The sequence below is a fragment of the Mustela lutreola genome, chromosome 17, assembly GCF_030435805.1.
Source record: "Mustela lutreola isolate mMusLut2 chromosome 17, mMusLut2.pri, whole genome shotgun sequence".
In the NCBI taxonomy this organism is placed as follows: domain Eukaryota; kingdom Metazoa; phylum Chordata; class Mammalia; order Carnivora; family Mustelidae; genus Mustela; species Mustela lutreola.
In genome coordinates this window covers 4,266,275-4,503,546 of record NC_081306.1, presented here as the reverse complement: position 1 = coordinate 4,503,546, position 237,272 = coordinate 4,266,275, and the positions used below count along the sequence as shown (strand labels likewise).

The 237,272-nt window shown below is 47.3% G+C and overlaps 4 protein-coding genes and 1 non-coding gene across 13 annotated transcripts; 1 reads left to right on the top strand and 4 right to left on the bottom strand.

The window, feature by feature from the left end:
• Nucleotides 1–7,768: 7,768 nt before the first annotated feature.
• On the bottom strand, nucleotides 7,769–69,362 carry EEF2K (eukaryotic elongation factor 2 kinase). Of its 3 annotated transcripts, none has more exons than XM_059154270.1 (18): nucleotides 68,999–69,362; nucleotides 52,806–53,127; nucleotides 37,909–38,009; nucleotides 34,434–34,494; nucleotides 32,839–32,876; nucleotides 32,280–32,451; nucleotides 28,983–29,132; nucleotides 28,695–28,827; nucleotides 28,331–28,458; nucleotides 27,404–27,605; nucleotides 25,291–25,358; nucleotides 22,178–22,255; nucleotides 21,274–21,336; nucleotides 20,078–20,212; nucleotides 19,733–19,921; nucleotides 16,263–16,387; nucleotides 12,297–12,475; nucleotides 7,769–11,012 (listed from the first exon to the last, which is right to left on the bottom strand). In XM_059154270.1, the coding sequence occupies exons 2-18, from the start codon at nucleotides 53,049–53,051 to the stop codon at nucleotides 10,903–10,905; spliced, it is 2,178 nt and encodes a 725-aa protein (XP_059010253.1). In that variant the 5' UTR covers nucleotides 53,052–53,127; nucleotides 68,999–69,362; the 3' UTR covers nucleotides 7,769–10,902. The 3 variants fall into 3 exon arrangements, with proteins under 3 accessions (XP_059010253.1, XP_059010254.1, XP_059010255.1); XM_059154271.1 differs by lacking the exon at nucleotides 68,999–69,362 and adding an exon at nucleotides 58,905–59,110; XM_059154272.1 differs by lacking the exon at nucleotides 68,999–69,362 and adding an exon at nucleotides 58,294–58,495.
• Nucleotides 69,363–72,192: 2,830 nt separating this feature from the next.
• Nucleotides 72,193–100,511, bottom strand: SDR42E2 (short chain dehydrogenase/reductase family 42E, member 2). Its single transcript, XM_059154413.1, has 13 exons — nucleotides 100,375–100,511; nucleotides 97,471–98,383; nucleotides 96,924–97,019; nucleotides 95,191–95,248; nucleotides 94,421–94,539; nucleotides 93,668–93,743; nucleotides 89,852–89,934; nucleotides 88,207–88,344; nucleotides 87,596–87,661; nucleotides 84,958–85,021; nucleotides 83,198–83,271; nucleotides 74,637–80,145; nucleotides 72,193–74,092 (listed from the first exon to the last, which is right to left on the bottom strand). The coding sequence occupies exons 2-12, from the start codon at nucleotides 98,344–98,346 to the stop codon at nucleotides 79,906–79,908; spliced, it is 1,890 nt and encodes a 629-aa protein (XP_059010396.1). The 5' UTR covers nucleotides 98,347–98,383; nucleotides 100,375–100,511; the 3' UTR covers nucleotides 72,193–74,092; nucleotides 74,637–79,905.
• Nucleotides 75,086–75,167, top strand: TRNAL-UAG (transfer RNA leucine (anticodon UAG)). The gene has a single exon. It is a non-coding gene; the product is annotated as a tRNA-Leu (tRNA).
• Nucleotides 100,512–100,573: 62 nt separating the features above from the next.
• VWA3A (von Willebrand factor A domain containing 3A) lies at nucleotides 100,574–158,615 on the bottom strand. Of its 7 annotated transcripts, XR_009349174.1 has the most exons (35): nucleotides 158,463–158,613; nucleotides 153,561–153,647; nucleotides 152,922–153,045; nucleotides 148,567–148,691; nucleotides 148,396–148,473; nucleotides 146,151–146,205; nucleotides 141,483–141,581; nucleotides 140,024–140,130; nucleotides 136,786–136,911; nucleotides 136,370–136,478; nucleotides 136,070–136,135; nucleotides 133,591–133,716; nucleotides 130,877–131,012; nucleotides 130,663–130,766; nucleotides 129,862–129,942; nucleotides 129,343–129,437; nucleotides 127,711–127,830; nucleotides 123,828–123,902; nucleotides 123,509–123,653; nucleotides 122,901–123,096; nucleotides 120,291–120,361; nucleotides 117,017–117,169; nucleotides 115,176–115,266; nucleotides 114,333–114,443; nucleotides 113,696–113,793; nucleotides 112,709–112,846; nucleotides 111,153–111,261; nucleotides 107,621–107,765; nucleotides 107,055–107,203; nucleotides 106,475–106,622; nucleotides 105,560–105,683; nucleotides 103,788–103,885; nucleotides 103,531–103,596; nucleotides 100,885–100,989; nucleotides 100,574–100,654 (listed from the first exon to the last, which is right to left on the bottom strand). XR_009349174.1 is itself a non-coding variant. In XM_059154410.1 (34 exons), exons 2-33 carry the CDS (start codon nucleotides 153,620–153,622, stop codon nucleotides 103,545–103,547), a joined length of 3,429 nt encoding a protein of 1,142 aa, XP_059010393.1. In that variant the 5' UTR covers nucleotides 153,623–153,647; nucleotides 158,463–158,615; the 3' UTR covers nucleotides 102,477–103,226; nucleotides 103,531–103,544. The 7 variants fall into 7 exon arrangements, 6 of the variants coding, with proteins under 6 accessions (XP_059010393.1, XP_059010391.1, XP_059010390.1 ...); XM_059154410.1 differs by lacking the exons at nucleotides 100,574–100,654; nucleotides 100,885–100,989 and adding an exon at nucleotides 102,477–103,226 and having other exon boundaries at nucleotides 122,901–123,009; nucleotides 158,463–158,615; XM_059154408.1 differs by lacking the exons at nucleotides 100,574–100,654; nucleotides 100,885–100,989 and adding an exon at nucleotides 102,477–103,226 and having other exon boundaries at nucleotides 158,457–158,613.
• A 12,463-nt stretch (nucleotides 158,616–171,078) lies between these two features.
• Nucleotides 171,079–231,784, bottom strand: MOSMO (modulator of smoothened). Its single transcript, XM_059154471.1, has 3 exons — nucleotides 231,589–231,784; nucleotides 177,729–177,941; nucleotides 171,079–171,956 (listed from the first exon to the last, which is right to left on the bottom strand). The coding sequence occupies exons 1-3, from the start codon at nucleotides 231,692–231,694 to the stop codon at nucleotides 171,772–171,774; spliced, it is 504 nt and encodes a 167-aa protein (XP_059010454.1). The 5' UTR covers nucleotides 231,695–231,784; the 3' UTR covers nucleotides 171,079–171,771.
• Nucleotides 231,785–237,272: the final 5,488 nt, after the last annotated feature.

The following is a 237,272-nucleotide window of genomic DNA, read 5'->3' as shown; positions in this document are numbered from 1 at the left end:
GGGCTGAAATCCTCACCATCCCTTGGTGGCCCTGCTTCTCTGCCCCCGGTTAATGGGGCAGGTGGAAGGAGGAAGCGCCACAGAGCAAACACTGTTCATTTGTCCCCCCCCCCCAACCTGGGGACTTTCAGGTGAAGGCTGGCACCCTCCATATCACAAGCCCTCAGCGTATGGGGACTCAGTCCTGGATGCCCTCCCTTCTTCACTCTCTTGCTTCCATCAAAGGAAGATTATCTGAAACCTGGGCAGAGACCAAACCTTTCTGCACGAAATCTCTTTTTGGGAAGAAATGAACATTCCTGATAAAATGCTTAAGCTTCTTCTTAAGAAATATAATGGCACTAAGATTTGTACTTCGAAGCTAATTTTCTACTCACCCTGTTGATGGTTATCTGTCAATCTTTTTAATCATTCTTGTCCTATAGAGTGTCTACCAGGATAAAGGTAAAAAAGTGGTCACCTTGGGGCGCCTGGGTGGCTCAGTGGGTTAAAGCCTCTGCCTTCGGCTCAGGGTCCTGGGATGGAGCCCTGCATCGGGCTCTCTGCTCAGCAAGGAGCCAGCTCCTCTCTCTCTGCCTGCCTGTCCCCCTACTTGTGATCTCTGCCTGTCAAATAAATAAATAAAATCTTTAAAAAAAAATAAAGTGGTCACCTTGTGCTGGGTTTGGCTGGGTGGGTGGGGTCGTATTGCCTAGAAAGGCTCAAGGGAGCTTTCTGGGTGCTGAAAATGTTCAGAAGTTCATCAAGTTGTACACTAAAGATTGTGTGCTTTACTCGATAGAGGAGGAAAAGTATTAAAAAGCGATTTTTTTTTTTTTTTCCTAATGTGAATCTTTGAATTAGCCTCCCAGGGGATCCACACTGGCAGCCAGATTACAACACAATTTTGACATAGGCTTGCAACAAAACCATCCAAAAAATTTAACACTCTCTTCTAAACTTCAGAGCCTCTTCCTCTTCCTCCCCAAAGGGAATACTCTGTCTGGGTGAGAACCTGTTGTTTTGCCCTTTCCCCGTCTTCTGGTTCCAATACTCATTTTTCCTTTGGGAAACCCTCTCTGCGGGGTGTAAAAGGAACCGTCAATCAAAAGCGCTCAGGGGGCGGGCACAAGACCCAATTAGGCCAATCAGAGGCTTTAGCCTGGGAATCGGGCTCTGAATCTGGCCCTCCATTACCCTCAGTAAGGCGGTAAACCGAACTTCCAGACCCTCTGTCACCTTCTGCTTCCTGGATCTACACAGTTGGCCTCGTACCTCTCTTTCTGAGGCCTGATTCTTTCCCTTTTACCTGCCATACTCTAAGTTGCTTCCTTCCCCCCAAGTTGCTTCTTTGCTAAAAGTTAACCAGCACTGAGTTACCTACAGCCAAGGCAACCCTATGATCACTGTGGGCTTCCCAAAAAGGAACTTTGTTCTTGCAGGACACAGGCTTCAGTTGCATGCAGAGCATACACCCTCAGCTCGGTGCTCAGAGCACTTTTCTTTCTTTCTTTTCTGGAACAAATGCTTAATTGGAAGAAAAACTAGGGCATCAGGGTGAAGTAGGGCTCTCCCTGGCAAACTGGGACATGCGGTCACCCTACACCTTGGTCACTCAAAGATCCATCTAAGTTGACTGCCCTGAGTGGGATGTCCTATGTTGAGTCACACATCCAGCTGTGAGGCCCGTTGCTGGTGGGGGCCCCCCTCAATTCCTCTGCATCTCAGCTTTGTAAACAAGCACCTGATTGTCCCGGGAAGGTGCTGGTGGCCCATGAGAGTAATATGGGAGCCTCAGTTGTCACCATTTATGTCGGAACATTGACCACACCTGATCTTAGAACCTTCCAACTTTCCTTCTTGACTAATGAAAACGTTCTTCGCAAATGGTTTTGCCATAGGAGCACATTAAGCCTCCTCTTTCTCATCTGTGAAAAGGTCACGATAATACGCATGTTTGTTGCAAGGTTACAGATAACTGTATGCGCCCAGCCCAGTGACTGACATACTGTATTTCGTCACTCAGAATTGTGTTTCATATTTTAATATCTCTACAATTGACCTGTATCCTGTGATCAATGGCAAGTGGTTTATTTTCAGTATTTTTTGTTTTGTTTTTTTTACTTACTTGCTTCATAAAATAATGGTACATCTTAAAATCGATGCTTAGATTCGATAAAACATAGTAGATGCTTGATACATTAGTTATTATCATGAATTTTTAACTTACCAGACTTAATATTCTTAACTATTGTTAACATTGTTAAATATTATAGTATTGTTAACTATAACTATATTGTGACTATCTTAAATTCTTACTTTAAAAAAAAAAAAGATTACTTACTTATTTATTTGAGACTGAGCAGGGAGCCCTTGAGCCATCCCAAGACCCTGGGATCAAGCCATCCCAAGACCCTGGGATCATGACCTGAGCTAAAGGCAGATGCTTAACTGACTGAGCCACCCAGGCACCCCTAAATTCTTACTTTGATAATTTTATCAAAGTTGTAATATGTGTATCAATTCTGTAAGGCTTGTTACCAAATCAGCAGTATGCCTGCCCCATCCGCCCCATGAGACCATTTTCAGCTCTCAGATGATTCTTTTTTTTTTTTAATTTTTTAATTAACATATACTGTATTATTAGCCCCAGGGGTACAGGTCTGTGAATCGCCAGGTTTGCACACTTCACAGCACTTACCATAGCACATACCCTCCCCAATGTCCATAACCCAACCACCCTCTCCCTACGGCCCCCTTCCCCGCAACCCTCAGTTTGTTTTGTGAGATTAAGAGTCTCTTATGGTTTGTCTCAGATGATTCTTCTGATATTTATCACCAAATGTCTAAATAACACGCTTACATCGCTTTAGTTTTTTGGGGTTTTTTTTTTGGTTCTTTTGTTTGTTTGTTTTAGATATTCCTGACTGGCTTCCTACTAAGGAAGGTAAGAAGTGAGCTGTCACCATGCTTACTTCCACCATGGGAAACACGCCCTACCCCAGTCCTCCAAATATTCATACTGTTATTTTATTTCTGTGGAAATTAGTAAATAGCACTCACTAAGTTCTAGCTTAGTTATACACTCAACTATTATTTTGCCTTTTGTGGAAAATGTTCATAGTTAACAACTGCCTGAGGGAAAAAATATGTCTCATTTCTATAATGTGTACCTAACTCAACTTCGAACTGTCCCTCCTTGCCACACAGACATGAAATATTTATTGCTTCAGTTTCTTGAAGACATTTCTTCCATAGCCCCTTATCAAGCCATAAACTGTTTTTCTTTTTCTTTCTTTCCTTTTTTTTTTTTTTTTTAAGATTTTATTTATTTATTTGACAGAGAGAGATCACAAGTAGGCAGAGAAGCGGGCAGGCTCCCTGCTGAGCAGAGTCCCTGGATGTAGGGTTTGATTCCAGGATGATCCCAGGACCCCGGGTTCACAACCGGAGCCGAAGGCAGAGACCTCAACACACTGGGCCACCCAGGCGCCCCTCTTTGTACTTTTGTATTCTATCCTTGCACTTGATTAATAATTTGGGCATATGAGTGTATGTTAAGAGCATTTCCCCCAGAATTTAGAAGGCATCATCTTCCAACTTCCACTGTTTCTGTTGAGATGATATCTGAGGTCATTCTGATTCTTGATCCTTTGTATGAAACTGGTTCTTTCCCTCTGGAAGCTTCCAGGATCCTTGGTCCTCAGTGTTCTGAAATTTCATGAAGATGAATCTTGGCATAGGTCTTATTTTTATACAGTGTGTTAGGTAGTCATAGGCCTCGTTATTCTGGAAAACATATGTTCTTCAGTTCTGAGAAATATTTTTGAAAAAAATTTTAAAAAGATTCTCTCTATCGGGGCGCCTGGGTGGCTGGGTGGGTTGAAGCCTCTGCCTTTGGCTCGGGTCGTGATCCCGGGGTCCTGGGATCGAGCCCCGCATCAGGCCCTCTGCTCCGTGGAGAGCCTGCTTCCTCCTCTCTCTCTGCCTGCCTCCCTGCCTACTTGTGATCTCTGTCTGTCAAATAAATACATAAAAATTTAAAAAATCTTCAAAAAAATTTAAAAAAAGAAGATTCTCTAACCCCTCTATTGTGTCAAACTCCTGAATTAGGCTCTTAGACTTAAAATTTTTTTTCTTTTGTTATAGTTAAGACTATTACACTTGTTTTTTTCCCCCAGTAGATACTACTTAATATAAGAGCTCCAGGGACGCCTGGGTGGCTCAGTCGGTTAAGCCGCTGCCTTCAGCTCAGGTCATGATCCCAGCGTCTTGGAATCAAGTCCCGCATCAGGCTACCTGCTCAGCAGGGAGCCTGGTTCTCTCTCTGCCTCTGCCTGCTTGTGCGTACTTACTTTCTCTCTCTGATAAATAAATAAGATCCTTAAAAAAAAATTAAGAGCTCTAACTCTCTAGAATTTGGTTTGTAATTGGGAAAACTGAAAATGTGCTTTAAGTCAGAAAGAAGAAGTGTGTAGGAAAAAAACAAGTGGATGTTTCAAACGGCTCATGAAAGGAAAAAACCAGACCCAGTCCTAACCAGACTTAGGAGTTTCTTTTGGCAACCTGAAATACTTGTATGTATGTCAAGGTAGAAGGAAAGAAACTAAACCTTTCTGGAACCCTCCTCACTGTATTACAGTGAAAGTTATTTGCTTGCTGCTAAATGATTTGTATACTGGTAGGACTGTGTTTACTTCTTTAAATTTTAATCAACACATGGCAAATATAATTTAGTAAAAATGACAACTGTATCTACATGCAAGTTTAATTTCTATTAAAAGCCTGTTTGAAAATCTTACCTATGAAAATACAATCTTAGAACTCTGGCCCCAAATTTTAAATGGCCAAGTGAAAGATCATTAAAAAAAAAGCCACACATGGGGGCGCCTGGGTGGCTCTGCGGGTTAAGCCTCTGCCTTCAGCCCAGGTCATGATCTCAGGGTCCTGAGATTGAGCTCCATGTCAGGCTCTCCGCTCAGCGGGGAGGCTGCTTCCCCCCCCTCTCTCTGCCTGCTGGTCTACTTGTGATCCCTTTCTCAATGTAGAATAAATAAATAAAATCTTAAAAAAACAAAAAACCCACACAGGGTTGGGGTTGTGGGCTGGCTGGCTCAGCTGGAAGAGCACGTGACTGCTGGTTTTGGGACTGTAAATTCAAGCCATGTGTTGAGTAAAGAGGTTACTTAATGATAAAATCCTAAAACAAACCAACCCTCCCCAATAAAACTACACAAAAATAACCTTGGGCTGTTCTTAGCTGATTTCTCCACAAAGCAAAAGTGGTAACATTTTAAGTGCTTTATTGTAGAACAATGTACTGCTCAGTTAGCCTGTTCCTCTGACTTCTAGAATTTTCTCTCACATTTTTTATCTTTTGGGGGTTTTTTGGTTGACTACGTGGGAAACAAAGGCAGAAGGAAGTGTAGATAAAATTAAATGCCCTTATAACCTGTAGCCCACGGACAAGGTCAGAGTATAACCTCTTGGACGCTCCCAACTGTCTTAATGCTCGTGCTAGAGAGAGAAACTACCTTGGGTTGACAATAGCAAGACCTCAAAACCCTCTGAGTTTCTTTAGCAGATGAAAATCCTTTTGTAACTTCCCTTATCTTGACTCCCCTCAACCCCAAAGTCTATAATCAGTTGCTCCTTATGATCTGGGGGCGGCAGTAGCTCTGTCCCTGGGCTTTAATAAAATCACTTTTTTTTTTTTTTTGCACCAAAGACGTCTCTAGAACCCTTTCTTGGCCTTTGGCTCCAGACCCCAACAGCATTATTTCAAAAAAAAAAATCACAGATATTGTTGTTCCCCTTCCTGGGAGATTTCCTTCCATTATTTTCCAACCCTTTAATTAAGTTACTGTAAGAATTTCTGTAGAATATACTCAATTTACAAGTGCTCTTTTGTTGCAAGAATTTTTTTTTACAAGTATTTTCTGCACTGTTGGTATGTGTGCGTGTGTGTGTATTTAAGATTTCATTTTATTAAAAAAAAAAAGATTTCATTTTATTTATTTGAGAGAAAGAGCAGGAGCAGAGGAAGAGGGAGCAGCAGACCCCACACTGAGGAGGGAGCCTGAGGCTCAGGACCTGAGCCAAAGGCAGACACCCAATCGACTAAGCGTGAATTTTGCGTGAATTTATAGAATTGCATCTGTTCTTTTTGTGGATGCAAAAAAAATTTTTTTTATTTTTAAGTAATTTTTACACCCCACACGGAGCTCGTAATCACAACCTGGAGATGAAGAGTCACTAGCTCCTCCCACTGAGCCAGCCAGGTGCCCCTCAGTATCTTTTTTTTTTCTTTTTTTTAAGATTTTGTTTTAGAGAGACAGCATGAGCGCGGGAGGTGCGGGGCAGGAGAGGGGGCAGAGAGAGAGGAGAGAACCTCAAGCGGACTCCACACTGAGCTCGGAGCCTGATGTGGGGCTCGATCCCACAACCCTGCGATCATGACCTGAGCTGAAACCAAGTCAGACGCTTAACCAAATACGCCGCCCCGGCGTCCCGCACCTGCAGTATCTTAGCTAAGACAATTAACCAGATTTTTTGTTTCTTAAGGTAACCGTCCTGCATTTTGTTTCCTCCAAGATGGTTTCTTCTGGTGTCTCCCCCCACCTTCTGTTGTCCTTACCTAGGGATCTTTGGCTGACTCTTCAAGTTTTAAGAATGGGGCTCTAAAAGGTGTGGGAATTCCTGTCGGTGTGAGTGGGGTTTGGGGTCTGAGGTCCTTCCGCTGAGGGGCTACCTCCAGCTAGGTTCATTAGGAGGGAAGACCTTTTTAACTGGTCATTGCAGACTCCCTAGGGGTTTCTCCAGCTGTCTGCGCTCTGCCAGCAGAGTCCAAGGCAGGCTGCCAATGCCCAGCAGCAGAGGGGGGAGAGGCGGCTGGTGAAGCCTTTACACCCAATATGGTAACTTCCCCCTTAACCTCTTTTCTGTAAAGCAGCCAGACTCTCTGCTCTGCCTGGCCTCCCAGGGTTCTGCAGGGTGATGGACAGGAAGCCAGCGGCCTACAAGCAAAGGTGAGCTGGTCTGCTCCCTTGTCTTTCAACTGACCCTATATTTTTAGCCCCGTTTCACTTCCCCTTCCCCAGGTTCCTGGTACTAATGCCTCACCCTTTGGGGTCAGCAGAGTTCTCAGCGCTAATCCAACTATAATCCCTCTGCTTTCCAGCCGCATGGGCTTCTGCCATTAAGAAAATCTCTTTCCCTGTCACTTTAATGGGGCCTCAGGAGCCAATGGACCTAAGCGTGTGACTTCAATGCACTATGCTTAAGTTCAAATTACTTTAAGTTAAAAAAGCATTAGTTTGAAAACCAAATGAACATACCAGTGACCAAGATTTTCTTAAATTCTGGATCACAGAGCATCTCTAATGTGCATTATCTTCTTTGAGGTGGATGACAACTCTGAAATATAAAGATTATCCTTTCTGTCTTATGGATGGGAAAAACGGGGGAAAAAAAGAGGTTCACACACTTTAAAGCAAAAGGACCACATAGGGCCAAATCTAGACAAAATTTAAAAAAAAATTAGAATTTATTAGAAATATTAAAAATCAGGAGAACCTGCATTCACACATCCGATCTCAACAGCTCTTGAAAGACTGGGAAATGGGGCAACATGGTGCCCACACCCTTCCCGTGGTGACAATCACTTGGGGCTGAATCCCAGCTAATCCTTTCAGATGCGGCCTGTCTCCCCACCTCCCCACCTCCCCCGACTCCACAGCTACTTCATCTAGTCCACTACCCGGTCCCTGGTTACTAGGAGACATTTGAATTCGAAAGGGAAAACAAAGAAACCACTTTATTTGAAAAGACCATATGGAACTGAATACATATGCAAAAATAAATTCGTAACACAGGCCACTCCCCTGGGCCCCACCCAGGGTCCACCTTGACTAGGTTAAATGGTTACCTTGAGAGTAGAAATAGGAGTAACAGGCACAAATCCATGCAGAGAAAATGCATATTTTGTCTCCTTTCCCCCGCACAAGCTGCATATGCCTTTGTAAACATGTGTCCATTTGTAAAGCAAGTCCAGTACCACAGACACATGTGCTGGGACAAAAGGAAGTTATTAAGATAGCACGGAGGGCGCTTTACCTGGCTTGGTTCCCCAAGTTTGCATTTGATGAGGAATCCCCACAGTGCCTCAGGGGAAGGCAGAGGGGGGCAGTTTTCAGATGTCCAGGGGTTTGAGATTTTTTTTCCCCTCTTACATCCATAAAGTCTGCTTTAAAAACAAAACAAAACAAAAAAACCCAAAAAAAACCCTACAGCAAACCTGAAAGGGGCATTATACTCTAATCTAATTTTAAATTTTATTCCCAGGATCCTCTAAGTAACAGCAGCTTTCAAATCCTAGCTGTAGCTAGCTGCTAACCAGCAGGGTCACTGCGAGAATTTATCTTTCAAAACCTTGGTTTCTCCATCTGTGATGGAAGATACAGGACATATCCCAGACTTTGCTGATCTCCTGAACCTGCTTCCTGCCCTTAAAGATGGTCTCTGATGTCTTCCCAGTTGGGCTGGAAAGTCCTGGGGTTGGCTTTTGTTTCTGCATGCCCAGATCTGTGGGGATGGGAGGGGAATGCCCTCACCAGCTTTAGCAGGCACCAAACTAGGTTTTGAAGGTGGGATAAGCTCTTCTCCTGGCTCAGATCAATCTGGGCATCACGCAGATCACTGGACTCTCACTGGTCTTCAATAAGCATTTGCTAAGCTCTCTATCCAGGCCATCCCAGCCTCCTGGAAGAGAAGCTGGCTGAGTTAAGGGCGTGGAGGTGCGTGGGTTGGAACTGGAGGAATGACACTGTAACCCAATGGGGATAACAAATCATTAACTGGGAGGAAGACACAGAGCCACGGATCAGGTGCTGTGACTAGGGCTGGCTCTCCGTTTGCTCACACATTTATCTCCAAGGGCTTCCTCTGCCAAGGCACTGTGTTTTTGAGCACTGGGAGCTGAAAAACTGGTATTGCTTTTGACTTCCGGGCGTACTGCAGTAACCCCCTAGTCAAGGCTTAGAGCCGAGTGGGCAAACCACTGCCTAGGCAGGCTGTTTTGGTAAGAAAAGTTTTACTGGAACATCAGCTAAGCTCTTTCATTTACATACTGTTCCTGGGTGTTTCTTCACTACGATGGCAGGGTTGAGTAGTTACCACAGAGACCCCAGGACCTACAAAGCCTATGATTATTTACTACCTGGCCCTTTACAGAAGGTAAGAAGTTAGGTCACAATCAAGCCGTTTCTCACTTACATTTACCGTATGCAATTTAACTAACTGTATGCACTGGTTTAAAACACACAAACGAAAAACCTAACGTAAGCCAACCCCCTTGATGGGCTGCAAATGAAAAAGAGGTGATCAGTCCCCACTTGGAAAGAAAGCTGGTTGTGGTGAATCCATACACAAAAATGAGGGAAACTGTAATTTACAGATGTTCTAAAGGATTTTTTTCAAGGGTAATTCTGAGCCTGCTTGATTTTTTTTTTCCCCTAGTGCACACTCTGAACTTTGGAACCAAAGGTTCAAATGCTGGCACAGGTTCGCGACTCCACAGCACTTAACAGTAATGTGTTGAAAGAGCTGTTTTAATGGACAGATAAGAAGGGTTTGTAGGTCACGTTCTGCTTTTGTTTTGTTTTGTTTTCATTTTTAAGCACAGAAAGAGAGGCCGCTTCAGCACTTGGGCGTGATCAAAGCAGTGTGTTCGCTTTGCCTTGACACACCCGCTGAAATCATACTAATATTAAATCTTACTCCTTTTCAAGGGAAAGCTCATTAAATACAGAGCCACAGCCTGGCCCTGGGGAAACTACTGGAACTAATGAGTGTTTATAGTTCTTGCCCTCTCATCCTCCAACATTTTAGACAAATCTCAAGGGGCTGCTGCTGAAGATGATCCTGCTGCAATCTGCAAGAAAATCAGCGCAGCTTCAAGCAGAAAATGGCAAGGACAGGGGCTGGGGAACAGAGCCTACATAGGAATGTCAGAATGTCAGATGCTAAGGAACCACAGAGGAGCACTGTACAGAGATCCTTGGGTTAAACACTGTGGATGCTGCCACTGAGATGTGAAGTTATATATGTCTGCTTGGAGGAAAGGCTCCAATTCCAAACAGCTGTCCTCACACGTTCAAGATCTGAGGTGCACCCACTCCTACACTAGCTGGAGAAGTTAGAGGTAGTAAATGTGTGCATTCAAAAAAAAAAAAAATCAAACCTGCTTATAAAGCCCACTTTAAAATGCATGCTGAAAATGGAATTTGGCTGTATTCCAGAAAATCAGTTGCATTTGGGAAGAAAATTAAATGAGATTAGTGAACGGTCCGTGTGGAGGCCTTTGCCAAGCGCGGAAGGGGGCCTGGGTACTGAGCAATCGCACATCGGCAGAAGGATGGCATGCGCGCTCCCAAGTGCTCTGAGAGGTAGGGCGCCGCACTAAGTCATGAAAATCCACACCCCATGGAAAGCTACGGTGCAGCTCTGCTTTCCCCATCACAGCTCAGGAAACAAGTTCTGTGGGCCTGATATTTCATTTCAGTTCAGCCTGAAAACACCAGCGAGCAAAGCCCAAAGTCCTATTTTTAACCCATGGCAGAAAAGCACTTTCTTATAGCTCATGAAAAAAAATAAAAAATAAAAAAATAAAATAAAAAATGGGGGGGGGTGTCTTTTTCAATCCCCGCTCCCCAAGATGCTGCCCTAAGGGGCAGCTGTAGTGTCTTCGCTAATGGCAAAGACATTTTCAAGAGTCAGACAATGAAATACAAAAGTTGATGTACAACACACTCAAACTACTTGCCCCTCCCCTCCAAACACCCCCTCAGCAAGGCAGTAAGTCTTTTTTCCCTCCTGTCTCCGCGCTTCTGCTGGCGGCCGGCCGGCCGGGATCTTCCAGGCAAGCTACTCCTCCATCTGCGCCCAGGCCTCCTCCGCCTTCTGGTAGTACTTGTTGGCCAGCCGGCCCTTCATGGCTTCCATCGCGGCCTCGGCTGCCTGCGTGTACAAGTCGCCTGAAGAAGAGCAAAGTGGGCCACAGAGCGGTGAACCGCCTGCTGTTTCCGCCAGGTCCCCCCACCCCCACCCCCCACCCCCCATCCCCTCCCTGGGAACTACCATCCTCAATTACCGCTCATCCCTTTACAGCTCGCAGACCCTGCCTGGCCAATCAGAGCACCCTTCCGATTCCCACCAGGCCTTACGGACTTCCGCATAGCCAATCAGACATCCAGACTTAAGCACAGCCAATTAGAATAAGCCATCTCCATGCGCTCAGTGATTGGTACAGGGGTGGGTGGGTGGGGTTCCATTTGAGCCAATGAGCACCAGGCTGGGGATTCTGACAAGACTAATTGGGAGGAATGCATGGAAGGGGGAGAAATAAAGTAGAAGCAGCAAAGATTATGAACAGCCTCGTGTCAGGTCTGGAGAGGTTTTACTTCCAAGAAAATTTGTGCAACACGTATAAAAACACTTGGTTTTCTGAATTTAGAAATTTCACATAAGGATTATAGAATTGCATTATAGATCATAGAATTGCATTATAATAATTGCATTATTATTATTTGCTTAGGTTTTTTTAACTTTTAAACTTTTAAATTTAGGCTCGTCCTATGGAATCAGGAGGTCAGTATGTTTATTATGTAACAGAAAAAAATATATATATATAACGTGCAGATCAACAGATGTGTGGATAAACAAAACACGCTGTATCTGTATGCTGGGATATCATTTGGTAATAAAAAGGAATGACGTACAGATGCATGCTACAATATGGGTGAACCCTGAAAACATGATGCTGAGTGAAAGAAGCCAGATACAAAAGACCACGTACGGTATGATCCCATTTATATGAAACATTTAGGTAAATTCATACCGACAGGCAATAAGTTGGTGGCTGCCAGGGATGGGGGTAGCAGGGAAATGGGGAATCACCACTAACAGGTGACAGAAATGTTCTGAAATTAGATAATGGTGATGGCTGTACCACATGACGAATATACTGAAAGCCACTGAACCATACACTTAAAAATGGTGTATTTTATGTAATAAAAGTGTCCGTTCAATTTTTAAAACTGCAGAAATATCAAACTCCTAATATGTAACCATTAAAACAAAAGCGTTCATCTGCCTACCAGCTCCACAGAGCGGTAGGAATCTCTCTCCTCTCCAATGAAAGAAGAGACTCAGTCTTGTGTCTCGCTGTAATTCCCACTGAGGCAGGAATTACATCCCTCCGGGCCCAGCTCGATCTCCCCCACCCCCACCCCACCAGGGGCAGCCCAGTCAGGCCCTACCTGATCTCTGTGGGTCCTTCTCGAGCCCGCAGCCGCCAGTGAACAGCATCTCCGCCTCCCTGGCCAGCAGCGTGTACCGAGGCTCATCCTGCATCCCGTCATACTCACCGCCCTCGTCACAGTCCGTCATCTCCAGGGCAGTGCTGTACCAGTGCAGAGCCTCCGGCCAGTCCTGGCACCTTCCAGGACATGGAAAGGAAAAGTTAGATGTTACCATGGCAACAGGCAAGAGGGAGGAGGTCCATCAGCAGGAGGGACACGTCAGGGATCCCAGCGGGGCCACCACCTATGACTCATGACCCCCAGTGCCCAATGCTACCACATCTAAGGGCTGTCATTCATACTGCAGATTGACATATTAAGATAGCAGTCAAGTAGCTTTCCCTAGCAAGGCTGGTGTATTCCACAGTTTTCCAACAGATGTGTTGAGGGGGGTTGTTTTTCTAGTTTGTACAAAGTCACACTCTGGGCTAGCATTAGCAGTGGCTGGGACACCAGCCAATCCGCCCTATGACTCAAGCAGGAGAAGAGGTGGGTGGGGGACCTTTTGCCAAGGCCTCTGCCGGTGCTGGCCAGCTCTGGCTCTCCTCCAGCACAATCCGGGGCTCTCCCCCAGAATAGCGGGCTTCTCTCTCTGCTTCTGCCCCTCTACCCACAACTCTTTCTCCCACTATAGCACAAGAACGGCCAAGCCACCAAGGGCAGACCTGTTCCACCCACATCTGAACAACACAAAATACTGAGCAAACAGGGCCGCGGGCTCTTTTCTTGGAGTGTACTAACTATGTGAGTAACTATTTATAGCACATGAGGAAAGAGCAAAGAAAGATGCAGATAAGAAAGTCTGTGGGTCTCATGAAATGTTCCAGGAGCCACAGCGCCAGTGCCTTGCCTTGCTGGCCTCTCCTCTGAGGCCTTACCTCATACCTCACCAGGGGCCACCCCTGTCTTCACTCCCACTAACCTTCCTCCACGCTAGACTGGCTGGGCCCCCTTCTCTTCCCTGAACATGCGAGACCCCATCTGCCCCTTGGCCTTTGCACCTGCTGCTCCCTCCGCTTGGAGCGTTCATTCTCTGCCTTTCCACACCTGACTCCCCATCCCCCCAACCTCGGTTCCTATGTCACCTCTTTGGAAGCATCATCCCCAAACACCTCATTTCCTACAACCACCCCAATCTGCAATTCTCCTGTTTATTTCTTCACTCGTTTATCATGGTTTCTGCTGGCTAGAACATAAGCTCCAAGAAGACTGGAACTTTGTTTTGTCCACTGTTGCATTCTCGGGGCCTGGCAAATAGCTCAGCCTCCCTCAAGGAGGCCGAAGGAATAAACACAACCACGTGGCTGGCTGGGATGGGGTTCAGGAGAGAACACCGATTCCATCTTATTTCACAGAAAGGGCAAATCATCTGAAAATGATCGGTGACATACCCGACAAACTATGGCTTTAGCAGTGGACTGGAAGCCACCATACTAGGTGATCTCACTCTTTTCAGCTTTGCCCCTCCCTGGTCTAGAAGGGCAAAGCAGAACAGCCCCAAATGCATTACATGGGAAAGAGGAGAAAGGAACTAATCTCTGCCCAACCCCCACCCCACCCCACTCTACCCCGAGTGGTCAGGGTGCCCCCCCTGCCTCAGGACTTCCAAGGACTTTTCCTTCCCGTCTTAAGTGGTAACTTCTGAGAAGGTTGAAACCACAGAAAAGCAAATTTGGGCCTACATGGGGCCCTGCCTTACCCAGAGCTGGCCCTTAATTAACGCTCCCTGAGTGGAAGAGGCTGGAACTGCTTGGAATGAGGAAGAAGAATAAGAAAATGACTATAGCAGAAGCTATAAAAGAAAATCGTGATAGATTCAACTATACGAATATTAAAAACCAGTTGCCCCAAACCCAGTAATGATGGCCAACAAGTAGAAATGTGGCCCCCCTCCCCCCACAGGGATGGCAACCAGCCCTGAAAAACATTTTTCTTTTCTTTTTTTTTAAAGAGAAGCAGATGCCTAAGAATTGATAGCTTTAACATTAAAAAATTCTTAACAGGGGAGCCTGGGGGGCTCATCCATTAAGCCTCTGCCTTGGGCTCAGGTCATGATCTCTGGGTCCTGGGATCGAGCCCCGCATCGGGCTCCCTGCTTAAGTGGAGAGTCTGTTTCTCTCTCTCCCTCTCCCTCTTCTGCTCCCCCTGCTTGTGTGCACACTCTCTCTCAAATAAATAAATAAATAAAATCTAAAAAATAAAGTTCTTAACAAATCAAGAACAAAACAAAACACTATCATCTTGAATAAAATGTAAACAAAAGGCATGAGGAGAAAACACACAGAGGAAAGCCTTCCTAAGGACCTCAGAGACCAATCTGCAATGCCCACCTCCAGCCCCTCCCACCTGTGCCAGCCTCCCCCCCTGCACTCCGTGGGCACCATACATGCTGGCATTGGACCTGACGTAACCACAGCATGTCTTTTTTGATCACTTCCTCTTCGTGCCAGTGGAGCTCTGAGTCCACTGAGATGCCGGCTGTGCTAGCTAGGTGACCACAGGCAAGTCCCTTCCCTCTCAGACCTAGCTGAGTCACCCACACCACGGGGCTCAAAAGACCCGCTCTGAGTCCCAGAGAGCTGCTGGGTTCACTCACTCAACTACTAAGCCAGGCCCCATGATAAGCAATAGGAGAGGTAGGGGACACGATTCTTACTCTCAATGAGATAAAATCACAGACATGAAGCTACGGTCCAAGTAAAAAGGGGCATTATTGTCACACAGTAGCTATCTGGTCAGTTTTGGGGCTGTGGGATCCACAGAACAGGAAGGATGCTACGTATCAAGACATTTTAGACACTGAGAGCTGCATATGACACGGCTACCGTCCGTGGGCAGGGAGGGGAGATGAGACCTTGACCCAAAGAGAGGGGAGGTTCCAGACTGCTCCAACCCTGTAGGAGCAGACAATGGACATGCCTGCCCTGCTCCCGTCCAGAAAGCCATGGACTCCCAAGGACAGCAGGGGTGGCTGTGACCCAGTGGGAGCCACAGGGCTGGGAAATGGGTCCCTTGACCAGTTCAATCCCTTCAAATGATCTCCACTGTTGGAACCTCGGGGACTTCCCACTGGCTAAGCCAAGGAGATGAGGTGAAGCTGGGCTACCCTTTCTTCCTCTCACTGCAGAAACCAGTCCCGACCCCTGAGCCCGAGGGCACAACTGGAAAAGTGCTGGCACCCCCAGGGTTGTAGCCTCCTGGGGACTCAGAGCCACTCTGGAAACTCGCACTAGGCCTGAATCACCCACAGCCAGAGCTTCCTTCCTTTCCTCTCTCGCTCCGAAGTGAAAAACAAAAATAAAAGTAGAGAGACGCCTGGGTAGTTTGATCTGTTAAGCGACTACTCTTGGTTTCAGCTCAGGTCATGATCGCAGGGCTTGTGGGGTCAAGCCCTGCACTGGGCACCACGCTCAGCAGCGAGTCTGAGAGTCTCTTTCCCTCTCCCTCGGCACCCCCTCCCCACTCTCTTTCTCAAAAAAATAATAAAGAGTAAATAAAAATAAATAAAAGTATTCTTTAAAAAAATAAAAAATAATAAATAAAAATAAAAGTTAGAAAGAGGAAACTATAACCACCCTTAATCCTATCATCTAGGGCAACTATTCTGGTGCAAAAAGCAAATCCTTTCTTCGCACAATGGCTAAGAGGTCTGTCATTTACCTCCTGCTATGGGCCACGCACATTGGGAATTACAGGCATCTCTCAATTAATCCTCCCACAACCACCTGGGATACAGGATCTTTAATTATTCCCATTTCATACCAGGAAGAGGCTGAGATCAAGGAGGAGAAATGACTTACCCCCAGCAAGAGACTGGGAATGGGGGAGCCAAGCCCAGAACCCGGGTCTGTGCTGATACTGAGGGGAAGCCCCCACCTGCAGCCCAAGATCCCACCAGCACTACCTGAGCGAAAGCCACAGTACCTGTCTGGGCTGAGGTTCTGGCCCGTGTCAAAAGCCCGAGCCACCAGGATCATGGACTGTCTGTCGCCAGCTTCGGCCGCCTTCAGTAAGTATTCGAATCCTTTGGTTTTATTCTCTTCTGTATCCTGTTAATACAAACCAAAGAGGGGAAGAGCGACAGCAAGAGAGAGCATGAGAGGGGAGAAGTCAGAGAGAGAAGCAGACTCCCCGTGGAGCTGCGAGCCCAATGCGGGACTCGATCCGGGGACCCTGGGACCATGACCTGAGCTGAAGGCAGTTGCCTAACCAACTGAGCCACCCAGATGCCCTATGTATTCATTTTTTAACTTTAAAAGTTTTTAACGGCTTTATGGAGATGTAATTCTCATACTGTACAATTCATCCATTTAAACCCACAATTCAGTGGGTTTTAATATATTCACAGAATGTGCAACTATCACCATTATCAATTTCAGAATATTTTCATCAGTCCAAGAAGAAACCAAAACAAAACACCTCCACCATCACCTCTCAAATGCCCCATCTCACCCAGGCCTAAGTAACCACTAGCACACTTTCTGTCTCTAGAAAGTTCTCTATTCTGGATACTTTGTATAAATGCAATCACGCATTACCTGGTCTACTGTGCCTCGCTTCTTTAACTTAGCATAAAGCTTTTAATGTATCAGTGGTTTGTTCTTCTTACGGCCAAATGTTAACAGTCCACTGTATGGATAGACCACATTTTATTCATCAGTTGGTGGGTGTCTGGTTTGTTTAAACCTTTTGGCTACTGTGAAGAAGTACTGTGGCTATGAACATCTGTTACAAGTTTCACGCAGATGTGTGTCTTTATTCTTTTGGGAAGATACTTCGGAGGGGAACTGCTGGGTCACATGGAACTCTAAGCCTAGACTTTGGCGGCGCTGTCCAACTGCTTCCCAGTGTGGCTGCCTCATGTTCCAGTCCCACCAACTGCCTATTCCCACCTGCTTCCCTGCTGCTCCCCCAAGATGCTTTTTTTTTCTAAAAAAGATTTTTTTTTTAGATTTTATTGACTTGACAGACAGAGATCACAAGGAGGCAGAGAGGCAGGCAGAGAGAAAGGAGGAAGCAGGCTCCCCGCTGAGCAGAGATCCCGATGTGGGGCTCGATCGCAGGACCCTGGGATCATGACCTGAGCTGAAGGCAGAGGCTTTAACCCACCCAGGCACCCCTCTCCCCCAAGATGCTTTTAAAGGCCAAGTCAAGGTCACAGTACTGTTCAAAAGCTGCTCTGTGGCTTCTCACCTCACTTTTGAGACAAATCCCAAACCCTCATATCAGCTCATGAGGCCCTTCTCAACCTTGGGGCTTCAAGACCACCACCCACTGTCCCCATATGCAGCCTCCTCTACCATACTTTCGCCAGCACGTGGCTGACCAGCTAAAGGCTACGTTTCTTTGCCTCCCCTGTAGCCAGAACCTGTGTCCTAACACAAGACGTCTATCCGGCAGCCGTGCTGTCACATGCTCTGTCCTATTTTTTCCCCCAGTGTATTCGAACAATGCTCGGCACAGGAAGTGCTCAATAAAGGCTAGTTATTTTTAATTCTTTGGAAAGATTTTATTTGTTAACTAAGGTTTGTACTACATCCTTCCCCGCCTGCAAAGTTTGCTCCATGAGAGCAGGAACCTAGGACAGGGCCAAGCGTAGGAGACTCAAAAAGCAAGTATGGAATAAATGAATGTGTCAGCAAGAACACAACAATAAAAAGGTTCCAAAGAAGGGGGGCACTGGATAAAGTGGGTGATGGGCTTTCGAGAACACACAGCAGCTTCTCAGGGCTCAGGCCTGTCGTTTTACTTGCTAAGCCTAAGTCTGCTGGGACTCAGTTCACTCCCTGCCTGCCTTCCCAGTCCTAACTGCAAAGCTCCGTCCAACCCCACTTCTGCTAGGGGAAGTGCCAGTGTCTGCTCACCAGAGACAGGCCGTGGGGATGCCTATCGGTGGGGAAACTGAAACGGCTTCTCAATCCTTCTACAAGGTTACCAGCGCATGGTGTGTTTCAACAGCCTGAGGTCACGGGAGACGTCCCCCAGTCCTAGCTGCTCACCACTCATTCTGGGCTTTGAGATCACTTTATTTGGGCCTCAGATCTTTCTGAGTGTCTGCTCTGTGCCAGGCTTGGAGACAGATGCTGGGGATACAGGCCAAAGGCAGCTGTATCCTAGAACCAGCTCTGTGCTCTTATGACAGCCGACTGGAATTATCAGGAACTCTCTTCCTTGAAAGATTTTATTTATGTACTTATTTATTTTAGAAAAGGGAGAGCTCAGGACGGGCAGCAGGAGACGGAGGGAATCTTAAGCAGGCTCCACACCTAGTACAGAGCCAACAGCGGGGCTCCATCTCCCAAGCCGGAGATCGTGACCTGAGGTGAAATCAACGCTTAACCCCCTACTCAGATGCATAACCAACTGAGCCACCCGGGCACAGCTTAAAGATTTTATTTCCAAGTAATCTCTACACCCAACATGGGGCTCAAACTTAAAACCCCAAGATCAAGTGTCACACACTCCACTGACTGAGCCAGGCGCCCCTCCACAGATCAGAGTCTGATAGTTCTTTTTGATAAAAAGAAAGAGATGGAGAAAATATCGATAATGCAGATAAAACTTAAAAGCATGTCCCATCTGTAATCATGACATGGGGACTATTTAAAATAGTATTTAAGGGGCACCTGGGTGGCTCAGTGGGTTAAGCCTCTGCCTTCGGCTCAGGTCATGATCTCAGGATTCTAGGATCGAGCCCCGCATCGGGCTCTCTGCTCAGCGGGGAGCCTGCCTCTCCCTCTCTCTGGCTGCCTCTGCCTACTTGTGATCTCTCTGTCAAATAAATAGATAAAATCTTAAAAACAACAACAACAAAATAAATTAATTAAAATAAAATAAAATAGTATTTAAATGATTCATTTTATTTAAACTATTAGTATTCGAACCATCAGTATTTAAAACTCTGATCTGATTCAGCAAAGAAGTTGCTCACGTCTGACTGTCCTGTCTGTCACTTCTGCTCCCCCTGCCTGGGGGACTCCCACTCAGCTTTTAGGTCTAACTCAGAGGTCACCTTATTTATCTGTTCTGCAAGTGTACTCGGAGTACGTACCGTGTGTCAGGCTCTGTTCTCACTGCTGGGGACACAGCTAGTAACCTGCTACCAGGAAGCCTCCACTGACCCCGCGACACCCACTCGGGGGCCCTTCTCCACCTGCTTCCCCACAATATCCTCTGCTTCTCCCTTCACACAGGGTCCTAACTGCCTAGAAACTGTCACCTTGGCCCTGTTCTCCAGGGGCAGAGCCCAATCTCACCAGCTCCAGCTAACCGGCTTTGCCTGACCCAAACTGGTGCTCAGGAAGTTTCTGGGGCATGCACAGACCCGCAGGGTGGGGAGGATGATGACCGAGCACCGCCCCCCCTGCCCAAGGCTGGGTCCCTGCCACCCCCACCTTCAGAGAGACATCAGCCAGGATGTGGTGGGGCAGCTGGCAGCACATGAGCCCCAGACCCACAATGGCCTCCAGCTCGCCCAGCTCGGCTGCGTGCTCCAGGTGGAAGACGGCTGACTCGCGGTCCCACGCCTCGTCCTTCTCGCAGAAGCGCCCGCCCTCATGGTAGCGCGCCATGGCCAGATGCACCTGCCGCACAGACTTGGGTGTTGGCCCGGCTGCCTGGGCCGCTGCACCCCCGGGGCCGCCCAGCCAGCCCGCAGGAGGAAGAGATCAGCGGGGCAGAAGCACGGGCTGGGCTCTGGGTCAGTGGCAAGAGGGCTGCGAGACGGGCATCGCTGGTACCTTCCCCAGAATAGACTTCCCGATTTTCTTCTCCAGGTCCAGACCATTAAGCCTCTGCACTTCCAGGGCCACGGCGGAAGGCCTCGGCAGGTGGAGGCGGGAGGGGTTAAGGAGATTCCACTTGTCCACGCAGACCTGCAGGAGAGAACAGGGCCGGAGGTTCACAGGTCAGGGAATGCGAGGCGGGGACGCAGGGGCCATCCCCAGCCGTCGGCTGCTCCTACCGCACGAGCCTGGCTGGCAAGAGGCAAGGGAGCAAACCCTTAAGGTATCAAATTTTCTTGGACAAACACGGCTCCATTTCTAATCCCTCAAATCCTGCCAATTTATGGGCGTCGAGGGAGTATCACAGCACAAAGGCCAGCAGACACACTGCAGCCGTTCAAAGCGTCTCCCCTTCATCTATCAAGCAGGGTTTGGTTGGGGGAGGTTGGACCCTAAGCTGCCCCGCTGGCCTGTGGCCGATACAACGCACCAGAAAAGTCTGACTTCAGACGCTGCCACAAATCCACTCCGCTTGCCTCGTGCACTCACACGATGCTCTGGGGAACGGGTTTGGAAACACATCGTGCCCCCAGCTAGACACTCTCTTCCGAAGGTCTGCATAGGACAGAGCCAGGCAGCGGCCTGTCCGTGTGCAATGAACACCCTGCAGGGCACACGGCGCCCCCATGACAAAGAAGGGCCTGCCCCGATCGTCCACAGCACCACGGTTGAACCCCCTCCTTAGGTTGAAGCAGAGACCTTGTCCAGGCAGTAAATACCGCGTGGTGTAAGTGACCTGTGTAGAGACACTTGCTGGCTAACCCGGGGGGAAGCTGCTTAAGATCTCAGTTTTCTCATATGTAAAACGGGGATGAATTAACGTCAGCCTGTCTCTCTGGGTGGTTGCAAGAAGTAAATTAACTAATGCTATGACGTCACACGGGCATAACTTTGACGTGTGAGCTGTGGCCCTTATAAACCACCCTCCAGGACGGGCTGGTCTCCTCCTCTATTCCTCTCCACAGATGCCCCGGTGGCCCGCCCAGGTCAGGGGATCAAAAAGCATACGCCAAGGCGACTGGTTTCTTTGCAAAATCTTCCTTCAGCTGGTGTGTGAGGCGCCTGGGCAGGCAAGAGTGACAGGACTGGGGAAAGAGAGGCTGGAAAAGGCAAGCCCGCAGCCACGGCCAGGACGCCTCGGGGCGCATTACCCGTCCGGAGCTGCCCAGGCTGTCTTCGTCCGACTCGAACCTCCGGTTACCGTTTGAGTGGCCCTGAGGGAAGAGGAGGGGAGAGTGAGCCACAGAGCAGCTCCCCCTCCCAAGAACCGGCCCCTGCCTCACCTCCAGGGGAAACCTCGTAGGGGACAGCCCTGCCCTCCCCATCCAGAGGACTCTCCTCCCAGGAACCCTCCTCCTAAGGGACGGGACTGTCCCCTAGGGAGGGCAGCTGGAACTCATGTGCGCCAAGCAGAGAGGATGCTGGGTAACAAGCAGGACTCTTGTGCCTGTGTGCCCACAGCCTTGCCCTCACCCTCTCTGTGCGCACAGATGGAAATGACTCAACGGCACAGGACTGTGGCAGACGAGCACGAAGACAACCTCCTTCCTCTTACCCAAGCCCCCCTGACAGTCTCACTTGCAGTAAGAAAACTGAGACCAAAGGGTTCCCGGCAAGCCTAGTGTGAAGGCTTAGGCTCCACGCTGGCACAAGGCAAAACCTCTACATGAAAGACACTGCCACAGTCACCCCTCCCCAGGATGCTGCGGGGTGGCCCTCGGAACCTGTCCTCTGCCGGAGAGACAGAGGAATACCGTGTGGGAAGCTGGGGAGCCTACTCAGCACCATCCCGGCCCAGCAACCAGAGGTTCCAGCTCTGCCGTAAGAGCAGTCCAACATTTCTCAACCCTAATTCCCTTCCTTGTCCCCTTACTAAACTTTCTGGTCCACATGACCCTGTTTTATCTTCTGCCCTGCATTTATTTGGATCTGAAATGATCTCGTGTATCCATGTATGTTCTCAAGACCACTCACGTCCCCATCCCCCACTCTTCCATTCTCCTGGACAGTGGGGCACTAGAACGCTCCGGTCTCGTTTCTCTGGGGGTTCCTTACATGTTCGCGGGGCTCTGGGTCATCCAGTTCACCCCTCTTCTCACTGGGGTAGCCACTGTCTCCACTGTTTTCAGAGTCCTATGGAGAGAAGATGATTCTAGGGTCTCAGTGGTCCTCTGAGTGGTGGTGGCTTCTGCACATCCCAGCCATTTGCTCTTTCTCCCTTGTTCTATCACCTCAGTTAACACTCTCCTCCTTCTGCCCTCGCTGGCTGGGTGACAAGGGAGCAGCAGAGAGCTTGGGCTCTGGGGCCAGACCGTCTGGGCGCAAGTCTGAGCTTTGTGACCCACCAGCTTGGCACGGGGCACCTGTTTCCTTAGCCATGGGATTCATGGGGCACCTACATCGAAGGATGGGGATGAAGTGAGGGGCCACCCACTGAGGATGTGTCACAGCAAGCGCTAACAGCAGCTCACCCATTTCACAGGCAGAAAAACAAAGGCTGGAGGATGCAAGAGGAGCCACGGACACAAATGTAGCGCTGAGAACAGTATTTACTACAGTGAAGTCCTCTACCCAAACCGGGACATGTTTTTTATTCTTCTAGATATTTCAGAATCTATAAAACTTCAGTCATTTGTCTACTGGCGTCGCATTCCGGCCATATCCGCAAGTCACCTGCATCCCTCTCCCACTCATACTTTCAAGTCTCCTCCTTTGTTCTACTAAGAAGTATTTAAAACATGCCACTAAGAACAGAGAATACTAAAATGAGCTCCCGTGCACCCATCGCCTGGCTTTGTCAGCTCCTAACATGAGGCCTTAGTTACTTCAGATCTTTTATTCTTTTTTTTTTTTATTTTTTTGCTAAAGATTTATTTATTTGACAAAGACACAGCGAGAAAGGGAACACAAGCAGGGGCAGAGGGAGAGGGAGGAGCAGGCCTCCTGCTGAGCAGGGAGCTGGATGCGGGGCTTGATCCCAGGGTACTAAGATCATGACCTGAGCTTCGGCAGATGCTTAATGACTGAGCCATGCAGGTGCCTTGGATCTTTTATTTTTAAATGAAATTAAAACATTACTGCTGGGATGCCTGGCTGGCTCAGTGGGTAAAGCCTCTGCCTACGGCTCAGGTCATGATCTCGGAGTCCTGGGATCGAGCCCTGCACCAGGCTCTTTGCTCAGTGGGGATCCTGCTTCCCCCTCTCTCTCTGCCTGCCTCTCTGCCTACTTGTGATCTCTGTCAAATAAATAACTAAAATCTTAAAAATAAATAAATAAATAAATAAGATCTTTATAAATAAATAAATAAATAAATAAATAAATAAATAAATAAATAAAAGAAGTCTGGTGTCACCGGCATAAATGGGTCCCTCTCCTCAGCCTCTGGTCTGGCCACGAATCCCGGCGCCCGGAGGAGCTGCATGTCCTGACGACGCCCTGCCCTTGTTTCTAGAAGCACGGACTTCTCTACCTCCCCTCAAGGCTTTTATTCTGTGTGAACTAAAAGGCTACTCTGGTTTCTTTTTTAAAATCTCAATTTTTAAAACTGAGATATAATTTACAGCATGTGATGGAAGTGTCGGGGGTGCTGAGTGCAAGCCTGCTTTGGAAAACGGAGGGCAGGCCGTACCCAGGGGCTCCGGGGAGCCGGCTCCTCCCGACCTAGGGCCCTCCTCCCACCCTTTGGACTCAGTCCCTCCTTGAGCAACAGAGAGCTCACAGCTGGGTTCTGGGACCCCGGGCAAGGCAGCCAGCCTTCCCGAACCTGTTTCCTCCTCTGAGAGATGCAGGGGACACTACCCACTCCAAGAAGGAGAAAAGCAGCCCAGGACAGCGGCAGGACAGAGGGTGGGTTCGAGGCCAGAGGCCTGGATTTGAACCGTGGTTCCATCACTGAGTGACTGGGACCAAGTGGCTGAACCTTCCTGTGCCTCAGGGTCCTCATCTCTCAATCAGGGATCAATCACGACAGCATTGCCCTGGTAGCTGCTGAGATCAGGGACAAGAAGCAGTGGGCGGGGCGCCTGGGCGGCTCAGTGGGTTAAAGCCTCTGCCTTCGGCTCAGGTAGCCCCACGTTGGGCTCCAGGTGCCTAAGGGACAGATGGGAGACAGGCTTCTCACCTTACTAATCTTTTGTACCTTTTCAACCATGAGAATGAGTGAGTTATTCTGAACGTCTAAAATTTGTTCTAAGTCTAGAATGAAATCTACTACAAAAGAAACAGAAAGGGGTGACTGGGTGGCTCAGTTGGTTAAGCGTCTGCCTTTGGCTCAGATCATGATCCCAGAGTCCTGGGATCAAGCCCCACATTGGGCTCTTTGCTTAAACAGGGCACCTGCTTCCCCCTCTCCCACTCCCTCTGCTTGTGCTCTCTCTCCATCAAATAAATAAATAAAATCTTTAAAAAAAAGGGGGGGGGGAATAAAAAATGGTTCTACCTCATGGGTTGCTGGGGCTTAAAGGAGAGGATCTATCAAGCTCTTAGAACAGGGTCTGCCCAGAGTGATGATTCCATCATGTTGGCTACTCTTACTTTTTTCTTCCCCCAAAATCTCTGAAAAGCAGTCAAGAGTGAACCTGAACCTTTGGAGCAATCCCAGAGCAGAGCTTAAAGGGCACCTGAGGTCTGTGCAAGGGTGACATCTCTGCAAAGTCGATTTTTAAAATTCCTATGAGTTTTGAACACCGTAACACAGATTCGCGTGAATGCAAATGGGATGCCTTCAGCTTCCTACGTCGGATGAGCCCGAGGCTGCTGGAAACCTGTCCTGTTTATCCAGCCTGAGAGCATCACATCAGACTGTGCTGTAAGTTACTCGTCTGAAATGCAGGACCGTTCCCTCTCCCAGGACAGCTGTCCGCACGCACGTGGCCAGACCAACCCAAGGCTGAGCTCGCTTGCCATTTACCAGAAGGTTGCACTGTTGCTAACTGCGATTCCCTTTTCTCTAACCATCTCCGAAAACTGTAGTGGAGCCAGCTTTTCTCAGAGGACATAGCCGCCCCGGCCAGGAGGCTGGGAGTGATCTGCATTCCTCTGTGCCCACAGGCAGTGCCTGGGGCCGACCTAGGCTGACCGCCTCTGGATCGGAGGATTCAGCCTTGGTCCTGACTGGCAGGAAGTCCATTCCCCCCAGGCCTGCTCCCTTGGGCCTTCTCCAACCTACCCGGTGGTTGTCCAGATGGTCGTGGTCTCGGGGTGCCATGTTGTCAAGGTCACTGAACACAGGCCAGTCTGGGCAAGAGAGAAAACAGATCATACGAGGGCTCTACCAGCAGAACTGCTTAAAGACCAACTACAGCCTAGAACAGAAAGCACCTGCCACTAGGCCTTTTTTCATTTTAAAATTTTGTAAGAAGATACAAAAATGGGAAAAGAATGTTGTCAGCACCTAGAGGCTACAGTTCTTCCTCAAGAACTTATGCAGAGTTGGGGTGCCTGGACGGCTCAGTCCGTTAAGTGACTGACTTGGGTTTCAAATCAGGTTGTGATCTCAGGGTCATGAGATCAAGCTCCTCATCGGGCTCCACATTTAGCACCGTCTACTTGGGACTCTCCCTCTGCCCCTCCCCCTGCTCTCTCAAAGAAAGAACTTACTCAAAGTCTGCCACTTGCTAGCTGTGGGGTCCTGAGCAGGCAGCTTAACCCCTGTGCCTCCTCAAAGTTGTAATGCAAATACCGTTGTGCAATGTGCTTAGAGCACATGAACCTGGGCCACGGCGGGCCTTTGAGGAGCAGGTATGAAAGCACAACAGCCATGTGTGTATTTGGGCCCCAGGAGTAGCTGCAGGTCGGGGAAGCTTCATAAGGCTGAAAAACCAACCACATCCTTCCCAGTCATTCCCAGTTTCTCTCTCCCATCCTGAGCTTCCACAGCCATATCCAGCTTGCCTCCTTTTTTTATGTGGTTGTTAAGAATGGTTTTTCTATTTTAAAGTGGTTGAAAAAATTTAAAAGAATAGTATCTTGAGATATGTGAAAATTACACGAAATAGAAAATTCAGTGTCTTCATTGAAACAAGGCCCTACCTAGTCATTTGAGTACCATGGCCATGTTCACACTGCTAATGCAAAAACCATTATGTCCCACAAAGTCCAGAAGATTGACTCTCTGATCTTTTAAGAAGTCTGTCAACTCCTGCCTCAAAATGGGGCACCTAGATGGCTCAGTGGGTTAAGGCTCTGCCTTCAGCTCAGGTCATGATCTCAGGGTCCTGGGATCGAGCCCCGCATCGGGCTCTCAGCTCAGCAGGGAGATTGCTTCCTCCTCTCTCTGTGCCTGCCTCTCTGTCTGCTTGTGATCTCTGTCAAATAAATAAAATCTTAGAACAAACAAACAAACAAACACAAAACTCCTGCCTCAAGCTATACCTAAGGTCTTCTAGTGGACATGTCTAAAAGGCTTCTTTGACACTAAAATCTCGCTCTTCTGCTCCTCCATGGCCTCCCCCAGCTGCACAAATGGCCACACCACCCTTGATGTTCTTCAGATCAAAACCCTCCTGCAGACCCTACATCCACATTGTCAACAACCACTGTCACTTCAACTTTGGGAACAAGGATTCCCTTTTCCTTCTCTGACCTTTTCATATGATGTTCACCGATTTCTTAATATTGGAATTTTGCAGATGCCTGCAAAAACCCTATTGATTGTGACAGTATTCTTCTAGGATACTACTAATCTTTGTCCGTACCTTATTTAGAACTTCTGTACTGTGTATGTATGTATGTATGCATGCATGTATTTATTTTTTAAAGATTTTATTTATTTATTTGACAGAGATCACAAGTAGGCAGAGAGGCAGGCAGAGAGAGAGAGAGAAGGAAGCAGGCTCTCCGCAGAGCAGAGAGCCTGATGTGGGGCTCGATCCCAGGACCTTGGGATCATGACCCGAGCCGAAGGCAGAGGCTTTAACCCACTGAGCCACCCAGGCGCCCCATACTATATGTATTTATTTATAAGTGAACTTGGTATGTAGGTTTTTTTTTTTGTTTGTGTTTTTGCTGTTTTGTTAAATTTTGGTATAAAGGTTTTGCTAGTTTCATAAAAGACGCTGAAAAATGTTCCCTTGTTTTCTAAAATCAGAGTTGTTTCTATACCATCTACACTTGTGTCTTGAAAACGTATTCAGTGAACTCACTCATAAAACCACGCGGGCCAGGACCCTTTTTGGTTAGCATATCTGATTTCCTAACATAAGTGAAAGCCAGTTTAGCAATGTCCTTTCTGGTGCCTGTCCCCTCCAAGCACGATGACCAGGGATCAAAGTATCACTCACGGAGCTGGTCCAGTTTCTGGCTGTGAGGTGTGGCTGAAGACGGGGAAGAAGGGAGAGAGTCAAAAGTCACGTCACTCATGTTCTCATCTCCAGAGTTCTCTGAAAGGCGAAGGAGCAGTGGGGGGCGACTCCCAGAGAGGGTCCTTACTCGGGGGCTCCCACACTTTTCCTCTGTCCCCCTCAAGATGGTCTTCGCCGATTGCTGGAGAATTAACAGGGACACCCGTGTCACACAGGAGCCCTTTGGCGAGTGAAGGGCTCTTCCAGTTGCGTGTTGTCTGTTTGAACCCTGAAGCCCTTTTATTCAACAGCTCCCATACACACCTGTTTAGGGACTGGCAGGAAATCTAAAACAATCAATGGGGGGTTAAACCAAAGGGCTCTAAAAACGGGCATCTGGTACAGGAGTGCAAAGCCAGCCAGCATTCCCATCGTGCTGACCATACTCCACAGCCCTGAACTGGGGAACATGTGCCACCATATATCCAGAATCCCAAGCTGGTCTTTGCTGACAGTCGCTCATATCTGATCAAGGTAATGGCAGAGGGGGTGGGTACATCCTGGACCCAGCAAGGTGCCCGAAGATCCAGGTCCAAGTCTAGTCCAGCCATCTGTCAACATGCCACACAAATACACATACCACACACCTTTCTCACTCTTTCTACACACTTGTTCTCCTCACTCTGGTCAGAAGAGGTCCAATCACGTAGACCCCAGTTACTGTGTTAGTGGGGACACTTGGAAGGGCTTTGTGCACTGATCTAGGAGGATGAGGGGCACAGATGAGGCTGAGTTCCTTCTGGCCCTGAAACTCTTCAAGTAAGTAAGCATCACAGGGCCTGGGCTGCCATCACGGAGAAGCAGGGCTTACTGGCCTGGCAGTGGAAGGGCCCGGTCCCTCCGAGCAGGTTCCCATGGGGCACCCACCAGCAGCTTGGTGTTCTGGTTCACGGCGTCCGTCTCTCTTGGCGAGAGGTCAAAGGGCGCGAGGCCCATGCTCTTGCAAATCCGGTTGCAGGCATGAGAATAGAAGAAGAGCGCCATGCCCCGGACACCTACAGACAGAGCAGGGAAGTCTGGAGCACGGCCTTGCTGTGTGACAGGGGAAGGGCAGTGCTGGGCACCTTAACTGTGACAAGGGCAGGCGTGGGACACGCTGAAGTGGCGGGTGGGAGGCGTCCCAAGCTTCCATCCCCACCATCTTGGAAATGAAGCTATGAAGAGCTGGGAGATTTGTAGGGGGCAGAGGGAGTGTGATCTCCATGGAAACAAGCTGGCTTTCCCCACCTACCTAGGTTACCATCTCCAAAGTCAGTGCCCTTCTCGGTGTGGATCTGCGGGTCCGTGTAGAGGTCGCCCACACCCTGGATGTCTACCACAATCAGCTGATGCCCAGAACGCTCAAACGTGAAGTGGCTGAAGGCCTGGGGGGCCGGGTACAGAAGAGCAAGGTGACTGACTGCAACAGACCAGGGTGTGGTCTGCATGGATGCAGGTCAGCCACCGCTCCATGAGGCTTGAGGACCCTCTGGGCTGAGACCACACACCCACAGGGACCCTCCCCATCCAGGGGCCTCACCTGTGGTGTCAGGCGCATGTTGTCATCGCGGACAAAGCCTGAGTTGGAGTTGTATTTGATGTACTTGCCCTCGATATAGTGCTCCAGGTGGAAGAGAGGCTTGCCGGGTCTGTCCCTCAGCTCCACCACGCACATCTGCATGATGTCCACCTGGTGGGAGGGGGAGCAGGTCAGGCAGGATCCAGCAGCACTCACCTCTGACAGCCGATTGGAGCAGAGGGCTCGGTGGAAGCTAGCCTGCCCGGGCTCCCATCCTGGCTCCCTCAGTTATCAGCTCTCCGCAGCTCCGGCTGCCAGCCATCCCCAGGATCCCCTTTCCTTTTGAGAATAAAAACCCCTGTGATGGTCTAACTGCGTCTCCACAGAGTCCCTATGTTGTTGACCTCCTGGCCCTCAAAAGTGACGGGATTAGGTGGGGTCTTTGGGAGGACCTAGGTCCTGAGGGAGGAGCCCTCATGAATGGGATTGGGGCCCGGATAAGGGACCAGGCAGAGCTCCTTCGCCACTTCCGCCACATGAGGACACAGCAAGGGGACACCATCGAGGAACCAGGAGAGAGACCTCACCAGAACGTGATCATGCCTTGCTTTTGGACTTCTCAGCCTCCTAAGCATAAATTTCTGTTGTTTGTAAGCTGCCCCGTCCGTGGTACTTTGTTAGAGCAGCCCCGAGGGGTTCTAGACAACTCCCATGGGAGTGCTAAGAGGATACACAGCCATCCAGTAGGAAGGCACTGTGCAGCTTCCCTGGTGGCTAGGTGCAGCCACGTGGCCAAGCCTGGCCAAGGACGGAACTCCAACAGCGAGGACAGAACTCCAACAGCCCCCACCTCTGGCCGCCCCAAGGCTGTAGAGCGCACACCTGCCAGTAGGGCCAACCTAGCCACATGGTCCATGGCCACACCCCAGAGGAAGGCAGGGCAGGAAGACAGAAGGAACTGGGTGCTTCTGGAGGACTCAAGACGGCTGGCACCAGCCCACCCTGAACCCCACCCAACCCCTGACCAAAGCAGAACTGTCAGATGAGAGAGAAAGAAACCATGCTGTGTTGGCACACATTGATAGGTCTGTGCGCGAAGCTCGGCCCACACGGCTTACACTAATATTGTGCATGTGGACTAACTGTGCCTCAGTTTCCTCGCCTGTGGGATTAGGATCTCACACTTAGGGTGAGGATGAAACCTGATGATACCGGAGTCTGTCAACATGTGCTAACGTGAGTATTACTTGTGGATACGACTCTAGAGAGCCGTATACATCCAACCATAAAGGATGGCTCTCTCCCTGCTATGGGGAGTTAAGACATTCCTTGCTGAATTTTTTTTTTAACCAAACACTTGGCATCGGTACGCAGAAGGACATGTGTTAAGTCCTGTGAATGGTTTGTAAAGTGGGGTTGGAAAGACGTGAGACCGTACCCACGGCACCCCAGCCCCCTCAACGACACCCACAGCGGAAGGACCCAGGTCTGGGTTTCCCAAGGAAGCAACCATCCAAGGAACTGTGTGGCTAGGTCACTAGACAGGCCGATGACAGCTGCAGAGGTCGACGCGGCCCCAAGCAGAGAACTGCCCCAAACGTGACCTCAGTTCCAAGAAACAGCCTAAGGGGAAGAAGCAGCTGGTTCTCGGAGGTTCTCACCCCAAATACTGACTCTACTCTTACGAGGAAGTCTATGGTGAGGCCACGTACTGGCCAGGAGGCAGTTAACGAGGGGTAGCCGGCTCCCCCCTCAAAAAGCTCTGCTCCTTTCCCTTCCTCAATTCCAACCAACCACATTATTTACTGAGCACCTGGGCACTGTGAGACAGAGTGAACAAGGCACGAATCCCCTGCCCCTGGGGGAGAGACGCAATATTAACCTCAGGGACAAGACTCTTCCGGAGAGTGCCAACTGCTCCAAGCAAGAGGAACGAGAACAGACAGAATGAACTGACAGGACAGCACTGGAAAGGCTACTTCATTTAGGATGGCCTGGGGCGGCCTTGCTGAGCAGGTGACATATGAGCTGAGACCTGAACTGTGAGAAGGAACTCACCATGCAGGGATGGAGCTGGGGTTGGGGAGGGCAAGAAACGACGACAGGCATGGCACAGCCAGAGCAAAGGTCCTGAGGCAGGAACAAGCTTAGGGAGGAAGAGAAAGGCGGCCAGGATGGCATGTAGCAAATTACTGAGGTGGTCACAGACCCCACGGGTGGGGACTGTGGCTTCTTGGGTCTACTCCGAAGGTACTTAATCAAGAGTCATGCAAACAGGAGGCGCTCAATGAATTCTGCTGACTTCTTGTAAGTGTGGCTCCCCCAAGGGGCCCAGGAGACAGTAGTATGTTATCTCGCAGGTGCTCAAACAGTGGAAAGCTGAGCTATGAATCTGGGCAGGGCAGAGACACAGAGTGCTGTTTCTCAAATGCCCACAGGCAACAGGAAACTCTGCTTTGCCCAGGTTCGCTAAACAACCTGGGGGCTCATCTGCAGAAGCCAAGTGGGCAGGGGCCTGAAACACCTGGCTTTGAGTCCTGGCTCCTTCCTGCCTGTTGGGGCAGGTCACTTAACCCCTTTGGGCCTGGGGCTCCCCCAGGGGCAGACACACTACCCCTTCTCCTCTCCTTCTGCTTTTTCTTGGGAGCCACCCATCTCAGTCTGCACAGTCTGGGGGAAGGACCCACATTGCTGCCTCTAAGGGGGAGCATATGGCCCAGGCCTGCCCGATCTGCATATCCCCTCCCCTGGCTATTGTGACTAGCTCAGCAACAGGCATCTGACCTAAGCGGAGGCAATGAAACCCAGTTCTGAGACTTCCACTGGAACTTCTGGGAAAACAGGTATTGTCCTGGCACCAAGGTTTCTGAGAAGACAGGAAGTGAGCCCGCAGCTGCTCATGGCCCACAGAAGAACACCAAGGCTGGACATGGGGGTGCGGGGGAGATTCTCAACAACCTGCCTGGTCCTGGATCCAGCCTTACCTGCAGCCAGCCCTCTTTCTGTTACATGAGGTAGTAAATTCCCTTTTAGCATGAAGCCCTTTTGAGGTTGCTAATATCTGCAAAAAAAAAGTCCTAATAGATCCCATCCGTAAATGGGATCAAAACATCCTAACCTCAAACAACCTGAGTTCTCTGTTTTTAGTTATAAATGACTGCATATAGTGAATCGTGCTCAACAGATGATGGCTCTTATTGGCTTCTGTTAAGACCGTGAAGGGAACCATGACTGGCACCACGGTTAACTTTGTCTCCAGTCTCATCCCTGGCCGCCTTGTGTGGGAAGGTGGAGGTGGCCGGGAGGGGCGCCACAGACCTGTTTGGGGGGCTTGTGCCGATTATACTCCTCTCCCCAGAGCTTGGCCTCCATCTGTAGACGCACGTCCTCAAAGTACACGTCCCTGTCCACAGACTCGATGTAGCGCTTTGCCACGTAGTTCGAGGCCCCCTTCCACTGCTGAGTGTGCAGGAAGTTGGAGAGCTTCTTCCTGGGGGCAGGGGAGAGGGGGAGACAGCAGAGGGTCTGCCTGGGCTCTTGGGTCCACCCAGCCTGACCCCCTGCATCCTTCAAAGGGCTGGGAAGAGGCTGAAGGGACACTGTTAAAGGTCTCTTAACCCACCTCTTGTGGCCTCCACACATCAGAGTGGAATTTAGTGGGATACTCCAAGTTCTCCCTGAGTGCTCCCCGCCCCCCAGAGGGGGCTCCCTCCACAGCAGGGCAAACGCGTGGTCCGGCGGACACCAGAGAGAGAGACACTCAGCCTACAAGCAGAGGCTGCTGTCTCGGTTTCCCGGCCAGAAATGTTGCAAGGCCCCCACTCTTAAGAGCATGAAGTCCAGGCAGGTCCCCCGAGAGCCAGGCCGAGTCACTTACGTTCTGAAGCACTCCCGCATCGCTCCACGGCCGAAGGGCTGAAAGAGACCACGCGAGCCTTATCAGGCTCCATGTCCCACCAGAACGAGTCCTGAGTCAGGAAGAGATTCTCCCCTCGGACATCACCCACCACATGGGTACCTGGACCTCATCTTAATCCTAAAATTCCTGAGCCCTCCCTCCGTTACCCTGGCGCTAAAGCCTGACCAAACCTCTAGCCTGGAGGTTTCGGGGGATGACAAGGCCACCTGCTCCCCAAAACCCTGGCTGAGGGGGAGGGGAAGAACACTCACGGGGTGAAGATGTTATGGAGGTAACCTAGCATGTCAAAGAATGTTTTTTTTTTTTTTTTTTTTTTAAAGATTTTATTTATTTATTTGACAGAGAGAAATCACAAGTAGATGGAGAGGCAGGCAGAGAGAGAGAGAGAGAGAGAGAGAGGGAAGCAGGCTCCCCGCCAAGCAGAGAGCCCGATGCGGGACTCGATCCCAGGACCCTGAGATCATGACCTGAGCCGAAGGCAGCGGCTTAACGCACTGAGCCACCCAGGCGCCCTCAAAGAATGTTTTTGTAGCCCTGCTTTTCTGTTCCCTGAGTCTGGGTGGCTCAGTCAGCTAAGCATCCAACTCTTGATTTCAGCTCAGGTCATGGTCTCAGGGTTGTGGGATCGAGCCTCACGTCCGGCTCTGCACTCAGCAGAGTCTGCTTGTCCCTCTCCCACTGTGCCTCCACCCCCCTCTCTCTCCAATAAATAAGATCTTAAAGAGAAAAGAAAAAGAGAAGAAAAGTAGTGGAAACAGCCTAAATGTCCATCAAGAGTATAACGGATAAATAATCAGGTCTACTCATTCGGAACACCATATAGCAACCAGAGTGAGTATACCCTGTTGTTCTGTTCTATTATTCTGTATTGTTCTATAAATGATGGGTCTAGCAAAAACAAGTATGAACTCATCACAGACAAAATGCTGAGCAGAAGAAGCCATACTCAAAAGCATACATACAGGGAGCCTATGTGGCTTAGTGGGGTAAGACCTCTGCCTTCGGCTCAGGTCATGATCCCAGGGTCCTGGGATCGAGCCCCACATCGGGCTCTCTGCTCAGCGGGGAGCCTGCTTCCTCCTCTCTCTCTCTGCCTGCCTCTCTGCCTACTTGTGATCTGTTTCAAATAATAAATAAAATCTTAAAAAAATATAAAAATAAAAAGGCCAGTATAGGTAAGCCTACAGAGACAGGGGTAGACTAGCAGTTGTCTAGAGCTGGGGGAGACGAGGCTGGCTGCCGGTGGGTAAGTACAGAGTTTCTTCCGCAGATAATGAAACGTTCTGGAATTGGTTGTGGTGATGGAGGCACATCTCTGTGACTACACCAAACCCATATACTTTAAACGGCTACGCTGCATAGTGTGTGAATTATATCTCAATAAAAGTTATAAAAAGTTATTAAAAAAACTTATAAAAATAAAATAAATACACAGTAATAGAAAGAATGCCCCAAAGTTAGTCATGTGAGTGTGAAAGGGAGGGAGCAGGGACCGAAGTCTGCTGAGGAGGAATCCGCCCTCAGCCCTGCCCACACGGCCGCGGAAGGCTCACCTGAGACGCCATCTTGATCAGAACCTCATCTTCTAGCCACTCGCCGGTGACAGCATTGTACCTGCAGAGAGAAGCCAGCCCCGGGTACAGCGTCTATACCATGGTCCTCTCACCCACTGGATAAAAGCAAAAGACTATTCTGGCTTCTCGCTGCCCTTGGGACTGAGAACGCCCTATCCACAGGCCCAGCCAATTGCCCGGGGTGGGTCTGTGGACAGTCTCTGTCCCCTCCCAAGCCCCCCACACTGGCCGGCCCCCACACTGGCCCTTCCTCTCCAGTGTGTTGCCCAACACTTGTGCTGTGTGTGGGTCTGCTCCCCCATCTGGCCCCCCGCCTTGGACCCCACAAAGCCAGGCCTGTGTCTGTCTTCTTCACTGCAGGGCCCGGTGCTTGTGGAAGCTTAATACACCCAAGTCGGATGAACAACTGAATAAATCAATATCCTTATTTTAACCAGTCTACACAAAAAATGGCATGTCCCAGGACAGGAGGCGGCAGTGCCCGCTCTCTTGCTGGGCACCTGTGTGAGGCCCAGGACGGGTAGCTGGGCTTGTGTCCTAGGGCAGGAACGGGTAGGGGAGGTCCTGTCCCTGAGTCCAGCTGAGGAAGGGGCTGCTGGAGGACACCCAAGGCAGAATAAGACAGGGAAGGTTCCAGAACATTACCATCTCTTCTTTCTCAGGAATCTCCACAGAGTAAATCTGGTTCAGCCAGGCCTGGCTGAGCCTCAAACACATTTGCCTGGTCGAGAGAGCGCCTCAGCTCACTAAATCCCTAAATTCTAAAACCTCCCCCAGGGCTGAGGTGTTCTTAGCGCTAGCAGAGGCCTCCCTGGCTCACCCCTCGGCGGGACGGACTCCAGACCACTCCCAGCTCCGTGAGAACAGGCTTCTCAGAGCCTGGAACCTCTACAGGGAAAGACAAGCAGAGGCCTGGCAGGGAACCTCTCCCAGGCCGGGGGCAGGGATGGGGGCCAGAGCCGCAAGTTGCCTCCAACCAACCCATGTCCTGTGTTCAATAAATAATGGCAATGATGACGATTATTATCACTACCTAGAGACGAAGGTAAAGGAAAAGTCTACCCTCACTTCCAAACAAGACTGAAGGCTGAGAGGCAGCCGGAAGTTGAGGGACGAGGGAGATATGGGGTATCAGACGGATCTCATTTGTCCTTCAGAACCACTGACCCCATACAGGTCAGAGTTGCTCCAAGTTCACTGAGCAGGGTGTTTAAACAGATCTCTTCAATTAACCTTCACAGCGGCTCTGTTAGATTGGCACCATGATGGCGCCCGCTTTCCAGGTGGGGAAACTGCAGCTCAGAGAGGTGAGTCACTTGCCCGAGGGCCCAGGATGCAGACCCCGGTCAGTTGCAACCACAGCCTTGCTCCGAGCCAGCCTGGGTACCATCCATGTGAACAGGAAATCTGTCCCAACAAAGGGGCAGCCAGCACCACCAGAAACCAACAAGGAAGTGTTCCAGTTTAGAAATTTTCTGGAGATTCTAGCCATCGAAGCCTGAGCTCCCTCTGCCAGCAGCCGCTTCAGCTGGGAAATAGTCTGGCTCGGTCCCTGCACCCACAGAGCTCCAGGACACACAGAGCCAGCTCAGCATTGGGGATCTGCTTTTCCAGGGGACTCCCTGGGTTGCCTAGTGACCAACCAGTCACCATGCTGGCCTTACAGTTGGGGAGGAACAGAGTCCACACCCTCCCCTGCTGGAGTCCCCACAATGCTGACCTTAGCTGCCAGTACAGTCCCCAGGGCCTGCTAGGAGGTAGGTTTCCAGTGGTGGGGAGGGGGTGCATGCCAGGCTCTGAGCCATCTTCTCACAGGCAGGAGCAGGGACGTGTCGTAGAAAGATTTAGAAATTTACACTGTTTTGGCCTGTCCTTTCAGTCCCAATTTCCGTTAGGGGACCACCATCCTCCACTCTCAGAATATGCAGACTGGGCAGAACCGATCCCCAGCACCTTCTGGCTTGCAGTATAAGATCCACACGTCGCCAATGAGAAAAAGCTCCCTGGCACATGACTGCATCAGAGAGGGGCATATAACCAAAGCCAGACCAATGACATTCTATTATGGAACTTCTCTTTAAAACTACTGGAGAAAGAAAAGATCCTCTTCTATTGGATGAAATGAAATGTGGGGGCTCTTGGGGGCATTTATGCCACTGATACAAGAGAATCTATCTGAGGTCAAAGGTCAAAGTGTCCTCGAGCATCTGGAACCAGCCATACCTAAAGTCCACATGTGTGAGCCAAACATTCCCTTCTATGCTGAACACTGTGAACTAGGTTTCTGTCACTTGCATTTGAAACAGAGTTCTAATGGAAAGACCCTGAGCTGAGAGTCAGAAGGTTAGCTTATTGGGGCACCCGGGTGGCTCAGCTTCTGCCTTCGGCTCAGGTCATGATCTTAGGATCCTGGGATCGAGCCCCGCATCGGCTCTCTGCTCAGCGGGGAGCCTGCTTCCCTTCCTTTCTTTCTGCCTGCTTCTCTGCCTACTTGTCATCTCTGTCATAAATAAATAAAATCTTAAAAAAAAAAAAAAAGAAGAAAGTTAGCTTATTAACTACGCAGGTAACCCTGGGCAAACTTCTATCTCCCTGGGGCAATTATGGGACCTCAGGGTGTTGGCTTAGAGGACTCTCAGACTGGAGGGCTCTACAGAGGTCACAGGACGGCGGGTGGACTCCAGGACGTGTCCAAGAGCCCTCTAATATTATGCACAAAATCAGACATACGTGTGCAGCTTTCTGGGATGACCCTCATCAGATTCTCAAGAGTGGCCTCAAATACTTGCCATGGTTCCTACTTCAGGCTTTTTTAAATGAATACACACACACAGAGGGCTTCAAATAGTGCCTGTCCCACAGATTCAACACGTAGGAGCTACTGTCATCACAGTTACCCTTGGTGGTAGCATTTTGCTATTTTCTTTCTTCCTGAAACCCCCTCACATAACTCCTCTCCCTTTCCTAATAGGAAATCTAGACGGTCACAGCTCCATCTGTGCATCTTCCTGGGGCCAAGGCATCAAAGAGCTCACGTGCTATCTACACGCATTCACTCTCCCTTCAGTGGCAACCAGGGGCCACGTGGAGAGACCGTGGAACCACGACATGGGGAGTAGCGGGGTCCCCGAGCGGCCCCCCATGGTCGCTGGGCTCTCAGCCAACTTCACTCGAGTGAAAAGCGTAACACCCCCTCACTGAGCTGGTGGAGTTATTTGTTACTGCAGCATGGCTTGGGCCTGCCTGACCACCTCGTCCATTAGAGGACCAACCACACCAAGGAGTCAAGGAGGTAACTTGCAGAAATGCTCATGGGCGGATGCTATTATTATTCCCTTCTCCTTGGCCTCCAAAGGTACTTAGGCCTCAGTGATTCTGAGCAGAGGCAGGACCCAGACCCCCAAGGACGCCTCAAGACCTGGGGCCATACAGCAGCCCTGGACAAGCTGCCGACCTGTGACGCGTGGCACATTCCGTGGCAATATCCTCCAGGTGGAACTCGGCCCAGGGGTCGGGCATGTGTTTGGCCTTCTCGATTGCATGCTTCCAAGCTTCCTGCAAAAGGCAGAGGGAAATGTTAGAGCAGGGGCTGTGGGGCAGGGCTGCCCCGGCCTCCTCCTCCCCCGTGATTTCCCAGCGCTGTTCCCAGCAGACTCTGGAAGTGAGAGAGAAATAATACTCCCATCAGTGATCCTTTCAGGAATCGAGCTCCCAACAGACCCCGGGCAGAAGAGACATATCTGAACTATGAAACCAAAGAAACATAATGCACGTAGGGAAGCACATTTTATTTATTTTTATTTTTTTATTTTTTAAGATTTTATTTATTTGTTTGACAGAGAGAGATCACAAGTAGGCAGAGAGGCAGGCAGAGAGAGAGAGGAGGAAGCAGGCTCCCTGCTGAGCAGAGAGCCTGACGTGGGACTCGATCCCAGGACTCCGAGACCATGACCTGAGCCGAAGGCAGTGGCCCAACCCACTGAGCCACCCAGGCGCCCGGGAAGCACATTTTAAAGATTTATTTATTTTGCGGAGAGAGAGAGAGAGAGAGCACGAGTGCATGTGCAAGTTGGGGGTTAGGACGTGGGCGGGGAGGAAATCTCGAGCAGACTCCCGCCCCTCAGTGGGGAGCCCGAATCCGGGCTCCATCCCAGGAACCTGAGATCATGACCCAAGCTGAAATCAAGAGTTGGACGCGTAACGGACTGAGCCACCTGGGCGCCCCCAGACTGGAAAACACTTCAATGACCTTTCATAACCAGTGCTGGCCGGGATATGGGGAAACGGGTGCCCTCAATACGGTCAGTGGGTCTAAACTGCCTCCGAAGGCAACCTGGCAATACACTGAGATCAACAATGTGAATTCCTGTATTCTGACCCAGCAGTTCTACATCTAGAAACATGTCCTAGAGAAATTTCTGAGTAAACATACACGTACAAAACTGAATTCAACCCAATGCCCACCTGTGGGGACTGATTAAATACACTTTGATTATACCCACTGGAAATGCTACAGAGCCCTTTCAAACAACTGTGCTTACTCTGGGTGGGAACTCTGGACCCTATCAGAGCCAACGTCACCTTTTTGGAAATACTGTATAAATCACTTTCATCGCCCTAAATGAAAATTGTAGACAACACCATCTTCCTAAACTCAGAGTATCTCTAACCACGCCAAAGATATGTTGCCTTTACATTAACAGAGCCCTAAGTTCTGGGCTCAGATAATTAGGAACAGATTCCCATGAGACATTCCAAGGTCCTGGGGTCACAGGAATATTCCTTGTGCAGGACTGCCTTGCCCATTTCAGGCTTTTAGCATCCATGCCCTCCACCTTCTCAATGCCTTAGTGCCCTGCACCATTGTGGGAACCCAAAATAGCCCCCTAAATTTTTAAAACCTTTGAGAACCAGGGTTTCTGGGTATTCACTGGGAAAGATGAGCAAGGTACATTATGGAGACAAGGCTGATTCTCAACAATATCACCTCCCAACCCTGTTTCTTGTTTTAAAAAGCTCATTTTAGGGACACCTGGGTGGCTCAGTTGGTTAGACGACTGCCTTCGGCTCAGGTCATGATCCCAGAGTCCCGGGATCGAGTCCCGCATCGGGCTCCCAGCTCCACGGGGAGTCTGCTTCTCCCTCTGACCTTCTCCTCGCTCATGCTCTCTCTCACTGTCTCTCTCTCAAATAAATAAATAAAATCTTAAAAAAAAAAAAAAAAAAAGTTCATTTTATTGCTTTTATAATCCCCAAGGTAGAACCCTTCCCTGTCCCCTCCCTACACTCCAACACCCACCTTGGGTCACCATCTCTTCCTGCTCCTTCCAGGAGCAGTGAGGTCAAAACTCCTTTCCTGGCCAGAGCCTGAGCCACGATGGGGAGGGGGCTGAACACTGGGGGTGGCAGACCCACAGCAGTTCCCGACCTCCTCACCTGCCATTGGGATCCCTCAGTGATCAGGACTAGCCCTGTGGGAGCTCAGCTTCCCACGGGCTCAGGCCCAGACAGGACAGCAACCCAAGCGTGCGGCCGGCCTGAGCCTCGGCCTCCCGGTTGGGATCCTGCCCATGAGCAGAGAAGGCAGAGCGACCGAGCTTTCCGAGAAACACGTGCACACGCAGGTTTCATGAGGGCTTGGGATTCCAATCTCCGCAAAGTCCAAAAACAAAGCCCAGAATTTCTTTCTTCCAATTTGAAAGCAAATTCATGCTTAATGAAAACACTCAGAAAAGAGAGAAGACAAAATTCAAACCCACCACGCGTCATCGACCCAGAGCAAAGACTGCCCAATGCTTTGGGCTTGTTCTTTTGCAGATCCTTCTAGTACATCTTTCGTACAACTGGAATCACACTGTAAATACAGTTTACAGGGCGCCTGGGTGGTTCAGTGGGTTAAAGCCTCTGCCTTCGGCTCGGGTCGGGATCCCAGGGTCTTGGGATTGAGCCCTGTATCGGACTCTCTGCTTGGTGGGGAGCCTGCTTCCTCCTCTCTCTCTGCCTACCTCTCTGCCTACTTGTGATCTCTCTCTGTCAAATAAATAAATTAATTTTTTTAAAAAATAGTTTACAGCCTTTCAGGAGAGTGGGCCCATGGGGATTGGTACTTTATATACAGGGATCTTACTTTCCTGCTTCCAAATGTATGATCTGTTTACTGTAAAAAAACCACACACACTACAGAATGCAAAGTAGAAAGTGAAAGTACTTTGTGAGCCAGTGCTCTGAAAACCACAGCTGATGGCCGACATAGATTCTAAGTTTGTTCCTCTGCATTTGCTAACACACAGGAATATAGCATCGGACCAGAGCACATGTCGTACATATAGGCAGGCTGGGCCGACCCCACTTTCCTTCTGCAGTTGTGAGACACACAATTATATAAATGTACCTTCAGGCATTTCTCTAACCTCGGCTGATGGATACTGGGATTCTCTCCAATAATCCCCAGCGCAGGCGGCCCTAAAGTGAACACCGTCCTATGCAAAATCCTTAACGCCAACTGTGCAAAATCCTGGTAGGACATTCTCTCGGAAGTGTAATTGCTGGGTCACATTTAAAATGGACAAATTGGGAGTTCTCCTCCAAAAAATTTCTCCTAAATGACACTCCAAGAGGCAGAGAACATATCATTTAAATATTTATTTTAGTTTTTTTTAAAGATTTCTTGGAGAGCGAGCGAGAGCGAGCCAGCTCACATGCACAAGTCGGGGGAGGGGTAGAGGGTGAGAATCTTCCAGCAGACTCTCCGCTGAGCGCAGTCCCCACAGGGGGCTGGATCCCACAACCCAGGAGATCACGACCTGAGCCAAAGCCAAGAGTCCGACGCTCAACCGGCTGAGCCACTCAGGCACCCCCATCCTTACTTTTTTTTTTTTTTTTAAGATTTTATTTATTTATTTATTTGACACAGAGAGATCACAAGTAGGCAGAGAGGCAGGCAGAGAGAGATGGGGGAAGCAGGCTCCCTGCTGAGCAAAGAGACTGATGCGGGGCTCGATCCCAGGACCCCGAGATCATGACCTGAGCCGAAGGCAGCGGCTTAACCCACTGAACCACCCAGGCGCCCCCCCTTACATATTTTAAACACAAACATGACATGATGGACTTGCAAGTTAGCTGGAATAGCTAAGTCACTACTGACATCACTGTGGTTCTCCGCTGTTAGACTTTGAGCTTGTCACTGATTTTTCCCTGTTATAAATAACCGCGCCGCAGACATGTTTAGAACTAAAACAGCTCCTGAATCTCTGCACTTAAAAAAAAAAAAAAAAAAAAAAGATACCACTCTCTCTTTTCCTATTCTAGCTACTGTGAACGGCAGCGGGTCTGATCCCAGCCTGTCAAGGAAGTTGCAGTGTGCTGAGCCTGAGGGTCCGTCCATCCGTCTGTCCGTCCATCCGTCCTGGTGCTCTATGCCCTGCCTGGGACACGTGGCTCTCCCCCATCCCACTGTACTCTTTCAACCAGTGACTCAAACGCTCCCCGACTCTCCCCATTCAGTGAGGAAATCACCTCCTGGCTGGAGGCTATGGCTCCAAATGAAAAAAAAAAAAAAAAAGAAAAAATATTTCAGAATTTGAGGGCGTGTTATTCCACAGGATCAAAATTATTACTTTCTGCCAAACCCAGAAAAGAATCGTGGCACGCCTTGTTGGCACGGGCGGGTTTAATGCCACCAGCGTTTCTTTGAAGGAACATAAAAAGTCCTGGACGAAGATTTGTTCCCTCGACTCTGGTTCCCACCCTGGGCTGACCAATTGTGCGATCCTCCATTTCCTTGTTTACAAAGAACAACGAAGAACATTTTGACTAATAGTGGCCAAATGTTTTTCCTGCTCCCCCCACCTGGACTAGACACGTTTCTCCCCCAAAGAAAGAGCAGCTCGCTGACATTTACAATGCTCTTTACAGTTAACAGCGCCAAAAGAAGCTGTGGAGCACCGGTGTACTATTTTACCCGTCGGGTTAAGAAAAACAGGTGTTTATGGAGGCTGGAGAAGTGGGTCCTCTCAGACCCCGAGAGTGGGAGAAGCAAGTACTGTCACCTGACAGCCATCCAGTAGGGCTTTCACTGCCTCGTGACCCAGCCACCCTGGTCACCTACCCAGATGTGCACAGGTGAGCAGCCAAGGATGGGCCTGCACTTATGATGCTAGAGAACTCTCGGGCATTGCTGAAAACCTGCGTGTGCCCAGGGAGAAGATTCTACACTCTTGGTATAGTAGAACAGAGTCATTAAAAAGATCAAGGTGGGGCGCCTGGGTGGCTCAGTGGCTTAAGCCTCTGCCTTCAGCTCAGGTCATGATCCCAGGGTCCTGGGATCAAGGCCCGCATTGGGCTCTCTGCTCAGCGGGGAGCCTGCTTCCTCCTCTCTCTGCCTGCCTCTCTGCGTACTTGTGATCTCTCTCTCGGTCAAATAAATAAATAAAATCTTTAAAAAAAAAAAAAATCAAGGTGTATCGCTTCTCGGCCTTTTGGCTAAAATCAAGGTGTGGGGTGCCTGGGTGGCTTTGGCCCTTCCCCAACTCATGTGCATTCCCTTTCCTTCTCTCTCAAATAAATATATAACATCTTTAAAAAAAAAAAGATCAAGGTGAGGTGTGTTCAAGACACCGGATGGCTAAGAGTGCCTGGGTGGCTCAGTGGGTTAAAGCCTCTGCCTTCAGCTCTGGTCATGATCTCAGGGTCCTGGGATCGAGCCCTGCATAGGGCTCTCTGCTCAGCAGGGAGCCTGCTCCCTGCTTCTCTCTGCCTACTTGTAATCTCTGTCAAATAAATAAATAAAATCTTCAAGGGGGAAAAAAAAAAAAACAACAACACCCAGGTGGCTCAGTCAGTTAAGCATCTGACTCTTGGTATCAGCCCAGGTCTCCATGTCAGGGCTGTGAGTTCAAGCCCCACACTGGGCTCCACGCTGGCCGTGGAGCTTACTTTAAAGAAAAAAAAAAATCAACATGTGGGGCCATCTGGCTGGCTCATTCAGAAAAGCATGTGATTCTTGATCTTGGGGGTCATGAATTCTAGCCCTACGTTGGGTGTACAGATTATTTAAAAAAAAAAAAAAAAGGGTCAAGGTGTTGAATGAGCAATCTCCAAGACTAACTGTTTAGGGGGAAAAAAGGCAAGTTGCTGAATAATGGAAACAGTATAACACCATTAACTGGTGGAGGAAACCCACAAACCAGCACTACGCATTTCTAAGAATGAGCGTGTCTGTACATATACACATACGTGTATCTTTATGTATGAGGACAGGAAAGAGGTCTGAAAGTGCTTTATACCAAATGAATCTAAAATGGTCTTCTCTGGGAATAGGAGGAGGATCGGGGATGGTCAAGGAGACTTCAGCTTTATCTACATTGTGCGCCTGTTTTCACTACGAGAACATTAACACTCTGAATATAGAATAGGAAAGGCATGCTTAAGTCAAAGTTAACAAAGATCACCGGGTTAGGGGATTCTCAAGGCCCTGCTAGCTCTCATGTTCTCTAGTTCTAAAGATCTGGAAAAAAAGAAAAAATAGAAGTGCAGGGCACCTGGGAGCTTTAGAGCCTCTGCCTTCAGCTCATGTCATGATCCCAGGGTCCTGGGATCGAGTCCCGCATTGGGCTCTCCGCTTGGCAGGGAGCCTGCTTCCTCCTCTCTCTCTCCCTGCCTCTCTGCCTACTTGTGATCTCTGTCTGCCAAATAAATAAATAAAGTATTTAAAAAATAAATAAGTAAAATAAGAATATATAAAATAAAATAAGGGTGCCTGGGTGGCTCAGTTCATTAAGTGCCTTTGGCTCAGGTCATCATCTCCGGGTCCTGGGATCGAGGCCCTCGGGCTCTGTGCTCATCAGACAGTCTGCTTCTCCCTCGCCCCCTGCCCCGCTCATGCTCTCTCTAATAAATAAATAAAATCTTTTTCAAAAACTAAGACAAACTAAAATAAAGATCCAAACTCGGGGCGCCTGGGTGGCTCAGTGGGTTAAGCCACTGCCTTCGGCTCAGGTCATGATCCCAGGGTCCTGGGATCGAGTCCCGCATCGGGCTCTCTGCTCGGCGGGGAGCCTGCTTCCTCCTCTCTCTCTCTGACTGCCTCTCTGCCTACCTGTGATCTCTCTCTGTCAAATAAATAAATAAATTCTAAAAAAAAAAAAAAAGTTTAAAAAAGAAAAACTTAAAAAAAAAAAAAAAAAAAAAAAAGATCCAAACTCAGTTGTTGGGGCACACTATCTTGCTCAGAACGGGGAGGCCCCGGGGGGGGGGGGGGGGGCGGTTCCTAAAAAGGAAAATATAACCTTGCCTGGAGAGTGGAAAAATCTTTGGTTCCTCAAAGAAGAGTACAGAATAAAAATAAATACAAGGGCGCCTGGGTGGCTCAGTTAAGCAACTGCCTTCGGCTCAGGGCATGATCCTGGAGTCCTGGGATTGAGTCCCACATCGGGCTCCTTGCTCGGCGGGGAGTCTGCTTCTCCTGCTGACCTCTCAACTCTCAAATAAATAAATAAAATCTTTAAATACATAAATACCTAATATATAATAATAGTAACAACCAATTTCCTGGAATACGCCAGCATGAGGCCGGATACGCAGGTAACATGTTTGCAGTTTCTCCGGCACATGGGATGTTACTGCTGACTTGGCGCTGCTCTTACATCACTGTTCTTACGACCACTGACACAGCAATCCTCTGATCTTACGTGAGGAAGCATCCAGAGGCTGCCTAAGTCCTCCCCGAGATATCAAGTTACTCTCGCAGTGGATGTCATACAATGTTTTTCCTACAATCCTTCCCATAGACTCTAAGAAACTCGAGCTCTAGGTCAGCCTGCCTCGCCCCTGCTGGCTACCCCCAGGGATGCAGAAAAGCAGCGGGAAGAAGGGGGGAAGCGAGCTTGCTTGCTTGGTTGTTCACTGCGGAGGGAGCCACAGGGCTGTGTGGCTGCCCCGGTCCGGACCGCACGCCTACAGAGGCTTCATGCAACCTCCAGGGAACACGGTACTGACTACGGCAGCAAAAACCCTGGAAGCTGCCCGCAAGAGGAAATGCCTACCCCAATGGTGCTGCGTCCATACAATGGGCTGCCAGGGAGACGTTAAGACAAAAAGAGGAACCAGATCCACATCTACTAATATGGAAAGATATGCACCATCTCTCGTGTGCCAAGAAAAACTGGTCACTGAAGAGCATATATACGTGATCTTATTATTGTAATAAAAATCCCTACTTAGTCAAGTCTCTATTTATAGTAAAATACAGAAAAGACTGAAATACACACTAGGACCTCCGTAGCAATTATATCTACACTCTCACTGCTTTCTGCCAGGAACAGGGAGGACTTCTATAAGCAACCAAACAAGTGACTGCCAAAGAAATAAAGCCAAAAGTTGTAAAGAAATCTTTGTCAAAGGGAGTAGTTGCTGCTGGTGTCCCCGCAGTGGGATTCAGAGCCAGGGCGAGAGAGGAAAGGCTGGGAAGGATGAAAATCATAAAAGCTGGGGCGCCGGGGTGGCTCAGTTGGTTAAGCGTTGGCCTGTGGCTCAGGTCACGGTCCTGCGGTCCTGGGATGGAGCCTTGTGTTGGGCTCCCTGCTCCGTGGGGAGTCTGCTTCTCCTTCTCCCTCTGCCCTTCTGCCCCTGTGTGTGTGTGTTCTCCTCTCTCAAATAAATAAATCAAATCTTAAAAAAGAAAAAAAAAACTGGCAAAGCAGTAACATTCCCTGGGGTGGTATAACACTCGTGCCTCCTAGAAGCCCCTCCCCAGACAGAAGCCCAGACTGCATCACAGCGACTGCACTGAAGCCCAGGCCAGCAGGCAGGACAGCTCCCCAGTCCACCGAGAAGGTGCCTGAGGCTCGGAGAGCAAGGAAGAAACCTGCCTATAGACCTGCGGCGACCAGAAGCCGGCAGACCCCGAACTCAGACCAAGCCCGTCAAGCCCCAGTTCCCCACTCTTTTGCAAAAAGGGAGTTTGAGAACCAAACTGAGTATGACCATGTGACCCAAATGCCGATCAACAGGGGACCTGGGCAGCTCAGCGGGCTGAACGTGTTCAGCTCAGGTCATGATCCCAGGGTCCCGGAATCGACCCCTGGGTTGGGCTCCTTGCTCAGTGGGGAAACTGTTTCTCCCTCTGCCTCTGCTGCTCCCCCTGCTTGCGCTAATAAATAAATAGAAACTTTAAAAAAAAATGGTATCTCCATGCGCCGGGATAGTATTCATCAATGAAAAACAAGCATGGACACAGGGTTCTCCACGGAGGAACCTCAACAATGTTGCACCAAGAAGCCAGACACAAAAGACCCCATGTTATGTAACCCAATTTCTATGAAATGTCCAGCACAGGCAAATCCACAGACACTGAAAGTAGATTAGTGGCTGCCAGAGGCTGGGTGGACTGGGGATCCTGGGTATGGCTAAGGGGTGTGCGGTTTCTTTTTAGGGCTAAGAAGATGGGCTAAAATTGATACTGGTGGGGCGCCTGGGTGGCTCAGAGGGTTAAAAGCCTCTGCCTTTGGCTCAGGTCATGATCCCAGGGTCCTGGGATCAAGCCCCGCCTCAGGATCTCTGCTCCACAGGGAGCCTGCTTCCTCCTCTCTCTCTCTGCCTGCCTCTCTGCCTAGTTGTGATCTCTGTCTGTCAAATAAATAAATAAAATCTTTTAAAAATAAATAAAATAAAATTGATACTGGGGTTGTGCATGCAGAATCGTATAAATGTACTTCAAGCTGCTGCACTGGACATCCCCAACGGGTAAACTGTATGTTATATGAAGTCTATTGCAATAAAAGCTGCTAAAAAAATTGGACAAAGTTAAATAAGGGGCCCCTCGTACCCCCAGGACATTTCCACAAAGGATCTGAGCACCTGCACAGACGTCGGAGAGAGGGGTCCCAGCAGTCGGGCTTGCGTCTCCACAGCCCCCTCCTGTTTTTCAGACACGGGTCACCCGGTGACCTCCTGCCACTGCCAGAGTCCCCCTTCATCTGCCCAGCAGGCCCTCCGCTTGCTGGAGGTCCAGAGCTTTCTGGACTGCTAGATGCCTAAGCTTTTCTGTCTGGTTGTGCACTCCCAAAGCACTGGGCAGAGCCCCAAAATGTTCATCACCTCTGGGTATGCACAGAGCTTCCTGCGGTCACCGGGCAGGGACAGAATCCCAGTCCTGCCAGGGTGGGGCTTCCTGGGGCTCGGGGTGGGCAGGGACATCTCTCTTCCCTCTAAGTCACTGGATGCTATCATTTCCATCTCCTTCTGGGGTAACTGCTGTCCTCTGCCCCAGCTGTTGGAGCCACCCTTGGTGGGCTGAAAACAGAACTGGAATCACCAAAGTCTTCCGACAGGGGTGTGGGGAGCCAGCGTGCTCACACCGCGTGAGCGGCAGACACCGGTGCGACCTCTTAGAGGTCTGGGGATTTAACGTGGCAGGTGCGCCCGTGCACAGGCACAAGGCCATATGGACAGAGAGATGTTTTTGGGAGAGCCGTTTGCGGTCGCCAAAGACTGGAAACGACCTTGCTACCCACCCATGAGGGACTGGCTCAACTCATGGGGCTTCCAGACACGATATTCAGCCTTCAGAAACAACAAATTAGCTGCCACATGCTGCGGTCACGAAGACCATCGAGCGATTCAGATCCCAGAGCCTCAGGCTGGCCATCTCTGCCCTTCCTCCCAAGACTTCTGTACAGATCAAATACGAGTCAAGTGTGGAGAGCCGTGACTGCCCTTCGCACGGCGGTTACGTAAGGGCCAGCTGATGTCAGCTCATCTGTGCCCATAAGGGAAGACAGCAAGATTGCAGAACAGGTTTGCAGACACCTAACATTCCCATAAAAAAGAAAAGGGGAGGGTCATACACCTGTGCGTGTTATACAGGCCGGGAACGCCTCTGGAAGGACATTCCCCAGGGAATAGGGCTGGGGGGGCGGGGCGGGGCTCACTTATCACTCTGCCTTGGATACGGTTTGAATTTTATTTTTTTAACCTTAGATATATATTTATTTATGTATTAGGAAATGTACTTTTTTTAAAAGATTTTATTTATTCATTTGACAGACAGAGATCACAAGTAAGCAGAGCAGCAGGCAGAGAGAGAGGGGGGAAGCAGGCTCCCCGCTGAGCAGAGAGCCCTATGCAGGGCTGGATCCCAGGACCCTGAGATCATGACCTGAGCCTAAGGCAGAGGCTTTAACCCACTGAGCCACCCAGGGACCACTGTATGTGTATTTTAAAGTTTGCTTAGATATACACATAAGGAGAAGTGTCCTCCCAAGAAGAGGGCTGGCTCCAGAAGTCCATGTACATCATGTGACAGAATACAATTCACTCTAAAAATAAAAGAGACGAGGGGCCCCTGGGCGGCTCAGTTGGTGAAGCATCTGACTCTTGATTTTGGCTCAGATCACAACCTCAGGGTCCAGAGATTAAGCCCTGTGTCAGGCTCTGTACTCCGTGTGGAATGTGCTTGGGATTCTCTCCCTCTCCCTCTGCCCCCACAAATAAATTTTAAAAAGGGAAATAAAAGAGGTGAAAAATAAATAAATAGGTAGATAAAGGTATGTAGTAGGGAGGTAGGTCGGTAAAAGAGGTAGAATATGGAATGACCCCCAAGATACTTCCAGGCCAGGAAAACAATTTTTAAAAATAAAATTTCCCCCTTTATTTCTTTTTTAAAGATTTTATTTATTTATTTGAGAGAGTGAGAGAGAGCACAAACCGGGGGGGAGGGGTGGCAGGAGAAGCAGGCTCCCCGCTGAGCAGAGAGCTCGATCCCAGGACCCTGAGATCATGACCTGAGCCGAAGGCAGATGTTGAACAGACTGAGCCACCTGGGTGTCCCAAATTTCCTACTTTATTGAAAAATTTAAAATATATGTGTGCTCATTTTAGACAGTGGAGAAACAATAGAACAGGGGAAAGAAAATGCGATCTCTCCAGATCCTACCCATTTTGGAGCACTGATATTCTCCCTTCCAGGCTTTTGTTGCGTGTACAAGTGTGCATGTGTGAGTGTGTATTACAAAGCCGGAACTATACTCTATATTCTTTTTTTTTAAAGATGTCATTTATTTTTTTGACAGAGATCACAAGCAGGCAGAGAGGCAGGCAGAGAAAGAGGAGGAAGCAGGCTCCCCGCTGAGCAGAGAGCCCGATGCGGGGCTCGATTCCAGGTCCCTGGGATCATGACCTGAGCCTAAGGCAGAGGCTTAACCCACTGAGCCACCCAGGCGCCCCTAGACTCTATATTCTATCTGAGTTTAACTCCAGAGCAGAAGCACTTTTCCAAGTCACAGCAAATTCTATAAACATCCTTGCTGGGCTGCCTGATGTTCTATCAAGAGGGCGGCCCCCAGAACAACCCCACCACCATCCTCCGGGGAGCCAGTTGGAAGGCCGTGGCCTTGACAGTGACAGAATTGGACCGTTCACACCACATGCCGGGTCCTTGCCAGGGTGACGCCTCTCTGGAGGCCATTTTGGTTGAACAACCCCGGTTGCCATGTCAACAGTAAACAGAAAACACGTCCCCTTCGGGGACGGCCAGGCGGAGTGAGGTTTGGAAAACGGAGCTGCTGTCGCCCCTCCAAAGCTGCCTCGGGCAACAGGAATCCCACGGAACGGGCTTTCCGTTACCTGGGACGGTGGACAGCCAAGAGGCACGACTGGTCCCTAACTGGTCATTCGACCCAGTGCAGGGAAGGGCAAGTGCAGTCAGATCGTCACCAGCCTTGCAGGCAGCGGCTGACAGACGCACGCAGAGGTCCGCTCGGAGCCCCAGAGAATGCTCAAGAGATAGCCAGGGCAGGGTGTCTGAAAACCACATCCCGAGGGAGCCAGAGCAATCGCTTTAACAGACCAGACTGTGACATTAGTTTAAAGAGCTTCCAGGCAGAGGCGTGAAAAGGGAAACCTGTTCCAGGAACAGGGAGAGGTGTGGGGTGAGCAGAGCCCGAGGGGCCCCTGGGGACCATGCCTGCGCCCATCCTTGGTGAGGATTTTTTTTTTTTTTTAAGATTTTATTTATTTATGTGACAGAGAGAGAGCACAAGTAGGCAGAGAGGCAGGCAGAGAGAGAGAGAGAGAGAGGAAAGCAGGCTCTCCGCTCAGCAGAGAGCCCGATGCGGGACTCGATCCCAGGACCCTGAGATCATGACCTGAGCCAAAGGCAGCGGCTTAACCCCCTGAGCCACCCAGGCACCCCTGTATATATCTTTTTGATAAATGTGGGACTGTATTATATTTCAACTTGCCTTCTTAATTAACAGTATATAAAAAGAAAAATAGCTACCATTTTTAAAATTCTAATTATGTCCATACTGTCCTTACGGCTTTTCATGGATCTTCCCACCAAACTGTCAAGTCGAATCACATAGAAACATCATCTCTGGGATGTCTGGGTGGCTCAGTTGGTAAAGCGTCTACCCTTGGCTTGGGTCATGTTCCTGGGCTCCTGGGGATGGAGCCCCACGTCAGGCTCTTTGTTCACCAGAAGCCTGCTTCTCCCTGGCCCTCTGCCTGCAGTTCCCCCTGCTCGTGCTCGCTCTCCCTCCCTGTCAAATAAATGAATAAAATATAAAAAGAAAAGAAACATCATCTCTGTTTTAATGTAAATACAGTGTTCTCTTAGGACCATGGTTTAAAATTTAAATAAGGCCCTCTTGGGGCGCCTGGGCGGCTCAGTGGGTTAAGCCTCTGCCTTCGGCTCAGGTCATGATCTCAGGGTCCTGGGGTCGAGTCCCACATCGGGCTCTCTGCTCGGCAGGGAACCTGCTTCCTGCGTCCCCACCCCCGCCTGCCTCTTTGCCTACTTGTGATCTCTCTCTATCAAATAAATAAATAAAATCTTAAAAAAAAAAAAAAAAAAAAAGGAAATGACTGGGTCAGAGAGAGAACACTTGGTTCTCTCCCAAACCTTGTCTGCAGCTGGGATGGAGAGGGTCCAATCTGTCTTTGCATGTGGCCCCAACTGTAATGTGGGGTGCTGGGGCTGGTGGGGGTCCATTTGCCTGATGTGTACACTGAGGCAGAGGAGAATAAAGAACAGGTAAAGAGAGACAGAGAGGGACCCCTGGGTGGCTCGGTCGTTAAGCGTCTGCCTTCGGCTCAGGTCAGGATCCTAGGGTCCTGGGATCAAGCCCCACATCGGGCTTCCTGCTCAGCGGGGAAGCTTGCTTTTCCCTCTCCCTCTGCTGCTCACCTGCTTGTGTTCTCTCTCTCGCAGGGTCTCTCTGTGTCAAATAAATACAATAAAATCCTTTAAAAAAGAGAGAGAGAGACAGCTCTGCTAACTTCCAGTTCCTAGACCCATCCCCTGAGAGGCCAGACATTGTTTCTTCCCTTGGCTCCCAAGAAATAAATTCCCTCTTCCCTTGAGCTGGTGTGAGCTGGCTTCTGTTTCCTGAGCCCTGAGCCCCAGCCCCCGCTGGCACCCGGATTCCCTCACACCAGGTACGGGATGCCTCAGCATCTGGGTCTCCTCCAGCTCCCCGCCCAGAGTGAACACAAGCACGCCAGGCTGTCCCCCGGCCCTTCCCACGCGGCCCTCCACGGGGCTGCGCGTGCGGCTCAGGGGCTGGCTGAGGACAGGAAAGCAAGACAAGCCGCCACCTAATCCCGCAGTGGCCCGCTACAACTTCAGAGGGGACCCACAGGGCTGTGTCCAGAGCTGCCTGCCCCAGAGAGACTTAATCTAGAACTCTGGCCCTGACAAAAGAAAATAACCAACTGTCCAAGAACTATAATTATTAATTTCCTAAAAACAGATTAATTCTGAAGTTACAGAAGAGTGACTCCAATTCCCAATCCCAAAGCAGTACCGTACATCTTGCTTTCAGTACTAACAGATACCTTCTGTGGGTGGGCCTCAAATTAATAAGGGGAGAACATTATTCCATTTAAGTTTTTTTCAAGGCACCTGGCTGGCTCAGCTGGAAGAACACATGACTCTTGATCATGGGGTTATGAGTTCGAGCCCCCCGTTGGGGACAGAGATGAGTGCTTCTCCCTCTGGCCTCCCCCTTCTCATGCTCTCTTTCTCTAACAAATAAATAAAATCTTTTTTAAAAAAATATAATCTTTACAATTTGCAATGGTCTCCCGTATTTCCTAGTCTATTCTGCTCTGCTGCATTTTTTTTAAAAAGCTGGTTAAGGTTTTCACAACCCAGTAGTGGGTCTTCACAGCTATTTCGAAAACACCTGCTCAAAAGTAATGCAACTTGTTTTAAACCAAGGAAATCCTCCCAGGGTGACACACATATCCCCCGACGCAGAATTTAGAGTGGTGCCCAGGCTTTGGAAACACAGGGAAGACCCCAAACAGCTCCCCTGATCCCTCGTGGCAGGTGGGTAGGGGTCCACTCACCTTAAAATGGAAGGAGCTTGCGGGGGACCCGCTGGAGCCGTACTGTTCACACTTCGTTAGGTTGCTGGAGTAGTTATTAACCTTGAAATTGCCATTCTGGTGAGACCTGGGGTCATCGGTGATGGGGCAGATGAAGTAACCTTCCTCATCATCGCTGTCGGCCTCAGAGTCCCCGTCATGACCAGCCCGGGGGGTCTGGCCGGCGTCAACACCTTCCAGGCGGAAAATGAGGTCTTCGTCTGCCATGTTCCAGGGAGGCCCGTGTTACCCAAGGGGCGGGCAGCAGAGCCAGAGTCGCAGAGCAAACACAGCGGTGTGGGTCCTACAAGGGAAGCGAGACAATGGGTGCCGGGGCCCAGCGAGTGAGAGCTCGCGGTGCATCTCACCCTGGGTGCCCCCGGCGGCATAGAGAACTGGCACCCTCGGAGGGAAAAGTACAGCACCCTTTGGGGAGGCACACTTGGCAGGCGGCATGTAGCACATTTTAAATGTATAAACCCGTCGACCGAGTGATTCCACTTTGGAGAACCCAGTGTCTGAAATGAGGCAGGGAAAAGAAATGCTTCTTAAGCAACGGGAGTGATCTTTTTTAGAAGGTAAAGTAGATCAGATCGTTCCTTGGCTTAACACCCTCCGGCAGCTTCTCTCCAGTGGCTTTAGTCGGGTCCCTGCCTCACTTCTCCTCTGGCCTTGGCACCTCTCCAGGCCCCAATGGCTTGCTCTCTGTTTGGTGAATACGGGCAGCCCATTTCCACCCCAGGGCCTTTGTACTTGCTAACCCCTGTGCCTGGAACAATCTTCCCCATCTTCCAATAGTGGGTTCCCTTTCAGCAGTTGGATCCTGACTCAAGAGAAACCTGGAGAAATCTCCATTCAAAGGACTCCTCTCAAACGCACCTGCACTACCCCCTAACACATCTCTCTCTGCTTTATTCGTTACAGGGAGGTTTTCCCAAGCTGAAACCTGCTTTCCTCTCTTACTGTCTGTATCCCCAGCGCCTTGAAGAGCGCGTGGCAAAGACTGGGGCTCTATACACATCCCGAGAATGGTTGAGTGACCCAAAGAATGTCCTCTTTAGCGTGATCAATAACAGGAAAAAAAACAAAAAAAAAGCTAACAGCCCACGATGTCTGTCAGTAGAGGTTTGTTAAATTAAGTACGACTTTCTATACCGTGCACTGTCACGTGACTATTACAGAAAAAGGGGAAGCTCCAGATATATAAAGACATGCAAAAAGAGTCAAGAACAAGTTCAGCAAGATTGTCGAATACAAAATTCAACAGTATTTCTGTGCACTAGCAATGAAAAATCCAAAGAAGAAATTAAGAAAATAAGTCCAGCTATAAAGAACATCAAAAAGAATAAAATATTTGGGAATAAATTTAATAAAAGAAGTGCATGACTTGTACACTGAAATAACACACTGAAAGAAATTAAAAATCTAAAAAAAAAAAAGGGAAGAGGGACACCTGGGTGGCTCAGTGGGTTAAGCCTCTGCCTTGTGCTCAGGTCATAATCCCAGGGTCCTGGGATCTAGCTCCAAATCAGCAGAGAGCTCTGCCTACTTGTGATCTCTGTCAAATAAATAAATAAAATCTTTAAAAAAAAAAAAAAAGGGAAGATATTCTGCATTCATAGATCCGAGGATTTATTTTATTTTATTTTTTTAGGACTTTATTTATTTATTTGACAGAGAGGGAATACAAGCAGGGGGAGTGCGGGAGGGAGAAGAGGGCTTCCCGCTGAGCGGGGAGCCTGATGCAGGGCTCGATCCCAGGACCCTGGGATTATGACCTGAGCAGAAGGCAGACACTTAACGACTGAGCCAGCCAGGCGCCCCCAGAGGATTTAATATTGCTAAGATGGCTATACTCGCCTAAAATCATCTATAGATTCAAGCCAATCGCTATCAAATTCCTACTGTCTTCTTTGAAGTAATTAACAAGCGTGTGCTACAGTTCATACGGAAACACAAGGGACCGAAAATAGCCAAAACAGTCTTGAAAAAAGAGGAACAAAGTTGAAGGAGTCACACTTCCTGAATTCAAATCTTGCTATGAAGCTGCAGTCATCAAGACTGTTGGTATCGGTATTGGGACAGACACAGATCAATGGAATAGATTTGAGGGCCCAGAAATGAACCCCGATATTTACAACCACTGATTATGACAACGGCACCAAGACCATTCAATGGGGGAAAGAATACTCTTTTCAACCAATGATGCCGCGACGAGTGAATATACACGTGGCCAAAGAATGAAACTGAACGCATTCCTTACACTAGTCACAAAAATAACTAAAAATGGATCAAAGACTTACATATAAAAGCTAAAACATCATCTGACTCTTTGAAAACAATACAGGAGAAAATCTTTGTGAGATGGGACAGGTAAAGCTTTCTTAGCTATGACACGTAAAGTACAAGCAACGAAGGAACAGATAAATGAGGCACCATCAGAACTAAACACTCGTGTTTCAAAGGACGCCAACTAGAGTGGGGAGATCACCCTCAGAATGGGAACAAAGTTTTGCAAATCATAAAGCTGGTAAGGGACTCTATAAAGAATCTAGACAACTTGGGGCACCTGAGAGGCTCAGTGGGTTAAAGCCTCTGCCTTCAGCTCAGGTCATGATCTCAGGGTCCTGGATCAAGCCCTGCATCGGGTTCTCTGCTCGCCAGGGAGCCTGCTTCTCCCACTCTCTCTCCCTGCCTCTCTGCCTGCTTGTGATCTCTTTCACTGTCAAATAAATAAGTAAAATTAAAAAAAAAAAAAAAAGAATGTAGACAACAATAAGATGACAAATAAAAAATGGGCAAAGGGCTTGAACAGACTTGAATAGATCTTTCTCTAATAATAATCAATGTCATTAGTCATTAGAGAAAGACTAGTCAAAGTCACACCCACTACGATGGATATAATAATTAAAAAAAAAACCAGAAAATAGTAAATGTTGACAAGGGTACGGAAAAACTAAAAGCCCCATCCACTGTTGCTAGTAATGTAAAATGGTACAACCACTTTGGAAAACAGTCTGGCAGGTCCTCAAAAATTTAACCACAGAATTACCATATGAACTAGCAATTCCACTGGGTACACACCCAGAGAAAGGAAAACCACTACATTTTTTTCCTTTTTATTTATTTATTTTTTTAAAGATTTTATTTATTTGACAGAGATCACGAGGAGGCAGAGAGAGAGGGGAGGGGTAAGCAGGCTCCCTGCTGAGCAGAGAGCCCGATGCAGGACTCGATCCCAGGACCCTGGGATCATGACCTGAGCTGAAGGTAGAGGCTTTAACCCACTGAGCCACCCAGGCACCCAGAAAACCACCACATTAAAACTTATACACATCCATTCATGGAAGTATTATTTGTAACAGCCAACCAGAGAAACCACCTTAATGTTCGGGGACTAATGAATGAATAAATAAAATGTATCCACACAAGGGAATGCTGTGAAGCCTCAGAAAGGAGTAAAGAACCCAACACTTGGGTGAACCTTGAACGCATCAAGAAAAAGGAAAGATCTAACCACAAAAGAACACATACTGAATGACTCCATTTATATGAAATGTCCAGAGAAGGCAGATCTGCACAGACCGAAGCTATGTGAGCCGTTGCCTAAGGACAGGGAAGGGGAGACTTGAGGGGAGGAATGGGGAACAACTTCTAATGGGCTTCTTTGGAATTGGACACAAAATGCTCTTAAACTGTGTGCGGGTTGTGTGACTGCCGATATACGAAAAACCGTCGGACTGTACACTTTTTTAAAGATTTTATTTATTTAAAAAAAAAAAGATTTTATTTATTTGAGAGACAGCAAGAGTGAGAGAGATCACAGAGGGAGAGGAGGGGGGTGACTCCCCGATGAGCAGAGAGGCGGACGCGGGGCTCCATCCCAGGACCCCGAGATGACGCTTCGCCGACTGAGTCACCCAGGCCCCCCAAACTGTACACTTTAAATGGATGCACTCACTGTAAGGTTTGTGAATCATATTTCAATAAAGCTTAGGTTTAAAAAAAAGGTAATCCAAAAAAGAGTCAAATTTTTTTTTTTAAGATTTTATTTTTAAGGGGTATCTGGGTGGCTCAGTCCCTTAAGTGTCTGCTTTTGGCTCAGGTCATGATCCCAGGGTCCTGGGATCGAGCTCCACATCAGGCTCTCGACTCAGCGGGGAGTCTGCTTCCCCCTCACCCTCTCCCTCTGTTTGTGCACATGCACACGCTCTCTCTCTGTGTGTGCCAAATAAATAAATAAAATCTTAAAAAAAATTGTTTTTATTTTTAAGTAATCTCCACTCCCAACGTGGGGCTCAAATGTACAGCCCTGAAATCAAGAGTCACGTGCTCTACTTACTGAGCCAGCTAAACACCCCGAAAGCCTGTGAAATTTCTAAAGCAAGTTGCAGAACAGCCGGTGTATCACAGGGATCCCACTCATGTTAAAAGAAAAAGGACATCTGTAGAGGAATTAAAGCTTCCCTGAGGGACTCCCCCCAGGAACTCCAGCAGCACCGGGATGGGCAGTAGCCATGGGAGCAGGCCGCCGAGGGGGAGGAGGGAACCTTGAAGAACTTGGCGCACTTCTGTACTGTTGTCACTTTCTACGAAGTTGGACCGCTTGCAATGTAAAATAACAAGTGAAAACAATTTTAAAACTTTTTTAGATCAAGGCCATGATTCATATATTTTTTTAAATTTTATTTATTTGACAAGAGAGCGAGAGCACAAGCAGGGCAGCAGCAGAGGGGGAGGGAGAAACAGACTCCCCCTACCAAGCAGGGAGCCCCCTACGGGGCCCGATCCCAGGACCCTGAGATCATGACCTGAGCCGAAGGCAGAGGTTTAACCCACGGAGCCACCCAGGAGCCCCTCAAATAAATAAAATCTTTTTAAAAAGTCTTTTTTTTTTTTTTTAAAGATTTTATTTATTTATTTGACAGACAGAGATCACAAGTAGGCAGAGAAGCAGGCAGAGAGAGAGGAGGAAGCAGGCTACCCGCTGAGCAGAGAGCCCGATGCGGGGCTCGATCCCAGGACCCTGGGATCATGACCTGAGCCGAAGGCAGAGGCTTTAACCCACTGAGCCACCCAGGCGCCCCTAAAAAGTCTTTTTAAGAAATCTTTTTTAAAAAGGATTTTGCTTATTTACTTGAGGGGGAGAGAGCACAGGCAGGGGGAGCAGAAGAGGCAGAGGGAGAAGCAGGCTTCTGCGCTGAGCAGGGAGCCCCATGGCGGGGCTCGATCCCAGGACCCTGGGATCATGACCTGAGCCAAAGGCCGACGCTTAACCATCTGAGCCACCCACCGCCCCGATTCTATTATTCCTAACGGCTCTTTCCACCCGCAGGCAGCCTTCCAGACTGGAGGCTCTGGCTCTTTCTTAATAGTTACCATAGCGGGAAGGAAGAAATCCGTTTCTATCCTAACTCGATCCACCCAAAATGGAAATTAGAATCTCAGAAAACCGTACTTAACGTCTTACCGTGTACAATGCACTCTGCTATTTTCTATTCGACTTATTTTTGTTTTGCTTTAATCTTTCTTTTCATTCTTTTTCCTTAATGCACCACCCGCAATGATTTCTTGAACATCGCTGCTCTGGGCATCCACTGCAAAGCTGGTTTCTTACCCTGTGGGCGAGACACGGTCACGGCGGGAGCCAATGGCTCAGCCACCCGGCCCAGCGTGTTACCAAACAGTGCCCTGGGCCCACTTCTTCCCTTTCCTTTTGCTCTGCCCTGGTCAGCCCTTGGCCGGAACCTCTGCTGACCAAGGCAGTGTGGTGCCTGGAGCTTCCAGAAGGAGCCAGCCAGGTCACTGGCCTCTGGGGACTGGGCCGGTGCCGGGCCAGAGCTGAGACAGGGGTGGGACAGGAGAGGCGAGGCGGAGGCAGGAGGCAGAACCACAGCTTCGGCCTGCAGATCTCCAAGCAGTGTAGCCCAGTGGTGAGGAGCCTGTACTCAGGTACAAATCCAAGCTCATGACCTTGACTAGATAGAGTCATCTCACCAAATACCCCTCCTCCCCATGCGAGGAAGTGGCTTCACAGCCGGTTCGCAGGACCCCAACCCCTGGCCATGTCCCAGCACAGACCTGACTTTCTCCGTGACCCTGAGAAACAAAAGGAGCTTCAGACCAGCAGCTGTGACCCTGCCTGGCACCGCGCCTTGGACTCGGCAGGCATGTGATGCAGATTCCAGAACCCAGCAGAGCAGGAGCTGTTTGATGGTTTTTCCGTTGTCATAAATTTGCTCTCGAGGCAGCTGTGGCTGTGCCTGCTAACTGTCCCCCAACAGCTGTTCTCTCCTTCTTAGTAACAACCACTGGGTTTTGGCTAAGCACATGGCCACTCCCAATAAGATCTACATTTCCCAGATTCCTTTGCAGTTAGGCGTGACTACATGACCAAGTTCTGGCCAAGGGGATATAAACAGAAAGCCTGTTTTCAACTTTAGGGAAGAGTTTTTAAAGGGAGGGGATGTGCCCTTCTGGACTCTTCCTCGTTCCTGCTGGCTGGAACGGAGGTGTGATGGCTGGAACTCAAGCAGCTATTTTTAACCAGGAAAAGGAAACCATATGCAGTGGATGGGCAGAGCCATGAGACAGAGGGAGCCTGGGGCAGCATAATCTTACATCATGGGGGCTCACAATCTTCAGACTCTGCTATCCAAAATTCTATGGTCGACTGAAATTTTCTTCTTTCCCCTACTACTTGCTAATTCAGTCTGGTCCAGTAACCCCATCTCTCCCACAAAAGTCCCATCACATCTCTAAATGACAAGTCAGAACCTGGACAGGAGCAGCCTGGGAAAACTTTGGCCTCAATCCAGAGCCCACATGTGCCCAGGAAGACTGCGCCCTGGAGGATGTTAAATTCCGCTAAGGCAAGGAGCCCTCACAGGGCCATATAAATCAGGACCGTGATGCCTATTCCGACACCAGCCTGGGCCCTGGCCTCCCAGGAATCTTCATTGGACCTGGGCTTCCCTCTGCCCACAGGCTCCTGTTCCTGTTAGCGAGGAGCCCAGGAGCAGGACCCCAGCTCCCAAGCCATCAGGGTTCTCTAGAACACTTCCTCTGTCCTCACTCAGGCCTCTCGATCTTTCCCTCCCAGTCCCTGACACGCTTTGGGAAAATATTTGTATAGAGAAGCAACTGAGCGGAGTTCTGAGTCAGACCCGAGTTCAAGCCCCAGCTCCGCCACTTCCTAGCTGTGTGACATGACCTCTCCAGCCGCAGCTTCCTGCTGCCGGGATGCGGTGTTTTACCCACCCCGTTGGCCGGACAGCGCTAACACAGAGCCAGCACCAAGACACGGAACTGTTATCATCATCATAAATAACAGGGGCTGAGCCTTGGGTCCCAGCCACGCTGGTAACCTGGATACCTGGTCAGCAGCCAAGCCAGGCATCTTCAGGGGTTCTCAGGGGACAGGCTATTTCAGGCTCTGGCCAGGGAACCACTGTTCCTACTGGGTCTCACTACAAAAGGTTCCTCTGGCAGGGCCTGGGACAGAAAACAATGTTTGCAATGTCCAGGTCGAGGCCTGTGGGCCCAGCCGCGCTGACCGCCGGGCCTCCCTGGGCCTCCCCGCACCCCACCCTGAGCTGCCTCGCTGGCTGGAGAAACGCACTACATTCCCCAGTCTGCCACTTCCCGGAGCAGCACCCCCGAGCCGACACGGTCCCTGTCGGGCAGCCACGTGTGCACACCACCATATGCCCAGCCCAGCAGAACCCAACCTCATCCTCAGCTGCACTGCGGTGAAAGGGGTGACCTGCAGGCCATCTTGTGTCACACGCCTGCTTCTGCTCGGGGACGTGCCTCTCCCCCACTCCCAGGTTCTGTGGTTGGGGTCGTCTAGGTGTTACCCCAGGCAGATATCACCACATCCCTAAACAACATGGTTTCTCCGTTATTTCTTTTATCGATCTGGGTGCTCATCCGTTGATTTCCTGGCGTGACACATGAGACTTGAGCCTCCCTTGACCTTCCCAGTTCCCTCCGTACTGGCGGGGCTTCTCCTGGGTGCCTCGGATCCCATGCCAAGAACGCTCGCTGTCTTACTGCATCAAGCAGAAGGAGCTATGGTTTCCCACAGTGGGGTGTGAGTTCAACTCACCATGAGAAAGGAGGAAAGATGTGGCTTTTGTAAACGACTGATCAGAAAGCAGAACGTACTTTTGCCCCTACTGACCTCAAAGATGAGTAATTCTTGCTGCAATAAGACAGAGAGATAACATATAGGGACAGTTTCCCTCAAGTACTCTGCATGGACTCTCCTCCAGCAATGATGGGAGCTGCTGGGCAGAGAAGCAACAGCCCGTTTGTGATGGGGCACCTTGGGGTAGGAGAAGGGAGCAGGGGCAGGCTGCCCTGGGCTGCACTGGGCTTGTTCGAAACACTATCTTGGACCCTAGCCTGAGTCCTTGGTTTCCTTCAAACCAGAAAGAAAAGCCTGTCTTGAAGAGAGATCTGCACTCCCGTGCTCACCACGGCGATATTTACAATAGTCAAGGTACAAAAACAACCTAAGAGCTGGATGAATGGAGAACAGAAATCTGGTGTATATACACAAAGGAATGTCATTCATTCTGTCTTTTGCACAAAACAGGCAATTCTGTTATCTGCAAAAAAAATCAATGAACCTGGAGGACATTATGTTCGGTGAAATAAGCCAGACAGAGAGAGACAAACAGTTCATGATCTCGCTTATCCGTGGAATTGAAAAAACCCCAAAGTCCTAAAAACAGACAGCAGAATGGTGGCAGCCAGGGTCTAGAAGGTAGAGGAAACATGAAGATATTGGTCAAAGGGTACAAAGTTTCAGTTGTGCTAGATGAGCAAGTCCTGGGGATGTTATGGACTATAGCTATTTTTTTTTTTTTTTTAAAGATTTTATTTATTTATTTGACAGAGAGAAATCACAAGTAGACGGAAAGGCAGGCAGAGAGAGAGGGAAGCAGGCTCCCCGCCGAGCAGAGAACCCGATGCGGGACTCGATCCCAGGACCCTGAGATCATGACCCGAGCCGAAGGCAGCGGCTTAACCCACTGAGCCACCCAGGCGCCCAATATAGCTATTTTTTTTTTAAGATTTATTTATTTGACAGAGATCACAAGGAGGCAGAGAGGCAGGCAGAGAGAGAGGAGGAAGCAGGCTCCCCACTGAGCAGAGAGCCCGATGCGGGTCTCCATCCCAGGACCCTGGGATCATGACCTGAGCCAAAGGCTTTAACCCACTGAGCCACCCAAGCGCCCCTGGACTATAGTTATTAACACTCTATTGTATACCTGAAACTCAGGAAGAGAAGAGATCTTTTTAAATATCTCTACACCCAACATGGGACTCAAACTCAAGACCCCAAGATAGTCCCGTGCTGTTCCAACGGAGCCAGTCAGACGCCCCGAGAATACATCCTTTTTTCCTTTAGAAGATTTTATTTATTTATTTGAGAGAGAGAGAGGCGGCGCAGAGGGAGAGGAAGGGAGAGAACCTTAAGCAGGCTCTGCGCCCAGTGCCGCATGCGGGGCCCTATCTCGCGTGCCTGAGATCACGAGCGGAGCCAAAAATCAAGAGTCAGAAGCTTAACTAATGAGCTACCCAGGCGCCCCCCAGCCCCCCCAGAACAGACATTAATTGTACTCACACACACACCAGAAGCGGTAGCCCGGAGAGGTGACAGATATGTTAATTAGACTGACTGTGGTAATCATGTCACAATGCATATGTATATCAAATAATCACATGGTATACCTTAAATAGGTACAATTTTTATTTGTCAGTTATACCCCCAATAAAACTGGTGAAAAAAAAATGAACAAAAATCAAAGCCCCATCTAGTGGCTAAGGGCCTGCGCTCTGCAGCCACAGGGCCCACTGTGAATCGCTGGCCTCCTCATGAGGAGCCAAGGCCCTGTTTTTTTGTTTTTGTTTTTTAAGATTTTATTTATTTACTTGAGAGAAAGAGAGAGAGTATGAGAGGGGGAGGGTTAGAGAGAGAAGCAGACTTCCCAATGAGCAGCGAGCCCGAGGTGGGGCTCGATCCCAGGACCCCGAGATCATGACCCAAGCTGAAGGCAGTCACTTAATCGACTGAGCCACCCAGGCGCCCTCCAAGGCCCCATTCTAAGGGGAAGCCGTGTCATCTGGAGTCTGTGTCCCCCCACAGTGGCTGGCACTGAGCAGGGCTCCACAGCACTGAACAGTACCTCTCCAGGCTGGGTTTTATTTATTTACTGGGGGTGCGGATACTAACAAATGGGCTGCCTCAGAGGTTATTACGTCGAGCCCGTGTCAGGGTCTTATAAATGTCTGTACCCCTGGCCTGTGGTAAGATGCCCATGAAGAAACATTTACTTAGGGCTGCCTGGGTAGCTCAGTCAGTTGGACATCTGACTCCTGGTATTGGCTCAGGTCATGGTCTCGGGGGTTGTGGGATCTAGCCCTGGCCCCCGCAACCCCAGGCTCCCCATCAGCAGGGAGTCTACCTGGGCATCTTCTCTCTCTGCCCCTCCCCCCACATGCATGTGCACCCTCTCTCAATCATTTTTCTTTAAGATTGCAGTTATTTATTTGAGAGAGAGGGACAGACAGCACAAGCAGGGGGAGTGGCAGGGGGAGAGGGAGAAGCAGGGTCTCGGCTGAGCAGGGAGCCCAATGTAGGGCTCGATCCCAGGACCCCGGGATCACGACCTGAGCCAAAGGCAGTCGCTTAACCAACTGAGCCATGCTGGTACTCCTCAAATAAATTTTTTTAAAAAGAAACATTTACTTAAACTATTGCAGAAATAAGAGAGTTTAGGTTGGGATGTCAGAATAAAAGGACTGATTTACAGATGTCCACGCCCAACCGCCCCTTCCCTGAACCTTACCTCCACCGGCCTGGCCCCAGAAGCAATCACCATCCACCAGCAAACTCACCTCCCAGCCCTGCACCCTGCAGGAGGCCCTTCTTCCTGAAATGCCTCTCCTGCCTTGGGTCCCTTCAAAATCCAGCTCAAATTTCTACTCCCTTCAGAAAAGTCTCCCCTGGGTGGCATCCTCGCCTGTGAAAGAGAGGACAGCTAACACCACCCAGCCCAGGAGATGTCTAAGGAGACAGGGAGATCGGGCATGTAGTGCCTGACAGAGTGCTAGCACTCAAAACACCAGCTGCTACTATGGCCGGACCACCCCCGTGTCCCACTCCCTAAGTCACCTCCGTCCACTCAGAGCCCAAAGAGTCTACATCGTGGGCAGAACAGTGGCTTCCAAAAGCTGTCCTCATCCTAATCCCCAGGACCTGTGAGTGACACTCCCCTCCATGACAAAAGTGACTCTGCAGGTGTGATTAAGTTAAGGGTCTTGAGATGGGGAGAGTCTCCTGGAAAATCCAGTGAGCCCTATATAAGCACAAAGACCCTTATAAAAAGGGGGCAGGAGGGTCAGAGCCAATGAAATGAGATCATGGAGGCAGGGGTCCCAGAGAAAGATGTGAAGATACCCCACGGCGCGCCTTGGAGACAGAGCCAGAGGCAACAAGCCAAGGAAGGCGGGCAGCCCCTAGAAGCTGGAAATGGCAGAGAGACCGGTTTCCTCTGGAGTCTCCAGAAGGAACTCAGCTCTGCTGATACCTTGACTTTTGAACTTCTGATCTCCAGAACTCTAAGATAAGAAATTTGTGTTGCTGCCAGCCACCAAGTTTGTGGTGATTGATTTAGTAGCACTAGGAAACAAAGGCAGTCTACAGCAGTCTAGAACAATGTTGCCAGCCCGTCAGGGGACACCTGGCAAATGTCTGGAGACATTTTGAGTTGTCACCTGGCGTCTAGTGAGTGGAGAGCAGGAGATGCTGCTAACCATCCTAGCGTGCACAGAAAAGGCCCCACAACACGGAATCCATCATTCAGTTCAGCAAAGGGACCCTGGTTCAGCATGATCCTGGAGCATGGCCTTCCCTGATCCACTCTCCCTCCCGACCTCTTTAAAAGCAAGTCTCCATGCATACCATTTCTGGTATTTCTCTTGAATTGCGGGCATCAGCTTGCTTCCCTAGGAGAATAGCAACCCCCAGCCCCACCCAAGGAGGTTAAGTCAATATTTGCTCTGCCAAAAGTCCCATAAAAACATCGTCACACTCCACTGTGCTGTGCTTTGCGCCTACAAAATTGTCACGGAGTAAAGACAGTTTTTACTGTTTTTAAAAAATCAGAAAAATGCAAAGCACAAAATACTTAAATCATAGCTTCCATTCACAAAACGCACAAGGGAGCCTGAATTTTCATCTTGAGTCATTTGCTGGGCACCCTTCTCACGTAGGTACGCAGGACACTCTGTACTCCTGGCAGGTCAGACCAGGGATACAGCCCGTCTCACTTTTCAGGGGAACTCTGTGTTTAGACAGCCTCTCCGCAGCCAGACCGTGTGGGCGTCTGCAACAAAAGGGGCCGTGTCTTACTCCTCTCCAGCTCCCAGCCAAGAGCACAATGTCTGGCACACACTGGGTTCTCCATAAACGCACACTGCATGAATAACGAGAGAAAAGTTGGCAGTTTCTACGGATATCATGGGCACCCGTGGAGGGGAGGGACTACCAGTTAAAATGACAAGGCATCTGCGGGTTAGCTAGCCTGAGCCACAGCTGAGATCCTGAGCGGGAAAGCGTGGATCGTGGGGAGGCCCTCAAAAAGACTTCAGGACTAGGATCTGGCCCAACAGACTTTTGGGGCAGACAGATCTGGCTTTAAGTCCTGCCTCTGCCACTATTAGCAGAGTGACACTGGGCAAATTACAGAACCCCAGTCTCCTGGGTAAAATGCAATCATCCAACAAAGTGAAGCAGAGCGAGCAAAGTGGACAAGAGGTAGGAGAGGTGGCCAAGGGCCAGAAAAAGCTACTGTAACACAGACAGCTGTGTTTATGCTCCCCTGCCCTGCCATGGACTACATTTCCCAGGATCCTGTGCACCTAGGTGGGGCCATGTGACTGCACTGGGGCCAATGGAATGTAGGCATAAGTAACTGAGGCTATCTATACCAGGCAGTCCACTTTCCACACCCTGGTCAACTCTCCCTCCACTGCACTCCTGCCCTTAGACACAGAGCACAGAACCGATCCACAGCGTTTCAGTGCCACTTACAAAGCACTTATACCGTAACTCCTCTCAGCTCCCTGGAGGACACAAAGCCTGGCCTGCCCTCCCTACCCAACCCAATCTTCTCATCCTTCAGGCCTCAGGTTAGATGCCACCTCCACCAGGAAGCCTCCCCTGAATGCCAGGAGGGAGGCACTATTAGCTTCATCCTACAGACAAGAAAACTGAAGCTAAGTGACTTGCCCCAAATCATGTGGCTAGAAAGTGGGGGAATTGGGTGTGAAGCCAATGTAGGCGGAATCCAATTAGCTGTCACTTGCTAAACCGGTCGTGGGACCACTATCAGCAGGGGCCCACCTGCGATTGTTAGATGTGCAAATTCACCGGCCTTACTCTGAATTAAACTCTGGAGGTGGGCCCAGCAATCTGTGTTTAAAAAGGCTCATCAGGTGGTTCTCATGTGCCATGAAGATAAAAAACCAATGGTCTAGACATTCTCTGCAACTGAGCCCCCCTGTGGAGTCCTAGGTCTAGAAAATGTCATAGCTGAAGAACTGAACACTGTCCACCTTCTGACTTTTCTAGCCATTTGAAATGCTTCTCTGGATATCCCCAAACCTGGGACTTTGGGGACCCAGAGACTGTCATCTCCTTTTATTATTCGCGTTAGTGACTCGCAGCTTCCTTTGTTTGAAGCCTTCTTGTTTCTGCCCATCAGCCTTGGGTACAAAGGTTTAATCCAGCAATGTTTAAAAATTCAGTCACAAGACACCTGGGTGGCTCAGGCGGTTAAGCATCTGCCTTCGGCTCAGGTCATGAACCCAGGGTCCTAGGATCCAGCTCTGCAGGGCTCCCTGCTCAGTAGGGAGCCTGCTTCTCCCTCTCCCTCCCCTGGCTTGTGCTCTCTCTATCCCAAATAAATAAATAAAATCTTAAAAAAAAAAAAATCAAGTCATTTTCATCCCATCATGGGCACCATAATCACCTTTTAGAACATTCTGAGTTTCTCAGTTTACTAAGGTAATAGTCTGCAGCTTCTGGGTCAGCGGAACGGACTTCAACACAAAAACTTGTATTTTTTATCTGGCCAGACAGCTGGTATTACTTTGGATATAGTTCTGACCATCAACTTCTGCTTCAGTTTTAAGAAGAACTGGACCAGAAAGAGTGCCCTCCTAGGGAAAGAGCTTGAACAAAACCAAGTTTCTGCTGCTGACCCTCAGCTTTCTTCCACACTCTTCTCAGTGTCCCGGCAACTGGCCACCAACCCTGCCAAGAACGGTAAGGGAGCCTGGGAAATTCACCCAGGCGATACCCCAGGAAGAGGAAAACAGGAGTATTGGTGACTAATTGCCATCTCTGTCACATAATACATTTAAAACAATTTAAAATAAAATCAGGGTTATATCCCTATCAGTCAAAAAGCAGTGTTCTGTCACCAAAAGCACAAAAGAGAGAAACTGCAGATCTCAGAATGTACACTATTAATCCTATGTCATCTGAGACCATTTCAAGTGACCTTCAGGCCCCCCACTTCCTGTCTCCCCCAACCCCTGCAGACGATGAGAACTTGGGACCCCCGCGATGTGGTCTGGGAATGTAGGTGAATTTCGGGGGTGAGGTCTGGAGCCCATGACCAAGAAAGAATTCTTGAGACTTCTTTGGTGCAAAGTGGTGGTTTATGAAAGCACGGGGACCAGGACCAGGGGGTAAGGAAGAGCTGCTGCCCCGGGTTGTGAGGGGGTCACTGATTACATACTACGGAGTTGGGGGAGGTGAGGAAAAAGGGAGTTCCCCAAAGGACTTCCTTATGCGAAAGAAGACTCACAGGATAGCCAAGGCCTTGCCATTGTTAAGTTAAGGTTGTTTTTCCCTTTAGCAAGGCATTAACATGAAGATAGTTGGGAGGTTCCTGGAGGAATGTCATACGTGTCCCACCCAGGAGTAGGGAGGTGGGGGTTGCAGGGTGTCAGCTTCTACTTGGTCTTCAGCCAGCCTCCTGCTCCCTCGTACCTGCACACTCCCCTCTTGGAGGGGAGAACTCAAAGAAGGGGGAATGGCAGTCCCAACTGTGTTACACCTGGATTTACACCATCCAGAAGCTTTATCGTATTTGTTAAGCTAATACACGAACAAACATGAATGTGTGCATAACCCTAACTCCTTCCACTGGCATCCGTCCAGATCAGCTCAAACATCATCACCTCCTCCAGGAAGCCTCCCAAGCGCCTCCCCCCTCCACACACACAGACACAGCCCGCAACGCCAGCTCCCGTCTTCTTGCTCTCCAAGGCCACACCTGGGGCACCCTGCATGTTAGTCATCTGTTCGACACCCCTGGCCTCGGTTTCCTCCTCTGTAAAATCAGAGAGCTGGACTATGTCACTCAACTTCCGGGCTGAAATGATGGCCCCAAGGCAGGCAGCACCCAGGGCCGAGGACCCAGAAGTCAGGCTCCCCAGAGCGTCCCCACAGCAGACGTAGCGGCCCATCTGTCATACTAGGGACGCAGCTGGGTTGACTCCCCGCAAGCCTCCGCCTGGGCACAGGCAGTCCTAGGCCGGGACTTACCCGGGAGGCCTCCACCTCCGCGCCGCCACTCGCCTATCAATGCCCGGCGCTCGGCGCACAGGTCCGCGGAGCCTGCCAACACCCAAACTCCCTCCCGCAGCCAGCAATGCAGCAAGGGCGCGTCTACACTGTCCTCGAGGTTCCAGGAATTCAGGCCTTTCGTTCAGGGGCCAGGGGAGGGGATGTGGCGAGCGGCCCCGCAGGGACAGGAAGGCGGCGCTGCCCGCAGGCCGTGCGGGTTCGGGGGCGCCCCGGGCGGAGGCCCCCAAGCCGCCCCTCCCCGCCGACGGTGCGCCCAGCGCTCGGCCAGCGGACCCCTCCGTTAATCCGCATGGCGCCCCCCACTTCTTTTACAGAAGCAACCACTGAGCCCCCAAGAGTTGAAACCTGAGAAGCAGCGCCCCCCCCCACACACACACTCTTGCTGCGCCGCCTCCGACCCCACTTCCGAGCCCCGACCCAACGCGCTCCAGGCGCCGGCGCCCCCGGGCGTCCCAGGCCTGCCGCGCCCGGATCCCGGTCCCCCTCCGCCGGCACTTACCCCCCTCGGGCGGACAGGCCCTGCAGCCGCTGCCCACGGCCGCGAAGACCCAGAGGAGCTGGCAGAGGCTCGCGGCCCGGTGCTCCAGGGTGCAGGGCGGGCGGACCCCCCGCGAGGGCCGGGGAGCAGCGAGCGGCGCGCCACGGACGGCGCCCTGGGGAGGCGAGCCGGGGCTGCGCGGGGCGGTCGGGTCGAACTGGGGGCGCGGGGGCCGCCGGCACGACCCCGGGGACGCCAAGGGCCGCGTGCCTAGGGCGGAGGCGCAGGCGACAGTGCGGGGAGCTGGAGCAGCAGCACCGCGGGGCGTCCGGCGTGCGATCCCGGCTGGAGCGCGGCTGGGGCTGGGGCACGAGCCTTCGGGCAGGGGCGGGGCTCCGGTCCGGCGGGCGCTCGGCGCCGCCCCCTGGTGGCCGTTCGCGCTCCTGCAGCCGCCGGGAGGGTCTCCCTGCTCCCGCGCAGAAGCGCGCTGGGTCCGCGCGTCCCCACCTAAGGCGAGGGGGGCGGGCTCGGCACCCAGCCGCGAAGGGGGCGCCCTCCCGGCGGGCAATCCGCGAAGTCCTTCCCAAAATCAGTAGAAACCCAGCTCATTCAGTCTCCATGGCTCATCGTAAATATATTTTTTAATCGGAAATTGCTTTTTTCTTCTTCTTCTAATTTCTGCTTGGCGGACACTGAGGCACGTATAACAACTGCAATTATTTGTGTCATTATTTGCAATCCCCTCTAGACGTTCCTCACCGCTCTAGCACGTTGCCGTATTCCGAAGTCCCTGCACGGGGCTCGGCACAGGCCAAATGCTTAAGAATGATCCGTCCAGTGGATGGATGAATACGGAAAGGTATAAAGAAGAAAAGAATACAAAACTAACGGAAACTACTGTGAACGTGTTGATACTATATACTTCCAGATACTTTTCTACTGAAGTTTTAGAAATTCCACAACTCTTACTTAAGTATAAAAATAAGTGGCATTTATCTCATCCTATCTTCGCATCAACCCTGTGAAGTACGTTGCATTTTATTTCTATTTCACAGGTCATAAAACTCAAGGTCTTAGAGGCAGATTTGCCCCAAAGATTGACTATCTTTCTTTTTAATTTTTTTAAGTGTAAGTAATCTCTACACCCAACATAGGGCTTGGACGCAAGGCCCCAAGTCAAGAGTTGCAGGCTCCTTCTACTGAGCCAGCCAGGTGTCCCTGCCCAGATTTCTGCAGGGCCTCCTCTTTGCGAAGGGTATCTATTTAGGAGCTGGAGGGCACACTGAGTCTTTGCCCAGGTGAAGCCAGGCAACAGAGTCCCCTGGGAGAGCAAAGGTGCTACGGCCTCTGTGGGGAGCAGGTTCAAGTTTATGCAGCTTGGGGAGGGGGAGGACATACAGGTGACATCTCATAAGGGCAGGGGGTCTGGAAAAAATGAAATGGTCTTGAAACCCATCAGTCGGTAGCCTCTGTGCTACAAGTTTTGGAAAATACAAAAGCTAACAGGTATTTTGGTTTGAAGTGTTGGCTCCTTTAGTCATCTTGGGAAAACTCCTCTGGCTTTTGACAAGACAAAACTGCACCTGAAATTCTGACTGTGGGAAAGCTGGGCAGGAACAGACTCTGAGCTGATCTGTCCAACTTCAGGCCAGACCAAAAAACAAACAAACAAACAAACAAACAACAAAACACACACAAACACACAACACTGTATTACTGAACCACTGATAGCTCTGTGGCCTTGGGCAAATTATTTAACTCATCTGAGCCTCTGTAATTTTTGTTCCCCCTCTTTGCATGAGGATCTTGATTAGCCTTTAGGAAACCAGCCCACCCCATTCCTAGTGGGGGAGCAAAGCCCTCACCACTGCCCTGGGGCCAAGAGTGGACACAGGACAAGACTTGGTCAATCAGCATATACCATCCCTTTAGCCCAATGAGATCCTAATCTGCATCTTTTCTAGCAAGCATAAAAAAAGAGAATCCCTCTTTTTCTCTCTTTTTCAGAGAGTTTTTGAGCTGGTAGGATTTAAGTCTAGGGTTTCTGAAAATTCATTCATTTTTTTTTTTTTAAAGATTTTATTTATTTTATTTGACAGACAGAGATCACAAGTAGGCAGAAAGGCAGGCAGAGAGAGAGAGAGAGAGAGAGGAGAAAGCAGGCTCTCCGCTGAGCAGAGAGCCCGATGTGGGGCTCCATCCCAGGACCCTGAGATCATGACCCGAGCCAAAGGCAGAGGCTTAACCCACTGAGCCACCCAAGCACCCCTGAACATTCATTCTTATGGCAAATATGTATTAAGCTCTTATTGCGTGCCAAGCATTGTGCTACGCAGCTCTAATGGGGTAAGAAATGGAAGAACAGAAATTTCTCACATGGTCATTATGCCACGACTTAAACCGCCGGGCGTGCCAAGAGTGAGAAGCGTAGCAGGCAATGAGCGATGACATGGGCAACCTGCTCAGGAAGCCTCTTCTGAAGAAATGACATCTGAGTGGAGCCTGGAAGGAAAAGTTGGCATCACTTCTGGGAGCTTTAGGAAGACAGGTGCCCTGGGTGGCCTCAGCAAGGAAATGTGGATCAGATCATTCTCGGATTTTGCCTGGTCCTGAATCTCCTATAACCATCACACAGAGGTATTCAGACTTTATGTTGAAGAATTTGGGTAATCAAAAAAGGATAGGAAGGAAAACATTACCCCATACCGGTGATGTCACAGCATGCAAGAGGAAAAAGAAACCATTCGCAGGGATCTGTCACCGGCACACTCCAGCTCCAAGCCTTGCTCCCCTGTCCTAAAACCTGCCCTTCCGTCTCTCACGTGGACAAACATCTCTTCAAGCTTCCCCCTCTCCCTCCACCGCAGCCGATGGCTCAGGTCATGATCTCAGGGTCCTGGGATCGAGCCCTGCACTGGGCTCTCTGCTCAGCGGGGAGCCTGCTTCTCCCTCTCTGCCTGCCTCTCTGCCTGCTTGTGATCTCTCTGTCAAATAAAAAAATAAAATATAAAAAAAAAAAAAAAAGAAGAATCACACGCTCTACTGACTGAGCCAACCAGGAGCCCCTACTGTTACCAATTTCCACAGACAAAAAGCACCTTCCTTTACTAAAGCTTTGACAGGAGTTTAACTGGGTGGAGAGATTAAAAGTGATTTTGTTTTCTTATCTGTGCTTCTCCTTCTTTGCCCCAGTTTCAACAAAGAACACATACTACTTTTGCAAAAGTTACTTTAAATGTCACGTCAAAACCCGAGCTCTTAACAAAGTGAAACAGGCCAGTTGCTTTGGTTTCTGGGGCCTCCCCACCTTGCCTGGCTGGGGCTGGCTTTGCACAGAAGCTGCCCTTTCCCAAACAGCACCCTTGAAGACGTCAGTCACCAGAGAAGCCGGGTCAGCATGCCCGCTGGGGGCCAGACAGGCCTGGAGAGAAATGCTTGGTGGAGCAGATGAGCTCATGGCCTTCCTTCCACTGAATTTTTGGCATGAGGGTTCTGGGCGGCTCTGCAAGCGGCTCTCCTTCTCCCGGAAGATCTGCTCTTTGCCTGAGCAGGCCGAGTGGGTGTACGATTAATGTTCACTTGAATTCAGTTATCAGAGAGAGAGAGAGAGAGAGAGAGAGAATTGGGGTGGGGGAAGGTTGCCCCCAGCACATGCTGTATAGGAGAATGCCCAACTATAGGAGAATGCTGAGTCATTAGGAGGGATTCTTAAATAAGGCTCTGCTTCCTGCTTGTGGCTCCTTTGGGATCCTCCAAAAGAACAGACCCCAGTTTGGCCACCTCCAGACTAAAATTCTGTGAGATCTCGTGTTGGGCAGCTCTAGCCAGAAGCGTTTGTCTCTGTGTTTATCTGGGGCCGCACAGCAACTTGGAGTGGCCTTAACCAAGCACACAAAACCACTAGTACGAAGAGGGGTTTTGTGGCCAATACTGTTCTAGGTCCTGGGGATACGGCTTCCAGTGAACAAGACAGTATCTGGAGATGACATTCTAGCAGACATCCCGGTCTGGTCCTGGGAGAGGGCACCTTCTGAAGGCAGGGGTAGGGAGATGCACGTGGATAATACCACCAAGTGGTCTGGAGCACCGAGCCAAGAACTCCGGTGGTGAGCACAGCGAGGTACATGGAGGAGGGCCTAGGTCCCTGGGAGTCACCACCACCACATTCACATACGTACATTTACAAACCTAGCATGGCACTTGCTGAGTGACTCAGTGGGTTAAACATCCACCTTTTGCTCAGGTCACGATCCCAGGGTCCCAGGATCGAATCCCACACCCCTGCTCAGTGGGGGTCCTGCTTCTCCCTCTCCCTTTGCTGCTCCTCGTCTCTTTCTCAGTCAAATAAATACCAGAAGTCTTTAAGTGCATGACATACATGACCACGTTCAATCTTCTGCTTCACTCCGGTGTAGCCAAGTGCCCAGAAGAGTGCCTGACACCCTGCAGGGGCTCAAGGAATATCTGCGAATGAATAAGTTCGATTCTCACGGAAATCCTGGGTATCACTAGCTCCCCATTACAGGGATGAATAACAGGTCTGGGGAGAAGTAGTTTTCCTAAGGTCACACTGCTAGTCAAGGCTCAGGCTGTGTGACTGACAAGCCCATGGGCTGCTTTATCCACCGTACTGGATTCCAATGGCTGCTCTCACAATTTTCCACAAATTTAGTGGATTAAAACAACACAGCCCTCTTATAGCTCGGGAAGTCAGAAGTCACTTGTGTTCCTTTTCGTAAGCTCTAGGGGAAAAGGTGTGTCCTTACCTTTTATAACTTCTAGGGCATTCCCTGGCTTGTGGCAGTATCACGGGGACCTCTCTTTCTGTCTTCAAATCTTCTCGGATTCCTGCGTCTCTCCTCTAAGGACGCTTTTGATTACACTGGGTCCACCTGGATAATCCGGAATCATCCCCCCTTCTGAAAATCCTTTATTACACTAACAAAGTCCCTTTTGTCACATAAAGTAACATACAGGTTCTGGGGACTTGGATGTGGACATCTTGGGGGGCGGCGGCATTTCAGCTTACCACATCCACCTGTGTATCTCTACTGTACTCTATCTTTGTTATCTTCCTTAAACCTTTAGCAAGGAAATGGATAAGTCGAAGAGCACCTAAAGTTAGAAAAAAAGTGCATTAGAAGGATCTGAGACTCCTGAAGGAACAGGAAAGGGACTCGAACTTGAGGGTATCAAAAGAGACTTGAATCTTATCTATATATAGTATTCAGTGTATTTTTAATTAAAGAATCTTTGAAGCAAATGTGCAAAATGTTAATTAATTTTGGGTGATGGGAGATAGAAATATGCTATGGACTTAAGTATTATGGACTTAATCTTTGAAGCACATATACAAAATGTTAATTAATTTTGGGTGATGGGAGATAGAAATATGCTATGGACTTGTGTATCGCTCTGTATTTATTGCATTAAAAGCAGAAAACACTGAAACAGCTTGCACAGAAGAAGGGGAATCTTGGGTCTGGGGTCTCGGGAGGGTTTGGGGAGGGGAATCTTGGGGCCTGGGGCAGCTCAGACCACTTAGCCTCTCTGCACTTCAGTTTCTCCAGATCCCTTTGAGGAAGCCCAACCGCCTAATTAATCCGCAAAAACCTTCGCTGACGTTGTTAACCACATTCACCTGGACGGTGATTCTTACCTCGCGGTGGCAAGGACCAAACCACGGGGGCACGCGGGGCGTGCAGAGCGGAACTGGAGTAGCCCGCAGGCCGGGGACCTAACCGGGATCTGCGCGGGGCAAGGTTCCCCGCACGGCGCGGCAGCGCCCCCACGTGGCCGTAGACCGCAGACGACGTACCCGGCAAATCCAAGGCGCCCACACGTGGGAACTGCAGATTCGTGTGTAACATCTGGGGACTCTTCTTTCCTTTTTAGGGCGGCGTTCCGACCGTAGATTTTGCTGCCGATCCAAAAAGGACGGTGGTTCCAAGGCACGGAAATGAGCCAGCGATCAAGACGCCTTTAATAACGCGCAGGAAACGCGAGGCTGGTATTGGGCATGCGCAAATCCGAGAGGGCGGGGCTATGGAGCGTGAGGCGCCACGTCATTAAACTAATATAGTTTCCACGGAAGCTTCCGTAACGGGCGGTAGCGTGGCCGAGTGGTCTAAGGCGCTGGATTTAGGCTCCAGTCATTTCGATGGCGTGGGTTCGAATCCCACCGCTGCCACACCCCGGAGGGTCTCACTTTTCTTTTCCCCAACTATTTGTCATCCTCTCCCAATGCAAGTTCCTTTTTGCTCTTAAAAAAAAAAAAAAAGAATGGAGAGCAAACGCAGCCCAGGCCCTCACCTGCCCTAGCCCAGTGCACAAACCTAGCGATATCGATACCTAAAAAAAAAAAACCAGAAGTGTCTCATTTCCAAGGGAAAAGCATCTGAGATCATTTTAATAGTTTCCAGCAGACTACCTACAACTTTTAATTATGACTTGGGTTAGGTCATAATTGGGAGGGATTCCTTCCCAATAGGGAAGGTTCCTTTCCAGCCCGCTCTGTGTCCTACGCGGAGCTCCAGCTGATCCCACAAATATCTGTTGGTAGAACGGGTGTCAAGCGACCCAATGGAAAGGTTGCGGCATCAGAGGGCCGGCCCCCCGTGGGGCTATCAACCTCGGAGTCCCAGCTTCATGGATCCATCTCATAGTTGGTCTTCAGGTTTGGCTCAGGGGCCTCTCATTTATTTATTTATTCAATAACTATGTATGAAAGGTCTCCTGTGTGCCAGAAACCGAGAGCATCCTGAGGCTACAGATCACACAAGGCAGGCAAGTCTGCTCAACTCGGTTTTACAGCTGCGGTAAATTCAGATTACACCTGTGAGGAGTGTTCTAAAGTGCGTGCTAACCTGTCTCAGGGTCAACCGAGGAGGTGCCATTTCGCTGGGACTCGAAATTGAGGGGTTAGGTATGTGAAGGTGGAGAGGGGAGTCCCAGGAAGAGGAGACAGCAGGTGGCAGATCCTCGCGGCAGACGAGAGCTGGGCGAGTTTGAGATGCTTCAAAGACAATTCAGGGCAGCTGAGCAGAGAGCAGCGCAGATGGGCCAAGGGCAAGAGATGAGGTTGACCCCTTACGCACGAAGGCCCCATTAATGCTTTGAACCTCATCCTGAGGGCAGTGGAAAACCACCAAAAGGTTTTAAATGGGAGGGTGGCATGTACCAATTTGGGGTTCAGAAAGTTCCCTCTGGCAGCAGGAACAGGAGGGTCCATTCAAAGTCTACTGCAGCCGTCTTGGAGAAAGAAGAGTGACTTGTACCATGCTTGTGACCGTGGGTAGGACTGAAAGGGTGGGTGGGACAGATATTTTGGAAGTGATCTGACAGAACTCCCTGATGAGGATGTGAAGAACATGTCAAAAGTGATGACCAGGTTTGGGACTTGAGCCCCTGGCTGGTGGCACTGGTGGTGCCTTTCCTGTCCCTAGGAGGCAACACAGGATGAAGAGGAGTTCGTGGAGAAGACGATTTCAATTTGATTCACACTGAGTTTGAGATGTGGGACATGGGCTTGAGTAGGAGGTTGGGCACAGAACTCTGGAGGTCCAGAGAACATTCTGGACAAATGATACAGATTTGGGAGGTGGTGGAGACTGAGGCCATGGGAATGGATGGACTTGCTCAGGAAGAGCGCACAGGGGGAGTGGAGGGGCCAAGACAGAGTCCTGAGGAACGGAGGGCAGTGGGAGAGAGGGGACTGAGGAAGCATGGCCAGAGACAGGTGGAAAACAGGTGTGGTGTCCATATAGACCAAGGCGAGTATTGCAAAGAGGGGGTAGGGGGAATGTTGAACACTAAGAGGCTTGGCAAGATAAAGACTGAAAAATATGCATTGGACTTATGATTTACAGACAAGGTCAATGATGACCCTGATTAAAGTCATTTTGAGGGATGCCTGGGTGGCTCATGTCGGTAAGCGTCGGACTCTCCGTTTTGGCTCAGGTCATGATCTCAGGATTGTTGATTCAGAGACAGGAAATGGGGAATCAAGGGAGAATATTTTTAAGATGAAAGAGACTATGAGGATATTTTTAAAATTTATTTGTTAGTGATCTCTGCACTCAACATGGGGCTTAAACCCACAGCCCTGAGATCAAGGGTTGCACATTCCTCCCGCTGAACCAGCCAGGCACGCTGAGATTGGAGGACATTTTAGACACCCAGCCTTGGGTTTACAACAGGAATTAGCTTCAGCACCCACAGTGGGAAACTTATGAATTCACCCTGATGATCCATTCGGATTGGAAAACCACAACAGCAACTCTGTTTTCTGCATTCATGTTGCTTCTACTCAGTATTTCCAAGTAAATCAGGACCTCCTTCTCTCAGAACGTGAGGTACAGAGGACTCAGAGGAACCTGAGTTACCTGGACAGCCTCTAAAATCCTCATGGGGACTCAGTTGTCCGTTGGGTGGAGGGACCGCCTCCTTTCCCACTGGGTCAAGACACACGAAAGGAGGGAAGCTTTCTCAGCAGAGTGACCCACAACTGCCCCCAGGCCCCAACCATAGATATCCTGAGCCTCTGGAGCCAGGGAAACAAAGGACTTAGAGAAAGCCAGAAAACAAAGAAATTGATCTTCCTTTTGTTTTTCCGGTGGTAGCTGTGTTTTGGCAGAAGATAAAAGGTATAGAAGATTATTTGAACAGGGAAAGCCTGTGCTCCCAGCCCTGAGAACAGATTCCTCAGGATTGATAGAGAGGAAGGTCAGAAAGAAGATGGTGAGTTTAGAGGCATGTGCATTACCGAGAAGAAAGGGAGCCCAAGGGCTGCCGGCCCTAACGGTAGATGCCAGAGCTTGAAGGAAGCCCTGACATGGGGGGAGGGGGGCAGAAGAACAGACATCACTGTGTGTGGTGTTTCATGAGCCTTGGCCAGCTCCCCCATAGGACTCCAGCTGCAGAGGAGGAACCCCCACCTCGTCCAATTCAAAGTTAGATATAACCCCAAGTTCCTAATTTACACAATGGGAACAATAAACCCAACTGTAGGGATGGCCAGAAGAACTAAATAAAAGCAGATAGATGGCATTAAAACTTCAAGCATTAAAACTCTCAAGCATTAAACGGACATAAAGGATTATTACTGAGCTTTAAAAAAATCGCAGGCATGTGTTCGGTTCAATCGAGCAAAGAGGAGCATATGGTTCTTAGCTGCTTCCCAAACTTTAACTGTTCTGCAGAGAGGGATACACTGGGGGTGGCCACGTTGGCTCTAACACATTCCCTCCCCTCCACCACAGGTGTTCTTTGGCTTGTGATGGTTTTCTTCTCTGCTGTAATGTGCAGGTGCCCATTATGATACATACATAGATACATTTATACACAGATATCCTGGTACTCATAATTAATATCAAGGCAATGGGGAGGGGTGTTTCTGTGGAGAGCAAGGCTTGATGAAATTTTGTGGGTTAAAACATTAAAGATTATGGTGATCACCACTGCCCCCTGATTAATAGAAGATTATGAAATATGAATATGTAGTATGAAATATGTAATATGAAATTACAAAATAGGACAAAAATAAGTTCTAACTCTTCCCATTATAATTATATTGGTACTTTTCCAAAAGGTCCAGTCCTTTAAAAAGCTATTTTTTAGAGATATAATTTACACAAAATATTAATTTCACATGAACCACACAATGTTGTGAAATGACCAAGTTTGGTTAACAGCCATCAAGACATAGTTACAATTTTTTCTTGTAAAGATCTATTCTCCTAGCAACTTTCACATACATAATACAGTATTATTAACGATACTCACCTTTACATCACCGCGGCTTATTTATTTTATAACTGGAAGTTTATGCCTTTTGACCGCCTTTAAAAATTTTGTTTTGGTTTAGATCCTGGCTGGTACAGAAGAAGCCTGTGCTTAATAAGCTAAGTCAGCCCCAGGCTAGTAAGCCGGAAATCCAAAAGGGCTATGGGCTAGGCAGAAGTCTGGGTCTCAGGGGTCCCTCCAACCCTGACTATCAACACAGAGGGAGAGAATGCATGACTGAGTGAACCCAAAACATTAAGGTAGCAGCAGATCAAAAGCAACTCTCCTGGAATGAGTCTCTTCAAGACGATCTCAGGACAAGCACAGAGGAGCCTGAACGGCGAGGAGGGTCCGGTGACCCTAGACAGGCAGCATCAGACTGGGAAAACTGCAAAGGCTAAGGCTAGCCAGGCCTGCACTTGGCTGAAGGAGACTCTGGCCAGGCCCCAGGAACTCACCTTAGGAGGCGTGCCCGGAGAGGGGCGGGGGAGTCGGAGAGGAGGAGGGCGGGGCTGTTGCCGAATTACAACGAGGACAGTGGAGGGACAAGATCCAGAGGGCGGGGCAGGGCCAGTCCGAAAGAGAAACGAAGCGGAGGGCGCCATCATACCGGTAGGGCCAGAAAGAGGGCGAAACCAGAGCAGGGGAGAATTCGGGGCAGGGAAGGGTGGGCGAAGGCCCGGAAGACGGATGAGGCTGTGCGGCGACCTGCTCAGTAACCCCGCCAGGCCCAGACCCAGAAGGCGGGGCCAGGCGGACCCAGAGGCGGTGCAGAGGCGGGTCCAAGAGCGGACATCAGGACAGGGGCGGGGTCAAGACGCAGGAGGCGGGGAGTGTGGGCGTGGCAAGGACATGAGGGCGGACCCAGAGGCGGGTCCAAGAGCGGACATCGGGACAGGGGCGGGGTCAAGATGCAGGGGGCGGGATCAAGCTCGGAGGGCGGGGATGTGGGCGGGGCAAGTACATGAGGGCGAGTCCAGAGGCGGAGCAGAGGCGTGCCCAAGGCGGAGTCAAGACCCAGGGGGCGGATCCAAGCCTAGAGGGTGGGGATATGGGCGGGGAAATGGGCGGAGAAAATACGGAGGCGGGGCCAAGCCCGGAGGATGGAGCGGAGGCAGTAGCCGGCTCCCGCCAAGGGACGAAGATCAGACGAAGGACCGCTGCCGGCCGAGCAGGTGCAGCGCCAGGGCGAGCAGCCCGAGCAGCAGCAGCAGCCCGAGCAGCAGCCGTAGGAGCGTCCGCGCCGTACAGCCGCAGGGCCGCTGGCTCGTGGACCGCACATACTGTTCCACGACGTCCGTGAAGCGGAATTTGTCTGGCGCGTAGCCAAGCTGGGCGCGGGCCTTGGCGATCTGGAAGGTGTGCGTCACGGCCACGCTGCGCACCTGCGGGGAGAGGCGGGGCGGCCGAGGGCCGAGGCTATGCGGGTGGGACGCGCTCTCCACCTTGTTTTACCGAAAAGGAAGAGAGGGCCGAGGTTTCCCTTTGGTCGCACAGCAGTTTCAAAGAACCCGTGGGCGGGATCTTGCTCCCGCGGTGCACGGGGAGGTTTCCTCTGTCCCTCCCATCTGCATTTTCCTCGAGGGCGCCGCCTCCAGGAGGCCTTTTCTGCAACTCCCCCAGCCTAACTGAACTTCTCAGTCCCCCAAAAGGGAAGGCCCCACCCCCGCAGTGTCCCTTCCCCAGCCTAGCAAGGCTCTGGGACTCAGCAGGCACTTGCACATTTTGGGTATGCTCTAGGAGAAGATGACCGCCCTCTCTGTGGCCTGGGTGCTGCTCTCCGGAAAAAACCACCCCAGGCAACGCTCTAGGCTTCTCTGGCCACAGTCCTAGGGCGCAGCCTTCTTTCTCCCATCCTGGTTAAGCTTCCCTAAAAGAGGAATTCAATTATACATAAACGATTACTCTCCAGGGTCTGGGCTGCCGTTTCTTCCCCTCTGCTGGGGCCCGGGCTTCAAGGGCAGTACTGATAGCTATCTATAACTGAATAGGCACTGTGCTTGGCCTTATCTTATTTAATCCCCTGAGGTGGTACTACCACCGTTTCCTCTTTACATTTTTTTTTCTCTTTACATATTTGAAAATTAAAAACAGAGAGGTTAATCGACTTGCCCAGACTCACACAGGTAACTCAGATTTCAGCCCATGCTCTTCCCTGCTATGCTTGGACTGGGAGGATGCCCTCCCGCCTCATTTCTTCCTCTCTTGTTCCTCAGCTGGACCCTGGGAAGGGGTCGGAGAGAGCCGCTCAATCCTCCCATGACACAGAAACACCCCCCCCCCCCCAAGCTGCTAGTCTCGGACACTTGTAGAGGAGAGGGCAATCTTGTCCCTTTTTGCCCCAAGTAGTAAGTTCAGGACCTTGGGGGATACAGCTGGGAGCTAGACCAGCAGGGTCCTGGACACAATGCCCTCAGGCTTAGATGTCACCTTCCTTTGGGAAGTCTTAACTTACTCAGAACTGGCTGAGGTGCCCCTTCTGTGTGCTCTGAAGTTCCTCATGGTTTCCTCCAATACAGCCCTTATTACAGTTGCCCGATTGACAAGCTTTCCTCCCCTTTGGACTGTGAGCTCCTTGAGGTAAGGGCTATGTTTTGCCTTCGCTACTCAGCACAATGCCTGGCACACTGTGGGCGCTCAAAAAATGTTCAACGAATCAGATTCTGCAACTGGAGGGCTGGTTAGTAAACCACAGATTGACCAGCAGAGGGCGCCAGAGCCACAGTGCCCAGAAACCTCCTTCGCTAAAGAGGGATCCCTTACCCCTTGGTTGTACAGGGAAACCTGTTGAGTGAAACCAGAGCGAGGGGAGCTAAGTCCCACCCAACCATAATTCAGTAGCACTTCGGCAGCTAAATCTACATGATTTTGATTCCTGAGTCATTTCACAAGTTGATGGTTAAGCTTGAAAGCATTTAGGTCTGGTATGGGTTCAAAAGTCAGCTCTGCTACTTAAACAAATACTCATGGGCAGGTCAGCCCTGTGTGTCTCATTTCCTCTGGAAATGGAGATAACTACATAATCTACAATGCAGTAGTGAAAATTAAATGAGATAAGGCACAATGCCTGGCGTATCCAACACTCAGTAGATGGCTGCTATGGTCACTCTCTTTTCCTCTGCTAGTCTGGATGGCCCAAAGGAGAAAGCACATGGAAGTCAGACGGCTCTGAGCTTGAGTATGAAGCCAATGCCAGAACCGTGTGACCCTGGAAAAGTCACTAACTCCTTCAGTGCTCAGTTTTTCATAAAACACGATCATAATCTCTTACCTTTCCTAATTTAGCAGGACATCAGAGAGAATCAGATGAGAACGTGAACTCAGAGGATTTTGCAAGTAACGCCAAACACTATTTACAATGTACATTAAAACACCCTCTTTAAGGGGTGCCTGGGTGGTTCAGTCCGTTAAGGTTCCACTCTTGACTTTGGCTCAGGTCATGACCTTAGGTCATGGTCTCAGGGGTCATGATCCCAGGGTCATGAAACTCAGAGCTGAGTCTGAGAGTTTCTCTCCCTTTCCCTCTGTTCCTCCCCCCACTTGCACATGCTCTCTCTAGATAAATAAATAAAATCTCTTTAAAAAAGTCCTTGAGGCACCTGGGTGGCTCAGTGGGTTAAAGCCTCTGCCTTCAGCTCAGGTCATGATCTCAGGGTCCTGGGATCAAGTCCCACATCGGGCTCTCTGCTCAGCAGGGAGCCTGCTTCCCCCTCTCTCTGCCTGCCTCTCTGCCTCCTTTGATCTCTGTCAAATAAATAAATAAAATCTTGGTTTCAATCACTTAAAAAATAGATTAAATAAAATTTTTAAAAATCCTCTTTTAGGGAAGCCTGGGTGGCTCAGTCAGTCAAGCATCTGCCTTTGTCTCAGGTCATGTTCCCAGGGCCTAGGATCAACTCCCGCATTTGGCTCCCTGCTCAGCGGGGAGTCTGCTTCTCCCTCTGACACTCCCCCTTCTTCTGCTCTCTCTATCTCTCTCAAATAAATACATAAAATCTTGGGGCGCCTGGGTGGCTCAGTGGGTTAAGCCGCTGCTTTCGGCTCAGGTCATGATCTCAGAGTCCTGGGATCGAGTCCCGCATCAGGCTCTCAGCAGGGAGCCTGCTTCCCTCTCTCTCTCTCTCTGCCTGCCTCTCTATCTACTTGTGATTTCTCTCTGTCAAATAAATAAATAAAATCTTTAAAAAAAAAAAAAAAAAAAAAGAATGAAGTGACAGGGATGAGGGACCGGAGCGCGCCACATCTCAGACCCGGAGAGCACTCAGCCTCAGCAAAAGCGCAGAGGTTGGGATGATTCCAAAGAAGCTGGTGCTAGATTTGGGCCCACCTGGAAGGTTCTGAGACCTCAGACAGCCATCCAGTTATGGCGTCAAAGGGGCGAGGGGTGGGGCCGGTGGGGGTGTGGACCAGGAGCTCCCCCAGCAGCGGCCCCCTTACCTCGCTCCGGGTAAGCAGCGGCGGGACGCTACAGATGGGCCTCAGGGCCAGGTGCAAATACTCCATCGCTGCAGCTGTGCGGGGAGAGAGGGGCCAATGACCAGGGCGCCTCCCTCTCTGGAAGCTCCCAGAAGGCCCTCGGGGGCAAAGCAGTTGGGGGCATTATTTGCTTTGCTCCGGGGAGTTGGGGGGAATCTCATCACTTTGCCAAATTCTCCTGTCCTTGGATTCCTTTAAATCGGCAGCTCTCAGCACATGCTGGGGTGCCTTGTTTGGCTGTGAAACGTGTCTCGAGTAAGTTGTCATTAACATTAAAGGACTGACATTTGAAAATAAATCAGAGCCGATTCAGTTAGCTCAGATCATGCCTCTTCCTCTCACTTCTATTGCGGTGCGGTCTCTTGCGGAGGAGAGAGAAGTCGGAGAGTGGTTCTCCATCATGGGAACCACCGGACCACTTAAAAAAAATGCTCCCGCCTTCCTCTTGGTGATGCTGATGTAGCTGGTCTTGAGCTGAGGCATTTTGATATTTTATAAGCTCCCCAGTGACTCGGATGTACAGCCAAAGCTAAGAACTCGGGGGCGATAGCTCGCTGGGAAGTGGAAATGCATATTTCCATTTACATCCTGTAAAACTACTAGAACCCCTGGCTGAACTCTTCCCACGTGGGGGTCAAAGAGCATCCATCACCGTGACCACGCTGGGCATGGGACGTCACCCCGCATGTGGGGCCTGGTGGGCAAAAATGTCAGCAGATCTCTGCCTTAAATGGCAAGCATCCCAGTGCATTTAAAATACAACTGATGGGGCACCTGGGTGGTTTAGTGGGTTAAAGCCTCTGCCTTAGGCTCAAGTCATGATCTCAGGGTCCTGGAATCGAGCCCCAAACGGGAAGCCTGCTTCCCCCCGCCTCTCTCTCTCTCTGCCTACCTCTCTGCCTACTTATGATCTGTGTCAAATGAATAAATAAAAATATTAAAAAAAAAACATACAACTGATCTATCACTAAGGTCTTCCAGGAAGGCAGTTGCTTGTGATTTGAGGGTCACTGTCCCCTGGGCTGACAACTCCGTGCCTGACTCTGCATTTCTTTTTTTTTTTTTTTTTAAAGATTTTATTTATTTATTTGACAGAGAGAAATCACAAGTAGATGGAGAGGCAGGCAGAGAGAGAGAGAGGGAAGCAGGCTCCCTGCTGAGCAGAGAGCCCAATGTGGGACTCGATCCCAGGACCCTGAGATCATGACCTGAGCCAAAGGCAGAGGCTCAACCCACTGAGCCACCCAGGCGCCCCATGACTCTGCATTTCGGCTGGAAGGAGGCGGTGACGGGGCGGTCGGGGGGTCGGGGGAGAGTAGAGACTGACCTGAAGAGTGAGGAAGCAGCTCCCCTCACCCCAAAGGCAGCCTTGACTTTGGGGTGACCTTGGGGTACAAGGTGGCCCCAGGGGACTGGCTGATGCCTCCCGCCACAGGCCCCAGGGCCAGGTGTGGACTCCGCCAAGCACAGGTGTGAATCCTGCCTGTCCCGCTTTCTCACTGTGGCCCAATCACACCCACCCTGCAGGGAGGACAGGAGGGGGAGGAGGCTGCCGGGCCAGGGCAGGTGCAGCTCGGAAGACCCCGAGAGCGATGGTCTCCTGAGATCCTGTGTCCTCAGTGCCTCACAGCTCCGCCTACTCCTGGCCTGGGCCTGAAACGAGGCGGTGCCCACGCACCCGGCACACGGAGGAATTTTATTACATATTTTCCTCTCCTTACCTGCGAGGTAAACCCAGGAGGTAGGCACCTGGATCCAGGGCTCGCTGTATCCCAGCTTCTCAAACTGCAAGGAAACATGGCCTGAGATGACAACAGGTCTTCCGTGGGCCAGTGTGAAAATGTCACATGTTCCCTTTACCCTGGGGCGAGCGGAAGTAACGTCTGACCTCTTGCCTGCTCACCCAAGGGGGAAAACACCCTGCGGCCAGCCCCAACCCCGTGCCAGACTTGAATGGAAAACTTTGATCTAGAAAAGTCAAGTAGGGCTTGAATGCATGGGTCGGTTGTTTTTGTTTTTGTTTTGTTTTGAAAGATTATATTTATGTGACAGACAGAGATCACAAGTAGGCAGAGAGGCAGGCAGAGAGAGAGGGAGGAAGCAGGCTCCCTGCTGAGCAGAGAGCCCGATGTGGGGCTCGATCCCAGGACTCCAGGATCATGACCTGAGCGAAGGCAGAGGCTTTAACCCACTGAGCCACCCAGGCACCCCTGTTTTCGTCTTTCTCACATAGCACATCGCCTCCCCAATGCCCACCCCCGCCACCCCATCCCTCCCACCCCCTCCACTCCAGCAACCCTCAGTTTGTTTCCCGAGATTAAGAGTCTCTTACGGTTCGTCTCCCTCTCTGCTTTCGTCTTGTTTCATTTTTCCCTCCTTTCCCCTATGATCCTCTGTCTTGTTTCTCAAATTCCTCATATCAGTGAGATCCTATGAAATTGTCTTTCTCTCATTGACTTATTTCACTGAGCATAATACCCTCTAGTTCCATCCACATCATTGCAAATGGCAAGAGTTTGGATTTTTGATGGCTGCATAGTATTCCATTGTAGATATACACTACATCTTCCTTATCCATTCGACTGTTGAGGACATCTGGGCTCTTTCCCTAGCTTGGTTACTGTGAACATTGCTGCTATAAACATTGGGGTGCACGTGCCCCTTTGGACCACTACATTTGTAATTTTGGGTAAATACGCACAGGTCAGGAGCACCTGAGTGGTTCAGTCATTAAGTGGCTGCCTTCAGCTCAGGTCATGATCCCCGGGTCCTGGGATCGAGCCCCACATCGGGCTCCCCGCTCAGCAGGAGGCCTGCTTCTCCCTCTCCCACTTGCCCTGCTTGTGTTCCCAGTCTTGCTGTGTCTCTGTCATTTAAATAAATAAAGTCTTGGGCGCCTGGGTGGCTCAGTGGGTTAAGCCGCTGCCTTCGGCTCAGGTCATGATCTCAGGGTCCTGGGATCGAGTCCCGCATCGGGCTCTCTGCTCAGCAGGGAGCCTGCTTCCCTCTCTCTCTCTCTGCCTGCCTCTCCATCTGCTTGTGATTTCTCTCTGTCAAATAAATAAATAAAATCTTTAAAAAAAAAATAAAAAATAAATAAATAAATAAAGTCTTTAAAAAATATACGCATAGGTCAGTTTTTAATCTGGGATCATTCACATCATTTAGTGACTACTGACGTCTGCTTACAGCCAGAGGCACTTATCCAGGGAAGCCACTTTGGAAATCAGTCTGACGGTTTCTCAAGTGGTTTAACAAAAGAACAGTCTGGCAGCTCCTCCAAAGGTTCAGCAGAGAGCTACCACCAGGCCCAGCAATCCCACTCTTGAGTGCACACCCAAGGGAAATGAATACGTACATACACAAAATACATATACATTAACATAACAGCACCATTAGTCATAGTAGCCCCAAAGTAGAAAAACCCCAATTTCTATCAACTGATGAAAGGATTAACAAGATGTGGTATATCCCTAGAAGGGAATGTTTTCTGGCAACCAAGAGAATGAATACTGATACAATGCAGGCTACACATGGACGGATTGGAGAGCACAATGCCAAAGAACAGAAGCCCAATACATTGTATCACATGGTTCCATTTATAAGACTTGTCCAAAGAGGCAAGTCTACAGAAACAGAGAGTCGGCCGGGGGTTGTGTCGGGGGAGGGGCGAGGGACGGAGTAAAGGCATAATTTGGGGGGGGTCCTGCTTTGGAGGGTGAGGAACTGTTCTAAAATTGATTATGGTGATGCTTGTACAACTCTGAATATATTAAAAACCATAGAATTATGCGCTTTAAATAGGTGAACCGTACAGTATGTGAATAATATCTCAACAAAGCTCATTGATCTCGTTATGCCTGAATGTCTCAAGGACAGATCCTCCAGCCCGGGGCTGCTGGTCGACCCTTTCCAGGAAGCGCTGGCCCCAAGACGGGGTCTGTAGGGTGCTGGATGAGGAGGCCAGGGTTCTCTGAGGGCCCACAGCATAGGAAGCCCCAGGGCCAGCACCTCCCTCTGTGGCTCAGTCTACCTTCTACTTACCCCTTGTGGAGCTCCGTCGGACAGTATGGGGGTCACACAAGCAAACGTGCACAGGGCAAGTCCCCATAAATCAGGAGTCAGGCTGGGAGGGACTCTGGCAAATCAGGGGAGAACAAGGTTCCCTAAAGGGGAAGCTACACCCAGCTCAGCCAGTTCCAGTGTTGCCCAGTGGACACTATCAGCCAGAGCTGGTTTTTAATGTGAAAGCTTCTGATTTTCGGGACAGAGGAAAAGACTCCATGACAAGGAGAGAAGACGTGCAGAATGCCTGACTTCTCACTCGGGGTGGGGGCGGGCGGATGCCTGGGCACCTACCAGTGGGGCCATCCACTCAAAGAGGTTGACACTCTCCCCATCGTTGATGTAATATGCCTGGCCGCTCTGAGGGGACACACAGGGAGGGGAACAGTCAGGCATCTGCCCCCCAGCCTGACGCCACCCTTCCAGATGGCTCAGCAGCTGCCCCGATCTCCCCAATTCCCCTGAGCAGCCACTGAGAAGTCATGGCCCTTTCCCAGCCCCGGGGACAGACCTGAGCAATTCCCTTTGAATTCGGGGGTGGTCACCCTGACTAGGTGTGGGACCTCCATAGAGTCACTCTTAACTTCTCTGTACCTCAGTTCCTTCATCTGAGAAATGGGAAGAAAACAACAGGATCTCCCTCTTGGGCTGTTGGGAAGATTACATGGGATGTCGTATATAAGATTCTTAGCATTTGGTGACCATGACTTCAGGACCAACACCTGTGTCACAGGGTCACTGCAAGGGGCTCTCTGTAAAGACCCTCTCACCCCAAGCTTCCCTGAGCCTACGGTCCTATGGACCACCTTGAGTTGGGGAGAAATGGGTGTGAGCCAGGAGTCCCCTGGGGGGCATGGGGTGCCCTGCCCGCAGCCGACTGGGTGGGGGAGGGGAAGGAGACTCACAGCCACGTAGCCCTTGGCCGCAGTGAGGGCCTCGGCTGCCAGCACGTGGGCCTGCACCAGATTGCGCACGTGCACCCAGTTCATCCGCGTCCTGCGGTCCCCGAACCGGAACATGAATAGCCTCTTCTTGATGTGGCTCTGGAGGGAGTGATAAACACAGACTCAGGCCTGGAGTGGCTTGGAGTACTATTTATATGATGATAACTCCCGAATTTCCAGCTCCAGGCAGAACCCTCTGGCCCAAACCCATGTCCTGACATCGCCACGTGGTGGTCACTTGTCCGTGTCCTGGAGCGAGCGCCTGTTCGAGTCCACCCCCACCCCCACCTCACTGGACAGCGCTGGTGGCTTGGGCTGAAACCCTGGAGCCTCCATCGGTCTTCCCTTCTCTGCACCCCTCGTCCAACCCATCTGCAAATCTCACTGGCTCCACGATTTCACTCTGACCAGAACCCGCCTGCTTCCCACCGCCCGGGCTGCTGCCCCCTCCTCTCCCTGGAGACCGAAGCAGCCTCCGAACCTGTCCTCACTTCCACCCACGGTCCCCACGCTTGCTCTCCACACAGCCAGGGGGATCTTCCCGAACCTTCAATTCCGTGTCTCCCCGCTCAGAACCTTCTGCTCGCCCACCCTGCCAAAAGAAGTCTTGACAACGGCCGGAGAGGCCCTTCTGATCTGGCCCAGCTACCTCTGTCTGCTACTAACTCCCCTGCCCACTGAGCTCCAGCCCTGCAGGAAGCCCCCAGGGTGTGCGCCAGGCTCCCGTCTCAGGGCTTTGCACTGGCTGTTCCCTCCGCCTGGAAGGCTCTCCCTCCCACCTGGCATGATGCACCTGCCGCCTGCCCAAGGAGGCTCCCCGGCTGCCCGGTGCCCATACCCTGCCCCCACTTTCCGATTTCTTTCCATCGCACCTCACACCTTCAAACACTCTTCAGTGTTTATCATGTTTACTCCCCATCTCCCGTGAGAACAGAAGCCCCTCCAGGGCAGGGATGGTCTGTTTTGCTCACTGATCTGTGTGGCAAAGCCCAGAGCAGCGACCTTTCTCATTCCCGGGTTTGTACCCAAGCTGCCTACTTGTTTGAACTACATTTCCTCTCCCACCGCATTTCCTTGGTTCACTCTCTCTTCCCTTTCCCCACAGCACAGGCACCATCCTGGACCTCCCGTCGGCTCGCTCTGCTGTGCTCCTGTATTCTCGTTCTTTCCTCCGCACAGGCCCGGCCGCACTGGCTCCCTGACTGTGGCGTCTGTCTCCCTGACCAGGCCGGGAGCGATCGGAGGAAAAGGCCCACAGTCCCTCGTAGCTGTACGGCCGGCACCTGACTCTGGAGGGAGGCCTTCTAGAGGAAGACCTTGTGCTGACAGCATGGGCTGAGCTCTCAGGCCCCCGGGGAGCCCACAGGCTCCCTCTGCCTCTCCGGGATCATAGCTCTGGGACTCCCCGACCTATGCCTAACCCAGGCAGGTGCACACGGAGACCTTTGTTCCTGGTGGGTCCGGAGGGGTAGGGACATCTCCCAGAACTAAGTCCCAGGCTCGCGATGTTGCTCCACAGAGAGACTGCGGGCTGCAAGGGCCCCGATCCATTCCCACAGCAGCCAGGCTCGTCCTGAGCCTCAGGCCCAGGGCCAGGCTGACATACCGCCACTCGGGGCAGGTGCCTCTGCTCTTCGGGCCCATAGATCCCTGGGGGCCGGAGCACACACGTCCGCAGAGTGCCTCCTCCTAGGATACAGGGAGGGGAGGTCAGGGGCCTGGGGAAGGGTGGTCCAGCAGGGAGACACAAAAATGCTGTCCAGACCTCCTGGTCCTTGCCTGGTTAGCAGGAAACACAGACCCTTGGGGCTTCCTTATTCAATTAATTATTCTCAGTCATCTGTTAGTCATTTAACAAACAACATTCAGAGGATGCCCAACCTCTACCCCTAGCACTGGGTCCTGGGAATCCAAGGATAACCAAGACGAGAATCCAAGGATAACCAGGAAATGGTCCCTGCCCTCACGATGCTCACAGGCCAGTAACAGAGGTAAGACCTGGGTGTGCGGATGTACACGGCCCACGAGAGTTCACCCAGCACTCGACAGACGTCATCTCATTTACTCCCTTCAGGGTCAACTGTGCCCATTTTACAGTGCACTCCGTCTTCCCTTGGGGGCCCCTCTCTCTCTGCACAAGGTCTTAGGGGGCTGTCAGTCTGGATGCACTAGAAGTGTCACCGTGAGGTGGTGGCCATGGGACCCAAGCTGGGCCAAGGATGTATTCACACCCAAGAACGTGACTCAGCATCACCGACACCGGGGTCTGAAATCCTACGAGTGGGTTCATCCTGAAGAGACTGGTCGCCACCTCCTGCTGCCCAGTCCCTGGGGCTGCCCCGACCCTATCCTTTCCGAGCCCTGGTGGTCATTTTTTCTGGAAGTATATTTCCCAAAAACGATCCCACATCCTTCTACTACAAGTTCCTTTTCCCAGCAACTCAGCCAGGGCCAGTGTCATTGGTCAGAACCAAACACCCTGACTGCCTCCCCGCCAACATCCCCACTTTACAATGAGGCCAATACAGTGGGTTGAGGGGCGGCCCCCGAAAAAGATAGGTCCATGTCCCGGAATCTGCGGATATGACCGTATTTGGACACACATGTCTTTGCAGATATAATGAAGGATCTCAAAATGAGATCATTTTGGATTATCCGGTGAGCCCCAAATCCAACATCTTTGTAAGAGACTCACAGAGAAGACACATGTGGACCCTAAGAATGCGGGGGGCCACTGCTGAGACCAGTGCTGCTGAGACTGGCAGAGTCTCCCCTAGAGCCTTTGGAGGGAGAGCAGCCCAGCTTGATCTCAGACACCTGGCTGTGAACTGAGAACCACGAGAGAAGACATTTCAGTTTTAAGCCACCACGTTTGCCGACAATTGTCCTATTTGCCCTGAGCTGAGATCGGCAATCCTGGGGCTCCGCGTCAGAGACCGGGGCCCTCCACACTGAGTTAGAGGCAGAATCTCAGGGACCTACTTGTGTTCGCAGGGACTGGAAATCACCCAGGGTGACCATGGCTGGACTCCTGGAAGGCAGGTATCAGGTGAGCTTTTCAGTAAACAGTCTGCGGCTAATTTTAAACTCTGGGTCCCCTGGGCATGACAGGGGGAGGTCTGGTTGCAGCGGACACTAGCCGGCGGGGCGCTGGGCAGCGACCTCAAGGAGGGGCGGAGCCCAGGGTATCCGTGACTCCTGAGCACGGAAAGCTGGGGATGCTCATATAAATAATTCTTGGCCAAAGGATTAAGTGTCTGGTTTGCAGGCTGCTGGTCCGGCCAGGGAAGGCCCCAGGCAGAGAAGAGAATTCAACCACATAGCGCCAAACCCCTGGGAAAACCCAGCTGGATGAGTGTTTGCACTGGGGTCAGGGGTCAAGGCCTGACAGGTCCAGGGTGCCAGGGCAGGATGGGGAAGATTTTAGGGAAAAGAACCCATGCTTGATGGCTTCCTGAGCTGTGGCAACAGTGAAGCAGGATGGTTCAGCTCCAGGCTCTGGTGTTAGATTAGACCCTCCTGGTATGGGGGGGCGGTGGGGGGTTCAAATCCCACCTCTGCCACCTAACAGCTCCAGGACCTTCGGGACGTCTGTTCATCCCGCAGCCCCGGCCTCCCCTTTATAAATCCACAGATCATCATTGCAAACATCCGCCGCTCTTCAAATCTACCTGGCTCCTGAGTTTTTATACTTTAGATAGTAAGAGAAACCACGTTTCCGGATTCTTTTTCATTTCTGGGTTTTGGAAAGCGAATAGTGATAATCTGGACAGCAAGGAATTTTTCTGGATCAGTCTGGCTCCTGAGTTGGGAAAGCAGGGACCCCTCAGGTTCTTAGTTCACGCAGAGGATGTGAAGCGTTACTGAGAACTCTGCACATAAAATGAGCATGTATATATACGCATGCTTAGCGAAATAAGTCAATCGGAGAAAGACAACTATCATATGATCTCCCTGATAGGAGGAAGTGGTGATGCAACATGGGGGCTTAAGGGGGTAGGAGAAGAATAAATGAAACAAGATGGGATTGGGAGGGAGACAAACCTTAAGTGACTCTTAATCTCACAAAACAAACTGAGGGTTGCTGGGGGGGAGCAGGGTGGGGTTATGGACATTGGGGAGGGTATGTGCTACGGTGAGTGCTGTGAAGTGTGTAAACCTGGCGATTCATAGACCTGTACCCCTGGGGATAAAAATATATGTTTATAAAAAATAAAAAAATAAAAAAAATTTTAAAAATGAGCATGTAGGGGCACCTGGGTGGCTCAGTGGGTTAAGCCTCTGCCTTCGGCTCAGGTCATGATCTCAGGGTCCTGGGATCGAGCCCCGCATCGGGCTCTCTGCTCAGCAGGGAGCCTGCTTCCTCCTCTCTCTCTGCCTGCCTCTCTGCCTACTTGTGATCTCTGTCTGTTAAATAAATAAATAAAATCTTTAAAAAAAAATGAGCATATAAAACAGGGCCAGGAAGTGCTCGGCAAATGCAAACTGTCCATATTCCTTTTTTTTTTTTTTTTTTGCCTTTTTAAACAGTGCCTGTTATTATTTTATTCTCATACGAGCTCTTCCAGGTGGATTCTATTATCAACCCCGTTTTGTTACAGATGAAGAGCCCGAGGCGTGGAAAAAAGTATATTGCCCAAGATCACATTACAAAGGTAGGAGGTGGTGGGGCCTGGATTTGAACTCACCTCGGCCTGAGCCAGGGTGTGGGAACAGTCACTGTGTCATACTGACACTTCTCTGTGTTCTTTTTTTGCTTTTAAGATTTTTTAAAGCGTGCCAAGTTGGGGGGGACAGAGAGAAAAGATTTTTTAAAAGATTTTTAAGATTTTTTAAAGCGTGCCATAGGGGCGGGGCAGAGAGAGAGAGAGAATCCTGACACAGACTCCGCACTGAGCGGGGAGCCCAACGCAGGGCTCAGGCCCAGGACCCTGAGATCGGGACCTGAGCCAAAGTCAAGAGTCCGCTGCCTGAGCTGCCCAGAGGCCCACCTATCCCCCTTCTAGCACTGCTTCTCTGTGACCACAGGAGGGCGCCGCAGCCGTATCATCCAGTAATTTATTGACCTTGGAGCCTTAGAGCCCTCGCTTGCATGGGCCTTCTGCCTTGCTCTGCCTCATCCCATATTCAGGATTCTGCACTCTGTTAACCTACAGAACATACTTAAACTGGATCCTCTCCTACGTGGCAGAATAAAGACCCACTTCTATCTGGCCTTTTCCCTCACTCAAGACGGTGAGTAACACGAGGGCAGAGACTGGACCGGACTTTCTCGGGACTTGGGCACACGGCAAGTGCTCAGCATCTGTGGAGTGATGAGTGACGAAGGTGCTGGGAGCTGTCCTTTCCAAGAAAAGTGAGCCTCAGAGACACAGAAGCTAAAAGCCAGACGCCCCCCCCCCCCATGCACTCTGGTACTCACCTGGGAGAGGTGTTCCGTTGGCCATGAGGGTCAACTGGTCGGCGATGGCTTTGGTTCGTGAGTAGTGGTCCATGTGCTGCCGGGGGACAGGGACAAGAGAGCCACCGGGGCAGGGTTCGGCGCCCCTGCTGGCACCGGGCCGGCCCCTCTGCTTCAGACCACCCAGGGGTGGGATTCTGGGGCCTCCCCCTGGGAAATGGCCAAGTCCTGAGCCCCAGGGCCGTTCCTTTCCCCTGGGGTAGGAGCCACAGGAGCAGAGTGTGGAGCAGTAACAACAAGCAGGGTCCCTCCACTCGGGGAGGCTCCTGCCGGCCCCCAGGGCCTGCTCTGGGATGCGGGCGGATGCTGCATGTGGCCTGAACAGACTTCTCCCGTGTAGTTCTGTAGCGCTCGTGGCTTTCCCCATAACATCCCACTTCCTGCTCACCGCACCCCCCTGGGGCAGAGTGGTCAGGCCCAGCTAAAGAAACAGAGGCTCAGAGGAAGGTGACTTGGGCAGAGTCCCACAGGTCGAATGTGGCTGGGCTGGCTGGAGGCCAGGTCTGTGTGATTTCAAAACCCCTGCTGCTGGCGTGACCCGCGGAAACAGGAGATGGGTTGTGCTACTCAGTTTTGGGGACCCCTTCTTCCTGGGACTCACCCTGAGTTGTGAGGTTGACCCGTTTTCCACCCATCCCGACCCTGCGGCCTGGTGGTGGTGGGGGGGTGTCCCAGGCCCTGTGGCCCTGCCCTCCTCTCCTGGAAGGTAGGTACCTTCTCCAGTGGGAAATATGGCACAGAGTCCTCATCACCCTGTTCTATGGGCTTCCCGCCGAAAACGACGTTGACGGTGCTGGTGTAGATGAGCCTTGGGACCCGCCGACGGACACAAACTGCAATGACAGGGCACAGGGCAACACACACACACACACAAAGCCCATGTGAGTGGGAGTTTTCTGAGGAGCTGGGACCCCGTCTTGGACACACATCCTGGCCCTGGGGTCGGCCCAGAATCCAGAGGCGCTCAGGAGGGAAGGGGTGTGGGACACGTCACTGCTCTGTGGGGCCCCAGGGGCCAGGCTGGCTCACTCCTTCCTTCTCTGGGTGGCCGTAGCCCCCGATCTACCTTTCTGGGGACAAGTCTGAAGAAAGTCTCACTCGAAGGGGACACACACAAAAAAGACACTCTAGAATCAGAGAGAAAAACAGGACAAGGCAAGACATGTCCAGAGGCCACAGGTTTGGGTCTTGTATTTTGGGGCTTCATTGACTTTTCTAATCCCAAATCCCTGAAACGCAAACCCTGTGCTGCTTGTGTCCCCAGACATGCTGTGGCCATGCTGACCCACCCCAAATGGAGGCCTGGGCAGGTCCACAGTACAGTGAAGATGTGCTGCCCACAGGCCCTCTGCTGGCGTGGGCAAGGGGAGGGGAGGAGGGATCCCCCTCTGTCCCCCTGCCCTGTCCCCAGAGCTGGGCCTGTGGCAGGAAAGGGGACAGAGCAGGAAACACACAGCAGGTCACACGGAGCTCTGAGTGCCTACCACTGATCACCAGTTTGGTGCCTCCAACATTTATAGACTCAATCTGCTCTTTTTGCAGCTAAAAGACAAGAGGGAGGTAGGAGAGTCGTGGTGCCGCTCAGGCCTGGTCGTGGAAGGCGGTAAGGCTGGGCTTCGGGTGGGGCCCGGCGGGGATGCAGACTGTCCGGTCTGGGCTCAGGAGCAGGGGTCTGAGGGGCCCGCAGGCAGGGCAGGAGCCCTGGGCCCACCATCCGCCCCCCTCCCCGGGGAGGCCAGCACACAGCTTCATCTCCCACCTGGCCCTCCGCTCCCCAGCCTGCAAAGAGAGGGCAGACCCCCTTGGGCGGTCAGTAGGAGTGAATACACCCACGGGAGGACCTGGGACCCTGGGACAGTGTGTGACACAGAAAAGGGACCCAAAATGTGTGGGGTCATTTCCTCACTCTGGAAGTCTGGATTTCCTTGGCTGTTGGACAGGGGTGACACGGTCCCTGCTCTAGCGAGGTCGGGGTGCAGAGTGAAAATAAAAACACCCTGTCTACACAGAGAAAGCTGCTTGTGTTCCCCGGGATAGGGCAAAGCCTTTACACCTCGCTTAATTCTCACAATGATCAGGAGGTGGGTTCTGTCTCAATTTTTAGACTATGAGTTTTTTTATTTAATAAGTAATAGAATCACAAAGTTAAAAATAGTTCAAATGGGGGCATCTGGGTGGCTCTGTCGGTTAGGGGGCTGACTCTTGGTTTCAGCTCAGGTCATGATCTCAGGGTGTTGGGGTGGGGCCCGGGGTTGGGCTCTGTGCCTCGCACATAACTTGCTTGAGATTCTCTCTCTCTCTCTCTCTGCTCCTCTCCCTCTGCCCTCCTTCTCTCTCAATAAATAACCAACTAAAAAAAAATTAAATTAAATAAATAGAATATTTTTTTAAAACCCTCAAACAGTGAAAAAGGTGTACAGAAAAAAGGAAATTTCCTTCCCACTCCTGATTCCCAGCCTGCCCCCAACCCCCTAGCAGAGGCAACCACTGTCACAGTCCGGGTATTTCTAGAGAAATCTATACTTAACGAATATCAGCACACACATACAAATGAGCGTGTAAATATTTATCCTAGTTTCTTCCTTTTTTTAAAAATACGAACAGGAGGGTACCAAACACTGTTTTTGTGCCATGGAAATTATTCTGTTATCAGCACATTCTGATAGAACTTCAGTGTGTGGATACCTTAGAAGTTATTTAAATAGTCCTTACCGGACTGGCTTCTCCGTTCCATCCTGTGTTTTGTTATTATGAACAAAGCGGCCAGTGTAGGCGTAGTGTGATTTCGGAGCCTGAGGGTATCTCTGTGTGTTCGGACAGGCTCCCTCACACTGAGGAGGTTCTGACGGGAAAGCCAGTCCAGACGTGGACACAGAGGCTCAGAGAGGTTAGGTTAACTCGCCCTAGGTCCCACAGTTGGAAAGTGACAGAACTAGCATTTGGCCCCATGGCTGCAAAATGTGGGCAGGGTTTCGTGTAAGTCCTTCCTGGATCAGGTGTCCCCCATCCAAGTACTAACCAGGCCCCACCCTGCTTAGCTTCCGGGATCGGCCGAGATCGGGTGCGCTCAGGGTGGTTTGGCTGTAGACTTTTCTGGTTTAGGTGAAGGGTGATAACGAACACGCGGCATGGTGGCAGATGGGGTCAGGGGGCATGTACGTGGGAAGAACCAGGATCTGAAGCCTGATCTGTCTAACTCCAGCTGCTGTATGCTCACCTTCTCAGCACCGGACATTCCATAGGACGCCACGTGGAAGACACAGTCCACCCCTTCGAAGGCACGGTACAGGGCTTCTTCATCGCGGACATCCGCCTGAAACAGAGCAGGAAGACACGGGGACCGGAGGTTTGGGTCCAAGGCAGAGATACCAACTGTGCATCTTGCCAGGTCCCAGCCCTGGTCCCCTGACCCTGGCCAAGCTCCTGTAGGAGAGGCTGTGGGGGCAGGAGGTACTAGATGATTCTACAGAGTGTCACTGGCTTCAGCGTCACTGGCCCCATGTATCAAGCTAAGTCGCAGGGGCTGTGCTGGCTGTTTTAAGTGCGCTGTCTCACTGACTCCCCATTGACCTTCGTGAAGCCTTCCTTCCCTGGATGAGGACACGGAAGCTCCAAGATGTAGAGCCTTGTGGCCATGGTCGCCCGGCTGCAACAGTCCCACTCCAAGAGCCTGTGCTTTTCACTGGCCGCACATCAGACGCTGTCCCCACACCTCCACCATGAGCTGGGCCCCCACCCGTTCCCCGAGATGCTTATCACTGCACCTGGATGAACTCGGTCCCCGGAGACAGCTCCCACTGCGGTCTGCGGAGGTCAAGCAGTAGGACAGAACTGCCACTCTTGGCCAGGCTGGAACCCAGGCTAAAGCCCAGGTAGCCTCCTCCTCCGGTCACCAGAACCTTCTGCCGTGGGGCCTGCATGTGTGTGGCCTGAGTCTTTAGCTGCGGGGCTGATGTGGTGGCTGTCTCTGGCTCACTGGGTTTGGGCCCAGTTCCAGACCCCCTTCTGGGCCGAGGCTCTACCCCTGGTCCAGGTAATGGTGCAGCTCCTGCCCTAGGTACCGGCCCAGAGACTGACCCAGCTCCTGCCCCAGGCCCCAGACCCGGCCCAGGTCCTGATGTAGTACCAGGCCCTGGCCCAGGTCTGGACCCAGCACCAAGCTCTGGTCCAGTTTCCAGAACCACACCATGTCCTGGCCCATGTCCAGACCCAGCACCAAGCCCTGGTCCAGGTTCTAGAGTCACACCAGGCCCTGGTCCAGTTTTCAGAACCACACCAGGCCCTGGCCCGTGTCTGGACCCAGCACCAAGCCCTGGTCCAGGTTCTGGAGACACACCAGGCCCTGACCCAGTTTCCAGAACCACACCAGGCCCTGGCCCATGTCCAGACACAGCACCAAGCCCTGGTGCAGGTTCTAGAGTCACACCAGGCCTCGGCCCAGGTCCTGACATAGCACCAGGCCCCAGAACAGTAGCAGGCTCTGCTCTAGATCCTGAAGCAGTACCTGGCCCAGGCCCAGGCCCTGACTCCGACCCTAGGCCTGAGACTCCTCCCCAGGCCTGGCAGACAGGGCAGCCCTTCTCACCCTGGCCTGCAGCTCTGCAGGCCTCCGGGGAGGAGGCTGCTGGGTTGGCCTTCATCCTCTCCTAAGCCGTGCAGACCGAGGGATCTGTCCACCTGCAGAGAAAAACAAAAGAAAGGATATTCTTGAGTTGTCTAAAGTCATGTGGAGTAGCAGGCTAAGGGGAACTCCTGGTGGGGCTCAGAGACACTCTGACTTTCCAGGGAAACTGCCCCTTTCAGAATTTTGAGAACTTTCAAGGTGCTGCTGCCTCCCTTAGAAAAAGTCAGAGACAAAGGCAGTCAGGCCTTGGGCTTTACAGCTGGGGAAACTGAGGTCCAAAGTCACAGTTCATGGCTGAAGTTTACACCAAGCCTTCCTGATTTCTCTACCAGTTCCCTCAAATCCCAGTTCCTGTGTAGCACCAGAGAAAGACAGATCCAATCAGGCCCAGGGGAACCTCACCAGACTGGGGGGTGACTGCTTTGTGACTGGGAAGATGGGGACGGAGGGCTTCCTGGAGAAAGAGGGGGAAGGCAGAGGAGGGAGAGAAGGAGAAATATAGAGGGAAGAGATGAGGAGAAGGAATCCACAATCCAAAAGGGCCCTGTGCTCAGAAACTGGCGTGCCATTCCAAGTGTCGCGCGGCCTCTCCCCTGAAAGCTGCTGCCTCCGATTCTCCCGGGCCCGCCCGCTGTGCAGGGGGCTGGCACTACAGGTCTGTCCAAGCCCTCTGCTGGCTTCAGGGTCAGGTGTGTGAATCCTGAGGTCCGGCACCGAGGGTCCTGCTGTCCTCACTCCAGACTCCAAATGAGCCGGGCTGGCAGTCACTGTCCCCACCACCGTCTCACCCCCACCCCATGCCCACCCCCACTCCACCTGAGGACAGGGTGGGCACCAGGGGCCAGATAATCATCACTGCCAGTAACCATGGCAGCAACGGTGTCCGGGGGGCCAGCCATTGGCCCGGCCCTGTGGACAGAGACAGGTGTCTCTGGCCTGCATGATGCCGACTGGGTGTAGAAAAGAACCGAGTGACTGAGTGATAAGCCCCATCGTTGTTGCTGGTGGTGTCGTGGGGCCGGGACCCTGACAGCTATAGGGACTCTTATCATTTAGTCTTCGTTGTCACTGCCCTGCTCTTCAAAGTTGCCGGGGAGGGACCCGGTCCCACCCTGCACGAACGCTGGCGAACGCTGACAACTTATGGGTTTAACAGTGGGGAGACACACCAGTATTTGGCTGCCACCAGCCCCTGGACTGACTTCTGATGAGTGCAGCTGGGACCCATGTATCTGGAGATTTCCATATTCAGTTTTTTTAGCCCATAATTTGCTACCCACTTGAGAACAAAGGAAAGAACTATTATCTTGGGTAATAGAGGCTTAAATGAATGATGGTCTGATTCATCTACTAAAACCCTGTGTTTGACATCTGTCTCGTGCTTAAAATGGGAGGTTCTTAGGTCCTCACCGGGCATCCGTGGCTTGTGCCCTTAGGCAAAAGCTTTAAAACCTCACTGCACCTCGATGTCCACAGCTGTAACATGGACCCAAACAATCCTGGCTGCTCCCTCCGCCTCACGGGGTGGTCACGAAAGCCCAGATGCCAGAGCCCTTGGCGAACCACCCGCACGCCTGCTCCTGGAGGGCCTCGTTCACTGCCGCACCGGGAGCAGTGCCGGCGCCCGCAGGTCGAAGCCGCTGCTGACTGCTAAGAGCTCTTCTGCACCTGGGACCCCCGGGCTGACCCCAGCCGCGACGGCACTGTATTCTCCTGGTAGTCCTGGGCACTGGAGGCTACTGTTCCCATCACCCAGAGCTGGAAACTGGGGCTCAGAGAACATTCACGAACTTTGATGGCATCTCAATAAATGGGTCGGCCTGGATCCAGGTCACTGGGGACCCAAAGTGGGGTTTGGTGAAAGGAACTGGGGAAGGGGCGTCAGGGACCTACCCTGTCCATACTGCCTCGTGGGGACGGGCCGGAGAGGGTGCTCTGCACTCAGAGAGCAGCCCGGCCCCGCAGCTCCCGGCGTGTCCTCTGCGGACGCCCCGCCCGCCGCGCCCCCTGCCTCCGCTGCTCCCGCAGCCCCCGCGGCACTCACCCGGCCAGGCTCCCGCGGCGCAGCGTGCTCGCGGCGCTGCGCCCACCGTCTCCGCGCCGAGCCCGCGCGCAGCGGGGCGGCCGCCTCCCGGGGCGGAGCCGGGCGGGGCGGAGCGGGGCGGGGCTGGGATCCGGGACCGCCCCGTGCCCGCCCCGTGCCCGCCCCGCGCCCGCCCCGCGCCCGCCCGGCACCGCCCTTTCCCCGCCTCCAGCTCGCGGCGCGTGAACAGGTGCGTTGTGCGGCACGGCGGCCGCAGGCTCTCACGGAGGGGAAACTGAGGCTGGTCAAACAGAGAGGGGGTGCAGGGGGCTTAGCTGCTGGTGGGGAGAGGGCGCAAAGCCCCTGCAGGCCAGGCCTATCCTGCCGCACAGGGGTCCTAGAACCCCAAGAAACAATGTTTCTTTCCCCCTTCCCCTCTGTTTACAACACAGTAGTTATGTTGAATTGTGTACCTGCCCCACTCCCACCAAATTAACGTGTTGAAATCCTACCCCCACCCCCTCCCCGTACCTCAGAGTGTGACCTTGGAAACAGGCACTGCAGATGGGATTAAAAATAGGGTCATAAACAGATCGCCGGATATCCGCTGAGTGCCTCTTAATAAAGTCCTGTGATCTGCAGGAAAAAAAAAAAAAAAAAGGTCATAGAGAGCAGGGCCTAGTCCAATAGGACATGTCCTCGTGGAAGCTGGAAATGCGGGCACAGACGTGCACACAGGGAGCGCATCACACGAAGATCGGAGTGACGCTGCCACAAGGCAAGGAAGCCCGAGAAGCCAGGAGGGAGGCCCGTCACAGACCCAACCGAGCGCCTTGGGAGGGCGCGGAGGCCTGGCCGGACCTTGACTTCAGCCTCTTCAACTGGAGACGGTCCGTTCCTGGTGTTTCATGCCAGTCGGTGTGTGGTACTTTGCCATGACAACACCAGCAAAGCAAGACAAACCCCAGAGGCCATTTTCCCTGTGTCTGTAGAGGTGACACGGAAGGGCGGCACCCGAGGCAGTGACCAGACTGAGATCCACTGAGGCAGGGGCTGTGGTCACTGCTGCCTCCCTGGGCCCAGCAGGGAGACCCGCCAAAGCTGTGACTTGACAAGCCTCAGTGAACCGTGCTTGGCTTTGTTTGTTTTAAATAACTGATGAATTTATACTTCCTTCTTGAAGATCTAGAACATTTCCTGCACCCCAGATGTCCCCCCTATGCCTCTGACGGCAGGCTAACCACTATTCTGACTTCTATTGCCGAGAGTTTTGCCTGTTCTTGAACAGGATGTAAATGGAGTTGCACACTGTGTACTCTTCTTTTGCCAGCCTGACATTGTTCATAAGATTGAGGCATCTTTTTGAATGAAAAAGACAAATATCCTAAATATTTCACATTTTTTAAATTGTGGTGTAGAAATGTACACGGTACAAATGTCTCACAAATGTATCAGACCGTACAGATATATGACAATGTATTTGTCCGTTCTACCAGTGATGGACATGGAGGTTGTTTCCAATTTGGGGTTTTTATGAAAAAATATGAAAAATGTTTGGTTCTTATGAATAGTCTCCTAGAAATCTTTTTTATTTTTATTTATTTTTAAAGATTTTGTTTATTTATTTGACAGAGACAGAGAGATCACAAGTAGGCAGAGAGGCAGGCAGAGAGAGAGGGGGAAGCAGGCTCCCCACCAAGCAGAGAGGCCGATGCCAGGCTTGATCTCAGGACCCCGAGATCATGACCCCAGCCGAAGGCAGAGGCCTAACCAACTGAGCCACCCAGACACCCCTGCATAGGAATCTTTTTTTTTTTCCCTCATAGGAATCTTTTTTTTTTTTTTAAGATTTTATTTATTTATTTGACAGACAGAGATCATAAGTAGGCAGAGAGGCAAGCAGAGAGAGAGAGAGGAGGAAGCAGGCTCCCGGCCGAGCAGAGAGCCCGATGTGGGGCTCGATCCCAGGACCCTGGGAGCATGACCTGAGCTGAAGGCAGAGGCTTTAACCCACTGAGCCACCCAGGTGTCCCTCATAGGAATCTTTTAATAAAATTTTATATCACCAAAAATGTATAAACACACACACACATAGACGAACCAATCATCACTTCAGCTTAAGACTCATTTGGGTTATCATTTAATTAAATTCAAGCCATTTTTTTCGTCTCAGGAGTAACCCCAGACCACATAATACATGATATATTTGCTTCATATGTACACAGCAGGGCTGGGCCCAGCAGACGCAGCCTGGTTTTCACCTGCTTGAGCAGCGCGCTCTCTCTCTCTCTCTCTGCACTTGGCTCCAGAGCAGACCTGCAATCCAGTTCGGTTGAACAGGTAAGGGGGCAGGTGGGAAGCCCCACTTGTTTCTTTTCCCAAGATGGGCTGAGGCTGAATCTGCACCTCCCCTCACCATGGACCAGGGTGGTTGGAAGCACAGAGTGAGGGGTTCACGCTCTGGCTGGTTTCTAGAGCTGAGCTTCCACAACCAAGCAGGATGCTCACAGTTTACTCCATCAGCCCCGTGGCAGGTCCTGGGGACCTAGAGATGGTTATAGGACACCAGCCTCATCCTGGGAGCACACAGTCAAGAAAAGTGGGCAGGGAAGCAAGGAAGCATGCCACGGAGTGCTGGGTGTAATAAGTGGTCAGTGTCATGGCTATGAAAAGGGTTGTCTGGCCAGGACACAATGGAAGGAAGGCAGGAGGGTCCCAGCTCTTGGTGGGTCTCAGGGGCCTCTTCACAGTGGAGCTGATGCCATTGGAGCTGTATCTTCACTGATGAGCAGGAGTCACCGGGCAGAGGGTGGGGAGAGGGTGTCCCAGGCAGGGCGTGATGCAGAGCTTCCCAGGGAGTGACAGTTCTGTGGCTGGAGTGTAGGGGGTGTTGGGGACAGGGCAGGAAAATTAGGGTGGACCCAGGATGACAGAGCTTTCCTTCCCTCAGCTTCCCAGGATCCCTGGAGCCTGGGATCCTGTTTCCTAGGCACGAACACTGGGTTACAGCTTTCCCAGGGCCAATGTATGCTCAGTGAGTGAGTATTTGTAGGCTGGTGTTTCTGTATAGAGGAATCATTTCTAGTCCCCTTCCCCCATAGCCATTACTATGAAACAGGACATGCTGTGTGGCCCTTGGAGGATATGCAAGACGGAGAGGCGATCATCTCCTCTTACCTGAGAACACTTGTCTAAAGAGGAGTAACATTTGGTTCTTTGTTGTTTTTCTTCTGGAGTTGGGACCTAGTGGACAGGAGAGGAAGCAAGATGGCCTTCTTGATGCCCAGATTTCTGGGCCTGGTGGGGAGAAGCAGGGCAGGAGCTCTTGGAGGAAGGCTCCCATAACCAAGGGGCATCTGGTCTCGAGGAGGCCCCCGGGGTCTGGGTGGCCCAGAGCCACAAGGCAGATGGGAGGGGCTGCTTGAAGGGTATACCTGAAGGACTGGGCCTTCCAGAGGAATCTTCTGGCCTTGGTGATCTCCTGGGCCAATCTCCTTAAATCATCTCCTTCAAACGGTGGCAACACGGGATCCTTGGAAAGGGGAAATGAACGTGAAGTTAGATCCATTAAATGACTGGATGCAACCTGAAATCTCAGTGGAAAAACTTTAGAGTTAATCAAATGTGGCCTTCTACCCAATGCAGGAAATCCAGAGGCTTTGGTTTACATACCTCCAGGGACAAAGAGCTCACCACCTGCCAAGGCAGTCATTCTGCAGATGGGACACTTTGAGATAAGGTGTGTGAGGGTCTGTGCGGAGAATGGGTGGGCAGTGGTAACCCGAGATGCTCACTGAACGTCACTGAAGTCAGCCCCTCTCTTCCCAGCAGAAGTGGGACCTGCTCCTTACGTCACCATTACTTGGTAAAATCTGTTCTTTCCTTTCCCTATTCCTTCTAGTAAAACCAAGCTTCGCAGGCATGCTTTTTTCATTACGTCAACCAATGGAATTCTAGAGACTAGGGTTAAAGACACAAATTCTCACAATCAGCAAGAGAACGTAAGGAGGAGAGGAAGCCGTGTTCTGCCCTTGGCGGCAAGAGCAGAATGATCCCATTCTGTATCCAGAAACTATTAAAAGACTCTGATTTGTCGAGGCATTAATCTGAAGACCTTCCCAATACTGTCCATTCGTTTTCCTGTGTTGTAAGGACATGGGTGAATATTTACTACTTTGACTTGTTCTGTTTTCCGAACTATTTGTAATGTTTGTCCCTAGAAGAGGTACTTGAATAAAGGAGTCACGCAAAGCACTGACTTCAAAAATTTTGTCACATCCTGGGAGATGTACTTTAACCACCAAAAAGAAATCTGGAGTTCTGGTTGTCTTACTTGATAATTTGTGGCCCTGAAAATGTTATAACTGACAGCACCATGTTCCTAAAAGGTAGAAACATGTGCATAACTTTTTGCTCAGAAGAGAATGATGGGTAGTTTCCTCTTATCACACATGCGTGATGGAAACCTTGACTTTACTAGATTTACTACTTCGATCATTTGAGGATCTGTTTCAGTGACCTGAACACCGGGAGACAGAAATACGGAGGACTCAAAGCACAGAGGTTAACAGTGTGGGTGTCTGGGCTCTGGCTTTACCATTTGCCACGTCCTTAGGTGTGTTCCGACTCCTTGCTGAGCCCATTTATTCATCTGTTTAATGGGTATAGTATTGTTTGAGAGGATTGAAAGGGGTAGCCTCTATAAAGCAATGACTGTGCACAAAGTAAATGCTCAGTGAACGTGAACTGTTCTGTTATTTTTTTAAAGATTTAATTAATTTATTTTATTTTTTAAAGATTTTATTTATTTGACAGAGAGAGACACAGCAAGAGAGGAACACAAGCAATGGGAGAGGGAGAGAGAGAAGCAGGCTCTGGGAGCCCGATACGGGGCTCAATCAAGGGATCCCGGGATCATGATCTGAGCCAGAATAGAGATTCAGCCCAACTGACTGAGCCACTCAGGCACCCCAGAACTGCTCTGTTATTAAACAAACCTCCATGCCCTGCTTCTTTCCACCCTGAGGAGAGCCAGCCTAGAGGAAGAGCAGCAGGGAGGCAGAACCCCTTCTAGCCAGTAGTTCCTGGTCTCACAAGAGAAGTGGAGATCTTTCCAGTTAAGGGAGGTGGGGGAAAGAAACCCACCTCTGTGGACATTATATTGAGACATTTGAACAGACTCGGCTCCGTGGCTCCGCAAACCTACCCTTTCGTCCACGAAACCCTTGGTCAATAGGCCGTGGATTCTGAGGAGTGTGTCCTCGTCAACGGGGCAGTGGTAGCGGCCCCCAGTAAGGGCGGCCAGGTTTCTCAGGAAGTCAGCTGCTGTCCTAGTCGGGAGAACAGAGGGGCTGGGACCAAGCTGGCGAAAACCAGGCAAATTCCCTGTGGCACCTCCAGACTGTGGGGAGCTCAAGTCTGGGGTCAGCCTCGGGCCTGGACGCTCTGCCCTTGAGAACAGTCAGCATCACAGGTCCAGCCCCTGTCAGTTTATGGGCAGCGGCAGTGGCCGCAGGAAGTGGACTGACTGCTGTCAACAGTGAGCATGGAAACACACAGCAGGCACACGGTCCTTAATCTAGCTGGTGCCTGCTCCTACGGGTTAGGCCTGGTGGGGACACGGGTGTGACCTTCATGGAGCACGTGGTTTAGACAGAGCTCAAACACGCACCCAAGTCAACACAGTTTTGCCAGTGACATTAAAGTCTTTTTCCAAAGAAGCAGAATCTCTCTGGTCTAACCCATGTTCCTCTACAGTGATGGTTTATAAAAACAACCATCACGATGCTACTTTGAGCTCTTTGCCCCTCAGCATTCACCAGGGGGCTCCTGAGAAAGATCAGGATGGAGAAGACCGGGTGTGCCCGTGGGAATCGGTGCGTGTCCGCTTCCAGGCTCGAGGGAGTCAGGAGATGGGTTCTCGGATGCGGACAGAGGGCTTTACTCTGGGGTAGCACCTGCCAGGGCCCTTCTCCTTTCTCACTTACGGGTTGGGGTGAGGAGAGATCAGGGTCTAAGGGGAGGCCCTGGATGGGGCAAGTCGCTCCGACCTTGGCCCTCACACACGCAGCCCTGTGTTCCCGAGAGGAACACAGCTCGGACCTGGCTCCTTCCTACCTACCTGCCTGAGCGGTTCAGGGAAATGGTGTGGATTTTCACATCTCTTTGCTCCTTGAGTCTTTGGACTTCGCTTAGAATAAGGCTGCAGCTTGTATCTGGCTTCCCGTCAGTCAGGAGGTACAATCCTTCCACATCAGGAAAACTGAAAGCTTTCTGAAAGAGTGCGCACAAACAGATGGTCTGGCTCAGGGACAGGTGCTCAACGGGAAGGGCCCAAACCAGCTGCCTGCTGCGTGTCTGATTGGATCCCACTGCCTTGTCCGTGAAGAGCAAGAGCACATCCCTCCCCACCCCAATGTTTCAGACCAAGGGGCTGTCAAGGTTTAGGAGAAAGAGCACAGCCCACTTCCTGGCTGGTTAACCCCAGCGAGTCCCTTAACCTCTCTGAGCCTCTGTGTCTTCATCTATAGAATGAGAACAAGAATCCCTTTCTTCTTCTTCCTTGGCTGTTCCGAAGAGGAAACAAGGTAACACTTATTCGATCTCAAACTGCTCTTTGTAATTTGAAAGCCTCAGGCTGTATCCGTATAGGGGGTGAGGGTATTTCTGGTCGGCTGCTGGGTTGGGCTCCGTGGGAGGACTTGCCAGTAACGCTTGCAGGATGGAGGTGCCGCCCTGAGCGCCCAGGCGGGTCACCCACTGCATGGCCTCGTGGCATGCCGCGTCAGTGGTCTCCACCAGAGTGTCCCGCCACAGTCGCAGGTCCTCCGCAAAGCTGAGCAGGTTGAAGCTGGGGAGGCGAGGAGGGGGGGTGCAGAGAGGCGGTGAAAGGGAGTTGCTAGAAGATGGCTGGCTGAAGGAACCCCGAGGACAGCGTCAGGCCCCCCTTCTCCCTCTGCCTCTGCCTGCCATTCTGTCTGCCTGTGCTCACTCTCTCTCCCTCCCTCTCTCTGATAAATACATAAAATCTTAAAAAAGAAAAAAAATCAAGTTCAGCTGAAATCCACAATTCAAGGCCGCCTGGTGGTTCCTTGGCTCTGCTTGCAATGGTCCCCGGGCTCGAGATGGATTTCTAACAGCTGCTTTACCTCTGCAACAGGGTGTGGTGTTCTTTACTGCTCAAACAAGCTAGGCCTCCAGGACTCGTTTAGGGTGAAGAGGGAAGCCCCGCGAACTGCGCCCCCCCGCTTGCGCCCCTGCTTCTCACCTGTCACAGTGCTTCCGCAGCTGCTCCCAAATCAGCAGGATCAGCTCCGTCTTCACCTGCTGCAGGGCGGGGCCCACAGACCCCGACGTGTCCACCAGGATGCACACTCGGCTCTCCAATACGGCACCAAACAGTCGGCGGCTCCCTGCTCCGAGGTGGGGCAGAGGCAGGGAAGGGGTGAGGGGTTGCCCCCTCTCCGCCTCCCCGGGGTGGTTTTTCTCATAGCAGCTGTCAAATACCAAGTCTGCCAAATAGGCCTGTTGCCTGACTGATCACCGATCAGATGTCAGCCCACTGGGAGATGGCCTTGGTGGTGGTGCTGGGGGGGGCTGTCAGTTGTCCAGGGCAGAGCTCGGCAGTGGTGTGGGCTTTGGGAGGTCAAGGTTTTAGCTCTGGCTTTGCCCGTGAGCTGTGATCACTTGCACAAGTGGTTATAATTGCTCTGGCCTTGGGGTGCCTGGGAGGCTCAGTCGGTTGAGCGTCTGCCTTCAGCTTGGGTCATGATCTCAGGGTGCTGGGATCGAGCCCCACGTTGGGCTCCCTGCTCAGCTGGAGTCTGCTTCTGCCTCTCCCTCCACTCCTCCCTCCTGCCCATGCTCTCTCTCTCTCTCTCAAATAAAAAATCTTTAAAAAAAAAATTGCTCTGGCCTTGAGTTTCCTCATTACTACCGTTAAGCGATGGAACAAAGTAGTGTCATTTGGAGCTAGAAAAGATGTTACAGAGCGTGGAGTCCCTTAGCAGGTCAACGGCAATCAGCAGAGCCTGGCGCTGTGCCCTCATGGAGCTCCGAGTGAGGCAAGGAAGACACATGTGAGATCCACAGTTACGGCTTCGGACAGTGTCCGGAGCACATCCTGGGGAGGATCTGAATTCCGTGGGTGAGCTACCCCTGCAGCTGGAGTGGTAGCGAGCGGAGGAAAGAGGCGGAGGTGTGGAGGGAGCAGCCTGGGAAAGCCCGAGCCGGAGACGGGGAGGAGAGCACGGCGCGCCCCAGGACCGAGAGAAAGCCCATGCAGGCAATCAGGACCACTGGGATAGAAAGACTCGCGGGGAGAGGGACAAGAAGTGAAGCTGGTGACATGGTGGAAGGACTTGGGATTCATCCCAAGGGGAAAGACAGGACCAGTGGCTGGCCAGGGGTCACACAGACCAGTGGTGAGGGCTGACACTCATACCCACATCCTCTGACCCACACTTCAGTCAGGCAGCTGCTAGCCCTACCCTCCTGGCCCTAGGGCGAAATAAGGAAGGTCACCCAGGGGAAAGCCAGAGGGACAGCTGACAATGCATGCTGTCTTCTCCGGTCACACGTCAGGGACCTCATTGGAGGCAGCAGTGGAAACAATGGAAAAACTGCCACAGAAAAGATGGCTCTCCAGGAAAAGGTGGACAGAGCTGGCTGGACCCCAGCCCAGGAATCTGCCTCGACTCCTCTGGGCTGTTCTCTGGCAACCCTCATGTCAGCATGAGGACAAGAGGGAGCCATCCGGAGGCATGGGAGACATTCCGTGAGCATGGCCGGCCAGCCAGCCATCCGAGGGACCTCCAACCACATCCCCCCCTGGAGGAGCTGGACGGTGGAAACACAGAGCCAGTCCTCAAGCCCTGTGGTTTCTGCCTCCACAATCTCTCTGATTCTGCCTCTGTCATCCATCTCCGTCATCCCCAGTTCTTCCAGCGGGTCCCAGTCTTCCGCCTTCCTTCAGCTGTCCTGCTGTGAGCTTAGCTGATTCCACTCCACCCCCTCCACAGTTCCGCAGCAGGATCACTGCCCATGTTGACTTGATCACTTTCCCCTGACTCACAACGTTCAGTGGCTTCCAACTGCTCTTAGGACAAAAGACTAAGTCTGGGCATGGCCTCGTCGATCTGGGATGGTCTCACCCTAACTTTCCCTCACTCTCAGCTACACAGGCTTCCTTTTTTTTTTTTTTTTTTTTTTAATTTATTTAGAAAGAGAGAGTGTATGTGTAAGCAGGGAGAGGGGCAAAGGGAAAGGGAGAGATTGATTCTCAAGCCGACTCCTCACTGAGCATGGAGCCCAATGTGAGGCTCTATCTCACCACCCTGAGATCATGACCTGAGCCGAAATCAAGAGTCTGATGCTTAACCAATGGAGCCACTAGGCGTCCCTCACATTGGCTTCCTTTTAGTCTTTGTGTTCAGCATCGCCTCACTAACTGCCTCCCTAGCACCCCAGACATGCCTATCTTTCCTCTCTTTGCCCAGTTAACATCTACTCATTCTTCAGATCTTGGCTGAAATATCACCGCCTCAGGAAAGCCCTCCATGATTTTCCCGTCCAGGCCTGTCGCCCCCTTAAAGGCTCACCCTGCACCACGCCCATCTCCTCTCTATGCGTCACTCTTGTGACGTTAGACTTATTTGTGAGACTCTTTGGTCAACGTCAGCCTCCTAAACCGTATGCTCCACAAGCTCAGGGGCTGTGTTGGGTGTCGCCTTCCACCATCTCCCCAGGGCCTGACGGGAGAGCAGCCATATTGGTTGAATATTGAAGGAATGAGTGACTACGTGAACTAGCCCTGGGTTTTGAAGTGGAAGTGTTGGTGGCGTTTGAAGTATGAGGTGGCATTGGGGTGCGCACCTGTGTGTGAGGCGGGGACTCCGTTCACGGCACGGAAGGCGGAAGGAGCAGCAGCCTCACCAGCCTTCACACCCTTGCCAGCAGTGAACATGCATTGGGATTGGAGAGAGGCACGCGACCCCTTTGTCCCATGTCAGCCTCTGACCTGACAACTCCACCTGGAGCTGGCAGCCCCCTCCAGGGCTTTGGGAAGTGCAGTCATCACCCCACTCCACTGCACATGGTCTGTTTTACCAAGTTCTACTGCAGAGGACTGGACCCAATGAATTTGCACAGGATCCTGAGGGCCTCTCCCTAGCGACCTCTATAAAAGGCTTCCTCTTTTCCTTCTGCCTGTTGTCCCAGGAACCATCCAGGCCCCAAAGCCTCCACGCCCCCCTGTCCAGCTCGAGCTCTCTACCTGGCCTCTCGGACTTGATGCTTCTGGCCATCTCTCGATCCCCAGCCCACCCTTCTCCAGGATGGGAGCCTGGCTCTTCTGGGCCAGCCCGCCTGTTTGCCTGCCCTGAAGGGGCCTTGGTGCTCTTTGTAAAGAACAAGGGGACTCTTCTCTGTCGGGACCCTCTCCCATGACTACATTCACTGACCCCTGTGGGGTCCAGTCAATACTGAATTGAGCCTCTTGAGGGTGAGCACTTCAGTCCCATCCAGGAAGGCAAGGGGTGAGGCATGTGGCCTTGCGGGATGAGCCTGGACAGGCCTGCGTTCTCTCTGGTGCCCTCTGACCCACGCTCCTCCCTGACATCCGGCAGCTTGCCTGACCTCGGAACCCAGAAATCATGTGGTGCCAGGATGACCCTCCTGGCCTCACCCCTGACCTGACAGTCTGTGCGCCTGGCCTGGGAAGGGCGGGCCCGGGTCCCTGGGGTTGACCTTCTGCTTCCCCTCACGGCGCTCCCACCCTCCAGGACGGCAGGCAGGCTCACCGGACAGCAGCCACTGCAGCCTCTGGACGTAGCGCCTCATCACCTTCTCTAGGCCCGTGATGTACGCTTCCATTTCCCTGGGCGTCCAGTGGATGTGTCTCACTATCCCCTGGAGGAAGGCAAGCCAAGGCAGATGGCCCTCCGTCAGCTACGTCCTCAGATCCCCATCACCGCCGTAAACAGTTCAGTCAGTTGTGGTTAATCATTTCTAAAACATCTATTAGGCATTATATATTCACTTACAGGCTTTTTTCTTTGATCACGCTACCAGATTTATCATTCTAAAAGGAGAAGGGGGGTTGGGATGATGGTTTTGTGCCAAATATGGTCACTGTGATAATAAAAAAACATAACATCTCTAAATTTTAAATTAGAAAACCCTTAATGGGGGCGCCTGGGTGGCTCAGTGGGTTAAGCCGCTGCCTTCGGCTCAGGTCATGATCTCGGGGTCCTGGGATCGAGTCCCGCATCGGGCTCTCTGCTCAGCAGGGGAGCCTGCTTCCTTCTCTCTCTCTCTGCCTGCCTCTCAGTGTACTTGTAATTTCTCTCTGTCAAATAAATAAATAAAATCTTTGAAAAAAAAAAAAAGAAAACCCTTAATGGTAGGACAAGAAGCCCATAAATGTGAAACTGAAAGATGACCACAGACAGAGAAGGGGACTGACAGTTTGATAAAACTCCCATAAAATCTTTCTGGTGAATAATTTTGAACTTGGTGGCTACTTCTGGCTTTCTAGCTTCCCCTAATGTTGATAATGTCATATCAAATGGCAAGGGTAGAAATAGAAAATGGGGTCTTCTAAAGAAAGAACCTAGGATTTGTTTTTCATTTGTACTAAACTTCCTTGTTCCAGTGCCAAAACAAAGGGAAAAAAAACAAAACAAAACAAAACAAAAAAACCGACCTCCAAACTACAAACTAGAGAACACCGTCCCCTCACCCCTGGGGTGGAGACGGGGAGGGAAGCCCCCAGTCCCTCCCAGTCTGATAGAACCATCAGCAGAACTGGGGTACAGACGTCTGTGAGCTCGTCAGCTGCTGTGCTATGCTCCGCTGCTGTTTCTAATTCCCAGGCTATGGAGCGTGTCTAGCTCTGGGGGGTGGGGTCGGGCCCTCCCCGGGTTGACTCTTCCTCCAACGGGATCTGCATTTTCCATTTGCCGAGAGCCATCGCGCTTTGTGGATGGAAGCAGGAAGAGAGGCCGTGGCCCGGACATGCACATGGAGTTCCCCCCAACACACTGGCCCATTTGTGGCTGGTCACAGGCAGGGGGTGGGAGAAAGGGGACGAGCACCAAAACCCACAACTCACGTCGATTTCTTTTCTTTTTTTTTTTTTTTTTTTTTTTTTTTTTTTTAAATTTTATTTATTTATCAGAGAGAGAGGGGAAGAGAGTGAGCACAGGCAGACAGAGTGGCAGGCAGAGGCAGAGGGAGAAGCAGGCTCCCTGCCGAGCAAGGAGCCCGATGTGGGATTCGATCCCAGGACGCTGGGATCATGACCTGAGCCGAAGGCAGCTGCTTAACCAACTGAGCCACCCAGGCGTCCCCTCACGTCGATTTCTATGCTGGGCAGGATGCTGCAGTGTTTGGCTGCCACCAGCCCCTGGACTGACTTCTGATGAGTGCAGCTGGGACCCATGTATCTGGAGATTTCCATATTCAGTTTTTTTAGCCCATGATTTGCTACCCACTTGAGAACAAAGGAAAGAACTATTATCTTGGGTAATAGAGGCTTAAATGAATGATGGTCTGATTCATCTACTAAAACCCTGTGTCTGAAATCTGTCTCGTGCTTAAAATGGGAGGTTCTTAGGTCCTCACCGGGCATCCGTGGCTTGTGGATTCCTTCCCCGCACTGGGGAGAGAGGCACAGGAAATACGGGGAATGGGGAACGCAATTTACTGAGCATCTGCTACTTCTAAGTCTGGTGGACATTCCTGGTTCCCCAGGATCTATTTCAAGCCTCTCCCACAAAATTCCAGTGGAAAGCCATAATTGGCCTGAAGTTCAGACTCTAAACCAATGAGGATAACCTGAGTCTCTTTGTCTCCGTGAGAGATACAAGCATGGGCAGGATCACCGCCATCAAGCATGGCTCTGGCATTGGCCCCGTCAGAACCAAGCTCAGACATTTAAAGAAAGGCTGTGGGGAGAAAGACGGTCTACCTTCAGGATAGGAACAAGAAGGGGGATTTCTGTTGCTTGCAACCAAAAGACGGACGCCCCTAAGTGATCTACACAAAATATACTTCGATAGTCATCAATTCTATCAGAAAGGAACAACTGTCTTCATTTTTACAAATGAGGACACAGAGATGGAGGGTAGCTAAATGTCTTGCCCAAGGTCCTCCAGCTAGGAAGTGGCAGGCTCAGGTTTCAAACGTGGGTCCACATAACTCTTTCCCCACCCGCCACATGACGCAGTCATTGGAAGCACATTTGCCCCCACTTCCAAGGACGTCCATCTTCCTAGAAGTGGAAGGTTGGTGGGAGGAATTATCGCCTGAGGGACACGTGCTGGTGCTGAGGACCTCGTACCTCTTGGCTTGAGCAAACTGTATCCTTCCTGGGCAACTGGATGGACGTGCTGACCCTTCGTATGCCCCTTCCTTGAGGGGACTTCTTGTATACGAAGCCTAGGAGAAACGGGGGGGTTATCCTGTACGCCGCCCCTCCCCCCACTCCCCCCCACTCCCCCCCCCTCCTCCTCTTCCTACTTTGGCTTCCCTTTGCTTATTAATTTCTCTGTCCATCAAGTCAGCTGGAACATTCCTTAGGGGCAATTTGCTGAAGGGTAGAAGGGAGACTGTCGGGGGAAGCAGACGGTAGCCTCCCCTCTCCACACCTCCGTGAGTCGTTACTAGAATTTGTACCATTTCGCAGTAATCAATGGTGGAGCCGTGGGGACCTGCGGACACTCATCTCCGCTCCCTTCTCAATTTCCCCATCAGCCTCAGAGTGCAGGACATGTCCTCTGATGGATGGGGGGTCGGTAGTGACAAGAATGTGCATGCCCCCTTCCCCCGGGCTGGGAGACCTGAGTGGCTTGAGGGTAGGCACTGCTGCCCATGTCCTGGGACAGCTGGAGAGGGTCTCCCTCCCACGGGGCCTGCTGACCCTACAGTTCCTACAGGGCAACGGAGCTGTTCAGACGTCTGTGTAGTCTCCAACTCACCCACGTTATTCCCCGATTCTGTATAAAAAAGGGAGAGAGAGGTCTCTGCTTCCCTCCACGCGGTCTTCCTCCTCCGTTTTGCAGGACCTTCTCTCACAGGCCGGGCTGCAGCTAGGGGACAAGAGGCCTGTCGGCTGGAGCAGTCTCGTGGGGTCACGTGGCGACGCTGTCCAGCTTTGTCTTAGAGACCTGTTGATTCCAGCTCTGTTGCGCCCTCGAAACTGGGCGCCAAGATGGCTTTGAGGTCCTGTGGGACGACCCCAAGCCTTCTGGCCTCCCCGGGAGCAGCCGTAGCTGGAGTGGCCATTTACCCAGCACCGATGTATCCCAGGCGGGGTGCTAAGAGCTTTCATTTTGTCTCATTTTAGCCTCCCAGCACCCCAGGTTACAGACGAGGTAAGAGGGGCTCAGAGTCCACCAGGGCAGAGCCAAGATTCTACCCAGGTCTTGCTGACTCCACCGCTCTGCTCGGGACCATTCGGCCAGGTCTCTGACCTTGGAAATAAGATACATGACCTTGGTGCTATGAGCTGAATACTTTAGGAAACATACTGATGCCGGTCACGACCAGCTGGCCCTGGTCATTATCCACAGCCCCTCTGGGCCTACATGTCTTTATCAGTAAAACAGGAAACGGAGAGATGAGCTGTCCCACGGGAGGAGTTGCTCCAAGCTTTTGATGGGACAATCTTAGCGGAAGGGCTGGCCCGTGGTCAAGACTCAGAATCATCCATCACTTCAGTGACTCCTAACTCATTCCTCCTCCACCAGGTCTGCCACCCCTCCCCCCACCAACCAGGAGCTCAGGGGCTGCCAGGCCTCACCTGGTGGGACGGGCCTCACCTGGTGGGACGCCTGCTCTGCCACTGGGGGGCCGCCAAGTCAGAGTGTGCAGGGGGGAGCTCTTCTCTCTGTCGGGGTCATCTTTAAGGCTCTAGAAAACAGGTGATCTTTCCTGTCAGTGGCCTGGTCTCCGTGACAGGCCCAGACCGTGTGTAGCTTACTCCCATGGGGCTGCGTGTCCAGGAGGCTCTGTCCACACAGGCACTGTCCTCATTCAAAGAACTCACCAGGTTCCAGGAGCCAGCCCAGAGACCTCGCCTTCCCCGGACTTCCCAAATTCTGGGATGAAACCCCAGTCTCAACCGAGGAAGGGAGGGGCCGCTGGGAGCAGAATCTCGAACATGTTGGTCCCATCTCCTGCGGCACATGTACAGGAGGACTGCGGGTTTCGAGATTTAAAAAAAAAAAAAAAGTATAGGGGCACCTGGGTGGCTCAGAGGGTTAAAGCCTCTGCCTTCAGCTCAGGTCATGAACCCAGGGTCCTGGGATCGAGCCCCGCATCAGGCTCTCAGCTCAGCGGGGAGCCTGCTTCCTCCCCCCTCTCTTTCTGCCTGCCTCTCTGCCTGCTTGTGATCTCTCTCTGTCTCTGTCAAATAAATAAAATCTTACCAAAAAAAAAAAAAAAATCATTGCTTTAAAAAAAAAAGTGTATGCATGTGCGGGGGGTGTGTGTATGTGTATTCATGCGTATGTGTGTGTGCACGTGTATGTGTTTAATAACAGCGAGGGAGGCATGCTAGGATGGCCGTGGGATTTGCCAGAATTATCTTCAGGTACCTGCCCTTCTTCCCGCTGGACCAGGATTTTGGGGACTCCAGCATAATAAATAACCACTTAGGTAAGTTCTGTGGCCTATTGGGCACGCCCGTTCTAAGGGGAGGAGTTCTTCCTCCCTGGGCACAAGGGAAAAGTGATGATGGTTGAACAAAATCACCCGGGGCCCTGGACCAGCTCACATGGCTGGGCGAGCTGTTGTGGAAAAGGCCTGGTTGCTGCCCCCCTAAGGGAGCCCCCAGTCCTGTATCCAGGAGGCTTTTTGGAGGCCTTGGTATGGCCTGAGCCTCTTCCTGCTGAACCAGCTCAGGAGGCAGCCCCCAAGACTCTCGGGTTTCATCCCAGAATTTGCCTCAGGGCTGGCTCCTGGGACCTGGAAGAGTTCTTTGAATGAGACGGGCGGTAAGCTACACGGGATCCGGATGGATTCCCTCTTCCTGCAGACGCACTGTGTTCACAAGGGCCTGTGGGTCAGTGACGTGCTGAAGGGCTCCGGATATCTGCCTGTCGGCTTCCAAGCACTGGAGTCGGGGTCCTCTGAGGTCCCTCTGATTTCTGCAGCGCGGTGGACATTTTACGCAGGACAGATGTGACAGGCTGTCATGGGAATAAGGCCGGAGCCAGCATGGGCCCACCTTCAGGGTCCTGCGAGGCCCTGCCAAGCCTTAGGCAGCAGGAGCCCACTACATAGCCTTTGCCCCCGAGACCTCCTTCTGGATAAGCCCTCCTGCCTTACAGCCGTCAGATGTCTCTGTGGGTGCCAATTCCACGGAGTCCCGACTACCGGCTAGGGGGCAAAGCTGAGACAGCCAGGCAGAGTCAAAGGTGGATGGTGAGGAGGCCAGAGATGCCCCCAGGGCCGAGAAGCAGGTCCCCCAGAGGAGCTCCTCCCCCATAAGGTCAGGGCTGGAGGTACTCTGGGGACGCTCACCCCCGAACACCCTGCCTCCACCCCTGCTGGGCTTGGGGTTTGGGGGCCAAAATTTCAAAATTTCAAAATCTAGGAAAGACCAGGAGACAAGGTGGCAACAAAGTCCTCTGTGTGTAATTAGGGAGGGGAGTCAAACCATTCTGGCCACTGAGGCAGCGGCGGGTTTGGAGGAAAAGACTTTCTTGGGCTGACTTCTTTGCTTGAATAACTTTGGCTTTTCCTTCAGGAGAACGGCGCTTTCCAGTTCTTTTCCAGACTGTTTCTTCAGGGAAGACACCAGTAAGGCACACTGCACGGGGAGATTGGGAGGGTTAGCAGCACCCCGCCATGGTGTGCCTCCAAGCAGGTGACACCCCTCCATACACACCCCCCCCCCCACGCACACATACACACACAGCAGGAGAGACTGGGTCCACTGGGGCCTCTGGACTCCTCTTTCTTTCTTTCTTTTTTAAAGGTTTATTTATTTATTTGACAGACAGAGATCACAAGTAGGCAGAGAGGCAGGCAGAGCGGGGTGGGGGGTGGTGGTAAAGCAGGCTCCCCACCGAACGGGGAGCCCAACGCGGGGCTCGATTCCAGAACTCTGGGATCATGACCTGAGCCGAAGGCAGAGGCTTTAACCCACTGAGCCACTCAGGCACCCCTCAACTCCTTTCTATCCCTAGAATGTCTCCTGGGGCTGTGAGCACTAGGGATCAATCCTATTAATAATAAGCCCCATGTATTATTGGGACGCCTCAAGCACTGAGCTAGTGAATTCCCGGGGCTCTCAAACCCTCTTGCCAACAAGGCATGCAAACCCTGCTTTTAGGGCAAGGGCTATGTTAGCCCCATTTTACAGATGAGGAACTCAAAGCTCCAAGAGTTTAAGGGATGTGCCCAAGGCCACACTACTCATATGTAGAGGACCTTCCATTCAAACCCAGGTGTGTCTGGTTCCAAGACAGCTTTCCCTACTCAGACCCAGAGCCCGCCACCTACGCCCATCGGCTCCCCACATACCCTGGAGCCGATGTTGGCAGAATAACGTTTAACACTTGGTGTCTTTTGCCAACACGTTTCTCTACTGTCTGAAAGCGGCCCCAGGGACACTCCAAGCAAATGAAGTTTGTATGTTGAATGGAAATCACGTCCTAGGAAGGGTGGGTTGAACCGTTACTGCCCACTAACACTTTATAAATGTTTGTCGGATGAAGGAACAGACTCAGGTGCACTTGAGAAGGGTAAAAAAAAAAAGCCCCAAAGGAGTGTCCCTCCAGGGAGGGCAGCTGGGGCATGGCTGGGGAGCCACAGAGGAGCCACGGAGGCCGTGGAGGGAGTGAACCCGAAGCTACGGCCCTGCCCTCCCAGGGGCTCACGCTGTGGCAGGGGGACGTCGCCCTGCAGTTGGCGGCAATGAAAATGCCGAGTCAGGCCGAGTCTCCTTCACGGGCTCTTCCTCCCTCTCCACCTTGACCGTGACCCCCTTCATGCTATGGGTCTACCACCATGGCTTGAACTGCTCCACAACCACCTCCAGCCCCTAACGTTTCCCCGTGTCTTAAGGACCCCCACTGGTCAGCTCCCAAGCCCCATAGACTCCCCTTTGTCCCAGGACCACCCTGCCGCATCGCGACAGGATCCTCTCCTGTTATCTCTCTCTCGGTCCATGGCAGCTCTGTCTACCAGGTCTCCCAGCAAGGAGCTGGGAGCTACTCCAGAATTCTTCCTCCTTCCTCTTCCTCTTCCTTCCCATGCTTTCCATCGCCATAAATTTGGTCAATGCTCCCTTAAATGCTCTCATGTCCCTCTCCTCATGCCTGTTCTCACGGCTCCTGACACAACCTGGCTCCTTTCTACCCCTCTCATCTCGACAGCATTCTCTGAGGAAGTAACATTTTCGTGAGTCTTCAGTGATAAAGAACCACCTACGGGCGACCTTCGAGGGGACGGCAGGCACAGACGCCCCGAGTTGAAGAATGAGTTTGGGAATGAGCTCCCACATTCAAGGACCTCCAAGGAGGCAAGGATGCTAGCACACATGGACTTGTAGGAAACTCCCATGTTTCACCCAAAGCCTTGGGTGTCAGTGGATCGAGACATGGGGAGGGAAGCAGATAGGGGATGAGTCGTGTCCCCCAGAAAAATGCATGGTAGTCCAAAACCCCTGTACACGTGAACGTGACCTTCCTTGGAAACGGGGTCTTTGTAAATGTAATGAAGATGTAAGTTAATGAGGTTATACTGGAGAAGGGTGTGCCCTTAATCCAAAAGGACTGGGATCCCTGCAGGAGAAGAGATGCAGACACACACAGGGGAGGGGAGCCCATTGAAGGTGGAGGCAGAGGGGGCGCCTGGGTGGCTCAGTGGGTTAAGCCTCTGCCTTCGGCTCAGGTCATGATCTCAGGGTCCTGGGATCCAGCCCTACACTGGGCTCTCTGCTTAGCAGGGGGCCTGCTTCCCCCCACCCCCTGCCTGCCTCTCTGCCTACTCGTGATCTCTCTCTCTCCGTCAAACAAAAAAAGGTGGAGGCGGAACTGGGAGCTGTGTTGCCACCGCTAAGGTATGCCAAGGACTGCTGGTGACAAGGACTCTATCCTTGACTAAACTTTAGTTGGTCTCCTCTGAGCACTCTTCTTGACTCAGCCTTGACTTGGGCCTACTAAACCAAGTTTTAGCAAAGAATCCCGTTAAGCCTGTTTGGCAAGAATCCCCCTACCCTTAATATCTAATTAAGCTCCTCTTAGTAAATTTCTGTCCACTGACCCTTTTGCTATATTGGCTATAAATCCTTAGCTATCTTGGCTGTATTCAGAGCTGAGTTCCCTCTCTCTCCTCTACTGTAGTGGTCTCAGATAAAGTCTTCCTTCCTATTTTTAACAAGCATCCAGTGCAATTTTTTTTTAATTAAAAATTATTTTTTATAAACATATAATGTATTTTTATCCCCAGGGGTATAGGTCTGTGAATCGCCAGGTTTACACACTTCACAGCACTCACCATAGCACATACCCTCCCCAATGTCCATAACCCAACCACCCTCCCTCCCCCCAGCAACCCTCAGTTTGTTTTGTGAGATTAAGAGTCACTTCTGGTTTGTCTCCCTCCCGATCCCATCTTGTTTCATTTATTCTTTTCTTACCCCCCAAACCCAGTGCAATTTTTTAAAACACCAGCCAGCACCAAAACACCAGCCAGCACCAAAACACCAGCCAGCACCAGAAGCTTGAAAGGGGTAAGGAGGGATTCTCCCCAGAGCCCTCAGAGGGAGCACGGCCTCTCTGACACCTCGAGTTTAGACTTCTGGCATCTGAAACTGAGAGGACAGATCTCTCTTGCTTTAAGCTGCCTCGTTTGTGGTCCTTTATACGGCAGCCCCAAGACACTACTAGAGAAGGGCAGTCATTTGCTCCACATCTAAGGCCTACCTTCTGGGAGTAGTTGAAAGCCTTTTCCTTCTCAGACATGATGGCATTGATGTCATCGCTTTCGAAAATACCTAGACACAAAGCACACCGTGAGCCTGGAGAAGGCGTGTAGATCCCAGCAAGCATCCACGTCTGTACACAGCAGGGTTGTGTGGAGGTGACCTGAGCTGATCAGCCCTACCCCACGCCATCCGGTGGTGGAGGCGACGGGCAGGTATAGCGCCGCTCCCAGCAGGGGCGCTGGCCCAGCCAACCTCTCACCCAGAGGAAGGATGAATTCAGAGCAATGGTCCTGCTAGTCCAGTGAATAAAAATACCCACCTTTCTGTTATTTGAAGTATCTAGTGTCTGTAGGGAATACTGCCTTCTTATTTGAGAGGGACTGGACTGCAATGACTAAGAAGACAGCTTCTGAGGTTGGCCTGCCTGTGTTCAACTCCTGGTTCCACCTCTTACTACCTGTGTGTTTTGGGCTCTTTGTCTCAGCTTTCTCATCTGTAAAATGGGGATAATAGTAACCCACTTCATAGGGTTATCGCGAGGCACGAATAACAATATATGTAACACGCTTGGAACCATGTCTGGCATGTGATAACTGTTGTAGACAGTGTGCTGTTGTTAGTAATAGTCACCAACGATAACTTGAATGTGTATGTCTAGCACTTGCCACGGGGAGAGCGGGGTAACAGGGGCCGCAGAGTTCCGGCCCCAGCTACGCCACTAATTTTATAAGCACCGGTAACTCATGTCCCTGGGAGTCATTTCTTCATTTGTAAATCAGAGAGGGTGGAATGTACTAGTGCGTCCTGAACCTCAGTCTCTGTTGTATCCCAACAACGTAGGGGAACTTCACCATTTCCCCTTACCTGCATAGCACCTAAACCATTATCTCCTTTATATGTATTTTACCAAGTTACTTAAAATCATATGTATTATTGGCGTATGTGAGTTTCATGATACAACATAAACGACTGGACTTTTGCATATACTGTGAAATGATCACTATAATGTCTATCTAACATTTTTTAAGACTTTTTTTAAAAGATTTTTAATTTATTTATTCAATAGAGATCACAAGTAGGCAGAGAGGCAGGCAGAGAGAGAGAGGAGGAAGCAGGCTTCCCGCCACGCAGAGAGCCCGACGCGGGGCTCGATCCCAGGACCCTGGGATCATGACCTGAGCTGAAGTTAGAGGCTTAACCCACTGAGTCACCCAGGCGCCCCTCTACCTAACATATTTAAAAGTATATTTAAAAAAAGAAAACTTAAGGGGGACTGGGTGGCTCAGTGGACTAAGCATCTGATTTTTTTTTTTTAAAGATTTTATTTATTTAAGAGAGAGAGGCAGTGAGAGAGAGCATGAGAGAGGAGAAGGTCAGAAGGAGAAGCAGACACCCGTGGAGCTGGGAGCCCGATGCGGGACTCAATCCCAGGACGCCGGGATCATGACCTGAGCTGAAGGCAGTCGCCCAACCAACTGAGCCACCCAGGCATCCCAAGTTAGCACTTTTTAATGAAATGTTAAAATAATCAAATAACTACTTAGGGAAGAAAAAAAAAAAAACCAACAACCTTTTTCTCTATCCTCCTAGATTTCTCCAACTGGGCAAATAAAACTGACAAAGACAGATTAACAAGGGAAAAACAGAATATATTAACCTGGGCAGCATGCACACAGGCAGGAGAAACTCAGCAATTCAGAAGGTATGATTGGAAGTTGGGGCCTATGTGGTGTCTTAGCCAAGGACAGCTTGGGGCACCAGGGTGGCTCAGCTGGTTAGGCATCTGCGTTCAGCTCAGGGTCCTGAGCTGAATTCAGCTCGAGTCCTGCATCAGGCTCCCTGCTCAGTGGGGAGTCTGCTTTTCCCTCTACCCTTCCTCCCTTATCGTGATCTCTCTCTCTCTCAAATAAATAAAATCTTTAAAAAACAACAACAACAAGGGGCACCTGAGTGGCTCAGTGGGTTAAGCCTCTGCCTTCAGCTCAGGTCATGATCTCAGGGTCCTGGGATTGAGCCTCGCATCGGGCTCTCTGCTCAGGGGGAAGCCTGCTTCCTCCTCTCTCTGCCTGCCTCTCTGCCTACTTGTGATCTCTGCCAAATAAATAAATAAAATCTTTAAATAAACAAGTAAATAAATAAAATAATTTAAAGTAGGTTTACTTTTTTTTTTACTTTAAAAAATTGTGGTAAAATATTCTTAACCTAAAATGGACCATATGAACCCCCCCTTTTTTTTGAAGATTTATTTATTTATTTTAGAGAGAGAGAGAGAGAGAGAGAGAGAGAGCACAAGCAGGAGGGGCAGAGGGGGCGGGAGAGAGAATCTCACGCTGACCCCGTGCTAAGCGTGGAGCCCAAGGCGGGGCTTGATCTCACAACCCTGAGATCAGGACTTGAGCAGGAACCTAGAGTGAGATGTTTAACCGACGGTGCGACCCAGGCGGCCCCCATTTGAACCATGTTTGAAGTGTGCAATTCAGTGCCATTAAGTACGGTCACATCATGGTGTGGCCCTCACCACCACCCGTCTCCAGAATGGGAACTCTGGAGATTTCCGAGTGGGGTTTTTCCCGTGCCCCTCGTCTGGAACACATCTACCCTCGCGCACCTGTGTCTCCAAACCAGTGGAAGCGTCCCGCAGTAGCCTGGGTGACCTCCCGGTAGGCGGCGGCTGTGTCAGTGCGGCTGGCATAGTGGGCCGGGGGCGTGAGGTCCATCTGAGGCTCGCCCACGTAGAAGAGACACACGTTCAGCTGGAGGTCGCAGCCCCCACAGGCCTCAGCCATGTAGGCGCTGAGCAGGGGCTGTGGGGGGAAGAGAGGGCAGGAGGGACCCCATGGCTGAGGGCTCCTGAGGGGCTGCTCTCAGGTCCAAGGAGCCTAATCCTCTTTCCTCGGGTCCCGTGGGCTGCTCTAATATGTGGTGCCGAGGAAAGAAAGGTATCTGGGGTTGGACAATTAATAGGGCATGGCTGGGGAGCGGACCCGAGAGCCTTCCAGAAGCATGGACATCTCCCAGGAGCTTGTGAGGAAGGCAGACTCTCAGGTCCCAGGCCAGGCCTTCCAAACAGGATCTGCGTCTTAACAACAACCCCAGGTAGCCCTTCTGCACATTGACGTCTAGTTTGGAGAATCGGGCTGGAGAAATCTATTGCTAGGCATCCACCGAGGGGAAGATTCGGGGTCACAAAGGATACCCAGGACAAGGCCTCCTCACCATGTCCTGGTCAGGGATGCCCCCCGTGAAGAGGTAGATGCCCTGGGACTGGTATTTGTCTTTGTCCTTGAAGTCCACTTCCACAGCCTTCCGCAGGGCGCTGAGGACATTCCGGCTTCCCTGACACCGCAGGCTCAGTGCCCACCTGGGAGGCAAGGCGGGCCAGCTGAGGGGGGCCAGCTGAGGAGGCCAGCTGAGGGGGGCCGGCCCGAGGCCCCAGGGGGGAGGGTGGGGATTCTGCCAGAGAGAGGGACAGAGCCAATAGCACCACAGAGGCTGTCCTCAGACACAGCAGGAGCAGTCTCAGTCAGTCACCTACCGCCAGGCACTTTGTAGGTTTTCGTGGCTCACGGCAACCATCTCAGGCCTCCAGCTTTCAATCGTACTTCCAAATCTTGGGAGGGAAGGAAAAAGGACATGCTCTTAAGGGAGAGATTTATCCATGCTACGCCCCAGGTTTTTGGGGTTCCCGACTGTTAGGGGGACAAAATTCTGATTACACCCCGAAATGTTAGGGGTGTCACTGGCCTGGGCCAGCCACAAGACTTCCTTGCGAGCCATGATGTGTCACAGCACATTTGCAGTGCGAACAGAGCTGGGGGTCTCAAGACTCAGGGCCAGGAATAGCTCCAGCCAGATTTCTGACTTCCCCACCCCTCAAAGGAGGGAGTCATTGGCCCATTTTAAATTCCCCTAGAACTGATTCAGCTGCACAACTCAGTTTTCTTTTTTTTTTTTTTTTACTCTGTCTGTACTATAGTTTTTTGTTTGTTTTTTAAGACTTTACATATTTATTTGAGAGCGAGCATGCACACGAGCCAGGGAAGGCAAAGAGAACAGGGAGAGGGAGAATCAGATCTCTGCTGAGCAGGGAGCCCGACATGGGGCTCGATCCCAGGACCCTGGGATCACGACCTGAGCTAAAGTCAGATGCTTAACTGACTGAGCCACCTAGGCGCCCCTATAGTTTTTAATTAATTAAAAAACAAAAACAAAAACAAAAAAACCCGCATCATCTCACTTCCCTATGAGATAGAATTTAAATCCTTGAAAAGAGGACTGATCCTCTTTACCAAAGAAAGGGTGTTCCCTCTCTGGCTCAAGATGAATTCGCCCACCTGGCCTTCTGAGACTCTGCCCACAGATACCTCCTGCCCCACTGTCTCTGCACATGTTAAAGTCTGTCCATTCTTTTTTTTTTTTTTTTTAAGATTTTATTTATTTATTTGACAGAGATCACAAGTAGGCAGAGAGGCAGGCAGAGAGAGAGGAGGAAGCAGTCTCCCCGCTGAGCAGAGAGCCCAATGCGGGGCTCGATCCCAGGACCCTGGGATATGACCTGAGCCCAAGGCAGAGGCTTTAACCCACTGAGTCACCCAGGTGCCCAAGTCTGTCTGTCCATTCTGAAAAATAACTTCCTCTTTCTCCCAGGGTCCACTCCACTAGCCACTTTTCTTTCCCGTGTCTGGACCAGCTCCCTGGAAAACAATGTCCCACCACCTCCTCAGCTTCTCCTTCCTCCGAAACCCACGTCAGTCAAGCACCTGGTAGGTTGTCTGGCAAATATTAACAATGACCTCCTTCCCCCTCTCATGAAAATATCTACTGTAGTTGGATAATAAATCCACTACTACAGTTTGATAAAAATTGTAACAACATCTGGAGGGTAAAAATTCCTCCAATTTTATTCCCCAGAAAAAGTTCTGTTAACTTTATATTCTTTTGGATTAAAAAAAAAAAAAAATAGAAAGTATAGGGGCACCTGGGCCGTTGGTAGAGCATCACATTATCACCAGCACTGGGCAGTGTTGTTATTTTGAAACTTTTAAATATTCGGTTGCCAAACTGAATTGCAAAAAAAAAAAAAGAGAAATTATATGTCATTGTTTTGTTATCAGTGAACTCTACTGCTCAATTTAGTGGATTCCTTTGTCCGTGCCTTCCGCTTCGCTTCTGCAGGACCAGACTCTGCTCCTCTCTGAGCTGTGGCGTCTTGAACCATCCTCCCCTGGTTTTCCTCCCCATCTCTGGCTGCTCCGCTCTCCTGTTCCTTTGGTGTTTCCCCTCCTCTGCCCGCCCTCCAGACATCAGAGCCTGGCCGGTTCTGCCTTCGGATGTCTTCTCCTCCCTTCCCATCTCCACAGGTACGCTTCACGCCGTTCTCAACCACACAACCGGAATGTCGGTGGCCCCCAAACTTGTATTTCCTGACAGGAATCCCTCACTGGGCTCCCTACAGCTCTAGGAACTCTGTGCTCAGTGGGTCCGCTGGAGAGTCTCTCTCCCGCTCCTTTCAATCCTTCCTCACTCATACTCTCTCTCAAATAAATAAATAAAAACTTTTTTTAAAAATTTATTTATTTATTAGAGAGAGCGAGTGCACAGCACAGCACAGTCTGGGAAGAGAGACAGAGGGAGAGAGAGAGAGAGGAAGAAGCAAGCCCCCCACTGAGCAGGGAGCCCGACGTGGAGCTTGATCCCAGGACCCTGGGATCATGACCTGAGCTGAAGGCAGACACTCAACCGACTGAGCTACAGATAAATAAATAAATCTTTTTTATAGTTGCCCCAAATAAATAAATATTATAAGTGGATTCCTTTTCTTTCTTCCCTAATTTTGGAAAAGGCACGCCATTAGAATACACAAAACTATATATATTTAAATTATAGGCAACTATATATAAGTTATATATAACTATATATATACAAGATTTAAGTATATGATATATAATTATATATAATTTAAATATATAGCTACATATCTTGTATTTTCCCACAAAATTTATTTAAAATCTGGTAAAAAAAAGAACTAAGAAAACCATAGGTGTGTTGCACAGGTATCAGTAATACATTTTATATAAAATTCTAGCAAACAAAATTCAGCAATCATAATTCCATGGCTGACAGATTATTACTGGCTAAATATCACCAAGATCTGAGGTGATAATACAAGAGGGTTGTGATCACCAATGCCGCACAGAAATCATGAAGATATGGATTAGATACATTATAATACATTCTTATTATAGATATGTGTGGGTATATATACATACGCACACACATATATACATTATTTAATTAAGATTTTATTTTTGGGACGCCTGGGTGGCTCAGTTGGTTGAGCAGCTGCCTTCGGCTCAGGTCATGATCCCAGCGTCCTGGGATCGAGTCCCACATCGGGCTCCTTGCTTGGTGGGGAGCCTGCTTCTCCCTCTGCCTGCCACTCTGTCTGCCTGTGCTTTCTCTCGCTTCTCTCTCTATGACAAATAAATAAATAAAATCTTTAAAAAAAAAAAAAAAAAAAAAAAAAAAAAAAAAAGATTTTATTTTTAAGTAATATCTACATCCAGTGTGGGACTTGAACTCACAACCCCTAGATCCAGAGTGGCATGTTCCCCTGACTGAGCCACCCAGGTGCCCCTGTTAGATATGATTTTTAAAATATATATTCTATATGCAACGTTTTTATTTTAAACATATGTACCAAATTATTTATATGTAAAATACATACTTTTATATGTAAAAATATATACTTTAAATACATATAACTTCTATGTATTTTATAGTAACACATAACTTAAATATATCTAGTTATATATATAAATCCATATAATTGCATTTGGAATTGGAATCTTTTTTTTTTAAAGATTTTATTTATTTAACAGACAGAAATCACAAGTAGGCAGAGAGGTGGGGAGTGGGGGCGAAGCAGGCTCCCCGCTGAGCAGAGAGCCGGATGCGGGGCTCAATCCCAGGACCCTGGGATCATGACCTGAGCCGAAGGCAGAGGCTTAACCCACTGAGCCACCCAGGGGCCCCAGGAATTGGAATCTTAAATGCTCGACATACTGCAGCTTGCTAGTCCTGAACTGGGACCTAATACTGGGGCATACCCAGGGGCCCTTCTTTCGCTCTTTTCTGTTTATCAGCTCAGAATCCAAATGGGGCAATGGGCTGAGTTACTTTATCTTGGCTGATAGAGCAGCGTGTTTGGAGGCCACTTACCACCTTCGCCCCAGTGGGACTGTCCTGCAGCCATTTAATTATTCAATACCCCCAAACAAGATGACTTGAGTCAGATAAACTGATGGCCGTCCTGGGAGGCTGGGTGCTGGTGCGATGTCATCTAGCTACCTGCCAGGAGCCTCCGCACATGCGACCCCTGCCCCCTGCCCCCCTCCCCCCGGGAGCTAGGAGCTTACGCGATGATGTTGAAGCAGTCCTTGTTGGACAACTGCTCCTCCAGCAGAAGCCGCAGGGAGTGCTGGATATGAATAATGTACATGGAATTGGTCACAGAGATATCCAGCAGTATAACCACCCTAAAAAGAAACACAAGCTTTACGAGGAGAACCGAATCTCTCAGATAATGTTTGTTTTGTTCCATTTTACTATTTAAAGTTTTTCCAGGGGAGTTTTCCCATGCCCGACTCAACAGCTGGCCAAAATCTTCTCTGTGGTGTGAGGTCAACGGGAGTGGGTTTACAACGGTAGACGAAGGGGGTCGTGGAAGCTTCTCTCCCCAGGGGCTCCTAGTGTGGAGTAAAGTCGCGGGCGGAGATGGTTTATGGGCCAGGGGGCTGCCTAGAATGATTTTCACACACATCCCCTGTTTTAAAGCACCAGCATTCACTGTTATCATAGGCTGGGGGCTCAGGAGGGGAAACAGAGACTAGGTAAGGAAATGAGATGGGGAATTTGGTGTATCTGGGCCTCTGGGGAAAGAAATGTATCTTTTTGTTGCTTCTCTCTCTTTTAAGATCCCCAGTCCCATCTGGCCTTCTTTCGGACTTCAGATCAATTCCCAGCTCCACCGTCCACTCTCATTTTGAGACAGCAGGTATGGTTCCATTTACTAAATTTTTTTTTTAGCGTATGTGCTGCCAAAGTGAGCACGAGACAGCAATTATCAATGGCAGAAGAAAATCCACTGGATGTAGAGTCAGAAGATCTTGGTTCAGGTCCTACTGCCTGCGTGACTTAGGCAAGTCTGATCCTTGGCCTGTTCAACTATGAACTATTCATAATGAGGCTCCCCACAGGGTTGCTTTGAGAATTAAATGGTAGACTAGTATGGTGCTTTGTATGTGGTAATGCATCCAGTAAGGTATGGAATGGTTAGGATGCTATGAACGGCTCCAGGTCTTTCTCCCTGCTCAGGATCCAGCCCCTCCCCTCACAACAGCACCCTGATTTCCCTTTGAAAAACTCCTCTGCCCCTGTCAGTCCTTTTGATTTGGGTGGAACAGACCCACACCAAGCTTGAAGGGTGGGCATTTGACATTAGGCAGTGAGAACATCCTACCTTCCAGACCACAGAGAATAGCTCCTGGACGGGTCCTGCCCCAAGCCCTGGGAGAGCTAACCTGGTAGAAGGTAAGTGCGGAGCTCAGGTGGCTATCCTGCTATGAGGAAGGGAAAACCTGCCTGACAACAGAGCCAACAGTGAAGGAGGCAGAGCTGAGAGATGGAGATACATTCTTGATACGCATGAACCCCTGGATGGAGCCGTGCCTGAAGACAGCAATCAAATCTACCTGAGAATTTTCAGTTACCTTCAACCAGACCTCCCTGTTTTGTTTAAGCCAATTGGCATTTAGTTTCGGTTGCTTTTTAACTGAAAGAATCCCGAGTAACACAATGATGACAGTATTGATATTGATGATGGTAGTGGTGACTTTCCTCAAGGGTTCTGCTGAGTAATCGTTGATCCTTAATCTAAGGGATGGTTTCTGATGCTACTAAGAGGGAATTCATGAGTTGGATAAGTGCTTATGTCACACATGAGACTCACAAAGGACAAGAACACAAGAACACTACTTGAGAGAAGGTACCTTTTTTCGCAGACGGTGCCCCAGATTCTTCGGCTGGCCAGGGAGAGCCACTCGATCCGTCTCTCGTATGTCCGAAGAGCTCTGCTGAGCTGTTTCTGCAACAGAAACATGGGCCACACAGAGTGAGCAATGGACCAAGGAGGATGGCCGGTTAAGGGGTCTGTGGGGGAAGGTTGGCTTCTGAGGTTGGGGCCATGGGTATCCAGGCAGTATAAACATTCCACTGAATCCTGGGTGAATCTGTCACAAGACCAGGAAGACAATAGTCCACATATTTCATTGCCTGGAATGGGAGAGGAAGTAGATCTTGCCCCCAAAAGATTAGAGACTTCTGTTTGTTTGACAGGCCCCTGCCTGGGGAGCAGGTGGAGGAAGTTCTAGAGGCACCAGGAGGCAGAGCACAGTCTGTTTATAGGAGGGAGTTTGGTCAATGGCTTGCTGTCTCCACATTCCATGGCGCCTTCCACCTGTGCCCTCTTCCCAAACCCCATACACTGACCAACTGGACCCATTACTAACCTGGTACTCATGGAGGAAGGGTGGGTCCACGTGAACATTCTTCACTGTCCCATCATGCCATTCAAACTGTACCATTGCTTTCTGCACTCAGGTGTGGCCAGGATGGGCAACAGGTGAACAGAGCACATACAGGGAAGGATTACACATTTAACTGGGGCACTGGGCTCTCCAAACCAGATGTTTGAGAGGGAAATGGGCCTCGAGCACATCTGGGGTCAGGTTATGCCTCCCTGGTCACGGCTACAGAAGGCCTTGAGGACCGTGGTCCCAGAATGCACCATTCCTCACAGCAAGCCAGGCTGCCTTCTGGGGAGGGTCTTCCAAACATCAGAGCCTTGATACAAGATACAGTTGGTTTTGGAGTAGCAGCGTCGGGAGACCTTCAAACATACTGGGCATGGATTCTTGGGTTTGAGAACCCGGATAAACCTTCATGGACACTTGGAAAATCGAATTTTTCATCTTCCACTAAGTCATCACATCCACCTACTGTGATGACTTAGTGAAGATGAAAAATTCGAGTCAGGAGGTGGTGACTTGCTCCCTTATCCCTGATTGCTCCCTCTGGCCCCATCTTCCAGAGTTCAGTTTCAATCTTTGCAAAACAGCCGTTAGAGTAGATGTGATGAGAGTTCTAGAAAGTTCTAGAAAGTTCTAGAAAGCGTGCCTCCCACTCCAAGCCCTCAGACCCAGGCTCCTCGTGCTCTGACTTATGACTCTCCTTTCCTGAATATTTAAGAAGGGAAAGGTCACAGAGGAGCCCCCTGCAGAAGACCAGAAAGAACTCTGAATTTGAGTTACCTCATGGATAGTTGAAGAGACTGTTTTCTGGAGAATGGGCACAAATTCCTCCACAGGAGAGAATGCATTGGGTGCCAGAACCTGATAAAGGCTTAGCTTTTTGGCTGTAAAAATAAACAGTGGGGGTTTGAGATACAGCTCTTAAAGCCCCAGAGGGGTTATGCCTTTTCATCAGTCACCTGAGTATGGGGTTCTGCCCTCTTTGGGGACTTACCTTTTAGGCCATTGATCTTTAGCCATTCTGCAGAAGTCTTGTCCAAGTTTGGGAACTCAATTGTGAGGGGACCCTCATGCTTTGGGGGTTTAGGCAAGAGACCTGTGAGTGGCCCTTTTGCAATCTCTGTGGAAATCTAAATTAAATTTAAAAGCCCATATTACAAAATCGTATTTTAGAGTTGAGAAGTCCTGAGTCTCCCCAGCCCACCCAGTTCCCTTAAATGGAACATCTGAAAACATGACGCCGTAAATTAAAGGCAATTCTGCTGTTCCCTCCCCATCCCCTTTCCTGGAGGTTGCTGGAATTTCCAGGGTAAGGAGATGTCCCCAGCAACTTGCTTCCTCTTTGATTTGTCCGTCCTCGGCCCCTTCCCCGCCCTTACCATCAAGATCAGCACTTTGGGCTCTGAGATGGTGGTGGCCTCTCCATGAACTCCTAACACAAGGCTTCGAAGTAAAAAGTAACTCCTACACCAGGTCATTTTAGGAGCCCTGGTCTAGCCCGGCCTTCCCTCACCCACATTTACGAACTGAAAGCCTGAGTTTTCGAGATGTTAAATCGTAACTCACGTTTAAAGAAGACACAGAACAGCAATTCCCAAATTTTAGGCATTTGAGTAGCTCCTTCATGAATTTTTCTAAATCTGAGTACCACTGTACTATTACTTAGAATTTTTAAAAATATTTAATTAATTAATTTATTTATTTATTTTAAATATTTTATTTACTTATTTGACAGAGAGAGATCACAAGCAGACAGAGAGGCAGGCAGAGGGAGAGGAGGAAGCAGGCTCCCCGCTGAGCAGAGAGCCCGATGCGGGGCTCGATCCCAGAACTCTGAGATCATGACCTGAGGCGAAGGCAGCGGCTTAACCCACTGAGCCACCCAGGCGCCCCTTATTTTTGCTTTTAAAGATTTTATTTATTTGAGAGAGAGCAAGAGAGAAAGAATGGGGGGAGCAGCAGAGGGGGAGGGAGAAGCAGACTCTGTGCTGAGCAGGAAACTCAATGCAGGGCCCGATCCCATGACCCTGAGATCATGATATGAACCGAAATCCAGAACCAGACGCTCAACTGACTGAGCTACCCAACTGTCTGTAAAGATTTTACTTTTTTTTTTTTTTAAGATTTTATTTATTTATTTGACACAGAGAGAGAGATCACAAGTAGGCAGAGACAGGCAAAGAGAGGAGGAAGCAGGCTCCCTGCTGAGCAGAGAGCCTGATGCGGGGGCTCGATCCCAAGACCCTGAGATCATGACCTGAGCTGAAGGCAGAGGCTTAATCTGCTGAGCCACCCAGGCGTCCCAAAGATTTTACTTTTAAGTATTCTCTTAAGTATTCACCTAACATGGAGCTTGAACTAAAAAATCCAAGATCTAGAGTTGCATGCTCCACTGACTGAGCCAGCCAGGCACACCTAGAATTTTTAAAAAAATAAATCAAGAGGGTATGTGCTACAGTTGAGTGCTGTGAAGTGTGTAAACCTGGTGATTCAGAGACCTGTACCCCTGGGGCTAATAATACATTATATGTTTATTAAAAAATAAATAAATAAATAAAATTTTAAAAAATAAATAAAATATGGGGGCGCCTGTGTGGCTCAGTGGGTTAAAGCCTCTGCCTTCAGCTCAGGTCATGATCTCAGGGTCCTGGAATCGGCCTGAATCCGGCTCTCTGCTCAGCGGGAGCCTCTTTCCTCCTCTCTCTCTGCCTGCTTCTCTGCCTACTTTTGATCTCTGTCTGTCCAATAAATAAATTTTAAAAATAGACCAAATGTGCAACAGTAAAGCTTAATTGTTCATTTAATTTTAAAAACTGACTTTCTTTTTTGTACTCAAATAATTTTAGAAAGATGTATTACTACCATATGAGCTAGTTTTAACTACACAGCCTTTGGCTCAGGTCATGATCCCAGGGTCCTGGGATTGAGCCCCGCATCGGGCTCTCTGCTCTGCGGGGAGCCTGCTTCCTCCTCTCTCTCTGCCTGCCTCTCTGCCTGCTTGTGATCTCTGTCAGATAAAAAAAAAAAAAAAAATTAATCCATGTACCACTTTGTAACTGTCATGCAAACCACGACTGATACACGCATTGCATTGTGGGAAACTCCTGGCTGAGGTTTTGACATCAGATCGACCCCAGGTTCAATTCAAACTTCATCTGTCTCTGTCTCTGGGATCTGAGGCAAACTATTTAGTCCTCTGACTTCAGATTCCACATCCGTAAAAGAGGGGTCACAATATATCTACAGCAGACTGTTGCTGTTATGCGAAAATAAGGTATTTAAAGAAATAGGCATTGTGCCTCTTAGAATGAGCCCTCAGTAAACGAGTGAGCAATTCATTGTCTTTTTAAAATATAAACAAATGAAGCCCTGGGTGGCAAAGACCATCTTCAAGATGGCCCACTCTGTGCGGCTGAGGTGTTCATCCTTCTCGAAATTGAGGGGTAGGGAGGGGACAGTGGAAGGTAGGCATGGTGGGACGAGCCTGCTGGCCTTTCTCTGAAATACACTTTTCAGTCAGAAAATCCATCAGGATCCTTGGGCACAGTGGAAGGCCCACCCAGCTCAGAGCTGTGGGGCTCAGCAGAGGGCACGGCCTTGCCTTCTCTGTCAGCGCACGGCGGCCTCAGCAGCCACGCTCTCAGAGAGACGGGTGAGAAACGAGGATCCCGTGAGGCCAGCTCCGGAGTCTTCGCCTACACCACCCACCTCCTTCATCATGCTGGTTAGTTCCTCACAGGGGGTCCTATGGCGCAAGGCTTGGATGTGGCCCAGGAGGCTCTGGGCTTTCTGGATTTCTGCCAGCAGCCGGTCCGTGTCCCAGCTAGTGTAGACCTGGGGGTAGGAGGAGCAATCAGCCATGAGAGGTCACTTGGCTTCTAGCAGGAAAGGGCAAGCAGCCGTGTCACTTCCTAAAGCTGAGTGGTGGACTGGTTACACCCAACTTTATAAACTAGGGTCTGTGTGCTGGATAGAGCTGCCAACTTGGTGTGTTCTATTTCTACAGTATTTCCCTGCAGTGTTATTAAATAACTGAAGGGTTTTCTAACCTTAAAGATACAGAGGGGCACCTGGGTGGCTCAGTGGGTTAAGCCTCTGCCTTCGGCTCAGGTCATGATCTCAGGGTCCTGGGATGGAGTCCCACATCGGGCTCTCTGCTTGGCAGGGAACCAGCTTCCTCCTCTCTCTCTCTCCGCCTGCCTCTCTGCCTACTTGTGATCTCGCTCTGTCAAATAAATGAATAAAATCTTAAAAAAAAAAATAAAAGGACAGCTACAAGCCGTGAGGATGGGGAGAACCAGAACACTTGCCCATGGCTAGTGGGAAACAGACTGGCGGTTCCTCAAAGAATTAGACACAGAATTACCACATAACCCAGCAGTTCCCCTTGTAGGTAGATAACCCCAAAGTAATTGCAAACGGGAACTCAGATACTTGTAAACTAATGTTCCTAGCAGTTCACGACCACCAAAGAGTGGAGATAACCCGAGTGTCCATCAGCGGAAGAATGGACACACAGATGGTTGTAGATCTAGAAAATAAATCAGCCATAAAAAGAATGAAGCTCTGAGACCGGCCACAACATAGATGACCCTGAAAACATGATACTGACGTAAAGACGACAGATACAAAATGTGTATGATTCCATTTATACAAAATACCCAGAATAGGCAAATCCACCGAGACAGGAAGCAGGCTGGTGGTTTCCAGAGGTGTGGGGGAGGAGACAGGAGGAGTCATGGGTTAATGAGTACAGAATTTTCTTTTGGGGGGATGAACATGTTTTGGAACTGGATAAAAGGGGTGGTTGCACAACACTGTGAATGGACTAAGCGCTGCTAATTGTTCCCTTTAAAGTGGGTAACTTTATGTTCTATGACTTTCACCTCCATTTAAAAAAAAATGTAAAGAAGTCACACAGACACGCAGATCCAGATCTCTGGCTCTTGGACTAGTGAAGACCTAGTAGAATCGGAGTCACACTCCTCCAGAGCAACGAAGGGGTTGGGCTGAGGCTGAGCAGAGGCATCTCTCTAGATGGGGTAAGCGCTACCTCATCCTCCACAGCCTCCCCCTGGCCCAAATCAGCTTAAGTTTTTCACTATCCTTCTACTGTTTTCTGGGTTTTCGTTTATATTAAAATTGGACAATGAACTTTGTTGTACCACAACTTTATCAAGAAAAAGAAATACAGAAGCCAAGAGGGCCACAGGCTTTTAGATAAAAGATTTCTCTTTTTGGATGGTTTATTTATTTGAGAGAGGGAGAGCGAGAGCATGCGTGAGCAGGGGGAGGGGCAGAGGGAGAGGGAGAGGGTAGGCAGACTGCTTACCAGCAAGGAGCCCAATACCAGGCTCCTCCCATGACCCTGAGGTCATGACCTGAGCCGACACCAAGAATCAGACTCTTAACAGACTGAGCCCATCCAGGCACCCCTAAAAGATTTCTTAAATCAGCCAGTTGCATTCATTTACCGTACCTTCCTAGCCCCTGTGATCTGTGGCCTCAACAGAGTCTGGGAAATGGTGTAACCAGAAGGGAAGTAACCGAGGAAAAAGTTGTCTAGACCTTGGCTCCTGGTGTGAAATGCTAGACTTTGTGACACTTGAAATGCAGACATTCATTGGCTTAAGGCTATTCATGGTTACAAGCAAGACACATCCTGCGAGCTTTGGAATCTCAGTCGGCCAGTGGCTCCACACACACATTTGCTGATCGCTACCTCCATCATGGACACAGGGTGTGTGATGCTGAATCGAAGGTTCATTCAGAACTGACTGCGGCGGGTCCTCTGCAGTAGCAGGGATGTGTCTTGGAGGAAGACCAGAGGCAACTGTTTCAGACTCAGCTTTGGTGGGAGCAGAGGTGGGGGGCAGAGCCCATGTTGACGACAGCTGGATAGAGATTCAGGATTCTACCACCGAGGTTTTAAAAGGACTCTAGGCTCACTGGTGTGCAATCCACTCATCATGCACACCCAGGAAAGGATCTCCTGTGACTTCATGCTGTTCCTGTTCTTCCCCTATTCATCTTCACCTGATTATACTTGTGCAAACCCATTGAATATGGCAGCGAGGAGGGGAAGCAAGTCCATAGTGTGGTCTGTCCTGGCCCAGGTCCTCCAGGCACAGCCTGGGAGGCAGGCAGGCAGGGAGGAGAGGGGCCGCGTGTTGGCAGAAGGACTTACCTCTGTTTCTGGGCTGTAGCAGTGGTAGTAGCCCCCAAGAGCTTCTGCAAGGTTCTTTAGGACAGCCTGTGGGGATGGTGACAGGGTCAGCATCCTCACTGGGACAATGCCAGTAGTCCCATAAGCTTCTCCTTGACTGAACCTCCCAACTGCCCCAAGGAAGAAGCAGGTACAAGGCGAGTCATGTTCTGGTCCACAGCTTGGTGGTGGTGGGCAATCCATGCATGGACCCTCCAAGATGGCCCAGCTAGATCCCTATGGCCAGTCCAAGGGAAATGTTGGGGAATCCCCAGTACTTACAAGGGGGACTTGATTGTTACATTTGTAGGTGATGATGTGGGTGATGAGGCCCCTTCCCAAGGTGGACTGTTGGATGTAGTTAGACAGAACTTCAGAAGGCTGATCTGGGCTGGGGAGAAGACAGAAGGGGAAAAGGGGGTAGCCCAGGTCAGATCACTTTGAGGACATTCCAGAGAAAATGGGAATATCTACCAAATCTAACTGACCACCTGTGTGTCTCAGGTCACTTGTGGCAGATGCGAGGTAGAGTGGACTGCAGGCCTGGTCTGACCTGGGTGCCCTGCCCAACACCTGTGGATGGACGACTTGTGAACAAACTCTTTCTCTCAAGCCTGTGTGTAGAGCCCTGCGCCATGGTCTGTGGTTCTCCAGCCTCCTTCATGTGGTCTGTTACCCACGTAGGTAATGAAACCTACCAGCTTCTCATGATGGTCACCAGAGAATTCAGCTCCTTCAGGGTGAAGATCTTCCTCAGGGCTTGTAGCAAATTGCTGCCTCCCTCAGGCCGTAGCTTCTTCACCCAGAGTTTCAGTTCCTGGAGGCTGAGGAGAAAAATACCCAACCACAGTGCTCTTCTGAGGTGCCAGGCCCAGGGCAAACATGAGCTCATTTCAGACTAACAATAATTCTTTTTTTAAGGTTTATTCTATTTATTTGAGAAAGAGAGAGAGAGAGAGAGCATGAGCAGGGGGAGAGGGAGAAGCAGACTCCCCACTGAGCAGGGAACCCATGCGGGGCTCCATCCCAGGACCCTGAGATCATGACCTGAGCCATAAGGCAGATGCTCAACCAACTGAGCCACCCAGGTGCCCCAGACTAACAGTAATTCTTGAGGGGAACCCCTTTCTTCCAATTTTATAGATGAGCAAACGGAGTTCGGACTTGCCCAAGGTGATACTGTAAGCAAATGGCCAACTCCAGGATTTCAAACCAGGCTGGACTCTAACGACCCTGCTATTAGAGGTCCTGGGCTAAGCTCCTTCTCTGCACCCCAAGCCATCAAACACTCCCCCAAATGTTGAGTTAACCCCCCTGACCCCAAGAGGGCTCCTGGAGGAGGCACCTTGGCTGTGTGTCTGCCTCTCACATGGGCTGGGATACACCCTAGAGCCAAGACGGAAAGCGACTTCACGCAGCGCTTCCTTGATGAAATACCTCCCACGCTACCGTGAAAGAGCTCTGCTCTTTCCATTTTTCTTTCCTTCTGACAGAAAAAAATAAAATTAAAGATAAAATAAAAATCAAATTAAAAAAAAAAATCTCAGCTTGTTGCCAGTAAGTCTGTCTTTCATTACTACAAGCTCTCAGGCTCCCTTCCACACAAAGGGAGAGCAGATCCCAGGCTGACCGTCGTCTCCAGGCTGATAGGTTTCAAGTTGGAATTTGATATTATTGTTTTATTTGCTTTCATTGTATTTATTGTGATGGCTGCAATCTAACTACAGCAAGTGATATGGGCTTCTTGTTCTGGTTCTGATCGTATCCTTCAATTATACATGTAGAGTTTTATTTTATTTTTTTTTAAAGATTTTCTTTATTTGCCAGAGAGCGTGTGCACAAGCAGAGAGAAGCAGAGAGAAGCGCTCCCCACTGAGCAAGGAGCCTGATGCAGGACTCAATACCAGGACCCTAGGATCATGACCCGAGCTGAAGGCAGCAGCTTAACCCACTGAGCCACTCAGGCATCCCTAGAGTTGATGTTTTAAAACAGTACAGGTGGGGCGGGGCGCCTGGGTGGGTTAAGCCTCTGCTTTCGGCTCAGGTCATGATCTCAGGGTCCTGGAATTGAGCCCCACATCGGGCTCTCTGCTCAGTGGGGAGCCTGCTTCCTCCTCTCTCTCTGCCTGCCTCTCTGCCTACTTGTGATCTCTGTCTGTCAAATAAATAAATAAAATCTTAAAAAAAAAAAAAAAAGTACAGATGGGGGTTCCTGGGTGGCTCAGTCGGTTGAGCGCCTCTTTTTTTTTTAATGTTTTTTTTTTTTTTTTAAGATTTTCTTTCTTTATTTGACAGACAGAGATCACAAGTAGGCAGAGAGAGAGGGGGGAAGCAGGATCCCTGCTGAGCAGAGAGCCCAACGTGGGGCTCAATCCCAAGACCCTGAGATCATGTCCTGAGCCGAAGGCAGAGGCTTTAACCCACGGAGCCACCCCGGCACCCCGAGCGACTGACTCTTGATTTCAGCTCAGGTCATGGTCTCGGATTCCTGGGATCGAGCCCCAGTTCAGGCTCCATGCTCAGCACGGAGTCTGTCTGCTTGAGGACTCTCTCCCTCCCTCTGCCTACCCCCTACCACTCATGCTCACTCTCTGTCTCTAAAATAAATAAATAAATCTTAAAAAAAAAAAAAAAAACCCACAAAATAGTACACGTGGCAGAGATATGACCCAAATGACAAATGGCCTCTAGGAATGACTGAAATGAGAAGCTCTTGCCTGTGACCTCATGGTGACTCCTAGGTCTGACATCCTGGAGATTGGGGTCTACCAGGAACAGAAACCACAGAAAAAAAAAAAAAAAAAAAAAAAAAAACGCTTTCCTCATCAAGGACCTGCCACCTGCCAGATCCTTATACCTCACCTCCTGTCCACAGGAGCTGAGTGATGGTTAGGTATCCATGGCCTCACTCGGGTAAGGAGAGTTCAAGGATGGGTCAAGGCCACCCAGTAACTGTCAGAGCAGGACACAGAGCCAGTGCTGTTGGAGCTGGGCCCTTCTCTAGCCAGAAGGGCTCCTCCTTACAGCCAGTGCCGAGCCAGGGGACCTCTATCCCAGAAATGCATATAGGGTTTTTTCCTAGGAATCTACTCTGGGCTTTGGTAGCCAATCTGGGCTCTGCCCCTCTGGGCAAGCACCCTAACCTGAGTCCCAGTTTTTTCATAATCAAAATGGGGAAAAGAATCCTATTACATGTGCTGGCATAAGAATTAAATAAGATAGCCCATGAAAAGTGCTTAGTGTGGCACCGAACACCTGGTGAGTGGTTAAGGATATTTTCTTCATGGAAAAGAAATTTTTAGTTACTGGAATAAGTAGAAATTGTTACACATCTTCTCTCTGTCCCCCCATAACCCCACAAACTAGAGACATCCAAATAAAGGACTAGTTAAATCATAGTACATGTATACAGTGGAATACTATACAGCCATTAACAAGGAATGAGGGAGATCTGTGTGGACTGAGGGGAAGACATTCAAATCAAGGGCAAAGGGCAAGAGAGTGTAATGCGTGTCTGTTTCTGTCTCAGTAAAAGAGGATAAACATACCGACACACGTACATGACACACTGCGGAAGTAGGGAGAAGAAACAAGTATTGGGAGGTGAGAGAGAGACTCTCTTTCTTTGCACTTTCAATCTGTGTGGATTTTTAAAGATGCATTATTTTCAAAATAACATAACGTTCTTCGCTAGTTGGCTAGAGAAAAATGGCGCCTTGCGGTTTTCTTGTGTTTTCATTTTGAGGGTGGCTCGCAAGGGCGGCCACTTTGCTCAAGGTTACGGATCCCCATGTTTCCACTCTGTGAGCTGTCTCCTTGTACTCACACCCCTGATGGGGTCTCAGGTCTGTACTGTATTCATTCAAGAAACACACCATCGTGGAGGGACGACAAAGAACAAGCGGACACCCTGGCCAAGGCCAGGAGGTCACTCACGTGGAGGAGCTCACTTCCGCCGGTTCTGGCCAGAGGGCGCTGGCGGTGGAGCCGAAGGACAGGACATAGAGCTTCTCTTTGTGGCTCAGCTGCTCCTCAACGAGGCTCTGGCAGACAAAAGGACATATTGGTTCCTGGAGCCTCGGGCCACGTGGAGCCTGGCTTCACTCCTCACATTGGGGCTGGCTCCTGGGGACCAGGGTATCAGCCATGCTGGGACGGGGCTGCTTCGTGGCCCCAAGCCAACACTTGCTTCCTGCCCACTGAGTCTCATGGGAGTGTGCCCTGGTGGCCCATCCCATACAGGGAGCCTTTAGCCTGGCAGACCGCCCTCGGAGATCGTGCCTCCCTCCGTCCCAGTGACTGGGGACTGATGTCTTCTGGACCAGCTCCTCCAGGGCTGCCACACACTTTGGTCATTGACTAGGAGTAGGGATGAGCCTCTTGGCTACTCTCTCAGCCTGTGCTGCTGCTGCACCCTTCCCAGTGGCATCCAGGGAGGAGGTTGGGGGCCGGGGTTTCTCTCAACAGCACAGGAGGTGGGGATGCCACAGTGGGCACAACGCCAGCCTATGCGATGCATTTGAGCTGCAGCCGATGACTAACCAACGTGACACAGCTCCTCCTCTTCTTCCTGGCTAGGTAGAACTTCATCCGTCCGTCACCAACACAGACCTTGCCCTGGCTAATATGAGACCAAGCCCACCTGGGGGGATCTCTAGAAACTCAGCCCTGAGGACTTGTCATGAAGCCCCGTTACCTGACATCTGCTGAGACCAGGAGCGGGGGGACAAGTCTGGATGACTCACCCATGTTGAGCCCTATGAACGGCCTAAATGCTTGCATCCAGAGCTCTAGGGGTTCCCATAAGAAAAGAGCCACCCCTACATCAGTGCACACAGGTTACAGGGGTTTTCCTTTCTGAGTACTTAATTTGCACAAACTCCTTCCATCCTGTGACAGCCCTGGCAGGTGGCCACTGTTGTCACCTGCATTTTACAAATGAGGTAACTGAGGCACAGAGAGATTCGGCAGCAGGGTCTCAGCCCAGAAGTGGCAGAGGTGGCCAGTCATCTGCCTCCAGAGTTCTCGGTTTCTTTGTTGTGGACACGCCAAGGAAAACAAAACGGGCCCTGGGTCCAGAAAAGGCCAGGAGGCCAGTGCCAGGCTGTGCTGGAAACAGTCCACTTTCCAGGAGCTGGGGGCTCTTGCGGCAAAGTCTAGTTAGTAGGGACTGTTGTGGTGAGAATACTAGAAGCTCACACAGGAACTGAAAATGAACTTGACATATTTCCTTAACGGTAGGTGCTAATTAAGTGTGAACCATGCTTTGCAAAACACCCCATTTTGCAGTTGCTAGAAACAAAGCCATTCCACAACGCTCACAAAGGGGAGGGTGTGTGTATGTGGGGTGGGGGTGGGGGGGTGTTCCAGGTACTTCTCTGCCTGAGAAACTTACCAGGAAGTCATTTTGGAACTCCTCTTTCTGAGAGCCACTGCTGACGGCTGACGCATCAATGACAATGCCCACTCTGGCTCCCTTGATGAGGCCAAATACCTAAAACCAAAGAGGGCCGTGGGAGCAACCAGCACAGCCCTGCGTTCCCTTAAACTCTCTCACCGGGCAGTTCCGTGTGATGTGGAAGTTGGGACACACCCCTGACCTCAAAAATCAGCAGGAGGCAGGCCCATTTTACAGAGGGAAAAGCAAAACCCGATGTCCTGACTTCAGTTCTGGGCATTACCTGCTCCTAAAAACCTATTCTTTTCTTTTTTCTTAAAGATTTTATTTATTTATTAGACAGACAGGGATCACACATAGGCAGAAAGGCAGGTGGGTGGGGCGGGGAGGCGGGGAGGCGGGGGAAGCAGGCTCCCTGCCGAGCAGAGAGCCCGATGTGGGGCTCAAACCCAGGACCCTGGGATCACGACCTGAGCCGAAGGCAGAGGCTTTAACCCACTGAGCCACCCAGGCGCCCCACTAAAACCTATTCTTTACGAGGTTTTTTTACATTTATATGTTTATATTTACAGTCCACCCCTATAAAGTAAGCCACGTCCATTAAAGAAAATTCAGAGACGACAGGAAAGCATCCTTCATAAGACCTAAAGTCCACTGTCTAATGAATCAGGATTTTATTCCATTTCCTCCGTCTCCTTATTTGTTTTCCACCCACTCTACCAACCCAAGGCAGATGTGCCAAGCTTGCCGGCTGCCGCGGTATTTCTGTGAGTTTCTAATTCCGTGCCTAACAGTGAGCCCGCTGTCCCGGCCGACGCAGTCCCCCTCTGCCGAGGAACGTTCATCCTCCTGCAGCTGTGTCGCGAACTGGGGTTTGCAGCGACGGATGGTTCTCCGGGGGCTGTGGGATCCATCTGATGCTTTTTGCCTTAAATCCCACTTTACTACATGCCAAATTTTCCTGCTCAATTCATTTCCTTATGCTCCCAGAGGGGTATTTTATCTCTCTCACACCTCAACATTCCATGTCTAGGCTTCCCCCACAGGCGAGCTTGGCTCCAATTTCACTAAGAGAAACAAGCCAGAGTTTTTTTTTTTAAAGATTTTATTTATTTATTTGACAGACAGAGATCACAAGTAGGCAGAGAAGAGGCAGAGAGAGAGGAAGGGAAGCAGGCCCCCTGCGGAGCAGAGAGCCCGATGTGGGACTCGATCCCAGGACCCTGAGATCATGACCTGAGCCGAAGGCAGCGGCTTAACCCACTGAGCCACCCAGGTGCCCAGAGTTTTGTTTTTTAAATCTGTTGAGGCAGAATCTATTAACCTGCCTGCCTCTTTGCCCACACACTTGGCCTTTCCCCTCTGTTAACAATGTATCTATAGCAACTACCAAAGCTCTAAGGCCAACCCTTTGACTCCCATTAAGGGCTCTTGTCTTGCCTAACAGGGACTTTGCTACTGTAATCATCTCTTCTCCTGGACCACCAGATCCTTCCTTATCTACTGTGCTGTTTCCATCACCACACAAATTACAAAATACTATTGCCTATCTGAAAAAGGAAATAAACCTTTCAGGACCCCACCCCTCCCTCCTGCTCCCCGACCTCATTTCTCTGCTTCCCGTAAGGTTCTCACCTCCCCACTCCCCAGAAGCTACATTTATCAAGGGGATCAATGACCTCTTGCCAAACCCAATGGTCAAATGTAAGTTCTCCACGGGCACTAATTCTGAGTAGTATAGGACACCCTTTGGCTGGGTCCAGGATGTAACAAGTTGAAGCTCTTAATGAGGACACGTGTCTTTCAGGACATCACGTTTTCCTGGTTTCTCCCCCACTTGCTGGCCAGTTCTTCTTGCCCTCCCCCACCCCCTCCCCAGGTCGGCTTCGTGGGTGGAACGTCCTGGGAACTTGTTAGACGCAAAATCTCAAGTCCCACCCCAGATCTGCCCAATTCGAGTCTGCATTTGAACAAAATTCCTCTCCCTACCACCCCTACCACCGAAAGGGATTTGGCTGCCATCGATGTTTGAGAAGTACAGGGCTAGGGCTCCCTCTTCCTTTTCCTTCCTTATCTACACCAGGATTTGTCAACCCCTCATCTACTGACATAGGGACCTGGGCGATCCTCTGTTGTGGGGAGCCGACCAGTACGTGGTGGGATGTTCGGCAGTTTCCCTGGCAATCTCCCCTCTCGGTCTCGACAACCAGACATTTCTGCGGACGTTGCCAAACGTCTCCTGGTGGGCAAAATCGCAACCCCCACCCCAATGAAGAACCCCTGTTCTGCATTCATTCCCTAAATGATCTCATGTGTCTCGAGGATTTGAATCCTATTTGCACACTGACGTGCAGTGTCCATGGGCAGGCAGGGCTCTCGGCAGCTCCAAACATACGGATTCAATGTCTGGCTCCTTGTCTCTGCCCAGATGGCTGTAAACCTCTCAGACTTCATATGGTGAAACCCAGACATCCTATTTTCCTCCTCCCGCCTGGCCGTCTTGTGCGTGGCATTCAACAGACCCAGGCACTTTGGCGGCAAACCCATGCAACCCATCAGCTGTGCTGCGGGCTCCACCTTCGAGACACACCCTGAGTCCCCCCTCTCTCATCCCACGCATCCTGGCTTTTGAGCCTAAGTCACCACCGTCCGTACCTGGCCTTTGTTCTCGATAGTCAATTTATGAAGCAGCCACAATGATCTTTTTGGAAAAGCCTCACCTATGGAATGAGATCCGAACTCTGCAAGGCCATTCCTGATTCTAGCCTCGTCTCCCCCTCCTTCGCTGGATGGCTCACTCTGTGTTTGCTACACTGGCCTGCTTGCGGCTTCTAGAACATGCCAAGCTTGATCCTCTCTCAGAGCCTTGGCATTTGCTGTTCTTCTGCCTGGAATGTTCTCTCCTAGATCTCTACTTGGGAGTGCCCTCATTTCGTTCAGGTGTCTTTCACAGATGTCTCCTTCTTGACCATTCTAAATAGCCCTCCTTCCGGTGCACCTGGTGTGGGGTGGGACTCAGTCAGTGAAGTGTCTGCCTTTGGCCAGGGTCATGATCTGCAGGTCCCGGGGATCGAATTCCGTGGAGGCTGCTTCTCCCTCTCTCTTTCCCCTGCTAATGCTCCTTCTCACACCCTCTCGCAAATAAATAAATAAAATCGTAGGGGCACCTGGGTGGCTCAGTGGGTTAAGCCGCTGCCTTCGGCTCAGGTCATGATCTCAGGGCGCTGGGATCGAGTCCTGCATCAGGCTCTCTGCTCAGCAGGGAGCCTGCTTCCTCCTCTCTCACTCTGCCTGCCTCTCTGCCTGCTTGTGATCTCTCTCTGTCAAATAAATAAATAAAATCTTTTTTAAAAAATCATAAAAATTAAAAAAAATACAAAAAACCTCCATCTATCCTACTCTCTATTCTCTTACCCTGCTTTATTTTTCTTTACAGCTATCACTAACTTGACCTGACATAGGATTTGCTAATTACGCATTGTCTGTCCCCCCCTGGGCTATAATCTCCACGAAGGTGGGACCGTCCTATTGGTCGTGTTTCTAGTCCTCAATCCGGGACTGGGGCCTGATGTGTAGTAGTTGTCCAATCAGTATCTGTTGAATTCATGACCCAAACGAACGCTGAGGACTCCTAGGACATTTCCAATCCTCAGGGGCCAAAAGGAGTTCAAATCCAGGACCAGTTCTATTCCTTTTAAAATGTACAGAAACTGCCTTTAGAGCTTTTATAATTGAAAACATTCATTCTCTTAAGCTTAGTCATTGGAACTCTAGACATTTATCCTGTAAAGTAACTGGGTGAGTTCATAGGAGGGAATTGGAGTCCGGCAATGCCAGATACTCCCATTTTTCAAGAGAGAGCTAAAAACAGACATAAACATGAAACACCAGAATTTTAAATCTTGGCAACTAACTCGAGAAATATTTTAAACTACGAGGGCCAAGAAAAACGTGGCTGTGGGCCAGATTTGCCAGCATGCCTCTCGTTTATAAGCCCTGCTTTTCTCCTCCATAAATACGGAAACAGACACCCAGAGAAGTGAGGCCACTTGCTGACGGGGCCTTGCTGACAGTAGTTGGGAAGCGGGCCCAGGATGGTCTGTCCATCACCCCGGGCTACATCAGCACCCACGAGACCCACGAGTTGGTTTAAGAGTGATTTCTTCTTTGGGATCTAGTCTGGGCTGGTTTCATGTCTCCTCTGTGGCTTCATCAGAAAAGGGTACAGTGGGGCATGTGAGTGGCTCCATCAGTTCAGCATCTGACTCATGGTTTCCGCTCAGGCCATGATCTCAGGGTCGTGAGATCCACCGCCACCCTCTTTCCGGCCCCACACTCATGGGGGAGTGTGCTGGAGATTCTCTCTCCCTCTCCCTCTGCCCCTCCCGCTCAGGTGCCCCCCCCTCTCTAAAATAAATAAATACATCTTTTAAAAAAGAAAGAAAGAAAAAGAATAAAACCAACCCAGAGGAAAGCAGAGCCCAGAGACCAAGAGATGACATCATCTGAGCCCATGGATACAGCTGTGTTTGGGATTTAGGTCTAGAAGTTCCTTTTTTTTTTTTAGCTTAAGCCCGCTGGAGTTGGGAGGTCCGTCATTTGCAACTGAAAGAACAGTGACAGGAATGAGTAAAACGGGTTGGAGAATGAAATCCTGGGTCTTACCTTCCTGCTGTTTTCTGCAAGCCACTGGATTCTCTGCTGATAGAGTTCCACAGCCCTGTGAAAACACCAGAACCGCTCATCAGCCAAGGTCAGCTTCATCACCGAGCGACAGTCACTGACATGCATGGGAGGAAGGTGTGGAGGGACTTGGGGGTAACGTCTTGCTCTTCTCAAATCCGAGTCTCCTTAGGTGAGCCTTCCGAGTCACCTGGAGACGATCATAAATGTCCGTGGGGGAAGTTCAGCACCAGGTTCTCAGGGGACTGAGTAACCAAAAAAAAAAACCCCTCCGTTTCCAAAATGTGGTTGCGGGAACGTGTTTAACTTGCCTTATTGCAAACCATCCCAACGACTGGATGGAGGCAGCATGGAACAGGTGCTCAAGTTCAGGACTCATCACTTGAATTCAATGGACTTGCCCTCACTGAGGGCAGGGGGGATTTGGGAGCCTATACAAAAGGGCAAGCAAGACCTTTGGACATGAAATCAGGGGGCAGTGGGTGGTGGGTAGAGTTTTAAGGTATACATGAGTATGAATAGAGCTGAAAGTATGAGCTTCATAATGGGGCGTGCTGGTCTTTGAGACTCAGCTCTCCCATTTATTAGCTGTGTGACCTTTGACAGGTGTGGTAACCTCTCTGAACTTTTTTTTCTTTTTTCTTTTTTTAAATTTTATTTATTTGACAGAGAGAGATCACAGCAGACAGAGAGAGAGAGAGGGAAGCAGGCACCCCGCCAAGCAGAGAGCCCGATGCGGGACTCGATCCCAGGACCCTGAGATCATGACCTGAGCCGAAGGCAGCGGCTTAACCCACTGAGCCCCACCTCTCTGAACTTCTAACATAAAGATAATACCAGGGCTTCTCTGGCCCAAGTCAGTTTGCCAAAAGGCAGTTTGCTGAAAGCCAGTTCCCTGAAAATCAATTTGAATTAACGGAATGGACTTCAACATTCCTTAACATGCTTGATTCATAATTAAAACCAATCAACCAAAATATTGCAAAATTCTTTAAGAATCTGTTTAAACTTTCAATCCCAATAAAAATTGCTATAAAAGTTACAGTTAAGGGGTGCCTGGGTAGCTCAGTCGGTTAAGCATCTGCCTTAACCGGCTTAGGTCATGATCCCGGGTTCCTGGGATGGAGGCCCGCATCGGGCTCCCTGCTCAGCAGGGAATCTGCTCCCTCTCACTCTCTCTCTGTGCTCTCTCTCTCAGATAAATAACATCTTTAAAAAGAAGTTACAGTTAAAATGTTTGATAAATCTGGCAAATTGGTCAGTTATCCATTGAACTTTGGATATTCAGCTGGAGAGTGATATTATATTTCCAGTTTCTGTGGGGATTAAACAAGATAATGCATTCAGGCCTTAGTAGAATTCCTGACACATTAATAAATGACAGGTATGGGGCGCCTGGGTGGCTCAGTGGGTTAAGCCGCTGCCTTCGGCTCAGGTCATGATCTCAGGGTCCTGGGATCGAGCCCCACATCGGGCTCTCTGCTTGGTGGGGAGCCTGCTTCCTCCTCTCTCTGCCTGCCTCTCTGCCTACTTGTGATCTCTCTCTGTCAAATAAATTAATAAAAATCTTTAAAATAAAAAAAATGACAGGTATTATTATTAGAGCCTTTTAAGAAACCTCAGGCAAACAGTGATCCTGGGTCAGAGATTGCTACATCGGGGATGGAATGTGTATATAGGCTCAGAAAATCTGGTTTGGGAGTAGGCAGCCTGCATATTTTTCACAAACATTTGCAAAATCTGTCATTGAAAGTGGTCACTTAATTATTACACCTCAGATGAAGGTATGAGGTTGTATGTGCTCACCCAAAGGGCCCACGGATTTTAAAAGGCTGAGAAAAACCGGTTATGGTCCAATGTCTTCATTTGAGGCAAGAGGCCATTAGGACCAGAGGTGGGAGGGACCTGCCCCAAAACCCAGAGATCGTTGTCGGAAAAAAGTTATTTTTTAAAAGATTTTATTATGTATTTATTTTAGAGTGAGAGAAAGAGAGCTGGGGGCGGTGCACAGAGAGAGAGAGAGAGAGAGAATCTCAAGCAGACTCCATGGATGTGGGGCTTGATCTCATGACCTTGAGATGTGACCTTGATCTCGTGTGACCTTGAGATCGCAACCAGAGCCGAAGTCAAGAGTTGGGTGCTTACGGCCTGAGTCCCCCCATGGGCCCCTGAACAAAGTCACTTTCAGGCTGCTGAAATGAGGAAATTCTCGAGTTCGCATACTTACTCAGAAAGCTTGGATTCGAACTGGCGGATGATCTGGGTAGAGAAGTGCACTTTCCTCGTGATATTGCTGCCCTCCTCCCTGGAGAAGCAAAGTCTTAAGAAGGGGGTCTCTGGGGGCCTGGGAGCAGGGGGTTGCCAGGTTTGGGGGTGAAGGGAATGGCGCCAGACTCACAGCACGGCGGTGCCCTGGCTAAGCAGGTCAGCCAAGGTGAGCCTCTCAAACTGTAAACTGCGCGTCGAAAGCCAGTCTTCCGAGTCCTCCCCAGCCGAGGGTTGGGTCTCGTCTCCCTGCAGCCTCTATGAAACAGAGCCAGAGTCAAACACAAAAGTGCGGAAAGAGAGGGCAAGACCGAGGACGCCCTCGGTCCCTTCCACACGGACGCCCGTGGACTGTCAACTCCAACAGGTCCTTCCTGAACACAGTGTGTTCGAGAACTCACCTGGCTGAGGGAACTGGGGATGGGGAGGCCTGCGTCCTGGGCCAACTGCTCTGGAAATACCCATTCTCATCCCTCACCTCAGCTCCAGTGTGCGGCTGGACAATTCAAGGGTCACTCACATCCTGCCTTATAGGAGACTGAATATATGGTGGCCAGACCACAGTGGACAATAGGACTCCAACCCATGGCCTTGATAGCAACCAGTCCGTGAAATCAAACCACAACTGTAGCAACTGGCCCAGCATAGGCCCAGACTTGGACAAGGACTGCCAGTTTTCCTATTTTTTATCCCACATCCACCTCAGAACGCACCAGAGAAGGCTAAATATGCCCTCAAAACCCATCTAGGAGACACCTGGCTTCTGGTTAGCTCCCCTCCAGACTCCTCCTGCCAACACCGCCCTTCTGGGCACACCTGAAGCTTTCCCCCTTCTTCTTCTTCTTCTTTTTCTTTTTTAAAAGATTTTATTTATTTACTTATTTGTCAGAGAGAGAGAGAGAGAGAAAGAGCACGCACAAGCAGACAGAGGCAGAGAGAGAGAAGCAGGCTCCCTGCTGAGCAAGGAGCCCGATGTGGGACTCAATCCCAGAACCCTGGGATCCCGACCTGAGCCAAAGACAGTGGCTTAACTGACTGAGCCCCCCAGGCGCCCCATGCCACCTTCTCACTGTAAAGCTTTCCTGATCCCTGCCTTTGAGTCTCTGCTGAACACAAGTGGAGGTGGCTGACTCCCTGTGGGTGCAAACATGCAATAAATTGCCTCTGTTCTCATCTGGGTGCTCTTTATTTCCAGCCTTCCATTTTCTGTCTCTTGCTATGAGTTCTGCCTTGCTATCGGTCTGGTGGGTCCTCGACAAACATTTGTTGGCGGATGGAGGCGGGAATGGGTTCATCCTGTCTAGTCCAGAGACCAGAAATAGAAGCAGCAGGTAAAATAGTTTAAATATAGGATTTCCTCGCCATCACAGGAGTCTGGCCAGGCAAAGGACTGTGCCCTCCCCCCTTGCTTTTACCAAGTGACACCTGTGTCACTTACACAGTACCAAGCTCCAAATTTGGGTGGTGGACTTGGTGGTGGACCTGAAGTCATTCATGGCCAGCATTCAACATGGGGGTTGCTTTCTGGGAGCCAGAAGGTAAAGAAAGCTGACTGGAGGCTCTGAGCCCACTTGGCCTTGGTCACCTCTCCTGGAGGCTGGCATTTCTTCCTCCACACAGGGGGTGTTTCTGAGCCCTTGTACGAAGCAGGTGCCGTCATTGGTGCTCTGTCTACATTGTGAACAAGATAGAAATGTTTTTGCCTTCTTGGACCTTACATTCTGGCGTGGAGAGAGAGAGAGCAGAGAATACATGAAACCAGTGTGTATAATTTCAGAAGGGAACGGGTCCAGGAAGGACATGGAGCAGGGAAATGTGACAGAGAGGTAGGAGGGTGGAGACGGGAGGTCACTTCCTCAGGCTGGAGGGAAGCCGTGATTTCGCTGTGGGACGAGATCTAGAGGTGAAGAGCCGGCCCTGTGCATCGCTAGGGAATGCGCCTTCCAGGCAGAGGCGTGGAGCAGGGAAGGGGTCACCGTGTTTGTAGAGCAGGAAGGTGGCCATGGAGGTTGGAGTGTGGGGTGTGACATGACAAGGGGCTAGGAAGGTGTACCAGGCCTGGTTTGGAGGGGCCTTCCAGCACAATCCCTGTGCGATGTACCTATAATGTATATGTTGCCAGAACTGGTCGTGACTCCCTCTGGGTGTGGTAGGGCATCATGAGGGAGGCCAGCTGATGAGAATTGCCCCCTCAGCACCATCTGATGGCTGGGGAATGGGCCCGTCCACCGTTTAATCTCTCAGGACCCCCTTCTCTATTAGAGATGGCTGCGCCATTCCCGGGCGCCTGCTTGAACCCAGGTGGGGGCTCCTTGGGCTTGTATCTATCAGGGCTTTCATGGTAGTGGAGCGGTGGACAAGGAGTTGAAAACTCTGCCGGTAGCTGATTGTGTTCCACTAGGCGGGGTAGAGGACACAGGAAGAAGAAAGTTCCAGAGAAGAGCAGGAGAGAAGAAAGGAGCACCGTAGGTGGGGCTCTCCACCTGCTCTGTGATGCTGGGCAGGTCAGTGGGGCTCTTTTTTCATCTGTAGAACGGGCATGTGAAGCTACAGCAAAACAGAGCCTTGAGTGTAGCTGCGCCAACAGATCCCAGCACTGATCTGCATCTCCCCCTCAGTGAACATGAAATGCTGCTATTACAGTCCAGCCAGATACGACTGTATGCCCTCGGTTCTGTGCGTGAGGCCTGCTCACTGCCCTCTTCCAAGAGGAGATAGCAAGCCCTAAAGAAGTGGGAACAATACTGACAGCAAACACGTAAACAGAATCTGTTATGTGTCAAGCACTGTCCGCGTATTAACTCATTTAGTTCTGCAAAGTCGGTTCCGTCATTACCCTGAGGGAAACTGAGGCACAGAGAATTTAAGTCATTTCCCCAAAGTCACGCAGCTGGTAAGCGGTATGGCTGGGACTCAAACCCAAGCTACGTAGCTCATGTGAGCACCAAACTATGACTATCTTCACGAAGGACTGAGGGGGAACTGGCTAAAAAGATACCTTTCTCATAGAATCTTATGCTAATTAATTCCTGCCCTTAAACAGCACCTCCTAAAATTCATGGTCCCCATCTCGCGCTTAGGGAAACGGTGCTTTATATCATATGAACACTAGAGGTCACTCTCGTCATCTTTCAGGACTTCGACTCCCCGGTTGATGATTCCGTGCACTGTAGACGGATAATTCACCTTTCTTCCATTTTACTTGTATTTGCAATGATCCATCGTGTTTCAGTACGACGGATAGACAGTGTACATTTTGACTGTAGGGCACACTGGTTACGTACTAAAGTAGGTGCGTTACAGAGAGAGGAGGAAGATATTAGTGTCAGAACAATCCTTTCTTTCCCACTGCTATTCGTTTCTGAGGTAAAGGAAGTTCCACTTGTGACTGGGAAGGGTATGAGTGGTCCTTGTCCGCCCGGGAACTCACCTGCTTGGTATGAAATTACATGAAGATTCCAATGATCAACGACCGAAGTCACTGACACAATCCCCCAGACTCTCAAGACTATTGACGTTCCCTCATTTTCTTTTAATTAATTTAAGCAATTTAATTAAAATTACTTTCCTAAAGTATTTCCCAAAATACCTTCCAAGTATTAGCGCGAATACTTGAGGAAAGTCCAACAGGACCATCTTCCTGATTGATTGCCGGCATTAAAACTGGATTGTTTTTGACAGACTGTCATCTCAAAGACATCATCTTTAAACTCTCACGTAGATTAGGTAGGTGATTTTAGGCCAGACCTGCACCTAACTCCTTCTGATGGCAGTAGTTTCTACTATTCATAGTGAATTCTGTGGTCTAGACCACTCACCCACTGTCCGGTTCACGGACACATTGAAAGGCAGCCTAAAACCACAGTTCTGGTTATTCTTCGAAGTTAATTCTCTTGCCGCAATGCTCTTGCTCTGACAGCACTTCCTGAAACTGATTTTTGGATCTAGGTTTTAGGGAATCCTAAAAGAAAGACAAATCTCAGAAAGGGGGATTTTAGAATTACATTCCCAAGTCTTCAGGCTTTGATAACACAGTCTTCATATACTCCTGAATATTTACTGATATGGCCAAGAAGGCTATAAGGTTTCTATAAACAGGATAGAGATTCCTATCATTTCGAAAGGCAAAGGATTAAAGATGAATGCTTACCTAATAGTTTTCTATCCCGAGATCCTACATGAAGAAAGAAACACCCAGAGTGGGGTGCCTGGGTGGCTCAGACCCTTAAGTGTCTGACTTTGGCTCGGGTCATGATTTCAGGGTCCCGGGACAGAGTCCTGTGCCAGGATCCCTGTTCAATGGGAAGTCTGCTTCTCAATCTGCTCTTCCCCGCTGTCCCCTCTCTCTCTCTCTCACACACACACTCTCTCATAAATAAATTTTTAAAAAAGAAAGAAAAAGAAACACCCCAAGTTTAACACATTCCACATTCCCTGACTATGATTGGTAAGCACTGTGACTCAGTTAAAGCACTATATTGTTTTTACCAGTAAGTCCTGTGTCTGGTTAACATGTGTAACCAGTAGTCCATTGTCGGGATTTTGGCCACGTCCACAAAGGTCCTTCTGGACTGGTCGCTTCTTTGGATCTTTGTCATTGCTTCTCCTCAGGCTACAAAACACACAGTGAGCGACTGATCAGTGTCCCAGCACTAGACATTGCTTCCACATTTCTAGGGTCTCCCGAGCCATTTATTTATTTATTTGACAGAGAGAGGGACACAGTGGGAAAGGGAACACAAGCAGGGGGAGTAAGAGAAGGAGAAGCAGACCTCGCTGCTGAGCAGGAAGCTGGATGCAGGGCTCGATCCCAGGACCCAGGGATTATGACCTGAGCCCAAGGCAGCCGCTTAAGGACTGGGCCACCCAGGCATCCCTCCAGAGCCATTTTTATCTCTGTATGGTAGCTGGGAAGGGTTCCCATAGAGTCCTGATAAAAGGTGAACTCCAGGTTCTTAAGACATTTTATTCTATCATTCTGGTAGTGAGAGAACAGAAGTCCTCGGGCGTGAGCTGATGCCACGACCATTTATCTAGTCTTGCTTCGAGGCAGGTATTTCCCCCCTCAACGACCTGCAACAAAATGTTTTTGTTGTCTTCATCTGAAAAATCAGAGAGGATGCTTACCAGTGATCTTCCAGAAACGTATTATCTTGACCATGGAAGACAGGACTAATATGTGTAGCCATTTTAAAAACCCCCAAAGCTTATTTCCTAGGGAGAAAAGGAACACCAGAGAAGAGAAAGATAAATGCAGCACAGAGACAACAGCTTTGGGGGGTATCTACAGTCAACTCAACTCTTCTGTCATTCATTCATTCATTCATTCATTCATTCATTCATTCATTCACTAATGCTTATCAATTCTGCCAGGTGGTGAGGATATGATGGGGAACAAGGGAACAGAGGCTTCTCAACTTTAGCATTTTGGACATCTTGGACAGGGTCAGTGTTTTTTTTTTTTTTATTAAAGATTTTATTTATTTGTCAGAGACAGAGGGAGAGAGAGCGAGCGAGCACAGGCAGACAGAGAGGCAGGCAGAGGCAGAGGGAGAAGCAGGCTCTCTGCCGAGCAAGGAGCCCGATGCCCACATCCCAGGACCTTGGGATCATGACCTGAGCCGAAGGCAGCTGCCTAACCAACTGAGCCACCCAGGCGTCCCAACAGGGTCAGTCTTGGTTGGGAGGCTGTCCTGTGCATTGTGGGATCCCCGGCCTCCGCCCGCTAGATGCCAGCGGCTTTCCTGTCTCCCAAGTCATAACAACCAAAAATGTCTCTGGACATGGCCTAAAGTCTCCTGGGGGCCACAGCGGCCCCCCAACTGAGAATCACTGAGGTAGAGCTCACAGTCTAGAAGGGGAAGATGGATGTTAAAAAGTTAAATTTATTATCTACAGAAATTGTGGCAAGTGCTAAGAAGGACTTGAACAGGATGACATGCTGCAGAGTAATCAGGAAAGGGATCTGTTCTGCATAGCTAAGGTGGTCAGCTGCAGGCTTGACCTTGAGCTTTGACCTTCATGAAGGACAGAAAGGAGGTGGCTGTGTAAAGAGTATGGTGGTGGTGGGGGGGGGCACCTGGGTGTCTCAGTGGGTTAAGCCTCTGCCTTCAGCTAGGGTCATGATCTCAGGGTCCTGGGATCAAGTCCCGCATCTCTGCTCCTCAGGGGGCCTGCTTCCTCCCTCTCTCTCTGCCTGCCTCTCTGCCCACTTGTGATCTCTGTCAAATAAAGAAAATCTTAAAAAAAAAAAAAAAAAGAGTATGGTGAGGGTTGGGGCTGGTCAGAGAGGGCAAGGAGAGATCATAAGGATTTTAAGAAGGGGGAGAAGAGGGAAAAATACTGAAAGGAGGTTGAATTCTTTTCTTTGTGAATGACATCTGCCCTCAAAGGGGCTCTACCCTGCAGCCTAGTCCTCACAGCTTAGAGTCAGCGGTGGACAGGAGCAAGATGGCTCCATGAGATCCTCTCTGGGAATTCGGAATTAAGAGCTATGGGGCCACAGAGTACACTCAGAGGTGGGGAAAAGCTTGTCTTCAGATAAAGGGGAGTGAGTGATCCTTCCCTGCCTTGGGTCCCTGGAGCCATTCTCTCTGACCTTCTTGTCTCTCTGCTGGATCCTTCTGGTCTCCTTTCCAGGCTTATTCTCCTCTAACAAGCATTTTAATTTGGCTCTCTTCAAGGCTAAATTATGCATCTCTACCCTTCTCTATCTTCTTTTCCTAGACAGTCTTATCCTTCCCTGTCCCTGGCCTCAACTGTCATCATGTGCACACATTGGTGACCCCCAATGGCGTATCAAAAATCCAGACCCCCCCACTCTGATGGCAGACCATATTCATCAACACTGGATATTTCCATCTGGAGTACCTCAAACTCAGTATATCCAAGACTGAATTCATATTCCCTACAGACCTACCCTCTTTTCAGTGTTTTCTAGCTTAGAAAAAATAGGCAGTTTCTATCTACTTGTATGAGTCAGAAACCTAGGAATTATTCCCAATACGTTATTCCCGTATCTAATCCATCACCTAACCTTGTTAATGTTCCCACTCTCCAACCTGTCCACATATCTGTCTCCAGTGACCTCCTCTGTCCAGGGCACACTCATCTCTGCCGTAGACAAATGCAGTGGACCCGAACTCCCCCACATCCCCCAAATTCCTTCAGACCCTCCAAATCTAGTCTGTTCTCACTGAAGCCAGGGTGATCTTTTAAAAATACAAACCCAATGTCACACCTCCTCTTCTCCCTCCTGCTTCAAACTATTCAAAGGCTTCCTTTCATTTCTAGGATGAAGACTAAGATTCCTATGATGGCATTTGAGGTCTTGCACGATGTGGGTGCTGCCCACCCACCCCTTGAGCTTTCCCTCTTTTCCCCTGCTCCCCCATTCTGTGTTCCATGACCCCTCCCTTCAATTCCTGGAATGGTCAACATTTCCTTTAACCACAGGACCTTTTCACATGCTTTCTTTGCTCTGGAACATCCCCTCTCCCTCTCCCAACATATTCTTGATAATTCAGCCTAATTGTAATTTTCTCTGGGGACTCTTCTTCACCCTCTCACCGTATTTCAGGTTCCTTTAGTGTTATGTAAACTCTCACAGAACTTGAGGATACTTCAGGATACTTTTAACTTAGAATGATACATTCTTTAGTGTGATTTTTAAAAATTGTTGTCTTTCTCCCATTAGACCATAAGTTACAAGAGAGCAGGAAATGGCAGGCGATACACACTTGGGGGATGGCAGTTGAGAAACTGCCTTGGTTCTTGAATATCTAAATGCTGACCCCAGGCACTTGTGAGAACTGCCTTTACTTTCTGCTCTTGGGTGCCATGAAAAACCCTGTTCCTTATAACTCCCCATCTTTCTGCTTAAGCTAGCTCATTTCGGTTTCTGTTACTTGCAACCACAAAAATATTGGCTAAGGCACAGCAAGTGAGAAACTCAGGAGTTGCAGCTTGAAAAATAAGTGTGTACGTTCTTATGAAATCATTAAATAAAATAGTCGAATGATGGTACAGCAACTTGCTTTTCTCTCTGGGGTCTTTAATCTTTTACTCAGAGGATGCTTTGTTTTTTGGGCAGCACCAAGATAATGTAGCAATGTTGTTAATGTTAGAAAAAAAATGTTTAAAAAACAACTGGCTTTGGGCGCCTGGGTGGCTCAGTGGGTTAAGCCGCTGCCTTCGGCTCAGGTCATGATCTCAGGGTCCTGGGATCGAGGCCCGCATCGGGCTCTCTGCTCAGCAGGGAGCCTGCTTCCCTCTCTCTCTCTCTGCCTGCCTCTCCATCTACTTGTGATTTCTCTCTGTCAAATAAATAAATAAAATCTTAAAAAAAAAAAAAAAAAAAAAAAAAAAACCAACTGGCTTTCCCTCAGGAAACTTGGCTGAGAGACCAGTGGCAGAGACTGTTGAAATAGAAATGCCTCGTGAGCACTGGACGCCCCACAGTGTCCCAGTTCTCTTTTTTTGGTGAGTGATTAACAATCTAATGAATTCAGACGCCTGCACAACGGGGTTCCAGGGTGACTGGTGTGGCTGATGGAGGAGGAGGGTGCGGTCGGCATCAAACTCATGACACAATATGGTGTTCTAGAAAGCAACAGACCTTGGGTTTCTTCTTCTGCAGAATGGAATGGGGTTCCTGGTAACTGCCCTGCCTGCTTCAACACAGTGGTCAAAAGACCAAAAGCCAACACTGAGAACGGCAAAGAGCTTTGTAAATACAGAGTACTATAGAAATGCAGAATAGCGTTAGAACAATGTGCTGCTTCTTCAAGGGCTTCAGCATAGGGCATGTAAGCCATCACTTATCCCGTGGACATTTTTAGGGTGTTTGCTGGGTCCCAGAAAAAGCTGGTACTAGGGAGGCAGAGAGGAAGTGGACACAGCCCTTACCCTCCGGTCTTTGCTCAAATGAAACCTCACTAGAGAGGGCTTCATTGATTATCCCATCTCAAACAGTAGCCACTCGTCTGTTTTCTCCAGAACGTGTTTTGTTTTAACATCTGAAGTCCTACGTTGTTTACTTATTACCTTTCTCTTCCACCTGTCAACCCACTAAGAGATCCATGATGGCAGGGACTTAGTTCTGATCTCTGCTAGAAGTCTTTTGTATACTCAGTGCCCAGAACATAGTAGCTGCTCAAAAAACGTTTGGTGAATAAGTGCACTCAGGGCAGGTCTAGGGTTTCGACAAAGGTGGGCCACGCTGCCCTGGGGGATGGGGCTCAGCTGGGAAAGAGAATATGTAGGTTGGCCCCTAAGAGATGGCATCACGGGCAAAGGGAGAGACGTAGTAGCCCTGGTTAGTGGATTAGAGAAAACCTCCAGCTAACTTCCTGGTTTGTTACTAGCTGGGTTCTCCTAAACATCTGGGACAAAACCCCCTCCACCCCCCAGGGTTTGTATTTTGAATGGCCAGACAATCTAAGTCTTGCCTCATCCGGTCCATTTTACGTTCTGCTGCCGGGATGATTTTTCCGAGACGCAGGGTTGTCCACCTGTTTAGAACCTACTGGGGCTCCTCACTGCCAGCGATCATCAAGCTGAACCTTCCTTGCAACGTTTACTCTTCTTTTAGGACCTGTTCCTTGCTGACTCCTCCCCCTTACCGCCAACCCTTCTATGGGCCCTGGCAACCTCTACTTCCATGCACCTTACTGTTTCATACCCTTCTTTGTTGAAGTTGGACCCACCTCTACAAACACCCCGAGCCCTACAAAACCCCAGCAAATCCTTCCTGAGCCCCATTTTCTGCCCTCCAACCCCCAGGAAGGAAATCATTTTGTCCTATTGCTGCCCTGGGGGGCCTCATACCACGATGTCATGGTCCTTCTCCCCAGCAGTCCCACTACTTCTTTGTCTGTGGTTGCACCCCTTACACGCAGCCCAGCGCCTGGCCTGTAGGGAGCAGAGGCCCATGGGCCCAGGCTCCCTAAACCTCTTTCCAGGGCTCAGCGTCTGGGTGTGCCCCACCCCATCTTACCATCCTGCCGCCCCTGTGAAACTCACCCTCACCTGCATTTCTCCATTTATTTCTCCATCTTTGGAAGAGGGGACCCTGGTGATCCCGGGACTCTGCTTTTCCCGGTTCCCACCTCCTCTATGCTCCTCCAAGCAACTCAGCGGTGGAGCTCGCCCTGCCAGGAAGTGTTAGCTGGTCTCCAAGGTAACAGACCGCACCACTGCCGCCTGAAGCAGGGACAGGGGAAAACTCCCTCACCCCAGGGAAGACATTACCACTTCCTTATTAACAGCTTTTCCCCAGGCACTTTGCTTTTCTCCACCCCTACAGAAGCTTGGAAGCAGGATTTGGACTTCTATTTCTAGACTCTCTGGGTCAGCAGAAAATGATGGTTTAGACCAGTAGAGAGTCCTGGTATGTGCTGCCTTCCCATGGTGGGAACTGAAGACAGGTAGCAGAGAACCTGTGCCGTGCCAGGCGGGAAAGCTGGTAACTGTAAACTTTTTCTCAGATTCCCTGGGGCCCCCCCAAACACACACCCTGAGAGAGGTTTGGGATTCCCTCACCTCCAACCAGGTCCAGGCCCACCCAAACCTGGCCAATACAGCAGCGGCCTCAGGGACCTCTTGGCCTCAGAAGAGATCATCTACTGCTGTGGTTCCCAAACCAAGGTGCCCATCGGAATCATCTGGGTTGTTTGCTAGGGAAACATCCATAACATTCCCATTTTGGGAGACAGATACAGAACTGTGGTGGAGTGTGGGAACATGAATCGTTAACAATGGTCCCAGGTGATTATGATATAACCAGCCCCTCGCCCATAGCTGGGGGACCTTCTTCAATGCCTTCTTTTATGGAAGTCAAGAGATGAAGTGATGTACCCCATGTCAACTAGCTTGCGAGAGGCTAAGGGATCTAGTTTATCTAGGTAATTTCTCAAATGACTGTCTTCACTTTCCGAACTTATAATTTGATCGTTGTTAACATGTGCTCCTTGCAGTAATCATCACATGGAGAACCTCTTACCATGTTGACACTAGCAGTGGCTCCTAAAGGCCAGATCAGAAATAACAAAACCCCTCCCACTAGAAACTGCTTACCTACCACCCGTCACGGGGCAGTAGTCATGGGTGGAGGGTAGTGTGGTGTGTGGGAGGGCGTTTCATTAAAACCAACAAGGCAGGAGAGGAGGCAGATCAGAGAGAGGTAAGGAAGTCAGAAAAGGGGTGAGTTACAAGAGGCTGAGAGCGACCAACCAACAGCTACTCTGTGAACAAGGGGTCAGAGTCCTTGTGCCCACCGTACTGGAAGTCCTCTGTGGAAGCGGCTAACTAGCTTTGAGACACCATTTTGGAAGACAGGAAGGCCCAAGATGGGTAGTTTTATACTTGTACAGTTTCCTAGGTCTCAGCATTTTACAAGAAGTAAAACCCAACATTGAAAAGTCATTGTGATTGCTTTTTTCTACGTAAGCTTACACGACACACGTATTCTGGAGGTAGCTGTGTCGGAGGGATAAAGTGGAGTAAGATTTTCAGCCTGTATGACCAGGCAAGAGGAAAGCTGTGTGTGGGTACCTTCTTTCTGAGCTCTCCTCAGATGGTTTGTAGCTCATTTGGGCCCCATGTAGGGAATTAGAGCACAGTAGGAATTTGGGTTTCTTACCTTAGTTTCTTGGAAACTGGTCAGGGTGAATCCACCTCTGGTCTTTATTTAGGAGCTGTAGCCTGGTCTCATTGCCCAAGATATACTGAGTGTTGATTTCCTAATTCTCCCGTTAATTCTATTTCTGCTTCACACACTTTGAAGTTCCAAATTATGGAATACACACTTAGATTTGTTGTATCTTTCTCCTTAAACGACCATTTGCTATGGTCTGAATGTGTGTCCCCACCCCCTACCCCTCACCCCCTGAAAATTCATATGTTGGAAACTTAGCCCCTAGAGTGATGGCATTAGAAAGTGGGGCCTCTAGGAGGCACATAGGTCATGAGGGAGAGCCCTCAAGAACGGGATTAGTGCTCTCATAAAAGAGGACAGAGCCCCTAGCTCCTTCTGCCCTCTGAGAATACAAGAAGTCTGCAACTCAGAAGAGGACCCTTACCGGACCACGCTGGCACCCTGATCTTGGATTTCCAGCCTCCAGAACTGTGAGAAATAAATTTTTTAAAAGCGATGTTGCAATGAACACTGTTTTACATCTTTGTGCACTGTGAGATTTTTATTTCTGTAAGATAAAGACACAAAAAGTAAAATGTATGAATCTAGGGGCTTGATTTTCAAAAGTATAGGCCCTAAAAACAAAGTTTCAAAACTATAGACCCTAAAAACAAAGTTTTTTCTTCAGGTCACAGCAAGTTCCTAAGTACCTTGTTAGTTTTTTTCAAATTTGGGGAGAAAATGAATTCCAAAGCTCTTTTAACTTGTTGATAGATACTGTAGTGTTGTGCCATATTTAGTTTATAATCCTCCTGCGCTGGAATAAGCAGATTAAGGGTGACTGATGATTTTTGTCTTCAGCATTTAAAACTCCTGGGTTTCTTTTTTTTTTTTTTGTAACTGAGATATGACACATAACATTAGATTAGTTTCATGTGTATACTGTAATTCAATAGATGTATATATTGCAAAAATGATACTACAGTAACTCTAGTTAACACCTAATTAGCCTTGTGTTTCAGAAGCCACCTTATACTGTGGTATTTTGTGATAGCAGCAGCTCAAACAGACTAAGACATTATTGTTGTGCAACTTTTTTTTTTTTTTTTTAGATATTAACTTGTATTTTGCTTTCTTTATTTTCCCCCTTTCAAGCCAGTAGCAGGTGCTTTTTGTTGGGTTAAGAAGTAGCCTGAAGTTGGGGAACCTGGGTGGCTCAGTGGGTTAAGCCATTGCTTTCAGCTCAGGTCATGATCTCAGGGTCCTGGGATCAAGTCCCACATTGGGCTCTCTGCTCAGCAGGGAGCCTGTTTCCCTTCCTCTCTCTCTGCCTGCCTCTCCGCTTACTTGTGATCTCTCTCTGTCAAATAAATAAATAAAATCTTAAAAAAAAAAAAAAAGGAGTAGCCTGAAGTCTACATTTCTTTCTTTTTCATAAAATCCCACGCTAACTGAGAGATTAAAATGACGTGCCAAAGCACGGGAGGTGAAGGATGTGTTTAATGTCAAGAGAAGCGTGAGTGGGGCGCCTGGGTGGCACAGTGGGTTAAGCCGCTGCCTTCGGCTCAGGTCATGATCTCAGGGTCCTGGGATCGAGTCCCGCATCGGGCTCTCTGCTCAGCAGGGAGCCTGCTTCCCTTCCTCTCTCTCTGCCTGCCTCTCTGCCTACTTGTAATCTCTGTCTGTCAAATAAAATAAATAAAATCTTTAAAAAAAAAAAAAAAAAAAAAAAAAAAGAGAAGCGTGAGTGTATCAAGATTCTTTCAGGTTAAAGAGACAAACCCAACTCAAACTGGCTTAAGGAAAAGAGGGAATTTATCTGCTCAAACAACAGAAAAATCAAAGGATTTTCTGGTTTCGGACATGGCTTGATCCAAAAGCTAATACGATGTTAATAGAAATCTGTCTCCCTTTTCCAGCTCCTTTCTTCTGCGATGGCCTTATTCTTTATTTTTTTATTTTTTTAAATTTTTTATAAACATGTATTTTTATCCCCAGGGGTACAGGTCTATGAATCACCAGGTTTACACACTTCACAGTACTCACCATAGCACATACCCTCCCCAATGTCCATAACCCCACCCCCTTTCTCCCAACCCCCCCCTCCAGCAACCCTCAGTTTGTTTTGTGAGATTAAGAGTCACTTATGGTTTGTCTCCCCCCCAATCCCATCTTGTTTCATTGATTCTTCTCCTACCCCCTTAAGCCCCCATGTTGCATGTGATGACCTTATTCTTAAGCAGGCTCTTCATGAGTGCTTGGCAGACTTGGACACCAGCAGCACTCAGCACCCCCCGCCCTCCAACTCAGCAACCCTAAAAGAAGAGCACCTCTTTTCCAAGGAGCTCCAGGAAAGGCCCGGGCTTGGCTTGGTCATGTGACCCGCTCATTTCTGAAACAGTCACTGTGGCTCTGATTGGCCAGACCTGGCTTCTGTGTCTGGTCTTGCAGTCAGAGGATGCAATCAGCCCCTTGGAAAAAAGCTGGATTGTTGGGGCGCCTGGGTGGCTCAGTGGGTTAAGCCGCTACCTTCGGCTCAGGTCATGATCTCGGGGTCCTGGGATCGAGTCCCGCATCGGGCTCTCTGCTCAGCAGGGAGCCTGCTTCCTCCTCTCTCTCTCTCTCTCTGCCTACTTGTGATCTCTCTCTGTCAAATAAATAAATAAATCTTTAAAAAAAAAAAAAAAAAAAAAAAAAGCTGGATTGTTTCGGTTTGAACCAAAGAAGGGGACACAGGTACTGGGCAAATACGCATCTGAGGAAAGCCAAAAGGGAAGAAGAGACGAGACAGAGGTCAAGAAATCAGGTATCTGAAAATCAGAAGGGGTAGGGGCTGGCTCAGTGTTTGGTGGCAGCACTTTGAGATGGTAAGACCTAAGAGGAAATGTGTCCTTAGTCCAGGGAGAAAGTCTTCCCCGCTCACCAAACTTCACCATGCCCCGAACGTGGGATGGACACAGAACTCCTGCACCATTCGGCCTTGAATATTAGAACTCTCAGCAGTAGCAAGTGTGGACAGATGACAAATGACTGGAGGGGGCTAATATTTGAACCATGGTCCTCTGCACAATCCTAGGGTAACCCAATCACCAGTAGATTTCCTATTAACAGGGAAGAAGGGATCTATTTAATTGGTTTTTAAAGTGCTACAGAGGGGACAAGATCTAGCCTGTTTGGGGACACTTCCCTGGGTGCTCAATTCCCAAAAGTGTCCTAGTAAAATAAAAGGGTGACATCACTTAGTTCACCTATCAGTGAAGTTACCACTTAGCAGGATTGCAGAAAGCTTGACAGTGAGAGGGGAATGATAGAAGACTGAACACAAACAGCTTAATAACTTACATACTTTTCTCCCCAACAAATTATATAGTATTTATAGGTTGTTTCTAAGCAGGACTACCTTTTATGGTTGCTTGCATTCCACATGCAGAAGAAGCAAATCATAGATTCAGCTGCTCATATCTGAGCCAAGAAATCATGCAACTGGGACAAGCTATTTTTATTTCCTTCACACTAGCCAGGACAGAAGTGGTTCTCGATTTTGAAGTCAGAGAACCTAGGTTTGAAACCCAGATTCAACATTATTAGTTACTGCGCCTTGGGTAAATCATTCCCCTTTTGATGCATGGTTTTCTGGTCTACAAAATACCACTTCCACTTCACCTCAGGAGGAGGGTTAAAATGGCATATGGAAATACACAGAACCTGAATTTAATATTAGTTTCCTTCTCCAAACTCGTATTGAGTGTCATTATTTTTTTTTTAAAGATTTTATTTATTTATTTGACAGACAGAGATCACAAGTAGGCAGAGAGGCAGGCAGAGAGAGGGGAGGAAGCAGGCTCTCCGCTGAGCAGAGAGCCTTACCCGGGGCTCGATCCCAGGACCCTGAGATCATGACCTGAGCTGAAGGCAGAGGCTTAACCCACTGAGCCACCCAGGCGCCCCGAGTGCCACTATTTCTTAATCACAATATTTAAAAATACATGTACTGATTTTCATGGGGTACTTGATATACTTCAGTTAAAATGTCATGTTATCATGGTATATGGGAAGCTCCTGTTATCTAAGGCCCAAGTTCAAGCAGCATTATTTGTAATAGCAAAGAACTCGGAGACTACCTAAATGAAATCAACAAGTGAGGAGGACACACACACACACACACACACTATACAGCCACTAAAAATGCAGATTTATATTTAGTGACACAGAAAGATACCCATCATAAGTAAAAAAGAAAGTGGTGGGAGGCATGTATAATATGATCTTTTGTTAAAACTGAACAGGACATAGCCATCATACACACACACACACACACCCCCCAAGCATCTATCTATCTATATATATAGGACAGGGAGAGAGTATATGCATCTATATATATATAGTAAATACAGCAAAATATCTGCAAGAAACCTTATAAACTGTTAATAGTGGTAATTTCTGAAAGGTAGATGGGGGAGACTTTTAATTTCCTATACTCATTATTTTTTATCTTTACAGACATGTTACCGTAAAAAAAACAAAAAAAAAATCCCTTTGCCCCAGTTTAGGGTTATGGTAACTTCCTTCTCCATAACAGCACTTGGGACAAGAAAAGTTACTGATGACCCCAAAACAGCAAAAATGAGGTAAAGTGGGGGTGACACCCAGTAGGAGTCCACTACTCACTAACAACATCAGTAAGATATGAGGTACTTAAAAGCTTTCTTAGATACGTGGATTTTTTTTCCTCTAGAGCAATTTATTATGCATAATGGAAAGGATTTTCTTTGATTGGTTTTTCAACTGCATTTGCATTTTGCCACAGAGAACAAAGCAATATAAAAGAATGAGTTGTTTTTTTAATTTATTTAAGAAAATATGTCAATTGTCTAAGACAACCAAATTAAATATTTAAACAAGAAAAGAGTGCCAGAGTGAGGACTCAGCATTTATTTTACTGACTGGCTCTGACAGATAATAGGGATTGATTTAATAGTGACCAAATACAGTGGCAGGATTTACTAAAGGGCCATAACATGGCCGGTTGGGGATAACTACATCTAAAATGAGATCAAATCCTTGAATCCATTCCTTTTAGCAGAAATAATTAAAACCACCTTGGCAGAACCGAGTCTTTGCAAAACGTACCAAATATATGGCTTCAAGATAGCTGAGAACCTGAAAGCTTGAAGAAGCCTCCAGAGAGTTCTCTCAGGATCGACAGGGTGCTTGCATCATCCTGGTCCTCTTTGGGTTGGTATCGACAGTGGAGCACTATGAACTCGGTAGGAAAGGGTCTTCAGTCCACAAAGGGTCTTGAGTAGTAAAGGTCCTAGTCTTGAATCCTAAGGAGGTCAATGACACTGGCATATTATACAGTCAAATACCTACCAATAAAATAATCACATTGACTTGAAAGGGCTGATCTAGGAAAGCCTCTGCTTTCAGAAAGATTGTCACTGAAACAGTCCTGGCACATAGATGGCTAGGTCTCTCAAATACAGTTTCACAGTTTTCCTTCATAACCCAGGCCAAATTTAATTATGATAATTCAATTCACATGTAAAGCAATGTGCCAGGTCTCTAAGGGAAATGAGAAAGCCACATTCCTCACATTCAAGAGTTTATAATCTAGTGATAGGGAGATGTTTATTAGTAAGAACAGCAGCAACTAACGTTGAATGCTTACTATGAGCCAGACACTTTCCATGCTTTCTCATTTAAACCAACAAGAACCCTATGACATAGGTACTGTTAACCCCGCTCTACAGGTAAAAAAAAAAACCAAGGCTCACAGAGGCTAAGAGGGTCACACAGCTAGTATTTTGGAACATAGATTTGAATCCAGGCAGTCTACTCACCTCAAATAAGTTCTATTAGAGGTAGAAGCCAAAGAGAAAGCACCCAAAAATGAGCTATGTTTCAAATATGAGCAGGACTAGGGACAACTGTGAGGAGGAGGAGGTAGTGCAGTCACAGCCAAGACAAAGAGCAGGTGTAGTGCAAGAATGGAGACGAGTTAGTTTGGCTGTGTAAGGTGAAGAGATACAATGGTAGAAAGACAGAAGAGACGGACTGAAGCCAGATCAGGAAGCAAGGCTGAAGAAGTTTGCACTTCATTCTGTAGAGTGGGAATGACAGGAACTCAAAGAAATGATATGCTTTCTTTTGGGTAATTTTAAGGTAATTTTGGTAGAAATTAGTGGGATGGGACAGATGGAGATTAGCGGAAGTTAGACTGGTTCAGATTCTATAGAACACAAACAGCTAGCTGTCCTAGGTCAACTGTCCGAGGACATTTTTGTCACAGACATTTCTTCCTGTGTGGGGTGCCTGCTTTGCTATCGTGTGACTTTGGGGAAGACAGTCTCCTCTTCTGAGGCCTTGATTTCTTCATCTGGAAAATGGAAACACTGGATGCGCTCTTTTGTATTTCATCCAGCTCTAAAATCTTGAGTCTCATGAAAAATCTCCTCTTGAAATTTAATCTTGGGTCGTCCGTCTGCGTGTGGAACTGAGGCTGAATTGTAGAAAACTTGAATATGCTTGAAAATACCATCCCATTGTTTTCTCCTCCTGGGAAAAGAACCAAAACTCTAAAAAAATAATACAGCATTATGTTTTCTGTCTTTGATACCATTTATAAATACCTACTTTTATTTTGTTGCTGGGTAACTGGGACCCAGAAGAGTTGACTTTGCATGAGAGGAGTCTTCTAGTCTTGGTGTTTTTCCTATAATCTCCTCATACAGTAGTTAGAACAGAGTTAGCGGAAGACTAAGTCAAATGAGGTGTCTATGGACTCATGTTATTGTGGTTTTCTTGGCCCCAATGTGGGGCTTGAACTCATGACCTCGAGATCAAGAATTGTATGCTCCACCAACTGAGCCAGCCAGGTACCCTCACGTTGTTTTTAAAGCTAGTCTGTTTTTTTGTAAGGTATTACCAAAGAGAAGGAAAAGTGTTTTCTCCCACTCTCTTACAAGTTGTGTACGTCTACCATTACAATTTCCAACTGACCTCTTCAGTAATGTTCATAGATTTCTTCAAATACTTCTCATCTGTGTTATACACCAGGGTAGATTTGGATAGTGTGAAGATAGGTGATCAGCTCATCCCTTTTGCCTGGAACTTTCCCAGTTAGAACACCAAAAGTCTCATTTCGCAGGAAACCCCTCAGCCTCAGGCAAATGGGGGTAACTGGCACCCTAAGAAAATAAGATGCCTTTATGATCCAGAACTCAAGAACATCCAAATCCTACTTTGCCTTTATCTTCCAACTCCCCAAGAGGTTCCTGGAAGGGCCGTTATAAAGAAGAAACAGCAGCAAAGGGCAAATGTAGTGCTTTATATTCGGCTGGGCTAATCCTGAGACCACTCAAGAAAGCTACAGTAAGGCTGTGACGGAGCACATGTATGACTCTAAAGACTTGAGCCCTCTGTCCTCTCCTTCAACCCAAATTTTAAAATTTTGGAAGCCAAATCCTTTGGCCTGCAGTGAAGTAGAAACAGAAGACTGAAGCAAAGATGAACGGTCCTAGGTTGATGTGCGAGGGAGAAAGGCGAGACGGCTGGCTTTGAGGGCCTTGGCTCAGTGGATCTTTCTGTTCATAAAATCATGACGCAGAAGAGAGAGCCACATATGTGTGGGCTCTTAGTGCTGATTGACTCTTCTTACTGGTAAACATTCCCTAATCCATATTCTGGAATATTACCAGCATCTCTTCCCGAGGAGGGAGCTGGGGGTGGGAGTGGGAAGAAGAGGAAGATCTCCCCCTGCCAAGGCTAACAGAGTAAGACCAAGGGGCAGAGCAGTATCACTGCGTGAATATGTAAAACCTCTGTAAGAAATCAACTTCTGAAATGAATTTTTAAAATCAAAGCTTATTTCAAAGCAATAGGAGCCTTTTTAGTTTCTTTAGTAGACAATTTATTTTGATAAACTTGCTCAATAACAAAAATACAAGTGAAGAAAATTATGTTCATTTTATACAGTTTGTATTAACAATTTGTTTTGAAACTATTAAGTGAAAAATGTTATAACCAATTAGAAAACAATTCTTAATAAAATTTGGGGTAATATACAGACCTTGATCACAAACTCTAAAATCTCTTGAGGTGATACAACTAGGAAGTCCTGTGTAGGGAATCCAACCTACACAGGCCATGTTTTTCCTTCATATATTTTTATCCTTCAAAAATTAGTTCTGAAAGACAGCTTACTGTTTTGAACTGTGAATGTAAATTTAATTTTTAAAAGAAGATCAAAGTGGGTTGATAAAACAGTTACTACAATCGGAGTAACTTGTGGCTAGTAGTCTTTTAATAAAGACAAAATAAATGCAACATGTTCTTCCCATGAAGCCCACGATGCAAAATAATAGCTAAAAGTATATCTAAAGTTAGTTTCCAATACTTTTTCAGGGCCTTTTCTCTAAATCAATAGACTGTATGTCACCAGGACTATTATTTTACTTAAGATATTAAACAGTGAATTCACAGAACATCAAGCAGGGATATCAAAGCTTTAGGCAAAAGGGTAAAAATCAATGAAGTGTTTTGGTCATTTAGAACATTTAAAGAAAAAAAAAGAGCCATCCTTCAAAAACAAAACAAATGGAAGAGAAAATAGGATAAGAAGACGAGTCAGAAAAATTACATACACACATTAACAACATAGAACATGGATTACCTTTGGAAAGAATCATACTGAAATGTTTGCTTTTAATGAACTGAAGATTTTTCATGTTTACAGATGTTTAGGCATGTTCAATAGGAGCTTCCAAAAATTCCAAACTAATTTAAGTCTTGTGCAAATAAAACCTATAAATAGTTTTCAGCAGATTTTACAGTGATGTTCTTAGGTATGAGAAGAATGCACACACTCTAAAAACAATGTAACAGACAAAAGTTTGACAAATGATTGCACCATATAAAACAGTGTTTTATATACAGTTTACAAGATAGGATTTCCTGCTATAAATTAATACTGTACTATATAGTACTTATTATAGTGACCTTTTTAAAAGCAACTGCTGACAGTTGTCTATCTTTCCACTTACAGGATTTATAGAATTTTATATGAATGAATCCATTTCACTGTTTGGTCTGGAAGAGTACAGATTTGACTTCAGATACTACTTGATGGGATGGGCTCAATCCTGGGTAGCGTGCTGACTGGTTAGAGGGAGTGTTCCTCTATCAGCCCTTTATGCACTGGACCTCCAAGACATGATGAAATTAAAGACAACTTGATGGTTTGGGTAATAGATACAAATAAAACCTTAAATTTTGTCATCTTATATGCAATACCACTGTAAGTGAAAGTAGTAAACAGTGGGGAAATTCTTAGCAGCTGAGAAACTTTCTCTCCCCATGCTCATGATCCAGTTAAAAATATTTTGAGAAACTATTTACAATAAAATTCATCTTTTGGAAGAGAAAAGCTCTTGGTCATATCATAAATTAAGCTGAGCCATACTTTGCTAACACTTTATCTCAGTGGTATAATGGTGACAACCACAACCTTCCTTCAAAGTGATCCATTCGATTGAGGACCAATCAAATCACAATGGGAACTGCAATCCCAAATGTCCATGGAACACAGAATCCAGTGGTATTCTCAGAATTAACGAGACATCATAATACTTGGGAAAAATAGTCTCCTTCAGTCATTTCCCAAAGGTTTCTTTGACCCTGGGAAGGAAAAGTGTGACCTTCCCCCAGAACACTCAAGGAATGCACCACAGTGGTGGTTCACCTCTTACCCTGACTCCTGAGTGAGCTGAAACACTGGGGTTTTCTTTCACAATAAAATACTGTTGAATTAACAGTAAGATATATGAACATCAAACAAGCCAGTGTGAAACACAGCAGGCTCCTCCATCTTATACTCTGAATATCTGAGGAGGCAGCCCCATTTATGAAGTAACCCTTTTATAATTTATAATTGAGCTTTCAAAACAACAGTGCATTCGTTTCTGTTTGTGTGAAGCATGGACTACATGGGACTCGAGCTCTACTAATAGGGACATTTGGGTTGCTGTTTCACTAAAAAGGAGAAAAACTTAGCTCCATTGCCAAGAAAGAGCCTCCTGCCCCACATTTCAAACAGGAGATGATCTATAATGTTCATCTGGAAAAAGAACTAAGCACTGATATGAAAGCATGGAAATGTGGAGAAGAGAAATACCGTATTTTAAAACTATTTGTGGATTCGGGGTTTAGCTGCAATGCTGCTTCTAGGAGAAAATGTAAAGCTGTGGGTTTAGTACAGCTCTTTAAAGTAAATGCAAAAATGTTAGCTTTTAAGCAAACAAAGGCATATAGCATATAAAGAAAATACTGTATTGCTCAGGTTTTTTGGTAAAGGAGATATATTAATAATGCTTACATGAAAAGAACATACATTTAGTTTTTATAGCAGAGTGCAGTTAGTGTTGTAGACAGCCAAAGTATTATAAATTGATCTTACTAGTGAACTTTGTGTTTATGTAAAGTTGTGTGCTTGAACATAGAAAATGCATTACTGATGTAACAGACAGAGCCGGTAGAAAAAGAGAACCCCTGTACAACAGATGACAGTTGCCAATAATTTAAATAGTGTCAGATCCCCCAAATTATAAGGTTTTACATGATCTTACCTTCTACTATCATATACAAATAAATTAATCCTACAAAGAATTTTAGCTTAACTTAAAATTGGACCTAGAAAGGCATGGGATTATTTGTACCTATTACAAAACCTGTTAAAATCAAGGGCTGCTACAAAGAATGAGGTAAACTGAAGACTCTCTCCACTATGCAGCCTTCAGATAAATGGCTTTTTTTTTCTATTGAGTTCTAGGTTTGCACACCACAGTGTTTTGCTAGCAAAGCATTCAGAGTTCTCTTCCAGGAACTGTTTGTATGTGTGTGTATATAAATTTACACACACATACACACACACACACACACATATATACACACTGTATACTGCATCAGCAAAATATATATATTATATATATATTTATATAAATATAAGGAATATTTCCCCCACCCACCCACCCCAACAACATGTCTCTTAGTGTTTGATTTTTTTTGTTTTGTTTTGTACACAGAGAATAGGGAATTTCAGGATTTTTACATACATTTTAGCAAACAAGTTTTGATCTATTGGCTTCTTGGTGTAGTAATGCAACAGCAAATCATTCTGGTGCCAAAGGCTCATACTATTACAAGGAAGCTGTGAACACTAATTTCTTAGGAGGTGAGGCCAGCCCCACATGAACTTCTCTTGTAATCCTCTGGTCCACCATGATTCATAAATACTTAGACTTTTTTTTCATCAATCATTAGACGTTAAAAACAGAACAACAGAGTCACAAAGGGCCACATGCTTTTTAGTATAAAGCATTCTCCTTCACTAGGTTGCTATCACAGTGCAGATCTGACTGCCTGAATATGCTCAGGAGATTTAGTCAATATTGTCTGTATTTGGTTATGGAAAAGGCTCTCCTTATTGTTTTTTTGTTTTTTGTTTGTTTGTTTTGTTTTTAAATCCAAAGTGCATAGTGAGAACAAATCAAAGCATTTTTTTTTCCTTCTCAGCATCAGTTTCATCCTAGCATCTTCCTATGAGAGGACTACTCAAGATGCCTCGCCTTTGTCCTCCCCCCTCCAAAAATAAAAAAATAAAATAAAATAAAAAATAATAGAAGAGTTGAGCAGTTTAGACATTCATCAGCCTGGTAAACAAACTTTGCCAGCAAATAGAAGTCCTACTATTGTAAAGAAAATTGATAAGACAAAAAGTACATATGATGACCCAACTACTGTGTTGTTGGGTAATTTATAAGGTTGACCTCCGACTTCATTGATGTAAAATCCTATCGGAAATATTAGGGCAGCCATACAGAAAAGGATCACTGTAAAACAAACCAAAACACAACATTAGTAACATGGTTTGGTGATTAAGAAAACAATGAAAATCTGGCACAAAGGAAGTTTGTGGATTGATAACAAGGGTTGTGGATTGATAACATGGCCAAACCTGTTAAAACATTGACCACTTGTCAAAAGATTTTACATCTTCTACAGATCACGTAATATCCCCAAAGCCTAACAATTATATATAGGAAAAGCTGTGCTAGCCTTTAATTGCGTTAGGATGATTTTGAGTATCAGCATAAGAAAGGTCTCCAAACTTACTAATAAGTGTTTATATAAACAATTCTTTTTTTAAATTTTAATTAAAAAATTGAATTCCTGTATATTTAGTAGAAATGTATTAATTTCAGGTTGTGCATAAACTATACTTGACCACTTAAAATAGTGACTAAGGGCTCGAGCTAGAATTAGAGAGGGGCTGTGTTCTGGTTCCACTACTTATTAGCTGTGCAATCTTAGGCTTCTGGTTCCCTTCTAAAAATGGGGTAAATACTAGAAGGATAAAGACAATGTCAAGTCCCTGGCACTGTGCCAGGTTGATAGTAAGTTCTGAATAAATGTTGCATATTATCAGTTATTACTCTGCCAATTCTCTGTTCCTCTCAGTTGATATTAGAAGGAATTGGAGAAAAGGTACAAATATAGTACTATTTATCTTACTCTTATTTATTACTTAGTGGAAAGAACCTCAGACTTCTGAGATGATTAGTCAACTGTCAAGAGTGGTTCTCTCTCGGGACGCCTGGGTGGCTCAGTTGGTTAAGCAGCTGCCTTCGGCTCAGGTCATGATCCCAGCGTCCTGGGATCGAGTCCCACATCGGGCTCCTTGCTCAGCAGGGAGCCTGCTTCTCCCTCTGCCTCTGCCTGCCATTCTGTCTGCCTGTGTTCGCTCTCTCCCCCCCTCTCTCTCTGATAAATAAATAAAATCTTTAAAAAAAAAAAAAAAAAGAGTGGTTCTCTCTCATTATGGACAATGTTAGAAAAAAATAAAATCTCTCTTGGGTTTTCTGAGTACACGGATTAAAATGGGGCTGGGGGGGGCTTCTTTGCATTTTGTATGCAAACACAATGAAATATATTATTTGCTAAAATTTTTCTAGAAAGGTATCTAGAAAACCTAGCATCTGGGCAGAATTCCATGGCCCCCTGTTTAAGCAAACAGCTTGTGGCCCAGGCTACCAAAGAAATACTCTTCCAACTGTACACAAATTACCTGTTGATAGGCTAGCTTTCCCAAGAGAATGTTTCATGCTTTTTGAAAGTACATTGGTCAAATGTTCATAGTCCTTCAAATTTCTTTGGAGGCAGAAACATTTCTTCAGCGTAATATGAAGACAGGTTACTATACTCACTGCATGTGAAGGGGTGAAGCTTTCCATTATTAACTGAATGAGAAACTTCCTCCAAGTTAAACATATCCCCAGGAATACAGACTAAGTCCTGGATAAATAGAGCAGCTGACAGTTGTCCTATAATTATTTTTGTGTTAATCAATCAACAAATTTAATAGGAGAGACCTTAAACAGCCAATTAGGAATCTTTTCCTGGAAGAAATACCTCTAGGGTAATATCCAAAGTATTAAAAAGTAACATTTTCTTAATTACTACTGGTTAATAGAACACATCAGCATTCTTGTTAGCTTTGCACCACCAAGATGGACTATCTTATATTATACAGACAGCCTACTTCATTTTGGGCCAACAACCACATCAAATAATGTTACATAAGTGAATTTGTACACTTTCAGGTGCAAAGGAACAAATGAAAAATTCACATATGAAGTATTAGATCTTTTGGCCTTTCTGTTGCACCATCACCAGCAAGACTATTAGTGCTGTCAATGCCCTCTTATCAGTGTTACATATCACCAATTTCTAACAGTTCTTATGCCTTAATATGGTTTGGTAAATAAAATGAAACCGTAATCCAAGTAGCTATACACAATCTAACCGAAAAACAATGGGATAGTTATTGCTTTAAAAACAATTTGTTAATGTTGACTCATATAATCGCAAGAAACACATATAATCTAGAAGTGCTTAGAGATATGCAGATATTACAATTGTTTGCTCTGTTTATGTGCCAACTTCACTCCTATCTTTTTCTACTTTCTGCTCTAAAATAAAAATCTATCCTTCATAATAGAGTAATCATTTAATGATTATATTTCAAGTAGAGGGGCGCTTGGGTGACTCAGTGGGTTAAAGCCTCTGCTTTCGGCTCAGGTCATGATCCCAGGGTCCTGGGATCAAGCCCCACATCGGTCTCTCTGCTCCGTGGAGAGCCTGCTTCCTCCTCTCTCTCCCTGCCTGCCTCTCTTGCCTACTTGTGATCTCTGTCTGTCAAATAAATAAATAAAATCTTAAAAAAAAAAAAAGTAGAGTTTAATATTTTACAAGAGTTAAATACTTTCTCAATTAGTTATGAAAAGTTTAATCAAATACTGAGGAAGCAGTAAACTTCTATTTGATCTAATTTTGGTTTTTAATCCAAAGAGTTAGGTTCTCTATACTTTTGGCAAGATTTAGGATAAGTGGATGAGTTTCCTTTTAAGCTCTTGGGACCTGTGAGGTTACTTTAGATCTTAAAATATTATTATTTTTTAAAGATTTATTTATTTATTTATTTATTTAACAGAGAAATCACAAGTAGGCAGAGGCAGACAGAGAGAGGGAGAAGCAGGCTCCCCGCTGAGCAAGGAGCCTGACGTGGGGCTCAATCCCAGGACCCCGAGATCATGACCCAAGCCAAAGGCAGAGGCTTTAACCCACTGAGCCACCCAGGTGCCCCACAAATTTTTTTTTTTTTAAGATTTTATTTATTTATTTGACAGAGAGAGAGATCACAAGTAGGCAGAGAGGCAGGCAGAGGGACAGGGGGAAGCAGGCTCCCTGCTGAGCAGAGAGTCCAATGTGGGGCTCGATCCCAGGACTCTGAGATCATAACCTGAGCCAAAGGCAGAGGCTTAACCCACTAAGCCACCCAGGCTCCCTAGATCTTAAAATATTATTAATGCTGATAATATCTATCAACTTTTGACAATTAAATTTTGGGTCCTATATAAGACTATAAAGACATCACTTCTTATCTTCCATGGCGGAGATTTCTGGATGGTGAGACTCAGATACTGAGTTTGCTGGGAGATGGCCATGTAAATTACAGCGGCAGAGTTAAGTAAGGATAAGGGTCAGACTTGAAGAAAAAGACACATCTTTGTTACCCTTGCCCCCACAGGCTGGCTGCATCACGTGTGGCTCTCCTCTGAGAGAGTTCCCCACTGTGTAAACCTGTTAGAAAATGTTACCCTGATATTTTTACCAAAACTACAGTTTAAGAGGAATGGAAATACATACAATAGAAATAAAGTACATTTTCAAAGGTTGAATGGAAATATCAGGGGGCGCTAGATGCCTCTCAGAACTGCCACCCTAGTCCTAGTGGACTAGTCCTAGTGGACTAGCTCTGGTAACAAAAACAATGTATTTAAGGAAGCTGAGAAGAGTAACGTAGTCCTATGCTTACTTAGATGACATTAGCTATGAGTATATTGCTCAGCTAAAAAACCAAGGTACAGAACAGTATAAATAGAATATATATTCATAGAACATTCACACATATACATATATGTTTCTATGCATAGGACACCTCTGGTAGGAAATCCCAGAAACTGGTAACAATAGTTGCTTCCAGCAAAGAGGTACTAAATGGAAAGGTGATGAAGCCACATGAGACTTACTTTTCCAGTGGCAATCCTTTCTTAGGCTTTGAATTATGTATTATATGCACATATTATTTTTAGAACTTATATTATTTAACTAAAAAATAAAGGGTAAACACGTTACATTTGGAAGTAGCTACATATACTTATGTATCTGTTGAAAGGAATTGAAAAACAAGATAACCATAGTTCTTTCTGTTTATTGGGTTCCAAGAACCAAAGGCTCACATAAGCATTTTAATGCTTTCTTTGACTCATACTAGAGTAGTGTTATTATTAAATTACATTTTATATTTTTGGTATTCAGAGCATATGCCTTCCCAAATGTTAACTAAATCCAGAAACTAAATCCTGCCACTTTGACTTTATATTATTCCTTAAAGAATGAATTCTATCTGAATAAGTAATTGTTATCTGTGAGTAAAGAGTCCCTTAAAATTCCTCATCAATTAATTTAGCAGCACTGTCTCTACAACTGCCTGCGGACCCTACTATTCAGAAAAGAACGGTCTCAAGAGGTCTGTTTGACCTCAAACAAGGTCATCAACTTGTTATACATTTCTTAATAAGAACGGAGAAGACTTGGGACGCCTGGGTGGCTCAGTGGGTTAAAGCCTCTGCCTTTGGCTCAGGTCGTGATCCCAGGGTCCTGGGATCGAGTCCCGCATTGGGCTCTCTGCTCGGTGGGGAGCCTGCTTTCTCCTCTCTCTGTCTGCCTCTCTGCCTCCTTGTGATTTCTGTCTGTCAAATAAATAAATAAATAAATCTTTAAAAAAAAAAAAAAAAAAAAAAGAACGGAGAAGACTTTTTTAGTCAAAGTCAACTTGATCTAAATTTTAAAATTAAGGGAGATGTACAGATAGAAATAAAACAGAGCCAGAAACATATACATTAAAGAGTTTCATAGAGAGATAGGGAGAAAATGAGACTCATGAACTAATATCTCTGTCTTAAGGTCTTTAAGGATAAACTGAGCTTTAACATTAATAAGGATCCAAGGGATTATGGCTTACCCCTACCATACAAGTTCTAAATGAAAATATCAAGTGAAAGTAAGCCATGTTATACTATTCACTTTTTAAAACTTACACAAACCTGATATAATTATAAGGCATTGAATTAGAAGTTAAATCCCGTGGTATTTGGCATAAGGAGTGTTATCCTATTTTTTAGAGCAGAGTTTCTCAACAGGGCCTATTGCCACTTTGGGCCTCATAAGTCTTTGTTGTGGGGAGCTGTCCTTTGCATTTGTGGGAGGTTTTGTCATTATCCCTGGCCTCTACTCAAGATGCCAGTAAGACCCCCTTAGCTGTGACCATCAAAAATGTTTCCAGACATTGACAAATATCCCCTGTGTGGAGGGGATGGGGGGGCAAAATTGCTTTAGAAAGAAGCAAGAAAGCAAAATTACAGAAATATCTTTCCTTTGTGCATTTTTTCCTGCTTTTAACTTGGGAAAAGCCCCTGATGTGCCAGGAAATTAAACGAATTTTGTAGAGTACAAGAGAATGTATAATATATATCATACCCTGGGGCAGAGCTTAATGGAGTATGAAATGTTGATAAATAACTATTAACCAAATGTGTTGGTTTTTTCAATGGTCACACAACTCACAGTAGAAATTCAAAATTAATATTAAAAAACAAACCACCACCTTAATCTAATTTATATTTCTGTACATTTTGTTCTAGATTTACTTTTATTTGGTAGAGGATACCAATACCTTCAAGAAGAGTAAAAGACTCAGGCTAGTGATAGCTCTGAGCCCAGACCTGGAACGCTTATGTCACAATGTGAGCAAAACCAAAATTCATTAATATAGCATTTCATACAAAGCAATTAATGTTGTGGATGTCTTGATCTTGTGGTGAGAATTCTGAAGAACTGATGGTACTGTGTAGAGTCTATATGACGGCCACAGCAAGTGGTGCTCTTTGATGATTATGGAGTCCTTATGACTGATTCTTGATATCTTCATTAAATACCAGTGTGCATGCCTTCTAGTAATTTAGTAAGCATAGATTACTTACTTCCAGTGAATGCTATCCATCGAGCATATTTTGTAGCTTCTCTCCGCCAGTGGGAAGCCACCAGCAAACCACATGTGACAGTCAATGAAATGATTCCCATGATGATAAAAAACAGTGTGGTGACCCACTCTGGGGGAAGCCGAGGTGGGATGCACGTCCGGTCTCGTCCATGGATTGTTTGACACTGTCGCACGAGGCCCACAGTGAGTGCTCCTGGGGAGATGCAGAAGGTGGGAGTATTTTAATAGGTTTGGCCTTCCTGAGAAGTATCCCCCACCAACACTCCTTTAGTCCTTAAATCTTATTTCTGTGTAGGTCACGCAGGCATTTAATTCCACTGAGTCTCACTATTCAGCATTCCATTGTAGTTACACTTAACATACAAAGTGAACTTAAAAAAAAAAAAAACAAAAACAAAAAAACCACCTCACAAAACCCACAAAACGCAGTTCTTTCAGTCATTCATTAAGCAAATACTTTTCAGAGTACTTTGTATGAGGCAGTGAGTGTTCTGGGCTCCAGGGAAACAACAGTGAACAAGACAGATGGAGCTCCTGGTCTTGCTGAGCTTACACACTAGCCCAAAGAACTGGAACTCTTCTATTTGCAGATCCAAGACTCACTGTATATTATCTGATTTTGGATGAGGAGAAAAACACCTTTCAGGAAACTGTAGACAAACTTGAAATACGTCTACTCATAATATATAGATACAATTAAATAATGGATTAAATATTAGAACCAATATATTTTATTAAAGTGAAAAGTCCTAAGAACAGGGGTGCCTGGAGGGGGTTGGTTGGTTAAGCATCCAACTCTTGGTTTTGGTTCAGGTCATGATCTCAGGGTCCTGGGACTGAGCCCCACACTGGGCTCTGTATTCAGCACAGAGTCTGCTTGAGATTCTCTCTCCCTCTCCCTCTGGACTTCCCCTGGCTTGCAAGCTCTTGTTCTAAAATAAATAAATAGGGGCGCCTGGGTGGCTCAGTGGGTTAAGCCACTGCCTTCGGCTCAGGTCATGATCTCAGGGTCCTGGGATCGAGTCCCGCATCGGGCTCTCTGCTCGGCAGGGAGCCTGCTTCCCTCTCTCTCTCTCTGCCTGCCTCTCTGTCTACTTGTGATTTCTCTCTGTCAAATAAATAAATAAAATCTTTAAAAAAAAAAAATAAATAAAATAAATAAATAAACAAAAACATATAAATAAAATCTAAAAAAAGAAAAAGAAAGGTCTAAGAATATTACAATAGAAATACTTTTCAATTAAATTCAAGAAAATGTTGGGAAAACTAGTGGGTTCCTCCCTGTGGTAAGTTCAACAACTCCTGTGCAATGCACAAGTGTTCAGATTGCTAAACCATTACTAGTATGCTTCAGCAGAAAAGCATAAAGTCATTAGTGATAATTTTTCAAATGCCCCTTCTCCCATTTACATAACATGATGGCAATTTTTGTAAAACATTAGGTGCTATTTTTTTTTGAAGATTTAATTTATTTATTTGACAGACAGAAATCACAAGTAGGCAGAGAGGCAGGCATAGAGAGAGAGGAGGAAGCAGACTCCCTACGGAGCAGAGAGCCTAATGTGGGACTCGATCCCAACACCCTGGGATCATGACCTGAGCCGAAGGCAGAGGCCATTAGGTGCTTTTTTTACATAAACATGTTCTTGTATTAAATCCAAGGAACTCCTCTATCAAACGTGGGATAAATTAATTTACAGAAAACCAGATAAGGGGAAAATATTTGTTTTATTCTCTTCCCATTAAGAACAATTAAAATGTTACTTTTGAGTGAAAATTGTTTCTTTCTCCCTTTAAAAGCAAGTGCAAATGGGAAAATGTTGCTTAAAACACAAGAAATTTCTGGAACCATTGAAAGCATAAAAGATTTCTGCATCTTTTTTTTGGGGGGGGGGTCTTAATTATTTTCTCAATTTGAACAAAAATAATGACAATACCAACAACAAAAACATTTGCCCTGCGATCATGACCTTAGCTGAAGGCAGAGGCTTAACCCACTGAGTCACCCAGGCGCCCCATCTTAGGTTAGTTCTTACTTTCCGTTTATGGCCATGACAAAGAGCGTCAGGGCTCAATTTTTTTTTTTTTTAAAGATTTTATTTATTTATGTGCCAGGCAGAGATCACAAGTATGTGGAGAGGCAGGCAAAGAGAGAGGAGGAAGCAGGCTCTCTGCTTAGCAGAGAGCCTGATGCGGGGCTCGATCCCAGGACCCCGGGATCATGACCTGAGCCGAAGGCGGAGGCTTTAACCCACTGAGCCACCCAGGTGCCCCAGGGCTCAAATTTAACATAACCTCCTGTGCCTGTAGATCTGAGTGGGATTATTCCTGCTTCCCCTCCTGACTGGCATACCACACCAGGTGAATACAAACAGAACAAGTAAGAAAATGAAAATTAGAGCTATCCCTTCCACAAAGCAAATGGAAATAAGCTGACAGATGTTCGGCTTTAAAAGAATTATGTTCCTGTATTTACAAAAGTCCTCATTACCACAAATTGAGATCAAACACTCTGCAGCTACGTTCTGGAAGAAAAGAAGGCTTAAGCTAGCTGATAGTCATAAGATATGCTGTGTATAAGAAAAGCAATTCACAAAATTGTGAATTATTGAATGTCTTTGTGTCCAGCACTGTTATAGTGGTTAGAGATTCCAAAAACTAATACTCTGTCACACTTACAGTGAAAATAGATTTTCCCTAAATAAATTATACAGTCTAGTACAAAGACTCAACATTGTTGCTAACGTTCATTTTCATGAGTAAGACTCTAAGTCAACATAGTTTCTATCATAGTCACATATTTTCCATAAGCTGTCTGGGGAAAGAGATCTGCAAATGTACATGTGCTGCTACTATTACATCTTGTAAATTCTGGTACTGTTAGTATCCAAACTCACACCAGGTCTTTAAATCTCAACTTTTACTTCAAAGAATTATGGGGGCACCTGGGTGGCTCAGTGGGTTAAGCCGCTGCCTTCGGCTCAGGTCATGATCTCAGGGTCCTGGGGTCGAGTCCCGCATCGGGCTCTCTGCTCGGCAGGGAGCCTGCTTCCCCTCTCTCTCTCTGTCTGCCTCTCCGTCTACTTGTGATTTCTCTCTATCAAATAAATAAAATCTTAAAAAAAAAAAAAAAAATGAATCAAAGAATTATGTCCCGCTTGTAGATTCAAATCCATTGCTTATGTTGACTAGCCAAGATCTTTTACATCCTCCAAATTCTCTGGACATAGCACACAATCGTGTACTTGATTTTTTTTTTTTTAAAGATTTTATTTACTTATTTGACAGACAGATCACAAGTAGGCAGAGAGGCAGGCAGAGAGAGGGGAGGAGAGAAGCAGGCTCCCTGCCAAGCAGAGAGCCCAATGTGGGGCTTGATCCCAGGACCCTGGGATCATGACCCGAGCCGAAGGCAGAAGCTTTAACCCACTGAGCCACCCAGGCGCCCCTCGTGTACTTGATTTTAAGGTAATTTCTTTTTATCTCAAACAGAAAATGGGCTTTGAAGGAAGGAACTGACCCCTCACTTGACTGGTAACCCCCAGAATGGCCTGCAGCAGTGGGCACGAAGCAGGAATTAATAAGCAATTGGTGAACTTAAAAGAATTTAAAACGAGCTGTATTTAAAATCACATAGCATTAAATAGTTTCTTCTACAGACCTTGTCTTGGGGTGATTTCCTAAAGCGCACTAATTAATAATTTAGGCACAAGCTCATTCACTGATTTTTGTTTTGTTTTACCCAACAGGTCTTTTGCTTCTGTAAGGGGCCTGTAATTCCATTTCTCAAACAACCAATCCATCTTCACTCTGCAGCTGTTTCCTAGGTAACCAATCCAGCCAAATAAAAGACTTGCACACAATAGGAAAAAGGAAACCAAACTAGGAACTACAGCATCCCACATGCCTCTCAGTAGCTCACCTGTATAGCATTACACACAAAAGGAAGTCATAATGAGTCTTAGACTGTTGAGTGGGTATCTTAACCAAAGAGGCTTCTGACTCTCATCATCTATAGATCTAGACACTGCTGAAAAGATTTAACTGAACCAGTCTGAGCATGTCTGTTGCCACAATGAGGATGATTATAAAGCAAGTCATCACTACAAGTAAAAGCTATGCCACAGAAAATCGGAAACACAAGGGTTATAAAGCAGACACACAAACCCAACAGAGTCTGTCAGAGCTAACTGCATCTAGTAAGTGCTTGCCTACCTGGCCACAGAGGGCAGTGGGATGACAGGGTTTCTGATGAGAAGAAGTCAGTTGTCAGCAGCACTGAGGATCTTGTGGATAGGGAAATACACTTTTTTCCTGCTGTTTTTCATGATTTTATGTCTTTGGTTTTTTACTATGATTTGTCTATGTGTGGTTTAAAATCTACCTTTACCTGGAATTTGTTGAGATTCTTCAATGTGCAAATTTAAACTTTTCATCAAATTTGGAGAGATTTCAGTCCTTATTTTGTCAGTTATTCTTTCAACTCCTTTCTTTCTCTTTTCCCCTCCTAGGACTCCCATGATATATTTGCTGGAAGGCCTGGTAATGTCCCGTTGGTCTCTCAGCGAAGGCAGACACTTAACAACTGAGCCACCCTGGTGCCCACCCCACTGGTCTCTCAATTGTTCTATTCATTTATTATTATTTTCCGGCTTCTCAGATTAAATCATTTCAATTGACTTGTCTTTGAATTTGCTGAGTCTTCTGCCAACTTTTCATTTCAGTTATTGCTCAGGAATTTCTTTTTTCTTTATATAATTTCCATCTTTTTATTAGGTATTCTCTATGTGATGAGACATTGTTTTCTTGCATTAGGTCTTTATACATGATTTCCTTTATTTTTTGGAATGCACTTACAAGAGCTAAACTTGTACATGTACATTTAAACTCTTTGTCTAGTAACCCCAGTATCTGGGCTTCCTCAGGGGCTGTGTCTACTGACTGCTTTTATTTTTCTTGTGTATAGGCCATACCTCCCTGTTTGTGTTTTGTGATTTTTAGTTGAAGACTTAAAATGTAAAATATTACAATGTGACAACTATGGAAATCAAATCCTCCCAACCCCAGGGTTTATTGTTGTTACTGCTTACTGACTTTCCTGGAAAGTTCTGTAGAGTTTGGATCATTGCTGTGTCTCTGTTCCATTAGCTTAGTAGTCAGCTAATGGCTAGAATAAGATTTCTTTTTTTTAAGATTTTTAAAAATCATATGTTTGACAGACAGAAAGAGCACAAGGTGGCAGGGGCAGAGGGAAAAGGAGAAACAGACTCCCCCTGAGCAGGAAGCCCAATGCTGGACTCGATCCCAGGACTCCAGAATCATCACCTGAGCTGAAGGCAGATGCTTAACTGATTGAGCCACTCAGATGCCCCTGGAATAAGATTTCTTTAAGTCCTTTGAATTGGTGTCACTCAGCCTTTTCTCTCTGTGTCTGTTGTGGTACATTTTCACTGATGCATTAAGCAATTAACAACTCTGCCTTAGTATGCTCTTCCTGCTTGCATAGAGCCTCAAGGTTAGCTAGAGGGAAGAGATTAATTAAGACCTTCATAGGTCTTTCCTGGATAAGTGAAAAGCCCTAAATATGTGTATAGCCTTACAGACTCCGAGGGATATGTTGGAGTTTTTCAAAGACTCTTTTGGCCATCCTTTTCCTTTATGTTTTTTAGTTAGCCTTTTGTTAGTGTCAAATAATACCACCTCAGCTAAGTACCTGTAATCTTTAAAAATTTTTATTTACTTATTTATTTATTTATTTGAGAGAGAGAGAGAGTGCATGAAAGGGGGGGTGGACAAAGGGAGAGGGACAAGCAGACTCCCCACTGAGTAGGGAGCTTGACAAGAGGCCGAATTCCAGGCCCCTGAGATCACGACCCCGGCCAAAGGCAGATGCTCAACCAACTGAGCCACCTAGGTACCTGCAATGTTAAACAACTACTGCTGATTGTTTTGAACAAATATTCTGGGGGTGAGACTAAGCAAGCTCTGAATCTGAATAAAGGTAAGGCCTGAGGAGATTCTCAGTAAGCTGACATATCAAATGGTAGCAATTCTCTGAGGATGGGGCTTTAAGGAACACCAGACCCTTTCGCCTTTCAAGGGGTTGCTGAGCTGCTGGTTTACACGACTATCAAAGTTGCAAGGCTACTGGCTTTCAAGGCTACTGTGTAGCTGAGGAGAGGTGATGTGCGATTAGCATAATTTAAACTACCACAAAGCTTGCTGTTCTTGAGAAGATTCAGGTGATTTTCTTAAACAAATGCTTCTTGGATTGCTGTGAACCTGAGTTAATTTCTGAAGTTTTGAAAAAGTTGATCTGACAATTTTACCAGTATTCTCATTGCATTTATGGAGGAGAGGGTTTTCAGAAGTCCCTGGTCCATCATTACAGAGGTTAAACCCAATGGGTCACAATCTGAATCATAGCTTTGACATACCTGGGCAGGTCCCATAATTTTCCTAAACTTCCAGCAGAAGTTTCTGTGAGCATTAAATAAATGATGAGATAATACTTGTAAGCTACTGCAACTAAATAACTATTACATGTCTTCAGGGAAGTAAAAATATTTTTGTTTTAGTTAAAAAATACACAGGGCAGTAGTAGACACAATTATTTAACACAACAGTACACTCATGCAACTCATATTCCAAAATAAAAGGTTGACATCTGATGGTTGCCATGATTGCCAGTCATAAAAAGTACTCAGGACATCACTCTCCTGCCCAACTGCTTTAGTGTCTATGGTTCACGTTGAAGATGAAGCATAACGCAAGTTCAGACTTGCTGAAATAAAAGCTCTGGGGACAGTCTGTATTTTATAGGAACAGAAAGCTGGGAACATTGAGATTGAGAATGCTTTGCTAATAGAGTGAAATTACAAAATGTTTTGTTAGATAGCAAGTAAACAGAGAACAATCATTAATCTTTTTAGTTTGATTTTCTTTTCCCTTAAACCCCACTGGCTGTTATATCTCTTCTTAAAATACAACTGTTACCAGCTGTTTGCAAGTAGGACTGTAGTTTGGAGGTCATATCTCATTTTATTTTTTTTTTTATTTTTTTTTTTAAAGATTTTATTTATTTATTTGACAGAGAGAAATCACAAGTAGGTAGAGAGGCAGGCAGAGAGAGAGAGGAGGAAGCAGGCTCCCTGCCGAGCAGAGAGCCCGATGCGGGACTCGATCCCAGGACCCTGAGATCATGACCTGAGCCGAAGGCAGCGGCTTAACCACTGAGCCACCCAGGCGCCCCTCATATCTCATTTTAAAACTGACGAAATCATACCAACACTGTCCTCTCATTGTAGCTTATTCTTTCAGCCCTTACTCCATAAACGTGGTCTTGGGTCTAATCCTATAAAGACATTAAGCACAAGATAGCAGTGAATTTCTATTTTAAAATCTGCCTTATCAGGGGTACGTGGGTGGCTCAGTTGGTTAAGTGACTGCTTTTGGCTCAGGTCACGGTCTTGGTCTTGGGAGTCCTAGTATCGAGCCCCGCGTGGGGCTCCCTGCTCGGCAGGGAGCCTGCTTCTCCCTCTGACCCTCCCCCTTCTCATGCTGGCTCTCTCTCTCTCACAAATAAATAAATAAAATCTTTAAAAAAATAAAATAAAATCTGCCTTATCAACAAGTACAATAAGGTACCAGAATCCATCCTATTACAATCCTAATCATTGAAGCCCTTAGTATATAATGCAAGGAAGTCATTAAAGATAAGCTCACCACAATGTTTAAGCTGTCCGTACAATGTATGAAAAATACATGGAAGAGTATTTATCACATGACTCACAGTGGACTACTTTGGTTGAACAGGACTAGAGGGTGGAATGGGGCTGAGAACCGTTGTACTTTTCATTGTCTTATCTGAGCATAGATAAATTCATACAATTCTGTCCTTTAAAGAAATGTGCAGGGGGGCAACTGAGTGGCTCAGTGTTTTGTGCCTCTGCCTTCAGCTCAGGTCATGGTCCCAAGGTCCTGGGATTGAGCCCCCACATTGGGTTCTCTGCTCGTTGGGGAGCCTGCTTTCCCCACTCTTTCTGCCTGCCTCTCTGCCTGCTTGTGATCTGTCAAATAAATAAAATCTTTAAAAAAAGATGTGCAGGGAGGGTAGGAGCTATGGTGAATGCTGTGAATTGTGGAAAACTGATGAATCACAGACCTGTACCCCTGAAACAAATAACACATTATATGTTAATTAAAAATATATGCATTCTAGGGCGCCTGGGTGGCTCAGTGGGTTAGGCCGCTGCCTTCGGCTCAGGTCATGATCTCAGGGTCCTGGGATCGAGTCCCGCATCGGGCTCTCTGCTCAGCAGGGAGCCTGCTTCCTCCTCTCTCTCTCTCTGCCTGCCTCTCTGCCTACTTGTAATCTCTCTCTGTCAAATAAATAAATAAATCTTTACAAAAAAAAAAAAATATATATATATATATATGCATTCATTTATTTAAGAGAGGGAGGGGGAAAGGGTGAGGGAGAAAATCTTAAGCAGTCTCCATGCCCAGTGCAGAGCCTGATGTGGGGCTTAATCTCACAACCCTGAAATCATGACCTGAGCTGAAATCAAGAGTAGGATGCTTAACTGACTGAGCCACCCAGATGCCCCTGTGCATTCACTCTGTATTTTAAAATTCTAAAGTGTTTATAAAGTGTTACATATTAGATTTAAATAAAATGTACTAACTGCACTTACACACTGTGAAATCTTTCAATCATGTATGAATTTAAGCACATGCTCTGGATCTAAAATAAATTAGAGGATGCCAAAGCAATTAGAATAAGGTAAATCAGGTAGAGAACTAAAATAGAATTTAAATTACTGTGTCTACAATTTCTATTCCATTTCAATTAAAGTATCATGAGAAAGCACCGTGGAAGAATCCAGCAGATCATACCGGAATATTCATTGTTTCTTCCCAGAGTAATGTGGCAGAACAAACCCAAAACAATTTTAACATTCATTTCACTAAATGGTTTCCATGTTTTACATGTAGAAGTGAGCTGGTTTAAGGGAGAGGAAACTAGTAAAGGGAACAAAATCAAACAAATTTGGTAGGCCAACTGTTTTTGTGGACAGAAAAGTTTACAAAAGTATTTTAATAAAAGGGCTGAACATTAATAACTCTACATACAGCCTTCAATCACTGAAAAGGTTCATCTGTGGACAATGATCAAGAAGTAAACAAGCAATGCAGCAGACAAAAGTGGCTCACAATCATGCAAGATTCCTGGCCAAAAAGAGCCTTAAAATTAGGAATTTCAGAGCTAGAAAGGATCTCAGAGATCATCAATTCTAATCTCTCCAGTCTAGGGTTTGAAGAACATGGAGGCCCAGACAGGTTAAGTGCTAAGTCCAAGAATACAAAGTAACTAGTAGTGCCAGGACTAAAACCAGGGTTTTCAATTAACCACCCCTAAACCATTTCTACCACATGATGCTCACTTCTTGAACACCTTTCATTTAATAAAGAATAGCATTCCTAAAAATATCATCAGAAGCATTTAGATTTATATCAGAGCAGACTTAATTACAACTTTGTAAGCACAGAGAGAGTGAGTCTAAGAGGATCCTTCACAGGAGGTCAATACAAAGTGGGAGAAGATATTTTTGTCAGTTCATAGGAGTGACTCCTCTGAGTTTTATTCACTCTAAAATACAGCTTCCTCCCACACCCACACTTCTCGTAAATGTTCAAGGAATACGCCACTCCCAGCTCATCCTCCTTAAAGAAATAACCCAATTTCTTAGTCTCAAGAAAAAAAGATTTTATTGGTTATTTAAAGACTACTCTCAAACATTACAATAAACACTCATAGTTGTCTTATTTATTTGTATTGTACAGAAAATGTGCACCCCATCACCTTCTTACAAAGGACTTTACAGGGTCAGTCACAATAAATAAATAACTTTCCTGAGGGTACAGTAAAGGTTCCATGGTATGACTTCCAGGTCTGTCAAAATAACTTCTTTTGCCAACTACTTGGTATCTCAACACTAAATAATTCAAAATCTTTTCTTCAATAAATTGCACTCCCTTAATCTACGTAAGTAAAATAATTCTGATTTAAAAAAATCACATTTTGGGTGGCCCCTGGGTGGCTCAGTGGGTTCAAGTCTCTGCCTTCGGCTCAGGTCGTGATCCTGAAGTCCTGGGATGAAGCCCTGCATCGGGTTCTCTGCTTGGCGGGGAACCCGCTTCCCCCCCCCCCCCTGCCTGCTCCTCTGCCTACTTATGAACTCTGTCAGAAGAATAAATAAAATCTTAAAAAAAAAAAATTACATTTTAAACTATTTAGTCACATATCCATTGACCTAACTGGGAGCTATCATACCACAGCAGTAGGGATTCAGGCTCTGGATTCAGATTCCAGGTGCACCATTTGCTGGCAGTGCAATTTCAGGCAAATTATTTAACCTCTGTGTGCCTCAGTTTCCTCAACTGTAAATGAGGATAAAAACAAAATGATCTCATAGTGTTGTACAGATTATGAAGGGGAATATGTGTAAAGCACTTAGAACAAATGCCTGGTACTGAGTAGTAAGTTGGTAAATGTTAATTATTATTAATGAGGGGTGCCTGGGTAGCTCAGTCATTTGGGCATCTGCCGCCGGCTCAGATCATGATCCCAGGATTCTGGGATCGAGCCCCACATCGGGCTCCCTGCTCAGTGGGGAGCCTGCTTCTCCTTCTCCCTCCCCCACTGCTTGTGTTCCCTCTTTCACTGTGTCTCTCTCTGACAAATACATAAAATCTTTAAAAAATAAATAAGTAAATAAATATTATTAATGATATATATATATTTTTTTTCATCAAAAGTATGTATTTTTACTTTAAGGAAACAATCTATGGGACTCCACCTTCTTTTTAAATTTATTGTTCTCTCTTGGGTTTAGATGAAAAATATTATAAACAAGTGTTTAATTTGTGTAGATCTACTGAATTATTTAAAAATGAATCAGAGTTGTAAAAGCTTAGAGTCTAGAAAATGCAAGGAAAGCAAATTTAACACTGAAATGACTGTTATTCTGTGTTGTTAGCAGAGTCCCTTAATTATAAAAGAGGATGGATTTAAGAATGGAGAGTTTTCGAGAAAGGCAAAAGTTCTGATTCTGACAGCTGCTCTTGTATTTAATCTTTATGAGGAGTTTGTATTCTCACCGTAGTTATATTTGGCTTCAGATTGAAAATGTAAACTGATATCTCCCTCAATTTCCAACATCAGAAAACACTACCTAAGCTTTCACAGAAATATATAAAACATTACATATGTGGTAAGCTGTGAACTCCTAAGCAAAGACATGGTGGTCTAAGGAAACCATACATCAGAGAAGGTCTCTGTTGAATTTGAACAGCCTGGCACTATGCCATGAGATACTCTTGACTTTTCTGTCCAGGTCTAGGAGACATAGTGCACTATGCCAAGCTTTCCTTCATTCAGCAGATACTTAGCACATGTTCTATGCAATACAATGTGGGAAGTATGAAGAGAAACATGGACATTATCCGTGTATTTCCAGAGGCTATAATATATACAGAGAGCTAAGATGAACACTCAAAGAAAATTACAAAGTGTAATTGTGAGGTAATAGAAAATATATATATTGGTCTCTACCTCTGAACCCCTAAAATCCCTGTAATTTCCAAAGTGGTAAGAACACTAGGATCATCTATATTCTTATATTGGTCTTTGACCTTTGTTCCTGACACAGGGCTCCTGAAACCTTTGTAAATTCCTGGGTGATAAGAGTGTCTTTTGTTCTAATGAGGCAACTCATTAGACTCCTGGGTGAGGGTTAGTCACCTGCCACCCCACCCGTTCTCTTGAGAAAAGGTATGAAAATGAGTTAATGATCAATCGTGCCTATGTGATGAAGCATCCCTAAAATCTCAAAAGTACAGGGTTTGGAAAGCTTCCAGGTTGATAATGGAAGAGGAGCATGCGCAGAGAGATCATGGAAGCTCCATGGCCCTTCCCACATCCCTTGCCCTGTGCATTTCTTCCATCTGGATGTTCACCTATATCCTTTATATATCCTGTGCTCTTTTATGATAAACTGGTAAGCCAAAGTAAGCGTTTCCCTGAGTTCTGTGAGCCACTTTAGTAAATGAATTGAACCCAAGGAGGGAGTCACTGGAACCTCCAATTTTTAGCCAATAACCACAGGTGACAGCCTGGGCTTGCGACTGGCATCTGAAGTGTCTGTGTGGGAGGTGGAGTGGAAGGGGCAGTCTTCTGAGACTGAGGCCCCCCACTTTTTTTAAAGATTTTATTCATTTATTCATGAGAGACAGAGAGAGAGAGGCAAAGGCAGAGGGAGAAGCAGGCTTCCTGCTCCCATTTCCGATGTGGGACTCGATCCCACAGGACTTTGGGATCATGACATGTGCCCAAGGCAGAAGCCTAACCATCTGAGCCAACCAGGAACCTGAGAATGAGTCCTTTACCTGTGGGGTCTAACACTGTCTTTGGATAGTGTCAGAACTGATTAAAATTGTAGGACACCTGGTTGGTGTCACCGAGAATTGCCTATTGTGAGGGGAGAACACATTTGGTGACCAGATGTGTCAGAAATGAAGTGTGCTGTGAGTAGTAAATGAAACTCACAGGAAAGACAGACTTGGAAGGGAAGAACTGGGTTTTTGCCTACATAGGAAGGAAAAACCCCAGTTTTACCTTTGTAACAACAGATAGCAGGATGTGATCTAATGCCAAGAGAATTGTGCTGCCTAGTGAGACTAGGAAGCTGGAGATAAGCACTCTATCCACAGGCACATTATTCATGGAATTTTGAGCAAGAAACTTCACTTCTTTAGGTCGATGCTGCATTTTACAAATGAATTATTTGCTAAGGGGCTCCTGATAACTCTTCACATTGTTTACATTAGCTTTATTGAGGTATACTTTAGATACAATGAAATTTGCCATTTTATGTGTATAATTCAATGAGTTTTGACAACTGTACGTCACTTCAGTCATGACACAGTATATCACCACAAAAAATTCCCTCATAATCCTTTGCAGTCAATCCCTTTCCTGCAAGCTCCCAAGATAGACTTGCTTTCTATTACTAGAGTTTTGTCTCTTACAGAGTTTCCCATAAATAGAATCATACATTGTTTGCTTTTATGAATAAAGCAGCTACAAACTACAAACCTTTGCATACTGGTCTTTGCACAGACACGTGTGGTGGTGTGGGTAGGCATCAGCCAATCCACTGAGGCCCTGAATAAGACAAAAGGCTAAGGAAGGAGGAATTCACCCCTTTCCTTTCCTTTACAGATACTTTCCCCTAGTCTTGCTTTTAATTTTTTTTTTTTTTTTTTAAAGTAAACTCTATGTCCTATGGGGCTCAAACTCACGATCCCTAATCAAAAATCACAAGCTCTATTGACTGTGCCAGCCAGGCACGTGTTGCCTTTAAATTTTCTTAACGGTGGTTTTTTTTTTTTTTTTTAAAGATTTTATTTATTTATTTGACAGACAGGGATCACAAGTAGGCAGAGACACAGGCAGAGAGGAGGAAGCAGGCCCCCTGCTGAGCAGAGAGCCCGATGTGGGGCTCGATCCCAGGACCCTGAAATCATGACCTGAGCCGAAGGCAGAGGATTAACCCACTGAGCCACCCAGGAGCCCCTTAACGGTGGTTTTTGAAGGATAAATGTTTTAAGTTTGACAGAGTCCAACTTACCAATTTCTTATCCTACCTTCTATGACTACTTAGCAGTGGAGGGAGAATATCCTACAGTTTTAATCCCAAACTGAGACCTAAGTAATCAGAGACTATATCAGGTAAGGCACCAGAAAACTTTCATTGTTTTTAAAGCTGTCTATAAGGAGATTACCAGTGGCTCACTGAAAAAAGACTGCTTAGGAGAACTCAATTTTCCTTATTACATCTGGAAAGATAGCTAAAAATGATATTTCTTCAACAACTTAAAGAACAAATACACTGGGGCACCTGGGTGGCTCAGTTGGTTGAGCGACTGTCTTTGGCTCAGGTCATGATCCCAGAGTGCCAGGATCGAGTCCCACATCGGGCTCCCAGCTCCTTGGGGAGTCTGCTTCTCCCTCTGACCTTCTCCCCTCTCATGCTCTCTCTCACTTTCTCTCTCAAATAAACAAAATCTTTAAAAAAATAAAATAAAAAAGAATACATTTTAAGAATAGCTCTTTATTCCTTATTTAAACAAAAAGTCTAATTCAGATGCTTAGAAATTATCAACTGCATTACTTTTGGAAGATTAGCTCAGTGCAAAATCTAGTCACTGAGTAAATAAGAGATAACATATGAAGAATAATAACGACAGATAACAAAAAAAATAAAAAAAAATAATGACAGATAACATCTGGCAAGAGGGAGAGGGTTATTATATCATAGCAACCCTCAGTTGAAACAACCAAGGATATTACAAAGTACATTCTTATAAAACCAAACCTTGTCAATAATAAAATTATAAAGACTATCATCAATGATCTTCAAGTTCACTCCCAAGATACCTTTTGTATCTTCACATTCTTTCTAGGGAATCTCAATTAGATTCACAGATTCAATTATCACCTATAAGCCAATGACTCACATATTTTTTTCCTGGTTGAGAATGCTTAAGATCTACTCTCTTACTTATTTCAAGTACACAACAGAGTATTAGAAACTACAGTCATCATGCTGAGTATTAGATCCTAAGAACTTACTCATCGATAACTGAAAGTTTGTAACTTTTTATCAACACCGCCCTCTTTTCCTCCCTGCCCTCCCGCCCCTGGCAGCTACCATTCCACTGTTTCTAGAAGAGGATTTGAGCTACAGATATTTTATCTTAGATATTTTGAGAACTCCTGCTCTAGAGATAGGTTTTCTTTCAATACTTGCTTCTAATCAAAGATATGATCTGACCTAAAGAGAAACACCCAATTACATTTGGCAAGAAAGATGTTTCTTAAACACTTTTATTTCCTTTTGAGGTTTAATAGTTTAAATAACCAAGTATCTGGTGCTGATACTTCTTGGACAATTCTATCTCTGGTTTTGTAGCAGCTTTAAAGCAACCATTATCGGGGCGCCTGGGTGGCTCAGTGGGTTAAAGCCTCTGCCTTTGGCTTGGGTCATGATCCCAGGACCCTGGGATCGAGCCCCACAGGGAGCCTGCTTCCTCTTCTCTCTCTGCCTGCCTCTCTGCCTCCTTGTGATCTCTGTCAAATAAATAAAAAAAAATCTTAAAAAAAAAAAAAAAAAAAGCAACCATTATCTAGGTCCTTGAGAACTAATGAAGTATGTTGTTTACAGACCACAAAAGGCAGAAAGTTGACAGAACACACCCAAGCACAACTTAATGAAATTAATTTCACTTGCACTAGTTTAAGAGGGATTTTCCTTTTAACTTCCAAAATTAAGGTCAGTGTTTGAAAAAATACTTCCATAGAGTGAATTCTCTAGCCACAAAATAGATAAATCAATCAATAGAACAGAATCAAACACACCTCAGCAGACCAACTACATACAAGATGGCTCTAGAAATCAATGGAAAGAATGGTCAATTTAGTAAATTTGGATTATCAACTTGCTATTTAGAAAAGAAGAAATGAATTAATGCACTGAAATAAAATGGGAGATGAATATAAAAATTAAAATCACTGAAGTTAAAAAAAAAAGGGAAAATACTTGAGTTGTCTGTGTGGTCTTAAAAACAGAGAAGACCTTTCTGTCTATATATGTAAATTCAGACTCTATTAATAAAAAAAAAATGATTGTAATTTAAAGGTAAACAATAGATTCTCCCTCTTCCTCTGGCCCCCTCCCCTGCTCATGCTTGCTCTCTCAAAGAAATAAATAAAATCTTAAAGAAACATGCATAAAACAAGGTAATGTAATGACTGGTTGACAGAATGTGACCAGAGATTCCAAGGAACGTAACCCTGTATTTCCTCTACGGACAATGATCCAATATTTACTAAATCAGCATTCACAGTGACTTTACAGAACATAACTACCAAAAGAGAATATGTCTTAAGATTTATGTTAGCCAGGGCGCCTGGGTGGCTCAGTGGGTTAAGTCGCTGCCTTCGGCTCAGGTCATGATCTCGGGGTCCTGGGTTCGAGTCCCGCATCGGGCTCTCTGCTCAGCGGGGAGCCTGCTTCCTCCTCTCTCTCTCTCTGCCTGCCTCTCTGCCTACTTGTGATTTCTCTCTGTCAAATAAATAAAATCTTTAAAAAAAAAAAAAAGACTTATGTTAGCCAGGGTTCTTTAAAAATAGAGCAATAAAATCACTGCACAGCTCTCCTGTGTATTCTAATCCCATATCCCTCAGCTTCCTGCTTCTCATGGTGATGATACAGCTGTTTCAACTTCGCTTAACTCGAATTTTTCTTCACAGGGCCCTCCAAAGAAATTAAATCAGAATGAGTTACTATTGACACTCAAAAGACTTAAAATTTTATTCCATGAGTGATCCTTTGGACAGCCTGAACCTGCACAATATGATACCCACTAGTATTGAGTACTTGAGATGTATCTGCTACAAAAAAAAAATTTTTTTTGACACTAAGTAATGCGTTTAAATTTACTGTCACCCTCTTAGCGTTAAGAAATCTTTTTAAGAAATGCAAAGGGCAGATACTTTTTTGGGGGGGATCCAATAACTAATCATTTTTATCAGTTTCCATATATCTTTACTACCCATCAACACCCACAACCAGCCAATTTATAAAAATTATGAAGATCTAGCACCAAAACTGCCTTTCTTACACCTTTCCCACTCTGGTTAAGATGACACCAAAAAACACGTTCATTTTTCTAAAATACCCAAACTTGGCACTATGAATTAACTACCAACATGTTAGAATCATGACTACACATAAAGACTACAGAGAAGAGCTGATTCTTTCATTTAGTTATATTATTGCTATTAAACATAAGCTCATCAAGATAATGCACAGGAAGTTGCCAAAATGTGTGAAAAGTTATCCTTAACATGAGGGTCATGAAAAGTAGAACAGACCTGTGGTTGGGAGTATTGTAAGGTACGGAACAAGTCTGCTGGGGCTGTGGCACTAACTAGCTCTGTAACCTCACGCATGTTACTGATCTCTGTGACCACTTTCTCCATCTGTAAACTGGGGCTAATAAACAGTATCCACCTCACAGGGCTGGGGGAAATTACTAAATAAGTTTATTCTTGCAGGAAGCTTAGAACAATGCCTGGCACACAGATGTGCTTAATAAATTAGGTGTTGTTCCAGCAAACCATAGAAGTATCTTTCAAGTTGTAGTAAGGTAAATTTTAGATACTTTATACCTTGTACAGTAAATTTATGAAGTTCATGATTCCATGAAGTCCGTCAAGCTAAAAACATTTAAAAAAAGGTGTAAATCTGCAAGTGATGGAATAATGATGAATAACCAAGAGGAACTGTTTCCAGGTCTATCCCTCACTTTGAAAAATGTCAAGGTAACTGCTAAGTGGGTTCTACCAGCCCTGCCACCTAACTGAACAGCAGCCAGACGCTGCTCAGCACTGCTTATGTTCCTCCTTTGTCCACTCTGCTGCATCCCCCACAGCAGCTGCTTCAGACCCTTCCACACTCCTCAAATTCTCTAATGCCTGCCCAGAGTAGATAACCTTTCTTCCCACTTGCAGGAAATAATCAAGGTCATGCAGATGAAGCAACCTTATTTTGCCCTCTTCCCCACCTCAAACCCTCTCTTAAGTTCAGTGCATCATTGCCAAACTTCTCTGTACCATCTCTTCCTGTTTATTTTTAAATCTTTTTTATTTCAGTTTTATTGAGATATAATTGACATATCGAGGTTTTTTTTGTTTTGTTTTGTTTTTTTTTTAAAGTAAACTCTATGCTCGATGTGGAGCTTGAACTCACGACCCAAAGATAGAGTTGCATGCTCTTCTGACTGAGCCAGCCAGGTGCCCCTCTTCACAGTTTGTTTGTTTGTTTGTTTGTTTGTTTTTAAGATTATTTATTTATTTGGGCGCCTGGGTGGCTCAGTGGGTTAAGCCGCTGCCTTCGGCTCGGGTCATGATCTCAGGGTCCTGGGATCGAGTCCCACATCGGGCTCTCTGCTCAGCAGGGGGCCTGCTTCCCTTCCTCTCTCCTACTGTGATCTCTCTCTGTCAAATAAATAAATAAAATCTTTAAAAAAAAAAAAAAGATTATTTATTTATTTGACAGAGAGAGAGAGAGAGATCACAAGTCGGCAGAGATAGAGGGGGAAGCAGCCTCCCTGATGAGCAGGGAGCCCGATGTGGGGCTCGATCCCAGGACCCTGGGATCATGACCTGAGCTGAAGGCAGAGGCTTTAACCACCCAGGCACCCCTTCACAGTTTATTTTAAAGAAGATGAATTCCTTCTCCTTCCCAAACTCCCTTACCCTTCATTCTTCAGAAACCTCATTCCCTTCCTTCCCCTTTCTTCTGACTTCAGTCGTCACCCCTTGGACCAGTGTTGGAGTGTGCTTCTAGTAAATTTAACTACATCAGAATCTTTTGAGGGTAGGGTGGAGTGGGGCAGGGTGGGGTAGGGTGGGTGTGTTTCAGAGTTGGGACACTGGTTTAAAATGCTGACACAGGTAACCCTTTTTTTTTTAATTTTTAAAAAATTTATTTAACAGACAGAGAGAGGGGGGAAGCAGGCTCCCTGCTGAGCAGAGAGCCCTATGTGGGGCTCGATCCCAGGACCCTAGGACCATGACTTGAGCCGAAGGCAGAGGCTTAACTCACTAAGCCACCCAGGCGCCCCAGGTAACCCTTATTTTTTAAAATTTTGCATTACACCACTTCACTTTAATAAAAATAACCTACATTAGTACTTGTTTTCACTAATGAGAAGAAATCCAAAAAGGATTCTTGCTTTTACAACAGAAGGTGAAAACTGAAAAAAGTGTTCGGTGCTGGTTTTGTAGCAAGCCATTATAGAAGCAGCACTCACCCCAAACTATACTCAGCATCTCAGCATCAAGCCACCACAGCTTTGAATTGTGTCTGTGAGCATCTTTGCTTTACCTCACCTTTGTGAATCTGTTAGCAAAATGGGACTAAAGATATCAGAAAAGCCTGGTATTTATTTGTATTTATTTTTAAAGATTTTACTTATTTATTTGACAGAGAGAAAGCACAAGCAGGGGGAACGGCAGGGAGAGGGAGAAGCAGGCTTCCCATGGAGCAGGGAGCCTGAAGGGGGCTGATCCCAGGATCTGGGATCAATACCTGAGCTGAAGACAGACGCTTAACCGACTGAGCCACCCAGGCGCCCCAAGCCTATAATTTTTTTTAGGTCTAGGAAGACTCAAAAATTTTTCCAGTTAAATCAGTGGTAATGGCTGCTTCACTTTATACCATTTCAGCTTACAAAAGGTTTCTTAACAATGTTCTACCTTCAGATAGCAGGGGAAACCTGTATCTGGTCTTCACACCCACTGAATCAGATTCCCTATATGTGGTGCCAGCAACTTGCATTGCTAACAAAATCCTCTTCCTATTCTTGTACATACTAAAAATTGACAACTGTCTTGGACTATGGATCTTTCTTCTCTCTCCCTAAAAATATGCTTATGTCTTTATATAAAAAAACCAAACAAAGCAAACTACATTTCCCTTAAAAAATTCTTTAAAGATTTTATTTATTTATTTATTTGTCAGAGAGAGAGAGAGAGAGAGAGAGAGTGTGTGTGTGTGCGCGCGCGCAAGTGCTCAAGTAGGCAGAGCGGCAGGCAGACACGGAGAGAGAAGCAGGCTCCCTGCCGAACAAGGAGCCCCATGCAGGGCTTGATCCCAGGATCCTGGAATCATGACCTGAGCCGAAGGCAGCGGCTTAACCCACTGAGCCACCCAGGCGCCCCTAAATTTCCTTTAAATGACTATCTCAGATAACTACATTGCATTGCCTCTATTACTTTGGCTCTTAAGGGGAAATTTATGTCATCTACTCATTCCTCACACCCTTTGTCTTAGGACCCAGACTTCACGGCTCTGTGTATGTTGTCTTTTCCGAGATCATTCCTGGCCTCTCAGTCTCTAAATTCAAAGATCTGCTCCAGTCTTCACTCCCTTCAGCGCTTCGGTAGCATGTAACATTGGTAGCTATCTCCTTCGTGGGACAAGCTCTGTCTTTGCTTTCCTGAAACCACACTCTTGTTCTCCTACGCTGCCCCTTCTATTAAGTTGGTTCTTTCCTTTTAAGTGTTAAATCCCAGTGCCCTTTATTCTTTCCCGAATTTCCTCTTCCACCTGCTTGGGTGTTCTTCTGGTTTCCCCTATTTTCTCTCATTCATTCAAATACTTATTGCTCATCACTCTTTGCTAGGCACTGTTCCGAGTATTGGGCATAAAAAGTTAGAAAAGGAGATGAAGGCAGACACTTTCAAAAATACTGTCACTGCTTCAGCCACCTAGTTTGGAAATCTTGGAATCATCTCGTTGCTTGCCTCCTTTTGTCCCTTCTTCTATGTAAAAAAATATCTTTCTTTCTATGTAGCTTTTCTTATTTGTTCCTTCCTTCTTTTCACTGCTATTATCCCTGCCCAGGTCTTCAAATTCTAATACCAAAACTATTGTTAAAATTTCTTCAGTATTCTCTCTCCTTCTATTTTACTCATCCAGTTAACATCTACTTACTGAATGAATGCCTCCTATGTCCTAGGCATTGTTCTGGGCACTGGGATACAAGAGTAAGACAGAAACATCCCTTTTTATATGAAGTATATATTAGTAGAGGGAGACAGAGGAAAAAAAGTAAAGTAATAAACAAGGTAATTAGCAGACAGTCACAAATGTCACGAGGAAAATAATATGGGGTAAGGTGTTGGAGAAGCACTATCCTAGATTCTCAGGTAGTTATGGAAGGCCTCACTCTGAAGAGGTGTATCTAGCTGAGACCATACATTCTATCACACTACAGATAAATTAATATTCCCCAAACACCACTTTTATACTATCTCTTGGTTCATGAACTTTTATTTATTTTTTTTATTTTTTAAAGATTTTATTTATTTATTTGACAGACAAGAGACCACAAGTAGGCAGAGAGGCAGGCAGAGAGAGAGGGGGAAGCAAGACTCCCCGTTGAGCAGAGAGCCCCATGTGGGGCTTGATCCCAGGACCCTGAGATCATGACCCAAAAAAGCCTCAACCCACTGAGACACCCAGGCGCCCCGGTTCATGAACTTTTAAAGGCGACCTACTAATTATAAGGCAAAGGCCAAAATTCCCCTACAGATTCTCCTTCAATTCACTCTTACTAAGCAACAAAAAGGATGTGCCAGGCATAGTACTTAGTATTTTTTTCCTCCAAAAGATACCCACCTGATAGTCCCAACATTTTCTGTAAAAAAAAAAAAAAAAAAAAAAGAAGGAAAAGAAAAGAAAAAAATCCTTTTTTTTTTTTTAAGATCTTATTCATTTATTTGACAGAGTTCACAAGTAGGCAGAGAGGCAGGCAGAGAGAGAGAGAGAGGGAAGCAGGCTCCCTGCTGAGCAGAGAGCCCGATGTGGGGCTCGATCCCAAGACCCTGGGATCATGACCTGAGCCGAAGGCAGAGGCTTTAACCCACTGAGCCACCCAGGCGCCCCCCAAAATTCTTTTTTTTAACAGAAAAAAATTACTTTTTTTTTCTGTAAACAACAAAAAAAAGAAACTTGCCCAAAGTTACTCAGCTAATAAGTGACAATACTGGGCCACAGATAATAATATAACCTGTTATTTATTAACATTTATTATGTGCCAAATTACGTGTTAAGGGACTTATTTGTCTCATTTAGTCCTCATAATTGAAAGAGAGAGGTATTCCTATGATTAGGCCACTGATGTGATTATGTGTAATTATTATTAGAACCTGAAGCTCACAGAAGGTTAAATAATCTGCCTAAATCACTAAGTGGTCAAGGTAGGATTAAACTAAGACCTGTCTGACTTCAAAGTCCATGTATGAGACCACTGTGCTCAGTTCATTTAATGGTTCTTTCTCCTGTGTCACCTGGGACAAACTCTAACCCTAGATCAACAAAATGGTTTTCTTTTCCCACATCTGCACCCAGGCTGCTGACTCTGCTAGGAAAAAGATATACAACCGTAATGCAGGGATTGCTTTTTTAAAAAAAAGTCTTATAGGCCCAAGTAGGCCCTCATTATAACCTAGGAATCTTTGTTTTTCTAGTCAGCTGTCTACTATTCTCTATAGCAGCTACCTCAAGCCTTTCCCCTCACCTCAAATCCTATCTTAGCATGCCCTTCACTCCTAACAGATGACCCCCTCAGTTCTCTTACTGAGAAAATATAAGCCATCAGAAGTAAACGCCTTCAACTTTCTACCACCATATCTATAAACCAACTTTACCTGCTTCAACTTACTTCCTTTCCTCTTTTCACAAAGGAAAATGTACCTTTGCTTCAGGAAGCCTCGCCCTCTGCTATGCTCTACCACTCTGCGTAGTATCATCAGGACCTTTGCTCAAGCAAACATTCCTTCTCTTTGGTGCATTATCAATCCCTCCCTCTCCACTGACTCCTTATCATCATCAACCTAAGCCCAACTATCTAAAAATGACCCACCCTGGACCCCACATTCTTCTCTAGTTAATTAAACTTTTCTCTCCCCTTTACAGGTAAAACTCGATCTCCATTGCTATCTTACTTCACCTTCTAGTCATTTCTTAACCCACTGTGAATAAGGCTCCTACCACACTACTTCACTAAAACTTCTCTCACCAGGGTTATTAACAAACTCTTTAAAACCAATGCACTTTTCAATTTCATATTACTTGCTCTTTGGCAGTACTGTTGACCACATCTTTCTTCTCCCCAGGGCTTCCAGATGATCAACTTTTCATTGGTTTCCCTCTCAAGTCTAGCTCTTTCTCAGTCTCCTGAAAATACTGGTGATCTCAGGATTCTGTCCTAGGTTCTGTTCTCTTTTCCTCCGTCATTCCTTGTACTTTTGCTGGAAAATATCACTGCCCGCCATAGCTTCCACAATCAGTCGTACACTGATAACTACTCTGCATCTTCCATCCAAGTCTGATTTATGAGTTTCAGATTCATACATTTACCTGCTCAGCAGGTGTATTCTCTGGTTCCACAACCTCTGCAAATTCAAAATTTTAATACTGGGATTAAACATGAAAATGAACTCTTAATGTCCTCACAATCAATTCCAAATTCTTACCATCCCTTAAAAGGTTAAAAAACATTTTGGCAATTTTTTTAAAAACAAAGCATGCAACTACTATACGACCTAGCAATTACACCCTGGGCATTTATTCCAGAGAAATGAAAATACGGGTTCATACAAAAACCTGCACACGGATGTTCAGAACAGTTTATTTGTAACAGCCAAAAACTGAAATCTGGGATTCTTGGGTGGCTCAGTCAGTTAAGCATCGCCTTAGGGTCAGGTCCTGATCCCAGGGTCAAGTTCGGCACTGATCTCCTTGCTCAGCAGGGAGCCTACTTCTCCCTCTGCCTGCGACTCCCCTGCTTATACTCTCTCTCACACACAGATAAATAAAATCTTACAAAACAAACAAACAAACAAACAAACTGGAATCAGCCCAGACATACATCAGCGGGTAAATGGTTAAACAAATTCTGATATATTTATACCACAGAATACTACTCAGCAAGAAAAAGAAATCAAGTACCAACAAGCACAAGTTGGATATCTGAACCTAACTGTGACAGTGAGCAAACAAAACTGCACAGGTGACAAAAATTCAGAGAACTCATTAATACATAAACGAAAGTCAGCATACATATGAATAAAGAAATTCGACTAAGCTCTATGGAATTCTTCAGTGTCAATACCCTTCAACTCAGGTCATGATCCCAGGATCCTGGGATTGAGCGGGCTCTCTGCTCAGCAGGGAGCCTGCTTCCCCCCCAACCCCCTGCCTGCCTCTCTGCCTACTTGTGATCTCTGTCAAATAAATAAATAAAATCTTAAAAAAAAAAGTTGCAGGATATCATCAATATGCACGAATCGAATTTCCATACACTAGTGATGAGCAATCTGAAAATTAAGATAGTAATGCTTTTACAATAATAGCAGAAAGAATAAAACATCCCAAAATAAATCTAACAAAGTAAGTGGGAACTTCTGGCTTCTGGTCCAGCAATGTAAGGAGCTAAGAAGTTGTTATTTTTGCTCACCAACAAGAAAGACACTGGATAAACTCAATATCAACAACTCTTCTTAGAGCCATGGAGGAGCTGAGGACACAGGGCAAACCACTGCCTCTAAAGGTGGACAGAGAAACAGGCCAAATACAGAGAATCACAACTCACTGTAGCAGAAAGGTAGAAATTTCCATGGGAACAATACCGGGGTAGGAACACCTAAACTGTAAATGATAAATCTGTGCAGGTTCAGTGTGGTCAAGTCTGAGTTTAAAATTCTGGGTTAGTCCCGGGGAAATGTCTCACTTGTGTGAGTTTTACCTGCAGAAGCCCTAGAGCTCTCACAGAGAACGAAGGAGAAAAATAGCCTTGTGCATCTGGCAGGAAAAATGGGATAACAGCTATTCTGAAATATGCCTAGAGCATCCTATTCTCAATGAGGCTTGGTCTCAAAAGAAACCATTTCACTAGAGCTTCACTGACTGGAGTTTTACCAGAGCCTAATAGAGCTGGAGAAAGAGAAACAGCCAGCTCCAGCAATTTTTTAGCCTTCACGACTCATCCAAGGAGGGTAGGGGGTACTGAGAAACACTTGTGAAGGTCACAGCCCAGGGGCACATGTTCACTAAAAGATGGAGATCTAATCACAGAACTGCAGAATGCTCTCCTTTCCACAGACATATAGATCAATAGAACAGAATTTAGAGCCCCAAAATAAACCTCATATTTATAGTCAATTGATTTTCAACAAAGGGGTCAAAATTATTTCATGGGGAAAGAATAGTCTTCTGAACAAGTGGTGGACGGACAACTGGATATTTATATGTAAAAGAATGAATTTGGACCTTTACTTCCTACCACATACAAAAAGTAACTCAAAATAGGGAAGAGATCTAAATGAAGAGCTAAAACTCTTAGAACAGGAAAAAATCTTCAGCCCATTGGATTAGGCAATCAATTCCTAGATATGATACCAAAAGCACAAACAAAAGAAACAATAAACTGGACTTCAGATTTAAAAGTTTTGTACATCAAATGATACCATAAAGAAAGTGAAAAGACTGGATGGGAGAAAATATTTGCAAATCATGTCTGAAAATGACTTATCTCTTACAACTTAACAATTGAAAGACAATTCAATTTAAAAATGGGCAGAGGATTAGACAGGCTTTTCTCCAAAGAAGATATCGAATGACCCAAAGCATATAAAAGATGCTCAACATTATTAGTCATCAGAAAAATGCAAATCAAAGCTACAACAAGAAACTACTTCACATCCACTAGGATGGCTACAATGAAAAACATAGGTATAATAAGTGCTGGTGAGGATTAGAGAAACTGGAATCTTCCTACATTGCTGGTGGGAATGCAAAAAGTACAACCACTTTGGAAGACAGCATGTCAATTCCACAAAAAATTAAGGATATGATGCAGCGATTTCACTCCTAGAAATGCAAGAGAAGGGCGCCTGGGTGGCTCAGTGGGTTAAGCCGCTGCCTTCGGCTCAGGTCATGATCTCAGGGTCCTGGGATCGAGTCCCGCATCGGGCTCTCTGCTCAGCAGGGAGCCTGCTTCCTCCTCTCTCTCTCTCTGCCTGCCTCTCTGCCTACTTGTGATCTCTCTCTGTCAAATAAATAAATAAAATCTTTAAAAAAAAAAAAAAGAAAGAAAAAGAAATGCAAGAGAAATGGAAACATATGTCCACACAAAAATGTGTAAATGAATGTTCATACTATTATTCATAGGTTACAAAAGGCAGAGACAATGCAAATGCCCATCAACTGATGAACAAAATGAAGCTTATTCATGTGATGATTATCAATAAAAAGAAATGAAGTACTGATTACATGGTACAGCATAAACTTTGAAAACATTAAGTGAAAAACCTAGTCTCAAAAGACTACATATTATATGATTCCATAGGGAATATAGGGAAGTATATAGAGACAAACTAAATTAGTAGTTGCTTAGTGCTGGGACAGCTGGGAGTGATAACTACAGAATACAAAGGGCTACTTTCTGAAGTGATGAAAATATTCTAAAATTGACCAGGGTGATGGTTATTGCATAACTTTGAGAATGTACTAAAAGCTAGTGAATTGTGCACTTTGGGGATAAACTGTATAGCATGTGCATTAAATAACAATAAAAAACAGAGCGTGGTGCGGGGATACGAGAGATGAAAAAATAAGCTTGTCATGATCTAGTCCCTGTTTCCCCATCCAGAGGCATCTCATGTCACACCTCCCTTCACACTGCCTTTATCAGGCACACGAAGCTTTCCGATTCCTTACATAAAACTTGCTTTTCCTTCTACCTGGACCATTTTTACATCCTTCCCTTCTTTGACCAATTCCTATTTGTTGTTCAGATCTCAGGTGAAAGGTCATCTTCCTGTGGTTCTTTCTAACCTTCTAAGGCTAAATTAAAGGCACTCTGATGTGCTCCCACACCAATACATGCTTAACATGTATTGTAGTGCTCTTCTTACTGAATTGCAACTAATTGTTTAATTATCTGTAGCTTTCACTGAAACTGGGTAATTTTTTAAATAAAGATTTTTATTTATTTATTTTAAAGAGATAGAGCATATGAGAGTAGTCAGATCTCAGGAGGGGCAGACGAGGAGACAATCTCAGGCTCCAGGATAAACATGGAGCCCCAGTGTGGACCTCCATCTCACTACTGAGATCATGATCTGAGCTGAAATCAAGAGTCAGATGCTTAATCACTGAGCCACCCAGGCACCCCTAAAACTGGGTTTTATTTATGGCATCTTGCCTTAGAGTAGTTGAAAAAAATTTTTTTTAAAGATTTTGTTTACTTGACAGAGAGAGAGAGCACAAGCAAGGGGAGCAGTAGGCAGAGGCAGAGGGAAAGGCAGGCTCCTCACTGAGCAGGGAGCCTGATGCAGAGGGCTAAGTCCCAGGACCCTGGAATCATGACCTGAGCAGAAGGCAGATGCTTTACCAAATGAACCACCCAGGTGCCCCAAAATAAATACTTTTCAAAGGTGGGCTAAACTAACTTTAAGTCAGGATCACTTTTGTGATCATCTACCAACTCAAAGAACACTTAAAAAAAAATACTTAAGTGGAAATATTTAATTGTAAAGAGAAAAGCAATAATTTGCCTAGAAATAAGCATGAGGCACTTCATGTTCAGACACTCGAAGCAAATTTTCAAAGAGAAAAACAGTGACCTGCCTTATCTGGTTAAGCTTTGTGCAGACACGTTTAAACGGACCAGAAAATATAGTTTTGACCAGAAAATATAGTTTTGATTTTCAAATACTTTGTATTTGAATTTTCCTGCAGTGATGCATTTAGGTTCTGAATCCTAGGGAACATCTATTTAGAGGCAAGTCTGCAAAATAAAAGACCCAAGAGAGTACTAAGGCTCAGTGCATTTTCCCTTATCGATTCTGAATCAGAGTGAAGGTAGAATACACACTATAGATTCTATCTAGAGTAGAAAATAACAACAAATAATAACTTCATATTTTGCTAGGAAACTTTCAGAATCTGGGGAGGGCAGGAATCTGAAAAAAGTCTTTTACAAATTTTTCTTTCAGGGCTCCCAGGTGGCTCAGTTGTTAAGCATCTGCCTTCAGGTTGACTCATGATCTTGGGGTCCTGGGATAGAGCCCCACATGGGGCTCCCTGCTCAGCAGGAAGCCTGCTTCTCCCTCTCCCTCTGCCCCACTTGTGTTTCCTCTCTTGTGGTGTCTCTTTCAACTGAATAGATAAAATCTTTAAAAAAGAGAGAGAAAGAGACATTTTTCTTTCTCTCGGTCTCAGAAATTTCTACAAGAGGTCCGAACAACTGCTGAAACACTGGTGAGAAGACAGCAGCATTTTCTATCCGGATGATTTAACTGTCCTCAGCTCCAAGTCAACTGACAGCCAAATCTGACGTTAGTGATACACTGGAAGGAGAGGTAAAAAGCTTTAAAAAGGAAAGGAGAATGAAGAAAAGAGAATTTTCTCAAACCATAAGATCTATGATAATATGTGACATTACAGTATGTTAGATTTCCTCCCTAGATAGATAAGGCCAGAAGACTGTAAATGTCAACTCAATTAAGAAAGAACAACAGGCTACCTGTCTCATGTTATGAATCATACATACATCTAACAGCTTAGAGAAAGGGTACTTTCGAACTGGAAGTGATTTAAAATGCTAGGAATGTACAGTAAACAATCTGCCTTTATATGACTTAAAATATGAACACTGCAAAAATCATAAAGGAAATAATGCTCTGATCATATCTACTCATTCACAAATACAGTAGCTAGGGAATGCTAAGTGGAGTGTAAAAGTAGAGCATGAAATACATAATTTGTATCATCTTTAGGAAAATAAAGTTTTAGAGAAAATTAAAGGAAATATGACTGAGTATATTATACACAATTCCTACAGAGGGTAAATATAAATAAAAGGTTAATGAAGAAAGGAAGCAGGTATCTTAGAAATAAGTTCAAAACACCCTTTGGATATTCAGAGTATGAATTAACGTGCTTCTGATGATACAATTTTCTTTCTTTAAATTCCAGGGTCCAGCAGCCTATCCATAAATGGCTGAAATGATTATAATCAAGTATCTTAACTACTACTGCTTAATGCAACTAAGTAGTCATATAAAGGATAATTATATTTGTATATATGTGTATTATGTATATGCATGGATATGTTTGGTGTAATAATTATATTCTGAAAACTGAAAATAAGAAAACTCCAATAGTTTAACTGATAATGATGATTAAAAGACATACAATACAGTTTTTTTTTTTTTTTAAGATTTCATTTATTTATTTGACAGAAAGGGATCACACGTAGGCAGAGAGGCAGGCAGAGAGAGGGGGAGGCAGACTCTCTGCTGAGCAGAGAGCCTGATGCGGGGCTCAATCCCAAGACCCTGAGACTATGACCTGAGCTAAAGGCAGAGGCTTAACCCACTAAGTCACCCAGTGGCTCCTATAATACAGTTCTTTTTTTTTTTTTTTTTTTAAATATTTTATTTATTTATTTGACAGAGAGAAATCACAAGTAGATGGAGAGGCAGGCAGAGAGAGAGAGAGAGGGAAGCGGGCTCTCTGCTCAGCAGGGAGCCCGATGCGGGACTCGATCCCAGGACCCTGAGATCATGACCCGAGCCGAAGGCAGCGGCTTAACCCACTGAGCCACCCAGGCGCCCCGTCCTATAATACAGTTCTTAAAATGGATGGGCACAACCTTGCAAAAGAACTGAAACCAGTAATTTAGAACTATAGGAATTTAATGACCTAAAAAAATTATAGACTTTTAAGATCGAAACTGCATCCAGATGTTCTTCCAAAAGGTTACAGTTAGCTAGCTATAATAAAACTCCTGGAGATTATTCTCTGCTTGCTATCAGGCAAGGATCTCCAAAGGAACAAAGTAATGTTCATACCGAGGCAGAGGAAGTGAAGGCAAGGGCTAGAGGCCGGAAAAAAATTAGAAATTCAGTCTTCTTGCCACTGCAGAGTAGGTATTTGGCAGCTTCTTTCTCACTTCCCAAACAGAATCTCAAGTGTCTGGATTCAGAAAAATCAGTTTTACCTTAAATTCTACTTCAAAACCTTGACACTAAAATAAGGGACACTCACAATAAATTTTCTTTCTTCATCGCTCATAATCTGGAGGCGGTAAGGTAAATAATGGCTGCCACTCCATTTTGGGCGCTTACTTAGTGCCAGTCATGGTGTTAGGTGCTTTACATATGCTCATTTAATTCCTGAAACAATCCAGTAAGGAAACTTGAGGAACAGGCTAAGTGACTAGGTGCCAGCTAGGAAAAGCGGGAGTTAGAATATGAACAAGTTCTGACTCGGAAGCAGTGTTCAAAGTTGACTATCCAGGAATATTTTTGTAGAACATTTTGATTTTTCTTGAATGTTTGTCCAGAGAGTTAAAACCTTAGAAACTGGGGTGCCTGGGTGGCTCAGTTGTTAAGCATCTGCCTTCGGCTCAGGTCATGATCTCAGGGTGCTGGGATGGAGCCCCGTATCGGGCCCCCTGCTTGGCGGGAAGCCTGCTTCTCCCTCTCCAGCTCCCCTGTGCTTGTGTTCCCTCTCTCGCCATCTCTCTCTGTCATAAATAAATAAAATCTTAAAAAAAAAAAAAAAAAAAAACCCTTAGAAACATCAACAGATGATTTCCACAAACAAGTGGCACATTCCCCATAAAATAGCTATTTGGGATAGGAAATACTACAATAATATTCTCCAGGTGTTAAGAAATTCAGGTGATCTAGTAAAAGACTGTAACACTATTTTATATTCTGATTTCTGATTAAAAGCTTTTTAAAAAATATTAATCTGCTACCTTATTTAAAAAAAAATTTATTAAAATTCTGGTCCTCAATTTCTGGACAATTTCCCTGGTATATTATATGAAATTACATTTTTAAAATCACACACTTTAAAGATAGTTCAGGAGTGATTTTAAAAAGACAATTCCATTTTGATGCTGCTAATTTAAGAAGAGGTTCTTCAGATGCTGTAATTTTAAAAATAAGTTTGGAGATTTACTACACAAAGTACTTTAAAAAAAAGATTCAGCTAAATCTTTGTACAGTTTGATTCCTCTCATCACTTCTACTCAGCAAAATCTCAAATAGCAGCTTGCGTACTCAAGATACCTACATATTTTCCCCCTTCATCATGCCCTTTTCAAAGGACACGGAGTTCATTTAACAACCAGTTATTATGTCTTTGTTTCACTGCTATTTTTACTTGCCTTCTCTAATGAATGGATCACTTCAAAACCGCAATTTAAAAAGCAATACTTGTTCTAGTATCTCTCATGTAAACAATGTAGGTCCGATGATGGCATTCTTTACCATTCTCCCACTATGTGTCTCACAAATCCCCGTGTGATATCCTGAATTACAAATAGATTAATGTCTTTAAGAGTGCAGCGCTCTCATGTACAAGTTCCAGGCTTGGTTATGAATACAGACAAAATCTGTAAATAATCATGACTTTGACATTAGCTATAATTCAGGAAACTAGTTATTGATCAAGTCGGAGGAATGAGAATCAAAATGAAAAGCTATCAGGTCATCTTAGAATTCATAAAGAAAAGGGTAGGAATAGTTAAATACCCTTTAATTTAGGAAGGCAGATTTCAAAAAGGTAGGCATGATTGCAAGCAACGAAATTCTTGAAGTAAGAGAGACCCAAGAGGTTAGGGAGCTCTTGAAAATGTGGTTCTGACTAATAATTACAGATGATGCCAAGAAAAGAAAAGGAGGTAGGTACTAATGAAACCAGGATGGTAGCACAGAAATTCATTTGAACAACACACTACAAATATTAAAAAGGCGGTGTAGTGTAACAAACAGAATACAGACTTTTGAACCCAGCTCTACCACCTCATTAAATGATGCCAGGCAAATCATTTCCCTCTTTGAATATGCTTCTTAATCACAACAGGGGAATAACATTCTTGGGAAGAGCTACTATAGGGACTGCTACCTACTAAGTTCAGTTATTTCTTTGCTGTTCTTTTTGTCTTTAGGCTATATCCCATTAACGTAGCATTCCTACTAACCCATTCCTACTAACGTAGGAATTCTATGTTCAAAAGTTACTTCTTTTTCCCTTGGTAGTTACATTATCACTTTAGTACAATTAGGCTCATTGGCTTCAATTTGTATTCAGTATTAGGATTTGCTTTCTTTCCATCATTCTTGATTTTTTGAATATATAAAACACATGCATGTTCAAGCAAAGAGTACTCTTCCTACTGCATTATAGTAGTGGTTCTATTTATAAGGTAGAAATTCTGGCCATTGTCCATGGGCTAGAATGTATATTCCAGTGTGGTAACATTTACACGTACATTTTAAAACTACACAGCATTCATAATCAATTTAAAGATGATTTGTGGCTATTCAAAAGAGTATAGCTAAGAGTCTTCAAAGTTAGTCTCATTAATTTTAGTTGATGCTTACACTGCTATGCGCCACGCACTTCGTTTTATGTACGTGAATACTTCAATCTTCAAAGAGACCTCTGAAGTATTTTGGCAAAGATCATGCTGCTAGTGAGTGGCATAAATAGAACATGAACCCAGACTCCAGAGTCTGTGATGTTAGCCACTTAACTATAATGCCTCCTGCATTTAAACTAATCACACCTATGTTCCTGCCATATGGGAACTACAGAATTTAAACCTTTTCTGGCTTTCATTAAAAAAAATGTGGCCTAGGCACCTGGTGGCTCAGTTGGTTTTGCGTCCAGCTTCTGTTCAAGTCATGATTCCCGGGTCCCCCCTGATGAACAGGGAGCCTGCTTCTCCCTCTCCTTTTCTTCCCTCCCCCTGCTTGTGCTCTCTCTCTCTCTTTTTTTTTTTTTTAAGATTTTATTTATTTATTTGACAGAGAGAGATCACAAGCAGACGGAGAGGCAGGCAGAGAGAGAGGAGGAAGCAGGCTCCCTGCCGAGCAGAGAGCCCGATGCGGGACTCGATCCCAGGACCCCTGAGATCATGACCTGAGCCGAAGGCAGTGGCTTAACCCACTGAGCCACCCAGGTGCCCTTGTGCTCTCTCTTAAGTAAATAAAATCTTTAAAAAATATATGTGACCTTAGGAAAATTATTATCAGAACTTTCCCAGCACTAGTAAAAATTTAAAAGATAATAAGCCAAAATGGACTAACTCTCATAAGTATCTGTAAATATTTAGACCAACTCAATTGCACTAGCCATTCACTGATTTCTCTCATTCGATGAATATTTATTAAATGCCACTGGGAGGTAAAGTGAATTAATTTATTTCCTTTCCTTCTACAAATCCCACTGGAAAGACAAGGTAATGTATATATTTTAAAAAACTGTCTAACAGCATGGGAAAATGATAAGGCGATCAACAACAAACAGAATTACTAAAGAACTTTTGGAATGTATAAAAGAACAGGGTCACACAAAAGGAGTAAATGCCACTATAGCCTGTAACAATATAGTCTAAAGATAACCCTCTTCCTCATTAAAGAAGTGGATGAGGGGCGCCTGGGTGGCTCAGTGGGTTAAAGCCTCTGCCTTCAGCTCAGGTCATGATCCCAGCGTCCTGGGATTGAGCCCCACATAGGGCTCCCTGCTCAGCAGGGAGCCTGCTTCCTCCTCTCTCTCTCTCTGCCTGCCTCTCTGCCAACTTGTGATCTCTGTCTGTCAAATAAATATATTAAAAAAAAAAAAAAAAAAAAGAAGGGGATGAATTCTCCTAAAATGACGACGATGACAACAACTCAGTAAAACTCCAAGCTTGGGGAAACAGGAGTTGAGCACAATATGAGGGATGTGTGTGGTATCTAAATGGGATAAAAAGAAAAGTCAGTGGGAACTGCATCAGTTCCTTGATCATCCTGAAAAGCTGATGACATCTGCAACCCAAACTTTTTTTTAATCTGGGTATGAACTGCCTGAATGGTCCAACTGGGGATTTGCTACAAGCAGCTCCTAAAGAGGGAGGGCAGAGGGTAATAGGAGGGAACATATAAGGGATACAACACGTTAGTTAACTCTAGGCTAACACAGAGAACAAAACATTAGCCAAGAACTTATAAAAGCAAAAAAGTAGAAAAAAACAAAAGACAACACAGTAGGAAAACCTATAATACACCCAACCTCCTTGTTAACTGTGAAGATGCTCACAATAAAGGACCATCGCATCTTAAATAGAGGGGGATCTATTTAAAGCAGATATCTTACTAGCTACTGTGGGATTCTAAATGGTTACTGAAAACCACTTACTGGGTGGTAAGAAGGTAGACAATAACCCTCTAAAGCTCCTGGGCTATTCCCATATCAGTGACATTTCAACATACAAGATTGTTTTCTTCTTACTATTATTTTTTAAAAAGATTTATTTATTTAATTTACTTGAGAGGGGGAGAGAGAGAGAGAGGGAGAGAATGCGGGGGTGGGGGGGCACAGGGGTAGGGAGAGAATCTCAAGCTAACCTCTGCTGAGTGTAGAGCCCAACACAGGGCTCAATCGCTGAGATCATGACCTGAGCCAAATTAAGAGCTGGATGCTTAACTAACTAAGCCACACAGACATCCCAAGTGTCGTCTTCTGATCCTAATCCATCAAATCTTAGCTAGGTATACATCTGTTTAAAATAAGATTTATTGGGGCGCCTGGGTGGCTCAGTGGGTTCAAGCCTCTGCCTTTGGCTCAGGTCATGATCCCGGGGTCCTGGGATCGAGCCCCATGTCAGACTCTCTGCTCAGCAGGGAGCCTGCTTCCCCTCTCTCTCTGCCTGCCTCTCCACCTCCTTGTGATCTCGGTCTGTCAAATAAATAAAATCTTTAAAAATAAATAAATAAGATTTATTAAATAAATAAAATAAGATTTATTGCTATTTTAAGTGCTTATTTAATTTTTTAAAATTTATATTAAACTCTGAAATTATTTTATCTTTAGGATGATGAAATATAGTCATTCATCTTATGTTTCATAATAAGCAAATGAATAGGATTTTAACAAATGTAGGCTACCTGTGATCATCAATCATGCTTTACTTTTAGAACTTTCTATCTAACTTAGTTACGGACTTCAACTAATGAGGTCAAGGTCCTGCTAAAGCCTACTCTAGGGGGGAGATCTACTCTAGGGTCACAGACTAGAATCCATTACCCACTTCACAGACGTTAGCTAGAGTAAGAGGGTTGACAGAATGTTAATGGCTTAATATAAGCTGTCATCATTACTGAGAAATCCCCCAAAATACATTACCTTTGACATGTAGAAGAGCACTTTCATATAAACATTTGGATAGGCTGCCTAATACTCTTTTCTCCCAGCAGAAGAAGACAGTAATCCAAGTGTCAGGGGCACAGGAAGTGTGTGTGTTAAAAATGAAATGGGAGGGGCGCCTAGGTGGCTCAGTGGGTTAAGCCTCTGCCTTCAACTCAGGTCATGGTCTCAGGGTCCTGGGATCCAGCCCACATCCGCATCTGGCTCTCTGCTGGGCAGGGGGCCTGCTTCCCTTCCTCTCTCTCTCTGCCTGCCTCTCCGCCTACTTGAGAACTCCCTCTCTCTATCAAATAAATAAATAAAATCTTAGAAAAAAATGAAATGGGAAACCAGGTCTAGCACAGTTTGAAAAAAAAAATCAGACTGCCTTTGATGACTGTATGATAGGTAAAGAATCAATTCCATTCAACTTTATGCATCCAGTGTAATAAGAGATGAATCCATTTAGTTGCTTAACAAAACAATTGCTACTATAAATGCCTGTACTGCGGTAGATGTTTCAGATAATCTACTTCAGTTCTTAGAGCCATCTTATAAGGTAAGAGGAATTATCCCCACTCATAGATGAGGAAACTAAGTCTTACAGAGGCCAAGTAACATGCTCAAAGTCACACAGTTGGTAAACAGCAGAACCAGACCCCGAAGGGAGTTCTCATGTCAATCCCCATTCTATTTTCACTACGATTTTCTTAATAAAACAGCTGTCTAAGAATTTATCATACATACCTACTTTTATTTTAAATCAAGAGATGGGATTCATGAGGATGAAGGGGGAACACAAACTATTTTTCTATTGGGCCAAATAAAAATAAGCATTTCGGTAATTTTTTAAGCACAAGCAAAAAACATCCACAGCAAAGTCTGAATCAAAAGCCAAGTTTCAGTGGAGGTACGCTTCAAGGGGGCACCTGGCTGGCTCAGTCAGGAGGAGCATGTGGCTCTCAACCTCGGGGTCTTGAGTCTGAGCCCCACCTTGGTTGTAGCGATTACTTAAAAATAAAATCTCAAAAAAAAAAAAGAGGCACTCTTCAAGTTAAAAATATTTTGCACCAACTTACACCCTAACTGGGATATAAAATATTGTTTTTCTCCTTACTATGCCCATTATGCAACCTCCCCCCCACAAAGTAACCATACCAGCTCAGACTAATGGGGCTTTCCATTGAATACGAAACACTGGATCCAACCTCTTCTCTATCACCTTGTTTCTCCATGGAAGAGATCATCTACCCATCACAAATTCCTCATCTCCCTCGTGTCCATTCCCCACCGTAACATACCACACATAGCACATGCACTTTCACGCACCCATGCACACCTTGGTCTCCACTGATAGAATTCTATCTCAGACTATTCCACCTAAGGAAATCCCTTAAACGTATATTTTCTGCAAATTCTCTCATCTTTTTTTTTTTAAACTTTATTTATTTGAGAGAGAGAATGAGAGAAGGAGAGAGAGAGCCTGGAGCGGGGAGGGTCAGAGGGAGAAGCAGACTCCCCACTGAGCAGGGAGGCCATTGCGGGACTCGATCCCAGGACTGCGGGACTCGATCCCAGGACTCCTGGATCATGACCTGAGCAGAAGCAGTCACTTAGCCAACTGAGCCACCCAAGCGCCCTCTCTCGTCTTCTTCTGATAGGCAAAGTCAAAAAATGACACAAAATATTATTGACAAACACAAAAAGAATCTCAGTGAAGCACCTATAATGAGAGAAGGAATGTCATAAGCCTTTTTTAACCCAAGTACAGCTGACACAATGTTACAGTAGTGTCAGGTGTACAACTGTGATTCAGCAGGTCTATGCATTATGCTGTGCTCACCACAAGTGTAGCTGCCATCTGCCCCCACACAGCACTATTACAATACCACTGACTATAGGGATGTCATAAGCTTTAAAGTCAAGTTGGCAAATTAAAGTATCAGAGAAGTAAGCTTCCTTTTCTTAGCCCTTTTTATCTTTTTAAAAATTCTATTAGCAACGCAACTGTATTGCTCTATACTTTTTTTTGTTGTTATAGAAGCACATATTTCAGTTGCAACATAGTCTTACTAGGGCTAACCTAGTAATCTAACACCTATATTGATCCAGAGAACCAACCATTCAACCTACAGATTAACTTTCATATTATAATATATATATTATTTATTTATTTGAGAGAGAGAGGGCACATGCGTGCGTGCATGGGCTCAAGAGGTGAGGGGCACCTGGATGGCTCAGTTGGTTGAGCATCTGCCTTCGGCTCAGATCATGGTCTCAGCGTCCTTGGATCAAGCCCCACAACAGGCTCCTGGCTCAGCAGGGGGTCTGCTTCTCCCTCTCCCTCTTTCCCTGCTCACGTTCTCTCTCTGTGTGTGTCTCAAAGGAATAAATAAAATCCTTAAAAAATTGTTTAAAAAAAAGAGAGAGTGGAGACAGGGAGAGGGACAGAGAATCCTAAGCAGGCTCCACGCCCAGCACAGAGCCTGATGCGGGGCTCAATCTCATGACCCTGAGATCATGACCTGAGCAAAAATCAAGAGTTGGACTCAGGTGCCCCTCATCTTAGAATTTTTTTTTTTAATCAAAGTTGGGAATGACTATATGATAGCTGGGCCTTACCGTCAAAATGAAAACCAACTGATAAATTTTTTAAAAAATATTCTGGGGGCGCGTAGGTGGCTCAGTGGATTAAAGCCTCTGCCTTCAGCTCAGGTCATGATCTCAGGGTCTTGGGATCGAGCCCCGCATCGGGCTCTCTGCTCAGCTGCGAGCCTGCTTCCCCCTCTCTCTCTGCCTGCCTCTCTGCCTACTTGTGATCTCTATCTGATAAATAAAATCTTTAAAAAAAAATAAAATAAAAGACTGTATTCTGTAGATATTTAGCTACTAAATAATAATTTGACCTATGTATATAAGTATCATATTTGTAAAAATGAGGTAAGATTCAGAATGCCCAATATTACCCTGTCTTGATTCTAGTTTGTTTCTATTTGGATATTATATTCTGACTTCAACTATAACATGTCTAACCCAAATTTATCACTTTTGCCAATAAATCAGCTCACTCTCCCAAGTTCCCAATTCTGTTCCCTACTCTAGGTTCAAAAAAAATTTTTTTTAAGATTTTAAAAAATTTATTTGATAGAGAGAGAGTAAGCAAGCAGAGTGTTAGAGGAAGAGGGAGAAGCAGCTTCCCTCCCCACCAAGCTGAAAGCCTGACACACAGCTCAATCCCAGGACCCCATGATCATGACCTGATCCTGCATGAAGGCAGATACTTAATAATCAATTATCAACTGAGTCACCTAGGCACCCCACAGACTACCTATTAAGGGACATGGGCATAATGCCTTCGAAACTGAGAAAACTATTTGCTACTTTGTATTTTATACGAGTCAGACTGTTAACCAAATACAAGGTTAGAAAAAGGAGTAAAAGAAACCTGTTAAAAAGAATTCAGTTGAAAAAAAAAAAGAATTCAACTGAGAAAATCTGAAGATCTAATGGGCTTTTTTCAACAATCCAAGAATCAGGCAGCATCCCCTTTAGTAAGTGGAAAAGAACTTTTCTTGGTTCAAAATCTTAATGTCAAACATAACACCTCCCACTTCCTGCCACATGCAAGGTTGGACTGAGTACTACCTAAGGTAAAGGGATCAATAAATCATATTCTCTGTTCTTAGGGAACTTAAAAAAATAATCTAACAGATTTCTAATAGAAACAGGCATGACAGACAAATAACCTGTATCAACAGGTATGCGACCATGAAAAAAAATGTGCAAGGTATTACCAAGGGGTTGAGAAGGGGAATCACTTTGGTAGGGTCTCAAAAAGGGTTTTTTTGTTGTTTCTTTAAGATTTTATTTATTTATTTGACAGAGAGAGATTACAAGTAGGCGGAGAAACAGGCAGAGAGAGAGGAAGGGAAGCAGGCTCCCTACTGAGCAGAGAGCCCGATGCTGCGGGGCTCAATCCCAGGACCCTGGGATCATGACCTGAGCCAGAGGCAGAGGCTTTAACCCACTGAGCCACCCAGGTGCCCCTCAAAAAGGGTTTTTACAAAGATGGCAGTTGACGATAATCAAGTCAAAAAAATAGGCAGAAGACATGAGCAGGTACCTCTCCAAAGAAGATACACAAATAGCTAATAACACATGAAAAAGTGTGCATCATCATTAGCCATCAGGGAAATTCTAATCAAAATCACACTGAGATACTACCTTATACTAGTTAGGATGGCGAAAACTGACAAGGCAAGAAACAACAAATGTTGGAGAGGATGTGGAGAAAAGGGAACCCTCTTACACTGGTGGTGGGAATCCAAGTGGGTGCAGCCACTTTGGAAAACAGTGCAGACGTTCCTCAAGAAATTAAAAATAGAGCTACCCTATGACCCAGTGACTATGCTATTGGGTATTTACCCCAAAGATACAGATGTAGTAAAAAGGGCCATATGCACCCCAATGTTCATAGAAGCGATGTCCACAATACCCAAGCTGTGGAAAGAGCCAGTATGCCCTTCAACAGATGAATGGATAAAGAAGATATGGTCTATGTACACAAGGGAGTATTACACAACCATCAGGAAGGATGAATACCCAACTTTTGCTATCAACATGGATGGGACTGGAGGAGATTATGCTGAGTGAAGTAAGTCAAGCAAAGAGAGTCAATTATATCGTTTCACTTACTTGTGAGGCATAAGGAATAGCATGGAGGACATTAGGAGAAGGAATGGAAAAATGAAGGGGGGGAAATAGGAGTGGAAGACTAATCATGAGAGACTATGGGCTCTGGGAAACAGAGGGTTTTAGAAGGGAGGTCGTGGGGGAATGGATAAGCCTGGTGATGGGTATTAAGGAGGGCACAGATTGCATGGAGCACTGGCTGTTATATGCAAACAATGAATCATGGAAAACTACGTCAAAAACGAATGATGTACTGTACGGTGACTACCGTAACACACACACACACACACACACACAAAGATGATAGTTGAAATATGCCTGGAAGATGAGAAGGTCTGATAAAACAGGGACTGGGCAGAGTGAGAGTATACTGCGAATAGATAACATAAACAAAGTCTAGAGATGAGAATAAGGATTGTATTTTGGAAATAGAAAATAATACAGAAGAGCTAGAATGTAGATCCATGCAGGGAAAAAAAGTAGGATCTAAGGTTGGAAAGGTAAGCTAAAGCCATATTGTGAAGATACTTGAATGCCCTTATGCTGTGGAAGATGAAGAGTCACTGAAGGTTTCTGGTACAAAAACATGAAGTGCTTCATAGCAAGGACTCATGAGCTAGACTTCCTGGGTTCAAATCTCAGCTCTTCCACTTATCAGCTATGTGACCCCGGGCAAGTTATACTCTCTGTATCTCTGTGGAGGCCAATAACAGCATCTATTATAAGGATATTGCAAAGGTTATATTAGTAAATACCTGTAAAGTACCTAGAAATTATCTGTCATAAAGTAAATGCTATATAAGCATTTGTGATTATAATAATATTATAATAATATCTATCCTTTAGAAAGATGAATTTAGCAGCAATGTTTGGAAAGGGACTGGAATGGAAATTTCAGTATGCCATTTTACCTTCAAGGACAAGAAATGCCCAAACCGTTAAGCCGCTGCCTTTGGCTCAGGTCATGATCTCAGGGTCCTGGGATCGAGTCCCGCATCGGGCTCTCTGCTCAGCAGGGAGCCTGCTTCCTCCTCTCTCTCTGCCTGCCTCTCCATCTACTTGTGATTTCTCTCTGTCAAATAAATAAATAAAATCTTAAAAAAAAAAAAAAAGAAATGCCCAAACCTTCGTAATTATTTTAATATTCACTATATATCATGATTAAGTGTATCATCTGTTGAGCTCAAATGTCATCTCCTCCTCGAACACCTGGACAGAAAGTAGTTTCATCACGTATTTGACATATTTCTTATGCATATTATTTTATCTTCCCAAATAGAGTGTAGGTTTCTCGAGGGTAAAATACTTTTTCATTTGCTTAAATGCAAACTATCATAATGTTTAATACAGTTCTTTACAGACCACACATACTTCAATAAGCACTGACTGTGACGCTGTCTGGAATAAAATCCAGTGGTACTCATAGAATATTAAAGTTTTATTTAAATGAATAGTACTTTTTAAATGAAATGGTTATGGGCACCTGGGTGGCTCAGTGGATTAAGCTGCTGCCTTCGGCTCAGGTCATGATCTCAGTGTCCTGGGATCAAGCCCCGCATCGGGCTCTCTGTTCAGCAGGGAGCCTGCTTCCCCTTCTCTCTCTCCCTGACTCTGCCTGCTTGTGATCTCTCTGTCAAATAGATAAATAAAATATTTTAAAAAATAAAATAAAATGAAATGGTTCTAAATGAAATGGTCTTAAGAGATCTTTGTCTTTGGTTAGTGGGCTGGTCAGCAGAACCAAATTGAACATGGTCTGTTTTTTTTTTTTTTTTTAATCTTCTATTATTACAGCTGAAAAGCAGATCCAGTGATGTTCCAGGTGAGTAACTCACTATACATACACCAGACACGGGGATACCTGGTGTGATTTTGCTCTCATACTTCTTTACTTGACCCAACCGACTGCATTTATCTTTACTCCTGTTTAATTTCTAATGATAGCAATATATAGTCCCTGGTTGAACAGATCTATATTAAAAGTCAACAGCTGCTTTTTGCTCAATATATACAACAGCCAAGTGTCAAAATGCCAAATGTGAACTTTTATTTATAGCAAAGCTAGTGTAAACAGACATATAAAAAAGTGCAGCCTTTTCCTCCTAATTTAAAAAAAAAAAAAGAGCAGTAGTTCAAAGAAATGTCACTTTGCTTTGAAACGGGAATCATACATTGAAACGTCATATAAGTAAATTACATATTTTTGGTATATCCTCATAAATACAGGTATCATTGACAACAACACCTCAAATCCACATGCTTCTCTATTTTGTCAACTCTAAAGCAATAAACCCCAAACGAACATCACATTCTACTTGCTCATGGAATATTTGGTAAGGATTCTCCTCCCTGTAATTTACAGCTAATGAGAGAATACTTGGCAAAGTTTGCATAGGCATTAATTGAAGGGTGACTTTGATCCAGACACTTATTTTTAGGAACCTTGATATTCAAAGATTCTTAGGTTCTTTCATGGCTATTGTTTAACCTCTCTAGGACTTCAAGAATAGCTTTGCTAAATATTACTTTTTCATCAGTCTGCAACAAAGAATGAAATAAATAGACACGGTATCTAATCTGTTGTGATCAACTGGATCAGGTGTTGCAAGTATTGAAATTTTTAGCAGCCAGCTGCTAGCTGGACAGAGAATTAGAGAAAGCACTTGGGAAAAATTGTGTAGCTCCAAAGCTTGAAAATAAAACATTCTGACTACCAAAAAGATATGATGTCATGTTTACATAAATCATCATAGAAAGGTAAAGCTATAAATATGAAATTTTTACCTAGATGCTGTCATTGTTGTGACTTACAGCCTAATCTCCTGGGTTATTTAGGGAATATAAAAGAAGGTCACCATGTAAATAATTATCCATTCAAGTTGCATGATTAAGCTCTTATTTACAATCCAACAATAACAATTTCTTAAACAGCAATACTTCATTATGTGACCAAATCTCCCCTACAAGATTATGTAATATGGCCCAACTGCTTAAATATACATTAAAATGAAGTACAGAAAAAAATGCCAAAATTTACAGTTGTATTACAGAAGCTAAAGACAGCTAGAAAAAATTTTATTCCATAGACAAAAACTAAATTTTCAGTTATACTATTTGCCAGGTCTCTATAAAGAAACGACGATCTCATATATTCTAGATGTATTTTTAGCCTTTGATGTGAGACTGACTGACTCTTGATACTCAACTATAAAGTTTCTAGATCACTAGCTCTTGGGTAAATTCCTTTAAAAATAACTTCCGGGGGGTACCTGTGTGGCTCAGTCAGTTAAGCATCTGACTCTTGGTTTCAGCTCAGGTCATGATCTCAGGGTCAGGAGATCAAGCCCCACATCAGGCTCCGTGCTCAGCACAGAGTCCACTTGAGATTCTTTCCCTCTCCCTCTCCCAGCCTGCACCCATGCACTCGCTCTCTATCTCAAATAAATAAATAAACAAAACCTTTAAAAAAAAAAAATCAAAAACCTTCTGAACTAAAGGATTTTCATAATGCACTGCAGTTTTTACTCTTTAACCTATAGGAGAACAGAAAGTTGAGAGTCTGAACCTGCTAACAGTTGAAAGAGCTGAATAAAGTATTAATCAAGTCTGAATGATACAACTTTTACTAATTAAAAAACTCAACTACAACATGTCTAAAATTAATTAGACGGCTAGTAAATAGCAGGACTGGCATCTGACTACATGCTGGTATTGGTATGATTCCAAAACCGGTGTGCCCTTTCTATGACGCTAGGCTGCCTTTCATTTAAAAAACCTCTTCAATCTGTTCCAGAAACATATAAACCCAATGCAGGCCCTGGCTTTGGTACTTATATGTGTCCCATCAAGTTGATATTACCACTACAAAGGACTGCAGTCTTTCCTGGATTGGACAACACTGGGTTTCAGTTCTACTCAAATACAGACACACCATGTTGCCTTAAGTCTCTTTTTAGAACAAAGCAACCTGTAAGTAAGCAAGACAGGCAATAAAAAGGGAAATATTAAAAAATTAAAATGTTTTGACTTTTCACATAATAATTATGACCAACACTGGAGCATTTTGGTATGTACCAGACCATGTGCTAATTCCTTATACGCCACGGTTTATTTCCTCACAACCGTCCTTTGAAATAAATACATTGTCCCCATTATATAGCTGAGAAATCAAATTACATACCCCAAATCATAAAACTTCTAAAATGGGAATCCAAGAATCATATCTAGATATGGCTGCCTCTAAATCCTGGGGGACCATTTTAATTTTACTCTGTTGCAACTCCAGTACAAACCTAATATTTATCAGAAAAGGTGTTAAACAAAAACACTGCTGTAGGTCATACCCCAATGAACAGTGGAGGTATGTGACTACATTATGCCAGCTTTGAAAGCTTTGTCTTGAACAGCCAAGTGACAGAATTTAAGAAGTCTGGTCTATCTAATAAACGCAATGGCATCATCACTCTGTCATTTCTTTTTCGAAATGTCCTGCCTTCTGGTGATTTCCATTTACTCATGGCTTCTGTCCATATTCTTGGTCCCAAATACCCCTTCTTCAAAACTTTTAGGCCTATTAGCTTATATTCTTCCTCCTGAAGTAACAACATCCCTATTGGTAATAGTAAAAAGAGAGGACTTTGAAACCAAGGTTGTAAAGGAAATAAATGCTTTGTTCAGGAAATCTAATCTCATATTGGAAAATCTGGCCTACACTGTGAAATTTACAGCATCATAAATGATTTCAAGCTTCAAGTATGTCCTGTGAACACTATAAAAAAGACCGGTCTTTGAATTTTTACTCAAAGTTCTTATTATTTGCAAGTATTATTTACACTGGTAATGCCACTTAAAAAAAAAACAAAAACAAAAACAAGAGAGTGCCTGGGTGGCTCAGTGGGTTAAAGCCTCTGCCGTCGGCTCAGGTCATGATCCCAGGTTCCTGGGATCGAGTCCCACATCAGGCTCTCTGCTCAGGGGGGAGCCTGCTTCCCTCCCTCTCTCTCTGCCTACTTGTGATCTCTGTCTGTCAAATAAATAAATAAAATCTTAAAAAAAAAAATTTAAAAAGTACCACTTAGCTCATTTTAAGTAAGTTTTATTCTTTGAAATAAAAGAAATATACTGGCCCAAATGTTCAACTGATGAATGGATAAATTAATTTGGCCATAAAAAGAAATGAAGTACTAATGTTTACTATAATATGGATGTGAGCCTTGAAAACATGCTAAGTGAAAGAAACCAATCATAAAAGACCACATATTGTATGATTCCATTTATATATAATGTCCAGAATAGGCAAATCCTTAGAGACAGAAAGACTGGCGGTTGCCTAAGAACAGAAAGTTGAAGGGTGATGGCTAAGGGATGGGGGTTTCTTTCGAGAGTACTAAAAATGTTCTAAAATTGATTGTAGTGATGGCATCAGGGAAATACAAATCAAAACCACAATGAGATACCACCTCACACCAGTCAGGATGGCTAAAATTAACAAGTCAGGAAACGACAGATGTCCGTGAGGATGCGGAGAAAGGGGAACCCTCCTACACTGTTGGTGGGAATGCAAGCTGGTGCAGCCACTCTGGAAAACAGCATGGAGGTTCCTCAAAAAGTTGAAAATAGAGCTACCCTAGGACCTAGCAATCGCACTACTGGGTATTCACCCCAAAGATACAAATGTAGTGATCCGAAGGGGCACGTGCACCCGAATGTTTATAGCAGCAATGTCCACAATAGCCAAACCATGGAAAGAACCTAGATGTCCATCAATGGATGAATGGATAAAGAAGATGTCACACACACACACACACACACACACACACACACACACACACACACAAATGGAGTACTATGCAGCCATCAAAAGAAATGAAATCTTGCCATTTGCAACGACGTGAATGGAACTAGGAGGTATTATGCTGAGCGAAATAAGTCAACAGAGAAAGACAATTATCATATGATCTCCCTGATATGAGGAATTTGAAAGGCAGGGGAAATAAAAAATGAAACAAGATGGGATCAGGAGGGAGACAAACCATAAGAGACTCTCAATCTCACAAAACCAACCGAGGGTTGCTGGCGGATGGGAGGGTAGGGAGAGGGTGGCAGGGTGATGGACACTGGAGAGGGTATGTGCTATGGTGAGTGCTGTGATGTGTAAGCCTGATGATTCACAGACCTGTACCCCTGGGGCAAATAATACATTATATGTTAATAAAAATAAGTTTTAAAAATTGATTATAGTGATGGTGGCACAACTTTATGAATATGCTAAAAGCCACTACATGCATACTTGAAATGGGTGAATTTTATGGTTGGTGGACTTATATTTCAATAAAGCTGTTTTTTTTTTTTTTAATTTTTATTATTTATTTATTTATTTGACAGACAGAGATAACAAGTAGACAGAGAGTCAGGCAAAGAGAGAGAGGAGGAAGCAGGCTCCCCGCTGAGCAGAGAGGCCGATGTGGGGCTCAATCCCAGGACCCTGGGAACATGACCTGAGCTGAAGGCAGAGGCTTTAACCCACTGAGCCATCCAGGTGCCCCAATAAAGCTGTTTTTTAAAAAGCAATTTACTGGGAAAAGACTCAAAAGACCATTGGAGAAATTCTGTGAATGCTTCTTAAATTAAAGGCAAATACAATTGCAAGATTTTTGCTCTCTTAGACTCAAATTCTGTCCTTCACTAAAAGTCATGTCCAAAGTGACTAACAAAATGAAGTTCTGGACAGACTGCTCTGTTTGTTTAAACTGATGTTACAGAACTCCTTCATGGTAAAACACTTCTGTGATCACTGAAGTTGTTACCACTCAGGGGAAAGCACTATTTAATAAAATTTTCTAGTATTTAATAAACAGGTCTGTTTGAATGGCTTGTAATTTTAATGTCCTAAACCAAGGATCCCAATTTGTAGGCCAGATCCACTTGTAGATCTTAAATGACAGATGTCAAGCACCCAGTCCCCTACCTGAGGTTTACCAGGATTTCCTGGGGAGAAGGTAGTGGGCAGCACAACAGGAAAATGACTCCCTCTTCAAGTCTTTTACCTCCCCAAGCACCTGCCAGTTTTTATACTTGGGCAGAAAGAAATTTCTTCTCCCCAACCCAAAAAAGGTCAGCCACCTCCTAGGTTTCAAATGGCCGCCTCCCCCATGGGGGATGGGGTGAGGTGGGGGCTGTAGCATAATGCTCTTAGCCTATCTGTGTCCCCTCACTTAAACCTTTCCATGTCTAGGGAATGACTTCATTTGACTAGCAGTTTAGTAGGAGAAAAAACTGGGCATATGTGGTCTAACTTTTTGCGCTTGGGAGCAATTTGCCCATAGATAGTACTCATTTTGTCTCTTCTTTCATGCTGGAAGCCTTAAAGGGCAGGTGCCTCCATCCTGCCTGGGAATGGATGATTAATCTGTTCAATTTTGAGATCCAGTAAGAGGAAGATGCCTGTCCACAGAAAACAGCCACATTCTCCAATATCCTTTTAATTAGAAATAAAATAAAATTTTGGATTCTATTCTTTTTCCCCCTCAGTTCAGAATATAAGCAGGAAAAAGTGTGTCTGTTATTATGACTCCTTAAACACTCTAACGTCCAATCTAAACAATTTAAAAAAGAGTAAGAATGAAAATCTTTTCAGGAATAAATATACTAACTACCACACACTACAAAGTGAATGTGAAAACCAACTGTATAGAGGGAAATCTGATCAGACACAAAAGAGGAGTTCCTTAATGTACTTGGAAAACATCTGGAACTCTCTGCTAAGAAAACTAAACTATGGGGACGCCTGGGTGGCTCAGTTGGTTAAGCAGCTGCCTTCAGTTCAGGTCATGATCCCAACGTCCTGGGATTGAGTCCCACGTCGGGCTCCTTGCTCAGCGGGGAGCCTGCTTCTCCCTCTGCCTCTGCCTGCCATTCTGTCTGCCTGTGCTCGCTCGCTCTCCCTCTCTCTGATAAATAAATAAAATCTTAAAAAAAAAAAAAAAACTAAACTATGAAAGATGACAGTTGAGCATAGGATAGTTGGGCATGGGAGGGCGTAACTCTAAATGGTCACGAAAATCCTTGGTGTAGAGGAATAATGACTCAATAAAGGGATCTCTAGATCATTTTTATTTATCAGAAGCAGCACTGCTGAGTTACCGACTTTCTTAGAATTAACTCGATGAAACTAAAAATCTTCCCCCCCACACACAAAAAAATGTCTCTTTACAGATAAGAAAACAGTTGACAGTGAGGTTAAGGAACTTGTACAAAGCCAAGGACACCACTTTAAGACTAAAACCCAAATCTCCTTCTTCCCCTCTTCTGAAAATCTGGCAAGAACTTCAGCCACTTGAATTTTAACCTCAGGCCTCAACTCCCCAAACACCTGGTCGCTCAGGCCAAAACCTTAGGAGCCATTCCTGAGGACTCTCTGTTTCAACCCCTCTCCCACTGTCAGTTAGCCATCTTCCTTGCCTACAAAATAGCCAAACCTGTACAATTTTCTCCATTTTCATTATTCTCATCCTACGCAAAGCTACTTTTCTCTCTCCTAGAGTACTCTACCTGTTAACTGGCATCCCTGCTTTCAATCTTGCCCCTCCATTAAGTAAATAAAAGGTGTGCATAAATAAGATATCGGTAATATTTCAATGAAGAGTTTACCTGAAGTGAGTCTGCAACACTGAAACTCAAATCTCATGTGCAAAGCACGGACATGTGGGAAAAGATGTGGAAATGACTGTTCCACATTGGCAAAATATAAAAAGCCTAAGAAATCAAATCAAGTCATGGGTGTTAGGTTGCTCCAAAAACTATAAGGCACTATACAAAATGAAAGATATTGTTACTGATGTTGAATTCCAGTAACCAGAAGAAACGTGACCCAACACAGCAGAATTACGCAATTTTTGCCCTCATATTCACCTGACATTCAATATATATTTTTTTTAATTCTAGGAACCACTAAGGGTCCTTTCTAAAGTGCCTCCCTGTGTACTTTCCTCATATGTGCAATATCTACTTCTGTTTCATTACATCTTCAAAAGTTTGTGCATAACCTACAAGCTATCAGAGCAAGCCCAGGAAATGTTACCACAGAGATGAAAATAAAATGAATGTACTTTCTCTGTATTTGCACTAATGCAATAAAATCTAACTAAAAATTTTGCCAGTATGAAGCATGGTCCACAACCTTAGAATACAGTTTATTAGCCAGGATATTAGGAAGTTAACCTATTTAGTTTTTGGTTTGTGGATTTTTATTTCCTTCTTTTATTTTATTTTATTTCATTTCCTTCTTTTATAGTTCAAGTAGAAACTGAAGAGTAGAGAAACTAGAATATGGTGATGAAAGACTAAATGAAGAACAGTGATAGGAGTGATACAGAAGGTCCAATGCCAAGAGGAAGATTAATCTGACTTCTGCTAAGCCTGGCCATATTATTCTTGGTATTTCCTTATTACCAAGAACATCTATTAAAGGGGTGCCTGGGTGGCTCAGTGGGTTAAAGCCTCTTCCTTTGGCTCAGGTCATGATTTCAGGGTCCTGGGATCAAGCCCTGCATTGGGCTCTCTGCTCAGCGGGGAGTCTGCTTCCCCCTCTCTCTCTGCCTGCCTCTCTGCCTACTTGTGATCTCGCTGTCAAATAAATAAATAAATAAATAAATAAAATCTTAAAAAAAAATCTAAAAAAAAAAAAAAAAAAGAACATCTATTAAAGAAAATATGTCAGTTCTCACAGGAGAAAGTCAGAAGCTTTAATTTCAAAACTGGGATATGTCATCATACCACAACAGCAATACAACAATATTTAACATTTAATGAGCACTTACTAGATGTCAGGTACTGTTCTAAATGTTTTACGTGCATGAACTCAATCATAACAATTCAATCAGGTGAGTACTATTAATATTCCTATTTTATAGAGGAAGAACTATAAAGAGAGAGTCTAAGTAACTTGCTGCAAATCAAAGAGCTAATAAGTGATGAAGTTTGGATTTGAATCCTGAAACTTTCCATACTAGTTTACTGCAGTGGTTTTCAAATTACATCTGCAGAACCTTTCAGCTTCAGTATTCAATTTTCAAAATACATTTTGTCCACTTTAAAAACTGCACTAAAGGGGTACCTGGGTGGCTCAGTGGGTTAAAGCCTCTGCCTTTGGCTCAGGTCATGATCCTAGGGTCCTGGGATTGAGTCCCACAACGGGCTCCCTGCTCAGCGGGGAGCCTGCTTCCCTCTCTCTCTCTCTGTCTGCCTCTCTGCCTACTTGTGATCTTTCTGTGTCAAATAAATAAATAAAATCTTTAAAAAAAAATAAAAACTGCACTAAAAACATCACCATCAAAATATGCTGTATTTCATGCACTGAAGGGAACCAACACTTAACTTTTTGCTGCTAGGCTGTCACTTCTGTGGAGATCTTGGAATAAAGCTAGTCCTGTCACCTCTGCCATCTTATCTGAACTTCCTGTAAATGTTTCATTGATTTGGAAGGTGTAATTCTGTCCAGGTTTTTTTTTTTTTTTTAAACTCAAGACTAGATCTTTCTGCTCAGATAAAAGTGTACATTGAGCATACAAATGCTGTACCAGGCAAAGTTCAGGTGCATCTTATCACAGCACAAGTCAATAAAGGAACATCCCATTTAATTTTGGGGGCTTACTGTCTGACATATTTAAGGTAAGAAATATAGGTTAGATAGGATTTTGAAAAATTTCCTACTACCTCCTATTATTCCTCTTCCATGTTACAGAATATTTAACTGAAGGGTTTCCTAAGATGGTGAAGGAAACCGTTAAGGAAAAAAACCTACCTCCTCCACCCATTTTAGCCACACATCCCCTCTGTCACTCTGGACCTTCTGTCCATAATCCCCTGTCCTTCCACTTTATCAATCACTCCCAGTCAGGTCTTCAATTCTATTGGGTCCACTATTCCATTGACCATGCACCATCTGCTATTCACTGACTAATACGTCAGCTTTTCCCCTTTATTCAATTTTACTTTTTATCCAGCTGAGAATCCATGAGCCATCATTATGGCCAATACGTTAAACATCTTTGCTCCTCTGTCATTCTGTTGCATTTTGTTAGCAAACCCCAAACACGAATGAAACCGTCTACTAGCTTTCACCATATTCTGATACCAAAGCAGCTGAGCACTACCAGAGAAGGTTAATAAGGCAGATGGCTTATCACATTCTGTGTTCTTGACCACTGACTTCAATGAGGTTTCCATGCTGCTAGACAATCCTCCTGTATCACTGGTTGGCATGCCTTCTCTCCAACTATTTACGTATTTCAACCACATTCAACTTCTTTTCAGCCATGAACTTCTGTCCCTCCCATCTCTGCAGCAACTCATAGCTGAAGACTTTGTCTACTGATATGAAGGAGTTATTCCTGTCCTGCACAGTTGAAAATCCATGCAAAATTTGTGACTCCCCCCAAAACTTAACTACTAATAAATAGCCTGTTGACTAGAAGCCTTGCCAATAACATAAATAGCCGATTAACACATGTTTTGTAGGTTATATGTATTATACATTGTATTCTTAGAATAAAGCAAGCTAGAGAAAATATTAAGATAATCATAAGAGAAAATACATTTCCAGTACTGTATTTTTCTTATCAAAGAAGATCTGATTTCTTCTTACAGTGATTTCTTCTTACAGTACTATAAGACTTCTTATCAAAGAAAATCCATGTGTAAGTGGACTAGCACAGTTCAAACCCATGTTCAAGGATCAACTGTGTATCTTTCCCATGGACATTTACTTTGGGATTCACCTAGAAGCACTTCACAAAAAGCATCTTCTCTGTTAGAACAGTGAAACCTCTTCTTATATACCTTATATAAGGTATATAAGATATATGTTATATAAGGTATCTTCTTCTATACCTAAGTATATAAGGTCCCAAAGTAAGTCTCATGAAAGAAGTCATTGCAAATATAATGAAGATAAAAACAACAGGCCATGAAGTGGATGTCACACATATAACTGCAAGAACTAGTAGTTGACATTGTCAACATTTTCACAAACAGCCCATAGTTTCTTCAAATTCCAAACCATTCCAAACATTTTCTTATTCACCTTACAAGTTTTAAAAAACAGATAGAACTGACATATAGCATTGTGTAATTAGGCATACAAAGTATATGCTTAATGTATCTGATACATTTATATATTGCAATATATAACAGCAGCATTAGCTAACAGCTCAATCACATCAAAATAACCATACATGTTTTACAAGTAAAAGCTCTGCTGAGGGGCGCCTGGGTGGCTCAGTGGGTTAAAGCCTCTGCCTTCAGCTCGGGTCGTGATCCCAGGGTCCTGTGATCAAGTCCCGCATAGGGCTCTCTGCTCCGCGGGGAGCCTGTTTCCTCCTCTCTCTGCCTGCCTCTCTGCCTACTTGTGATCTGTCTGTCAAATAAATAAGTAAAAAATTAAAAAAAAAAAAAAAAAAAAAAAGCTCTGCTAAAACTTGTAAAGGCAAGAAAAGGAGAATTTTTTAGTGTGTTATTTTAATAAGCCGTAAATGTGACAGCATGATTCTGTGTTACTAGATCTAGATGGAGGAGAGAAGGGAGGGAGGAGGGAGCAACAAATGTCCCAGCTCCAGCTTTTTTTAAGAGCTAAATATACTGCAGGATAAATACAGAGCCATAAGTAATACTTAAGAAGGAACTCTGACAGCGCAGTGATACATTTTTATAACGAATCATTCACGGAGGGAGGCTGACACTCCCAACCCCCAATATTCCCTCCACCTGCACTGAACGAGCAGTTAAAAAAACAAGCTCCTTCCTTCATTCTGATCAGCTCTCCTGACAGCTGTGACATTAATTAGAGGTTTGGTCTCACAGGTCTGAGTGAGTGAGTGAGTGTGTGTGACACACACACACACACACACACACACACAGAGTGAGTGAGTGTGTGCGCGCGCACCGGAGGTGGTCCGGGACGCGACCAGTCCTGCAAGGGCATTCACCCGGGACACCCTTCGGCAGGAGGCCTCCTTCTCCCCGAGGCCACCACCTCTTCTCTGCGGCCTGCAGCTCCGCGCGGTTACAGCGGCCCCGGCCCGGCCGCTGGGCTGCCTGAAACTCCAATGTGTTATTTCATCTCGTAACTACTATTAACATCTCTAAAGCACTTGGTGACGCGCTGCAATGGGTGACGCGCCGTCCGGCGAGGTTTAACGAGCAGTATTCTGGCTCCCGGGCCCACCATGGAGCAAGATGAGGATCACCCAGACTTCAAAGGGAAAACCGGAAGCCACGTGCGTCTTCAGCAGCGCCCAGCGGGCAGGGGACAGACTAGGGCGCGAGGAGGGAGACCCGGAGACCCCCGCCCCCCGCCCTCGCCGAGCACCACGAACCCCGTCTGGTCGGGCCACCCGGAGCCCCGCCGCCAGCTCCCTCCCGGGGCCGCGGCCGGGACCGGGGTCCCCCCGCGGCTCTCTGGGGGTACTCGCCCTGCCCCGCAGGCTGCCTCCTCCCCAGCGCCAGCTCCGGCTCTCCGCCTCGCTTCTCATTCCCTCACAGGCACCTCAGTTTCCTCCCCGTCGCTTTCTTCCCGTCTCCCACCGGGACTGTCGCCCCCGCCTCCGCCCCGCTCCCCCAAACCAGGACAAAGCTCGTTCCTCCGCGGTCCCTCAGGTCCGGCGACGGTCTCCCCGCCACCCCCCTTCCCCGTCCGGGACCCGCCAGCCCAGCCTAGGTCTCGTCGTCTCCTCCGCCACTTTTCGCTCAGCCTGGGGCGCCGCTCTCCTCAGCCTGAGGGTCCCGCCGGCTACCGCGCGTCTTCGTCCCCATCCGCTCTCCTCAGCCCGAGGGTCCCGCCCGCGGCCGCGCGTCTTCGTCCCCATCCGCTCCCCTCAGCCTGAGGGTCCCTCCCGCGACCGCGCGTCTTCGTCCCCATCCGCTCCCCTCAGCCCGAGGGTCCCGCCCGCGGCCGTGCGTCTTCGTCCCCATCCGCTCTCCTCAGCCCGAGGGTCCCGCCCGCGACCGCGCGTCTTCGTCCCCATCCGCTCTCCTCAGCCCGAGGGTCCCGCCCGCGACCGCGCGTCTTCGTCCCCATCCGCTCTCCCCCCTCGGCCCCCCGGGCTCCGGGTCCCGCAGCCACCGACGCCTCGCGCCCCCGCCCTCCTCAGGCCAGCCACCGCCACGCACCCTCCAGCCCCGCTTTCCCCTCAGACGGGTCTCCCCTCCGCTCCCCGCCCTCAGCCCTCAGCCAGTCCCCCCCGCGCGCCCGCCGCTCACCCGCGGACTCCCCGGTGTTGATCCAGTCCGGGTTGGCGATGCTGGCGATGGCGAAGATATCGGCGGCCAGAAAGAGACATCCTGAGATGATGGTCAGTTTATCCATCTCCCCGCCCCGCTCCCCCCACCCCCCGAGCCCCGGGCAGGCCTCACGCCTCCCGCCCCATGGGCCGCCGTCGGGGCCCGGAGTCCCCGCGCCGCCGCCTCGCGCCCCCTCGGCCCCCGCGCGCCACTCGCGCCCTCCGCGCGCCCGGGACCCGTAGCCGCGGTGCGGCCCGCACAGCCGGAACCGCCGCCCGCCCCGGAAGTGCTCCGCTCGCCCCCCCCCTCACCCGGAAGCGAAAGCGCGGCGCCGGCGAGGCCGGGCCAGCAGCTCCCGGGCGGCGCGCCGACCCCGGCTCGGTCCTCCCGGCTCTGCCGCCCGCCTCGCAGCCCCGGGCCCGCAGCGCCGACCCTCCCGACAGCCCCAGGCCCCGCTGCCCTGGAGCGGGACCGGCACCCCCGGCCCGGGCCCTAACCCCGCGCCTCCTCCGGCAGGCCACGCCGCCTTTTGGCTTTCTGGCCAGTAGTAACCTCGTTGTCGTGGTTGAATGACTGTTGGTGACAAGATGCCCCTCGGCCTTTAGGCTTTCGTAAGGGAGACCGGATTGGTAGGCGGGGGACTCTGCCGAGTGACTCGGGCCCCCCTACAGCCCTTGTCACCTTGTCTTCGCGTTGCCCCCTCCGCGCGGGTCGGCTCCAGGGCTGCCCCTTTCGGAGACCCCTGTGGACACCTAGTGGGAGTATTGGACTGGACGTAGGAGACCAAGTTCCCACTCTCCGGAAGCTCACTTCCTGCTGGGGGAGGAGACCAAACACGTTAAAATTTTATCTTTTTAAAAGAAAGATCATTTCAGGGGTCGCTTTGTGTCTTCAATGGGGGGAGTGGGGGGGCGGCGACGGAGGCCTGTGGGATGCTCGGGAGGGTCGGGAAAGGTTCACGGAGATCAAGATCCTAACCCGTGAGGTTAGGACCAAAGACCTAACCTGTGAGGCTCCTCCAGACCGAGGGAAAAGCAAGTGCGGGGAGGGTTAGGGGGAGGGACAGGGAAAGAGGTCGGCGTGTTCAGGGAACTGTGGAATAGCCTGTTTGGCTTCAGGGTAGTATGAAAAGAGAGAGGTAGGCGGGGGCCCGAGGTAGAGCTTCGGACACCGTGGTTAAAAGTCCGGATTTTGTTTTAAGTGGGAGGGAAAGGCACAGGAGGTTTTCAGCAGGAGACGGTCGAACCGACAATGGGGGAGGGGCTGAAACAGAGAGAGGCCTCAGGAATGACTCCTAAGGTTTTGGCCTGAGTGACCAGGTGTTTGGTGATACTATTTACTGAGTTGAGACCCGAGGAGACGTTTTGTTTGGATGGAGAAAAGCAAGAACAAAACAAGACCGTGGCATAATTTGTGATGATCAAATACAGATGATCTCTCCATCTACAGTTTTGCTGTCTAGTGGAGGTTTCTTTTTCTTTCGTGACTCATGGACCGGATCCCCCTTAACCCTAACTTTGGATCCAGCGGGCTCTTTCCTGGATAGTCCCCCATGCAGCAAACAGGAGATGGGACACTCATTTTCTCCTTAAATGCCACATAGGTCATCTCTAGAAAAGCCTGGAAGAGTGACATCTGTCCCTATTTTTGGAATGCCTACATGTTCACAAAACTCAGCAAGTCTCAAATTCCACTAAATCCAACAGCCTTGCAGAAACTCACCAAGAGTTATCAGTGTCACCACATAGATTGGGTAAGGAGGGGTTTGATTGCTAGTCTATAGACTTTCCTGTCCAAACATTGGTCTTCTGGGGCAGGGGGTGGGGGGAGCATTTCAAATATATGTATTATAGCATTTAGTTTTCTCCTGCCGCAGAAATTGGCCGAGGCTGACTGATACGTTCTAGGGATTCAGATATGCATGTCACATTACTGTAGGAGGGCTTCACTTTTTAAGTACTAGAGTTTGATACAGTCATATTCTTGGCTTCTTATCCAGAGTCTTTGTTGCCCAGCAATCCTACATGGGGCACCTGGGTGGCTGAGTCGGTTAAAGAGTCGGTCTGACTCTTGGTTTTGGCTAAGGTCTCAGGGTCCGGAGACCTTAATCTCAGGGTCTGGAGATCCAGCCCCACATGGGGCCTGTGTTGAGTGTGGAGTCTGCTTAAGGTTCTCTCTCTCTCCTTTTCCCTCTGCCCCTCCACCCCCTCTAAAATAAAATAAAATAAATACATAAATAATACACGTATAAATTTCTCCTTCTACCTGGGCGGTACTTCCCAGTCCCCCCATCTCTGCCCCTCCACAAAAGTTTCTGAATCTTGGGGCGCCTGGGTGGCTCAGTGGGTTAAGCCGCTGCCTTCGGCTCAGGTCATGATCTCAGGGTCCTGGGATCGAGCCCCACATCAGGTTCTCTGCTCAGCAGGGAGCCTGCTTCCTCCTCTCTCTCTGCCTGCCTCTCTGCCTACTTGTGATCTATCGAATAAAAAAAAAAAAAAAAAAAAAATTTAAAAAAAAAAAAAGTTTCTGAATCTAAGATTAAAGGATAAGAACAAGCAGTGTGGTGGTAACTAGACTTACCATGGTGATCATCTCATCATGTATACAAATGTCGGATCACTACTCTACACCCAAAACTAATATATGTCAACTATGCTTAAATTTATAGGAAAAAAAATAGTGTGAAGTTAAAAAAAAATTGAGATTTTTTTTACCAGTTTAATGGCGACACGTCACTTTATTTTGTATTTTTTTAAAATATTTTATTTATATATTTGACAGAGATCACAAGTAGGCAGAGAGGCAGGCAGAGAGAGAGGAGGAAGCAGGCTCCCCGCGGAGCAGAGAGCCCGATGTGGGACTCGATCCCAGGACCCTGAGATCATGACCCGAGCCAAAGGCAGCGGCTTAACCCACTGAGCCACCCAGGCGCCCCAACATGTCACTTTAGACAAGTCATCTATCCCATTCATTCTTACCAACCAGCGTGGTGGGGGCAGGGAGGAGTGGACCAGGACCAAATATTCTGTTTACATATTTCCTGTTAATCCTGTTTTTAGCCCCACATCTCCTTCTTGATTTCCAGTGTATCTGGTGTTTCCCGGTCCCAAGCCTCTCTGAGATCTACGGGATAGAGCAGTTCCTTTCTCCTCCAAATCCCAGTTTAGAGTTTAGTAGACGCAAACCCCAAGGGTTAGGAGAGGTGGTGTGATGGAACAGAAAGGTTACAAAACTGTTTTCCATTCCCACCCCTTCTATCGCCTTGAACTTGGTAAAGTCCCGTCACCTCCTTGGGCCTCTTTCCCTCCTCTTACATGATAGACTCCCAGAGTCGTGCACTCTGCTGCAGTGATAGAACTTTCCCAAACCTTCACCCACCCGTAAGCAAAGCAGCTGGGACTCTTCTCTTTGGAGAGAGATGAGCCACAAGGATCCTTAAGGCAGAAAATCCTTGCGGACCCAGAAAGCCCACAGGAGGGATCTATGTTGGCAGCCTGGACTCATAAATAGGCATCCTGTGGTTGTTAAGGGGCCATGGACATGGTGTGCTTTATCGTGATGGATGGTAGACCTTGGCCCAGCAGAGGCTGAATCCAGATGGGACCTTGGTGAAAGCTGTGGAGGGGACTGTGTAATCACTTTTCTCTTTAAGGAGTATCTTTGGCCTGACAGGATAAAGAACACACTGCCTCCCTGGGGCCGCGGGGAGGGGCGGGTAGTGGGGGGGGGGGTCAAGTCCACCATACAGGCCAGGAGTGTGGTGAATGCACCATACATATGTACGTGGGGTTTCTGGGATTAGATAAAACAAAAGAACTAAATCCAGAGTTTTAACAGTTTGTGCCTTGGGCTCAAATCTTTCCTTTCACAGACTGGGTTCCATTGGAGCAGACTCAGAGACAAGAGATTATCAATTAGCATGCAGGGAGTTTATTAGGGGGTGCACTCATGAGCAGGGGAGGGGAGGGAAGGCAGCAGGGGAGGCCAAGGGAGCAGTTTGGTGCTGGTGCAGTCTTGGGAGGCTTTGGCAGACCCCGTGGGGAGCTCTGAAGCTGGGATGGCTGCTCGGAGTGGGGGAAAAGGAGCCAGGCTTTGTGTCCCTGCATGGACTAGTCACCGGATGCCAGCTACCCCAGGAGTGGGGCACGAGCTTGGGTGAGGCTGCTCTTCAGCCAAGAACAATTCCTTGTGAGGTCTGACAGCTGTGATCTGTCAACTTCCCACCATCCTAGTAGCTGGGGACTGGGTCCTTCCATCTTCAGGGGGACCAGGTAGCAGAGGGCAACATTTGCACAGTGCACTCCCTGTGCTATGCAGAACCACCTGCTTTTCAGTTCTGAGAGCAGGACCCTGGTGGAAATGTTTTCCTGTGGGAATCCTATAAGAGGAAGGTTAGCGGGACCAACTACAGCTCCCACCGCTGCTGCAGTTCATCTCGGGCGTAACTGACACCCTTTCCCCCTCTCCTGCTACCCTAGATTCCTCTCACCTTTTGCTAGCCCCTCTGTGGTCTAGGTGGCTTACGTGGTGAGGCGGCTCAGACCTCCATCCCTAAGGAGACTGAGCCACTGGTTGCCATGCTCTGGCTCTGGCTGCTTTTTCCATTTACTGTCAAAACAGGGCAAAGGAGTACTAAGAGATACTCAGACAGATCATATGGGTGCCAAACCATTCCGTTTTTCTATGGTGAAAAATTAAACCGTCTTAGTGTTCCCCTGGGCCTCAGGCCATGTACACGCCTCCTCTACTGGGGATGGGACCCTCATTATTACCTGGACAGCAGGGGCATCCAGCTCTGAAATCCCATCTGAGCATCTACGCTCTCAGACCATCTCTGGCACTAGCAGCTGCGGATTGGGTCTAGGAAACACTTGTGAGTTGCAAGGAGTTTCTTAGGGAGTGCTCTTGGGACCCACACCTATGGGGGCAAGGAGGGGAAGCAGAACCTGGCAACGGGAGAACTCAGGTGACAGCAAAGCCACAAAGGGACCTCAGTGGACCCTACAGGAATTCTGGAGCTGGGACTGCCCTCCAGAGTTGTTTGAGTTGGACTGAGGGAGCCAGGTTTTTTACCCTACAGTACCCTTTGGGCCACTGGATACTAGCTGTCCTGGGAAGGTGTGATCTTGGGCAAGGAGCTCAGCTAGAAGCAGGGGTGGGGTGGAGGGGCAGGAATAAATCCTTCAATCCTGAAGGGGGATCTGGACAGCACAGGACAGCAGCCATGACCATTCGTATCCTGCAATCCTACCCATCAGTGTGATCTCGACATCTGCCCTAAGGAGAGCTTTTCTCCTGGGATGGAGGGAAGGCAGACCCCCTGTGTGCCGGGTGCTGATACGCTCCCCTCACCAAACAAATTCTCACCATCCCCCCTACTCAAAGGAAGATGAAGGAAAGGATGCATTTTATGGAGGAATTCATTTGATGTCAGGACAGACACCTTGCCAGACGGTTTGAAGGAAGAAACTGGTGATTGAGCATGGGAAGCCACCTGCTGGAGACTCCTTGAGGTTGAGAGCACCAAAATGGACGGCTCTGTTCATTCCCCTTTGTCTCAGCTTCTGCTAGACAGGATTTATCCAACGAAAATCTGCCCTGATTTATTGTCTGGAGAGAGCCACAGAAACGGCCAACGAAACAGGAACCTGCCCAGGTTGACC

Excerpts from the sequence above, each read along its gene's own strand:
- EEF2K (XM_059154270.1), bottom strand. The coding sequence starts at position 53,051 with ATGGCAGACGAAGACCTCATTTTCCGCCTGGAAGGTGTTGACGCCGGC. Across the intron at positions 29,133-32,279 it reads GGCACAAGCCCCCCAAACAG|GTGGACATCATGCAGATGTG; the intron begins GTCTGTGGCGCC and ends CCCTCCCACCAG. Across the intron at positions 22,256-25,290 it reads ACCATCTGGACAACCACCGG|GACTCTGAAAACAGTGGAGA; the intron begins GTAGGTTGGAGA and ends TTCTCTCCATAG.
- VWA3A (XM_059154408.1), bottom strand. The coding sequence starts at position 153,622 with ATGGCTACACATATTAGTCCTGTCTTCCATGGTCAAGATAATACGTTT. Across the intron at positions 129,438-129,861 it reads CCTTCCTCCATGAGTACCAG|AAACAGCTCAGCAGAGCTCT; the intron begins GTTAGTAATGGG and ends TTTCTGTTGCAG. Across the intron at positions 113,794-114,332 it reads AGAATCGGGGAATAACGTGG|GCTTCGTATACAAGAAGTCC; the intron begins GTGAGTTGGAGA and ends CGTTTCTCCTAG.
- MOSMO (XM_059154471.1), bottom strand. The coding sequence starts at position 231,694 with ATGGATAAACTGACCATCATCTCAGGATGTCTCTTTCTGGCCGCCGAT. Across the intron at positions 177,942-231,588 it reads CAACACCGGGGAGTCCGCGG|GAGCACTCACTGTGGGCCTC; the intron begins GTGAGCGGCGGG and ends GCATCTCCCCAG. Across the intron at positions 171,957-177,728 it reads ATGGATAGCATTCACTGGAA|TGATCCTTTTCTGTATGGCT; the intron begins GTAAGTAATCTA and ends TTTGTTTTACAG.
- SDR42E2 (XM_059154413.1), bottom strand. The coding sequence starts at position 98,346 with ATGAAGGCCAACCCAGCAGCCTCCTCCCCGGAGGCCTGCAGAGCTGCA. Across the intron at positions 97,020-97,470 it reads CGGGGACCGAGTTCATCCAG|GCGGATGTCCGCGATGAAGA; the intron begins GTGCAGTGATAA and ends GCTCTGTTTCAG. Across the intron at positions 94,540-95,190 it reads CACCAAACTGGTGATCAGTG|TTTGTGTCCGTCGGCGGGTC; the intron begins GTAGGCACTCAG and ends CTGTCATTGCAG.